The sequence below is a fragment of the Silurus meridionalis genome, chromosome 3 (assembly GCF_014805685.1).
Source record: "Silurus meridionalis isolate SWU-2019-XX chromosome 3, ASM1480568v1, whole genome shotgun sequence".
Taxonomy (NCBI): Eukaryota; Metazoa; Chordata; class Actinopteri; order Siluriformes; family Siluridae; genus Silurus; species Silurus meridionalis.
Window position 1 is genome coordinate 11,723,018 of NC_060886.1, and position 288,358 is coordinate 12,011,375.

At 39.4% G+C, this 288,358-nt stretch overlaps 7 protein-coding genes, 1 long non-coding RNA gene and 1 other non-coding gene across 18 annotated transcripts in view; 7 read left to right on the forward strand and 2 right to left on the reverse strand.

Moving 5' to 3' along the window:
* Positions 1 to 13,765: 13,765 nt before the first annotated feature.
* On the forward strand, positions 13,766 to 146,441 carry igsf3 (immunoglobulin superfamily, member 3). Of its 3 annotated transcripts, none has more exons than XM_046844668.1 (11): positions 13,766 to 14,389; positions 14,499 to 14,727; positions 14,834 to 15,187; positions 47,023 to 47,403; positions 96,272 to 96,691; positions 104,084 to 104,470; positions 109,319 to 109,726; positions 115,233 to 115,640; positions 138,679 to 139,089; positions 141,473 to 141,886; positions 142,094 to 146,441. In XM_046844668.1, the coding sequence occupies exons 3-11, from the start codon at positions 15,148 to 15,150 to the stop codon at positions 142,342 to 142,344; spliced, it is 3,120 nt and encodes a 1,039-aa protein (XP_046700624.1). In that variant the 5' UTR covers positions 13,766 to 14,389; positions 14,499 to 14,727; positions 14,834 to 15,147; the 3' UTR covers positions 142,345 to 146,441. The 3 variants fall into 3 exon arrangements, with proteins under 3 accessions (XP_046700624.1, XP_046700625.1, XP_046700622.1); XM_046844669.1 differs by having other exon boundaries at positions 13,766 to 14,163; positions 14,303 to 14,389; positions 14,499 to 15,187; XM_046844666.1 differs by having other exon boundaries at positions 13,766 to 14,009; positions 14,303 to 14,389; positions 14,499 to 15,187.
* Positions 36,434 to 36,506, forward strand: trnag-ccc. The gene has a single exon. It is a non-coding gene; the product is annotated as a tRNA-Gly (tRNA).
* Positions 146,442 to 152,982: 6,541 nt separating the features above from the next.
* Positions 152,983 to 153,717, reverse strand: LOC124383325. The gene is made up of 2 exons (XR_006925261.1): positions 153,544 to 153,717; positions 152,983 to 153,451 (listed from the first exon to the last, which is right to left on the reverse strand). It is a non-coding gene; the product is annotated as an uncharacterized LOC124383325 (long non-coding RNA).
* A 499-nt stretch (positions 153,718 to 154,216) lies between these two features.
* Positions 154,217 to 164,950, forward strand: ttf2 (transcription termination factor, RNA polymerase II). Its single transcript, XM_046845869.1, has 23 exons — positions 154,217 to 154,351; positions 154,466 to 154,577; positions 154,671 to 154,757; positions 154,832 to 154,901; positions 156,245 to 157,189; positions 157,301 to 157,421; positions 158,186 to 158,362; positions 158,446 to 158,603; positions 158,742 to 158,823; positions 159,260 to 159,367; positions 159,568 to 159,718; positions 159,991 to 160,096; positions 160,584 to 160,768; positions 160,859 to 161,012; positions 162,287 to 162,378; positions 162,463 to 162,542; positions 162,633 to 162,769; positions 162,859 to 163,029; positions 163,159 to 163,211; positions 163,319 to 163,472; positions 163,716 to 163,798; positions 164,440 to 164,514; positions 164,643 to 164,950. Exons 1-23 carry the CDS (start codon positions 154,324 to 154,326, stop codon positions 164,785 to 164,787), a joined length of 3,474 nt encoding a protein of 1,157 aa, XP_046701825.1. The 5' UTR covers positions 154,217 to 154,323; the 3' UTR covers positions 164,788 to 164,950.
* Positions 164,951 to 172,058: 7,108 nt separating this feature from the next.
* Positions 172,059 to 191,913, forward strand: parp4 (poly (ADP-ribose) polymerase family, member 4). Of its 4 annotated transcripts, XM_046844966.1 has the most exons (40): positions 172,059 to 172,177; positions 172,605 to 172,732; positions 172,949 to 173,144; positions 173,487 to 173,580; positions 173,674 to 173,752; positions 173,870 to 173,968; positions 174,067 to 174,225; positions 174,742 to 174,879; positions 175,040 to 175,198; positions 175,407 to 175,558; positions 175,648 to 175,779; positions 175,933 to 176,031; positions 176,136 to 176,319; positions 176,406 to 176,553; positions 176,702 to 176,844; positions 177,085 to 177,216; positions 177,318 to 177,404; positions 177,561 to 177,725; positions 177,906 to 177,949; positions 178,053 to 178,131; positions 178,265 to 178,402; positions 178,487 to 178,676; positions 179,130 to 179,200; positions 179,314 to 179,501; positions 179,860 to 179,959; positions 180,046 to 180,216; positions 180,347 to 180,430; positions 180,551 to 180,631; positions 180,959 to 181,054; positions 182,008 to 182,115; positions 182,579 to 182,620; positions 182,726 to 182,767; positions 182,862 to 182,903; positions 182,990 to 183,028; positions 183,116 to 183,157; positions 183,593 to 184,703; positions 184,794 to 184,978; positions 185,234 to 185,336; positions 190,234 to 190,366; positions 190,464 to 191,913. In XM_046844966.1, exons 2-40 carry the CDS (start codon positions 172,607 to 172,609, stop codon positions 190,657 to 190,659), a joined length of 5,577 nt encoding a protein of 1,858 aa, XP_046700922.1. In that variant the 5' UTR covers positions 172,059 to 172,177; positions 172,605 to 172,606; the 3' UTR covers positions 190,660 to 191,913. The 4 variants fall into 4 exon arrangements, with proteins under 4 accessions (XP_046700922.1, XP_046700923.1, XP_046700924.1 ...); XM_046844967.1 differs by lacking the exon at positions 182,862 to 182,903; XM_046844968.1 differs by lacking the exons at positions 182,862 to 182,903; positions 182,990 to 183,028.
* A 526-nt stretch (positions 191,914 to 192,439) lies between these two features.
* On the reverse strand, positions 192,440 to 196,558 carry LOC124382752. Its single transcript, XM_046844970.1, has 2 exons — positions 195,350 to 196,558; positions 192,440 to 193,997 (listed from the first exon to the last, which is right to left on the reverse strand). Exons 1-2 carry the CDS (start codon positions 195,863 to 195,865, stop codon positions 193,668 to 193,670), a joined length of 846 nt encoding a protein of 281 aa, XP_046700926.1. The 5' UTR covers positions 195,866 to 196,558; the 3' UTR covers positions 192,440 to 193,667.
* A 1,253-nt stretch (positions 196,559 to 197,811) lies between these two features.
* vtcn1 (V-set domain containing T cell activation inhibitor 1) lies at positions 197,812 to 201,463 on the forward strand. 2 transcript variants are annotated; one of them, XM_046842880.1, is made up of 5 exons: positions 197,812 to 198,877; positions 199,081 to 199,145; positions 199,249 to 199,605; positions 199,713 to 199,967; positions 200,272 to 201,463. In XM_046842880.1, the coding sequence occupies exons 1-5, from the start codon at positions 198,846 to 198,848 to the stop codon at positions 200,379 to 200,381; spliced, it is 819 nt and encodes a 272-aa protein (XP_046698836.1). In that variant the 5' UTR covers positions 197,812 to 198,845; the 3' UTR covers positions 200,382 to 201,463. The 2 variants fall into 2 exon arrangements, with proteins under 2 accessions (XP_046698836.1, XP_046698846.1); XM_046842890.1 differs by lacking the exon at positions 199,081 to 199,145.
* An 8-nt stretch (positions 201,464 to 201,471) lies between these two features.
* trim45 (tripartite motif containing 45) lies at positions 201,472 to 219,687 on the forward strand. Its single transcript, XM_046842870.1, has 6 exons — positions 201,472 to 202,138; positions 210,428 to 211,179; positions 215,579 to 215,708; positions 216,669 to 216,783; positions 216,876 to 217,002; positions 218,721 to 219,687. The coding sequence occupies exons 1-6, from the start codon at positions 201,609 to 201,611 to the stop codon at positions 218,867 to 218,869; spliced, it is 1,803 nt and encodes a 600-aa protein (XP_046698826.1). The 5' UTR covers positions 201,472 to 201,608; the 3' UTR covers positions 218,870 to 219,687.
* Positions 219,688 to 219,865: 178 nt separating this feature from the next.
* The window catches only part of man1a2 (mannosidase, alpha, class 1A, member 2), a 69,505-nt gene continuing 1,012 nt past the window's right edge, over positions 219,866 to 288,358 (forward strand). The window contains exons 1-14 of one of the 4 annotated variants that reach the window (XM_046842857.1): positions 219,866 to 221,050; positions 224,432 to 224,903; positions 241,992 to 242,250; positions 251,506 to 251,602; positions 266,351 to 266,469; positions 269,280 to 269,360; positions 275,880 to 275,974; positions 276,633 to 276,756; positions 276,852 to 276,945; positions 280,935 to 281,050; positions 281,135 to 281,354; positions 282,318 to 282,490; positions 286,930 to 287,045; positions 287,298 to 288,358. The exon at positions 287,298 to 288,358 is cut by the window's right edge and continues 1,012 nt beyond it. In XM_046842857.1, the coding sequence (XP_046698813.1) occupies positions 224,593 to 224,903; positions 241,992 to 242,250; positions 251,506 to 251,602; positions 266,351 to 266,469; positions 269,280 to 269,360; positions 275,880 to 275,974; positions 276,633 to 276,756; positions 276,852 to 276,945; positions 280,935 to 281,050; positions 281,135 to 281,354; positions 282,318 to 282,490; positions 286,930 to 287,045; positions 287,298 to 287,424 (1,932 nt within the window). In that variant the 5' untranslated portion in view covers positions 219,866 to 221,050; positions 224,432 to 224,592 and the 3' untranslated portion in view covers positions 287,425 to 288,358. Of the gene's footprint in view, positions 221,051 to 222,703; positions 223,791 to 223,837; positions 224,203 to 224,431; positions 224,904 to 241,991; positions 242,251 to 251,505; positions 251,603 to 266,350; positions 266,470 to 269,279; positions 269,361 to 275,879; positions 275,975 to 276,632; positions 276,757 to 276,851; positions 276,946 to 280,934; positions 281,051 to 281,134; positions 281,355 to 282,317; positions 282,491 to 286,929; positions 287,046 to 287,297 lie in introns of those variants that run through there. The other 3 variants (XM_046842830.1, XM_046842840.1, XM_046842848.1) reach the window with 3 other exon arrangements.

Here is a 288,358-nt window from a genome sequence, read left to right on the forward strand (position 1 = left end):
AAAAGAAGCTATATGACCTGTATGAAATGGCCAATAGGCCATGTGGCTGGAGTCATTGTGTGTAATTAGTGTCAGAGATGGATGGATTGACAGCTTGCTCCCGCCATCTTTCAATCAAACTGAGCTGCTGTCACACTAACACTCTCCCGCTCATATAGCTGACCGAAAGCATTCACCTGCCAGGCACACATACACATGAGCACAGAGGTTTATGAGAAAGGCTTTCTGAGTGGAAACACTAATGTCTGTTATCTGAGTTACCAATTTACAGAACATTAGAAGCACAGGTCTTGGCATCATTTTAACATTCTTATTTTGGTAAAAACGAGTCAATAATTTATAACCCAAAGCACTTTATGGGGTTTGGTTGTGGCACAACATAAAAGCTAGTTTAGAGGTTGCAGATTCAAATCCTAACAATGTCACATCTATTCATGTCTAGAAGCCGAGGAAAAGAAAAAATGGCCATTTCGTGTGTTTAGGAAGAGTTGTGTACTCTCTTGTCATTGAGAGTAACTCTTTCCAGCTGTGGGTATCTGTGAGCTTGTATGCGTGAAAGGGCTGATCCTTTCCTGCAAGTGTGTTACACTACCCTGTGACACAGCATGAGCAGTAGAAATGATGCACTTGTACGTCAAAGGAAGTAGGTGTTAGCCTTCACCCTCCCTGTATGGTAGCTGTCATATTAGAGCTGGTCAGTGGGTAGGAATTGGCATATTATTAAACTGTGGTGTTTGGGGCACACTATGGCAAATAGGTCTTAAAGTAACTTAGTAAAGTGTAATAACTAAAAAGAAATAAAATATCTTGAACAATTTTATAAATAGGGTCATTGATATTTTGCTCAGTTTTTTTGTGTTATAATAATATGTGTAATGTTATTGTTTACGGCTGTTCCTAATATATGAAAGGTTCGTGTATAGAGGTCATTCTAATAAATTGATGTAGCTTTATTTATCTAACACATTATTATCCAAATCCATTTAAGAAAATGGCATAAGCATTAGGGGCTTTGCACAGCAGTAGTTCTCTGACAGCCCTGAATCTCAAAATCACTTGATCATTAGCACACAGCCTTAATCAATTTGTCTAAAATGAAAAATATGCAACAGCTCTTTCACTATAACTCATGTCCGAATGACTTCTTCAGCAATTTGTTCTCAAGACTAATGACTCGATGTCCAAAACTAAATAACAAATCCAAGGAGAGGTGGCAGTCTGACTTGAAAATATTATCTGATGTGATCCTATGATTGGACCTAAATAGGTTTTCCTTGCCACAAAGGTTTTATAGGTATTTTTAGCCAGATGTGCTTTGAATGGGATATGACTGAGGGCATGTTCCTATTCTGTGCCAGAAATTCTGTGTATGTGATGTCCTATTAAAATTGTAGGAACTTTTCTCAGTAGATACTTTACATTTTACAACAATATTTCTTTAAGTAACTATACTTACTTACTTTATACTTTATTATACTTTATTTTATTTTCCTGCTCATTACTCATGTACCCATGCTGAGGTGGTAGTTCAGTGATTAAGACGTTCAACATATATTCCCAGCACCACCAAGCTGCCATTGTTACTAGCAAGTGTCCATAACCCTCAACTGCCCAGTTATTTCAGATAATTGTAAAAGTGTAAGTCACTCTGTATAAGGGTCTGCCATATGCCATAAATGTAAGTGAGGTTTTGAATAGCTAGCATTTCATCCCCAAAGCAAAATGATGAATCTTTTCCTCTTAGTAGATTAATGTTAAATCCTTTTAGCTTAGAGAAATCAATCAACAAACATTTCCCACACCTAAAAAAACAAAGAAGTTAAACCTGTATTAGTAAAGGAAAATAGATTTTTTTCATAACTCACAGAATGTACTTAACTGAAATTTCATTTCATTTCATTACTCTTCACCGCTGGTGATACGTTTGTCATTACCAATTATCTAGTTGTAAGCCTAAGCCTTTGCTGTCTAAAACAATAGAATACATTATTAACATAACAATTAATCATTCAGAGGCAAAAGTATAGTGTAGCCTCTTGGTACTTAAGTCTCATTAGGTATGATACTACTTTTGTGAAGGTTTTCTTGAATAGATTTGATCAAACAGCAGAACTCTTCAAGCAGAAGATTTGTTCAGCTCAGACTTATTCAGCTCGGCTGTAAAAAGAAAGAGGTACAAGAGGTCATTTGTACCAATAGAAAAAAACACTGTACAATAGCGCATCACTATGTTGGAACGATTCACTGCTCCGAGCGAGTCTTAGGATCAGCTCAACCTCCACTATTCACACAGCAATATGGACTGCCACTTAATGCCATTTACTCTTCTGCTGTTACACTGGGTGGAATGTTCACAATGTTCACTTCAAACCTGCTGTTGTATCAGCAATGTTTATACTAAAATACTGCTCTTACACTATACAGTTCCTTCTTTGTAAACTGGATGTTCATATACTGTATTTGTTCTCTCCTTATCCTTCATTTCTAATGTAAAATCTATCTATCTATCTATCTATCTATCTATCTATCTATCTATCTATCTATCTATCTATCTATCTATCTATCTTTGGGTATTGGTGTTTTAGACTCTCATAATGTTACTATGTTGGTTCCTGATTGTAAGTGATGTTTTGTAGGAACAAGTGATACATTCTCTTGTTCATTTATTCATAAAGAAGAATTATGTATTATTAATTTCAAATAGTTACATTTGTTCATGGCTTCCTCTTGTATAGATATTGAGATCTTAATACATCTTACTGTAAAGTGTTACAGTGTCTTAGGGAATTGCATAAAACTTCATCTTACTAAGACCTAAGTAAAGATTTAACTCACTCAGCTAAATAAGATTTGGCAACCATTTATTTGGTGATATTATAATATTATTATATACACTGTATTATAATTGCTTTAGGAATCTACACATCAATCCTCTTTATCAAATTCTGAGGATGTGGGAAATAATAAACTACACAATACAGTTTTCCCATAAGGAATGAATTCATTATGGCTGTATTGCGAAACAGTCCGTAGTCTTTTCTTGTCTACAAATCTAAATCTTATAAACGATACAATGAAATAGATCATTATTATATTATGTACATTTTATGTAAGGCATGTAACATTTAACACTGAGTCAGAGTGCTGCTGCTTCAGAGGGATGTAAGTGATTCCATCTGGCTACTTGTAAGCTTAGAAGCAGAGGTCACGTCACATTCTGTTATCATATAAGAAATATACACAGCCAGAAAATGTTCGGTGACTCAAAACTCAGCTCGAGGTTAAAACCACTCTGAGATAAATTTGTACTTACATTTGAGTGATGTATAATATGTATTTTCTCAAACCCCTGTACATTATTGAAATAAGCACAGTTTTTTTTATGACGAGTGTTTTGACGTATAATTTGAAAGAGATTACGGAGATTTGGGCTTTTGCTGTAAATATACCTTACCCTTCATGGCTGAGGTTTATTGAGTAAAGAGCAGCTCTGATCTCTGAAGCTCTGAAGACACTGCTTCACTACAGACCAGATTATCATAATAACAGTACGGAAGCAAAGGATTATGAAGACTGTACGTTAGAAAGTCTCATCGTATTTTGAGAGTTTTGTATTAAATTGCTATAGTGCTTTGTTTTGGGTGGCTATTAGAGCAGGGATATTTTGCATAATTGCTATTTTATTTGCACATTTTTATGAATTCGGGAGGAAAACAATAGACGTAAGTGTGTTAGTAAGTTGGTGGGTTGCTTATACTGGCATAGATTCAGAAATGTACTAGAAGGAGACACACCAATCATCCAAAAGATTTTCCTTCAATTTATGTTTGGATGAGAAATGTGGAGAGTGCTCTTAATCATGTAGCACCAAATTCTACATTGTTGTTCAAGTAGGAACAGATCTGCTGACTGGGCGACCATAATATATTTACATCAGCTCATATAATACTTGTTTAAACAATCCGTGAGCCCTCATGTCATGTGGATGTGGACCTGAAATAAGTGAAATTTGTTGAACAGGACATTGCTGTTACATTATAGATGAGCTACAGCGCTGTGTGTCCAAAAAGCAACACCTACGTAATTGTCCTTCGCCTGTGTCTCCCTGTTTCTCAGCTGCCTATATATATTTTATTATTTGATAAGAGTGCTGTTCGTCTCAAGAGACATGGGAAAAATAGGAGAGGAGATGAGAGAAAGAGAGCAGTGAAGGACAAAAAGAATGCAGCCAAGAGAAGTGAGAGGAAAGTGGGAGAGTGGTAAAAAAAAAAAGAAAAACACAGGAGGAGGGATGAAAAGGCAAAGAGAAAGCACACTCTGTCTCATTTTGTGACAGACAGATAGACACATACGTGCATATAGACACACACACACACACACACACACACACACACACACTGGCAAAGGACACTGTTCACACACTGGCAGAGTGAGGTGAAATCAGCACCAAATAAATCCTGAATGTCAAATTTGCCAAACTTAGTAAGTCAATGAAAGTCATTATTGGTCTGCCTGGCTGGAGAACAATGTGTGCCACTGGATATTAAAAAGCCATTCATTATTTATCATCACCCACACATTCTTATATTTTCTGATTTAATGAGACACAACATTTTTTTCAGTTCTTTATTTAATTAGTTCACCTAATTGTAAGCATCCACTGCATCTAAACCTGCATTCTAAATGTCTTGACTTGACATTTTTCCCCTATTAAAAAACAAATCTGTTCAATATCAAGCCAGGATATATATTTAAATAAAATCATGGTCTATTTTTGGATAAGGACGCTATAAAGGTCAAAGTTACCATGCAAATGCATTTGGATTCAGTCCTGTGCTGCCTTGCATTAGAAAATATAAACTGTATATTTACTGATACCCACTTTCCATTCTTCTCAGCCCACATAACCTAGCAGTCAGGCAGAATTAAAGTGTTTTTCAAGCTGACAATAGTACGTCCTTTATATATAAGCATACTGGCTGCTTAATTTTTCATTCTGTCTACCTGTCTATTTGCCTTCCTCCTATGATCTCTTCTTTTCATCATTGGATTTCTGATCTTCTCTGCCCTGTCCGTTTACTTCCCGTATTAGTCACTTACTCTTTTCATCACACTCCGTCAAATTGACATATGCTTAAAGCCTGGCGAAAATCTATTCAATCATTTTTTTTGAATGAACGCTTGCTGATAATATGATAAGGTGTATTAATGAAAAGTTATAACAAGAACTGTAAAAAAAAAAAAATTATTCTGTATTGTTGATCTATTGATCTGCTATTCAATCAGTTTTAATTGCACGTTACGCAAATGTTAATTTTTGCTGTTTGCACTCTTGCATTTTGACTTCTGTAAATAATCAAAATACCTTTGCACGCAAGCATGACATTAACAGAACTCTGTCTGTTTCTCTTGATGATAAAAAAACTACATAGAGTTACACAAAACCCACAACACCATCCGGGTAAAAAGATTAGAAATCCAACATGTATAAATAGAAGTATTTCTGTGAAAGAAACTCATCCAGCTGCAGGTTATCTGAGAGTGTAAAGTGAATGTCATTGTGTTATCAGAGGCATGCACAATGGCCAGCTGGCCTGTGTTTACTCACAGAGCCTTTGCTGTGGTATTGATGGGACAAATCTGGTTTCTCACAGTTTGCCCAGAGCTGCAGTCAGTAAGTCAGTAATTGAATCCATAGGAGTTTTACACTAGTGTAATTTGATTTTTTTATCTTTATTTTTGTAATAAAATAGTCTAAAAAGTTAATATTGTAAATAAATTGTAATTATGATTGTGACATTTGTTATATTTGCATATGTTTCAGGTTTTTTACGTTTTATTGTCGGTCTAGCCTACTCTACCTCTACCCCATCAGTAAAAATGACCTCATCAGCTGACACTACTACTTTTCTTAAACAGATTTTTGATACTTTTATTTATTAGGGCAGTCTCAGGAATAAAAATGCCAGACTGACAAATGAAACATAAAATATAGATAAAAACAAATATGGATATAGAGTATACAATTTAATACCAGACACCTGTGTTTCCTACAAAACAAACGAGCTGACACTGAAATCAATTCCCAGCAAATGCTGTGAAACTTAAAAATGTGAAAGGAAACGAATGAATAAAAACTGTTACAATGTATATTAGATCATAGGTAAAAAAAAATTATCTCAGATTATAATATGAGCAAATCACAAAGCATAGAGCAGTTAGCAAAAACAATTTAGATTTCTAGTCTTCTGAGAACGCATTACAAACCCAAATCAGGATTGTACCAAACTGATTTAGAAGCAGACTGCTCTAAGTGAATCTGTCCACCTGGCTGTTGGTCTCAAAGTCATGCTCTGATGCTAGACTCGCCAATTATTTGCTTAAGGGCCTGCCATACCTGAGAGATTAATTTTGGTTCTCAGTGACAAGCAATGTCCCATGGTAAACAAAAAACATGTCATTTTCAGTGGTAAAAACTGATCTACAATAAAAAAAACATTGAAACATCCACACCATCCATTCGCTACTCCTGCTTTGTTTGTGCATGACAGCTCCAGTTTTACCGGCAATTGTTTGCTAATTAACCTGGCCAGTACTGCTTTTTGTGTCTGGCCTCAATAAACCGGTGCAGCGTTACATAAAAAAGTCATTGATGAAGAACTGGAACACAGACAGAATGTTGACAAGGACATGCAGCATAGTGAGGTATTTGTAATGCATAGACAGAGTGAAAGCCTGACTCTTTTCATCTCTTCCCTGGATACAAATAAGGTTGTAAGGACTTTGTAGTTTAGTATGCATACTTTATGCATAAGTCCTTTATCAGTTGTCTGTAGTCAATACAGCATCAGAAGAAAAGCAAATAAAAACCTGTTTTGTGCAGGTGAGGCCAATTAATTACTTATTGTTGTAATAACAATTGCTAAATTTGAATGTGTTTAATCTATGCTTGTGCTACGACATTTACAATGTTTGAATTTATGTAATTGCACCGGCTTTCTGTCATAGTGCTTAATTTCAAACTATTCACCTTATTATAATTAAAAAAACAAAGAGACAGTTGAAAACAAGAGTAATAAAGAGTAATAACTACCAAACAGTCCAATATGTTATGCCAACTTCATTTCTAATATTTGCGTTTCAAATGAAATTCATGTGTACTCAGCCTAAGCTATGGTACTAAAAACTTTCTTTCGGCTTCTCCCATTAGGTGTCGCCACAGCAGATCATCCGCATGTTTGATTTGCCACATGTTTTTACACTGGATGCCCTTCCTAACGCAAACCTCCCCATTTATCTGGGCTTGGGACCGGCACTAAGAGTGGTGGGGGTTGGTTCCCTGACCGGGGATCAAACCCGGGCCACAGCGGTGAGAGCGCCGCATCCTAACCACTAGACTACTAAGCTATGGTGCAGATCTTGTTAAAATCCTATGACACTAAGGCTGTTGATGACAGTCTGGACTTATAAAGATGCTCTGTTTCTGCATTTGTCACTCTGGTGCTGTGCATGGTCTAAACATTGCCTTTCTCCAAAACATTTTAAGTCTTACTCTTGCTTTAGTGGAAAATCTCACCTACGTGCTGCTGCTGTAATCGTAATAATTGTTCTGTGCTTAATGCAGGGCTGCTATTCACATGCTGCTACTGAGCTTCTTTTTAAAACACTTAACATTTCTTTTATTGTATACAGCTGTAGAAGAGGGAGTTCATAACCCCACTACTCAGTGTTACCCAAAAGAGGAGCGGTTTCCTTTTTAATCTGGCTTGTATCATTTTTTTCTGAGGTCATCTCAGGGACTTTGTCTTTGCATGGTTGCCTCTGGCTTGACTAATGTTTGTTGTTAAAAGCTCTGTATATACATAATTTAATTTAATTGAAAAATACGATTGATATTCAATGTCCATCTGTCCGTGGCATGCTTTGTTATGAATTTCATCCATTATCCACGTGTGTGTTCGTGTGTGTTCGTGTGTGTGTGTGTGACTAGAGAGAAGAGAAAGAGCGGGGGAGAGAGAGAGAGAGAGAGAGAGAGAGAGAGAGAGAGAGAGAGAGAGAGAGAGAGAGAGAGAGAGTTGGAGTTAAAATGTGATTATGTACTACTTATGAAACAGTTCATCAAAGAGATCACATATAATAACCGAATGAATGAACCAGTCTATCATTATAGAGGGTGAAAAAGATGAGAGAAACTCATGGAATTAAAAAAAAAACTGTTTGGGTTACAATGCTCTGATGAGAGACAGAGGGGGAAATTAATGGAAAATGGAAAAGGCTAGAAGCTACAAAATAATGTTTTTTTTTTAAGGAATTATCTTTTATACTTTCTTCCAGGATGTTCACAGCAGTTAGTGCATTTCATATTTGAAAGCTGACACAGTTGCTGATCCTAGCAATGAGCACACAAACTTAGAAGTGAAATATCTTCATAATATTTTTTTATATCTTAGTCATTTAAATTTTCAACCTAATCTTATGCAAAGTTAAAGGAAATTAAATGTTTTTACAATAACAAGTCTCAAGCAAAAGCGATTGTTTTAAGAGTAAATGGGCAGTTTGGCCATCCCAAAATGATTGACTAAAATGTGGCAATAAAATGTTTTTATATTAAATGTAAAACCATTTATATTTATGACCTGGTGCCAATCAGATAGTCAAATATCTTAATACATTAATGCGAACTGCTCTGATGGATAGAAATACATGTAAAAATCTTTTTTGTACACCCAAAATACCGCCAATAAAATCCTGTGAAACATGTATATGCATTTATATGGCAGATTCAAGTACACTGTGTCTTTTTTCCCTACTTTACTCTTGGCCCATTCCCCAGTTCTCCCCTCTCATACAACAACTACCAATCATATGCTTCCTACGACACATTTGAAGCCTGCCAACTAAGTCTATTCAAACTGCCGCTCATGCTGTGTTAAAGGGAGGTGTAACATACACAGAAGAAAGCACATTCATGAGCTCACAAATGCCAATGATTGACTAGTTTTGCTGTGATTGATAGGGTAGAGGGTATGCTATCTTTCCCAACCTCTCTTGGTTTCTAAACCCACGGATGACATTGCCATCTTCGGTATTTAATCTCACAATCTGTGGACAATTGGGTGGTAGTGCCCTGATGTTGTACTCTCTGATTACGTGCTGTTTTAGTGCCTGCTATACCTGAGAACGGAATTACAGGTCTCATTGTAAGTTGCTATGGATATGGGTGTCTGTCCAATGCAATCAATATAAATGTAAATGTACATTAAAAACCGAATGTAATCTTTTTTATGTGTGTAACATTTGAGTTCATTCAGGAACGTATTAAGTGCCGGACTGCAAATTTGTTTAGTCTTCCTCTCGCACTTTGAGCACATTGATTAGTATCGTTTATCAATTATTAGTATTATTAAAATTGAAAACATACACAACAATTCCAGGGGTCTAAAAAAGAAACAGCTACTCACACCATACTGGAAAAACGATTAGTAGTTTGTTGTAAAATGTGCAAACTAGGATTATTTGTGTTTTATGTCCAGCTTCAAAAATTTCTATTAAAAGGAGAAAAAAAAAATAAAGGATGGAAAGAAGAGGCAGATGTAGAGGACAGGGGGGCTATAAAGACGGATGATCCGCTTTGGTGACCCCTAATGGGAGAAGAAGTTAAAGTAGACCATTTCTTTAGAAAATGTAATATTAAATGTAAAACTCAAACACACACACACACACACACACACACACACACACACACACACACACACACACACACACTTATATACACATCTGTATTACCCAAATGGGGTCTAACAAATGAAAACTATTCATTTAATTTTTCTATTTGTTTAATTTTATTTAATCAATTTAATTTGTGCCTATTTAATTGATTAATCAATTTAATCAATATCTTAAAAGTGTATTGCATTCATTAGATTTATTCTATTAATTTTTTTTATATAATTGTGTATATTATTTTGCCAAGCAGGCATTTTATTTAAAATTGTTTTCTAAATGTAAAATGTTCATGTTCACAAATATCTATAATAATAAACTGTATATTTATATAAAAAAAAAAACACAAGCAATTTTATGTTTTGCATTTCTTCCCCCAACTGTACCAAGATTGAGCTAAACCGAGGTATGTACAGAACCGTGAATTTTGTGTACCGTTACACCCCTAATAACTGTTGAAATAGTCATCCATTTCACACAGAGGGTTAGCTACTCCAGCTCTGTTTTGCCATTTAGCTCCAATTCTTAGTATTTAGTATTTTTGGCCTTAATACACCAGTGCAGAGCTGCATGGAGGTTATTGATGAAGAACTTTAACCTCGACAGAATGTTGACAAGGTCAAACAGCAATCTTGAGGTATTTGTATTGCGCAGTAAAAGCTTGACGCTATTCATCTCTTCCCTGGATACAAATAAGGTTGTAAGGATGTTGTAGTTTAGCATGCATTTCATCAGCATGGCATCAGAAGTGAGCAATAATAGTTGATAGTGACCTTGTTCATTTGTCTGTAGTCAATGCAGGGGCAGCAGAAAAACAAAGAAAATCCTGGTCAATACTCGAAGGTTGAGAACCAAATAAAACCCTGGCTCTGTGCCTTCTCAATGTAGACCTCTATTGCATTTGTCTCCTTCAGACATAATAGACCTGGTGCTGTATAGAAACTCGATGGTTCACTCACCTGGCCTGGCAGATCAGAGGCTTTGTTTTTATTTTTTTTTTCGCAATAAACATTAATGAGCTTGGGTGCATTCCAGGCTCTACCCACCACCAGGATGTCAGAGTCAGAGGCTACTTGACTGCTCTAAGGCTAAAAACTTCTAGGGCACAGTTGTAGTTAGAAAAGACAGACAAAGAGGGAGGAATCATTCTCAAAAGTTTCTTAAAACCATTCAGACTCTCTGTTCTCTGTTCAGACTCGGCAAAGGTTTCAAATTTCCTATTTTCCATAAGTGATCAGAATCTTAAAGTTGGCTGTAAAACCTGTTTAAACCCATTTTCTGTTTTTTCCCAGAAAACAGTAGGGCATTGTCACACGCTGTGAATAAGCAGTAAAGCAGTTAAGAAAGAGTACTGAATCATAAAACATTGCAGTCACCGGGGTTACAACATTCAACCTTACCTGTTCCACTACTGATTCTACTTCTCATAAGGATACTGGAGTACTAGCTAATCTCTGACTAATCCCCACTCAAGGTCATGCAGTTAAAACACAAATAAAACACTCCTCTTATCTAACAGAAAGCAGTGCCTGCAAGTTCTTACAAATGAATCCTTATTTTTTTCACACCCGTCTTACCATATGAACCTCCTTGGTTACAAAATGTCTCACAGTTGACCTCCCTTCATACCATCTAGAGTAAAAAATAACTGCAAACACATCCACTTTTCAGTTTCCCCCTTTGACATGGACTGAACCTTGTCACAGTTGGAATGCTTTGATGCTACACTATTTCTCTCATGTACTAAAACCAAATTAGCCAAATGAAAATGGAAGAACTTCTCCCATAAAGCTCAAGCCATTAGTCTTCATGAGCTCAGTCTTATATTAATTGCATTTAAATCAAACAACCAGCACTTATTCACTGTGATCCTGTCCTCTCTGACCTACTCCCAACATAATATCACAGATAGGATGATTCATTTCTGGAAATGACTAGGTGCACGACCTATTGTCCAGGTGCACATAAGGTAGAATGACCTCTCTGATGACATTATCATCATCACATCGCCATGCCAGAATCTGCTCATATCCTCTTTCATCTACTTTAATTTTATCTGTTTGAGATTGGCAGGTGCTGTTGACCTTGTGCTGAATTGTCCCCACTGTTTGCAGGTGAAAGGTATGGCAGTGAAAGTGGAATGAGATTGGTAATATAGGCACTTATATAGTCCTATATATGTATAACTGCATTTTAGGTTCTGGTTAAGCAGTTAATAAAATACTGCGGTTGCTTTATCTTTAACGCTGTGCTTTTATTACTCTCCTTCAATAGCCTTGTTTTTTATTAAATATAGCAAATGCCAAAGTAGCTTTACAGAGATAAATAGGTTATAAAGTATGAATTGATGTTAGTGCCTATAATTTTAGTGCCTATACGTTTATCCCTATGCAATCAGAATCAAAATGTGTGTTTTTTTTTTTCCAGCTGTTGATGACTCTCAAACGTACAGACATAAATAACACTATAAACTTTGCTTAAACTATACAAGACAAAACAGACTTTACAAGACAATACAGACTTTACGAGACAATACAGACTTTACGAGATAATATAGATAATACGAGTATTAAATGGAACACAATATACAGAGTATATGACAGATCAGTAATGTACATAAAGTGTGAGAGTGCATGGTAGTGCAGATAGCAGCATTGTGTAAGATAAGTAGGTACTTTAGAACTTTGTACAATATACATTACAGCAGCAGTACAACATTACTACTGTTACAGTAGTGTGTGTAACATATGGGGATGAAGTGATGACTGACTGGTCTGATAATGCAGTACTTATAGATATGAAGCAGGGCATATAATTAAGGTCAGTTGTTAATAAGGGTGATTGCCTGAGGAAGGAAACTGTTCTGGTGCCTGGCAGTTTTTTCTGCCTATCTCCTGGTTCTTGTATAGTACAAGTCCTGGAGAGTGGGCAGGGGAGCGCCAATCATTGTTTCTGCTGTTTTAACTTTTTGCTGCAGTCTGTTCCTGTAATGTTTTGTTGCTGGATATACACAGGTCAGATTAAATGACTTCAGTGTAGTACTGTATCAACAGCTCCTGTGGCAGACCATACTTCCTTAATTGGCATAAAAAGTACATCCTCTGCTGGGCCTTTTTTTCAGAATAGAGTTTTTGTTGGACTCCCATTCCAGCATAAACTCTATTCTAAAAAAAGGCAAGCCAGTTTCAACAGTAGCAAGGAAAAACATCCTGAAATGGTATAAGGAAGAAACCTTGAGAAGAACCAGACTCAAAAGAGAGCACAACCTCATATCTCCATTCATTGCAGTTCCACCATTGTTGAGGTGTGCTGTTCAGTGATTAGTCTTTTTAATGTAGAACTGTTCATGCAAATTGCTGTCTTGAGCCACTGGCGCAGACTGTGTATATTAATTACAGACCGAATCCATCCTCACAGATCTTGAGTTGCTCAGTAAATTAATGAATATTTAGGCTGTATATGTGAAATCATCAGATGGAAAGATAAATGAAATATTCTGACTGTTACATAAAAGTTAAAGACACTGTACAGTGTGATCAGGGTGCAAGTATGGATTTATTCAAGACTAGCTAAGGCAGCATAACTCAAAGGGAGAGCCAGAAGGTAACACAGGCATGAGGGATCTCTGGGATAAGAGACGTCCCGCCACATCACCATTAACAAACCTGAGTGAACGCATCAGAGTGGGTGGACAACAACATCCAAACATCTTAATTGACCAAAACACTCTACATGATTCCACTGTGATCTGGTCCTTTACCTAAGAAAAACCTCCTAACTATATATAGACTATGTTTATATAGTCGAAGCATGACTATATAAATGTTTTATGTACATGTTTTGGGGGATTTATTGTATTGTGATTTACAGTGAAGGTAGTGAAAATTGTTTAATTTTCACAGTACCACTAATTTTACAATTTTAAAGTACTTTATTAACATAATGGCCTGGTTGCTTTCATACAATATTGCCAAAGCATCATTATAGGAAAAAAGTGAGAAATTTCTGTTGACAAGAACTATTTTACTGTTAAAGAAAAATTGCATTGAAGTAAAGATTAACAACAATAATGATGTGCTTCACTTAATGTATTTTGCAAATTACGGTGCATCGTATTTTACTGATTTAGTTGTTTGCAGCTAGGGGGCGTGGTGAGAGAAGCACGCTCTTGGAGTGTAGGCGGGGTTCAAATGAAAGCACCACCCAGGAGGCGGGGTAACCGGCTAAATGGGAGGGGCTTACTAGATTTTGAAATATGAGGACTATGAACCGCAGTCGCTCATAAGGTAAGGTTCGGATAAGAAAAAAAAAGATTTGTTTTTAAAACCGGCTGATGCAGATAGTGTTAGAAATGTACAAGAATAAATTAAAAACAGCATGCACTGGAAAAAAATAATAATAATAAGGCTCTTTTAGATGGTTGCCTAAACAGTTCACCCGGTATGTAACAGGAACCGGTGTATGTTTATACAAATACAGTACTGTCCAGAAATAGGGTCAAGAAATAGAAACATTGTTTTTTGGAGAGCGGTTGATAAACTGTATATTTTTTTGTTCATCACTCTATCATTACAATCAGGATTTTTCGTTTCCTGGAAAGATCCCCCACGCGTTTTCGGGGTCATCGAGCTCGCGCGAGCTCGCGGATAATCCCGGATTGAGCGAGGTAAAGCATTGCGGCGTGAGGAGCGCGCGCCTAAAAAATAATACACTCAAATCCACGCTTAAAAACCAACATTTCCTTTTTGTTGTGCTTGTCTTCAACGGGAAAATAGGTTGTGCGACCTTAGGTGGGCGCTTCTTCTACTCCTCCTCCTCCTCCCCCTTCTTCTCCTATTCACATCTCTGCTGCTGAAGGTGAAGCCTCGCAGGAGGAGCATCTCCATACAAACGGGCGCGCGCACGCACGCACGCACGCGCATTTATATACACACGCATGTGTACAACCAGCGCACGCACCGATTATAGGGGCTGAACTGGGAAACACGGCGGTGAGCTGCACAGGTATCCTCTACCTATTCAGGACAATATCTGACAATCGAGGAACTGGCATCCGAGGCTGTCATTCATCATTCACTTTCTCTTCTTTTTTCTTTTATCCTCCAACAAGGTGCTGTTTGTTTGCTCCCAGGCGTGGACAAGCAGCTGTAGCGTTTTCACACGCGCTGTGTTTAAAGCGAAACCAAACCGGGACAGGACAGTAGACTGGATATAACCTTACCTAAAGGGAGTATATAGTGCTGAGGTGTAAACTGTGGACATAGAACACACACACACACGCACGCACACACGCGCGCGCGGATATTATAGACCAGGAGCGACATTTTCCGCCTGGAAGACTGAAATCTCGGTGGAGGAAATATTGCAGTTGAAGGAGAAGGAAGTTTGAGTGGAGCAGCACTGGGACACGTTCATTCTCCGGCGATGGAGATCAAATTGCTGATTGTAGCCTTTGTCCTTTTCGGTAAGTGTGTGTGTGTGTGTGTGTGTGTGTGTGTGTGTGTGTTTTTTTAAATACCTTTAATCGGATCCAATCTCGAAATGAAACTGAAATGAGATGAATGGACTTGTTGCTGTTTATTCCTTTCTTGCTCTAATTTTCTCATCACGTTTACTGTACTGTTATTATAAGGGCATGGTGGAAGCTCTTGTGAAATATTTTTACCTTTTCATATATTCACTCATGTGCTGATTATAGAGAATGAACCAGCCATATACACTATTTCTTTTTTTTTTTTCCAAATAAAGAATTGTAAATGAATGGGCACTGAAACAGATTGTTCGGTTTAAGCACAAGGCTGACTGTTTGCTTGGTGTGTGTCCTAAGTCGTGACTGGTGTTAATAGAGTGCGCTCATCCGATTTTAATGATCTAGAATCCTTACAGTAGAATTGCAGTCCATCCAATTGCATGCAAGCTCATGGTACTGCCTGTAAGCATCTCATGCGTGCATGGTGTGATGCAATTTCGCCACAATACCTCCTCTGTACTTAAGGGAATAAGCATTCATGGGCAGTTTTGGGGAGGATTTTTTTTCTTTTTTTTGATGATGACTTCTTTCCGAAACACTGTTCGTGCTGTGACTAATCAGCTTTTGGAAGAACATGAGAGCTCAACCTGAGGTTTAATATGCATTCAGAGACCATAGGAGAGGAGATCGGTATTGCTCTAGGCGAATAAATCGTGTAGACATTGGAGAGGCCAATCAATCCTGATTCAGCCGATGGGCCTCGACTAATGTCTAAGGTCTTGACCTTGCATTTTCAGCAAAGCAAGTTGTGATTAGGATTAAAGCGAGGCTAGAAGCTCTTGGTGCTAGAAAAGCTCTCGTTCTCTCCCGAGAGAAGTTGTTGGTGCACTCGCACACGGACACACACACACACACATGAGTGAGCTCAGATAGTTTGCCATATCCTACGCTGTGATCACACTAGAGGCTGGCAGCACAAGCGTGTGATAGTCACTGATTACGCATGCTTGAAAAACAGGCAGGTTCAATTTCTAAAGGTTTGTTTGTGCATGGCTCTGATCCTGGCAGCATTTTAAGTGATGATCAGGCAGAGCCCTTTGCACACATTTATCAGTAGGTCTTTGTTGTTGTTGTCAGCTGATGCAACCATGACCTGGGTCATTTATGAGTTTTACACACATCTATCAAATTCCCCCTAGCTCTGTCTCAGTCTGAACCAAGTCCAAAAAAACGTACTTGGAATCGGATGCTGTTATAAATTGGACCGGTGTTGTCTGAAACGTAGATCTGCACTTACGTGCACACACAAAGTCCCCTGCGGCACTTTACATATCATTTACATATACTTGGTGCCAGTCACACATACACCTCCCCGTCACACACACCCATTCTGACACCCATTGAAATACACTGCATGCATCTAAACAAACAACAGATGGCTTTAGTTTCCTGGACAAGAGGCATGTTAGTTCCACAGGGAGGAAGGAGATGAGGTGGGAATGGAGCCTGTGCCCACTGTGAGCATTCCTACCATATAAAAAATGTGTCCTCTGCTGCCAGATTTCCTCTATCTATCTGAAAATGTGCCCTCAAATTGCAGTTTCTTTGAATAAGCCATTGCAAAATCGAAATAGTTTGAACTCTGGTAGAGTGGGGGAAAAAAATAGCTAAGAATAATATCATTGAATCATTGAACCATCGCATTTCACATCAAAATCAATCTACCATATGCCCAAAACTTCTCTTTCACTTTAGATACGTGGCTCCAATGATACTGCTTTGTTTGTCTTTTTTCTGCCTCCCTTACAGTGGCATTAAGTGTGAGTAGAACAAGCTGGATGATGCTAAAGTTGATCTGATTTATATTAATGGAATCTAAACAGTATGTCAGATTTCCCACAAGGCTCTGTGTTGTGAGTCTTCAGAGTTGCTATTCTAAAATGTTTATGAGACATGTCTAGGTGAGCTCTCTGAATTTGCTCTAACCACATCATAATGCTGGCGGATGTGACAGTATGATGTCATGTTTCTACTAATAAGCGTTTCTTGTGTTCTATTTATTTTCTGTGTATTTTACTCGTTTTTTTTTTTTAAGCGTCTCCATGGTTTCGTTAGCAAAGGCTCAGCAAAAACGCAATCTTGTGATGCGCATCACCTTTTCCTGCCACATCATAAAATCAGCCATCTGTCTGGCTGGGACAGAGCCTATCGCAGAGAGACTGCTGTGCTGAATTTAGACTGGCGGAGCTGCGGGGTGATCTAGGGAATTTAGAAGTGGCATACTAGACACTCCAGACGTGGCTGGGGGTTGATTTTATTAAGCAGGTAGACAGGAGAGAAAAACATAAAGAAGGGGAAAGAACATGGCTGTGGATTTGAGTCATTTTCTAGATCCAATATACATTTCCCAGAGACGAGGGAAAAAAAATTATTCTTTCACCTTCTTCGAAAGCTTCTTTCCTCCCATGCCCCTTCTCTTTCCTCTCTCTCTGTTTCTCTTTTTACCTGTATTTTTCCAAATTTTGCAAGAAAGTTTTGATTCTGTTGTTTGTGTAATCAGTTGTCCAAAAGTTGAAATGTTACAGTAAAGGCTTCTAATAGGGAAATGAACACCAAATGGAAAACCTTTTCCTTTTCTTCTTTTTATTTTTAATTTTATTTTTATACTCAGTGTTTGAACTGGGCTGCAAACTTGGTCATAACGCAAGATGTGCTTTGGCTTAGTGTGTTTTACCAACTAAAACCTAGTAACTAAAACTAAAACTGTTTAGGTCAGTCCTCTTAAATTCTACAAAATACTGGGAGAATGTACAATGTGGATCAAACGGTAGATGGAATGTTTGATATTACAGCGAATGGGGCTCTTCTGTTATCCAAAGAAGAAATACAGTTTCTTTATCCAATTCCCTCCTGTCCATGCTATTAAGACAAGAATTATCAGCAACCATTTTCATGATTATTCATGATCAACTAAAGTTTAAAGGTAATTTATTAGGTATAGCTTGAAGAGGATGAGTGAGAGAAAAACTGTGAGAGAGAGAGAGAGTGTGAAAGAAAGTGTGTGTTAGAGGGATAGAAAGGGGTATAGGAGTGTGTGTGTGTGTGTGTGTGTGTGTGTGTGTGTGTGTGTGTGTGTGTGTGTATATATGTATATACACTACATTCCAAAATATATAAAGTATATACCAAAAGTATTGGGTCACCTGGTCATAAGTACGGTATGTGATTCTTGAACCTTTAATTCCACGTTTAGTCCCAATTTACTCTTTTAATTTCCTCCACTTTTCGGGAAAGCTGTTCCACTAGATTCTAGAACGTGCTTATGGATATTTGTGTTCATCAGCCACAAAGGTATTACGAAAGGCAGGTACTGATGTAGGTAAAGAGACCTGGGGTGCAGTCAGCATGCCAATTCATCCAAAAGTGTTCAGTAGGGATGAGATCAGAGCTCTCTCACTCAAGATCTTCCTCTACAAAACATGTAAACCATATCTTCAGGGAGCTCACTTTGTGCACAGGGGCATTGCCATGCTGGAACAGGTTTGGATTTCTAAGTTCAAGTGAATGCAAAATTTTATTATAGCGCATCCAAAAACGTCCTATAGAATTGAGTGCCTCCAGCTTTGTGGTAACAGTTTGGGAAAGGACCACATATAGCAGGAAAGGTCAGGTGACCCAATACTTTTGGCAATATAATGTGTATATATAATATAATGTTAGTGTGTGTGTGTGTGTGAGAGGGAAAGATGGTGTGTACAAGAGAAAGAGTGTGGTTGAGAGAAAAAGAGAGTTAAACAATGACTAGGAGAATGCAGCTTTGAATAGTCAGTGAACTAGGCTTGAAAAGATTGATGATGGTGTCAGGAATCAGCGATAGATTACAACCATTTAAATGTCTCTGGGAAAATGTGGCATCTGCAGCTTTAAGATCCCCTCCCCCCCAAAAAACAGTCTTATACGAACCTGCTGTCTGACTGAAGCAGAGCAACAAAACATCTTCCTCTGATGCATCTTGCTTCCCTCGTCCTTTCTGCCAAATAGATAAAGCCCTTCGAATGTCTCACCGTCAAAACAAGAAAAGAGACTTGGTACGCAACACGGCACGTTGTTTATCACGCCGACTTTCCTATACACAAATTCAATCATCACATGCACGTGCAGTTTATATTCTTTTATTTACATTTCATATAACCTTGCGAATTTTCTTCTTCTTTTTTCGGCTTCTCCAATTAGGGGTCGCCACATCGGATCATCCTTCTCCACACCCCCCCTCTCTCCTCCACATCTGCCTCTTTCAAACCAACTACCTGCATGTCTTCCCTCACCACATCCATAAACCTCCTCCTAGGTCTTCCTCTTTTCCTTCTTACCGTTGGCTCGATCCTCAGCATTCTTCTACCGATATACCCCATGTCACTCCTCTGTCCAAACCATCTCAAACTCACCTCCCTCACCTTGTCTCCAAAACGTCCTACATGCGCTGTCCCTCTAATAAACTCATTTCTAATCCTGTCCTCGTCACTCCCAAAAAAACCTCTTCAGCTCTGCTACCTCCAGCTCCACCTCCTGTCTTTTACTGGTGAATAAATACCCAAATTCATCTCTAAACCTGACTCATCAGCAGTTTCGACTTCCTTCCTCTCGTCCGACTCGCAGGCAATTCTCTCGTTCCGTGAGCGATAGTTATGGGGCATGATTAGACAACAAGAAGTTCCACGCTCTCGCACAAGCCTAACTCGGTGATCAAAACTAAAATATATTACTCCTGAAGTCTTTATTAAGTGTTTGCACTAGATGTCATGGAGCTCAACAAGAGACTAGACTCTGACTCTACTACAATGTTGAGTGTAATAAGGTCAGTATGAGTGGGTTTCAGGTTCACAAACCAGTGAGCACTAAACTAGTAGTTTAATACACTGCCATTTTATTAATTTTTCTCAATAAAATAAAAATCACCAGTATAAATATCTATCTATCTATCTATCTATCTATCTATCTATCTATCTATCTATCTATCTATCTATCTATCTATCTATCTATCTATCTATCTTCTATCTCCTTTTTTTTTTTTTTTTTTTTTTTTTACTAGAAAGGAATGGGTCATTAAGTTCGCAGAGAGCATAGTTAGCAGACGCTCTTCTGTCAAGCACTCTCCTCTTTCTGAATCTCTGGTGTTTCAGTGGTTTTCATATTGTTTCTCCTGCTGCGTGAGGAAACAGGCCCGAGGAACTGAGTTCAGCCTGACGGCTCAGACTCCACGGCTCAGAGTAAGATCCTGCTGTGCACAGAGCAAAGTGGAGCCATTTGCCTCAGCAGGACCGCCTGCACACGACACTGCTTTTACACAGAGCTCTCGAATATCCCGCCGTCATGCAAAGACCATTCAGGCTCCGGATACACAACACGCATGTAGTGACTCTCTGTTCTGCATAGAAATGGGATATAAGTAGTCAATAAGGCACGTGTGAAATGTTTCAACGTTTGTTTAACTCCATAAGAAGACCTAAGAATGAGCCCTTAACCACAAACTGTCAGCGGTTGGTCTCCCAAGTGTGTAAGTAGGTTGGAAAAAAATCCAGAGAGTCCAGATTCGAACACCATTCTACATTTGAAGTAAACATTTGCCATTCATTGAATGTCAGTACATGTTCACATTTGAACTACCAGCATCTGGGTGTCTTGGGAATTATGTCCTCTCCTCATTAGAATGCTTTTGTTTTCTTCATCTTCAGATCAATTTTGTTTTTAAATAAACCAAAAGCTTCTTTTCTTCCTGCTTTTCCTGATGAGCTGATGCTGATGTCCTCAGAGGGGGTTAAGCAGGTTATTTGTTTAAACTGGGTGTGACCTGATCTCAATCACAGTTGGATTGTTATCTCTGTTGTCTTGTCATTTGTTGAGTGTAAACATAGTTCCTGATGGCTGTTCAGGCTGATGTGTGTTTTTCAGGCTGATCACTTTTTTTAAAAGGTAGATTTAAAGTTCGGCCCTGAGTCCAGGTAAATAAGGTTTTTTCCGTCCATGTGTTTGCCTGAAGAGGCTCCGATAAGATGGGAACACAAATGTTTGTGTGCGTGTGTGTGTTAACACGTTCCTCCCCCTTGGCTGGTAAACAGGATCTTTTTCCAACCTCCTGTAATCCCCTCCCTGCCTCAGGCTGTCTCACAGTTGCAGAGAAGGAATGATCAACAATCCCCCCCATTAAAACTTTCCTCAACATGCTCATCTCTAAACAGGGGGTCATCTTTAATGACTGCGCTCATTTTATAGCCTTGTAGTTTTACAAAGGAAGTCGTGGTATGTGCATTTGTTAGGGCAGAACAGCTGCACATGCCCCCTGATATTCAAGACTGATGCAAAACACAGACCCACACAACCATATGGAAATGTTTCTATCCCCAGAGTGACTTCACCTAAACACTGGACTGGCACAGCAGTCACTTTAATACCAGCACATGGATGCTTCAGTGGCAGTCACACTGGAAATCTGTACTTCTATCAGAATCACTCATGCACATATCTATCTCTTTATGTCTAATTTATACATAATATATGTGTGTGTGTGTGTGTGTGTGCATATGTATATTATTCCTAACCTTATTTTTATACTTTGCAGTTAGACTTTTTTCTTCTATTATACTTTGATACCTTTATACTATATTTACTTTTTATTTTTGTCTATTTTATATTCTATTTCTATTTTCATGTTTAGATGTTGACAGTCGTAAAAAGCATTTGACTACATGTTCTACTCTGTACGAATATGTAATGTAACAAATAAAAATTTCAATTTTAATTTAGATGCTTCCTAAATTAAAATAAAAGGTGATCATTTATATAATCTTCAGATTTTCTATATACATGTGTGTGCATATACATGCCTGTGATCAAGTTAGGACACGGACTGACTGGACACCAGCACGGTTTCTTAAAATGCACGCTAAAATCACAGCAAACATAAGACACGTGAGACTTTAATTACAGTTGGAGCTTCAGCATTGAAATGATCTCTCCTGCTGTTGTGAGAAAAGTGTTTGGGAATTCATTGGAAATGATGTTGATTTCTGCATGCCAAATGTAATCATCCAAAATTAATATTAAATATGCATCTTGATTAATCTCCAGAGATACTGCAGAAAGCTCAATAAATGTATTAGAGATGATTCTCAGACATTCGCTGCAGTCAGGACGGTTTATATCTTGATGTCTACGGGCCAAATATACACTATAAAGGCAAAAGTTTGTGGACATCTGACCATAAGATTGGTCTGTGCTTTCTGAATATCCCATTCCATTCAGGGTTCTAATTCATCCCCAAAGTGTAGCAGGCTGCTCAAGATTTTCCATATTACATATTTTCATGAAGCTGGAACAACTGGAACATGTTTGGGTCTCTTGGTTGGAAATAGTCTGTATAGTCCCAATGCTTTTGTCCATAAAGTGTGTATATATAGTATATAGTTTTGTCAGATTTGTATGTAAAAAAGTTATCTAAATAAGATAAGATAAACCTTTATTCGTCCCACAGTGGGGAAATTTCTTAAATACATCTAAAATTACTAAATTCCATTTTTTAAATACAAATAGTTTAATGTTTTCTTAAGTAGAGATATCAGATATTTAGCTTAATACTAAGTGTTGCATTTGTGCTTTTTATGGCTGTTTGACTATAATTCAGTCCCAGCAGCATTAGATTTTTCTTTTACTGATATATTTATTTACTTTTTTATTGACTATAATGAATGTCTGAGCATCAGCTATGCAATGTATTTACTGAGGTTTCAGCCAGATCTCAGGAGTTTAATTGTTTTACTTAATTACACTGAAGGCTTTTGTAACAGAGACGGCTATAAATGAAGTCAGGCAACCCAAAAAATATCTACCAACTTGCTGATGAAGGCTACTTAGTGTGTTTGATGGCTTTGTGCTATATTGAAACAGACACCAACCCAGTGTAAAGTCAGAATTCTGTACCATTTGGTTTCTTTTCAGTGGAGTTGGATTATAATCCTAACTGTGCTCTTCACATTTGGGATGGACAGGAGTTCTTAATAGAACCATGTGTCACCTGTAGTTTTAAAAACAATTTATACTAAAAACAATGCCAAAGAAATTGAATGTAAAGAGTTTCCCCACATTGCTACACACATAGAAAACAGTGTATGGGTCTTTCAGTGTATGATGCATTGTGGCTAGAGTGAGTGTTCATTAACTGTAGTCAGATGGCTGCTGTCTGATTACTTTTCCCCAGGAACAGAAGCATGACTAAAGATTTAGGAGAAGGATGAGAAAAGGAGGGAAGAAAGGTGGGGGTTGGAAGGTGGTTTAAATCCCAGCAGGGTTGCTGCTTATTTTACTCCCCACTGCTGCATAAAAGCATAGTGTGACTAGCAATCACTACAAACAATGAACACACCAACAACTAGAGACTAATTAATACCTAATTAGCTTCATTTATAATCCATGGCTGGATTCACAAACATACAAATGGAAATGATGAACAGCGAAAGCAAAAGCTGTCATTCACAGAGCGTCCACAGGCGCTTTGCAGTTGGAATTGATGTTTACTGAGCTAAATGGCAAAACCTGCTTTATTAGCCTGGGAGAGATAGCAAAGAGACGTTAACCTGTTAACAGCTCGGTCTGGTGCGCGCACGTGTTTGTGCATGTGTAAGTGACAGTGTTGTTAGTGTTTGTGCAATGTGTTTGCTCTGTTCAGACTATTTTCTTAGAGGTTCTCTGAGTAGATCCACCTTCTTAATGCATGGCTGCTGATGATAAGCTGCCAGTCTGTGTAATGGACAAAAAGAGAAAATGAGGGTATGGGGTATAGAGAGAGGGGGGGGGGGATGCTAGGATGTAAAGATTGCTAGGAAAGGGGATGGTGTAAGTGGAGCAGGTGTGTGTGTTTTGTGGGAGGCCATGTCAGACACTCTTAGCCCAGACAGGGACTGGGTTGCAGATGGGGCATAAGGCTATGGCTCAGCAGATTTCCCATAAACACTAAATATTTTAACATGTCTATTGTTGATGGATGGAACGGGAAAAGGTGGGTGAGGGTGGACCACATGCCTAGAATTATTCATGAGGGGAGGAGGAGAAATATTGGAGCATTATTGGGTAAAAAGTACAGATGTGGCCTTGGCATCCATTGCAACGCGTTGCACACACACTACACACTGCTCCTGTGCAGCTTTAAAACCTGGGACCTAACATGAGGTCAGATGTATGGTGTGCTTGAAAGGACCATAAATCACCAGCAGATAACATGCTCCCAACATATGTATAATGGAATACCGTGGTCCTTAGGGGGAAAGTGAAATATGGACTTGTGAAATATGGGAAGGGAACAGGCCTGATGAGACTCTCCTGATGAGTTTAAAGACCCTGCAATATAAGCCTTATGTGAGTACACGTGCACACACATCACAGCACTGCCCCCAAAGGCTTGTACGGTAGGCACTAGGCATGATGGGTGCATCACTTCATCCGCCTCATTTCCTACCCCGACGCGTCCATTGCTCCAGAGTCCAATTTTTATGCTCCCTAGCAAATTAAAGCCTTTTTTTTCTGATTAGCCTAACTGATAAGTGGTTTTCTTAATGCTACACAGCTGTTTAATCCCAATCTCTTGAGTTTTCTTTGCATTGTGCGAGAGTTCTGCTGGGTTTTTTTTTTACGATTTGATTCCACCAAACGTTTAAGTGATCGCCGATTACGATCGTTCAAGATTTTTTTTCATCCACATTTATTCTTCGGAGATGATGGTTCCCACTATCCTTCCAGTTTTTTAATTATGCGTTAGACAGTTCTTAATCAAATTTTAGTAGTTTCAGCAATCTCCTTGGATGTTTTATTTTGCTTGAGGCAGGCCAATAATTTGACCCTTCTGAAACAGATCAACATCTTTTCCATGAACACAGGAAGTGTCTTCCAACATGGTTGTTTAAGAAATGAGAAGCTACTCACTGCATCAGTTAGGGTTAAATAACTTGTTGCCAGATGAAATATATTCATCCATGCAGTATTTCTCCAATGGGAGGCTCTTACCTATTTGCTGGGTTAAATCCAGGTGGTGACTTTTTTTTTTGCATGGCAGTGTATATGTGTGTATATATACATACGTGTGCATGTGTACTCACACAAGGTTTATATTGCAGGATTTTGAAACTCATTAGAAGACATTTCTGTACCTATACTACAGGACAATCTGTGGTCTCTATATTTACATTTATGGCATTTGGCAGACAGCCTTATCCCGAGTGACTTACAGAAGTGATTTGAAGTCACAATCCATTAATACGGCATGTGGACGAAAATATTAACTGACCAAATTTGGTTCTTCAAAAACTGTTAACACAAAAATTGGTGGCACACCATTGAATAGGATGTCTCTGGATACATTAGTGTAAATTTCTTCCTTCAGTTGAACTTGTTCTGATTCTGGTTCATGGTTGAGCAGTGCTAGAGGATCGGATGGAGTGTGCTGCAGTGTGGGATGTGATAAAGCTTTAAAGTTAGTAAGTAAGAGTCCATTCATGACTTTTTGGCTAGCATCACTGCTTTAAACTCAAGTGGGCAGCTACAGATAGCCATTGAATGGAGTGAAAAAAAAATGGCATAATGTAGGAGAACTTTAAAGGTTGAAACTAAGTAATGCAACTGCTTTGTGGAACAGAGGCATTACTAGGATGCAACTAACAATTTTGATAATCCTGTTTTGCTTATTATAACTATATAGAACAATAATTCAGGGTATTTATTTATAATAGTATACTTAAAAAAAAATGCAAAGCCACATAATTTATAGTGTTATTGAGTTTAATTATCTTTCATTTTGACATTTTGAAGCTTCTAGTGGCTGCTTGTTGAGGAGTGCATGAGGGATTTCTCCTTTAAACAAATTCACTTATGCTGGGTTGTTTCTTTCTGTTTCTTTCTTCTCTATAATAAATTTGTGTATCTAAGGTATAAATTGTGTAAATCAACATTTGTATTGTTTTTAATGATAATTGCAGATGGCAAGTTGACAATCATGCTTTTAAAATATACACAATTTTTTTTTGTTGTAAAGATATAAGCAAAATTTAGTTTTGTATAATAATTAAATGAGATATATTCTAAATTAAATATGCAAACATTGAAAACAAGCATTTAAACATAGTGAAGCCGCAGTAAACTTTTAAAAACAGATCATTTACTGTTGTAGTGGAAAAATGCTATAAAAACGAGAATGGGATGAAGAAACGCAGCAAGCTAACAGGCTTAACAAAATATAACGGATTGGTGTACAAATGCATAAGCATTCGCTGAAAACCACTAAGATATGTACTCATTTACTGCTGCTGTTATTTGCTGCTTTTAGATTTAGTGTTTGTTCGCACCATTTTTATTGAATCCGTCTCCATTACAAACAGTTCACACAATAGCACTTCATTAAACTACACAATTTTCGCATGATGATGATTCTACAGTTTTTGCTTACCGTGCTGATGTTTCGCCTTCATCCATTTTCCTTTTCGCACACTGCTGTTTCCTAACGTCACGCTAACCTAACGCTAACTTGAGCAGCCAACAAGACACCGAATTTTGATCATTATCGATTTTATCGATAATTGTTTTTCATTTTAAATCAATTAAATACATTTTAAGTTTTAAATCAAACACATCTCGTTGAACATTTCTGCAAAAATCGGTTGACTTGAGTTGCGCGAAAAATATGAGTAAGACTTTTACGCCATCATTCAAATATCATACATTCCTTCATTTCATAAATTGAGAAATTCATTGGAAGTCATTGGTCTACAACAAGGCTGTGGGTTACACAAATGTCTTGCAGTCCTTAAAATCCTGTTAGATATCGCCACGTTCGAAGCTGTAATAGTAAAACCAAACAGGTTTTTTTCTGTGAAGAGCAACGTATTCCAAACCGAGAGTAAACTACAAATGTAGCTGTGAAAGAAACTCTCAGTCCTTTTGTTTTATAATTATTTTTTTTTTTTACTTATTGTACAACATAACATCACACTAAACTGTTTTGTTCCTGAAAATTATATTTAAACAAGCCAAGCAAATGCTATTCTCACGTAATCCGCCACGCTACACTAGCATAAAAGCTTAGCAGTAAAAACGAACCAATGCAGATTTATGTGTGACACTGTAAATAGTGAAGTGGAACCAAAATAGCTTTTTTTTGTATTTGTAATTCGGTATACACTGCAGAAAGAGTGGCGAGATATTTCTGCGCGTATACAGAAAATGATTATGCCCTTTGCGAACTCCTGTCTGGATGAAGCTGGATTAAATCCAAGATGCTGGGTGTTTACAGTGGGAATGAGATTCACCCTTTCAAACACACTTCCTGACTTTTTTTTTTTTTACAAAGCTGGTCCTACAAATGTAAGCTCCTGACAGGTAAGAGCCGTACAAATAAATATTCATATGGGTTTTAGTTACATTTTAATTATAAAATGTTCACGTTATTATAAATCTGGTATAATGAAGACTTGGAGTCACACAAAGGTCCGTTCTGGTTTATTCCCCCCTAAACAGGTTTAAAAACCCCCGGTCTAAAACATGCTTTAAGATGACCGAAATATTTCAGCAACACGGTGTAGAAAGGTTTTTTTTTTTTATTCACTTTATAAACTTGCCTTGGCTTTCTGTAAAAGATCACGATGGGTAAGAAGGCTGTCTGCTTAAACGGCTGTAGGCTATGAATAAACGCAGGGATGAAAATAATACACAATGTCCAGGGTCATATTTATTCTTTTTTTATATTTTAGTTACTTTCTTGCAAAATGAAAAATAAAATCAACAAAGAACAACTGCTTTTAGACCAGAGGTATGATGTTGCCTTTCGGAGCAGCGCGAGAACTCAAAGCGGTGTTTGTGTGGATTAATTTACGGCTTGTCTTTGGAAAGCATGGTGAAATATTTGGAACGTGTGTGTGGTCGAGACGTGCTTATGTATTTTTTATGATTTACGAACGGTAGTATCGAGGAGGCTTGATATAAAGCAGTGAAGGGATGGTAGATGGGGGGAGGGGTGTGTGGAATGGGGGTTATGTCTGTTTTAAGAGTTTGGGAAGCAATAGTAGCAATCATTCGAATATTCGTATACTGTCTGCAGTGTGATCTCCACTTCAACTCTGTGTTAAGTGTTAGACGATGATTCATTGCTCGCTGTAAAGTGTGCCGTGTTCTGACCTGCAGCTGACCCCATGACTGTTATAACCACCTGATCCCAGCTCTTTAAACTGTAACATTTTGCATCACACATGTTTCAAATGTGTTACACACGTCACACACACCACATGATTCGCATCAACATTTTGAGCTGCTCTGCACATGTAGTGGGTCTCTTGTGTGTGTGTTTCAGGTATGTGCAGTGTCAGAATGTCTTGGTTTCTCTTTGCGTTTTTTACATCTTGAGTCAGGCACAGGATTCTATACAGTTTATAAAAAAGGGAGGAAAAACAATGCGGACATCAGGTAGGAATAGAGAGAACGATGGCTAATTACAGCACGTGTGTGCAGTTTTATACTCCTGGTTTGTTTTTGCTTTCTGACGAGAACGCTGTTGCCCTTTCAGAGTGGATAACTATATGCTGTGCTGAATGGTTTATGCCCACTGAGCCCTTCAAAGCAATGTAGTGGTGTTAACCAAAGGCTGCCTCTTTCACCTATTGCACTTAACAGCAGATTTCCCTTTGAAGTAAAGGACCGTGCAGCTGTAGAGGGCTGAATGGTCAGCCATTATTGCGCTCTTCTGCCACTGTTTCGGTTTGTGGGCGCTGTCCATTAGCACGGACTGACAGTCAGAACGCTCATCGCTAATGAGTAGATCGTCCAAGTTAGCCTTGTAAGTGCTTTTGTGAGCCTTGTTGGCATTGTAATGCACCATCTTTCAACGACAGCCACTAATGCAAGCTGTAGATGTGCTTAATGGTTTCTGAAAAGCTCAAGTACTTTGTAATAGCAGCGATGGCGCCATCACTGTTCCTACACAAATGACAAGCACGTCTCTTATTGCTCATCACACTGCCTCTTATGTCTGGGCTCATGTCTATCTCGATTCTTTCGATTTCCTATTTCCACTGCTAAATGCCTGTTGGCCATTCTGTACTTTCCAATCTCACTCCCAGGCTCCTTGCTATCCGCTGGATGTCTGTTGCCCTACAGCTGAAGCCTGAAGGAAATAGCTTGTTGTTTTTGGGAAATTGAGCGGAAACTCAAATTCACTTTGGGCAGATTTGAGCCTCTGTTTAACATTAGGCCAAGAGAGTATAAAAGAGTGGATGCCTCGGAGGCCATTGCCGACATTCTCCATCTGTACGTCACCTCACCGCTACCTCCATTAACTACTCCATTCAGTCGTACCAAGAAAATGAATGAAAGGGTGTTCAGGAGTAGCACTCCGCACCAGGCTCGTGTCAGTACAAACTGGTTTCGATGTGTAGGTGAGGAAGGCTTGTTTTAGCCGACAATCAATCGAAAACATGTTTCTTGTTTAGTAGATGGCTGTGCATTATAAGTTCGAAAGGGTTATGGCCACCAGGTTATTCAATTTTCTCTGGAAATGGCTGCCTTCAGGCCTTTTTTTTTGTATTTTCAGAGCTTTAATATGACCTGCTGTAACTGTATGTTGGATATCTACCCTGTGGGTGTTTCTTATTTATAAAATTCTTTGCTCATGACCCAATTTTATTAAACACCACCAGCCCCTCAATGTGAAAAAATGAGCAAGTGGGTAAACAGCATCCATCACATTTATCAATGGTGTTCGGTAGAACAGCTAATCAGCACCAAGATGTGTTTTTTCTTCAAATCTGCTGTGTGGGGGAAGTGGTAGCTCAGCGGATAAGACATTGGATTTCTGCCCACAACTTCCTGAGCTCATATTCCAGTACCGCTAAGTTGTCACTGCTGGGCCCTTGAGCAAGGCCCTTAATTCTTACCTGCTCAAGTGTGTAAGTGACATAAACGTAAGTTGCTCTTGTATGAGCATACCGAGATGGTGCTGGTAATGTTCATGCTGTGTTGCAGGTGGATGAGGGTTAGTGAGGTGGAGCAGGTCAAGGTGTCATAGCTTTGTGATTCTTCTAGCCAAAATACCTCTAATTTGTGTCTGCAGCTGCACCACTTTAACAGTACTTTATATCCAATTCTAATTTAATGAGCAAAGGAGTTTTTTTGTGATTTTTCCTCCCATGAACATGAAATGTGCAAAAAAAGGCCATTATCAGCTTTTCTATTGTTGTATTATTCTCTTTTGTCTGAGTCTAAGTGTATTATTTTTATTTTCTTTCTGTATTGCAGTATTGCTGAATTCCTTTTTCTAATTATATTGTAATTGGTTTATGTTGATAAACTGTTCATTTGTTTATGTTAATGTGCTTGTTCAAATGCGTTATTGTTTCATTGGAAACAATGACGCATCTTTATAGAAGGTGTTTATTTGGCTCCAGTGTCAGTGCTTTCTCATAGTCAAGGATGAAACTTTAACTCTTGGTTACTAGAAAATCTTTATGTAGGAGGACTTGACTTTTTATTTTCTTTTTAGCTTTTAGAGAGTGAAACTACTTCTACAATGTAAGTGATGACATCAAACATAACTGTAAATCGATTAAATGCAATATATACGTAACTAAAATAGATCACATGTGCCATCCAGTGCTATTACAATCACTGACAGGTTTTAATATTTTTTTGGAGATGAATTTGTATTTAATGATTCCAATAGTCCATTCTCTTCATTTCATAGTGGCTCCTGCTGTGTCCCAAAGTGTCTGTTTACTTTGGAATTTCTATCCAATCAGATTCCAGCCATCGCATCACGTATTGCGATAAGGAAAGCAGAAATGAACAGCATGAGCTCTCATTAGATTCAAATTTATTTTTCTCGAAGTTGTTGCTTTAACCAATCTGACTGCAATTAGGCTACTCAATGGCCCCCTCGGAGGTGTCCAGTCACGTCAGCATTTTCACGTCCTTTCATTGGGTGGCATCATTCCACAACGGCTGACAGAAGAGAAGAAATTGATTTGGTAGCAGCACATTAAAAATACGGACTTTTCAGGAGAATCTGGACATTACAAGGAAAGGTCAGAACAGTTGCCAAGCTATAGTTTTGCATTTTTTTTTCTGTAGAATTCGCACTAAAATGCATGATTTGCCTTACTTTTAAGTTCCCACGAAAATCATAATGCACAGAAAATCATTTTTCTGAGGTCATTTTTCTGAGGTCATTATTGATGCTTCTGCTAGACATGATGTATGTGGGTGGTGCAGCTGTGGCTGCAGTAAAAGGAGACTTGTTGAATTGTATCCATTGGGTTGCTTTTTTTTAGTAACGGCATACATTCTCACTACATGAGATACTTGTCTAATGCAGCAATCAAGATGGTATTAAGAAATATCATCAGTACTTCTAAGTACCAATAAGCTTGGTATTGCCTGCTTAGAAGAAAGCATGCTGTCCACTGAAAATCTGCAGGTGCCATGACATTGTTTATTTTTTGGCTCTTGAATTTTTTTTACACTACAGGAAAAGTTGGACTACCACACTGCATCCAGTATTCTTTACATGAATGTCCTTTTTTTATATATAACAGCATATTCCCAGTGCTTATGGGGAGTTGGGCAATATGGTGATATAATTTTATCTATTGGTTTTTATTTTGAACTGTTACTATAGTCACTGTTTCTGTATTATATCTGGAAATGTAATCTAGAATTGATTTACTGACAATTGAATTTAATTTGTCAAATTACTCAATTCTTTTAATCTGTTGTACTGCATTTCTATGTAGTATTAATGGTTTCTGTAGCCTTGGTGTCATAATGATGGTACTAAGAGGTGTAGTGTTTAAGGTAGGATACCACTGAAAGTCTGGATGTGAAATGCATGGCTCGCCACTTTCGCCATGTCATTGTTTACTTTTTGGCTTATTTATGTGTTTAAAAGGAACACTTTAGGGTGTGCTTTTATTGGAGTAATAATTAACTTGTGGGTAAATATAATTTTGTTCATTGTTTTCCCATAATAGCTTAACCTCTTTTGTTTATTCTAGTTTGTCAGCTTGGTCTTGAAATTTCTAGAAGACATTTACATTGAAATTTACATTTGCGGCCTACAACAACAAAGTTTTTTTGGGGAAAATGTTAGTTTAGGTGCTTTAATAAGATGTTGCTCTTCACCCATCACTTGAGGATAGCCAGAGACCATTGTTGAGACATCTAGGGGAAGTTCATTCCACCACCTTGGTGCCAGAACGGAGAAGAGCCTTGAAGTATACTTGCCTCTTAACGTGAGACAAGGTGGTACCAGTCGAGCAGTGCTGGAGGATCTCAGACAGCAAAGTGCAGTGCGAGGAGTGATGAGGTCTCTGAGGTAAGATGGTGCGGTCCATTTTTGATCTTGTAGGCAAGCATTAGTGTTTTGAATCTGATACGTGCAGCTACTGTAAGCCAGTGGAGGGAGCTCAGCAATGGGGTGGTGTGGGAGAACTTTGGCAAATTGAACACAAGTCACGCAGCTGCACTTTGGATAATTTGCAGTTGGCAAATGGCATTCAGAGGAAGACCTGCCAGCAGAGAGTTGCAGTAGTCCAGTCTCAAAATGACATGGGATGATCAAGCACCTGAGCAGCCTGTGTGGATAGTTGTAGAGAAGGAATCGGTAAGAACGAGCCACGTTAGCAACGTATGAGGAGGAGGACAGTTGATAGTCTATAGTTACCCCAAGGTTGGGAGCAGTGGCTGAAGGGGAGAGCAGAGAGTTATGAAGAGTAATTCTGAGATCATGACCTGGAGATGAATCATCTGGGACATCTATTACATATCTTTAAACATTATTTTCTTTCTCTCCCTCACTTTTATTTTTGCTTGGTATTGCCTGCATAGAAGTGGTGTGGTTCAAACTGCATTTTTTTTGTGTGAGGAATTTTTCCTGGGTTTTTCCCGGTTTCACAAACTTCAAGCCAAAACCTGAACCCCATAACATCAGACCAATCAAATTTCCGAACGGAATCTAAAAAACGCACCTCACCTGTGTTCTGAGCTGCACGGCATCGGGAGAAAAAACTTCTTTTTAAACGCACGACGATGCCAAAAGATAAACTCCCGAGAGAAATAGTTGTGAAAGGAAGGAGGAAGACAGTGAACAATGACTTTCTTGGTCGGCTACTGTTTAGATACAAGCCGTTGTAACGAGTTAAGTCTGGGTTAAGGGAGAGCTCACTAACTCCAGTTGCAACAGAAATCATATAAGCACAGACAGGTTTCCAAAACTCGTGCTTTTTTTATTTTTCTTGGCAACAGCGTTAAGGGTTAGTCAAAGAAATTTAGAAATGAGCATCAGAAAATAATAAGGACATATTCCTTGTCTTGCACACATGCAGTAATTCCGGAAAAAATGCAGTGGCATGCTATTCCCAAAATACCGCTATGCTCCTAAAGGAAGCGCAACATATTTCACCCGTTACACTGTGTGTAACGTGTCTTTCGTTAAAGCCTGTGTAAAGTTCATTAGTTTCAGTGTAGACAGGTGCGACTTATTTATGTTCAAAATAAAAATATTTGTAAAATTCACTGAAAGTGAAATGTAAAAACTTGCCAGTGTTCTGCAATAGTTTACTTCAGTTTGGTAGGTTGCAGACATTCATTTCAGCGTTTGCTCATGTTATGGCTGTGCCTCAGGCTGAACAACATAACCGTGTGACTGCTGTTCAATCACTGTGTGTCTTTTAGAGGATAGAAGTGAGACCGAGTGTGAAGTGTGCACTTTGTGTACACATTAGTGTGTGGCCTATGTTCTTCAGAGGGTGAGTGTATGTTTTGTTCTTTTCCTCTGGCCTGTCTGGGTTGAAATGAGGCACAACTGTTCCTGTCTCGCTCTTGCTATACCCCTCAGTCAGCTGCATCTTCTGGCTCAGGTGTTTTGTTCAAACGCTATTACATTTGTGTGTTTTTGCAGCCTTTTTTCCAGGCTGCTCACTCCAAGCGTAAAATAAAGCCTGTGAACCAGAGAAGTGAAAAATAAAGAATGGTCTGAACCCAGGTCTGAAGAAAGCTTTACTCTTGCTGCTTTCTAGACTTTTTGTCTTCTTGGCAAAGGACGAAGGTGTAAATTTGAAGTGACGTTGTTCACACCTGACAAATCTAACTATTGCTTAGCTGCCTGGGCATGCATTTGTGTTGTGAGATTACGCGAGTGGAGATTAGGAGACTTGTCTCAGTCCCTAATGAGGCTGTTTCTCAGGAGAGGAGATTAGGGTTGCACTTAAGTGATTGGATTAGTGCTTGATTTCCCCCATCTGTTGGCCTATGCATAATCGTCTCTAAAGTTTCTCTCGATCAGCCGAGGTCTGTGCGGAGACCATCCGTGTTCATGTTAACCTGTGGGGACACTACTGAGGATAAATTCTGCTGCAAAAGGAATTATGAGAAATCCTGCTTGCTCCTGCAGAAAGTTTGACCAGTCTTGCCCCCCCATCTACTCTCACAAAATGTTTGACCACTCCCACCCACTCTCACAGCAAGTTTGACCAATCATTTTCATTCCCACAAATAGATCTGAAAACTCCTACCCACTTTCATAGAAGTCTGACCACTCTCACAGAAAGTTTGACCACCCCGCCTGTTCTCACAGAAAGTTTACCACCCCACCCACTCTCACAGAAAGTTTGACCACCCCACCCACTCTCACAGAAAGTTTGACCACTCCCACCTGTTCTCACAGAAAGCCCCACCCCCCATTCTCACAGACCGTTTAACACCCCCCATTCTCACAGATCATTTGACTACCCCACCCATTCTCATAGAAAGTTGAATAGTCCACCTGTTCTTGCAGAAAGTTTGTAAAACCCCCATCCACGCTCAAAGAACGATTGACCAATCCCATTTACTCTTGCAGAAAGTTTGATCAATCCCCCTGCTCATGTTGCTTCCCGTAGAAAATATTTGATACGTTTTGTACATTTAAATAAGTATCTGGCTATGGCAGAAAATTGGACTACTACACTGCATCCAGTATTCTTTACATCACTGTTATAAATAACAGCATGCTCACAGTGCTTATAGAAGAGATGGGAAATATAGTGATATCATTTGATCTATTGGTTTTTATTTTTAATTGTTACTGTAGTCACTGTTTCTGTATTATATTTAGAAATGCAATCTAGAATTGGCTACTTAAAAATTTAATTGAATTTGACAAATTGCTGGAGACTTTTGCAATTGTCTGTAATTTCCTGTAGTTGGTAAACAGACACTATAAAAAGAAAAAAAAAGAAACCAACATTCAGTAGGTTTGAACATCTGCTCATTGCTGCTTTACAGCTCTATTTGCAGCAGTCTTTGGTTAGACACAACTTGCTGTGATCTGGTTTATTCTAGTTCCTGCTATATAATGCCTCTGATGGGGGATTTAGGAGCTTATTGTCTGCAGCACTCCAGTTTTGGTGTCCTCATGAGCCAGTTATTTTCTCCTGAGTGGATTCAATGGTCTACGAGTCAAACGTGAGCAGCAGGAATTCTCCCACAAGTGAAAAGGATGAGTGGTGCATGCCTATGAGAGGCAGGGAACAAATGTTGCTTGGTACACCAAGTTGCTTAGAGCACATCATTAGCAATTCGGGGAGGTTATTTGTTATGTTGCCGTTTTGTGTTTAGTTGTCTTGAATGAATTATTGAAGACGTAATTGTGCGAGAACGATGAGAAAAAAAAAAATCTCATGCAAACATGACTAGAAGAAATTCTGAATAGAAATGTCATCTAGGGACACGGTCCATGTACTTTTCAAATTCATTATGTCAGTCCCTGCAACTTGAATGCATTTCTCCTGTCAGACTTTCTCTCGCTTGTTTACGACGCTCTTGTCATTGTACATTGTGTAGCACCATCCCTATTCACAACTCGAAGGCTGATGTGCCTCTGTATTACATAGTGCTGGGGTGTCTTCAGCCTCAGACAGATATTTCCTTTGAGCGTTTGCTGCAGCTCCTCCACAGAAAACAGCTTTTTCTTGACTCTGTAGCAATGCCAAAATGCACTGGAGGCTCTGGAGCCATGAATATAAAGAAATGTGAAATTTCAGCCATCAAGGAGAAAGCGAATTTTAAACAGGTGGCTTTTGGGGTCTTTGCTCTGATTGCATTTTTTTTAAATGATTACCATGTAAGAAGCTTGTGGTCTTTTCCTGTATTTTATACCAACAGTCTGTCTTTCAATTTTGGTCCCCTGGTGGTCTAGTGGTTAAGATGCAGCGCTCCCACCGCTGCGACCCGGGTTCGATTCCCGGTCAGGGAACCATCCCCAGCCACTCTCAGTGCCGGTCCCAAGCCCGGATAAATTGGGGAGGGTTGCGTTAGGAAGGGCATCCAGCGTAAAAACATGTGCCAAATCAAACGTGCGGAGGATCCGCTGTGGCGACCCCTAACGGGAGAAGCCGAAAGAAAGTTAGTCTGTCTTTCAATTTTACCAAGATGCACAGTTGTTGCTGAGGAAATGTATCCCCACAGCATGATGCTTCCACCCCCTTACTTCTTCGTTGGAATGATGTTTGTTGAGGAATGAGCAGGGTTTGGTTTGTGCCACACGCAGCATTTAAATTCTAAAATTGATATTTTGGCCTAAAAGGCATCTGGGAACTTTTGTCTCATCGGACCATAAAACGTAACTCCAAACAGGCTTTGATGTATTTATTTATTTTTTTTGTAATTGCTCCTTTCTACACATGCTCCCATAAAGAGCAGTTGTATGCAGAGCTCTTGATATTGCTGACTGGTTCATTTAGACAGATTTACTTCAGATTTACAGACTATTGGTATTTGAATGAAGTAGATCTTTTATCCAGAAAGTTGTTTTTTTTTTTTTTTTTTTTTAACCATCAGTCCATTTATAAAGCATCTTTCGTCTGTTTAATCTCTGCACTTCCACAGCACAGGGTTTGAATATCATGCACACACCCTATTTCAGTTCATAATTTCTCACATATGACCGCACCAAATATTAGTGTTATTTGTAATTTGGACAAGTGCGATGACATTTTAAAGGGGTTAAATAATTTTGGATCTATTGTATCAGCATGTCATGTAAAAAAAAATTCTTATTGGACTTATGGGGACTCTGAATGGATGTTCCTCACAAAACAGAAGTTATTTTTAACTTGTTTTAGGGGAGATATTTCACCTGGAGATTGTGAATCTTAACAATTCCACAGGCATCCATGACCAGAAGTCGGTTGCCAAGACACTTGCCAAACATAAGCACTTGTGAAATGGGGTTTATGGTGCTTTTTTCGGAGTGTGTTTCGCCGCCTGGGACACAAAATAAGCAGCTGTTTGTTAGATTTTATTCTTAAAGGTGAATGCGATATCAATAGGTAATGTTGTGTGGGATTTCCAAGATGCAACTTGGGTGGGGCCTCTTGACAAAGTACTAAAAAGTAAAGCCTTAGAGTAGTGGAGAAAAGAAGACAAATAGCATATCTACACTCATAGGCTACTCCCACATCCCAAAATTAATGTTCTGTGCTTTAAGTCATTTTTTGAACTCGCTGAGCATAGCTAGGAGTATGGATTTGGTCATTTGTCATCTAAATGACCTTTAGATTCATGCATGCTTATGCTCAGTGAGGCTGCTCATGTCCATTGACTACCACTATATGATGAAGGTGAATAAAAGGCAGGCGGCGCACTGCACTTCGCTGTTGCAAATGCTCCCCACTCTGAATAAATGGCTGTGTTTCAGCCGAGGCTGCAGTACAAACTGGGGAAGCGTTCAAGAAATATTCTGAAGAGTACCAAACCACGACCATTCCCAGTCTAGTGTAGGGGCTGGAACTGTTATTTGATGCAAACTTAGTTGTGATAGTTGTTTAATTTTAGAATGAGGCCAAAGTACAGCAGCAAGTCAAGCATGGAAGAGGAGATCGAAGCTGAGTCATGCTCGGCTGCATTTTAACAACGTCTAATCAGCTAGCAGGGTCTGTGACTAACACTTCAGTTGGACAGTATTTATAAAATCACTGAAGAAAACCCATGATATTTTTTTAATACTGACACCACTGATATTGTACGATTGATCTTATCACAGTATCAAAACTACATTATCCCACCAGCAGTATCTTTCAGTTAAGCAATAGATGTCAATTTGAAATGCAGCGGACGTGGAAGTATAAAGCAGACTTCCATGGGTTTTGTCAATCTCCAAGCAGCATGACACAAACAGAAAGTACAACCCACACTAATGAACATTCTGGTCTCATAACTAGTATCAAATGAAAAGCACATAGCGGGAACATTCATCTATGTCCGTCATGCCATGGCACCTTTAATATAAAAAAGATTGAGTGTTTTGCTTATTAGCTAAACAAACATTGGGAAATGGGTGTAAGAATGTCAGTCATTCTCTGAAACTCCCATTTGATCAATTGGTAAAGTTTAGTACATCAAGTGCAATTCCGCTAGTTCCTTATCTGCATAAAAGCACTGGTGCAGAAGATAAAAGTTCCCGTATCTGCAGCCTAGTACTTAAAATCAGCCTTCATTCATTCAAGGGCTTCTAGTTCTCTAACAATAACTGGCTTCCTGAAAAGATGCCTGAGGTGAAAATGTGCCAGACAGCCAATTGTTATACTTGCTTGGACTTTCAATATGCAGTTCCTTGTACTATTGTTCATTATGCTTCTGTTAAAGCGTCTCCTCGATCTCAATAATCAAGGCATGCAGCTCCAGCTAACCCAGACTGGTCCAAACCATTGTAAATCTCATGGGCTTTTAATTTTGTTCTCTCCGCAGATTCAGACTGACATTTCCCCTGTAGCAGATGATTTGTGAATATGGTTTTACAATTGTTATCAGTAATCTACGACCTCATTTCACACACTGTAATTGCTTATTTACTTGTCATCTCCGATTAAACTTACATGCAGCCCATCTGCACCCCCAGATCAGAGTAAGTAAAAGTAAAGAAAAAAACTGTAGAAACTGCTTTCATTTGGGTTAATGCCTAATTGAATCTGTCGAGTGAATTGATTTGAGCACTCGTAAAATATCTGGCTAGTTTTCACTAAGCTCTAAATCTTTTCCGATGTTAAAAAAAAAAAAAAAACTAACTGCATTAATCCGTCTGTAAAGACAGCTATCTTTAGAAGCAGACATAACAAGCCCTTTGCCTAATATTGCATATTTCAGACTCCTGCAACACTTCCCTTTTTACCAGATAAGATATGTCCTATGGTCTGTAATAGTTATTTGTATAATATATATAAAAAGTTTAGCGTGAATATAAATAATACTTTTTCAAATATGACGGATACAAACATGCACAAATATATATTTCTTTTCATTTACATCCAACCAACAGGTTAAATCTGATGTGCTTTTTACTTTTTATGTTCTCAGTAAGGATGTAATGTCATTCTTTTGTCTTATACACTTTATATAGTGTCCTCCATGCACAGTGCTAGACTTACATTTACATGTTTACTCTGATATTTATTTGTTACCAGACATAATAATGCTAAGCGTTTTTACTTCGATTAATCACGTATGTGCGGCGTTTCTTTTATTTCCCCCCTCAGCTGCCCTACTTTATTGATGTCATTTGTGTACGCACACACACACATATATGCACATTATGGCAAAGAGGCACTCTGCTGTTTGCCGGAAAAGCAATTATAGTGGCGCAGTTGTTATTTCCACTTTTAATGCAGTCTGGTATTGCAGTCGTTCGTAATGTGTTCTTTGTGGAAACCTGCAAAGCAATGATGATAACAATTCGATTAATCGTGAAGGCCCACACTAGTATTTGTAGCCGCCGCTCGTTCAGATCCTCTCTTCGCCACACCCTCAAACACACACAGAACCAGACCTCATTATCCATGTCCCCTATACACAGACACACTCTGTGTTCCACATACAGTGTTCCAAAATTACCTTTTAAAAAAAAACAAAAAAAAACACGACTCTTTTGGGCATATGGCTCTCGTCATTAATCACTCCTAGTAAAAGCTTCCCCAGTTCTGCTTTATTTGTGTGTTCATGTGACTAGTCTATGCAGCAGTTATTCCCTGATGATGTTTCTATAACCAACTAAAGCCCCTTTTCCTTGTTCTGTACCAAAGTTTACAAATCAGTGCCCCACGTAATTACATTCTGCAAGAATAGTGCTTGGAAGTGTTTTTTTTCCCCTTCTGTTTGGCTCTACAGTAGACTAGGCTTTAATCAATTCAATCGTTCAGAGTACTTTTGCTTAACGTAGACATGCTCCTTCAGAAGTTGCACACGTAGTTACTTTGAGGCACACACAGCACTGCAGCTGTGACCCCCAGCTGCTCACACACAGACCGGCAGGAAGAAGCGTGTCCTCGTCCCGCCTGCTGTACTGGCTCCCAAAGACTGTGTGTGTTGTTTGGCCTTGCACAGCTGAAAGACTGCACAGATGCCTGTTTTTGTAAATGTTTTTTTTTTTTTTTTTTTTAAACTAACAGAGGTATAACAGGGCATCATGATAAGTGTTATGAATCTTCTATAAAAAGGCCCCTAGGATAGTCCAGTTTGAATTGGATGCACACATCTTTGTTGGATGGTGTTTATAGCATCTGTTAGATTGTAAAACCAGAGTTTGGACCAGTGACTAGAGCAGCTGCTCGTGTTATCAGTCTTTACAGGAAGTTTCTGCTAGAAAAAAAGGCTAAACTAACTTTCAGTGTACTTCTGCTTTTAAAGCCCAGTCGACTAAACCCTTTGACACGGCATCTCCAGTTCTTTATCAGTGAATGAATAACGCATGTCCGATTTGTCTATGACCATTAAAAACAGTTCACTCTGTAGGACTAATCTGTATAATTAACATGTGATTTTTGAGTTGTTATTTTTGATATGTTCACCAGTGCTATATGCTGAAAGTGGCACCAGTGGGATTTAACCCTCGCTTCAAGTCTTCCTGAAGAGACTGATGCAGCACAGCTTTAGTCCTTTAGGCTGTCCAGCTCTCTAAGATCCTCATCTGTACATTGTGCTGAAGCACATTTGGATAATACCATCATCTATTTTATCATGCCTAATGATGATTATCATCTTGTAGAACACGCAAGCAGGGTCTCCGTCATACCTCATCGCAACGGCGTCATATAACTGCATTTCGAAAGTCTAGCATTTATATTTTAGAGTCTAGCATTTACTGCATCTACCACTTCCGTATTGGATTTCTCATTAATATGACATTTAATATCACTGAGAAATGGTGGGTTAGGAAAAAAGCCTCTCTCATTTTATGAGCTAATAGTGAAATGTGACCATTATCTCTTCTGTTTGAGATCATCCTCTGAAATGCCATAAATAGAAATACCATAATATATCTATCTAAATTATTTAATGTGTTTCTGGGTTGAGCTTTGCTTCAAGCTGGACTTAAGAAAAGGTTAGGTCTGGCCATTTGTTTTTGACAGAAATTACTAATAAAATATTTATGAACCGACCATTCCCGCCATTCATCTGCTTCTAGTTTTTCCCAGTTCCACAGCTGAAAATTCATCATACCTCCTTCCAACTGCTCTCAATTTTAGTTTGGTCCAGGATCTCAGTTTGTAATGCAGTTTTGGATTATTTATTAGCGGTCTTACCAGAGGATTTCCCTTTTCTGTTTCTTTTCCACCTTTAGACAACCCATCCCCCCCCCAACGTATTGCGTATTGTGTTTAATAAAAGATCTTTTTATATTGCTTGACTTCAACCAAGCAGTCTTTCGGGGTCTTCAATGTTGCATCATTGTGTGTTTTTGTGTGTGTAATGCCTCAGGTCTTGTGGAGATTGCATTTAATTGGCCCGCTGGGTTTGTGTAAGATGTGGTGATTGTGTTAATAGCCCTGCGCAGGTTACTCCTATGTTCATGTGCCCATCCATAACCTGATTGCCTTGGACAGTCCGTTCGTTCGATGCATATCAGGTTGCTCTCATGGGCCGTGCAGAACCACGGTGTCCATTAAAACGGCATCGCCATTAAATCGCGGCGGTGTTACGAGAGCCAATTAAATCAAAAACAAGAAAACAAAAAAAACAGCACGCTATGCCAGGAGAGAAATCTTTCCATACCACAGGATTTATCAGAACCCGAAGAATTTTTTTTTTTTTTTTGCTGACTGAATGTTCTTCCAGTCCGTCTTTTTTTCCTGAGTGTTTCTTTATCCCTTTCCTCTTTGGCTGGCTTTAATCCCATCTGGCTTAGTTTTTTCTGCTTCAGTCTCCCCTTCTCATTACTAGTCACAAACTCTTTATCATCTTTTCATTTTCCGTTATAATGGATGTAAAAAGCAGACTAGACTAGAGCAGCTGGTCTTGCCTCAGTGAGGGCATTGTTAAAAAATAAAAATAAAATAGTAGGATGACTAAGGTTTGGGTGTGTCAGGTCTGCCTTGAGACTGACTCAGGAACTGGAAACCTGTCAAAACACATGACTGCCCGTTTCTTACTTCATATTCAGGTGTGTGTAAAATGACCATTTGTGTGAATCAGGCAGGTCACCTCTGTCAGTTATAGTAATAAATGTCAGTGCCACAGCATTTCAACCACCTTCACAGTCCTCTATAGATAGAGTGATTGAAAGCGAGAGAGAGAGAGAGAGAGAGAGAGAGAGTGAGTGAGTTTGTGTGCCTGGATTTAAATAATATTTTGTATGTGATGCATATTTCATGCTGTGGGCCATGTGGCAGGGCAGGGCTGGTTATTCTTGCTAAGTCTAGCATGAACCACATAAAAACCCTTTGCTCCTCTGTGCCATTAAAGCAAAAGGATAAGGCTGTCATGACAGTTCCTGTTTAACATCTTCAGAGCACCACCGTCATGTTCAAGCCTCGTTCTCTTGGGATCCTTGTGATGGGACACGGGCTAGCAGGCTGTCATTCTCAGCTGCCGAGTTGCATCACTAGCAGGATTTCAGGCTGTTCTACTGAAAAAAAGAATTGTCGTCGTCGTGTGCGATTAGACGGAGGCACAAGTCCCAGATCGCAAACAAATTGCAAACCTCATATGCTTTTCTCTAGTGTTTCATTGCTGTGTATCCAAGTTACAATCAGCATATCATCCAGTTGTTAGATCTGTCAAAACCATGCAGACGTTATCCAGCTGTAGTAATTCAAAATTCAACCAAAGCTGTGATTTTCAAAATGTAAAATGCTGCACAAGCAAACATTTGACAGATTACAGAGTCTTTGCCTTGTGAGTGCTTTAATTTGTCTAGTTAGGGGAATAAACTTTAGTGCTCTTTGCAGGCCTCAAGAGTGCCTTGTCAGCCCTGTATGCGCTAATATAGTTATTAAAAAGAGACAGCTGTCTTGTTCACCCATGGAGAAATAGCGTTGTTCCCTTTGCCCGAGCACTGTGTGTTCAAGAGTAACAGGCTGTGACTTGGACAATGAGCCGTTGACGATTCTATATCATAGAGTGGCTGTGGGGACGTTTCCTGCGTCTGCAATTGAGCAGATAGTGAGGTTGATGATTAGCGCTAAGACAGCATACGTAATCAGCGCGTGTGAGGAACAGCTACCTGTGTAACATCACAGGAAAAAGTTCATTAAAAAGCAAATTCTCATAAAAAGAACTGAGTCGGTTAATATGACTGTGCTGTTGAGCTGGCCTTCGATCCAGCACATGGGAGTGTGCAGTCATAGGAGTGGGAGGGGAGACAGCCGTCTGCCTGTGATTCTGCTCAAAAGCAGTCAAGACACAACATGACAGCTCAACACATCATGTTCGCTGACTCAGCTCTCCGTGTGGAAAAGTATAACAGAGTGATGAGGGCACATTACACATCTGAAAAGGGTGGGTCAAATTGGCAGACGTATCAATACCGTGATGACTGATTTCACAGTACATTGAGTTGTTTGTCAATACAATATAAGGACAAAATTTATTGAGACACCTGACTTTTCCAGCCATATGTGGTTCTATGAGGCACACAAAAGTGTAGTATGTCTTTGGATGTCTTAGCATTATGTTTTTTTTTTCCCTTCACATAAACTAGGAGACCCAAGCATGCTTTAGCATAACAAAGTCCCTGTACACAAAAGCAGCTCAGTGAAGATATGGTTTACACGGGTTTCAATGGAAGATGTTGAGTGGCCTGCTACAGAGCTTATTGGACACTTTTGGGCTGATCTGGAACACTGACTGCACCCAAAGCCTCTTCCTACATCAATACCTGCCTTTACTAACGCCCTTGTAGCTGAGCGAGCACAAATCTCCACAACCACACTACCAATCTGGGATCATCTTCCCAGAAGAGTGGAGGTTATTACAATAATAGAAAATGTGGAATGTGATGTTCAAAAAGCAAATGCATGAAATCTTATGGTCATGTGTCAACAAACTTTTAACATATAGCGTTTACACATTAGACAACATTGACTTTTATTAGTGTACTTTATTTGCTCTTATAATTTATGAAAACACTTGATTAAAGGCTCACTACTGAACGAATCTTAATTCTTCTGGTAAAATCTTTTAGACACTTCTTTGAGTACATCTATGCCCATGACAGGGATTGCATTTCAGTGTGGCATGACTACAACACACTAATGCGAAATACAATGCAACAGGAAATTTGCCTTTTGACACAAAGTGAGCATTTGTTTAAAAAACCTGACACCTCTCTACTTCCCTGTCTTGTGCCAAATAAAACCAGAGTGGGGCACCAGTGGGGTTGCGTTGTGTTGTGTTTGTTAGTCCTCCACCATCACTGCTAACAGTGGCAATGACAACACGTGGGCAGAAAATATTTTTATATAGACATAATTTGATGCTCTTCATTGGTAAGAAGGTTATTTCTACTTACTAAATTATTTTATCTAGTTAATGGGCAAGTTGTATGCTTTTTCTTGATGAAGCATCTTTGAAATCTCGAGTGATGCAAAAGCACTTACCCTATCGTCAAAGTTCAAATTCCGAAAAAAGCCACAAATTTTCATGACCAGGAGAAGCAAAACAGACATCCTGCATGAACACTGCATCTTTACTTCCATATATTATGTTCTTCTACTTCATTATAATTAAATTTACAAGTATTCATTATTTAAGTAGTATACAGTTGAGTATTGTTATATGTTATATATAAGCTTTTTGTGTGTATATATACATTTATCAGTGTTACTCCAAGTACGTATTTGTAGCCCTTTTCTTTTTTTGCTGTTGGGTGTGAAAGTTGACTGGCTCACGATGTGATTAATTCAATTCAGTTCATTTTTATTTGTATAGTGTTTTTTAAACAATGGACCTTGTCTTAAAGCAGCTTTGCACAGATCACCTGGTGGGAAAGTATGAATCAGATTGTTCTTTGTAAGTGTTTGTTTGTCCCTAACATCATTTTTAAAATCATTTATGGTAATCCAATTGCACATAGAGTGTGTTGGCTATCAATTATGGGTTGGAGGGGTGACATGCTCCCTATCACACTCACCCTCTCCAATCATGGGCATCTGTATGGAGAAGGGGTGGAACAATTTCTCTGAGTGTGTTACACTGCGCCATGACACGGTTTAAAACGATGCAGTTGGCTGCGTCAGAGGAAGATTGTGTGAATTAATTTTTTTTTTTTTCTTACTCAATGTATGTGTTGGTCTGTCTGTGTACAGCATGAAAGAAGACTAGTGTTGGGTGTAATAAGCATATGCTGACGTGTGTGTGTGTGTGTGTGTGTGTGTGTGTGTGTGTGTGTGTGTGTGAGGGAAAGGAGGGTTGGAGGCTTTCAGTCTATTCCAAGAGAATGGCCACTTTCAGTCTGTTCCAAGGCGGCACATTAATGCATATGCATATTTCGTAGTAATTAATTAAATTACTACTCAGATGATTTGCAAGCAACATTTACTTAATCTCCATTTCTCTTACATCTACACCTACAAACAGACACACACACTCACACACTCAATCGTACTGCACAGGCACATGCACTGAGTCACAGATCCATGCCAGATGGGACTTGGTAGCAGATGGCCTCTCCTTTTTCGTTCTTACAGATTGGACAATGACATCCGAAGCATCACTCCCTAACTGTTTCTTCACCTCCAACTGTTTCACATTTTTCCTTCTTTATCCTGCCAAGCTGCCAGTATGCAGACATGGCCCGAGAGCACCTCTCTCAACACCCAACAGAGCCACAAACAGCTGAGGCATAAGCAGGCTTTCTCTGCCATCCTTGTTCTTCGGGAGCAGATGTTTTCAGCATTAACTTGAAAGTCGCGCTAATCTCGCAGTTTGCGTCGTACCTTTCGCAGATGAGAGCTCATCCTCCTTGTGTGCTTAGAGGAAAATTGCTCTTTTATCATGTGCTCATTGGGTTGTTCGAAATTTTGTTCGGTGCTAATTCGGATGTGACGGAATAATTAGTTCTGCTAAATTCCAGGCTGTGTTTTGACAGCACGATCAAAAGCACTTTCGTTCATTAATTTGCATGAAGCATTTGTTTGTATTCTGATTATAACCTGCTTGCTCCACGACGTTCGTCGTTACAAGTAGGCCACACACACACACACACACACACGTACACACACATGCTGTATGGAGTGTTGTGAGTGCTTGTAAAAGCTGTAGTGCGTCTGTCTGCTGAGGGCCACTAATAGGCCTTGTTGAAGTGGGGTAGGTCAAACACTGCCTGTAGACACTCAGACACACACAGACTAAAAGAGCTTCATCAAACATAAGTGGACTGAACAGCTTGACATCTCATTGCACAGCAGATGCTTTTGGGAACATGTATAGGAAATGGAGTCACGCTGTGGTATTTTGTTCTTCACTAAGTGTTTTCTCCCTTCTTGTTTCCTTCATTCCAGCAGGCACAAGTACAGCCCAGAGGCAAGTGTCGGTGCAGCCCGGGCCTCTGGTGCGAACCGAGGGTTCCCACGTGACCATCTGGTGTAACGTGACTGGCTACAGAGAGGGAGTGGAGCAGGACTTTGAGTGGTCGATGTACCTCGATACAGCTCCTGATCGAGAGATCCGCATCGTTAGCACAGCCCAGGCCAACTACGCCTACGCCGTCTATGCCCAGCGCGTCAACGCCAAAGAGATCTACGTAGAGAGACTGAGTGGAGACTCCGCCCTTCTGCACATCACCAAGCTGCAGGCCAAGGACCAGGGCATATTTGAGTGCTACACACCTAACACAGACGGCCAGTACCTCGGCACTTACAGCGCTCGAACCAACCTTACTGGTAAGTCTTCCATAGGGTTTGTTTAGTCAGGTGGGTCGACCTAAAAATTAAGCATCTCAGAGCAGTACCCCAAGCCTCCAGTGCAGACCAGTTACAGTAACACAGTGATCTAACTCAACTGAATCGACATAAATCGATCTGAACATGTTTTGTGTTCTGACTTGTGTAAAATGAGCCAATGGACAGAGCTGTAGCCGTTTTAGAAATGCCATATGTAATATAAACCCTAGATATTAGACACAAAACATATTTGATCTAGTTGTTTAAGTAGACTATGGTTAAAGGTTTGTGGACACTCAACAATCGAGCCCAAACGTGTGTGCTGTACAAGCTATTCTACTCTTATTCCCTGTTTGCCGTTAACCTACACTCTCCTGCAAAGTCTTTCTGCCGGATTTTGGAGTGTAGCTGTGGGAAATTGTGAGATCAGGACCTTGTGCAAGAGACCTGAGTTTTTCCTTTTTAAACTTTCCAAATTATATCTTCATGAAGCTTGTTGTCAACCTACGAGTGTGATTGTCTGGTGTCCACATACTTTTGGCCATATTGTGCAATTCTCTCACGTCAGTATTCTTCAATCTCAGCTGGTTTTCATGATTACTGAGCACAGGAGGTCCTTATGCCTTGTGTTCATTGCCGTGTTTCGGAGCAATGAATACAAATGTTTTGCACACGCATTTTCAGCCCTCTGTCACAGATTTTGTTGTTGTTTCCTTTGTGGTTTATTTACTTTTGTGTTGCAAAGAACTAATCCCAATGTCGAACAATGCAAAAGTATCAGTTTTGTGCTGATTGATTTATTCCCTTTTGACTCTACACTTGGTGGTCAGATGTGAACACAGCACTCACACTGCAAACAAAGTAATCGATCTGAGAGTGGCTGAGAGACGTGACCTCAGTGTGCCTCTAAGCAATCTGGATTGTGGTTTGATTGCAGTGAGAATGCAGTGCCACTCTGATTCAACCCCACTGCAGAGAGTGAACCAAACATACTGTTTGTTTGAAGTGCGAGCAGCAATTTTGAACAAACAAGCTGCTAATCTGATACACGGCATGACATAATGAGTGCCAGAGGACAGAGATTAAGTGCTATAGAAGTAAACCATTTTCTGGATATTTGAGCCATAGAAAAGGGAAAGAATGGTGGATAAATGATTATATTCAATTTTAGTATTGTGTCGTCTTCATCTTCTTCTCCCTTTAGGCGTCACCACAGCAGATCATTTGTCTCCACACTACTCTGTCCTCTACATCTGCCTCTTTTAAAACAACTACCTGCATATCTTCCCTCAACACATCCATAAACCTCCTCCTTTATCTTCCTCTTTTCCTCCTTCCTAGTGGCTCCATCCTCAGAATTCTCTTACAATTTCAGTATTATATGTAATATTTGTATTTCATATGAAGCACAATTTCAGTGTTCTCCACATGGGATTAATTTCATTATGCTTGTTTTTCATATTTCTCAGCTTTAAACAAAGCATTAGAATTTCAGCCTCGCCCCCATCCAAGCATTCTCCAAAAAATACGTTTGTACGTTTGGACCGTTTAAATATGCGCATAGCGAAACTAAATCAAACCAAACCAAATCAGCCAGGTATGCATTCCTGTCAACATCTTTGCACTGCATCTTTTGATATGATCGCTCGCTCCACACTAAAAATCCTGAAAGAAACAGCTCACTTGGGCCCCAAGTAAATCTCATTTTCTGGTCAATTCGACATTATTAGAATCCTGAAACACGGCCCCATAGCTTTTTTTTTTGTTTGTTTGTTTTTTATGCAAATCATGTTTTCTTTTCAGCTCAGCCTAAGATCTTCTGTATCACTATCTTCTTCTTCTTCTTCTTCTTCTTCTTCTTCTTCTTTCGGCTTCTCCCATTAGGGGTCGCCACAGCGGATCATCTGTCTCCATACTCCTCTGTCCTGTACATCTGCCTCTTTCAACCCAAATACCTGCATGTCTTCCCTCACCACATCCATAAACCTCCTCCTTGGCCTTCCACTATGCCTTCTTCCTGTTGGCTCTATCCTCAGCATTCTCCTACCGATATACCTCATGCCCCTCCTCTGCACATGTCCAAACCATCTTAATCTCGCCTCCCTCACCATGTTTCCAAAACGTCCTACATGCGCTGTCCCTCTAATAAACTAATTTCTAATCGTGTCCATCGTCGTCACTCCCAACGAAAACCTCGGTATCTTCAGCTTTGCTACCTCCAGCTTCACCTCCTGTCTTTTACTCAATGCCACTGTCTCTAAACCATACAACATCACAGGTCTCACCACAGTCCTATAAACTTTCCCTTTCACTCTTGTAGATACCCTACTATCACAAATCACTCCTGCCCCTCTTCTCCACCCAATCCACCCTGCCTGCACTCTTTTCTTCACTTTTCTAACACACTTTCCATTACTTTGCACTGTTGACCACAGGTACCTGAACTCCTCCACCTTCTCAACCTCCTCTCCCTCTAACCACACAACTCCACTGCCCTCCCTCTAATTTACACACATGTACTGTCTTACTCTTACTGACTTTCATTCCCCTTTTCTCCAGCATGTACCTCCACCTCTCCAGGCTCTTTTCAACCATCTCCCTACTCTCACCACAAATCACAATATCATCCACAAACATCACAGTCCACGGAGCTCCTGTCTGACCTCGTCCGTCAACCTGTCCATCACCACTGCAAACAGGAAAGGGCTCACAGCCGACCCTTGATGCAGTCCAACCTCCACCTTGAACCAGTCTGTCGTTCCTACTGCACACTTCACTGCTGTCACACTGTCCTCATACGTGTCCTGCACCACCATCACATACTTCTCTGACACACCTGACTTCCTCATACAATACCACAATTCCTCTCCAAAAAAAACACAATGCAACTCCTTCTGTCCTTCTTTATACTTCATCAACATTTTCAAAACAATCTTCTGTATCACTACACAATTCAAAGAATTTGCTCTGCAGCGAGCTCAAGCACTTATCTATCAGCCATGCTAATAGCACCATGTTAATTGGTGAAGTCTTAATGCCTGAGTGGATTTATCAGTATCATCAGTCATTTGCTGGGTGTGTAATGGAGTAGGTACCTGACAGAATGCCAGTCCATCTGCGTGCCAGCCCACCCTATCATTATCCCGGACACAGACCTGTTCTTCTGGTCTGCTGTCTAAAGCCATTATACACCTATCATTAGCCTTTTAATCCAAATCATAATGAACAACCCCCTCCAAATCATACACTCTCTACTCACTTTCTCGGATGCATCACAGCTGAGAGGACTGGCAGACAGGAATGTTAAGCTGCTTGTAGTTTTCTTGGAAAGACGCTTTAGTGTGAGAATTTGATATTTTATTTGATACTTGTGTTTGTCTAAATCAGGGCTGAGTATGGCTTTAGTTCGTTTAATTGTTCTGTGCTCATCACTAGGGTAAATAAAGACCCACATTTATGTATTCTAGCCATCAGTAAGATAACAAGGTCACCTTGGAAAAACAGCAGCCGTTGTACTTTATACCACAAACCTTTTCCACGGGTTATATTATTGCGCTTGTTCTAATACGCTGTCGTTGCTCTAGCAACAGCTCATCGAAAGAGACTTGTAAATTCTATGCCTATAATAATACATTTTAATTTTTTATTATCTATTTAAGTAAAAATAAGATATTTTTTTATTGTTTTATTTTTAATTTTTTCTCTCTCTCGGCACAGAGTAGGTGACGAAACTCCTGTTCAAAGCTGCTGTGAGAAGAAGCAAATGATAACAGAATCTAACTTATTTAAAATACATTGCTATTGAATGTAACTTTCAGTATTACCCCCCCCCTTCTTACTCCAACTGTTGTCTGTTTGGGGATTTGATATAAAGTCCACTTTATGTTTAAACATTTACAGCGATTTAATATGGACCTACTTTTGTGGACAAGTTTTTAATTCCACTTTAGTCCCCCTATTTGCTTTAATAAGCTTGTGGAGATTTGTGCTCATTCAGCCACAAAAATGTAAGGAAAGTCAGGTACTGATGGCCTGGCTGAGAAGACCTGGGGTATAAGCTAACATTCCAACTCATTCCAAAGGTATTCTGTGGAGTTCAGAGCTCTCTACAGCAAGCTCACTCAAGAGCTTCTATCAAGAAGCATATCTTCATGAAACTTGCTTTGCAGGGTTTCCATGGGGTCTGAAAAATCTAGAATAATAAAAATATAAATTCAGGCTTTAAAAGTCTCATATTCGCTGTTCTGGGTCTTAAATAGTTTTGAACAGATCTTAATTTTCCAATGTGAGTGTAACACTGCCAATAATTAATCATTGAATTGAAATATTGCACTTTGGGCGGTTTTTTAATTACGTTTTTTTTTCTTTCCGTGGTGGTGTAGTTTCGGTTTACTTTCGTTAGTCCAAATATAATTGACTGTATTATGACTACAAATGAGACCAACATGCAACAGCCAATCGGCTTAATCTGTTATTGGCGCAAATCTCTTGGATTGTACCACAGACATAAAACAGATTTAATTTTTTCCACTATGGGGAAGTGCAAGTTTAGCGATACTTGGCTTGGGGAAAAAAAAAAGGAATTTAGGCGTATTTGTTGACGTATTTGTGTGTGTGCGTATTTGCTTGTTGTGATCTAGCGCTTACATTTTATTCTTAATGGTCTCAAAAAGATCTTGTAGTCCTTGATATCAATCAAATCGATTGTGTATGCGTATCTACTTATTTATTAATTTGTGTGTGTGTGTGTGTCAGTGTCCTGACTCATGACTGATGTGTGTTGGAGAGTTGCAGAACACACACAGAGAGCCACCTGTTTAATGGCCGCATTCATCTCTGCCCCCTTCTACATCCATTCTGCTGCTAGACACCTCATAATGAATCTCTCCGTGACATTGTCACACTTCTGAACAGTTCCTGCTCACATCTGTTCTCCAAAACAAAGTTCTACGTTGACTCATTAGCAATCCAGACAGAGGCGCTTTAGTCACCAAGCGACAGAACTCAGTACAGTCCCCAGACGTTACTCACACACATTAGACATCATGAAAGACGAGTTTGAATTGTATCACTGGAGCCAATAGCTTCCATTACAAAGGGATATTTTCTGTCATTTTGACAGCAGTGACATCAGAATAATGCAATCCATCTGAAGGACAGCGTCTGAGGGATTAAAAGCAACACCCTGATGATTCTTTCACATGCCATTACAGGAGTTTAAAAAGTTTAAAAAGGTCATCAGATACTGTTCAGATATGGGGGGGGTTGTATTCAAATCACAACTTTGAATCTTGATGATACATCAGTTGTTCTTGGTCAGGATCCCATGAGAGACAAATGGGCCATGCTCTATGGGTGTGAAAGATTTTGTATACTATATCCCATGCCAATCATACCAACACTAGAGAGTCATGGGCACCTGTGATGCCATATATGCATAAGAAAGTGGAGAGCTTGCTCTCCTTGTGTTACATTGCATTATGACCCAGCACGAGCCGCATTTCGAAAAGATGAGGTTGATTGTCACTTCGCACAATTTGGTAGCTCCCGTGTGATATGAGAGCTCGATGCTGAGGGGTTCTGGCCAAGATCTTAGAGAGAAAATAGGGTAAAAAAAAAAAATGGCCTATTTAGACTGGAGATTTTCTCGACAAAAATAGAACTTCACATGTGAGTGTATGGTATCCGAGCTTCCTTTTATGTCATTTTTATTATGATTTTTAGTCCTGATACTATTTGTGCAAACCATTCAATTGAGCTTTAGGTCATGTTGTTGACTTGTGCAAGTTTCTTTTTAAATCGAAGTGAAGTCATTTTATATTTCCACATGCAAAACAAAACATATTTGTGTGTGTGTACTTGCATTTTGTTTGTCCATCTCATTTTAACCAGCCGAAACGAACTATAATCTAAACAGGGAGCGAAGGGTCACAGAATCCCAGGAAAATCCATGCGCATTTTGTACAATCTGTTAAACCGACATGTCACTGTTGGCATTTAATTTGATAGAAACCAGTCCAGGCCATGAGTGTGCTGGAGTGTAAACATTAGTAACAGTCGAGGCTGTGCATATGTGAAATATTAATACGCAGGCCAGATCTTTTTGGGAAGCAAAGGTTGCACTGAATGAAGTCGATATTTTTAGCAATGTTAGTGGTGAGAGACCATCTGCTCCTGTGGTTCTAACTTCTTAACCCACTTCTCTATAGCCTTCTCATGCCCACTCCTCAAACACACACTCACTGAAATGCTCAGTCACACATTGTGCACTTTGTTCCCTGTTAATGTTCTGTTTATCATTTGTCCTTTATCGGATCCAACTTCACTGATGGGGTGCGATTTAGCCGAACTATATATATATATATATATATATATATATATATATATATATATATATATATATATATGTATATATATATATATATATATATATATATATATATATATATATATATATGTGTGTGTGTGTGTGTGTGTGTGTATATATATATATATATATATATATATATATATATATATATGTGTGTATATATATGTATGTATGTATGTTAAGTAAAATTAATGAATTAAAATTGTCATTTAAATATTTTTTCCTTTAAACAGTGAAGCTTGTCATGAGCACCAACAAGGTTGAGTCAAAGCTTAATCAGGTTCTGCTGCATTCTTTTCAACCACATGAGTCAATTCTCAATTCGGTCAGTTAAAGAGCTGATGGTGTGAAACCATAAACCAGTGATGTCAGACACTTAAGGGTGTAATCAGAACATCTCCGGTAATTCAGGTTATTGTCCTGACCAGTAGTAAAAGGAGATGTGAATGCTGCAGGGGGTTTCATAGATGATTGTCAAACAAAAATGAAAGGTGCATATTAATGCGAATGCTTCCTAAAATCTTGCTTTTGTTCAAAACTGTTTAGTACTTAAAATTAACGCTAACTGTTCTGACGTCTGTTAGTTTTAAACCGTGCATTAGGAAACCTCTGTTTTGTTTACCCTTCCTGACAAAAAAATAATAATAAAAAATAGATGTGAACCATGTGGGAGGCATTAAAATTGAATGAACATAAAAAACAGCCTATTTTCTGGCAGTTTTTGTAGCCTAATTAAACGCTAATTAGGTTATCAGGAAACTCGCTTTTTAACTCGCTTTTATATGACTTTAAACAATAAAAACATCTTGATGTGTTGACAAATCTGTAGCCCGACTGCCTGGTACAAGCAGATTAGGTGCCCATGCTATTAGTTTATTATTCACAGTTCTACTAAATAGTTAGATAATGAGCTTTTGAGAAGGCAGTAAGCAGCCTCTTTCCTCCTATTGTCTGACCCGAGAAACAAAATGAAACCCAACCCTATTGACTACACCGAGCAATTAGTACTTTTACATTTTAATGTATATTCAAACATAACATTGTAGTTACTGCACTACATACACCGATCAGGCATAACTTTATGACCATTGAGAGAGGACGTGAATAACACTGATTATTTCTTCGTCATGACACCTGTTAGTGGGTAAACATTTTTTCCTCAAAGTTGACGTGTTAGAAGCAGGGAAAATGGGCAAGCGTAAGGATTTGAGCGAATTTGACAAGATCGAAATTTTAGATTTCTAGACGACTTGGTCAGAACATCTCCAAAACTGCAGCTCTTGTGGGATGTTCCCAGTCTGCAGTGGTCAGTATCTATCAAAAGTGGTCCAAGGAAGGAACAGTGGTGAACCGGTGACTGGGTCATGGGCAGCCGAGGATCATCGGAATCGAAGGCTGGTCCATGTGTCCTGATCCAACAGACTGGGCCAGAACTGTTTTGGCAGCAAAAGGGGGACCGACACAATATTAGGCAGGTGGTCATAATGTTATGCCCTGTAAAAAAAAATAAAAATAAAAAAATGTATTTTATACCAGCTGATACTCAGGGATTTGCACAGCAAATGCTCATCATAATGTAATACTACTAATACAAAAGTCTGGGTTGTTCTTTAACAGAGTAAAACCTTTAATTGGTGCTGCTGCTTTTTTTTTGTTAGGAGGCATTTATTTAACATTTCTGGAAGGACTTTCGGTTGTAAGTGCCTTCTTACAGTCACAGTGCTTTGTGAGGTGAAACAGGAGTTTATACTTTGACAAGCTTGAGAGAGAGGCTGGTGGGAGAATCTGTTGATCACAGCATATAATTACAAACAAACCTGCCTCAGACACTCTACAACATAAAATTTAACTAAAAACTATGCAATGTGTCATTCATTAATGTATTCAGCACAGCCCATTATATAATCGTAAGCAAATTGTTATGGTAAAAGCAGAATTATACGCTCCAGCTGGTGCTGTTATATGAAAATAATGCACTTCGGGGGAGCATCTTTACAATGTGATATTTTTGTCTAACAGCACAGACTGGAGTCGGTTATTCCTTAGTTGTGAACAAGACATAGTTTTTCTTAACAACACAGCGGGCCGTGAAATGGAAACAGTGAAGATCCTGAGAAAAATTCAAAAGCATTGAAGACGCAACTCTGCTAACCATATGTGGTGAAAATAAGGACATGGGCATCTGATGCATTATCAGGAGGGGATGAGGACCAAGGATGCCCTGAATCTTCTTGTCCTATATTTAGTATTTTCACTAGCCAGCATTAATGTTGTGTTTTTCATGACATTAGTCTGCATATTTCCCAGCAGACTAATGAATTTATGACTTGTACTCTGTATAATTTATGCATCTGTAACAATATACAGTATATGCAAAATATGCTTTACATGGGTTGGAGTGGAAGATCTTAAATGGCCTGCTAAAGAGCTCTGATCTCAACCCTATTCATTACTTTATGGATAAAATGGAACACTGCACCCCAGGCCTCCTCACCCTACATCAATACCTGACTTTACTAACTCCCTTGTCACTGAATAAACACAAATCATCCACAAGCACACTTCAAAATCTAATGGAACATCTTCCCAGGTTAAGTGTTCACAAATGTTTCTCCATATAATGTATGTTCTCATCACATAAATGGGTAAAGCTTGTAAACCTGGAAACCGCCATTTGCTATTTTTAAGCAGTAGAAAACTGTTGATGGAATGGTTATATATCCACCGGTTTCCAGAGGCTCCAATCTATAGCCCAGGGACTGTGGTTGAGAAGCACCAGAGTGGGATGACGTGAAATGATTGAAGCTATCAGATCTTTAGTGCAGTGCTCAGGATAAAAATGTCTCTCTTTAACATCAAACAACATGCATATTTGGCATCCGATGAAAAGAGCAATGCATTACGGAGATAAACCATTTTGTTAAGTGACAGAAATGACTACCCCATCTGCTTCAACAAGGACCATCGATGCATGGAACAGCCGGTTTGTCTCCAAGGAAGTGTGGTGCGGCTGTGGAATCCCAAACAGTCGATTGGATCTGTCTTTTTTTTTGTTGTTTTTTTGCACTGTCCCTGGTGCTGTGGTGCTAAACAGAATGAGAGGGTTTGGAGTAAAGTTTGTTGGGGATTGATTTGTTGCGTTGCATGTGTTTAGAACACTTCATTGTGTTGAGCTCTTGAGAAACAGAGGGTGTGATGTACTGCACATTTCACTGAAGTCTCTTGCGTTAGCCTGCTCTAATAAGATATCGATCCAGTGTGTGTGTGAGTGAGTTTGCCTGTTTGTGTTTTTTTGTGTATTGAGCTTTTTTTTTTTTTACTCTTCTTTTTTGATGCATTGGCGTTTTGATGAGAGCGTGGGCATGTTTGCGTATCCACCAGGGAGTTGTGACAGTGTGAGAACCTCCACTGAGTAAATACAGGCTCGCAGGACGAACTGTTTTGACATGTCCTTGTTTTAGCAGCCCACATCAACTCTTTTCACCGGTCCTAAAACGGGTCCACACGCTTTCTTCTCCCTGTCTGACAGGATGACCGAGTGCAGGAGAAGCAGCAGACGTTTAATGAGCAGAGCAGTGCTGCGTGTACGAGGCTGCACTCTGACTTTTTCTTACTGTGCATTCTTTTGAAGTTTTCCACTGAACACTGTTGATCTCCTCTTATCTGCTCCCACTAAAGACCAGATTAGCTCTTTCCTCTTTTTCGGCCTGTTTAACGGCACGCAAAAGCAGCTTCACCCCACTCGGAGAAGGGAAGTATGCTAGATGGAGTAGCTAAATGCAACTGCAATAAAAGCTGAAAGCATACGAGTGAGGCAGAGTATTCGTTGGATCAGCTTACCATGATTTTGTTTTATATTTAAAGAGAGTGCCGGGTTTAAAAAAAAACAACTCTCAGATAAGAGTGGAACGCACATGATTATCATCTCACTTTACCCGGCCAGTTGAAAAACACATTCGGGAGATTCAGAGAAACAGGAGAAATACGCACACACAACGGCTAAGTGAATTGTGGTTGAATTGGATTGGGTGTAGTGTGTCCTCAGCGGTGTGGAAGTGATCATTACTAACGACGGGGAAATCCAGATCCTTACTTCCTGCTGCTTTCTTGTTCTAACAGCACATTAGTTTGCTCAAACTTGATACACCTGATACACACACACACACACACACACACACACACACACACACACCTTCTTTGGATCAGTCCTCAAACTGCTAGAGATTAGACTCACATGACATCACATTCACACGGTCATCAGTACTAACGCAATACATCTTTTTTCTTTTTTTTTTTTCCCTTTCCTTCATCTATTCTTATTCTTTTTTCTCCCCTTCCTTCATTTTTTCATTCTTATAGTCTTTTCTTCTTCCTCTTCTCTTTCTTTTCTTGAAATTTTTCTCCTACATTTCTCATCATTTGTTTTCTTCTTTTCATTCATTCACTTTCTTGCCTCCTTAATGCTATTTTCTTTTCTTTTTTTCTTTTCTTTCCCCTTCACCATGCTTATGGCTTTGTGATTCAGTGGGAAAGGCATAATATTTTCTGGAGGTTTTTTTTTTTTTTCTGTCCGTTCAAATGCTCTCGCTATATATCAAGAATGCATAGTAGAATGTTAGTAGGATTTATATAGAATTATCATTGGAAGCAACATTTGTGGCTAAATAGCTATTGGAATTGATCCAAGCAGGGTTACGTTTGTCTAAAATGTCAGAAATACTACTTTTTCAATTGCATCCTTGCTGTTTGAAGTATATTTTAAGGCATACATTTGTATATTTCTGGAATACAAATGAATGACAAGACTGGTGGTGGAGGCTTGTGTTTCATCTGTTCTCTTTTCTTCTTCTATTTTGCCTCTCTTCCTGTCTCTCTTTTTACCTCGCTGTGTCCTTGGTTAATCAGTAGTAGTGTACCCTTAAAACACAGCCCGTGATAAAGCACTGCCGTGCTTTTGATCATTAATGATCCTAAAGCTGGAGTATCTAACAGTCAGAGCCCAACATTTTCTCTGTCTGTCTGTGTTCTTGGTGTATGGAATGGCAGCAGTGATAGTAGTAGTAATATGTAACCAGGGTCATTGCTATGGTTTATTCTCCTTTTCTGTTTCCAGTTGTGTAGGAGGAGACCTGGAGCTCAGAGTGTCTTCCTACACATCGGTCTACCTGCACAGAGCTGTCAATGCCTGTGGCTCATCGTTTCAGCTACTCACTAACTTCAGCAACATCATCATTATCTATCTCTGCATCAGCATATGTTATGAGCACACAATTTAATTAAATACTAAAAGGGCACTGCTCCCTACTTTCACTGTAGTTATTCTACTAGGACCTTGTATAGAGACAAAAGTATTGGGACACCTGACTTTCCCAGCCATACGTGGTTCCTCCCCAAACTGGACGCACACAATTGTGTGGAATGTGTTTGGATGCGGTAACATTGCATTTTCCCTTCACTTAAACTAAGAGACCCAAACCTGTTCTAGCATGACAATGCTCCTGTGGACAAAGATATGGCTCCATCAAGATATTGTTGGCATGGGGTGGAAGATCGGGTGGGGTTTTTCGAAAATAGAGCTCTGACCTCAACCCTATTGAACCTCAGTGCCACCCCAAACCTTCTCACCTACTCTTTACTAATGCCTTTGTGGGTGAATAAGCACAAATCTCCACAAGCACACTCCAAAATCTTCCAAGAAATGTAAAGGTTATTATAATAGCAAAATGGGGACTCAATGTGGAATAGAATGTTTAAAAAGCCGACACAAATTTTGTGATCAAGAAAGAAAGAAAGAAAGAAAGAAAGAGGTGCTTTTTACATATCACCTGGACTTTACAGTTAAATCATTCATTGCATATCCCAGTGATGTCAGGAGCTGGGGTCAGATCACAGGGTCAGCCATGATACAGCGCTCCTGGAGCACTTAGGGTTAAGGGCCTTTCTCAGGGGCCCCAAGAGTGGCAGCTTGGCGATGGACCAAGCTTTACCACGCCTTAAACCCCCCTGACATTTCGGTCAGTAACCCAGAGCCTCAACCAATAAACTATCACTTCCCCATTTTTTCATCTATACTGCATGGGAAGAGTTGGATTGCATTCTTATAAAATTTACGGAACTACTAGAGAACAAAACTCACTGTTCTTTTAGACATCATGTTTGCATTAAACACAATATCTGTTGCTTGTGTAAAAGGGTTGTAGACTATGTTTGTAGGAAGTATAAAATGGAAAGTAGGAACAGCAGTGTGTCATTAGTTTAGGCTGGTGGTTGCTGCGTGTTAATTGAGAAGACTGACAGTTTGATTAGCTGTGTGCCTGAGGCGTCCTTGATCTCGCCTTACTGCAGAGCAGAGTGTCACATTTTATATACGTCTTGTCATTTCTTTTACTCCGAAAAAGCTTTAGTCACATTTTTCATGAATTATTACTCATGTTGTTATTACTTCGTGTTTTTTTTTTTCCCTCCATTTCCTCTTTTGGGATTTAGTTATTACACGCAGGTGGGTAGACCAATGAGTAAATTAAGAGACTTGATCATTATCACAGTGGAACCACCAAATGAGCAGCTTTTAATTTCCCACTTATGTAGAAGGCCACAGTGATGGAAGTGATGACTCTGATTGATTGGCAGAAATGGAGTAGATCATGTGCGCAGGAAGGGTGCCTACAGAACGATTCCGCTGAGATTAACACGAGGATATCCGAACGATACGAGAGGCTTCTTTTGAAGTCATTTTGGAATGACTGTTCCACCATCTCTTTCCCGTCACTTCTGTTCTGTCCATTCTGTCTGGCTGCATATTTCTTTCTAGTTCGATTCTCCAATTTTATATTTATTATTTTTTCTTTGCTCTTCTATGCAGAACATAAAATTTTTCTTCCCTTTGCAAGATTCATTAATAGTTCAGATGGGGAGAGAAAGAAGGGAGAGAGAGAGAGAGAGAGAGGCGACCGCATCTGCTCGTTTGGAATAATTTTGTGGTTTTGAAGTAAGACTGTAGAACTTGGGTGTGAAGTATAAGTCTATGAGTCAGCAAGTGTTTGAGCGAGTGTGTGAGGAAGGAACATAAAATGGATAAATAAATAGAGACATGTTTCAAATACATTTAGAAAGCGTTTTCATCCTTTCTGTATTTTTTATGGACCTTATCAAGACTCTTATCAACTCCTTCACTATTACACCTCCTGTCCTGATCTGGTCTTCCCTAGTGGAGTGCTTGCCTGTCATGAATCTTCCCTTGGATTAACTCCAGAAGGAAAGTGATTTTTATTGCTGCTGCTCAGCCATTTCCCTGAAGATCCTCGCTGGCTGCCGGAAAGGACTCCTGGCATAACGACATTAGCCTGGCTTTAAGCCTTCTCAGAAGCCTCCTCTGGGCATGACCAGATCTGTGTTAGCAGTAATTGACAGATGTTAGAGGGCAGTAATTTACTCTGAACGAGCTCCATGGCTGGCAGCTAGGAGCTGCTGCACAGTCTTGGAGGAAGCCGAGTGTACAGTGAGAAAGCCAAATGAGGTGGTACCCTGAATGATGAGTAGCTCAAGGGATTGGTGAGGCGAGAACAACACCAAAAATACAAACTTGGGACAGAGAGAAGACAGAAGTTTTTTAGGGGGGTCATGGGGACCGAAAAAGAAACAACCGGATGTAAAACGGTATACATTGGATACATTGCGAACACCAAATGGGACTTTCTGGAGCAGCCGGAAAGCTGAAATGTACCTGTGTATTTACTTTTACCTGTGATCCTGTGACAGGACAGCAGCCACTGTATGAACATAAATTCCTGAGAATAATCGGCAGGTTTAAACGTTAAAGACGTGTTTTTATTTCAGGTCCTTAGAGGAAATGCATTTAAACTGTTTAGGGTTTGGTGTGTGGATTGTAGAGATGTCTGGAATAAAGCCTAGTGTTTGGGGGAATAGCAGTGTTGTTCTCCCTTAGAGTATGTCTGTAGAGAGGAGATAGAGTGTGTGTGTGCGTGTGTGCGTGTGTGTGTGTGTGTGTGTGTGTGTGTGTGTGTGTGTGTGTGTGTGTGTGTGTGTGTGTGTGTGTGAGTTTATAGGGGTTTATAGGGGGTTTGGGGCAGGTTCCAGTATTATGAGCACTAAATCCTATGTACGGTACAACAAAACATCCAATTTCTTTGCCATTTTTATGTCAACATTAATGTAGCTTTTTTTTTGAAACCATGTCAGCACAAAATGCAACACATTAAGCTTTTTGATGCTTTCTGTGAGCATCTGGCCACTAGAAGCATGTATAGAATTCACACCTGGAATGTTTTTGGCTCACAGTGTCAGTAAAAGCAAAGCTTTCTAGAAATAGACCTATACTTCACTATGATTCTGTAACACATTTGTTTATTTCCAGGTTTGTCATTGTGTGTGATAGCACTTCTATTCAGCCAGTCTGATAGCATCGTCCACATTGAATCTGATCTGTAGAAAAGCCCCAACACTGTAGAAGGTGCTTAAATGGTTCCTAAAATTAAGATCCAATAGCTGAAATTGTCTGCTGGAAAAACACAGCATGTGTTTATATTCCTCTAGTGGGAAAATTGCATATTCATATTCTGACAGAACTTTTCTGTACTGGCCAATTCTCAGAAGCAGTTATGGTCCTGAAGAGATAGAACGGACCATTAGAATTGGCGTCAGTGGATTGTAGCGGCCCAGGGTTTTTTTCCCCTCAAGCACACTTTAACAGCAACCCCTCCTCCTGTCATCTCCGCACTGTGGTTTTGGTAGAATTACACGTGGCTATTATCCGACTCGTGATTGTATAATGTGACTGTGAGATACTGCAGGCAAAAGAGCTTCTCGTAACAAGCTCTCAGCTAATGAGTGATACTTAATAGGTTTATATTATGAGAATGTTAACAAGGTTCATCTTTACTTCGGGGAAAATGGGCCAAAGTGTTCCTTTATCACGGCACTTTTGAATTGATTAAACCACTACGCCTCAGGCGTTCATATCTCCTTTGTACTGCCTAATGAATTCAATAAATCCTCTGAAAAAAGATATATATATGAATTGATTGAAAATACACGCAGTGATTGTTTTCCCTGAACGTACAGCAATCCAAATTACGTCTTTGTGCGAGTTGTTTGGATTTGCCGAGCTCTTTATTTTTCATGAATCACAGCCCAAGGTGCCCTCAGTGTTCATTTATTAGCATATGTCCCATCTGTATGCCTCTCCCTATCCGGCCATCATTTTCCATCTGCTTTGATAGCGCCTACCGTTGCTCATAATTATTCCCAGACCCGTCACCTTTTCGGACTGTTGTTCAGTGCTCACAGAAGAGTTATACGGGGGGGAGTAAAAGATTTAAATAAAAATCATCATAGATAAATAAGATCTGGTTTAATTTTCACATTTTATTAATTTTTCCTCCCCAGCATTTGTTGGAACCAACAGCATGTGCGTTCTGTCATAGTCTAGTTTTGCAGTTTAAATGGCCACTAGGTTTCGGTTGGAAAACTACATAAAATTTAATGGTTCGGAACTAAAATATCTTTACCTTTAGAGTTAGTAACTTCAAAGTGAGCAATGCTAAAAGTAAAAAGAACATTCATATCTATATATTCATGGTATATTTATGGGTTTGCTTCATGTTGATAATTATGCTTTATGATTACTGGACATGAACAACAATCATTTTTGATTCCCCCATTTCTGTCGAGCAGCACTTTAAAATCTTTATTTCGGCTGTTTATGCTGCGATTACTTACATCACTACACACACACACACACACACACACACACACAGAACACCTAGAATACCTATCTAAAGTACTTGAAATATTATTTACCTTAACGGTGTAAAAAAAAAGAACATCTGTGTTTTCTAATCACATAGGACCTTAGTAAACATGAAGATTAGGCTCTGTAGTTAGTTTTATGGAAATGACTATGTTCTTGTTGAAAAGCGTATGCGTGGAAAAACTCGCATCACATCTCATTTGTAACACACACATATTTCTATAAACAATCCATTTATTCAGGTATACTGCGGGTGCAAATAAAATGTGCAGCGGCGCATGGTTAATGATTCTAAAGTTCGCCATAAGACCCTGAATCAATGTTCAACGATCCCCAGCTTATTAAAATACGTTAACTCTCGCGCCACCTCTATAAAAAAGTGAATCACTCCTCGCATTATTTGAAATGGAAAAATTCTGATTTATGTCGAGTATAATTTGTTTAAAAGATATGGAGGAAAGAGAAGGTGCGATAAGGTGTGGAATCAGTCAGCTTTGAGGTCCACTAGCATGCGTGTGTAAAACCACAGTTAAAGAATTGAACGTCCAGGAGAGTGCCATATCTATCATGGCAAAACCCAATTGTTCTCTATTTTGCTTTGTGCTTGATTACATTGTTTCTGTATTCAGGGATCATGTGCTTTGTACTAGTAGGGACATGTCCATATTCATTTTTATAACAGATCCTGTCTATCACACTAACAGTGTTTGAGAAGCCCCATGGTGTTTCTCCAACCCTTTCTTGTTGGTTGGTGCTCAGATGGAGAGTAAGTGAGTGCATCTATTGCCTTTGTGTGTATAGCGGTTCAGGCATATTATGCTATTACCCTTAGCCCTTGAGCTTGGCTTCTGCTCAGCTTCACTCCGTTTGTTCCTCTGTGATCTCTCAGTGCAGCTGATTGTTAATAAAACTGCTCAGTGATTATTAACACAGTGACCACAATGCCATGAAATTGTCATTTGTTACATAGAAATTACAATGTTTTCTTTTACAATCAGATTCAATATATGGCTAAAAGAATGTGGACTCCTGATCATCACACCCATATGTGTGCATTCCTCAACAACAGTTGCCACTGTTAAGTTTGAAGCATACAGCTGTCTTGAAAGTCTTTGTGCGCTTGCTTTGAATGCATCAGGAGAGCTCCATGAACGCATGGTTCAGCAAAGGGTGGGGGGGGGAACCCAAGTGGTCTGCCTAAACTCCACTGAACACTTTTGGGATGAATTGGAACGGAGACTGAGCTCCAGGCGTCCTTACCCTGCATCAGTGCTTGACCTGAGTAAGTACAAATTGACACACGGCCACTCTCCAACATCTAGTCGAAAAGCTTCTCTAAAGAGTGGAAGTCTATAATGGGATATTCAGCAAGCACGTAGGAATGTGATGGTTGGGTGTCTACATACGTTTGTCAATACAGTGCACTACAACTACACTTTAGCTGACGGATGGATGGATATTTAGCAATTTTTGCTTGTACTTGCAAATGTTATTTGTCGTGAGTGAATTCTCATATGCCTAAAGGGAATGTTGAAATTTTTGCTATTCTGTGAACTAATAGTGGCTACCTACTGCAATAAATAACCATGATAACCACAATTGCTGGCCAAGAAACATGTATTTTTGAAAAATGTGTGCCTTCCGAAAATATTATTTTCAGGGCTTTTCTTTGGAGAATAAATTTAGAATCCAGAATACACAATGCCTTTTCTCTTAAATTTAGACATGTGTGCTGTCAAACAAAGACATACATATTCATATAAACAGTCAGTGCACCCTCAAACACATATGCACACACACACACACACACACACACACACACACACAGATACATTCGCATGCATAAACATCTTTGTGTTCAGGTGGTTGGACTATAACTCTGCCCTTCCTGGGGGACATGTGTAATTGGTTAGTGGACTTGACCATCTGTGGTTGGAGAGGTTTTTGAATAAAAGAGCGTAAAAAAAGATGAGGGGGTTGAGGGGACATGAAGAACGTTGAGTAGAGGGGTGTCTGCATTACTGAGAGACTGCGGGGTAAAAGGAAAGAGTGACAGAAGGATAAGGAGGAAGAGTACTGCGATGGATTGGCTGCCAAGTCCTCGAGTGCACCTTTTATAGCATGAGCCTGATCTCCAGCATGATGCCACTCAAGCCTTATTCTAGCTACCCATGAAATAAATAATTCTGAATGAGGATGAAACATATACTTTCTGATATCAGGCAGCTGAAAATAAAACCACGAGCCATGCATTTGCTGGTAAACACAAGCAAGGAATTTTTATTGGTATGCGCAAAATCCTCAAGCGGGCACGCTACCGCTTCATGTTAACGTTGATGGACTTAAAAGGGCCTCGTTTTTCTTCTACTTCTTTTTTGCCTTAAACGCATTGTGTTATATAAGTACAAAGCGTTTTTAGTCAGTGTGTTTTAGCACCCCATAAATTGCAGAGTAGCGGAAAAAAATACTTCATAATTCCTTCTGGTTGAACAAATTATAGGAAAGTGCATCAAAGAGCCTCCAGGCTGTTTTTGTGCTCTCGTGTTAATGTGGGTGCAGTCAGCGATGCTAGCCATGCTAGCCGTGCTGCTGATTGCCTCTCTGCTGGGAGAGCCGGAGTACAGGATGTTTGTGGAGTCTTGGGTAGTAATCACTCTTCCCATGCATATTTCTGCTGATCCAAGCACTACTGTAACAGGATTAGTGGCAAGAGTCAGACTCCTCAGCTCACCAATACAGCCTGTACTGACCGCTAAGCTAAAGGCTAAAAGAGCAGGGGGTTTTTGGCTCATGGAGCCATAGGCTAGATAAGTTGTATTTCTCTACCATGCAATTTTTACAGCAGTCTATTTTTTTTAGATACTCCCCCACCCCTTTATTGCACCTAATTTTTATTGACTTTGTTGATTTTATATAATTCTTCCACAAAACCATATAGGATGCCTTAAATTAGCAATTAATTTTCCCTTTACTCGATCTAGGAGACCCAAACCTGTTCCAGAATGACCATGCCACTGTGCACAAAGCAAGCTCATTGGAAGTTTGGTTTACATGGGTTGGAGCGGAAGATCTTCCCAGAAGACTGGAGGATATTATAACAGCAAATGAACACACACAAACGGTCAGGTGTCCAAAACGTTTGTCCGTGTAGTAGGTTTAATGTATAAAACCAGAGGTACTGCTGGATGATGTGGAACGGATTTTACCAGGAGGATTAATTAATGTGTGAGAATGAGAGCTTTTCTAGAAGCAGGAACATGTAGGTATAAGCGGAAAAAAATGTGCAGCGAAAACCTGTTATGTAACTGTCCACAACACACACCATCACCATAAATAACACATCAAAATAAACTTGCTACATAACGCACATGTTGAGGCATGACGTGCCACTTGATGTGCTAGAAGAGGATCACCGTTATGAAATTGCTCTTTTTCACGAGTCTGTGTTAATGCTTTATAGTATTATAGTATATACTTTATTTGTCACATATACATTACAGCACAGCGAAATTATTTCTTAGCATATCCCAGCTTGTTTAGAAGCTGATACAGCACCCTTGAAGCACAAAGGTTTAAGGGCCTTGCTTAAGGGTCCAAGAGTGGTAGCTTGGTGATACCAGGGCTTAAATCCCAGACCTTCCGATCAGTAACCCATAGAATTAATCACTTTCTCCTGCTCATAACACATTACATTCACAATAAATGTATTTTTGGCGTAATCAGTATCTGTTTAGTCTGAACATGCGACAATATTATTGTTTACGCTTTGTTTAGACCCAGTTCTGTGATCGGTCTGCTTTCTTGCATTTTGCTCCAATTATTTTTTCTTTCTCGCATTTCTCCACGCTGGAATGCGATTGGGTTCAGAATGCAATGAACTTCGCAAGGTGCGCCATCGCGACTTTTTATAATAACCAGTCCAACAATCATCTCGCTAATTCTGACCGTCTTCAGTGTCAGATGGTTCATTTAGAGATGCAAACCTGTCACTTGAACGTGTGCTTACTTGCCAGCACGCTGTCACTTGGCTCCTGATTTGCTGTGCTACATTGCGTCTCATTTCGCTTTCATCCCGAGGTGCCAAACCATGCCGTATCTTTTCCCCTGATTTGAGAAAGCAAGGTTAGGCTAATGAGCCGGTCCTTTTAATCGGATTACAGGTCTCATGTACCCAAACAACCTCTTACACTTTCTCTTTAATGACTGCTCGATTATTCCAATGATAAGAGCCTTGTAATGCTCCACTAATAATCCGTCGTTAAGTCTATTTCAAACTCATGCTCAAAAACAAACGCTATGGTAAGGTGTGTGAGTTATGTCGCTGTTATGAGTGTTAGGGCCAATTATTTTAGGGTGTGATGCGGTTCTCTGATTCCTTTAGCTTTGGGTCGTTTCTGAAGAAGCCTGTTTTCATCCAAGACCATATCGGTGTCTCACAGATATCAGCAAGCGCTCCTGTGTTTTTAGCACCAGCTAAAATTCCCAGTGAAGAGTCCTCTGATATTGCACTCGCTTCATGCACAGAGGTATTTTAGCATCAGTAGGACTTCAGAAGGCTCCAACACAGGCTTTCATACACTACACCCACAAGTAGCACTAAACTTCCCCAAAGTGCATCCTTTTCTCTTTTTAAAAATCCACTTTCTGTCCATATCACTCCTACTCCTCTGTCTGGTTCACCTGCCGGTTTGGAGAAACCTTTTTTTTTATTTTATTTTTTTTATTTCTTCCTTCCTTCTTTCTTTCTTTCTCTGTCTCTTTCCATCAACATCAATTTCATGTCATTTGAAACCTTTCCTGATTGATCTCATCACTGTTTAACAGCCAGATAAAATTTCACCCTTAAACACCTACAGTAACCTGCTTAATCTGTATTTCTCAATCACCCCAACCCACAACCACCACCATGTCTTTCTGCAATCCCTGCCTCTCACATAAATTTGTGTCACATTTGGTTTCATAACTAAACGGATGGTCTTTGTACTCTCTCTCTCTCTCTCTCTCTCTCTCTCTCTCTCTCTCTCTCTCTCTCTCTCTCTCTCTCTCTCTCTCTCTCTGTACAAGCAATTGATGAGACCCAGAAGAACTGGTCTTGAGTGCTCACTGATTCTAATTTTAATATTCTGACCATTGTAGATGAGAGCACATTTGGACAAGAAACTTTGTCATTACTATGCACTATTTTAAATCTCATGACGCTCTTCAGATAGATTCCAGTAGCACCAAGTTGCAGGAATTAAAAAAAAAAAAAAGCCTGTCACAGATATGTCAGGGTCAGCAGTTCTTACCCAAATAAGCTGTTATTGAATGCGTATAGAAATCAACCTACACACACAATGCTTTCACAAAGCCACACACACACACACACACACACACGCAGCTGCGATGTTGTCATCATAGCGAAACCCGGAGAAGGCCCCTGCCGCGAGCTGCTGTCTGGTATCAGGCAAGAGAAGCAAATTTCCCTTGCTCTTTTATCCCCTGCTGTCTTTGTGTGACAGAGACCGAGACAAAGCCCAGATGCAGTGTGTAAGTGAGGTCAGGAGTGCCGGGAGTACCGAGTACAATTAGCCTCCTATCAGTTTCAGCTCCCTTTTTCTCTCTTTAGTCTTTGTCTGCTTTGCCATTAAGCAAGAAGCAGCTGCCTGCCATGGGTCAAGGACAGGGTTAGGAGGGCGTGGCTGGTGATTTGTGTGTGTGTGTGTGTGTGTCTAAGTGTTTATTTAACATCTCGAAAATTTGTGATTAAGATGTCCGCAGTAACGGCGCACTCGCACTAGCTTTGGATGAAGGGCATCCGCTGAATGCCGTAAATGCAAATGTCCTCGCAGTCACAGAGGCACACATCTGAAAACTACTGTGTGTATAAATATAATATGCAACAATCCATATTGTTATAAATATTGTGATTTTAGGATTTTGCTGTAGATAATGATGTTTGCTATTATTAGTAGTTTTGTAAATTAACATGCAGTGGTGGGTTCATGGAAACCTTTTTTTAGTGGCAAAATCCAAATGTCATTAACAAAACAGACAGTGTATGATATTTCACTGACATTCAGGATGATCTGTTTTTAAAAAAAAAGGACACATTATCACCAGCAAAGTGAACACCTGATCATAAGAATGGTATGTGATTTTTGTATAACCCATTCTATATTTGCTGCTTTAATATCCTCCACTCTTCTGGGAAGATGTTTCACTAGATTTTGGAGTGTGCTTGTGGAGATTTGTGCTCATTCAGCCACAAGGGTGTTGGTAAAGTCAGGTACTGATGTAGGTAAGGAGGCCTGGAGTGCAGTCAGTGTTCCAGCTCATCCCAAAGGTGTTCAGTAAGGTTGAGATCAAAACTCATGTCTTCATGGAACTCAATTTGTACACGGGTGCATCATCATTCTAAAACAGGTTTGGGTCTGAGTGAAGAGAAAAAGTTATGTTAACGTGCACTCATTTTAGTTCTCACTCTCCGGTGTTTTGTGTTGTTTTTAAAGATTTATAATCACACTCTTTATATCACCCAAATGAGGATGGGTTCCCCTTTTGAGTCTGGTTTCTCTCAAGGTTTCTCTCAAGGTTTCTTCCTCATAACATCTAAAGGAGTTTTTTCTTGCCACAGTCGTCATGGCTGCTCATCAGGGATAAATACACACCATTCACCTTCACTATTAAATTCTGTAAAGCTGCTTTGAGACAATGTCTGTTGTGAAAAGCGCTATAGAAATAAACTTGACTTGACTTGACATGTTACTGCATATAAGAGCATCCTATAAGTGTGCGCCTATAACTTTAAGGTAAGAGATTAAAGAAGAACCACATATGATTATTCTCATAGCAGAAGTAATTGTATAAAAATTACTCTATTTCTTTTACAGAAGGAATTGCTTAATCTGAGAAATTGTATACAACCTCAACTTGTTTACCTTTCTCATTATGATTAGCTTTATAACCAAATGTAAATACGTCATTTAGATATGAATATACAGCTACAAGTGTGGCCACTTTTCTTTCTTTTTTCAAGAAAGGTTTGCAGGATATCTTTAAGATTAAGGTTGTAGATTTTTATTTTTTTCTCTCAAATCTTTCTTGTGGGTGAGAGTGAGTTTGATTAAAAACAGTTACACGTGTTACTAGTTGCGACCTTTTAGGAACTCCAGTGATTGAAGTGTCAGAGCCTGAAACCACAGATGTCACAATTAGTGCTGCTCTTTCTACCTCTGAGGGTTTTCCCTCAAATTAAAGAGAGGTGGTAGCTCAGTGGTTAAGGCATTGGACTTTAGATCATGCGTTAAAATCCCACCGCCACCAAGGTACCACTGCTGGGCCCTTGAGCAAGGCCCTTAACCCTTGCTCGCTTAGCTGTTAGTCACTCTGGATAAGGGCATCTGCCAAATGCCCTAAATGTAAATGTAATTTTAACAAAAAAAAAAAATTATTTTGACCACACCCACTTTCTATCCATCTACAGATTTGAATGTGTACACCCCTGATACACTCAGATTTAATGGATTAATAGGAATTACATAAACATAGATGCTATAGGACTCTATAAAGACATTTCGATGTATTTAACAAAAAAAAAAAAAGCCTTGTACTTTTCTATGCTTTATTGAGTTTGGGAAGTGTTTATGAGCCGCCTATGGCTTCAGGATCCGTCTCTTTTATATTAGTACAGTAAAGAGGACGCAGGCTTCAGAGGCCCCAGTTTAATAAAGAACAGTCATATCTCAGAGCCGGCATAAAAAGCTTCAGAAGTAATCAACTTGCGATGCGCATCCACTCCTAGCAGCGTTTGTCGGAAGTGTTGTGTGTCTAGCACTGGGAATCTCATTAGCATGCTATTAGCAGGGGAACAGCATGGTTCTTGAAAACAAGCCGTGGAGGATGCAGCTAACCCCTCACCCCACCGTCCCACCCCCTCCACCCAGACACCTCTGATTTCCACCAATTACAGGCTTACCCAGCCGCCCCATGCAGCTCAGGCATCCCAGCCATAAAAAGCACATTGGGATGTCATTTTTAATCACGATCATCATAGAATAAAATCACATCAGTTTTTTTCTAATTCAGATGAACTTATAGCCCATGGAGGGCTGTGTTTTCCAGCAACCCTCTACCTTCATATACAGCAAGGCCATAACCTGCTTTTGCTGCCTTTATGTTCCCAGTTCAGTTCTCTTTAGAGAGCTAAAGCCTGACAGCACATCAGCACACTTGCGGTCTCTCACAAGACGGGAATTAAAGTGCCAGTCATGGAGTCAACTCGATCTGTTCACTCAATGTTTTTTGCCTCTGGTTGGTCTCTTTAGTACAGACCACGAGTTCCAAGATAATCAAATCTAGCACACTGATATAGTAAGAAGTTCAAACCTAGTACAGTCGGTATACTGTATGTAAAATGATGCTTCATGTGGTAATTAACTGGTGTTCTAAACTCTAAGTCTGCTCTACAATGAGAATTCAATTCAGTACATAAAATGCAACGAAAGCACACATCTCTCAAAGAAAATGCTCTCGTGTGTCTCATTTCTCTCAGACCGAATCCTCACCTTTGTATTATTTCTGTCAAGACAGAATGCACGTTTGTCTTATTTCTCCAAAATTGAATTCTCACCCTTATCTTTCTTCTCTGAGACCAAACGCTCATCTTCGTCTCATTTCTCGTACACCGAATGCTCACGTGTAAATCTCATTTGTCAGTTCTAATTTCCGAAAAGTCCCTGACTGCAAAGAGTTTGAGAACTCCTGGTATAAATGTCCCCATTGTAATTATGGGCAGAATTAGATTTTAGTTAATGCAAATCAGTTGTGACTTGTGTCATGTTTTGTTCCTCAGTTTATTGGTGAGTTGTAGAAGGATTTGTGATGATAACCAAACACTGCATCCACTGCAGGTTTAGTCAGCATGTGTACACAGCAAACATTCCCCTGTTATGATTATAAACACAGACAGACGAGTGTTGCCCGTTTACAGCAGCTACACGGGGACTCTTTGGCACATGGGTATACGTAGCTGCGCTTTACGGAGTGAGAGGTATCTTTGTTCAGAGCTGAAGAAAGATGAGTTTGTACATTGTACTTTTGTTTGTTCAAACCTTTTGGGAGGAAGAAAATCCAATTTTATACTCTCTTGCACCAGAGCAGAGCATATCAGTTAGAATTTCTGACTTTTTAACATTTTCATGATAACCTTCGCTTCATATTCATTGTATCTATGAAATCTTTTTCTGGGAATATGGCAATATCCATAAATATTTTCAGATTTTTCCACTAACAGATTCAGATTTTCCCACTAACACAAATAAAAATGATATTGTTATTATAGCCAATATACAGTATAATCATTGGTTTGACTCTCCAAGGATAATATGTAAACTGGAAATTAATAAGTGTATCATGGCCATATAGTTCAAGTTCTCAATTCAATTCAAGTTTAGCCTTTTCACATTGGACATTTGTCTCAAAAGTAGCTTTACAGAATGTAAGAATTACAGAATAAAAATGTGTGTGTGTGTGTGTGTGTGTGTGTGTGTGTGTGTATATATATATATATATATATATATATATATATATATATATATATATATATATATATATATATATATATATATATAAAATTATATTATGAATTATGTGTATATATCCCCGATGAGCATGCCTGGGTGAATGTGGCAAGGAAAAACTTCCTTAGATGGTCAAGTCAAGAAGCTTTGATTGTCATTTCAACCATATATAGCTTTTCACACAGTAAGAAGTACACAGGACAGTGCAAAACAACACAGGACAGTGCAAGACAATACACAAAACACAAAATAGCTCCGCCAGTAAACCTGTTGTAACGAGACAAAGTAAACAGTAGCAAAAATGTAAACAAAATGTTGTGCGTAGTATGAGAAAGTAACCTTGAGAGGAACCAGACTCAAAAAGGGAACCCATCCTCATGTGGTGTCAAGAGTGTGATTTATAAATCCTATAAACAGTATATATAATAAAAAGTACAAACACCAGAGAGTGAAAAACATCACAAGCACCAGAGTGTGTAACTATTAGTAATATCCTTTTTTCTAAAAGTAGTCCTTTCTTCTTTATTCATTCTATAGGAGTTGTGGAACCACGTGCTAAAATCATTATAGATTCAACACCAGCTTTTCAGTGCCAAAGCCTTTAAATGTTCGATGATGGAAAAACAGCGAATGTAGAATGTGTTTTGAGTTTCAATTATGTGGGGTTTTTTATCCTCAAAGTCCAATATTTGAAATCTTCATGACATGGAGTGGATTCAACTGGAGCTGGTGCAACTACTGACATTTTCATATATAGTGATATTTTCATTCATTATATTATTCTAAAATAATCTGCCTTTCTGAACTGCTTAAGGTTTTTATTGGCTCTAAACATTACCACTGAATTAGTTTTCCCATAAATAGACAAAGGTTTGTGGACGGCTGACCATAAGATTATGTGGTTTTTAACCATCCCATTCTACATCTAGTCTCCATTTGCTGTGTGTGTGCTTGTAGAGATCTGTGCCCCTTCAGCCACACGTCCATTAGTAAAAATCCGGCACTGATGTCAAGGTGTTCAATGGGGTTGAGGTCAGAGCTCTTTAGCAGGCCACTCAAGATCTTTCATGTGAACCCTATCTTTATGAAGCTGAGACTGTGCCCAGGTGCATTGTCATGCTGGAACAGGTTGTGTCTCCTAGTTCAAGTGAAAGGAAAATGTCATCCTATACAATTGTGTGCCTCTAACTTTGTGGTAATTGATTTGGGGGGGAATCTATGACTGAAAAATTCCCAATATCATTTCCATTTTGTGTATACAGTAATTGCTTAAGGCCTGTGTGATGCATGAAGATGTTACGTGGTGGATGAGTATAGCAAGCTTGTAATTAGGCTAATCCCTATCTCAATCACACAATGTTTAAATTTTAGTGCTGTTGGCAATAGAAATCAATGTACCTCTATAAAAGAAAAGGCGCATTGGTGGATGAGAGCATGATAGTGTAATAAAACAGGTGTGTGTGTGTGATAGAGAGAGAGAGAGAGATACAGTATAGACACACACAGCTGGAGGGAACACAGTCTTTTACACCTGGTTTAATGAGAGTGTATAGGTATGAGGGTTGCTTTAGGCATTGCATCGGTTTGGAGTGACGTTTTTTTTCGTGCGATTGCAGTGTGCCTCCAATAAATATGGAATTATCGCCGGATAAATATCGCAATTTGTATGTTTGTATATTAAATGCATATTTGTTTTCTCGTGGGTATTTAACAAACTCCAAACACGATTGTTTAATAATGATGTTTTCAGAGCTCATTAGCAGTTATGCTATTGGAACACACTTAATACACTGTAATCGGCTGTAAATATCAGCAGTGGGTGATTTATTTATTATTCAGATTATACATCATTGTATTAGGTCCTAGGAAATACTTTGTGTTATAGAGGAATCTGTGTGCACCGTTTCTGCATTGTTATGCGCACACCTGCTCCTGCTCCGTTAATTATCACGTGCAGTCTTTTGCTTTTTTTTATCTAAGGCATGTTCTCTCGCTCGGTGATGGACAGCACGCCTGTCTGATTATCATGGGCACAGTGGTACGAGAGCGTCTGTCGCTTAGGACAGGATGGATCTTGAAGTCGAGAGTTTAAAAGGTGGAACATCACTCGGTTCTCGAGCGCTACTGCGTGAAACTAGTTAGCATGAGCAGGCGGTCAGGGCACACGGTCGAGACGAAGACTGAAAAGAAGAGAAGGAACAGAGCTGATAATAGGGTGTTGATTAGCTGGAGAACGTGTGAGAGAGAGAGAGAGCGTGCATGTGCATGACAGAAGGTCGGCTCAAGATAGATGCAAGGTATATACAAAGAAGGACTGCTTTGAGGATGAAAGAGCAGGTGCGCTGAGAGATTCTGCTGGGGTTGGATAATTTGGCCGTGTTTTTTGTTTCTGCCTCAAGACTGGTTTTCTCGCGCACAGACATCAGCAGGTGAAGAGGGGGGGACCTCCTGTGTGCCACACTGTCCAGAGCTCTTTTCAGCAGCTCCATACATCTTTAATTGAATTGGAATGGCCCCTGTGATCCTGCTCTCTCATTACTTCCACCCAAACAGCATAAACAGCGACTCTGGCTCCGAGAGCGCTCCCTGTCCTGCAGCACAGGTCTGTTTCCTTTGCTACACTTCAATTAATAGCGAATGAGCTGCCATTACTGCATGGTTATTGTGTGCGTGTAGATTAATTGGACAGTGTGTAGTAATTTAGCCACAATCAAAGGTCCTGATGGAGAGCTTCTCCTCCAGCCTCACACTCCAGATGTCCGACACGTGCGCTCCAACACGTAATAGTAGAAGCATTTTGGTTGCCAGATATTTTTCAGCAAAAGCAGAGGATCTTTCCATTTGGAACTTTTCTTTCTTCCGAGTTGAGTTCAATGAATATTTATACGTTCTGTTATAAAGAGATTTCTTGCTGCTCTAGCGTGGCATTCATGTGAGTCTCTGTGAGTACAGTTCCTTCCAGTTCCTTCCTTTTCTTCAACACTTCACACACTTTTCTTCTCTTCCTCTCAAATTGCACTTTAACTATAGTTTGCGTGGGCGAAGACTCTCCGTCTCAATCTTTCCACTCAGTGTGTGTCCACAGTAATGTACAGTCTGACGAGACGCAAAAGTACGTCTTGTATAAGAAACGGTCTATACGATCATTACTGGCGAAGCATAAATCATATTTTCATCATTTATCATTAGGGATGTGAGCGAGCCGATTTGAAATAACGTGCATTCAACAGTTTATGAGTTCTCTTGGATGGTGATGATTGCAGTGGAGAACAGCGATACAGAAATGCACTCCTGCACAGGTATATGTAAAGTTTTATTTCCCTCCCCCTCTTGCCATTATCTCTGAATCCCTCAGAGTCAAGAACAGACAGCTCGCATTGTATGGAGACGCCGTAGTTCTTCCCCTTAATATTTTCCCAGGGCACAGTTTGCAGTCTGCTTTGCTCTGATTGCCATCATTAATCATGAAAGATGTCCAGATCGCTGTCTGTCTGTGTCGTCTGTTCATTAGCACGGCGGCATACAGTAGGCGTACGTCGTGTTGCATGAAACGATATCATTTGCAGTCCTTGTATGTGACCATCAGACATAAGTGATCTTAAATCACACTGATGTCATGATTAAATAAGCGAACAGTCGCTCACAACGAGAATGTCGGGAACAGGTATTGACCGATTAGATAGACTACATGGGCAAAAATATGTGGACACGACTTTTCCAAGCGATGTGGTTTTTCCTCCCAACTGTTACCACAAAATTGGAGGTACACAGTTGAATAGAATGTCTTTTGATGCAGTAGCATTACATTTTCCTTCTTTTGAACTGGGAGACTCAAACCTGTTCTAGCATGACCGTGCCCCAGTGCACAAAGCGAGCTCCATGAAGATATGGTTTACATGAAAGATCTTGATTGACCTGGTAATGAGCTCCGACATCAACCCTATTGAACACCATTGGGATGAATTGGAATGCTGACTTACACCCCAGGCCTCCTCACCTCACCTACATCAGTGACTTTAAAAAACGCCCCTGTGGTTGAATGAACATCTTCCCTAAAAAAGAGTGGCGGTTAATATAACAGCAAATGGAGACTAAATGTGGAATGTGACACATACACAAAAACACATACACAATCTTGTGATCAGGTGTCCACAATCTTTTGTCTATATAGTGTATTTGATACCTGCATTGTTGAATTTTATCCTGAAAAGAAAAAAAAAAACAAAAAAAAAAACAAGGAAGGATATATTTTTCTGAAAGAGCTTCTAGTGCGAACTCGGTGTTAGTATGTTGTTCCTCGATCAATAAAGATTACAGCACAGCAGTGCCCACTGAGAATCAGTGCGTTTTAATTAAAGGTGTGGGTATTCGGCCTGTTTGTTAAAACAAATGAAACAATTAAAGCTGCTAATATTTCTTTAATGCACACCTAACATTTTAAAGCCAAACCCGATTGGTATCCACCACCACTACCACCACCAAAAAATCCCCCACTCAAATCAAGACATCTCTGTGTAAAGACAATACCCTGTGTGAATGAGGGGGAAATCGTGCTTCAGTCAGCTGCATTGGCAGCCTTTAACACAGCTTGAGTAGCACGGGGGTCACTCTGTTCAGGGCCAGGGCTAATGGTGCTCATTACGGAGGACGACATGAATTATAGATAGCAGCCTGCGAAGCCTGACTGCCTCTAACATACAGGTATCGATCCCTGCACCGCGCTCCGACTGAACCAGGAGAGCAATGCACTATAGCAAATTAATGTCTAATAAAACCACATTAAATATTCCATTTTCAAAGTGTGTTTGTGTGTGTGTGTGTGTGTGTGTGTGTGTGTGTGTGTGTGTGTGTGTGTGTGTGTCCTTCTTCAATTTTAAATGGAGGAAATGAAGAATTCCATTTGATTCTCTTTAATAAAAAGAACTGTTTTCTACTTTACTTTCACAAGGAGAGCGTGCTCTCCATGCGTCTCTCTCTCTCTCTCTCTCTCTCTCTCTCTCTCTCTCTCTCTCTCTCTCTATCACACTCACATTCTCTCTCCTCTCCAGAAGTTATTTCTTATAGGATGAGCTACGGCGAAAAAGGGCTCGTTTCAAACTTTAAAAAAACTTAATTTTCGCCCCTCTTCCTCGCTTCTCTCGCTCTTGTTTTACTGTCTATTTTTTCTTTCTTTCTCACTCCTGTTCCCTCTCATTCTTTTACTCTCTGTTGTTCTCCCTCTTTGTTGCTACTAACAACAAGCAGGTAAACAAACATCGGAATATTTAATGAACAGCCCTAGCTTCTACTAGTGACGGGTCGTTCATTACGATTCGTTCATTTTGAACGAGTCTTTAATGTGACTCAGCAGAACGAGTCTCAAAGAGTGATTTGTTCATTCTTTACTGGATATGCATGAGCAAAGCAGTCGCAAAATCCCTGCAGGTTATTTACAGGAAACAGAATTGAGTATCATCTCTTGAGTCCTCTGTTCCGATTCGTTCATTCTTTTATCACGTGACTCCCTTAGTCACACAATGCCATCGATCAGGGCTTTTTGGTTTTCAATCTTGACATTATTGTAACAATAATTATGGAAGTCACGTGACAATGACACAGACCAGAAGATATGAGAGGTGAGCTACTCATTCTGTTTATCATAATTTGTCCTTAGCTGCATTGCATTTTTAATTATTGGTACTATAGTCAAAGCTGGTGTATGTAGACCGGTTCGGGGATGATGATCTTCTTTCGACTTCTTTCGTCTTCATACCACTCTGTCCTCTACATCTGCCTCCTTCAAACCAAATACCTGCATGTCTTCCTTCACCGCATCCATAAACCTCCTCCTTAGCCCTCCTCTTTTCCTCCTTCCTAGTGGCTCCATTCTCAGCATTCTCCTACTGATATACCCCATGTCCTTCCTCTGCACATGTCCAAACCATCTTAATCTCTCCTCCCTCGCCATGTCTCCAAAACGTCCTACATGCTCTGTCCCTCTAATAAACTAATTTCTAATCCTGTCCATCATCATCACTCCCAACGAAAACCTCTTCATCTCTGCTACCTCCAGCTCCACCTGCCACTGTCTCTAAACCATACAACACCACAGGTCTCACCACAGTCTTTCCCTTTCACTTTCACAGATTCTATCACAAATCACTTCTGCCCCTTTTCTTCACCCACTCCACCCTGCACACACTCTTTTCTTCACTTCTCTTACACACTCTGCATAACTTTGCACTGTTGACCCCAAGTACCTAAATCTGCTTATTGAAAATGTAACATTTTATATTACTTCTGATCAAAGGAACCAACTCAAGATTTGTTTATTTTGATGACTGAGATTCAAAGAACCAAGTCACTAAAATGATCTGATCTTCCTTTCACTAACTTTTCTAACTCCTGCACCTTCTCTGTCTATATCTGTCTCTCTCTTTCTCACTTCCCACTTTTCTGCCTGTCCATATTACTCCCAAGAGAAGGGCATCTCTTGCAACCACTCCCACTTTCTCTCCTGCTCCTCCACTCTTTTTTTTTTTTTTTTCTCTCCCTTGCGTTTACTCTCTTGCTTTCTCGCGGTATTTCGATCTCTGATGCTCTCTGAGGGTGTTCTCCCTCTCTTGCTTTCTTAGTCACCCTCACTCTCTCGTTTGTTCTCTCTGTCTTTCTCGCTCTCACTGTCGTGTCTATGCACCTGAAACGGTGCACACACAACCAGCATGATTCTCTCTGAGGCAGACGACGAGCGAGGCTCTGGAGGCCAGCTGTTGAGTGTTTTATTATGCATGGCCCCCTGCTGAGCAGACACCTCTCATCTGCTCTGTGGTCTGTGCCCTCTGTAACAAGCTCACAACTTAAAACCTCAGAGAGAAGAACCACTCTGAGCCGTCGTTTTTTTTTTCCTTTTTCCCTCTGTAGTCTGTGGCCTCTGTTCCTGCCTGTTCTTCACAACTCGTGGATCCATTTCACTCCACTCTCAAATTAAGTATATGGAACCCCCAACTTTCCTTTGATGTGTGTAATGCTGAATTTATGAAGCGCTCATTGCCTTCTCCACAGGGACATTTAGAAACCTTGGAAGATTACAGAGTCAGCCATGTTGGACATTTTATTCAAAACTCCACTCAACTTCCTGGCTCCTTTGAGGACTGGACCGAGATACAGCGCGCATTAAAATTTATCTTCAATAACTTCTTCATCCTGGTCCAAATTGTGGTGGATCCCAGGTCATGTCTCTGGGAACACTGGAGATACTTTCCAGATGGAATGCCTGGATATCACAGGGCAGCATGCACACACTTTTACAACCTCTTTCACACCTAGGGGCAATTTTTAGTATAGCCAGTCTACATACCAGCATGATCTTTTTGGAAGGTGGGATGAAACCAAAGAACCCAGAGGAATCCCACACAGACAAGGAAAGCATGCAAAACTCGGGTGCAGAGACACATAATAAACCTATTGTAAGTCAGGATCGAATCAACCTGAAGCTGAAAGGCAATGCAGACAGCTGTAAACTAAATATTCATGAGAGAGAGAGAGACAGAGAGAGAAAGAAAACCAGAACAAGTTTACCTGCAAATTAACAGGAAAGTTCTGTGCAGCAACATGATCACTTTCCCACATGCTACAAGCATTCTAATCATCCCTCAGGTAGCGCATCTTCTCCACGGCAACAAAACAAGCTGTATCATAGTCAAGAGTTCAAGCAGGCTCTTATTTGTCTGTTTCGAACCAAGAAATGAAATGTGAATTTAGTGTGGGTGGGAAAGATATTCACAAGCCATAAGTGGAACATACAGCTGCATCATCAGTTGATTGCGGTTCACCCGTGTACACGGACAAGGCTTATTTTTAATCAACGGTCTCTTTTCTGCCTTCTTGCTGACTATGTTTTCTCTTCATAATGTTTGGGTCATCTTCGCCTGACCTTTTCCCTTTAAACCAGTAGTCCAATAGTTTTGAAACGGATGCATATGATTATTATGGAGAGAGTAGAGTCATATTTCTATTTTTTTGCAATACCTAAATAATGCAGTACTAAAATTTACATTTTCCTTCCAATTAAGCTTTGTTTTTTTATTGTGCTTAAGTGTGAATTTGTCGCCTATCTGACATTGGACAAATGTTCCCGGTCAGGGAACCAACCCTAGCCACTTTCTCTATGAAGTTATGGTTTACAGGGGTTGGAGTGGAAGATCTTGCGTGCCCCTGTTACAGAGCTCTGATCTGAACCCCCCTCCTGGAACAACTTTGGGATGAATGCACCCCAAACTTTCTCACCCTATATCAGAACTTGAATTAAGTAATGCTCTTCTGGCTGAATGACATCTCAAATCTCTACAAGCACTTTCCAAATTCTAGTGGAGGAATGGAGCAATGGAGGTTATTATAACAGCAAATGGGGACTAAATGCGGAATGAAATGGTTTCAAAAGCAAACATACCAATCTTATGATCTGGTGTCCAGAAACCTTGTCCATATTGTGTGTGTGTGTGTGTGTGTGTGTGTGTGTGTGTGTGTGTGTGTGTGTGCGCACGCGCGCTCATCCAGCATGTGAACATTTGTTCTCTCTACAGCACATTCGTATACAAATGCAGTTATCAAGGCATCCAAACATCCTCTCTGTTTTTAAGTGCTTTTGGTAAAAGTCCCCACTTCAGTGACCAAATAAGAGCCCTTCAGTAAAGTGGAATGACACAATTTACACCATTTCCTCACAGAGCAAAACCCAATTACCGCTCCTTCATTGGGTTCATATTCTCTGACCCTATTCTTCAAGAGAAAATAAAATGGAAGTGCAGGAGAGGGAGCAAAGCGATGCAATTCTATCTGGAACCAGAGAAGAGTCTCCTTTCTCATTTTTACTGTATTCAGTATTTTTCAAAGTAATTAGCAGAAGTGATTATCTATCTATCTTTAACAATGGCTGTGGTGTGTGATTATCTTTAATTAGATTTGGAGCACAGAGAATTCTTGTGCTGAATGCCACCCACAAACACATTGAGCCCACTCCTGAAGACCCGACCATGGACTCCAGTTATTCTGCACCCTGCTACTCATATTTAGCATTTGGTTGGCACTTAATTTTGACTCCTTAATATGTAGCTGATTATTTTGGAGTGTGTTATGGATTATGAAGACTCATAAGTCACAATATCGGACATGGCTTTTATACTGATGTTCACTCAAGACCAGACTGAGGTTGAGGTCAGAGCTCTGTAGCAGGCCACTCAAGATCTTTCACTCCAGCCCTTATTCAAACCAAATCTTCATGGAGAAGTATTTGTGTATAGGGGTATTGTCATGTTAGAACAGGTTTGGGTTTCTTAGATCAAGTGATTCGAAAATGTAACGCTCCATCCCAAGACATCTCATAAAAAATGTGTGCTTCCAACTTTGTGGTAACAGTTTATGGAAGAATCACATATGGATTGAAAGGTCAGGGATTCCAATAGTGCCTATATAATCGTGGAAAATGGGAAAATAATCCCACAGATTTTATACTGTTATCCTCAGTTTAAGTGATACAAAAAAAATATCCTCATCTCGACTTAAGAATGTAAACATCTTATCACTACTTACTGTTTGATAACAGATGGACTAGCTCCGATCTTCCTCCTGTTCTTCTGCATTCAAGGCTTTCTGCAGTTCATTTAGATTCTCAGTAGCATTTGTGATGAAGCATAAACAAGCCATTAGCGAAACCTTCCAGCTCATGTTGTCAGCACTAAGTTGAGAGGACTAAGATCGTGTATCACTTTGTTAGAAGCATAACATCCCTTTTTCCCCCTGTGTACTATCCTGAACACTTACTTTATTCAATTTGTCCTTGATCATCTCTTCATTTCTTCTTTTGCCATCCTTTATTTCATAACTTCGTTCTGTAAATATGAATGGCGTGCGTGTGCGGAAAGTTAAACCATCTGTCTCTATCAGTTCAGCAGTGCAGCTAAAAGGATGTGTGCAGAAATGACCTTAGAGGTACCTGCCTGAAGGTTAGTCGTGCTCAAAGGAACTTGGACACAGAGCAGTCAATCAACCGGATATGAATAAGAGTTGAGGAGCACTGAAGCCCCCCTTACTCTGCTTTCTACACCACCTCCAAATCATCCTTTCACTCACCCTGAATGTTGCCCTCGTCACTATTTGCATTGTTGCTCCTCTGTGGTCTGCAGGGGATTTTATTCATTTCCGGTGAAATCCAGAATGGCATTTAGCTTCAACCCGTAAATTGCTTTGGGGCTCAATGCTCAATGTGTCTAGGGTCAGACTGAAAGACACCATGAGGGCAGCAGGGTTGAGTCAGAGCACTACGCTTAAAGGAAATATCAAAACGATTAGTCATTCTACACCAGTGATTCTCTCGTGTGGATCGTCCCCCTTTAGGGGTTCTGATATTATATTGTTATTTTATTGGGTTTTTTTGTATCATCTTCTCTTTATACAGCACTTTACACCGATCAGGCATAACATTATGACCGGTGAAGTAAAAAACACAGATTATCTCTTCCAAAATGGACAAAATTGCTGGTACCCTTCCATCAATGAATAAGAAACCCACGAGGAAGACTCACTGGTTACAGGTGTGAGGGCGCCACTTCAGTTTAACATGTCCCCATGGAGACATTTTTTTATTTTATTTTTTTTACCACTTTTCTAGTGGTAAAAAAAATAAAATAAAAAAATGTCTCCATGGGGACATGTTAAACTGAAGTGGCGCCCTCACACCTGTAATCAGTGAGTCTTCCTATGTAGTGAAAAGTAGTCCCTGTGCTGTTTGGTATCATAGTGTGCACCACACCACAGAAAGCTAAAGAGAGAGTTGTCTCAGGAGGTTGAGAGAAAATTATAGACATGCATGTTCAAGGTAAAGATTATAAGACCATCTACAAGCAGCTTGATGTTCCTGTGACTACAGTTAAGGTCCACAGGACTGTATCCAACCTCCCAGGACGTGGCTGCTAGAGGTAAATTGATGACAAATTGAAGAGATTGATAATACAAATGGTAACCAAAGAACCCTGTTTCTGTTTGAGCCAAAGTGGATTTAATGGAGGAGTCCACAAAGCAAATCATAAAATAAATCAAGACTGGAATTTGCCAAAATGCATATTAACAAGCCACAAAGTTCCAGGGAAGACAAAAGACAATAAGACAAAACTGGAGCTTTTTGGCAAGTCACATCAGCTCTATGTTCACAGATGCAAAAATGAAGCATACAAAGAAATAAACAATGTACCTACTGTGAAAGATTGAGGAGGCTTGGTTATGTTCTGGGGCTTCTTTGCTGCATTTGGGTCTGAGTCTTGAATCTGTGCAGGGTACTATACAATCTAAAGAATATCAAGGCATTCTGAGGTCAAATGTGCTGCCCAGTGTCAGAAAGCTCAGTCGCAGGTCAAAGGTCCTCCAACAGGATAATGACCCAAAACAAACACCCAAGAATGGTTAAGAACAAAACATTGCACTATTCTAAAGCAGCCTTTTATGAGCCCTGATCGAAATCCTATTAAACACCTGTGGAAAGCGCTGAAACATGCAGTCTGGAAAAGGCACCTTTCAACCCTGAGACAGCTGGAGCAGTTTGCTCATGAGGATACCTGTTGACAGATGCAGAAGCCTCAGAAGAAGAGTAAAAGAAATTGCTTAATTTTCTCAAAAGGTTGTGCAACAAAATATTAAGTTATGGGTACCATCAATTTTGTCCAGGCCAGTTTCATTTTATTTATCTATGTATTATTATTATTATTATTTTAAATGCTCATGTTGAACCACAATTTAAAAGCAATGTCTAATTTTTATTAGTTAATTTTCAGTCATATTTATTTATCATTACTTTTGACAGTTTCAAGTTATTTCAGTGACCATTGTGTGTTTTTCATTCATTAATGGAAGGTTAGCAACAATTTTGTCTACGTTTGTATATTAGGTATGAGGTGAACATTTTATCCTCAAAGTTGACGTGTTAGAAGCAGGAAAAATGGGCAAGCGTAAGGATTTGAGTGAGTTTGACAAGAGCCAAATTGTGATGGCTAGACGACTAGGTCGGAGCATCTCCAAAACTGCAGCTCTTGTGGGATGTTCTCAGTCTGCAGTGGTCCGTATCAATCAAAAGTGGTCCAAGGAAGGAACAGTGGTGAACCGGCGACAGGGTAATTGATGCACGTGAGGAGCGAAGGCTGGTACTGGTCTGATCCTCCAAAATGCTAAAGAAGTTATTGCTCGTTCTGATAAATCGCAGTTTCTTGTGTATGGGGCTGCGTAGCCGCAGACCAGTCAATATTAGGCAGGTGGTCATAATGTTATGCCTGATCAGTGTATAGAGGGTTTGGGTTTGTATGTGTGTATATATATATATATATATATATATATATATATATATATATATATATATATATATATATATATATATATATATATATATGCTAGCTAGCTTTTCTTACAGGAGTAGGTTCATTACCTGACCTGTGGGAAAATGATGCTAGGCTAAATCTAGCTCTAGTTTTAATATAACGGAAAATTGATGTGTTCAATTTTAGTGTGTTCAATTCATATACAGATGAATTGGGTTCTGTGGGCAGGAGGTTCAAGAATAAAAAAATGTTGTTGACGTCTATTGTTACTCTCTCTTTCGTTCTCTCTCGCTTCCTTTCATAGAGAGATTTTGATTTTGGGTGGCCTCTGAGTGCATGCGTTTGCCTCACAGCTGTGTTGCTTGTATTAAATTGTGTTTATATATAACATTCATAAACTTGAGTGTTAGCCACTCAAATGGTCTTGGATAGATTTGCAATTCTGTGGTGTGTGTGTGTGTGTGTGTGTGTGTGTGTGTGAGTGTGTCTGCCTGTCAATAAGAGAGTGGCAATGCCAAAGGCGAGTTTTGGCTGCGCACAAACAGAGGGAGGGCTCTGCTTTGCGTCCCAATGAGGAGACCAAGTTCTTGGCTCTTTTAATGCAATGATTAAAGAGTCTCTCTCTTCATTTCTTCTCGTTTCTTCTCTTTCACTTTCCTCTCCTCTGTGGGGTGCAGTTGGAAGTTAACTCCTTACGACTGCTTGTGCATTTATTACAAATTGAGGGAAATTGAGAGAAACATGGGCAGAAAGCAGGACTCGTTTTCCTGTGCCACACTGATTGCACACCCTGGGAAGAATGTGTATAATGATGGTGTGGAGTACCAGTCTCGATTTTTGCAATACATCTCATCATATGTGGTATGCCCAGTTTTGGCAAACACATGCCTACTGTTGCCTCAAATTCATGTTCTTGGCTGACAGCAGTGGAACTCGATGTGATGATCTACTGTGTGGCTTTTCTGCTCATGGGTTTAAAGAGTAGTTATTTGCATTATCCTAGCTTTTCTGACACTGTTTCTGCACCATTCTAATGATTTGCTGGAATTTTCACACAGCCAGATCAACCTTCTCTGAAAATCTGGAAGCAATATCTTTGCCATTTTGATGTTTGAACCCAAAAATATAAACGGAAGCTCTTGAGCAGTCTCTGCATGATGTTATACATTGCACCTCTGCCACATGATCGCCTATGGGATAATTGCATTAATGAGCAGATGTTCTGGTGCTCCTAATAAAGTCGCTGCTTTATTTTTCACCCCTTTTTTTTTTTTTGCGCACGTGTTTGGTGGAGATATAAACGCACAATTAATTTAATTTTTTTTTTTTAGGACTATAATCCCATTCTTGATATCACCCAAATGAGGATGGTACCCCTTTTGAGTCTGGTTACTCTCAAAGTTTCTTCCTCATAACATCTAAGGGAGTTTCTCCTTGCCACAGTTGCCATGGCTGCTCATCAGGGATAAACAAACATCGTTCACCTTAACTGTTAAATTCTGTAAAGCTGCTTTGAGACAATGTTTGTTGTAAAAAGCGCTATAGAAATAAACTTGACTTGACTATGAATTACAGGAGGACAGGCAAGTTTGTGATTTGTTTGGTGCTTTACTGCATCAGATGCAATGTAAAATGGAGGGAATAGGTGAGAGAGCTAACTAATGGCGCATTAGCATGGTCCGGTAATGCCTCAAATGAGCTGCGTACTCAAGAGAAGAGCCATATGCCGAGTTGTTGTGAAACAATCCTTTGTCTGAAGTAGCACTCTCGCTCTTAAGCTCTTTAATTCCTCTTTACAACACTACTGAGTAGAGGAAATGATGCCGGAGGGGTGTTGGTGGAGAGAGGGGTGCCTCCTTCCACTCCCCTAATTGTTTAATTCATCCTTAACGCATTTGCATCTGCATTAACTCTGGGATTATGTTAATTGACAGGCCACTTTTGCTAGTGAATGCATTTGGTATTGTAATGGAGATGAGCAGGGTTAACACAATGTGCAACCGAGTGGGAAGCCTCATTTACCTCAGCTTTAGGAGGGAGGATGTTTTTTTTTTTGTTTAGGTTTTTCTTTTGGTCTTGAATAAGCTCTATGGCAAAATGATTTCTAATACCAGATAAGAAGGTATAACCAGTTAACCTTTACTAATTCTCTGTTGTCACTCTCCTACAGCGAAAACTTAAAAGGTCAGAAAGGGAAAGCAATGTTTGAAGACAGAGGAAAAGGGAGATGCAATTATACCAGCTGCTTCAAGTTCAAAACAGTTTTGTCTCAGAGCATTGTAGTGCTTTTGTTTTAATACAGGCATTTAGATTTTGTAAACAAAAGTTTGTGGGCACCTGACCAAAGAATTTGTATGTGCCTTTTGAACACCCCATTCTACATTTAGTCCATATTTGCTGTTATAATATTCTCCACTCTGCTGGGAAGATACCCCCTAGATTTTCTAGTGCAGTTGTGAAGATTTATTGTCATTCAGCTGCAAGGTTGTAAGTAAGGTCAGATAGTGATGTAGGGTGAGGAGGCCTGAGGTGCAGTCAGCGTTCCAATTCATCCCAAAAGTGTTCAGTAGGGTTGAGGTCAGAGCTCTATTGCAGGCCGCTTAAGATCTTCCTCTCCAACCCATGTTAAATAGGCAAGCTTCATTGGTGCACGTAGGGAACAAATGCAGGGCGTTGTGGTCCGATCCAACAGACGAGCTCCTGTAGCTCAAATTGCTGAAGAAGTTAATGCTGTTGATGCTGGATGGGTCACGACTGTTTTGGCAGCAAAAGGGGGACCAACAGATTATTAGGAATGTGGTCATAATGTTATGCCTGATTGGTGTATCTTCATTGAGCTCACATTGTGCACAGGATCATTGTTATGATGGAACATTGGAATATTTAATGATACAGTATCCAAAGGCATCCCATACAACTGTGTGCCTTTAACTTCGTGGTAACAGCTTAGGAAAGAACCACATAATGGCTTAAAGACATCAGGTGTGCCAATAATTTTGGTCGGTAGAGTCTAGCAAACTTTTAAGATGAGTGAAAGGCCACATTCACTGAGAGATGAGGCCAAAGCTTTTTTCAGACACGATGCATTTATCCTGTTTGTTTTGAGACGGTTTTATCCAGGTCATGGCCAAAGTGTTCGGGAACTCGAACCTTCGAACCATTTTCTTTACATTTTATGTTAAGAGTGCTATTTAAAACAGGGATAATTACACAGCTATTATCAAAAGTAGGCAAAATTATTCAAACAAGGACCAGAAATGTGAAAGAAAATGTAAATTACTTCAATAAGTGCCTTTTATATAACACCATGAACTAATCATCAATGCTTATATGTTAAAATACAACTGTAGTTTCTATCATCAGTCTTTGATAAACTGGATAGGCAAAACATTTTCACTGAATCTCTCCGCTACTATTAAGTGTAACAAGAGACAATGCAATACAAACCTGCTGTGTGAAGAGACACACACTAACGTGTACCTTATCTCTAAGATTTAGCCTTGGCCACGCAGCACAGACAGCCCCCTGGCGCAGCGTAGATTGGGGTCACAGAGCAAATGGCAATTGCAGATTGTGGAGGATTGTCATGAAGGCAGAAGTTCATATCTGGATGTGTAAAGCATTCTTTCACCTACGAGCTGCTTGAGGTTACAGAGAAAACAACTTTCTTTTCGAAGCCCCAGAACGTGAACCGAATCCATTCCCCCCCCAATTTGTCTGAAACCACACTCGGCTACTATTGTGCATGTCTCAGGGTCAGATTCCACATCAGCAAACTACAACTTTTATGCCTGTATTTAATGAATGTTACCAACGTGGAAAGGAAATTATGTTTAGTAATGAGGGAAGGGAAAGATACAAAAATTCCAGCAAAGACAGGGTATGGGGGCATCGTGAGGCAGGGGAGGGGAAGACAGAGGTGCACTTGCCCTTCAGCATCGCCACCATTCTTACAGAGATATTCGAACCCATTCATTTGGAGTTTCTTTAGCTCTTGGAGAACCCTTTAGAAGAGAACACATCGTTGTGAGAAGAGTGTACATCTGTCTGGGTTGTGTGTACAGTAAAGCCACAGCTTGAGCTACTTTTGGTTCGAAATGAAATTGGATTGTAAGAAGCTCCAGGGCTTATATCGCTGACATGCTTTTAGGTGTATGAGGGATTCTCATTGGGATAATGTCTTTAGTTTATCCCCAAGGCTGTTAGCCTCTCTAATGTCTTGGCCTGAATGCAGATGGCTTTACTCTGGCTGAGCTCGCATGCTGGAAGCCTGGCTCGACAAGAAAACTTTCGCATCCATAGCTAAAGTTGTTTGATGTCCTCTATTGCTCCAGGAGTTGAGAATTTAGACTTTAGTGTTGGCATGGCAACAGCAGGCCTTTCTGCATGGCTCTTGTTGGGAAGTTGTTATGGAAACAAACTCTTCTATCTCTTTTTTCTTTTTTTCCTTTTTTTTATTTTTTTTATTTGAGCGGAATACTATCTGTGATGATGGTAGCGAGCTGCAAGCTCGTGTCTCTTGGGGCTCGTGGAATACCTGGATAAATGATGGTTACTGATTACAGCCGTTGCCTTATTTGGATAGTATGTTCATCAAGTGTTCGTGGTGTGGGTGGACTGTTGGCTCTGCCATGTTAGAACGATGAGAATTGTTCTAGCCTATGCCCACACATACTCACTTGTACACACAAAACGCCTTCACAGACGAATGTGTTATAAGGCAATAGCCCTTCTCGTCTCCCTAACTCTAGCAACAGTGAATGCAGAAAAGAACGGTGTACATTAAACTTTTTTTTTCTTCCTCACAGGCCAGTTCTTGTGAAATGGAGTTTGATTTCCAACCGTTTGATTTGCATAATATCTGTGAGGTTTCAACCCCAATACTATTCTCCAGAGCAGGGCAACATTGTGTTGGAAAATTCTTTAATCTACCCTCTTTTTTTATTGCTGTGTTTATAAAAATGTGCTCCCTGGTGTTGGTTTGGTAGCACAATTATACATTTTGGTGGTTCATGCAAATGCTCAAGTGGTTTGCATATTTTTCCATTTCACTCACCCCTTAGAAACGTACTGATCAAAAGCGTCTAAGATTATTTAAAAAAAAGCAAAGGTCTACTGACTCATTACAAAGTGCGCTCTCAAAGTGTTTCTCCCTCCTCTTGTTCTCTCTACTCTTATTTTTCTTTTATGTAAGTCATATGACTCCTCTTACCTTTTCCTCCTCATCAGCAGTGTAGTTTTATCACTCATTTAAGCCATCTGCCTTTACTTTGAAAATCTGTGAACACACACACACACTTACCTGCCTGTTTGTGTGCTAAAGGCCAGCGTTCTCAGCATACACATTTATTCCAGCAGACACAAGTAGCTTTAAAAGCTTAACCTCAACCTCAGATTCTCTTGTATTCAGAACTATGACCTTGTTCATCTCAAACCACCAATCATAGCACACATTAATGCTTTAATGCAGTCGACTATTGACAAGTTGCGAACGCATTCTCAGTAAGGGAAGGGTAAAGAAACGGAAGTCAGTGTCTAATACACCGGACGAATCCATGCTTTTTCAACCGATGCTCTGCTTTAAAAGCACTCAAACGCCGACACCACACTTTATTCGCTCTCTGTTTCCCATCCACTATTCCACTATTCCAGCTTATCCATCATCTCAGTCAAGCGGCCATTATTGTAGTAGTTATATTTAGAGAGAACGACTAATTCATGTGAGTTTGATAGCGTTGTGTGGAATTCGAAATGGATTTCTTCTTTATTTATTATCTCTCTTTTATCCTTTATATACTTTTTTTTTTTAAATAAGTGACCATTTGGTTACAGTTTTTTCCCAGTCTTGTCCTCATGTGACTTCACATAACTGAACCCAAGGTCAGACAAGGTGATTTCAGCAGTCATTTCAAATCAGTCCTCGCTCCCTGTACAAGATTATCCCAGGGCAGACTTTTTCTTCTTTCTGTGACAGATTGTAATATAACACATGTTCTTCATGTCAGATTAGATGATGACCATGCTCGAAGAGCAGATTAAAGTAAATGCCTAGGTTTTTTTTTTTTCCTCATCATTCAGCGATATCTAGGCTCATGTGGAAATCAGGGTCACATCATAAAAATAAAAAAAAAGTAAAACAGTACTTTTCTGGGTAGAAATGCAGCTATATTAAAAATGTCTGTGGCTTATTAAAGATGGACTTTGTGCAATATCCTTCTTCTTCTTTCTGCTGCTCCCATTAGGGGTCGCCACAGTGGATCATCCGTCTCCATATTACTCTGTCCTCTACATCTGCCTCTTTCAAACCAACTACCTGTATGTCTTTCTTCACCACATCCATAAACCTCCTCCTTGACCTTCCTCTTTGCCTCCTTCCTGGTGGCTCAATCCTCAGCATTCTCCTACCGATATATCCCATGGCCTCTCTAATTTTGTCTCAAAAACGTCCTACATGCGCTTTCCCTCTAATAAACTCATTTCTAATCCTGTCCATACTCGTTACTTCCAGAAATAATCTTTGCATCTTCAGCTCTGCTACCTCCAGCTTCACCTCCTGTCTTTTACTCAATGCCACTGTCTCTAAACCATACAACATCGCAAGTCTCACCACAGTCCTAGAAACTTATTCTTTCACTCTTCACAAATCACTTCTTCCCCTCTTCCTTACCCACTCCACCTTGCCTGCACTCTTTTCTTCACTTCTCTAACACACTCTCCATTACTTTGCACTGTTACCCTCTCTCCAGCGTGTACCTCCATCTCCCCAGGCTCTTCTCAACCTGCTCCCTACTCTCACAAATCATACGTGAACATCATAGTCCAGGGTGACTCCTGTCTGACCTCATCCGTCAACCTGTCCATCACCACTGCAAAAATGAAAGGGCTTAGAGCCGATCCTTGATGCAGTCCAACCTCCACCTTAAACCCGTCTGTCATTCCTACTGCACACTTCACTACTGTCCTCATACATGTACTATTTGCAATAATAATAGTAATAATGATAATGGTTAATAGTGACACTTTTCTGACACATACACCTTGAGAATTGTGGCAGCCTGTTGAACATGCTGCGTTTACATAAAAAAGAAAAGGAGATATCGACACGGGTAACCTTTTTACTGAGGGTCTTGAGTAAAAATATATGAAATATATCGGAGTACAGTATTTTTTTTCCAATGAAATGGTGTGTATTCATTTTCCTGAAAGGCAGCTCTGACAGTAGTTTAAGCTGAAACATAAATGACAAGTTTATTCCAGTGGAACTCCTGATAAAACATTATCGCTTCTATAGAAACATTTATGATCAGAATAAACCGATTTCTGATAAGCGATTATCTTTATTTTACTTCTTGGCAGCGAGATGAGTTGTGCCATTTTTGTCAAGAGAGAACGAAAAAAGAGATTGTGAATGAAACTGAAAGCAGTGACATGGCTCATATGCACGAGTGCATTCATTTTGTATTATTTAAAAAGGTGTACTATTTCTAATATATATATATATATATATATATATATATATATACAGGGAGTGCAGAATTATTAGGCAAGTTGTATTTTTGAGGATTAATTTTATTTGAGGATTTAATTTGAACAACAACCATGTTCTCAATGAACACAAAAAACTCATTAATATCAAAGCTGAATATTTTTGGAAGTAGTTTTTAGTTTTAGCTATTTTAGGGGGATATCTGTGTGTGCAGGTGACTATTACTGTGCATAATTATTAGGCAACTTAACAAAAAACAAATTCATACCCATTTCAATTATTTATTTTTACCAGTGAAACCAATATAACATCTCAACATTCACAAATATACATTTCTGACATTCAAAACCAAACAAAAACAAATCAGTGACCAATATAGCCACCTTTCTTTGCAAGGACACTCAAAAGCCTGCCATCCATGGATTCTGTCAGTGTTTTGATCTGTTCACCATCAACATTATGCAGCAGCAACCACAGCCTCCCAGACACTGTTCAGAGAGGTGTACTGTTTTCCTCCTTGTAAATCGCACATTTGATGATGGACCACAGGTTCTCAATGGGGTTCAGATCAGGTGAACAAGGAGGCCATATCATTAGATTTTCTTCTTTTATACCCTTTCTTGCCAGCCACGCTGTGGAGTACTTGGACGTGTGTGATGGAGCATTGTCCTGCATGAAAATCATGTTTTTCTTGAAGGATGCAGACTTCTTCCTGTACCACTGCTTGAAGAAGGTGTCTTCCAGAAACTGGCAGTAGGACTGGGAGTTCAGCTTGACTCCATCCTCAACCCGAAAAGGCCCCACAAGCTCATCTTTGATGATACCAGCCCAAACCAGTACTCCACCTCCACCTTGCTGGCGCCTGAGTCGGACTGGAGCTCTCTGCCCTTTACCAATCCAGCCACGGGCCCATCCATCTGGCCCATCAAGACTCACTCTCATTTCATCAGTCCATAAAACCTTAGAAAAATCAGTCTTGAGATATTTCTTGGCCCAGTCTTGACGTTTCAGCTTGTGTGTCTTGTTCAGTGGTGGTCGACTTTCTGCCTTTCTTACCTTGGCCATGTCTCTGAGTATTGCACACCTTGTGCTTTTGGGCACTCAGTGATGTTGCAGCTCTGAAATATGGCCAAACTGGTGGCAAGTGGCATCTTGGCAGCTGCACGCTTGACTTTTCTCAGTTCACGGGCAGTTATTTTGCGCCTTGGTTTTTCCACACGCTTCTTGCGACCCTGTCGACTATTTTGAATGAAACGCTTGATTGTTCGATGATCACGCTTCAGAAGCTTGGCTATTTTAAGACTGCTGCATCCTCTGCAATATATCTCACTATTTTTGACTTTTCTGAGCCTGTCAAGTCCTTCTTTTGACCCATTTTGCCAAAGGAAAGGAAGTTGCCTAATAATTATGCACACCTGATATAGGGTGTTGATGTCATTAGACCACACCCCTTCTCATTACAGAGATGCACATCACCTAATATGCTTAATTGGTAGTAGGCTTTCCAGCCTATACAGCTTGGAGTAAGACAACATGCATAACGAGGATGATGTGGTCAAAATACTCATTTGCCTAATAATTCTGCACTCCCTGTATATATATATATATATATATATATATATATATATATATATATATATATATATATATATACATAGTGCCTGTAAAAAGTTTTTTCGTTTTACTGTTTTTGCAGCCAATGTTGTTGATTTGCAGCAAACTAGGTAAAAGGCAAAAACACAAAAATTTCCCTGTGAATGACTGGAATCCAGATTGGACATTTTTGACTCTAACAGAGAATTTATGTAAGACGGAGAAGAGGAGAGAGAATGTTAGCAAACTGCATCACACCCACAGTCAAACATGGAGGTGGACACTTAATGGTTTGAAGTTGTTTTTAAGCAGGGAGGGTTGAAGACATTTTTCGGGTAAAGGAACACTGAAGCAACATGTAAACTCATCTTCACCAGACAACTAGACAATGACCCGAAGCATACAGTGAGGAAAATAAGTATTTGAACACCCTGCTATTTTGCAAGTTCTCCCACTTAGAAATCATGGAGGGGTCTGAAATTGTCATCGTAGGTGCAGGTCCACTGTGAGAGACATAATCTAAAAAAAAAAAAATCCAAAAATCACAAGGTATGTTTTTAACTATTTATTTGTATGATACAGCTGCAAATAAGTATTTGAACACCTGAGAAAGTCAATGTTAATATTTGGTACAGTAGCCTTTGTTTGCAATTACAGAGGTCAAACGTTTCCTGTAGTTTTTCACCAGGTTTGCACACACTGCAGGAGGGATTTTGGCCCACTCCTCCACACAGATCTTCTCTAGATCAGTCAGGTTTCTGGCCTGTCACTAAGAAACACGGAGTTTGAGCTCCCTCCAAAGATTCTCTATTGGGTTTAGGTCTGGAGACTGGCTAGGCCACGCCAGAACCCTGATATGCTTCTTACAGAGCCACTCCTTGGTTATCCTGGCTGTGTGCTTCGGGTCATTGTCATGTTGGAAGACCCAGCCTCGACCCATCTTCAATGCTCTAACTGAGGGAAGGAGGTTGTTCCCCAAAATCTCGCAATACATGGCCCCTGTCATCCTCTTCTTAATACAGTGCAGTCGCCCTGTCCCATGTGCAGAAAAACACCGCCAAAGCATGATGCTACCACCCCCATGCTTCACAGTAGGGATGGTACTCATCATTCTTCCTCCTCCAAACACGTTTAGTGGAATTATGACCCAAAAGTTCTATTTTGGTCTCATCTGACCACATGACTTTCTCCCATGACTCCTCTGGATCATCCAAATGGTCATTGGCAAACTTAAGACGTGCCTGGACATGTGCTGGTTTAAGCAGGGGAACCTTCCGTGCCATGCATGATTTCAAACCATTTCTAAGTGGGAGAACTTGCAAAATAGCAGGGTGTTCAAATACTTATTTTCCTCACTGTACGTCCAAGCTCTGTAAGCGTTATTTAAACTGACACTAATTGATGCTGGTTGCATAGTAAGATGGAGTGAATAGTGCCGAGTTAAATGGTATTGCGTTGGATTAGAGCAAAACACATGGCAACGATTTAGAGGATATTAAGAATCTATTATTAAGGACAGAAGGGAACCGGGTTGGTCAGTTGAGACTGTCTCTTATTAAAGCAGAAACCAGAGTGAGACAGGAACTGGGGTTTTTATTTTTCTGAGCCAAAGAGCAGTAATAATAATGAAGCTAAGCTCCAGTCTGCAGAATCCCGATTAAATTTTAATGCGCTCCAGAACATGTAAAACCTCTGTTTGTATGTTCAGGTTTCTAACAGCCTCCTTCTATTTCTCCCTTTTCTGCGCTGCAGTTATTCCAGACACGCTGTCCGTGACATCTGCCACTCAGACCCTGTCTAAAGTGGAGGGTGACACACTACTGCTGAACTGCGAGGTGACACGCCAGACATCTCAGCACACACACGTTGCGGTCGGCTGGTACGTGCGCTCCCCGGATGAGCCGTCTGCTCCAGCGAGGGACCTTGTCACCCTGACACGGGACATGGTTCTGAGGCCTGGGACGTCTTACCGCCAGCGTCTGTCCTCTGGAGATGTGCGGCTGGACAAGACAAGCAGCACATCCTACCGCCTCACCATCTACAGCCTACAGCCTACAGATCAGGGCCAATACTACTGCGAGGCATCGGAGTGGATCCAGGACCCTGATCGTTCTTGGTACGCCATGACACGCAAGCAGTCTGACAAGACTGTGGTCAAAGTTCAGCCCACAGGTGAGTGCCTCAGAGATCTCAAGCTTTTTGAAACTATTAATCCCCAAGTGAGAATTATTTCCCAATTTGCAAGGAAGTTTGAGTTCTTGCTTAAGGGCTCATTGATGTTATTCTGGTAGTCCTGAAGTTTTCAGGTTTAACCGCTATGTAACCTTTGTCTTAGTAACGTCATCTGTTCTTGCTGCGTACATCCACAAACTAAAGCACAGTGTGAGGATTTTTTTTTTGGCCAGCTTGCAGGTTGCACAAGGTTTCCTTGTGAATATGACACCTTCCCTAGTTGCACAATCCTCCCCAACATCGATGCAATTTCTTCCAATGACATGCACAGTATGCTCCACCTTCGTTAGAGATCATGGCAGATTTGGAATCGTATATAGAACAGGCTTTTTCTTTTAAAGCACAAGCTCATTCAGAACGTTCCAGTTCTGCCTAAACACAGCAACAGAGCAGCTGACACGGTACAGTACACAAATGCAGTTTGAGGCTCGTGCATGCTATGGGCTGATTGCTATCTGAAATTAAGCTCATTAACAGTCTCCTAGGGAAGCAACAGTCAATCCTCTTAACACTGTCCTCCGCTTTAGAGTTTATCCGAGGCCCGTGCACTAGTGTATCGTTCCATCTCACTAGAGCAGGCTGTATTCTGAAGATAATCATAGTATAGTTTGTAGCACTGGCTCTCTGTAATACAAACCCTGTCCCAGCCTGTGCCTGTGGAATAATAGTTGAAATAAACTGTAGAAGATTAAGAACATTCTTTTTACACATGCTATTCAATTCGGATTTTCACTAGAACTGTATGATGAGCCCTCAGTCTTTCTGGCGACAGTCTATTCAATCCAGTATCCGTGCACCTTTTCCACCCTCACTTTAAGACACTGTGTTATAGCGATTGGATGGGTTCACTGCACCCGATCACGAGGCGGTAACACGATCACAGGGCTCTGTCACCCAGCAGCTTGATGAGAATGAAAGGTGACCGAATATCTCCTCATCAAACACACAGCAGGATGGGATGTCTATAATGTCACGTTATTGGCCACTCGAGACTTCAATCAGAAGGCGTGTGATTGGAGAAGAGAGCAGAGTGGACCAGGAAAACATGGCTCTGAAGGACACACGACCACACAGCAGGAAAAAACATACTTGCAGGATTTCTGCTTGGTGACAGTGAAAGCACAAGAAACAGTGTGCTGAAGAGCAGATCCTGATGAAAGTGGGCAGATGGGCCACAAATTGGCCCTCTGTAAGGAATGCTGCGAGGTTATTTAGAATTGTTGCAAACTGAAGGGTATAATTTATTCCCTGACTACAATGGTTCGCTTTTTATGGCGACCCTTTGCTTCCTCTCTAATTAATTTTTTTAACCCTGGCATGATATTTGCAAAGTTCTCCCTCTAAGTCACTACTTGTATTAAAATTAGTAATAAATGATTCAACAGAAATGAAAGATTAAAGCGCACAGTGTCATAGTCAGAAAGATCATATCTCATTTTACATATGGTATAAAATGAACCTGCCTCCAGTGGCATGTTTCTCTCTCAGCAGCAATGGTTTTTTAACAGTTTTGTTAATCAACAGAAGCTTTTTTATAAATCTTAACTTAAACTCTGCTGTTGTGCTTTTGGGATCGGTGTACAATATTCACTATGAGTCAAAAGTTTGGACATACCTTCTCCTTTAGTGGTGTTTCTTTATTTTTTATTTAATTTTCAAAATTGTACATTACCACTGAAGACATCCAAACTATTAATGAACATTATATATGGAATTATGTAGTGAAAAAAAAAAAAAGGGTTAAACCAGAAAATTGCATGACACATTCCTGGTAGTCACCTGGAATATGTTCTTATTCACAGGTTTACTTTGTCAAGAGTTAATTTGTGACCATCTGTTGCCATGTTAAGTGCTTTGGTCAATCAGTTCTCGTGTGCAGAGGAAGGGTGAGTACAGAGTCAATAACCCTATTAGTGCTACTATAACTAGAACAGCAAGATTTAAATCAGTTAAAGAAACCAACAGTCTATCATTACTTTTAAGGAATGACGGTCAGTCAATTTGAAAAAAAATCTCAAGAACTTTGTGACTCCCAAATGCAGTCACAAAACCATCAAACGCTATGAGGAAACAGGATCTAATGAGGACCACCCCTGAATAGGAAGACCAAGAGGTTCATTGGAATTACCAGCCTCGGAAACCACCGATTTTCAGCACTTTAGATTATAGCCCACATAAATGCTTTCCAGAATTGAAGTGGCAGACATATTTCAACATCCACTGTCCGAAGAGACTTGGTGGCCTAATTGCATCAAAGAAACCATTACTTTGGAAGAATAACAAGCAGACAAGACTTGTTGGGGCCAAGAAACACAAGAAATGGACATTAGATAAGTGGAAAATTGTCTGATGAGCCCAAACATGAGATCCTTGGTTCTAACCACCATGTCTTTGTTCGACGGATAAAGGGTAAACGGACAGTTCCTCAATGTGTAGTTTCCACTGTGAAGCATGGAAGAGTAGGTGCGATACTGTGGGCTTTGATGGTGATACTGTTGTTTTTCAAAATTGTGGGGCACACTTAACCAGCATGGCTACCGCAGCATTTTGCAGAGACATGCCATCCCATCTGGTTTGCAATTTGTGGGACCATCATTTGTTTTTCAACAGGACAATGCCCTGTTTAAGAAGGAGAATGATGGCATGCTGCTTTAAATGACTTTGCCTTCCCAATCCTTTGATCTAAATTTAAGTGAGATGGATTGGGATGAGCTGGACCGGAGAGTGAAGGAAAAGCAGCCAACAAGTACTCAACACCTCTGGGAACTCCTTTAAGTTTGTTGGAAATCCATTTCAGGCATCAACCGCATGAGGATGACTGAGAGAATGCCACATGTGTGCAAAGTTGTCATCAAATGTCATTAAAATGTAAAACATATTCAGGGTTCTTTAACACGTTTTTGTTGACTATATAATTTCCATATTTACTCTCATACTTTCAGTGTCTTTAGTGTGAATAAGAAGGTGTGTCCAAACTTTTAATTAGTAATGTATATGTAGAATATACCTACAAAGTATTTAGTCACCCACCAATTGTGCAAGTTCTCCCACTTAAAAAGATGAGAGAAAAAAAAAGATTTTTTTTTATCATTGGTACACTTCAACTATGAGAGACAAAATGAGAAAGAAAAAAAAAATCCGGAAAATCACATTGCCTGATTTTTAAAGAATTTATTTGCAAATTATGGTGAAAAATAAGTATTTGGTCACCTACAAAAAAGCAAGATTTCTGGCTCTCACAGACTCTTCTTTAAGAGGCTCCACTATCCTTCACTTGTTACCTGTATTAATAGCATCTGTTTTAACTCGTTATCAGTATAAAAGACACCTGTCCACAACCTAAAACAGTCAGACTCCAATCGCCACTATGTTCAAGACAAAGAGTTGTAAAAGGACACCAGAAAGAGGCTGGGAAAACGGAATCTTCAATAGGTAAGCAGCTGGTGTGAAGAAATCAACTGTGGAAGCAATTATTAGAAAATGGAAGACATATAAGAGCACTGATAATCTCCCTCGATCTGGGGCTCTACGCAAGATCTCACCCCGTGGGGTCAAAATGATCACAAGAACGATGAGCAAAAATCCCAGAACCACACAGGGGGACCTAGTGAATGACCTGCAGAGAGCTGGGACCAAAGTAACAAAGACTACCATCAGTAACACACGCCGCCAGGGACTCAAATCCTGCAGTGCCAAACGTGTCCCCCTGCTTAAGCCAGTACATGTCCGGGCCCGTCTGAAGTTTGCTAGAGAGCATTTGGATGATCCAGAAGAGGACTGGGAGAATGTCATATGGTCAGATGAAACCAAAATAGAACTTTCTGGTAAAGACTCAACTTGTCGTGTTTGGAGAAGAAAGAATGCTGAGTTGCATCCAAAGAACACCATACCTACTGTGAAGCATGGGGGTGGAAACATCATGCTTTGGGGCTGTTTTTCTGCAAAGGGACCAGGACGACTGATCCGTGTAAAGTAAGGAATGAATGGGGCCATGTCCTTTCATCAGCAAGGGCATTGAAGATGAAACGTGGCTGGGTCTTTCAGCATGACAATGATCCCAGGCAATGAAGGAGTGGCTTCGTAAGAAGCATTTCAAGGTTCTGGCCTAGCCAGTCTCCAGATCTCAACCCCATAGAAAATCTTTGGAGGTTGTTCTTCTCTAGAGGAGATCTGCATGGAGGAATGGGCCAAACTATCAGCAACAGTGTGTAAAAACCTTGTGGAGACTTACAGAAAACGTTTGATCTCTGTCATTGCCAACAAACGGTATATAACAAAGTATTAAGATGACCAAAGACTTATTTTCCACCATAATTTGCAAATAAATTCTTTAAAAATCAGACAATGTGATTTTCTGGATTTTTTTTTCCACATTTTGTCTGTCATAGTTGAAGTGTACCTGAAAATTACAGGACTCTCTCATATTTTTAAGTGGGAGAACTTGCACAATTGGTGGCTGACTAAACACTCTTTTGCCCCACTGTATATATAATTATTATTTTTAAATTATGAATACAGGATTAAAAGCAAATAATGTGAGGCAAAGGTTTAAGAAGCTCAGTCACAATGGGACGGATTCGAGGCAATTGAGAGTCTGTTCTTCTGTTCGGCTGAATGATAAGAGAATTTTAATCACCCAGTTTCACTTTCAGTAGACACTGGAGTGTCATTAAGCACATCAGTCTGATGAATAAAGACTAAGGTCAGTGATTGAATCTGAAAGATATAGTTAAGCTCGGTCAAGGTGACGTGGAAAAAGCAAAGATCACTCTGTATGCTGAGAGAGAGAGTGATTCTCATTGGAATTACACCCGTCGTCCCCTGAGTCGAGCGGGGATGAAGGAAGCCGATTTGTCTTTTAAAGCCTGCTGTAACCAAGTGTCCTTGCAGCAGCTGTGCTAGGAGGACAGGCTGCTCTTTCTGATCTGGCAGACTGCTAACCCAGGCCAGAACAATGCAGAGGACGGCGTGTCTCTCTGTATAGATTCCCTGCCAGCGGTGTGCCATGTTTGGTGTGTGTGTATGTGTGTTTCTTCTAATAAAAACTCATATTGTGCTTACATTTCCCAAAACAGCAACTTGTGTTCCCATACTGTGTCCTAACTTTCCCCTTATTCACTGCTGCTCAAATGGCTCACGGATGCATGACTCTTTCAGTCTTGTTTTCTGATTGCTCCATCTCTTTTCTTACTTATTTTTAATTAGAATGTCAGGGGTTTTTTTTTTTTCTTGCTCTCTTCCCTCAGGCGTATCTCACTCTATTAGATTTTGTGGGCTCTTGTTTCCCTCAGCACGCATTACACGTGGCGAAATCAAATCTCCCACAACCATTCGACCAAACATCCAGTAATGAGCCTTATTTTCACTCGTTACTTATCTCATGTTAATGTAAAATCACAGCATGATTTTCATTATGGAGGTCAGGCATGAGATTTTGTTAATCATAACTAGATCCCCTGTCCCCTCACATGTAATCAATGCATGCATAAATAGTGTATTTAATGTTTAAAAGTTAGGCAGAAGGGTAAGAAGCATGCGGATATTTAAATGAAATCAAGGAGGAGGTTTGGATCCTTTTCAGCCAGGGTTACATTTACATGGCAGCGTGCAGTAGTTTCCTCATTTGCATGTGCTCCTTTGTGTTTATATTTCTGCCTAAACTGGCCGTTTTCCCCACTTCCTCTGAGAGAATTTCAGACTTAATTGAATTTTTTTTTTTTTTTTTTACTTTGCAGCCAATGTTTATTCCCGTCTGGATAGGTGCTACTTTGATGTTTATGTCTGATACTTCAGATGCATAGTCAGTTTTTGATTCACAAAAAAATATAAATGTTTTGGAGGAGTCTCTCAACACTTGACCTGGTATGTGTCCAAATGACCTTTTAATAGTAAAAATAGAGTATAAAAGGTTTTGAAGTTCATTAGGTATCTAATGATAGGTGCTGCCCATTAAACAAACGGAATCATAAGCGATTCAGTACAAATTGTACAGTGCAACACAGATCATTTGGTCATATGACCATGTGTGACTCAAGGCAAGTAGAATATTCTTCCTGAGTTAATTGAATTAATGCCTGTGTTTGAGTTTTATCGTGGACTGGTGGCTCATTAATTGTATCTAGAGCGGTCAGTTGACCTCTTTGGCCTGTTTAATAATGAACAAGAGGCTCATGAGAGGTTTAGTCACAGAGAGGTTCTGTAGTCCACAGTTGTCATTTATCGCTACTTCCTGTGTATTTGAATGGGGCACATTATTGGATGTACACAAATCCTGTAGTTGCTCACAGTTTTAAACACTGTACGTTTAACTGGATAACAGGCAGTTGACTCTCTAAGTTATGCTGTCCATATTCAACAGCTATCTCTAACCCTGCTGTTGGTGTTTATTATAACCATTATCTCTTTTAAAGCATAATGTGGCGTAAACATTACAGGATAACAAAAAAGAACCCAGCAAAGCTTTGTGCTTTGATCTGGAACGCCTTCATTACGCAGCTGTATTTTGGTGTTTTAAAGAGACTTGAGCTTAACAGGCTCTAATATGCAATGATTAGACACTAGATAAAGCTCGCTGAGCTGAGACACGGGCAGAATCCTGATCTGAACCCCCTCTCCTCCTATTTCGCTTCCGTAATTTCAAATCTGGCCTGCCGTGTATATCCCTTGCATTATTACAACGTATGATGTATGGCTTATATCACTCAAAGATTTTCCTTTTTCTTATTTCATGCATTGCTCCTTTTCTTTCTTTCTGTCTTTCTTTTGTCTTTCCTGTAATGAATGATCGCTGTGCCCGGTTCTGCATTGTAGAACCCTGTACTCTTGTAATCTTGTAAAATGCACACGTTGGATGGCTGCAAGGCTTCACATGATTGATCACGCGATTGGTCCTGTCTACCATGTATGTATTTTTAAGAGCCTAGTACAGTGCAGGAAGTGAATAACACAGGCACGTAAACATTTAGTTAGAATTCACCCCATCAGAACGAGCGCTACGTGGCCAAGAGCTCTGAACTTGCGCTTGAAAACAGTCCTTGTGAAGTCTGTTTCAAGTTGTGTGTAATTACAGCTCGAGGCGATCACCAGCGAACAAGTTCGATGAAGTGGAAAATGCACTGTTTTGGCAAGGAGAAGGCACAGCATGCCGCGTGGAAAATTAATTGTGTAAATAAGTTTGCTTTTGTAGCAACTTTGACCTTGGAGTAGGAGTTCCAGTTGTGTGTCCTGTGAACTTGGTTAATCGATTAGTGGTGCAAGTGGAAGGAGTCTAAACCCTTTGCTAGACACAACAGCAAACACTCATCACGGTCTATCCTTCTTTCTGTTTTTCAGATCGGGACTTTAGTATCCAAGTGACAACAGATCGCCGGGCCTACACGGCAGGTGAGCCGCTGGAGCTCCGCTGCACCATAGATGCTCAAAATGTTGCTGAGCGTTTTTTCTCGGTGTCGTGGGTCTTCAGCAGCTCGTCTATAGCCGTGGTGGGGCCCAGCGCTGTGCCCGTGCTGGGGGCAAACTATGTGCAGCGTGAGGCCGCCGGCCTAATGACCATTCGTAAGGAGAGTCCATCCGTCCACCTACTCAAACTGCAGCACCTGCTTCCCGAGGACTCCGGGAAATATATCTGCCGAGTGACTGAGCGGGAGAAGACGCCCACCGGAGAGTACATCGATCGAAGCAAGCGCTCCCGTAATGTTCAGATCACCGTGACTCCCCTGAGTGAGTATTCTTTTCTCAGTTTTAGTCCTATAAAGCAGGTGAATGAAAAGGTGAATTTCCTAAGCACCGCTTTTTTTACTCTCTCCCTGAAGTAGAGCAGTGCAATTTTCTTAACCTAACTAGACAGTTAAGAGAGGAAACAGCACATCAATAGATTCAGTAATAGTGTGGGCAGCAGGCCATTAGAGCAGTGTCATCCCTTTGTCCAGCATGATTTTTCTAATGCTCTATGAAGGCCACTTGGAGGGGGTTGGTGTTTACTCAGATCCACAAATCCTGAGTTTAGGCTTTCTCTTATCATCTAGGCCATTCCCCTCAGTGCAGAGTAATAAAGGAGGAAAGGGAGAATAATGCCATGTCTGAACTCGTTTGCTATTTTTGACAGAGTAAAATAGCACCGAATGGGGAAAAAAAAGCAGAGTGTCCATGCATAGATTTATTTTCAGCGCTTGTGTTAAAGGCAAATGTAAGAAACAGTTACTTTGTTTAAAGCAAGAGCTGCTCAGAGTGTAAAACTCTGGATATAAAAGTGAAGATAAAGGTTGAAAGGAGCAAAGAATACTTCTTTCAGCTGCTTAAAGAACTCGCCACTCTGAAACACTTGAAAGGCTGTAGGTTATTGATGAAATGTTGGTGATTTTAGTGTTTGTTTGCTGGTTCTTTGTATTTTGTAGTTAAAAGACGGTAGTGGTCACAGTGGCATTTGATATCAATTTAAACCTTTTTCTAACATAAGTGATAACCGTTAGGTTGTTCGCTTCTTTAAACGAGCGTTCAGCGTTCAGTGTTATAGTCACAGGGTTTTGCGCAAGGTCTTAAATACTCAAAAAATTAAGGCTGCAATTTAAAAATCCAAATTTTGAACATCTTAAATTTGCTATTCTAGGTCTTAAATAATTTTAAACAGGTCTTAATATTCGAATGTCCATGTAACACCAACTCTTTCTGTTTTAGTTTTCGTGGTGGTGTGTTTCTTTTTTTTTTTGCTAGTCCAAATATAATTTGCTGTATCACGACTACAAATGAGACCAACATGCAACAGCCAATCAACTTAATCTGTTATTGGCACAAATCTCTCTTTTATTTTTTCGCTATGGGGAAGCGCAGGTTTAGCGATACTTGACTTGGACAGGGCTGCTTGCTAACAGCGTTTTAGTGTGTGTGTTATTGATCTTGTGATATAGGTCTTAAATTTCATTCTTAATGGTCTTCAAAAGGTCATAAAAAGTCATAAATTTGATTTTGTGAAACCTGCAGAAACAGGTAATATAGGATCCGGAGTGTAGACCGCATGAATTGGGCACACAAATTTTGTGTAGTTGCAAAAGTTTTTTTTTTGTAGTCTTTAGACAGGATGTGCACCGATTTAAAGAACTAATGTGCTGCTCCACTGACCTCTTTATATAAAGGTGAAGCGAATGCTAAAACCCAATGGAAAACTATTAGCAGGTAGTTGAACAGCATTGTGTGTAATTTAGAAAGCTGTAACCAAAGTGAAAATAGATTAAACTAATATAAAAACTGAATTATATATATATATATATATATATATATATATATATATATATATATATATATATATATATATAAATACAGTGGAACCCACTTATCTCGACCTCGGTTAACTCGACAACCCTATTAAGTCGACGTTTTTGAAGTGGAACCGCCAAATTCTCGCTTTGTCTAAGCATTTTTTATCGGTTATGTCGACTTTTTTTTATCTCGCCGAACCCTGATAAAAATCAAGCCTTACAGCTGCTACAAGTGTTGTATTGTATACTGGTGAATCTCTGCTGTTAGTGCACATATGCCTTTTGTTGTTAAATGTTATGCGATGAACGGGAGGCGAAAGTAGAAGCACGGCGCTGAACAGCACACAGGAGAACATGGGATGAGCAGCAAAAGCATAGAATGAACACCGGCAGGATCGGGGAGGAATCCGCGATGCGCTTTGGGAAGAAAAGCACAGCCGTTGAGAGAGTGCCGGTGGGAAGGCACGTACCGGGATACGCATGAGCGATAACAACGACCGCCATGAACCAACATATACCAACAATAACGGACAGTGAGAGTGTGGAAGTTTAAATAGGAGCTGGTGATGATGCTAAACGAGCACCATATGTGCGCGATTGAAGCCGGGAGCTTCAGAGAAAGCGGCCGAGAAAGCACCTGCCACGCCAAAGCGGGCGCGGCAGGTGGATTCCTGACAGTTAACAAACATGTACTGTATGTATTTTTATAGCATGCCTTCATCAAACAAATCGCAACAACGCTGTTGTGTAAAAAACCCTCCAAAAACACGTGCATGCACATTCTCATTTATTATTGCACATCATGTACATAAAGAAATTTCAAGCACGTTAATATACTGCCGCCATATTGATTTTAGTTTTTCTCGATCATCGGTTATCTCGATGCTTTTTGGCAACCCCCTAGGACATCGACATAACCGGGTTCCACTGTATAATATATATATATATACAGTGTGTGTGTGTGTGTATATATATATATATATATATATATATATATATATATATATATATATATATATATATATGTACTGTATACATATATATGTACTGTATTACAGACCAAAAGTTTGGACACACCTTCTCATTCAAAGAGTTTTCTTTATTTTCATGACTATGAAAATTGTAGAGTCACACTGAAGGCATCAAAACTATGAATTATAAATTAACACGTGGAATTATATACATAACAAAAAAGTGTGAAACAATTGAAAAATGTCATATTGTAGGTTCTTCAAAGTAGCCACCTTTTGCTTCGATTACTGCTTTGCACACTCTTGGCATTCTCTTGATGAGCTTCAAGAGGTAGTCACCTGAAATGGTCTTCCAACAGTCTTGAAGGAGTTCCCAGAGAGATGCTTGGCACTTGTTGGCCCTTTTGCCTTCACTCTGCGGTCCAGCTCACCCCTAAACCATCTCGATTGGGTTCAGGTCCGGTGACTGTGGAGGCCAGGTCATCTGGCAGAGCACCCCATCACTCTCCTTCTTGGTCAAATAGCCCTTGATGCCTTCAGTGTGACTCTACAATTTTCATAGTCATGAAAATAAAGAAAACTCTTTGAATGAGAAGGTGTGTCCAAACTTTTGGTCTGTACTGTATATATATAAAATCTAGGACACCACTGAACTTGAATACAGTATAAAGTTTGATATTCACTGGATCTTGACTTTAAGTGAGCTGCAGGCTAAATGTCGGACCCAGGCTGTGACACCTGAGCCAGATGTAGAGGATTTGACAGCCATATCTGACCCCTCCAGCTCAACCTGTGCATTAGCTTCAGGAGTGAGCATGCATCTCAGCAGGGCATGTCTTCTCTCTTACCTCTTTAATACTGCACACAGACACGGACATGCTCACAGCACCAGGGGCAGAAAAAAGCTGTGCCATAACACTTGCTAAGAGATACTTTCTTAAATGTACACATATTGGATTGACATAGAGGGAAATCCTCACCTCTGCCCTGGAGATCTGCTTAAAGTGGCCATAAAGAAGGAAAGTATGGCTAAAGCAAATACATTATATCCAATGACCCAAGAACACCCCCATCTTTATGCCACTGCTCCTCATGTACTACAGAGGCAGGAAGGAAATTCTGCGGATGTGTTCCTAAGAGATCCTCTTTATTAGAGTAATTTGTTTGGCTTTGTCCCCCAGGAGCTTTTCTGCAATATATGCAGGGTTTATGAGACCATTAGAGTGATAACAACAGCCTGGGGCGGCTGCACACATACCACAATTGTCTATATTTCTTCCTTTCCTTCTTGGTTTTATTGTTTATTATGTTTGTTCTGTCTCTATCTTCATCTCTATTGCTCTCGCTGTTGTATTCAGACACACACAAACACACACGCACACAAACATACACACAGTTTGACTCTCTTTCTGGCCCTCCTGTCCTGTTCTTCATCAGTTCCCATATCTGGTCTTCATGTTGTGCATTGAGGCAGTGTGTGACAGGCCTGCCAGCACACCAAAGCCACAGAAACCCTGCTGACAAATTGGGCCTGATGGAGGGTCTGGTTTTCAGTCAGATAAGAAGCAGCTGCAGCAGTGTCAGGAATCGCAAACACATTGAGGCCGAGAAAACATGGTGAGAAATTCAGTAAGTCTTATGCAGACCTGGGACAACTTCTTTCTTACGGCAACTACAGATAAGAAGCAGGTAAAGGTGAATGTGAATTTTAGACAAACTAAAATCAGCTTCTCTCCCTCTCTCTTTATTTAAGAGTGTGGGTTGGTAGCAGTGGTGTTTTGCTTGATTTTTATTTTATTTTTGTCATATTTGGAAAAGTTTCTGCCCAAGGGAGGAGCGGTTCTGTAGTCTGTAGTCCCTTTTTATTTTTTTCGCTTCTTAGACTGTAAAGAGGATGTGGTTGTGTGTAGAAATCCTTGTCGAAAAAACACAGGGGACATGCTTTGATCCACACTGTGCTTGCAAGATCCTCCACTGAGCTTCCTGATCCAGAGCCAGTCCCCAATACGCTGTCAGACCAGATCCACAAACCATCATACAATAAACAAGGACCCAGATGGAAGAGCCTGAAAGAGCCTTACACACAATCAACCATCATGAGCCGTTAAAGGGTCACCCCTAGGGCCGCTTATTTACTAAGTAAGCTGTTAGAATGTGATTTAGTGGGATGGAAAATTGCTTTTCCACCTGTAACAAGGATGCAGAATAGAGTATATTGCTAAAAGAAAAACCACTGAATAGTAGTAGGTCAAGGTGACTTAGAGCATTGATACTCTGATACGCTTCATTAGTGTAACTAAGTGGCGATTTCTTTGTGAATTGTCTTTGATTTTTCTCTTTTATAGGCAGTAACATTACTGTGTCATTGACCAGCAACTCATCCGAGGTGTTGGAGGGAGAGCACATCCACCTGACCTGCTCGGTGCATTCCACAGTCGGAGTTCTGTCCATCGTCTGGCAGTGGACAGACAATGATGGCAGCACTCCTGCAGTTGACCTGGCTTTAGTGGACCGCTATGGCACCATGCAGCCTGGATCCAGTTACCAGGAGCGGCACAGCTATGGGGAGGTCCATGCGGAACGGACCCGAATGGACACCTTCGTCCTCACCCTGTCCAATGCCTTCCCTGCAGACGAGGGGCAGTACCGCTGCAGTATAACCGAGTGGCTTCAAAGTGGCACTGCGCCAGATTGGGAATGGCAGACGATCGGAGAGAACACAGCTACTACTGCCATCACGGTGAAATCTGTCGGTAAGGAAATCTACACTGCAATTCTACAAGACAATCTACAGTATGTTAAACATTTTTTGCTCTCGTATTCGTTCATATGCATTCATATATAATTTCTTTGAATTGATACACATTTTGTTTATAGTGGGGCGTAAATTCTTTTTTCCCCACACATAATTTTGGGGGAAAGCAGATGCTCGTGACTCACCTTCATATGCCTCTCTTCCTACTTGCATCACACCTAAGACTGTGTGATAGTTGCGAGGTGCTGGTGTAATTGCCTGAAAATGTCATATTTGTTTGTCTCATATACCAGTATTTTTGCCACAGAAACATTTTTCTTTTTTTTTTTTTTTTTAAAGAGAAGTGTGTGTTGGGGTCTGAGTTGGTAGGGTGATGGAGGGCTAATATGCTGTACAGTGGTGGTTGTTCTGCTGAATGACTGACTCCCTTCCCCGGGCAATCAGCCTTTTTTGGACAGATCCTGGTCAGGCACATGAGCGCTCCTGATGATGCATATAAGTAGGGCTATTATGTTGGAGAACACCGGGGAATGCAGTGAGTTCAGTGCTTTCTCTTAGGAACATATTCATCTTCATTCATCAGCATATCAAAATCTCTGACCTATGTTCTCCCACATTTCACTTCAAAATCGGAACAGCGTTAAGGATATGCGGTCTTATTTGTTCTAGCTACATCGCTACTAAAACACTTTTGACTTGATGAGCCAGACAGATATAAATAAATAATGGAGCAGTGTGTGAAGAAGAATACAGGAAAAAAAAAAATACAGTGACTGGAGGAGATGAGGTTCTTCAGGAAAACAAGCTTTGAGTAGATGACATTAAAGCACACCCAAAGGTCACAGAGGTTAAACACCTGCTGCACATGAAAGTTTGTCCGGGTGCTTTAAATATTTGTTGCTGTAGTTTTGGTGGAAATATTGCAGATAGTTCTGTCTCTAGAATACGAAAACGCCCGCACAGAGAGCCAGTTTAACTCAGACGGCTGTAGATTTCTTTCACTACAGCAAAATAGAAGAGATAAGAAATAATTCATTGTGTTTTCAGTGCACGTTCTCATTTATAAATATACATTTTGCAAAAAAAATCCAAGAGGTGCATCTCAGACACTACAGGCCCCAGTAAACATATTAAAGGTTAAAGTTCATGATGGTACATTTAGAGAAAGACTTAGCAAGTATGTTTGTTTTATTTATTTATTTATTTATTTATTTATTTATTTATTTTAGAAGGGTTTCTAGGAGAAAGCTACTTCTCTCTCAAAAGAACATGGCAGCATGACTTTAGGTTTGCATCTTGGCAAAAAACAAACACAGGGGCTTGTATTGCCTCCACAGGACCTGGGGAGCCATAAACTCCTCTGTATACAAAAGTATTCTAGAGTTAGATGTGAGGCCATCTGTATGACAGCTAGAACTTGACCGAAATTGGGTCATGCAACAGGACAATGATTTCAATCACACCAGCAAATCTACAACGGAATAGCTGAAAAAGAACAAAATCAAAATGTTGTAATGGCCCATTCAATGTCTAGACCTCAATGCTGTGCATCTCCAGGAGTGCATAAACAAATGCCTACGAGCCTCGATGAACTGAAGCAACATTGTAAACACTGTTTACAGACTGTTTAGAGACTGATAAAATCATACAGAACATTAGTACTTCAAGTCATTGCTGCTAAAGGTGGCTCTACAAGCTATTAAATTGTTTGGTGAACTTGTCGCATAGCTCCTATATTTCGGCTTTATTTTTATAAAAAAGAAATAATGGCACGGGGTAATCCGTCATGTGCTGCCGTTCATCTGTTGTATTTACATAATTCTAAGACATGATAAGGACCAGATGATTTGTATTACATCCTCATAGGGACATGGTGTACCTTCATATATATATATATATATATTTGAAGGGGGGTGGTAGCTCCGGTGGTTAAGGTGCTGGATTACTGATCGGAAGGTCGGGGGTTCAAACCCACTCTTGGGCCCTTGAGCAAGGCCCTTAACCCTCTGTGCTCCTGGGGCGCCGTACCATGGCTGACCCTGCGCTCTGACCCCAGCTTCCAAGCAAAACTGGGATATGCGAAGAACAAATTTCACTATATATATATATATATATATATATATATATATATATATATATATATATATATATATATATCTCAATATACCGTATATATATATATATATATATATATATATATATATATATATATATATATATATATATATATATATATATATATATATATATATATATATATATATATATATATATATATATATATATCAATATACCGTATATATAATGGCCACTCTAGATCTTTCACTCCAACCCATGTAAACCATATCTTCATGAAACTGAGTTTGTGCACAGGATCATTGTTATTCTGGAACAGGTGTTCTTTGTCCATATATGAGCTAGACAGAGAGAGAGTAGATATGTGTTTATATATACACAATAAACACACACACACACAAGTATTCTCAACAGGTTTGCTGTGTCACTGTATGTAATGAACAAGCATTCAGCTTTCCTGTCCTGCAGCTGGGCTCTGCTTGCTGAAAATGAAGCCATTTTTTTCAGCTCTCAGTATTCTGCAGTGAAGGACGGAAGGGACAAGGAGCCATTTATGAGCATGAAAGAGCAGATAGCAGAAAGAAGCACAGATCATCTAATCCACCCAGACATATAGGATATTAAATAAAAATCAGAGAGGAATGTTGGAGTTTCTCTCTGTCTTTCTCTTTTCTATTTCTCCGTATGTGTCCCTCTGCCTGTCTGTCACTGTCCTCTTTATCTTTTTCTGTCTTGCTTACAGTTCATCTCCCAGCAAATCTTGTCATTCTCTTATGATCTCTGATCTTAAACTCATCAGTTACTTTCTTCATCTTTCAGCTTTTTTTTGCTCCGCACCCTTCTCTTTCATCCTGACTTTTATTTTTCCGATCTCTGACCTTTTTCATCTCGCTTTTTTCTTCATTACTCACTTCACATCTGTTCATCCTCACCTGGGGTTCTGGGCACAAAAGTTTTCCCAAGTGTCCTGTTTGTGTGTTTCATGTCTAGAAAATCATACATTCGAGACATTAGATTTTTATGCCACAGCACTGTTGAATTTTCAGTTGATTGGTCATAAGAAGATTCATATTCTTTAACGGCAGCTCTGACAGTAATTCCATCTGCAATGGAGCAATCGTTCTATTACATTACTGTTTCTATAGTAACAAGTCAGACATGGAGTTGTATGGTGTTACATGGATTTGTATGGTAAATGCTGCTCGTAGTCATATTAGAACTGGTGTAATTGACTGTTCATTTCTATAGGGAGGTGCTTATATTATAGAATTTTTTAAACAAGTCTTAAGTGTTTGTTACTGTGAGATGCATGGTGTCTTTAGGATGGAGGCTTTTGCTGGTTCTTGTGCCATGAAAAGCTACATATATGGTTGTATTAAAATAAACAGATAAATACAGTGAGGGGATGAATGTTAGCTGCTATTGCACAAGTGATTATTATTATTTAGTTAGCCAGTTGTATCCCAATGAGTAAGGATTGAGAACAGACATCCTATGTTATTTGCTGGCCCAGTCTGGTCATACCTAGATTGACTCACAAGGCTAGTATTAATTGGTCTGCATTTATTTTGCTACTCTACTTTTTTTGGTTTATATTTCGTTCCTTGCATATCTTGTATATGACCCCATTAATTTTCTGCATCTTTGAAAATACTCTTTAAAACCTCCACTCCTGCTGTCTCATTAACTTTAGCTGAGATGTCTTCTTACTCTCTGGGATTAATGGATTAGCCATTCCCATCTTCCCGGTAAACATATATTATGAATGCTTAAAGATAGGTCAAGTTGCTCAGCAAAGATGCAGCACCCTGTGAGAAAACTTGTGATTATTAAAAGAGCATAATTCAGAAAATGTGATTTAATGTGTGATTTCTGATTGGATTGTTTGTTTTGTTGGTTTCTGGATTTTGTGTGTGTGTGTGTGTGTGTGTGTGTGTGTGTGTGTGTGTGTGTGTGTGTGTACGTGTACATATTTACATTGGAAGATTTAGGTTTCAGTCTTTTCTTCCTCTAATGCCTTTCTCAGAGTAACAGGCACCAATGAAAGACAATAATAAGAACAAAGGCCAGTAATCCAGGAACGTCGTGGCATCAGTAGACTTCAAACAAATGAAATCACTATCGGTTTCTTTCTGTAACGCATTAAATCTGGGTCAGACTGAAAAGCTGTGCGATTTCAAACACTTGTTCGTATTGCAGTCCTTTTACAAACAGTTGCTATAATTATAAGACCTGGATCTTTCCTAAACAAGTGAGACTTGCCTCCTACACAGGATTCTGAGGCTTTAAAAGAGCCGAAGCAGAGCCTTGCAGCAGCTGTTCACCACCACCCCAGTGCTGACATGCTAGAGCAGCCAAATGGCACTATGCCCTCTTTTGGGACTCCATTCAAACCCATTTTCTCCTCTACATCTTCAAGAGGGCAAAATGAGTAGCCTGGGCATTCCTGTTTAATGAGGACACTTTCCATTGCAGAACGTGCTTACAATGGAAGGCAGTAGACACAGCACATGGAAACAAGTGTCCTTGTTGTCTGCACTTGCTGTGGAACATGTGGTGTACACATGTCAGTGTCATGTAGACCAGTATTCATATATAGTTACCAGAATTGGAAATCCAGGTTAAGAAGTGGAATCTGCAAACTCCGACAGTAATCAGATCGGACTACAGTGTCGGAGCCTATTCGTTTCCAATTTTGTGGTTAAGCACCCTGCCAGTCAGCATTTCTTTATTGCCAAAACATTACTACAGGAAATGCAACTGTGCATATTTTTGCGTTTTATAAAATACTGAATAAATAAATGTATTATAATTGGGTGATGTCTTTTCAGTCCTTATTTAACCCTCTTTTTTTCACCTGGAGAACTGTAGCATTCGTATCAGTTAACCTTCCTTTAAGTAAAAGTTAACCATCCTTGTATACACTATATGGTAGTTTTGGGACACCTGAACTTTCCTGCCATATGTGGTTCTTTTCCAAACTGTTACCACAAAGCTGGAGGCACACAATTGTATAGGATGCCTTTGGATGCGCTATAATAAAATATTGCGTTCACTTGAACTAGAAGACTCAAACCTGTTCCAAACCTGACAAATGTCCACAAGCACAATCGAAAATCTAGTGAAACATCTTCCCAGAAGAGTGGAGGGAATTATAAGAGCTATTTTGCACTAAATGTGGAATGCCATACTTATGACCAGGTGTCTGCAAACTTTTGGCAATATAGTGTACAGTACATGTCTAAGTGAGTGAAAAGAAATGCACAAACACAGACCATTTTCTATAATGCTTTCATTCCATCCTTCAATACATATTCCTGATTATTTTAACTCAATCAATCAATAGCTCATAAAACAATCTCATCTCATCAATGTGGCTGGTAGACCTCATCACCCTGATGTCTTTTCTTTTTTCTTTTCTTTGACAGAGTCCTCCTTCTTCGTGTCAGCCTCGTCCCGTACGCCCAGCGTGACCTTTGGTGACTCATTTGACCTGCAGTGCATCGTGAAATCCCGCCACAGCCCTAGCATCCCTGCCTCAGTGACATGGCGATTCCAACCGTCGGAGGGTGGCAGCGAGCTGCGAGACGTGGTGACGTTCACGCATCACGGCACACTGCAGTGGGGTGAGCAGACCCTGGGCCTCGGTACACGCACCTCAGTGGACCGCACACGCAACAACACTAACTTCCGCCTCAGCGTCACACGAGCCGGGAGAAAAGAGTCGGGGACGTACCAGTGCGCTGCCGTCCTGTACCGCAGAAATTACGACGGCACCTGGAAGGTCATCGCTAACCGCACATCGAATCTGCTGGGCATCAGCGTACTGCAGCCAGGTTTGTTCCTTTCTGATGTTTCTTCTGCTAGGAGAAGGGGCTGATTGCTGAAGTGATGGGTCTTCATTCGTCACTTTTTAAAAATGAGACAAGGTTAATAGAGGTGTGTGTGTGCGTGTGCGCTCAAAGGCAAGTTCTCTTAATGGTTGCAAGTTGAAAACCTTTCCCCTCCCACAGCCCCACTGAGGATAGCAATTAGAGGGGACAGAGAAGGAAAAGAGAGTGATTAAAGGGAAAAAGAGCTCGTTATACACACTTAAATTCTATGCACTCTTATTAGCCACTGCACATAGGGGGGAGTGTGACCTCTGTGATTTTGGAATGGATGTGTATGCCAAGTTGTGGGACATGGGTGTAAACAGACTGGTTTGAAAATTTTTCGAACTTGCTATTCTCCTGGGGTTTTCCCACACAACCTTTCTCTAGAGGGTACACAGAAAGGTGCAAAAAAAAAAAAAAAGAAAGGAAGCAGCAGTTCTGTGCGCTAGAAAAGCTTGTTAAAAAGGTGTCCGAGTCGAATGGTCAGCCTGGTTCAGGATAAAAGAAAGTATACTATAAATTAAGTAGCCCCTCTTCAAAGCTATCAGAGAAAGAAGCATCTCAGAACGCATATAATTTACAAATAACATTTGAGATGTAAAAATTAACTAAAGATTCTTAACTGTATCTGCGTGCTCTTATGAACCACACTGCCAATTTAACTTTTTACATTTTATTATTTTGTTCTGTTTCCTTGCCAGAAAAAGACATTTGTTTCTAAAACGTGTAAATTGTGACAACAGCCGTTTATCGAATATTTACATTCCTCCATGATGCAGTCCAACCTTCACCTTGAACCTGTCATTCCTACTGCAAACTTCACTGCTGTCACACTGTCCTCATACGTGTCCTGCACCACCCTCACATACGTCTCTAAAACACCTGACTTCCTCGTACAATACCACAACTCCTCTCTCTGCACCCTGTTGTATGCTTTCTCTTAATTCACAAACACACAATGCAACTCTTTTTGACCTTCTCTATACTTCTCCATCAACATCCTCAAAGCAAATAATGCGTCTGTGGTGCTCTTCCCCGGCATGAAACTGTTGCTCACAGATGGTCACCTCTTCTCTCAGCCTGGCTTCCACTACTCTTTCCCATAACTTCATGGTGTGACTGATCAACTTTATTCCCCTGTAGCTACTGTAGTTCTGCACATTTCCCTTATTCTTAAAGATCAGTACCAGCACACCTCCATTCCTCAGGCATCCTCTCACCTTCCAAAATCTTGTTAAACAATCTGGTTAAAAACTCCACTGCTATCTCTCCTAAACATCTCCATGCTTTTACTGGTATGTCATCTGGTCCAACCGACTTTCCACTCTTCATCCTCTAAATAGCTGCTCTCACTTCCTTCTCACTAATCCTATCCACTTCCTGCATGCCCATTAAAGTCTGCCTCAATCACTAATCTTTCATTCCTATGTACACCTTTTACCACTTCATCTAATTCATTCTAGAATTTTTCCTTCTCCTCCATCTCACAACCCACTTGTGGAGCATAGGCACTGATGACATTTATCATCACCCCTTCAACAATCAGAAACTCCCTTCACCTCCACTACACACTTACTTTACTTGTACTTTAGGATCACCCCTACACCATTTCTCTTTCCATCCACACCATGGTAGAACAATTTAAACCCACCTCCAATGTTACTGGCCTTACTCCCATTCCACTTGGTCTCCTGAACACACAACATATCAACCTTTCTCCTCTCCATCGTATCAGATAACTCTTCCTTTACCAGTCATAGTACCAACATTTAAAGTACCAACCCAAACCTCTACTCTCCTACACTTCTCTTTTCCCTGCCGTCTCTGTAGATGTCTTCCTTCTCTCCTTCTCCTCCTTCGGGCCAACAGTAGCCCAATTTCCACTGGTACCCTGTTGGCTAACGATACCTGTGGTGGTCGTTGGTAACCCGGGTCTTGACCGATCTGGTATGACAAATATATAAATGTACAGCATTAATTTAATATTAATGTAAAACATCATATACGTTAAAAAAACCTCCCTTAGCATGAATAGCAGCTTTACACACTCTTGGGGTCTGGACAGTTGGTTTCTCCAAGCATCCAGCTGAGATCTTGCCAAAGATGTCCTTCGCTAGCAAGATATTTCTTTCTGACCTTGTGATCCAGTTCATTCCAGAGCAGTTCAATAGGATTTAGGTGCAGTGAATGGGCAGGGAATTCCATTAAAGATAACGTGCATGCTGACTGTTTCCTCTCTAAATAACCCTTATGCTTGGATGTATGCTTCAGGTCATTGTCAATTTGAATGGTGAAGTTAATCCCAATAAGTCGTAGTCCAGAAGGAATTGCATGGTGTTGAAGTATGAAATGGTAGCCATGTTTGTTCAGTATTCCTTTCACCCCGATTAAGTCTCCAACCTTCTCTGCTCAAAAACAAATCCCAAACCATAAAGCAGTCTGCTAACATCTTCTAACATCTGTTTTCAAACTTTTGACAGGCACTTTGTGGTCTGAATGTTCACTATATAGACAAAGAAATTGTCGACACCTGGCTGGTATTTTTTTTTTAACATCCTGTTCCATATTAAGCTCCAATTTACTGTTATAATAATCTTCACTCTTCTGGGAAGATGATCCACTAGATTTTGGAGTGTGGTTGTAAAGATTTGTGCTTATTCAGCCGCAAGGGCTTAAGGAAATTCAGGTACTGATGTAGGATGAAGAGGCCTGGGGTGCAGTCAGCTTCATCCAAAAGGTGTTCCAGAGGTCTGCACTTTATAGCAGGCCAAACAATCTTTAATTCCAACCATATCTTCACAGAGCTTACAATTTGCACAGAGTCATTGTCATGCTAGAACAAGTTTGGGTCTTCTAGTTCAAGTGAAGGAAAAAGTGAATGCTGCTACAGTACATCCAAAGACATCCTATACTATTGTGTGCCTCCAATTTTGGGGTGACAGTACGGAGAAAAAATGCTAGTAAAGTCACGTATTCCAATACTTTCTGTCCCATAGTGCAGCTTATGGTATAGTAACTAAATTGAATTAATAATAGCATTACTAAATTGTACATTTTAAAGTATACATACATTAATACAAATCTAGAAACATGTATTAATTATTTCTTTACCCCTGGGCTTTGTGGATTTGCTTCATCAGTGCTGGTATGGAAGTCCAGATGTAGGATTTTACGGCATATCTGAATCATCTGTCATTGGGGAATCTAATGCTTTTCTCCAGAGATTTCTTTAAATATTAATAGTTGTTTTGTAAACTGGCAACTGGGTGGTAACAATCTCTTTCTCACACACATACACACACACACACACACACACACACACACACACACACACACACACACACTACTTTGCATCTACCAGTGCCGATGTTGATGGTGAGTGACATTCAAGCTAAGAACCAGATGGACTACAGTCGGTAATTGTGTTCCTAGATAGTGCATTGATATGTTATAATTCTTCTGAGCACCACATACAAGATCAGCACAGAGAATTGGGCTTGTTTTGCTGTGTGTGAATCAGCACCATTAGTAGTACAAAGTGAAATTATCGTTATGATTAGACACATGGGACATCCTCCAGCTGTAGCTTTCTGCTTTGTTACATTTGGGCATGTTGTTTTTCTGCTTTGTAGGGGAGCTGTACACAAGATGTTTTCAGCCTTTAATATCCTGAGTCTGAGGTGTTTTCTAATCAACTTTGGTAGGTTCAATATCTGCAAATATCTATTAAAAAAAGTTATTTATAAGCGGTCAAGATGACTGTCATTTTACTGAAAATAAGAAAAAAGGAAACATCTAAGCTGTAATAAGCCAGGAGCATTCAGAGTGTAAGTAAATACATTCTACCCCATAGAAAATTTTCACTTTATTAGAAAAGGACGCAGGAAGACAAAAAAGCCATTTGTTTCTGGTTGTGGTTCATTAGGCTTGGTGATAAAGGGAACTGTCACTCCCTCAAATTAGCAAACCTTGAAAGCTTATAGAAAGAGAGCAGTATGTTCTTGTACTTAAATCCTAAAACTGAGAAACCAGTATATCAGTAGTGTTCATATCAGCGTTTGTTTCATTATTCTGCAGTATTTTTTTTTACTTTCTGTTGCTCACGTGAAAGTAAAAACATCTCCAACACAACATTCCTACAGTTGCTCTTTAATGGCTGCAGCTCCATACAGCAATGTGGTGTTTGGTTTCAGACTAAATAATGCTTAGCTGGACACACTCTCACCACACACAGTTATAAAGGTCTGCTTATACAAAAACTTGTTATAGGCCAGGGTTCCCTTTCTTCAATGCTGAACCGAGCAAAAAGCTGACCATTCATGTGAAAAGTCTTTTTATTTTTTTTGTAAGAATTTGGAAGCCCATTTCAAAAGAAAGGAATAGAGAGAGAGATTTTTTTTTTACAGGGAGTGAGTCATCAGCCCAAATAGAGCAGTATTGGGTGGGCGAAATTGAAACTGGACCAGAATGAGCTTCAGACCATTTAATTCGATATGTTAAAGGTCTTTATATATTAAACTGTTTATTTTTATATAACGTTTCTAGACTCGTTAGAGATTTATTTTGTTAGATCTTTTTTTTTCAAGCATTCAAAAGGAAGTCCTCATTGAATGATTTACTTATATAACACTGTGGGAACTCTGTGTTACTATGCTGATGCTTATGGCATCTATTAACTATGGACTGCATATTTAGGGGCACTTAAAAATCTGTGATTGATGTCTATTATACAGTCATAAAGGCAAAGTTTAAAGCGGATTTTCTCCAAATGCTGACAGTAAAATGGGTTTCACATTGAGTATGGTAGCATTTTTAATTTATGCTGCGCTAATTCCTAACTAATGCCACCCAATATCCACCCAAAATCAAGTTTGGAAACCTATACTCTATGGCCAAGTCTTATGATGTCATTCTGTAATAGACCAAAATAATTAATTAATTGCGTGAACATTACACTTTCTCTACCAGAATTCTATTCAACTTCAGACAGTCACACACCAACATGTACTTATTGCTTTAAATGTAATATAATTTAATATATAATGCATTCAATATGTAATCATGTATCTAGAAGTGTAAATTATTACACACCTTTTATAGTTGTATACATTCATGAATTAATTGGGATGCCATTATTTCTTCATTTTAAACACGACCGTGTTTTGCTTCATGCATTAGCCACAGCTTCATATTGCACACATGAAACTCTGTATAAGAAGAAGATGGCATTGATTGATGATCAGTGATTGCACTGATTGATGATGCATCCTGTTTGGGGTTTTAAAAAAAGAAAAGAAAAGAAACGCACAATGCTTTTAGGAACATCAAGTTTACTTGTTGATGTTCTGCACAGATTAAATTGCCCTGACAGATAGGGGGACAAAGCAACTTTTTATGCTCAATCTTACATGCAGAACCTTGCCAAAAATGTTTACTTAAAACAGACACTCACAATAGACTGGGTCTGAAACAGGAAGCAGCCGCCTCGATTCTTTGATTCACATTCTGTCTTATAAGTCAGTGTCTTAAAAGGCAGCGCTTTGATCGCTACAAAGGAAACTATTTTAGCTTCAAAGGCAGCATACATCACAACATTGCCAAGGTATCGTTAGCTAAGTCTGTAAAGTGGAATCAAATATCATTGAAGATAATAGAAAACATATGAAGTAAATGCACCAGGTATTTCTTTGCTAGGAATAAAAATAATTACAAATAACATATTTGTCTACTAACTGGTGTTTTGGAACATGTAGCTTTCGAAAATCACTAACTATCACTCACGGTTTATGAAAGGTAGCATTTGATGCAACCTCTCATTTTTACAAGACTCGATGTCTTTCCGACTCGGAGTATACCGGGAGTAGGCAGCATCTGTTACCTTTCAATAGAGAGAGTGATAAATCATTGCATTTAAAATGATACGATTTTTTTAGTCTCTATAATATGCTAATATATGCAAATACATAATATATTTATCCTTCAGCATCTTGACCAGTAAGAGACTGCTGGCTCTTTCATTATTTGAAGAATGGCACCTCATTGCAGCCCCTCCTCAAAGTGCGCTCAACCTTATTTAATGTCAGCTCAGGCTTGTGTGCAGGATATGCAGGATCTCACTCGAGACATCTCATAAACTTACCATCTCTCAGATACTGATTCTTCAGCTCACTCTACTATTCCATAGCAGCGATGGAGTTCAGAGCCAAAAAATCAGATTCCTGGCAATCATCTGCCCTACCTGCACAGCGCCATGTCTCTTTTCTCTACTGCGTGACAATGTGATTGTTTACCATGACAATACAGTCACTCACTCATGGACCAGGCTGATCAGCGCAATTGATTGGTGTGAAGTGAGAAAAAAAAAGAGAGGCTTCTCAGGGCATCCCGGCGGCTCCTGTTCTATTAAAGTCCCACTTTTGGCCTTTATTCCAGAACTCGCATTTTCCACTCATCCTGCGAGAGCTCTGTTAGGAAATTCGAATCACAAACGGGACCATTTGTCTCCTCTTGTTGCCATTTTCTTAGACGCGAACGTTATATACTTCTGCGTAAATGCAACAATCTGCCTTTTTTTTTTTTTTTTACCCAGTTGTGAGGAGAAACGGCTTAAAAACAAGCAAAAGTATTTAGTCTGAGTTGAGCTAATGAGGTGTGAAACCCTCCTGGTCTGCTTGGGTGCATTATTGAGAATTATTAAATCATGTTTACAGAAATGCCCTTCGATATGTATGAGGTGAGCTTCCTTTATGTTAGATGAAAGAGCGTGGGCTTCGATCTGTGACACTTATCTCTGCAAAAATATGCTTGTGTGTTTGTCATAAGCAGAGATAAGCCTTTTTTATTTTTCCCCCCTCACAGAGCAACAACAGGATTACAGAGTAGACTCGAGGTAGTTTATTGCTATACAGCATATTCCCTCTATCCTTTAGTGAATTTCTTTTACGTGAACCTGAATCGCTCTCTGGCTAACTTTTTTCTAAATTTCAAGTTTGCCAGACGTTTGTACTTCTCTTGCGTATAATTGGTTTTGAGTGGATGCAGATTTTGTTTTCTCAAACCTATTAATTTATGTGTTCCGAACCAAGCAAGCAGGTTTAATTATTTACCGAGGTATGAAAAGTGAGGTGATTAGGAGAGCAGCAGAGTTTGAAATCTAATCATGTAATGAGTTAGCAGCACGCTTTAAAGAACCGCTCATGTCGGCGTATAAATTCACCGCTCTGTCAAATCAGAGCTTCACCGCAAAGCATTTCGCCCGTGTAGGAACGTAGTGACCGTCTGCGCACTTGTTGCTGCGTTCTCAGCACTGCTGATGTGTTCTATTTAGGGTCAGGGAGTGGTCTGTTAAGCAGAGCCATTTCTCATTGCCTTCATGATGGCTGCCATCGATCAGTAGCGCCTCACTCAAGTGAGTTTATCATCACAGCCTCTTCGAAAGCATTAAACTGAGCAGTTTCCATCAGTGTTATTGACACAAAGGAATCTGCCTGTCTCTTTTCTTCTTTATATCTCCCTTAGCAGTTAGAAGAGTAACTCTCAGTACGTACACATGCTCTGCTTATCGTCTGTGTAATATATTTTGCCAGATTTTATTTTGTTAAGTCCTTTGTTGTGCAAGAAATATCAGATCTGTACTTGGAGAATGATGTAAAAAGCACAATTTACTAGTGCTTTAAGGAAATTAATACGATTTCACAAATAAATTTGCTGAGAACGGCAACGCAAGTCCGAGGGCAGCTTCAAGGTTCCACACTTTTCATGGGTTATTGCAACCTTACCACAAAAACGTTCCTCAGAGACCTTGATAACCGGCTGTAGCACTCGGTTTGGATCGTAACGTGTAAACGTATATTTTAGCTAGGAAATCTTTTTACTTGATGAAAAGTACTTGCTTTTGACGTACCAAAGTGTCAAAAGTAAAAATGTTTATCTGTAAGAATGATATGAAGTAACGAAAGCAATGAAATGTTCTTTTCTCTTGTGCATTATACCTTTTTAAGGAGAGAGTATTCTAATGTTGCAGGCTCACACTTCATTGAAACTCATTGTGAGAACCTTGTGGTTGTGGTCTCATCACAGGTTTTCACTTAACACCTTATTAGTTCACTTCAAAGTGAGAGCAGAACAGCATGTTTTTTTTTTCTTTTTAAAATAGAGTGGATTATTAGGAAGATATTACGCATGAAAACGAAAAGTCGAAATATTGACTTCAAAAGTATTTAGAATTAAACATAATGCATAATAGTGGTACAAATTGCTTTAACTAACTTTCTTAGAAGTCGATTTATTTACCTAGTTGTATGTATTTATGGTACTAAACTGAATAATTCTTTACCAGTGGGGATTTCATGGCATTAGATACTATTTCTTTATTCATTTAAACCTAATCAGTTAGCAATCCGAGACAAAACTTAAGATTGTGCTGCACATGGAAGCTTTTTCTTGCCCGGTCTGATGGTTAATAAAGCTATGATGTGCCAACTGCTTTAACTATATTTTAGAATATAAATAGTAACAAAATAGCCTGAGGACTACCTTTTCTATTTATTTATAGAAGTCATGCCACGTGTAAGTGAAAATCAAAAGTGAAGAAAGTCAGATCTGCACACCCAACTGGTGTGAACACACTTGTATTATTAGGGGTGTTGATTTGAATCGCACCAAAGTGGTGCATTTTCCATGTCTTGTGTGAAACGAGGATAGAGCTTTTAGTGTAGAACAATTCAGAATAGCAGTGCAGAATTAGAAATGATGAGATCTCTGTATGTGATCTCCATCACTGCACTTTCCTCTTTACACTTTCGCTCAGCTGAGCATTAACTTGGCTTATCTCCTCATGAATGATTTAGCTAACTCAAATAGACACGATTCCATTCGAAACCTGTGACCGTGTGACCGCTCTCGCTTTCTGTCGTTCCCTTTCTGTAGGTTTTGCTCTCATTGTGTACACCGGGGCTGTCCAGGGGAGTCTTATCCGGAAAGGGCTGGTGTAGGTGCAGACTTTCATTACAACCAAGCACAAGCCACAGCGAAGTCTACTGAAAGCCAAGAACTTAATTACACAGGTGGAATCAGGTGTGGTTCCTGTTTGATTGGAATGAAAACCTGCACTCTCACCAAGATTGTCTACGCCCCTGGTGTATACCGTTACAAGAAGCACAAGCACAATGACTATCTGCATTTAGTAGCAGGCATCAAAGCTTAAACTAAAGTATCACTTCCTTAATATGAATATTACATTTTGTCCTTTTATCCCCATCATATTTGGCTTTATGGTATATAAGAAATGAAATAATAGTATACACATGTTCAATTCTCAAGCTCTCAGGGGAAGTTCCCTGCATCCTCCATCTCTGCGACAGAATCTAATATCTGTAGTAATAATGCTGAATCTGCCCTAATGGAGCCATCTGCAGCCTCAGATTAATGATGGGCTCAGGAATGGGATATTAACATTTTCTCATTAGTGTCTTTTCTCTGGGATACAAAGTGATTCCGAGACAGAAGCAGGAGACAAATGAAATGCATCTGGAATAAAATATGCCCTACATTCACTCCTATGAGTCAGTGCAGGTCACCTGGACACATTCGGTTATATGCATATATGAAGCACATAGCAGACATACAAAAAAAAAACTACAACACAACCTCCATCAGCACACACATTGTGACTGCTCTTATATCTTAACCCTGCCAAATGCCTCTCGACACAATGTGAACACAAAGGCTTCTTGACCTTAATGCTTGCTTGTTAAGAATTGCCTTCAGGCAATCTTGCAGGCGTATACACACGCACATACACATAAACATTACGTCTACCCTCATAAGTGTGTGTTATATTGCATAGTTGATTGCTTAATCTGAAGTGTTCTGACTGCTGACGTGCATGGAGCTACAGAGAATGCTGAATTTACGTGTGTTGTTTTATAGCCATACTCCATCAAATGCTCTATTCCTCTTATACCACAGCAGCTAGAATTTCCTATGGATTAATGGAAGACACATTGTACTGTTTATCTGGTTATATTTACATTTAATGTTGCTGAATGTCTTTAGACAAGTCAGTTCCTGTTCACTTACGGTATAAACAGTCGCTTCCTCACCAACCAGTGTTTTTTTTTTTTTTTTCCCTTTTTTGTTGCAGTTAATAAGACAAAAAAAGCAGCTTGTCATGTTAGAGATCCTGCAAAGCAGAGAGTCCTGCAGAATCCTCTGTCCTGAAGACTCTCATGGTGGAAACTTACTGACATTGGAGACTCCTTCCATACATGCAAATCAAACATCTTCATACTGAAATCATGATGATATAAAATAAATAAATAAATAAATTATGCATTTTTTAAATGTTATTTAACATATGCTTTTGATTAAATATCAGAATATATGGAATGGACACCAGTCAAATCACACTATAGGAATTGGTATAGACACAGTTTGGTTTTAGAATCATGGTTTTAATATTTAAAGGCTGTGAACAACTTCTGACCAGATTTAAGTATTCAATAGCACTGTGGTACAAAGGAGCATAATGGTGCTTCTAGATGTTGTTCTTTTTTAAGGCATTATTGGCTTTTTTTTGTTTTGTTTTTTGTTTTAAACAGAAGTCTGAAAAGTGTATTGCTCTTACAGACAAAACAATGTTGATCTCCAGCTTCTAATTAAGTGTTAATTAAAGTAAATCAATAACAGTGTATGTCCCTTTTTCTCTTGTGCATGCTGCAAGGCATTCTCTCATTAATATAGTCCTGCCTGTGCTTCTGTTACGTGTCTTGTACATAAATGGGTCCTGGCAGTGACTGATAAAAGCACTTGACTCCTGTCGTACCCAGTGGGCAGCAGGCAGCCAGCCTGGCTCCTCATAATTCTCAGTCAAGAATTGAGAGTTTCAGCATGACAGCTGCTATCTTCCTGTCTCCTGCCAATGGAACTCATCCGTCCATCTTTATTAAGAGTGGAGTCTTTGACTACAACACGCCACGGCCTACCTCGGGGCATCACCATCTTATAAGCCGTGCCCTTCTTCTTGCCTTGAACTTTCTTTTTCTTACTCTTATCCCCTTCTCTCCCTCTCTTGCTCACTCAGATCCTTACTCATTCCTTGCCAAAAGGATCTAGGTTATTTTAACCAGGTCATGTTTCCAATGGCCTGCAAGCCTCTCCTCTGAATAGAAAGTGATCGCCTCAAGCCCATCCGATGAGCTGATGAAGCTGTTTGACTTTTGATGCGTTAGATATACGATGACACTTGTGTGGGCATTATTTTTTAATGGCAGCACGATATGAGCGACAGTTTCCCTTAGGCAATGTCACTGCAGTCTCCTTCCAGGAAGCTCCTAATTTACTCACCAGCGCCTTTTTCCATCGCCTTATTTTCCATCCAGCCACTAAGGCAATAGACCTTGCTCTTTTGACATTCACAGAAACACGGTGGAAGATAGATGACGTACGGTTTGAACGCATTCACTTGGAAAATCATTTCATAAAAGCTCAGTGATTAATTGTCTGTGGAGATGCTCAAGGTCAGCCCTAAGCACCACAGCGTCTTCCTTAACCCAAACACACACGCATACTTCACATTCACAACGTCTCCCTGCTCACGCTGCTCATCATTTCATTTTGAAATGTTTTGTGCAAATAACTTTGCATGGGCTCTTTTTTTTTCCACTACGTCAACAAGTATGTTTAGAATCAGGTAAATGCTTTTGCATCAGTTTTTCTACTTTTATCATTCATTTGCAAAATTTACATTTAGCAGTTTTTTTCTACAATTGTATTTAATATATTCTCTCAGCATCTTACTTCCTTTCTTATTTGTAAGGGCCACTCCTTTTTTAATTTTTTTTTTTTACATTTTTGCCTTTTAATCGAATTTTTGAGTTGGCATGTTTACACGTAGCTCTAATGTACAGTTACAGCAATGTACACTTATAAAACCAGATCTATGTGTACCATATTAAAACACGTGTGAATGTGTCACATCACATATGGCACCCAGCAGAGCAAAGCAGAGGCGAATCCCTGCAGGGTGTGCAAAACACAAATTGAAACTTGAAATTGGTGGATTTCAGTGGATCTGAGAAGAGATTAAGTCTAATTATCGGAGAACTACTGCAATAAAATAATAGAAGAAATTACTTTTTCACGTAGTAGAAATGTCTTTGAAAGAGGTTTGTTCCACTCTTGTTGAATATTTTTATTTTAATTTGGCAGATGCCCTCATCCTGAGAGACTTTAATAATTATCTTATTTTTTACAACTGAGCCCAGAAGTGGCAGCTTGGAGGTGCTCGGATCCGAACTCGCAACCTTACGGTCTAAACCACTGGGCTACCAATCAGTGATTGACATGTTTTGTAGCTTCCAGTGGTGGACAGTAACAAAGTAAATGTAATTCTTTACTGTACTTAAGTATCTTTTTCACATATCTGTAATTTACATACTGTACTTAACCATATTACACTGTTTACATGCTGTTTTTTTGCACCACTTGACTGCTGCTACTATTTTTTGCACTGCATTGTGTTTGTTTATATATACTCTCGGTTATAGTTTTTATAGTTCTCTTTGCACAGTACTGTATATTCAGAGTATACAGTAGGTTTACTGGTCGGCGCTATCTTGTGTTATGTGTATTGTTTTGTGTTGTCTGTCTGCACTGTCTGTCTGTACTGTTTTTTGTCTGCACTGTTTGCACTAGGTTGCACTCGATGCACTTTATGTAGCTTTGTGTTGTGTTGTAGCTCTATGTTGTTGTTTAGTGTAGCACCAGGGTTCTGGAGGAATGTTGTCTTGTTTTTACTGTGTAGTTTGTACCACTGTGTATAGTAGAAATGACAATAAAAGACTCTTGACTTGACTTGACTTCCTTTTGGGGAGACTTTTACTTTAACTTCACTACATTGTCAAAAGTCAATTCAAAATCAATCATCTTACCTTTTACTCAACTACATTTTGTGAAATGAGTCATTCCTTTATATTTATGAGTGGACAAAGCAAGCCACCAATCAGGGTAGAGCCGCTTGGTGGAATCTACTTAGCATGAACATACAGTTCAGTGTCGGTTATCAGCAAGCAGCACATTTTCAGAATAATAAATGATGGAAGAAACTCCTGACTCGAACTTTCCACAACACCTGTGGCCTTATTTGGGTGGGAATTATTTTTAATTTTTTTAAGTAGTTGAAAAGAAGGTTTTGAGCTCATGATATTTTAATAGAGATCAATCAGTGTTTGACTCATGTTTGAGTCTTTTCACATAAACTGAGTTGATTAAGCAAAGAGTCTTGTGACAAAAATTATAATAGAAACATTATAGCCATAATAAGTCATAGTACTTTTATTTTTACTGAAGTAATATTTTACCTGTTGTATCTTTACTTTACCTCAAGTACATGCTCCCTATACTTACTCCACCAGTGGTAGCTTCACCTCTATGTCTTAATTCAACCTGCCTGATGCCATATTTTGGGCTCACTCACTCACTAACATTGGAAATATTGAATCCAAAATAGGAATTTGTTACCGTGCCTTGCTGTACTGTCTGGTGGAAGAATTCTCTTAGTGTGAAGGGCCATACATGGGTATGCATGTTGATGTCACTCCCTATACTGTTCCACAAATAAACCAGCTGGTTTCAAAGAATGTTGATTATAAATGGCTTTTGTGTATGTCTATGACCATACATCCAAAGCCATACTATCTCTTTCCACGAATAGATCACACAGGCCTCATTATGCACCGTGTCTTCCAGCAGTATGAATCATTTCCAGAGCTTCCCTGGCCTGACAGAGTCCCTTTCTTTCTTTGTCATAGAGAATAAGCACACTCGCAGTGGTTTCCGGGGCAATCGGAATGGAAGAGGACACTCGTCAGTGGATGGAGAGCAGAAATGTGTGAGAAGGGGGATCATTTCCAGACTCCCTGACCGAGCATAAATCCACATAATTACCCCCAGTCTTTAATTACATTGTAGAAGAAGCCTGGAAATTGGCTGGCGACACAAAAGAATCAAAGATTTATTGGAATCATAAGCTTAGAAATTAGCTGTCCATTTTTTTGCTGTAGGAGGTGGGGAAGACGGTCTAGTGCAACATTCCTCACTCTTCACCAACAAAATCTAACGTCTTGATGAAACCCTCCTGCCGAAGTGGATTTGACTGGATGAAGCGCGGTGTTTCAGTGTGGAATTATTTAGTCCTTGAACGTAATCTTTTACTGGGTTAACAGCTAAAAGGACTCAGATGTGGAGCAATAATTTGGCTTTCTTTCTTGGTGATTGTGGGATTGTAGGGTGATTTTTCCACAATTTCATCCTGTCTATTATGCTTTGTCTGTATGTGCAGCATTCAACTTACCTCAGACATGGAAAGTCAGAACTTGGCACCATGGAATCATCCCTGCTCATGTTTTGTTATCAACAAGTTGGCCATCTAACTGTCTTGAGCTATTATTTTTGTATGTTGATAAAAATCTCATTAAGAGGTGCTGCTTTCGTTGTTGTTTATGCTGTGAGAAGCCATGTTGATTTGACATCATTTGCTGAACTTGGGGTTCAGCGGATCATCCCCCGAGATAAGTGTTTTCTTTGGTTCTCTATGACCTTTAATCAAATGCAGCATTGTTCCTTTCTATTTTATTCAATTTTTTTTTTAGTATTACTTCTCCTGTCTTTCTTGACTCTGAACATTCTTTGAGCTTTCGTTTCCTAACCGGTTCTTCCTTTGCTTCAGTACTGAACCACATGCAGCCGTTTACAGCAAATCTGCAAGAATTCAGTGAAGAGAACACATACACATGCCATTCCATTTACCAGCACACCTCAATCATTTCACCGGCAAAACGATTGCTTTAAACACGATGAATATTCATGAAGCCGAACATGATTAGATCATCAGTGACTGGCTGCCTTAAGATCCTCTTCATCTGCCTGTTCTGGCGATTGACTTGTTTAGTTCTAATGGCTGTAGTAGACTAATCATATAGTGTTTTTGAAATATTGCCGTTTTAATAATGGATTTGGAATGAAGCTCTGTGAAAAGCATGGCTCTCGCATGTATTTTAGCATCGCATATTTTCCAGGGAGTAATGTTCCAGGTTCTCGTCAGAGTAACTTGAAACTGGGAGAAAAGACAGTAAAAGCCTGGTAGCAAAGCTTCCTAAAGCTTCAGAGGAGTACATATATACACAGTACGTGTACATTTTCACCGAAGACTCCAGACTGACCCACAAAGTGTTTGCGTTTACATTTTTTTCTTTTTTCTTTTTTTTTTAGCTTGACAAATCAGTTTTTGTTGTATGTTTACAAGAACTCACAGAAATAATCTCATTTTCTATTCATTAATCTGGAGAAAGAAGCTCCTTTATTTGAGAGCATTATGCCTGTAACATTTTTTCAGTCAATAAACTAAATGAAAAGCAGCTTTATCTCGGCAGAGCACCGCGGTTGGCAATTAAGCAGAGCTAACGACAAATTGGACGCACTCAGAAGGGTAGAATCTCGCTGTCTAACATAGACTCTTAGAAAATCACAAATGCACTCTAATCATTCCCCGTGTTTGCGTTTTTCCACCACCCCCTCCCATCTGTCAGAGTTGCTTCACACCAGCTCTCATCACACACTGCGCATTCTGAATATGGCGCTTGATTTGATTCATTTTTGACCATGCTACGCTTTTTCTTGCTTCTGCTTTTTTTTTTTTTATTATTGATTTCGTGTATTCTGTCATTGACTGAAAGAAAAAGCTGCGATTTCTATAGAGAGTTCAAACAGTGGGATAATTAACTTACTTAATCATGCCTGGTTAAGCTATGGAAGGTTCTATAAGTGTTTAATTAGGCCTTTTGTGTTTGGGGAGCCACAGCAAAGCCTCCCTCAGGTATTCGCACCACGCCCTGTGTTGTCAAGGGAAACGCGGTAACCCTGGAAACTAGGAGATGATGGAGCACTACCACGATTCATGCTCAAGGATTGCACAATTAATATCTCTCCACTCATATCCTACAGGGATGCAGTTACAGCATTACGTTCATCCGAGGAATTAACAAGGCATACACCTTCATGTGGGCAAAAGTTCGTGGACACCACACCCAGATGTTCATGTTAAGCATCACATTGCAAATGTAGCAATCCCTTTGATGTTATAAGAACCTTCACTAGTCTGGGAAGGCTGTCCACTAGAATTAGAGCATTAGGGCAGTCATGCATGTCAGGCACTGAGGACCGGGGTGCATTCTGCATTCCAATTCATCCCAAATGTGATTGTGATGGGGCTCTTTTTTGCAGTCCACTTGTGAGCATCTACTCCAACTTAAAGGTAAACCATATGGATGTGTGATGGTCAGGTGTCCAGAAACTTTTGTCAATTCATCATATGTTTCTACCTGTTAAGCTCTCAATCATGAGAAAAATATAATTAATCTGAGATACTCTGATGACCCCTGAGTTCGTTGTGACATAAATTGTAAACAGAGTCAATAACAATTTCTCTTTCTCTCTCTTTCTCTCTCTCTCTTTCTTTCTCTTTTGCTCTCTCTCGCTTGTCTGTATCTATAGTGACTGGGCATTATTATTGCTGTGAGCATGTGCTGACACATGCCTAATAAAGTCGAGGCCGATGTATGATTGCTGATTAAAACTGAGGTTTATATGCAAAGCACATATTCCCAGTGGAATAACTCTGCATATTTATGCCCCAAACAGTGAGCTCGGAGGTGGCACACTCGGGATTCACTCAGACTTGATCCGGTTAACTAAACTAACTAGAAACTCGGAAACTCAGTACAGCTTATTGTGGTGCGTTAGCAATAGCTCTCACGCATCCTTAGCAATAGACATAACATCTGATTTCTGTGTTTAACGAATAGAATAATGAACACTAATCATTATCACTACTTTTTTTTTTAAACAAGCATTATTTATCTTCTCCTTACTGGAAATGTCAGTCAGCAGTGGTTACTGGACAGTGATTAATATTATACATGAGTAGTTTCATGCTGATTTAGCTGTAAGAAATCTATTCTAATCCATTTTCATTATGGGTAATTATGTCCTAATGATTAAAGACGTGCAAAAATTGGACCTTTCTTCAAAAACAACTATCCCATTATGTTTAATCATTTCGAGAGGTAGTGCTTAAACTGCTGTCTCTCAGCAGTGTGGGTCAATTCAGTATTTGAGTTACTTAGCCCACATCTCAAAAGTACAAAAGAACATTTATAGCTCATTGCAAAAATGTGCCAGGTGGTGTGATATGGCCATGTGGTTCAAAATTGCCTTTGGTTCTTTTAAATAATAAATATGGCTTTGATTTATCTTTAGTTTTTTTGTATGGCCTTAATTCATATTAACATGTAATTCAGCTACATATGGAAGTTCTGGAGAAGTCCAGTGGTTTTGGGATTTGAGTTCTTCCGGACAATAGCACAGAAACCGTGGAGAATGTACCACCTTTTCTATTATATATTAAGGCAATAATTTGCAATAGTGGTGCTTTTACTCAGTGTCTTAGTTTATTTTTATAAATATACATTTCTGTATAAACAGTTCACCTTGCCAAACATTTCAGAGCATCTTGTCCTATTTTAATGGTCCATGTGCAATGTTCTAGCCCAGAAACTGAAGTGACTGGGATAATATGTGGTAGCTTTTAAAAAGTCATAGTTTATTAAGAACTTTAGGACTTTATTTTGCCTGTTTTCATTAGTGTCTCCATGAGCTGCATGTTCCTAATTTTCAAAAGGTCATCTGTTATATACAGTGGTGTGAAAAATTGTTTGCCCCATTCCTGATTTCTTAACTTTTTGCATGTTTGTCACACTTTAATGTTTCAGATCATCAAACTAATTTAAATATTAGTAAAAGATAACACAAGTGAACATAACATGCAGTTTTTAAATGAAGGTTTTTATTATAGATTTAAAACAAAATCCAAAACTACATGGCCCTGTGTGAAAAACCTAAGAACTGGTTGGGCCACCGTTAGCAGCAAAAACTGCAATCAAGCGTTTGTGATAACTTGCAATGAGTCTGTTACAGTGCTGTGGAGGAATTTTGGTCCACTCATCTATGTAGATTTGTTGTAATTCAGCCACATTGGAGGGTTTTCGAGCTTGAACCGCCTTTTTAAGGTCATGCTACAGCATCTCAATAGGATTAAGGTCAGGACTTAAACTAGGCCACTCCAAAGTCTTCATTTTGTTTTTGTTTAGCCATTCAGAGGTGAACTTGCTGGTGTGTTTTGGATCATTGTCCTTCTGCAGAACACAAGTTCGCTTCAGCTTGAGGTCACAAACAGATGGCTGGACATTCTCCCTCAGGAATCTTTGGTAAACAGCAGAATTCAAGGTTCCATTTATCACAGCAAGTCTTCCAGGTCCTGAAGCAGCAAAACAGCTCCAAAGCATCTCACTACCACCACCACCATATTTTACTGTTGGTATGATGTTCTTTTTCTGAAATGTGGTGTTACTTTTACGCCAGATGAAATGGGACACACACCTTCCAAAAACTTTTGTCTCGTCAGTCCACAGAGTATTTTCCCAAAAGTCTTGGGGATCATCAAGATGTTTTCTGGCCAGCAGCGGTTTTCGTCTTGGTACTCTGCTTGCAAATCATTTTTCCAGGTCTCTTTCTTATGGTGGAGTCATGAACACTGACCTTAACTGAGGCAAGTGAGGCCTACAGTTCTTTGGATGTTGTTGTGGGGTCTTTTGTGACCTCTTGGATGAGTCGTCGCTGTGCTCTTGGGGTAATTTTGGTCGGCCGGCCACTTCTGGGAAGGTTCTCCACTGTTTCATGTTTTTGCCATTTGTGAATAATGGCTCTCACTGTGGTTCGCTGAAGTCCCCAAGCTTTAGAAATGGCTTTATAACCTTTTTCAAACTGATAGATCTCAATTACTTTTTTCCTCATTTGTTTGGATCGCAACATGATGTTTAAATTTTGAGGATCTTATGGTCTACTTCACTTTGTCAGGCAGGTCCGATTTAAGAGATTTCTTGATTGTGAACAGGTGTGGCAGTAATCAGGCGTGGGTGTGGCTAGAGGATAATGAAACTCAGGTGTGATAAACCACAGTTTTAACACTTTTTCACACAGGGCCATGTAGTTTTGGATTTTGATTTCCCTCATTAATAAAAACCTTCAGTTAAAACCGCAGGTCGTGTTCAATTGTTATCTTTTACTAATATTTAAATTAGTTTGATGATCTGAAACATTCTGTGACAAACATGCAAAAAAAAAAAAGGAATCAAGCACATACAATAGGTCAAATTGCCAATGCCACCAACTTGCATTGCATTTTAAAATTAAGTGTGCATATAAAATAAAAAAAGAGAAATTTTGTCAAGTAAAATTTTTGTTTTATGTTCCCTTTTTATGTTTACTTGTTCACTGAGTAATAACAAATAAATAAATAATAGCCCAGCTACTAAATTGGTTTGTCTTGGACACCTGGGCCAGTGATTTATCCACCCTTGAAACTTTCCCATTATAATTTGTGTTTACCTTGTGTTCATTTTATTGGCTTATGCTAATGATTGGATGGAGAGGCCCAGTCAGTGCTGGCCAAAAGTGCTGTTTTATATGAGCTTGCATGCTGAGTGGCATAAACACTATGCTGATGATAAGGCAAAGGCTGTCAGATCAGTCTCTCTCTTTTAAATGATTAATATCAGCTACCCGCTGTAAATTAGAAAGGAAAAAAAACTTCTCAAGAGTCGAGTTCGATAAGTGCCAATCCAGTGGTATCTTTTCCTTTTTGAGACACTCTGGCAAATGCTTGAAAGCATTACCAGGCTTTTCGAAAGTGCATTTTCCTGGGCGATGGCTATCAAGCACATGAAACATTGTTCATAATGTGGGACAAAACAACAACAAATGTTTTTACCATCTGAGAAGCTCAGCAGTACTTAGAGACATGTGCATACATTGACTCCAATTAGTTCAGCCTCATTATTCTTAGAGAGAACATAATACTACTGAGACATTTTTTTTTCTTTTTCTTCTTCAATCGAATTTATAAGCAGATACAGCAGTTAATTTTACATTGCAATTTATTTATTAATATAATATACAATCATGTGTATATATTTCAGAATCAGCTTTATCAACCAAGTATGCCTGAGCATACAAAGAACTACGGCTGCAACAAGCGATGATTTTGTTAATCAATTAATCGGACATTAGTTTTTTTTCATGGATAAATTGGATAAACAAATACAACTTTTTTCTTTTTTTTTTTACTCTAATTCAGGGTATTTATGTATAAAGTGTACTTTAAAAAATTGCAAAAGCCACATACTGAGTTTCTTCTGCTTTCGGCTTCTCCTATTAGGGGTCGCCACAGTGGATCATCTGCATACCCCCCTCTTTTCCTCCTTCCTGGTAGCTCCATCCTCAGCATTCTTCTACCGATATACCCCATTTCCCTCCTCTGCACATGTCCAAACCATCTCAATCGGGCCTCTCTCTCTTTGTCCCCAAAACATCCTACATGGGCTGTCCCTCTAATAAACTAATTTCTTATCCTGTCCATCCTCGTCTCTCCCAACGAAAACCTCAACATCTTCAGCTCTGCTACCTCCAACCCCACCTGCATATTGAGTTTAACTATATTTATTGTAGACATTTTAAGGCTTATAGTGGCTGCTTGTTAAGGAGTGCATGAGGGATTTCACATTTGAACACATTCACTCATGCTGAGTTGTTTCTTTCTGTAAAAAAAACCCCAAACAAACAAAAAAACACACATTTTAGTATGCAGGGTGAAGCAATTTGTGTAAACCAACATTTATATCGTTTTCAATGATAATTGCAGATGGTAAGTTGACAACTATGCTTGAAATAATCGATATAAAATAAATACAATATTGTTTTGACAATTTATGTTTACAAAATGACATTGTGTTGTGTTGTGAATATATAAGCATCTAAAATATATAATTAATAAAATGTATAATAATAAAATGATATATGCATAAATTAAATAACGTAGTAAAGCTGCAGTAATTCACGTTTGATAACAGATTGTAGTAGACTGCTGTAGTAGACAAATGCTATGAAAAGAGAGAGTGGAACGGAGAAACGCAGCAAGCAAACACACCTGATTAAAAGAAAGGAAAAAATAGGCATTGGTTTACAAATAATCATTCGCTACAGTGACTAAAAATATACTCGTTTACTGCTGCTGTTATTTGCTGCTTTTAGATTTAGTGTTTGTTCGCACCGTTTTAATTAAATCCATCACTATGTCGTGAGCGAGCTGATTGCGCAACCTGATGCTTGCGAGTCACGACAGAACAGATCCAGTGCGACTGTCCTGAAGTTACAAACAGTTCACACAATAGCACTTCATTAAACTACACAGTTTTCACATGATGAGGATTCTACAGTTTCTGCTTACTGTGCTGATGTTTCACCTTCATCCAAGACACCTGTGTGTTTTCTTTTCATGTGCTTGCTCACCACTGTGTTACCAGAATCCCACACGAGCTCTGCTTTGCATAACTTGCAGTTTACAGTGTTCCTTGTTGCATTTAATATAAAATGCTCCCACACTTGTTCCTGCTGCCGGTTGACCCTGAACTCTCCGCCATGTCGCAAGCGATTGTGTTATCTTACAGTCATGCTAACGCAACTTGAGCAGCCCAACTAATCGATAACTGCATTCATTGACAACGAATTTTATTATCAATTATTTTCTGTTTTATCGAATTAGTTGTTGCAGCCCTACAAGGAACATGTTTCTGGTTTAGAGTAAACCAACAGTGCACATTTATTATACAGAACTGAACACCAATACACTAATACAAGCAAGATTACAACTAACACAATGAAATGACCAAGCATAGAAGTCCATACACACTGGACCATGACAGAAAGTGGCCTTCTAATGCAGCGTATAGTGTCCAGTACATTATTAAAACAATTTGCATATGGATATGATATTTCAAGACATAGCCCAATACAAACATGAATTCAAACTGAAAGCACACAGTGAAACTTTACTATAGTTTTGACACCATCATTTATCACTTGAATAGATTTGTACTGCTTTTATGATGAATTTCTCTGTTTTAATTTAGTTGTAATTCATAAACCCCCACTTTAAATAACGTTTCTGAGAACTGTTACACAGAATGAATGCTCTCGTTGAGTTGGAGTGAGTTTCAGTTCAGAGTAAAGCTCATGTATGTTGGGAATTTGGGTCTTGAGCAGCATATGGTGATTTAGAGGTGACTTTGCTGAGGGCAGAGATTTTGGCCTGTATGTTAGAAGCATGAGGCTCTGCAGTTGCTGCGCTTATGCTGTAAAGATGCTGTAAGCTTTAGGATTTAAAGCTCTGTCCATCACTGTAACTGCGGTCAAAGATGTGCTACAGGGATTATGGCCCCAAAGTGTCAGTGGAAAATTGGATTTTTCGCAAAGAATCACTAAAGCATGAAAAAGCGAGAAAATGTTACGTTTTGCAGCTGTGCTAATCCCTTCATGTTTGTGTCTGTGTGTGTGTGTGTGTGTGTATGAGCATGCTCATAGGCCCCAATGCATTTAACAGGAAAGCTCTTACTGTGTGATGTAAGACCAAATGCACGGTGTGTATTTCAAAGACTGCTTGTCCTGCATGCATAACAGGGTATGCACACGCAGGACTTCTGCTCCTGATTCTACTAAGTTTAGATTTGTCACTAATTTGGTGACTATAGACATTTAAGCACATGTGCTTCTCTGTGTAAATGTGAGTGTGCTGCTTGCTTAATTTTTTTTTTATATCCATGCTGCTGGCTTTTCTAAATCCCCTCATGGTGTGAAATAGCAAGCAGTGTCTGTGGCAGTCACACCTGACGTGCCTGTACGTAATCCAATCTAAGCAGCGTAGAAGCCGGCAGGCCTGCTTTTCCGAAGAGTGTCCTCTGACATCTTATTTCTACTTCTATCCTCTCCCTTCCTGTACATCCAAATTAATAGAGTTTTTTTAACCATCTCTTCATTTGCCTCTTTCCAGTGAGCAAGTTACGCATGCACAAGGTCAACCAGAGCCTGCAGTTTGTCGAAGACAGTCGCGTGCGCCTCAACTGCTCCATCGCATCCCAGACGAGTGCGGAGTCCCAGCATTCCGTGCTGTGGTATGCACGAAAGGGTGCGGCAACCGAGCCTGATGAGCTTCTGTTGAAAATTGAGCGCACCGGGGCGTTTGAATATGGGGTGTACGCTGAGGAGGAGCGCCTGCGCAGTCGCGTGCAGTGCGAACGCCTCTCGCCCAGCCTCTATGGCCTCACACTGCACCGTGCAGAGACCAGCGACTCTGGAACCTACTACTGCCTCGTGGAGGAGTGGCTCATGGATCCCGATGGAGCGTGGTACCGCCTGGCTCGCGACTCCTCTGGATTCACACATGTATTGATCAAGCAGCCAGGTATGATTGACACACACTGAATGTAAAATGACCCCTAGACCATTTTTTATTGAGCTAATGTATACCCATTATTTGTGTTCCCATAGATACACACATAGGTAGTCTCACACACCTGCATCATTAGTGATAAACAGTTTTTCACATATTATCAAGCTAATGAATGGGTGGTTTTTGTTTTGGCACTCATCCAGCCATTAGCCTGCCACTTTAGGCAGTTTTATCCACAATCGCTCGTAGGTTTGTGTTTCATTCTCATGGGTCTCTCCATAACCATCTGCCTCCCCTGGCACACAGAGGATTAGAGAGCGTGCGGCCTGACATCATGCTTCCCCAGAGGCTGGCATGGCGATCAGCCACACACACACAGGCAGAATCATTCAGCAGGGTGTTTGTGAGAAACAGAAAGAGAGACCCCCTGAAAGGCATACATGCATCAGCTGTTCCAGGGAAGCTTTCCATTTGAGGACACTGTCATCTAGTCTATTGAGAAAATAATACAGAGAAGACTTTCTGTAATAAATAGGCAATACGTTGCAATAATCAGCACACACTGCCCAAGTATAAACCCTGGACCAACATCAGAATATAAGCAGTAATGTTTTTATCCCACGATTTCAATCTTTAATGCTCTGAATGCTGTGATTTTACCTGCACAGGGAAAAGAGGAGCAAATCTGAGCACCTTTTAGGGGTCCCCATGTATACTCAGTGCACTTAAACTCATTCTAACCTTTCTGCTATTTATGGTAACTTCTTTCACCTTCATCCACTGTCCCCAATTTGACCCTAAAGCCGCATAGTTAATTACTGCCCTACACAATGGTTGGCGCATCCCTGCTTAAAATCTAGTTTATCCAGACGTCCATGTCCCACAGCAATATATGGCTATGGTTGTGCTAGGACAGTTCTTTGTGCCAGCTAAAGCACTTAGCAAGTTCTAGAAAGACACGTCTTTATGTTCTGATTGCTGCCATATTGATGACGGAAAGATGTTCTGGAAATATTTCAAAACTGTCAAGTAGGAAAAATGACCACATATGCATTGAGTTGTTCCACTTGATGACTCTAGTTTTTTTAGTGCGTAGAATCATTTTCAGGGTTTATATTGATTCTACTCATATCGACATAGTGCATGCCAGGCCGTGTTTCATAAGTAATCGATGATGAAATTTGTTGGCACATAATTTTATTATGGAATTGTATCCACTTTGATTAGTTGCAGCTATAATCAATGTAATTTGTCATATAAGACAACTGAAGAACAGTTCATAATTTTTTTTTTTTTTTTTTTTTTATCTTGTTGATATTCACTACTTACAGGATACAATTCTGTTCTGTTTGAAATGGAAAGGAAATAATGTTGGCAGTGGAACTGTGTAGGGGTTACAATAACAATACCGGCATGTTTGCATTAATGTGCTTTCAAGTATGAGGGTCCTCGGTTATCCAGCTGCTCCCCGACTTGCTGGTGTTCATTCTCACAAACGAGAGTCATGAGTTTGGAAAACCATGCTTCACCTGGTACTTAATTTGATATTCTGCAGCACAAATGCGTTTAGGAGGATTGTTGCACCCTGCACTATGTAACCCCCATTTAAACACTGTGCCTCAGGAAACACCTCTGCTCAACGAGGAATTTGGTTATTATCAAGCAACACATCACGGAGCTCACAATTCCCTAATATACATTTAAATATGTGCTGAAAACTCCAATCTAATTTCCCCTGGGATAAGTGGAAGATCTCATTAAATTGCATGGGTGCGTGGCATGCTGGGAACGTTTTCAAAATGGCTTAAAAAAAAAAAAAACAGACAGAAAGATAAAAAGGTCACCTGATCCTTCCTCTTCTGCCTTAATCCCGCATCTTCCTGCTTTATGGATAGGAGAAATGAGAGGACTGTGAGCTCATAGAGAAGAGAAACTTAGTGTTATTTTTAGTCTTATCACAGCTTTGATCCTATGAGAGAAACATGTGATTCCTTTTTTGTGTTATTTTTTTTTTATTTATTTAATGAGTGTTAATGTACTTTCTGATCAAGCTCTGGTGTATAACACAGAACCAGACAATTCTGACACCTTTGGGTGAGAGGTCCTGTATTAAGTAAACTTCGCATCCATTTTAAACGATATTAGCATAATAAGAACATGGCCTGTGCTTGTCAGTGTCGTGTTTGGCAACACATTTTTAATCAGTTATCAGTAATCAACACAGAGTTCAGTCTTCTCGCAGGATCTGGGAAAAGCCTACAAAAATCACGATTCAAATTTCAAAGTTAGACCTGGCGTTTTACTGCATGAATAGGCAACTACTTTATTTTTTATTTCCACTCAACTGGATGTGAAATCTGAATTAATTTCTACTCTATGTTTTTTTTCTGAATAGCCGTTAAATTACAGGTGGAGGAGAATGAGTCGAACATCACAGTGTCTGAATATGAATCAGTCCGGTTGGGCTGCAGCATATCGTCTCAGTCCTCCAAAGACTCTCGCTTCTCTGTGTCATGGTACATGTCCCACTCTGAGAGAGAAGGCGAACGGGAGTGTGTGTTTTCTATCGGCCATGACTCTGTGTTTGGCAATGGAAACTGTAGTCCGATGGAGGAGCCAGGCCACAACTCTCGACTGCAGTTTGAGCGCACCTTAGATGTCTACAGCCTGACCATTCAACGGGCACGTCCAGCAGATGCAGGCAAATATTACTGTCATGTAGAGGAGTGGCTCCTGAACCCACGCAATTCCTGGTATCGCCTCACCACAAAGAACTCTGGAGCTACCATCGTTAATGTCCTCGAGAAAGGTACGGCTAGTAGTTAGGTACTTCGTTACAGCTTAGACAAATTTTTTGTCTTCGGTCTGAAATGTTTGGTTTTGTCCCAGAGTCAAATCAAATTTATTTACTCTATTACTTATAAAATACTATGAACTCTTCTCAATCATAGGCTATTATTTTTGAAATAAATAATTGCCTTTGTTGAACCTCATTCCAGAATCTCTCTTTCCACAGTCTCGACACTGCAGTCAGTGGTGTGTTCAAACAACTCCCTGTTCTATTTCGTTTTCTTCTACCCCTTCCCCATCTTCGGCATCCTGCTCATCGCTGTTCTGCTGGTGCGCTACAAGAGCCGGAGTTCGAACAAGAATCAGGAAGGCAAAAACGGTGCACCGTTGCTCTGGATCAAAGAGCCCCACTTGAGTTACTCACCCACCTGCCTGGACCCCCCTGCGCTCAGCCTCCACCCAGGCTCTGTGGAGTAAAAGGGGCAGAAAGAATGCCCTCTCTTTACTCATCCTCTCACACTCTCTTTCTCAGTTTTTTTGCTATCTCTCCTGTTCCTCAGGAGCACTGTGGGCTCCTGATTCAGCCCCGTAAATCCATCCATACGGCTGACTGAACCCCTACTCAGTTGACATGGTCATGGCTGCAGTGGCTACCAGAGGAAAAGCCTAGGCGTTTGGTTTGGTTGTATCAAGGTTTTTTGGTTTTTTTTGTATCATAATTTACACCCCTCTATCTGGACTTCATATTGTTACATCGCCCTCTCCTAAGCAGAAGTGCCTGTGTGTCTCAAAGCTTTTAGGTTTTCTTCAGACACACATGGTCTGTGGTGGCCTGGTCTCCAATTGGGATGAAGAAACATCTTCTGTAAAGGATTACATGTGATTTTATTCCGTCTTATGAATGCATAGAATGAACACCCCACACACACACCCACACACACACACACACACACATTTATGAAGGCTGGTGCTCACTTCTTCATAAGTATTAATGGTTTGTTCACCTGTTCTAATTTTAGTAGACTGGCTTCTCAAAAAAAAAAAACACTAGCCTGTAAACATTTTCAAGCAGGAATGGTGCACGGGCAGGAAAGTGTGATTCCACCATGTGATAAAATCTTGAAAAGGAAGGCAGTGATCTTGCATTCAGACCCTGTCTCTGTTTGAACTGATAAAACAGAGGGGAGAGAGAGAGAGATGTTCCCTCCGACTGAGTCTCAAAATGCTGTATTTTGTATCAAACTCATCCTCACTGCCAAAGACCCACTAACACTTGGCTGATTCTCCGTGCTGAAGACGAACCAACCTGTCCGTGCGCACAAACCATAGTGACTTGACTCTAGTGTCCATTATTCTCATTTGTCTACATGAGAATATAAGAAAGGAGGATTCTACACAATGAGACCATCAACTTCCTGCTCTGACCTGTAGTTTCATCACTAGTGTTCAGGAGTGGTGTGGTTTTTTGCTTCGTTGAGCATTGTGCTTTGTTTTTTTTTTTAAATATATATATATTTTCACTCTGAAGTAAAATGACTCCTGACTGCTGGCCTCTGAGGTGTCTAAGCGATGTGTGTGCTGTAAGAAACATCGCAGTGCTTCACCTCTTACTGTGAATACTTCACCCATAAACCCTGTAGTGCTAGGCTAAGTCAAGGCAAGGACAAGGTCCTGATGGAGTCCAGGTAAGGCGTGGAACTTGAACATAACGAGACGGTTCCTCCCCATGTACCCCTGGTTTTTAAGCTGCCTATTGTAGACAAAGTGACTTTTTTTAAAGGAGAGCTTGGTAAGACATTTCAAATACACGGGACAATCCTAGTGCTAAGACCTTTTCATTGTTTTGTCTGTGCCCTGTAAACTGGTCCAGAAGGAGAGTGAAGCCTCCAGGCTTCAAGATACTATGTAAATATGGCTTCCCAGCTTAGTCTAGAGGCTTATGGAACATGTAGATTTAAATAGCTGCTCTTACTGCTGAGACTTTGATTCTTCGGTAAATATTTATCAAAACTTAACATAAAACTCCAAGATAAAAATAAAAATCACCCCCTCCAATGACAGGAATTTTCCATTTGCTTTATCACTTCATACAACTCCTAAAGGTTCTTTTTTTTTTTTTTTTTTTTTTAAATAATGAATAACTCTTTTAAAGGGACGTTTCCTTAAACATTTTCTTCTGTTGTGCTGGAAGTGTTTTTGATATTCTTAAGTGCAGTGCATAACTACAGAGGAAGCATTAATATACCTCCCTTGGGCATGCTGCTTTGCTTATTAGGGTTCACAAGGCATCGATGAATTATGCCATTTCTTGCCAAACCAGTGAAATTAATTATACACCACCACACTGCACTTCTTCTGTTAGGTCAAGGTTTGTTTAAGCCTATTTTGAAAGCAAATTCAGAATAATCTAAAGCTAAAAGCATGTGGGAGGTATATTTTGTGCCCTATATGCCCTTGGAGTTCACATTAAAAATGTATTACCTTCTTCTGTAATCACAGCAAACGAGTCTACATGTGCAGGCAGAATGTGCCTTTTATCTCTTACGATGTTTAATTCACCCTGAAATAATATTTGCTACTAACAGAGATGTAGCCAAAGAAGTGGCACAAATATAGGAGCAGCTCATGTCCTTCCAAATGATCAGGTAGTTCCTTTAAACAACACTATAAGCATACCTATATTTGCAAATTGTGACTACTGTTGTGGTTCAAGCTTTAGTCCTGGAGCTTTAGCTAACTAGCATGCTAACCATGTAACGTTAGCTAGCTGTTAGGCTAGACCACCTTTCAATTCTTCTTAATATTTTTTTTACTGTACAATCAAATCTATAGCTGTGATCTGGAGAACAATACAGTGATTATTTGTAAAAAGATGTTCCTTTTGCTTTTCTTCTGTGTAAAATTTTTCCTCCCTTGTGCTCGTTTCCCGAAATCATCTGGAGCTGTTCCCAGTTACGACACTGCCACAGTTTTGAAAAGGAAGCACTTTGTCAATGTATTACAGATTGAAATGTGATTGCTTCAACAATGAGACGCACGTTTAGTTTAAACCCTATGTATGGTATAAACCCTAAAGTTGTTGTTGATTTTTTTTTTGTTTTAGGTTTTTTTGTGTGTGTGTTTTTAGTCACATCCTTTAAAAAGGTCTAAAACCTCTGCCCATGTAGTGCCACACAGCATGTGTTATCTGTTGAGAGCAAGATGCAGTTCAGCAAGTTCATGTCCCTCTCAAAACAAGGGAAAATATAATTCAGTAAAAAAAAATGCAGTGCTACATTTCAATCATCTTCTCTGGCCTACAGTCACTCATGTGATTAGTAAAACCGTCTCACCGTCTGCCGAACGATCTGCACTGTAAATCCACACAAGAACCTGAGGTGAAATATCAGTGGGTGTTTTGGTTAATTTATTGAACTGTACTGTAAAACCATTAGTTTAGATAGTGTGAACTTCAACGGTTTGCATAGATAGCTCTTTCTCACGTGGACTTTTGGATAATAAAGCCACTGTTTGCCGTGGCAGAGGGTATTATGGGAGGTGCTTTTGCGAGTGGCACAGACGGTGTGGGCTGCGAGATCAGTCACACGAAGCTGTCAGCTCATTTTATTTCTCTTTTTAAATCGTGTCAAAGTGTATAGTGCATGATGGAAGAGGAGACATTTTGATGTTTTGAACTCTTGCGCAGTGTATTTCGTGACATCACGCCAGTCCGGCGCCACCCTCTCCATCTCCTGCATGTTGTAGGAGCGTTACAAATTACTGAAGGTCCTGGAGGCCTGGAGACTTTTCAACCCGTTTGGAGCTCATTGGTCCTCAGTAACCCGAGGGGAAAACTCGCCTGTAATAATTGATCTTTTTTTTTGTTTGTTTTTTTTTCTTTCAATGTCTAAAACAGTGCCATGTTTACCTCAAGTTTCGCAGGCGATACAGTAGATGATACACAAGTAACAGCTGCGGGTTTCTGCAGACAGTGTTTATGCGCTCGAATTTGCAGTATAATGATATTGCCTGTGTGGATGTGTCTGGATGTGTACTCGCCATAGGCTGCTCTCGTCACAGGAGATGGAGGTTGTGGCACTGCCGTGCGATGTCGCAGCGCCGCCGCCATTCGAGCTCTAGAGATTTCCTCTAAAACTAGTGTTTTTGTAGTTCAGCGTAACTAGCGGACCCATAACACCCTCACAGTGTTGTAGATGTGTTCTGAGGGCTGCATGTCATGGCTGTGTACTGACTTCCAAATTAGCTGTGGAATTTGAAATAATACATTGTGGTGATGTGTTCAATTCAGCCAGTGATGCTTTTTCAAGTGCTGTGTTTTTATTATCATTATTATTATTATTATTATTATTATTATTATTATTATTTTGTAATTATACAAATAGTGCACTGATGTTAAAAAAAATCATAGCCTTTTTATGTTTTGTGTTTTGTTGTAATGGGTTTTTTTTTGGTAGTTTATATATATAGATATATATATAAATATATTTTATTGAACTGTAGCAGTCGCTATCATGAAAAAGCACTGTTCTGTCAGTTTACTGCAATAAAAGCATTCAGTGCACAGTGTTTTGAAATGTGTTGATGTAGTTTTATTACATTTAAAAAAAAAACAACAGGTGAAGGAGACAGGGCACCCATGGTAAGCTCACTAACTGACACCATATTGCATCCTACACACGCTAATCAGCATGTTGGTCTATAATGCTTAATGATCTATGCAGCACCTTTATCTTAATGTGTATGCCATGTTGCCCTGAAGAAAGGAATAAGGTTTCAGGTAGCAGCTGATTATAGATGAGAATGAGGTGTCACACTCATTTGGAGCTGACTGATGTGGTGGTGTCCAGGTGGAGAAGAGATGCATTAAGTTATGAAACGGAGGACATCATTGGGCTTCATCCTACCTGCTTCTCTTTGCACCTGCTGACCTGTAATCTGAACACAGGTTTTCACAACAACAACAAAAAAACAGGTCTTCACTATGTTCCTTGATTGCTGTATATGTAGCTATTTAACCGACCTTAATTCTAACACTAAAATGTTCCAAATTTAATCAAGAGTTTGGTTTTATTAGTAAGTGTTTAATGAGTTGTGAAATCCTTTTTTTTTTTTCCCCAGCTTTAATTTCAAGTTTAGTTTTTGTAATATATGTAGCACACCACATATTGATGTTTTACAGTCAGTACAGGCTCAGATCATGGAGCGCTATTTTGAATCTGGCAGTGATCAGTTCATAGGTTCCAAATAGGTTTAGGTTTTCTGTATATGTTTGTTTGGTCTGCAGCAATAATGGTCAGGAATCGAGATTAAAACTTAACAGGGTTGTGTTATATAAAAATAATCGATCACAAGAGTTTTATTTGAACAACAAATATTTTAATACTTGATGATATTGTCCTGAATTATTGTTGTATTTCTCTTGTACCACAGGAATCGACACCAGTGCTACATGTTTTTTTGACATGCTGTAGTTTTTTTTTTTATCCATTTATTGTTACAGCTAGTATAATAATGAAGTCGGCTCTTGTTTTCACTTATGGCTATAAACAGTCCATTCCCTCGTGTTTTTCCCATCTCTTTTGGTTAATAAGACAAAAATGGACTCAATCACGGAGACCTTCCTGAATCTACAAACCCTGCTACAAAGTGCTGACCGCCTACACTCCTTCCATGGAGGATAAGATATACCTTTATTCGTCCCACAGTGGCGAAATTTCTCTGTTACAGCAGCAAAGAAAAAATAAATGCATAGACATACATAAATGTGTCCTATCAAAAACAAACAAAAAAAAAAACATTTACACACTTTGGCTGCAAGTCAATTGAGTAAGTCATTTCCAGACTTTCTGACCAGTCAGTATCAAGAGTTTGAGAGCAGAGGTGAATAAAACATGAACTCCAGGTTTGAATGTATGTATTTGCTTTTCTGTTGTGTCTGGATAACACATGCATGTCACAGGAAACATCTATGAAGGGTTACAAAATCTGTGTGTGTGTGTGTGTGTGTGCGTGTGCGTGTGCGTGTGCGTGTGCGCGTGCGCGTGCGCGCGTGTGTGTGTGTGTGTGTGTGTGTGTGTGTATAAAAGCCTGCACTCTGCTCCAGCTGTCAGGGACAATAGATGAGGCTGTCTGCCATGCTTGTCCCTTCTGCTAACTGAGCAGTGCCTGAACACCAGGGGCCACGAGCAAATCACATAACACAACTCATCCTGACACGTCCTGCCAAAACTTCATTCTGCTCATGAAAATTTATATTTTCCTCCCTGATGAATGTGTGATTGTATTTCTGAGCATGGTGGGAAATTATTAACCACCTTTCCCCTGCTTTAGCTTGTGCTTTGTGATAGCAGCGTGGAAGGTGTTCAAGTGCTTGATAAAGCAGCTGTTGCTGCTGTAGGTTGCTCTGAGCCAATGATGACCTACAAAATAAGAGTCACAGTTATGGTAATGTGCAACAATTTGTGAACTACTTTTTGAAATAGCAAAACCTGTTTTGAGGACATCTGCATGTCCATCCTAATTGAATAGCTTTCCTTGCTTGAGCTTGCCAATTATTTCCACTTTTAGAAGGTGTGTTTGAGTAGGGTTCGAGAAATGTCTAAACTGTGTTGGATGCTGGGCCTCCTAACCATAATGGAGAGTGTAAGAGGTCATAAACCTTTCTGGTATTTTATTTTTGAGCTATTTCAGAGCTGGAGTACTCTAATGGACATAAACATATTGCTTCATCTTTGCTGCGGCAGGGTTCCTGTCTGCTTCCACGCTGAGGCTATATTTAATATTGACTTGTGTACTATATATGTAGTCTAGAAATGCAGGTAATTTAGGTCTGTTTTCTCCTAAATTAAGTGAAATCCACTGCATGTCAAAAACACCTCATGTTTGCGCGATCTGACTCTCTTCTAACTTATGCTAATCAATAACCGATAGAACTACAGCCGTGCCAGGATTTATCTTACAGAGTATTTCTTTGCATTGCATTACAGCGAACCACTTATTATTCCTGACTGTGGCTCAAGTGCGGCTTACATGAGATTCACTATTTCAATTATTATTTTTTGCCTTTAAGTTTACTGCTTTGAACTGTATGCCTTTCCTTTATTTCAAACAGGTCTGGATGCATACACCCATGGAGAAAAAAAAAGTGTGTAGAAGCGCTGCGTGACATCATGCAGAATTAGATATTGCGCAGTGAAGCAACCATGTCATTTTCAGCCCAGTGGGAAAGGAAACGCTTGCGTCAGTAAACAATGATGTGCACTTCATTTGCTGGTTTTGTATAAACACACATAGAAATATGGTTTCACTGCTCTTTTTTGGGTGAGGGCTTTATTTATAATTTTGGTCCTCAGATATATCAGACTGACAGAATTTTTTCACTCTCCAATTATGTCTAAGACAATATCCATCTTCACTAACTAATAAGCCCTTTATGGATTCAGTCTCTATCCGGGGAACACTGGGAACATACATTTTGAATTTGATTCCAGTCCATCAGAGGGCACCAGGCACATTCCCTGGAAGGGGAAGCTGCATAGCCACTGTGCCACCCTGTGAGCAAACTAATCCCCATACAGATTGACTCTGAAGATCTATTGGTTGACCTTTACCCACTATAGCACCTGAACTAACTGAACTAGCATTACTGCCTGCATCATCAAATTGTCTGCATCTGTCTACAAGCATGAATGTGCATCTGTTGCCACTTGTACACCTCAGTGAAGTCGATCCTTTGAGCATCCGTTGAAGAGTATGCAGCGAAATGAATGAGCTCTCTGCTGCACTCCAACATCAGCATGCGATTCAGTTATGAGTGTTTTTTCCCTCAATTTCTGTGCCTTTATCTCAGACACAAGTATCCTCAGTGTGTAAATAAATGCAGTCCCAACAACATCTTAATTAAAACTGTGTCTCATTCTTTCTTTGTAATTATGAATGAAAATGTAAATGGGACAATGTGCTTTTAATGGACTTTTTTCTGCAAGGTTGAAACTAAGAGATGATTTTAAACACACAATGGTGAAATTTCTATTCATTGTGGAAAATCGTGCTTGATTACACCTTGGACTCATGTTCAGTGATTGTAATATAGTTATTTCAGACCGATTTTAAACCTGTGGAAATGACATGATGGTTTATTTCAGTTATTTATTTATTTATTTTCCAAGAAGTTAGGCTTTCTTTATTTGAAGAAAGATTATGAGGAAATATATTGATGCTGTAATTTAATATTTCAAAGCCTGTAGCCACACTGTAATGTGCATACTGGCCATGAATTGTGTTGCTTATGACATGACTTTATCCGGTGAGAATTTCATAATATATAGTCTCCAGTTAATTATTTAGAAGATGAATGGGCAGGAAGTGTATTACTCACTGAAAGGGACACAGGCTAAGTGCATCCATGTCACAACATCCATGTCTTAAGTAAGGCTTAATGCATTCTTTCAAGATTAAGGTAAGGTTAATTTTTATGGTTAGGTGCCTGTATATACAATAGTTAAATCCAAATTATGTTGTAGTGTCTTACTCAGTATTTAAAAACTTATAAGAAATACACTATAAGACCAAAGGTTCCTCCATTCCAGTTATGGCAAACTATGTCTTATATACCCTCATTTGGGGATGAGTTTGTGCCCTTTAGTTCCAATGTAGTGAAATGCTACAGCATACAAAGACATCCTGGACAACAGTACGCTTCCAGTTTTAAAGAAGAACCACATATGGGTGGGATGGTCAGGTGTCCACAAGCTTTTGGCTATATAGTGTATCTTGTAGGCAAATCCAATTAATATTCCTCTTTATCGCTTTTTTTTTTTTTTTTTTTAAACAAGTATAAAATCATTATAAAAGACCTTGTGGACACCTTTCAGGCATTGTCTTGTTTTCAAGCATTTATTTTCCAGTTAAATTTTTAAGTGTGAAATAAGTAAACAAGGCTACAAAATAGTTTTAACTGGTTTATTTTGGTTATATAATAATCTCAGTGAGAAATATTAGACAACCTTTTTTTTATTCAAAATCTCTTTACTTGCGAAGTGTGTACATTCTCTTTTTTTAACTGCTGAAATTTAAGCTCATACTCAATTCACTTGTCTGTTGCTGTGTCAAAATAAAACAGGTTTCATGTTGCCATGTTGTTTTGCTCGAGTGTAAAACAATTCTGAAATTCAGAGCCTCGACTTGACAGCTAGTTCACTCATCTAGACCCGCAATATTTAGTTTCTCTGTTTGTCTGTTTGTCAATATGTTTTGTCTCATTCCTGGTTGTTGCGGCTGCTCTCAGCCCTGTCTTGCCATGTCTTTCATATTCATATGACTGGTTCATTCCTCAGATATATCCATCGCATGTCTAGTTCACGCTTTCTCACTGCAACACTGTAATTAATCAAAGTCTGAATAGTTTGGAATGTTTAAGACTGGGAGTAAGTTCAAACTTTGGTAAAGGCAACTTTTCTACAATTAAATCCATCTCGGACACAGAACACACTCCTGAGGGCTGAAATGACACATAAGAAGTACGATTTCGGCATTGTTTTGTGAGATGACCTTTCCGAATGTTTTCCTTTATCAGATTTGTGGAGGAAGAAAAGATTGTTCTGTGACCTTTCATCATTTCACTGTTTTGGTACCAGAGAAAGTTTTTGGTGAAACTTGAAGTAACTAAAAAGATGAGCTACCGGGTATACCCGAGTATTTAAATTATTTTACTTGGATGCTCTTGTTGAAGATGATGCTGTCAATTGTTTTTGCTAAATATGCCACGATCAAATGGTGCAGTGTGGAAATATTACAAATTTAAAATCAAGTGGGAACATTATGATGCAAAATGAATAAACGCAAATTGAACTCAAACCACTGTGTAAATGATTTGTAATTTAATCCACTTCTGCACAGTATTAGTGATAAGCCTCAGGACATATTTGTGTATGTGAAGTGAATTCTTGCTGTCCTAGTTAAAGCAGGAGCCTGTACTTCTGCTTCCATACTTTCACAACACCGCAGGCTGCACCCGAGGGCTATGGATGTGTGACCAATATGTCGAACTAAATAGGAATTTGTGTATTTAGCTGGACTACAATTTAGTTTAACCAGAATAAAGTTCATTGATGTTAACTCCAGACTACAGGGCTCGTAACAGCAGCTGTGACCTGTATTCTTCCCACCAGTTTGTGCACTCTGTTATTCCCTGTTCTCCCTGAGAGCCTCGTGTCTGTTCGAAGCAGGTGTAGGCAGCCTCTCTACTCTAGTGTTTCTCCTGTGTTTCATCACCATCACCGCTCGCCTCAGTCCTCCCTCTGTCAGCAATATACCACCATTTCACCGCTAGTCAAAACGGTTTGGTGTATAAAATGGAACACTTTCGGCATTCTGTTTATTTCTGTATTATTTTATAGAATGTAGTAGAAGTAAGCAAGATGTCTGTCTGTATTCCTATAACAAGCCCACTTACTCTTGCATGATTAAAAAAAATCCAGCTTGAGATAATAAAAAAGGTTTCCAGGTGGAAAAAAAGGCAGAAATTCTTCAAACTGGTAGACCATTATAATGTTATAGTAAAGAGGAGTTTCTAAATTACCGCTACTGATGCTACTATACACTTTCAAACATAGACGTACCAAACTGCTACCCTCAAGAATACATAATTAAAAAACTTTCATTTGCCTCCTTCATTTGTTAAAAGGAATATAGTGTTGCTTTCATATTTTTTTAGATTGCTCCAGGACTGATTTCATGTATTTATATATGAAATAAAAATAATGTTCAATGCAGGACATGTATGGCCATCGAGCTTCATTATCTATAACTTAATATCTTTTTGAGCAATATCTACTTTGATGATGAACAGTAAAGCTCAAAATGTCTTCTTTCCAAAGATATTTAAATTGTGTATGTAGCACATTATTATCAGGAACTGTTAAGATTTAAAGTTAGGTAGGGCATTTTCAGCTGGGAGTCCCAAAATCTGTGCTAAAAGCTAACAGGTTAAGAAACTTTATTTGACCTTTAGGATTACTGATTATACTTTTAAAGCTTTAGTAATACTATAATACTAGTACAAAAGCTTTAATATTAAGAAAATTACACAACCGTAAGGATATCTCTGGAAAGATCTTGAATATGTAGTCATTTATTTCAGTAATAAGGAGGTTAGAAAATCAATACTAGATGGTGAAAAGGGAGTGGACCAGTGTGAGAAGCGCAGACTGGTTACACCAAGCTGGATCTGTCAGCAGGGTCATGAGGAATTTTATTTATTTATTTTACCTAATTAATATATTTGACTTCACTTTCCCATATTCAAGAAGGCCTATGTTTAATTCAATCCCAGCACAGCAGTTTTGCTTCATGCTTGAGGCCTGTGATGAAACCCAGACTCAATCTGCTGACAATATTATTTGCTGCCTGGTTTTGTTCTGATCGTCAGAGTTTGGTGTATGACTCAATTTCTCATTGTCCTTGTATCATCGAGACACACACCTCAAACCAATGTAGGCGCGTCCAACATTTCCAAACCTGAGTATCATTTGCCATCTGCTGGCTGAAAGTCAGAGGCACTGCTTTCTGTCACAATCAGCACCTGCTGGAAAATACGAGAAGAAAACGTATTTCTGGATACAAGCATGCTACAAAAGCGGTCAGGGTTTTATATTGGTAGTACTATTTCTAGCATACTGTTTAGGAGTATTGCTGATCCTCTGCTTTCTCTTCAAGAATGAAAGCATTCAGAGTGATAAAAGGGGCTCAGATAATTACTCTGGATCCCTCACATCCACCCTTTTTGAACCTCTGCTGCCTTTCCGGAGCACCAGGAGAACCAGGCACAAGAAAAGTTCCTTAACCACAGTCTACCTACTTCATAAACAGTTAAATGCTTTATATGTTTATTTTCTATTTTGTTTGCAATGCTACTTATATAAATTATTTTATACACAAACACACACAAATGTTTACAATACCACTTTTTTTATAAGTTTTTTTGTGCAATGCCACTTTATATATATTTTTTTTACACACACACACACACACACACACACACACACACACATATATATATATATATATATATATATATATATATATATATATATATATATATATATATATATAAAATGTGCAATACCACTCTTTCTTTTTTTCTTTGTATTTTTATTCACATATCTTTATTTGTATTATCTCTGTCTTGTTGTCTGTGTACTGGAAGCTTCTTTCACCAACACAAGTTCCTTGTAAGTGCAAACATACTTAACAATAAAGCTCTTTCTGATTCTGATCGTGTTTAGTATTTGAATCGTGGGTGGTTGAACCAATCAGCAGCCGAGTTTCTTTCCGAGAGACTTCGGATTGGTTTCCCTGGGAGAAACGTCATCAAGAGTGCGACAGCGCGCCCCTTCTGAGACAGAACGTCATTAGTCACAGGGAATCCAATTATTTATAGTCGATTTTCTTCGCGAAATGGAGAAAGTACTTTGTGAACGACACGGTAAGTGACTAATGGTAGTTTAGGAGTCAAAATATAATATGAATAAAGTTTACACACACACACTCACTCTCACACACTTATATTAACTTAGCAAACACACAACTCCATTTTCAGGCACTATCTGCTTTCTGAAGACTGGTGTAAAGGAAGGACCGAACAAGGGGAAAAGTTTCTACGTGTGCACCGGGAGAGACGCGACCCCGTGTGATTTCACCCAGGCTACTGAGTGAGTCCTGTGAAATACAGGAATAATACACTGTACTACACCGCAGTGTGGGAAGTGATGTATAAATGGAATTTTTCTCTTTCCAATTCCCAGATTTCCACCTTCTCACTGTCTCCGTCATGAAGACGCCGCGGTTGAACTTCAGACGTTAATCCACAATGCAGCACAGGGCACTTACAGGTAACATGGTTCTGATGTGCACACTGCTTTAATCATCTGCTCCTCATTAATATCCTGACTTCTCACACATCTAGGCTGTTATATCGCTGTGTAGTAGGAAAGAAAGAGGGACAGAAGTGGTGTGGAAGTGTTCCATGGACTGAGGTAAAACATTATTCTTGATTTGTATTATTCTTTCTGTATGCTTTTCAATGCAAACCTGGGATGGAATAAACCAGTGGTGGATAAAGTACACAAACCATGTGCTTGCCTAAACGTAAAAGTGCTCACTTTGAACATTCACTTGAAAGTAGTCAAGTCATGAAGCTTTGTCATTTTAACCCTATATAGCTGACGCAGTAAACTGTGAAATGAGACGACGTTCCTCCAGATTCCTGGTGCTACATACAACAACATAAAGCTGCATAACAGAAAAACACAGAGCTATGGACTAAAATAAATGTCCTCACCACATAAATTGCAACCATGTGCAAACGGTGCAAGACAAGACAGTGCAAACAGACAATACAAGACCGTGCAGGACAAATACACAAAACACAAAATAGCACCACCAGTAGACCGACTGTGTATTATACAGTACAGTAGATGAACATAAAAGTATTTGCCTCTAAATGTACTTAAATATCCAAAGTACTATGATTTATTATGGCTATAATGTTCCTATTAACATTTTTGTCCCAAGACTCTTTGCTTAATTAACTCAGATTATTCGAAAATACTCTCAGCACAACAATTTATTAATTTATTAAGAGTCAAATACTGATTAATTTTTATTAAAATGATCACAAGCCCAAAACCTTTTAACTACTTTAAAAGAAATTGCACAAATTAGGCCACAGGTGTTGTTGCAAGTCAGAGTCAAGGAGTTTCTTTCATCATTTATTGCTGTCCAAATGTTCTGCTTGATGCTGAACTGTATGTTGGTGATAAGTAGATACCACCAAGCGCCAATCAAAACAAGTTCAAAACAGAGCGTGCTCTACCCTGATTGGTGGCTTGCTGCATGCATGATTAGTAAAATTTTCACTCATAACTAAAAAGGAACAGCTGATTTCACAAGATATTTGACTTTGAAATGTAGTGAAGCTGCTTAAGTACACTAACGAATTACATTTACTTTGTTACTGTCCACCCCTGGTATTAAACATGACCTAGGAGTGTATTGGATCAGCTTTAACACATTATATGTGAACATCTACTTTGTTTGTGCTGACACAACCGAGATCTTTTATGTAAAATACAGCTCAATATGCTTTAATAAATGTCACTATCACACTGCAGATATCTTGCATAATTTGGTATTAATGTTTGCAGAGAGCAGATTCAGTCTGTGGGAATGAATTTTAGCGCTCAGACTGTAATTTTGATCTTTAAAAAAAAAGCATTATGTTGTTCTACACAGTAGTCGAGAGACAGAATTCAATAGTAAGTTGTGAAGGTACGTGTTTACGTGTGTAAATAAAACGAGTATTATTTGTTTTTCACAGAAAAGCACTAAGAAGAATATTTTGTCTGAGAACAAAAAACAGCCTTCTGTTCTACCTCCTGTTAGAAATCCTTTCAAAGCCCCTGAAAAAGCAGACAAAAGCTTAGAGTGGAAAAAGATAAAAAAAGGAGAGACAGATAACAGAGAGGCAAAGACATTGGAAATGTCTGTAGAAAGTAAGAGCACTAAGAAAAACAGCGATGATGAAACGCACAAAAAGGAAGCAGAGAAAGAACCCGACAGCAAAAGAAACTCAAACGCCGCGCACACCGGGGAAGGAAAAGCGACGAGTTCTGCGCATTCTGAATCCTGGAGAGACAAAAAACTTCCTCCTGGAATAAAGATAAAGAAGCGCTCATCAGATGAGGACAAGAAATTGCACAGCAGTAGTGAGATGACGGCAAAAGCAGCAGAAGCTACTGAGGGTTCTCATAGTAGCAGTAAGTCTGAAAGTGTTGATAAACAGCAAACTGAGAAAGAGACTAAATCACAGAGCCCTCAAATCCGTGACAAGCAAGAAAGGACAGATCCACAGCAGAAATCTGATGGACAAGGTTCTAAATTAACATCTAGGAAGACGTCTACATCAAATGCAGAACTTCAACCTGCCAATGTTTCTAAAAATACTCCAACAAATATCGAAGAGAGTCATTCGAGCCCAGGATCAACATCAGACGGTGGTGTTTCAAGTCCACTTCAGCCTGTAGTAAACACTGCCCAAGTGAAAACTGTAAAATCACCCTTCGGGGACTGGAGCGATGACGATGACGTCCAGCTGGTGTCGGTTCAGCCAGGCTCTCAGCAGACTTCTTCAGTTCCAGCTGCACCTTTGCAAAAACCCCTTACCTCCTACCCAGGCTTCCAGCTTATTTCGAAGGGTAAAAGTGAAGAGGAAGACCCGAGAGCACTCCACAACCAGATTACAACCCAGCTTAAACAAAAGAAGGTACTGCTACTGTGTTTTATGTGACAAACTGAGATTACTGATTTATTTCAAAGGTTTTCTAATATAACGTAATTATCTTTCCATTTCCTCTTTATCTGTATGTATGTCTAGGCCACTCTGTCATTGGTTAATGTGTCTGCTTTGCCTGATAAAGGAGAGAGGCTGAAGAGCCAAGTGAAGCAGCTAGAAGATGCTCTGGAGACTTTAAGTCTGACCAGCATTACTCCTACTGGTGAGAATACTGACTTGTAATGGAATTTACATTTGTTTCTGTACAGGAAGATTCACAAATGGATCAGTTATTTTGCCTGATTACCTTCAAAAGCATCAGAGTCTCCTCAATAAACATTTCCACTAGGACCAATAATGTAGCTTATGTTACTGCTGTGCCTTTTTACATTTCAAAGTCAAATATCTTTGTCAACTACACTTTGCGAAACCAGTTGTTCCTTTTTATTTATGAGTAGATAAAAAAACTTTTAATAGTGAATTTTGGTCATCGAGGATGTACTTTGGCTTTATGTAAGAGGGAGTAAGAGAGAATGCTGCGAGAAACGCTCAGAGATTCGGATTCGCGGGACAGAAAAGTCTGCGCGTGAGAGAGAGGGAGAGATGTATGAAAGTATGTAGTAGTAATGTGGCTATAATACTATAATAAATCATAGTACTTTGGATACTGAAGTACATTTGAAGGCAAAAACATTTTACTTGTGAAATTTTAACAGGAGAACTTTTACTGGAGTAATATTTAACTTAACGTATTTTTTTACTTCAACTCAACTACATGGTTTGTGTACTTCCTCCACCATTGTGCTTTTAAGACTTCCAGTTTGTGTTTCAGTGGGTGGTCGGACTTGAAAAGGTAACGGTTTCATTTCAGGTGTAGTGTGAAACATCAAGATTATTCTGTCTAGCCACTTTTTCTTACTTCCAAACAATTAAATGATTATAGATATATGATGATTTGCATAAACACATTGTATAATCTGTTTCCAGGGTCTCAAGATGAGGACAGTGAATCCCAGCCGAATCCCAAACCCAATCATTCCAATCCTTTTAACCGTGCAGGGGGCACTATTCTCCTGGCACAGGCTCCAGCCCATTTTCAGCCAAACTCCACTAGTGGCTCACTGGGACTGCAGCTCAGTCAGGGCTTCTCACAGATTTATGGAGGTAATTCAGCTTAATCCTCTGAAACAGGCATGTACCGTACTGTTCTATAGCTGTTGATTGAAATATGCTCTGTTTGTCTGCAGTGAATCCTCAAAACCAGGGGTTCTATGGTGGAAGGATGACGGAGGACAGATTGTTTGCTGTGCGCAATGCCACAACAGAGGTGATTGACCACCTCCACCACTCACTGGAGTCATGCCCTTCCACAGACACGGAGGCACAGGATCCTAGAGGACTGAAGGTCAGAAACACTACTTAATAACTGCGAATGTTTGTGTTCATTTTCTTTACATGAAAGATGAAGAGAAGTTGATTATGGTAAATGTAATTGCACTTTTAGACATGATATTAGTCAGAAATTGATCTTTTTACCTTTTAGGTCACGTTATTGCCTCATCAGAGAAAAGCCCTGGCCTGGCTGCTATGGAGAGAAACCCAAAAACCCTGTGGGGGAATTCTAGGTAAAATGTCATTTCTCTTTTAAATTGAATATATAAAGTGATATGATTGGATTGAGCCTGACATTTAATTGGACCATGTGCCAGGGCTAAAGCAGAATTAATAGATACATCAATAATAAAAAGAAAATGTCAGAACATGAAAGCCATTAGGTCTCCAAATGAAAGCTGTAATCACTTTCTTCATGTATCTCTTCATCTGTATGTAACCAAGTTCTTTACGAGTCAAATAAATAGTTGGGTAAAAAAAAATTGTCATACACAGCGTATAAGTTTACTTTGGAGCTGAATATGAATGAGTTGTTTTCCTGGCAATGCTGTGCTTATGAATTTATCAGTTATATTATTGAAATGTTCACACGAACCTCGTCAGACTCGAGTTGTTGTCTCTTAGATATATTTTCCTCTTTTCCCCACAATGCGTTTGCCATTAATGCAGCGGACGACATGGGTCTGGGGAAAACCCTCACAATGATCGCTCTCATTCTCTGCCAAAAGAAGAAGGAAGAGAAAGACACTCAACTGGAGGGATGGCTTTCCAAAACTGGTAAGAACTCCTGCAGTGTTGCTGGAAATTGCATGCCTGGCTTATACAGTTATCGTGGATAGGTGTGGATGGCGAGAGGGGGTCGGGGGTCTGATAAGTCAGTGCTTACCTATTATTCTCAGGCTGGGAGTGTACGCATTTTCTGCAATATATTGTTCTACAATATAGGCTTCCGTATTGAAAGTATATGTTCTGCCTAGACTCGGCTTTGGTGGCATCCCAGGGAACACTGATCATCTGTCCTGCTTCTCTTCTGCATCACTGGAAGAAAGAGATAGAGAGACACGTGAAGAACAGTCGCCTGAGTGTGTATCTCCACCATGGGCCTAACAGACAAAGAAGTGCAAGCATGTAATTTTTTCCCTCCAAGCAGTTCTGCTGATTCTTTCTGTTTATTCACATTGATTTTTGGCTGTATGCCTTGCTGGTACTCCTATTATTTATTTATTTATTTTTGCACGACTTACATATTCGTGTGTTTTTTTTTAAAAGCCTTTTTTTTTTTTTCGACTGATTTGTGTTCTTAGTGAACCAGTATCTAGGTGTATTTATTGAAATAGAGCCTGTTAAAGCACTTTTGTAAATCTGCCAAATGTCATACATGTGAATACTCTTTCCACTAGTTTGGCTGAACATGATGTGGTGATCACCACATACAGCCTGGTTTCTAAAGAGATCCCAGTTCAGAAAGAGGATGCTGAAAAGCCCAGCCAGGACTCCGAACCTGTGGTAAGAAATTCGCAATGCAGGAAGTATAGAAATGATGTATGTATGATTTCTAACAAACGAACACACCCTCACAGCAATACGATGTTGTGAGTCTCTGTGTGAGCAAGATGTAGTCATATTTAAATAAGCTTTGTTTAGTTTAACCAAATACAGACAGCTGGCTTGCGTAAAATCGTTTTAATCTTACTTAAAAATACTGTGGTTTGGTGGGTACAGTCAGTGTCATCTAAATGCCATATTTCTGTTAGAGTAAAATTTTTATTTTCTCCAAATCTGGCAGACAATTTAGAAATAAAGAGTCCTGAAAGTAGCATGAAAGGTTTTCTTAGGAAAATCAGTTGTTATTTGCCTGTGTCTTTGGTTTGATTAAAACAGAATAGTTTTGATGAGCTCCCAGTGTGGCATATATTAAATTTTTGGTTCTAAATATATATGCCTGGGTTTGTAGAGTAATACAAATTTGCTCACACGCTCTTTCTGTGGCTAGGGGTCTGAGCTTCCTCCTCTCCTGCGTGTAGCCTGGGCTCGTGTGGTTCTCGATGAAGCCCACAACATCAAGAACCCTAAAGTGCAGACCTCCATGGCTGTGTGTAAGCTGCGGGCCAAAGCACGCTGGGCCGTCACTGGCACCCCCATTCAAAACAACCTGCTGGATATGTACTCCCTGCTGAAGTATAACTCTCTTCTGTATTATTGTTTTCAAGCATTTCATACTTTGTTTCATTACTAATACAATTGGATATGTTTTTAAATGCATTGTAGATTTTTGAGGTGCTCTCCTTTCGATGAATACAAGCTGTGGAAAGCTCAGGTGGACAACGGCTCTAAGCGAGGAGGCGAGAGGCTCAACATTCTCACCAGGTCCCTACTGCTGCGCAGAACCAAAGACCAGCAAGACTCGACAGGCAAGCCTCTGGTGTGTATTCCAGCATATTCAAGTCCCAGCTGTTTGAACAGCATCAAGCGCCAAGTAAACTTACTGTACTTGAGTGGAAGTTCTCAATCCAGATTTAGTTCCTCTTGGTGGTGTTGTAACAACTTTTCTGGTAAGGCTTTCCCCTAGATGTGGAGTGACTATGGGGATTTGCCTTTTCAGTCACAAGGGCATATGTTCATCCCAGTGGTGTTCATTAGGGTTAAGGTCAGGGCTCTGTGCTGGCTACTCAATGGTTTCCTCTCCAACCATGGTAAACTGTTGTTATGGAGCTTACGTTGTGCACAGAGCCTTTAAGTTCTAGAGAAGCCCACAACATCAAGAACTCTAAACTGTAGAAGCCTGTGGCTGTGTGCCTGTGAGCTTTCAACTTTTTTTGGCCATGACTTGTGCCCATGTAGACTATATTGGCAAAAGTTTGCGGACACCCGGCGTTTTTGAGCATCGCATTCCTCGTTTAGTCCCAATTTGCTCTTATAATATCCTCCACTCTTCTGGGAAGATGTATTACTAGATTCTGGAGTGTGCGTGTGGAGATTTGTGCTCATCCGCAACAAGGGTATCCGTGAAGTCATTTACTAGTGTAGGGTATGGAGGCCTGGGGTGTAGTCATGTTTCAATTCATCCCAAAGGGTGTTCAGTAGGGTTCGGGGTCTGAACTCTATAGCACTGAAGATCTTCCACTCCAGCCCATGTAAAGCATATCTTCATAGAACTTGCTTTGTGCACAGGGACATTGCCATGGGACACGTTTGGGGGCTCCTATTTTTAAACGCACGATGATGCCAAATGATAAACTCCCGAGAGAAATAGTTGTGAAAGGAACAAGGAAGACCGTGAACAATGACTTTTTTGGTAGGCTACTGTTTAGATACAAGTCGTGTAACAGACAGTCTTTTGTTAAAGCCTGTGTAAAGTTCATTTGTTTCAATGTAGGCTTATAGACAGGTAGGCTTATAGACAGGTGCGGCTTATTTATGTTTAAAATACTAATGTTTGTCAAATTCAGTGGGTGCGACTTATATTTGGGTGCGCTTAATAGTCCGGAAATTACGGTAAATGCCAAATGTTATTATACCGCATCCCTCCTTTACAGTTGTGTGCCTCCAGCTCTGTGGTAACAGTTTGGAGAAGAATCACATAGGACAGGAAAATTCAGGTGTCCCAATACTTTTGTCCATATAGTGTTTGTACCTGTCAGCTAATAGTTCACCTATCAGCAAGGTCTAAAGCCTCTCTTTGTTCTGCTGTGGTAGGTGTCTCTGCCTGAGCGATGCTGTAAAGTTCACAGGGTGAAATTGTCAGAGGATGAGCAGTCTGTTTACGATGTGGTGTTCGCACAGTCCAGGTACGGTTGAACACAGTATAAAACTCCCTCTCTTTAAAGCCACACACTACACTGAATATAACATTAAACTGAGTTCCTCCTCAGGTCCACCCTCCAGTCATATCTCAAGAGGCACGAGGGAGGAGACAGAAAACAAGGAGATGGCAGCAATCCCTTTGATAAAGGTTTGGAGAATTTTTGCATTTTTATTTTGGCAGCAGTGATGAAGATTCTGAAGGTCCTGTCCATTTATGAGCGTCTTATGCGTGTTTCAGTTGCACAGGAGTTTGGAATGTCCCAGCAGGATTCGCTGTCCTCTTCTCAGCAACCTAAGGTTTCCAGCACCATCCACATCCTGTCCCTGTTGCTGCGCCTCCGGCAATGCTGCTGCCACCTGTCCCTGCTGAAGAAGGTCACATTCTCATACACACACACACACCGTATATACACTTTATGATTTATAATTAGTCTTAGCAATTATTTTGTGTGTTTATTGGGCAGACACTGGACCAGTCGGAGCTTCAGGGAGATGGGGTTGCTCTGTCTCTGGAGGAGCAGCTGTGTGGCCTGTCTTTGTCCGAATCCTCTGACTCCAACCACAAAGACACTGTTTCCCTCAACGGGAGCCGGTTCCGCTCTGAGATTTTTGAGGTGTGTCGAGAGAGCACCAAGGTGAGGCCTTCTTTTTTTTATTTTATTTATTTTTTTTTTTTTTTCCGATTCTGACATAACACATAAAAATTTTTCCCAAAGATGACGGATGAATATATTTTATATTGCGCGATATTCCTTGCTGTGTAGATTTCAGCCATCCTCACAGAATTAAAAGAAATCCGGACGAAAAAGCAGAAAAGGTACCTGTTTTTTCCCCTCATAATTAATAGATAATGAGCACATTGCGTTCCTATTATGGGTTGTCTAGCTAGAGGAATGTAAGACAAACTGGTGTGTGTGTTGCCAGTGTGATTGTGTCCCAGTGGACAAGTATGCTGCACATTGTAGCTGTTCATCTGAAGAACCTGGGTCTGCAGTTCAGTGTCATCGATGGTACAGTGAATCCGAAGCGACGTATGGACCTGGTGGAGGAGTTTAACACTAACCCTAAAGGACCTCAGGTGCTTTTTTTTTTTTTTTTTTTTTTTTTTTTTTTTTTTTTGTATATTGCAGCAATAACGTCATTTCTGTCTGATGAGTGTTCTCTACTGAGGTCATTAGAGTCTTTGCAGCAGACCAGAGCTTTTAACTGTTCAAAGAAAATGACATTTTACACAATTTACTTTACCCAAGCTGATTTTTAATACTAAACAAGCTTTAAGCGTGTAAATGAAGAGTATTATCTAAAACAATGGGTTCTGCAGGTAATGCTCGTGTCTTTATGTGCTGGAGGAGTGGGTATCAATCTGACTGGTGGGAATCATCTGTTCCTCATAGACATGCACTGGTAAGACCTTCTACAAGTCTCTTCACGTTAACATATTATGCTACAGTGATGTTTTCTTTTGTCAGATGATTCAGTTTCTATAATAGCATGGCTCTGAATGTAGCTCCAGCTTGAAATCATAGCTAAAACGACGATTTCCACAGGACGTATATAACAAAATTATAGTAAATAATTTAGACTGTGCTGTTATTTTATCCAATAAATTATTAACTTGAGAGAGAAACAAACAAAAAGAGGTTGATAAGGGAAAAGGGAAGTGTGCTGTCAGGAACTTACTTGCTGTTATTGCAAAATAATCCCCCTCAGGGTAGTAACAGTAACTCCGCTTTGCGTCCTCGTCATTGATTAGTGTTCAGATGCGGTGTGTCCTGTTGTGTTTAATTTCTTAAATGGTTTGTCCAGTGGGTAGGTGAAGAGTAAAGAGTATCTCATGCAATGGATTTCTTGACAGCATAAATTTCACTAAGTGTGCAATTTGTTGTCCATTAGCGCTTTTTTAACTCCCCTATTCCATTAAAGTGTTGTAATTACAGGCTAGTAGGGCCAGAAGAAATATATGTTGGTGTCTTAAAGAACTTTTAATTACTAAGTACAAACAGGTTTTAGGAAGCAGCTAGTTTTTTTTATTTATTATTACACAGGAACCCTGCTCTGGAGGACCAGGCCTGTGACAGGATCTACAGAGTGGGACAATGTCGTGATGTCACCATTCATAGGTGAGTCTTATACTTCTCTATTGGGTGTTTGTTTATTTTTTTTCCTCAGAGCAGGAATTTTCATTATGTTAGTCAAGCAGAACAACAGATTTTATTGCCATAAGTCTTTTTATGTGTTTGTTTCACAGGTTTGTGTGCGAGGGCACGGTAGAAGATAAGATTTCCTCTCTGCAAGAGAAAAAGAAGGAGCTGGCCCAAAAAGTCCTGTCTGGAACTGGGTCCTCTTTCACAAAGCTCTCATTAGCAGATCTTAGGATTATCTTTGGTGTGTAAAACACGACAGGAATACGTTCACCAAGTCGGCCCTGTCAGACTGCTGTGTTATGTCTCGCACTTTTATCAATACCTTATCCATGTCGACTTTCTGAATACCAGTTTCTGATCTGTATCTTGTTCTGTTTTGTTTTGAAAGTTAAATAAATATATCCAAACTGAAGGACCATGTGGACACCTGACTCTCTTCATGTAAAGCTTTAGATTGTGATTTATATTTAAGATACAAGAACTTTTACTTCTGAATATTCTGAAGGTGTAGTTAATTATTATTATGGTTTGCAGTAGATTGCAGGGTAGATGTTTATGTTCAAATGAAACCCTGACAATTGATTGATTGGGAAAATTTGGAAACAAAAGAGCTTAATCAAAGCATAACGTTATTACGTAAATAAATCCTACTTAACCAAGAAAATATTTGTATTTTAATTTGATACGGTAAATTATTCTAATGCCTTTCAAAGTAAATATGTAATAAAGTATAAATTAATTTCAGAATTTAATTTGGCTAAAGCAGTTTAGAACCATTGTTCTTTTTGAAATTTTAAAGCAATTTAATGTGCTGTGTGTGTGTGTGTATATATCTCTTACACCCAGCCATTAATCCAGTGCCGGTTCCAAGCCAGGATGAATAGGAAGGGTTGCGTTAAGAAGGGCATCTAGCGTAAAATGTGCCAAATCAAATATGTGGATCACGATCACGAATAAGAATTTCAAACCGGATCAGGTGGAGGCCTGGGTTACCAACAACCACCACAGGTATCGTTAGCCAACAGGGTGCCAGTGGAAATAAGGCCACTGTTGGCCGAAGGAAAAGATTGAGGAGATAGACGTCTACAGAGACAGCAGGAAATGGAGAAGTGTAGGAGAGTGAAGGTTAGGGTGGGCACTTTAAATGTTGGTACAATGACTGGTAAAGGGAGAGAGATAGCTAATATGATGGAGAGGAGAAAGGTAGATATGTTGTGTGTTCAGGAGACCAAATGGAAAGGGAGTAAGGCCAGGAAAATTGGTGGTGGTTTTAAACTGTTCTATTATGGTGTTGATGGAAAGAGAAATGGTGTAGGGGTGATTCTGAAAGGAGAGTATATTAAGAGTGTAGTGGAGGAGTAGAGAGTTTCTGATAGGGTGATGAATGTGACCAAATTGTGATGGCTATACGACTGCATCAGAGCATTTCCAAAACTGCAGCTCTTGTGGGATGTTCCCAGTGGTGAACCAGCAACAAGGTCATGAGCAGCCAAGGATCATTGATGCACGTAGGGAGTGAAGGCTAGTGTGGATCGATCAAGCAGACGAGCTCCTGTAGCTCAAATTGCTGAAGAAGTGATTGCTGTTGAGGCTTAATGTTTTGGCAGCAAAAAGGAACCAACACAATAATAGGCAGGTGGTGTATAGTTGTGATTCATAACAGTGTATAGTCAACTTTAGGGTGAATTTAGGATTCTTCCAAAAATTATATACTCAAATTCTTTCTGGAACGCTCAGTGTTCACAATTTCATTGTAAAGAAATCTATGCTTTTCCGTCAGCTTTTGTCAACACTAACAGAAATCCATTTGTAGTTACATGTTTAATGATATGGGTAGGCTTTTTTTAGTCATCCTCAGGGACATGTTCAGGTGTTCAGGTAGGTGGTAGCCTAGTGGTTCAGGCATAGGACCTGGTCATGAGTTCCCAGCCATGGTTGATCAGCGCACACCAGATAGTGAAAATCCTTATATGGTCCTTCGAGCTAAAGAGGAAAACTTCCTAACATTCGGTCCTTCCAGCCGGATAGTAAACCTTCCTAACATTTGGTCCTTCAAGCTGGATAGTAAACCTTCCTAACATTTGTTCCTTCGAGCCTACGACGCATAACTCAGCCCCATCCCACTTAAAAGACTATGAGGTGAAATACTATACACAGTATTTGCGTGAACAAGAAGAGGATACACAGCAAAACACAATGAAAGAAAGCTACTAGCGCTCCACATTCGGATGTTAACATATAACAAGATGTAGACCGTGGCTCACCACACAGCCTTTCGGAAGTGATGGAGAGGAGGAGCCTTTGTTTCAAGAGGACGAGGCTGCTCCCACATCCGTTAGGCATAACTCAAAGCTTCAAGACCTGGAGAAGATAGTTAGGCAACTGTATGAAGATCAAGTGGCCATTCACAAGGAATTCCGACAATTTAAAACCCTTTATAAGGATATGCAGAATTTAACAGTAAATCCGCAGGCAGCTCTGCTAGCTCCCCGACCACAGTGGGTCATAGAGATTTCAGTCCCATTGCCCAGAACTATCTATAAATCACCTGCGGCAGCGGCGCCCAAGCCAGTGCCTTATATTCCACAATGTAGCCCCCGCAGACTTCAAGTGCCCCCTAGTAAGAGTCCCTTAAAGTCAAAAGTACATACTACATATGCCTACCTACCTAATCTACAATATCCTTCCTTGATGGGGTGGCTTCAGAGTACTCTATCTTCGAACATGTTATATAGGGGCCCGCATCCAACAATTCAAAATTTCACCAGTCCAGACCCTAGAGAGTTAACTCATCTAAAGTTAAGCCTTGATAACATCCTCCCTCCTGATGCAACTGAACTCTTCAAGTATCAGATTCTCCTAGGACACCTCAAGTTTACAGAGGCTCACCTAATAGCAGACTCATTCCTGAATTCCTCTTGGCCATACACAGACACTATGACTATGCTTAATGACAGATATGGACTACCTTTTCAGTTAGCCCTAACTAAGATAGCAGAAGTCATGGATGCCCCTAATGTAAAGACTGGAGATATAGCCAGTTTTGATCTGTTCGCCCTCCAAATTCAAGCTCTCGTGGGTCTCCTGAAATCATTAGGCTCTGGGGGAGATGGCAAAGTACGATGCGCCTCACATGCAGCATGCTTACTCACAAAGTTACCCCCTGATTTGCATGCTTCATTCAAACGGCACCTTCCTCATCAGAATTCCTACACTCTACCAGATCTGGCAGAGTGGCTCAAGCTTGAATCCCGGTGTCAAGACTCTGAGAAATTGAATTAGAGAAGTAGGATGGTGTGGCCCAAACCAGGCCTAGTGACGAAGCATAAACTCGCTTCTGTCCTGCATGGAGCTGACCGACCCTCAGAAGCAGTTACTTGAGTGCTGACACCCTCACATCAGTCTGAGCCAGCACGGGGATCTGAACAGAGCAGGCCTCTGTGCCCATACTGCCATAGTACCGAACATTATTTAAGCCAGTGTACCACTTTCCAGGCGTTCAGTACAAATCAGATGATCAAGTGGATCAAAAATGTGGACGATCACACTTAGCTAAAGATTGTACCCCTAAGAAGGCCTGTCGTCTGTGCAGTGGGAAACATCTTCAAATCCTTCATGAGGTTAATAGCTGACCTCAAAGGGAGAGTACCTGTCTAGTGAGTTCCACAAACAAAACCTTGTATCTAGACAGGCCAGAAGGTTCCAAGCTTGTCCTGCTAAAAGTGATCCCCATTGTATTACAACACAACAATTGAGCCCTGAACACTTATGCAGTACTCAATGACGGGTCCGAAAGGACTATGTTACTCCCAGCTGCAGCTAAGAAACTAGGGCTACAAGGACAGAAGGAAGATTTACCTTAAGAACTATTCGACAAGATATCAAGAAACTCAATGGTGCAGTTTCCTTTAGAGTACGCTCTATATCGCAGCCCCAACAGAGTTACTGGATCCAGAATGCCTTTACTGCTGAGCACTTAGGTTTGGCTGAACACTCTTATCCCATTGCAACACTCCAGCAAAGATGCCCCACCTAAAGGGCATTCCTTTACAGCCTATTGATAAAGTACAGCCACTCCTATTGATAGGAGCAGAACATCCTCACCTTATAACACCTGTTGAGCCTGAACGCCTAGGGCCCCCTGGAGGTCCAGCAGCTATCAGAACTAGACTAGGCTGGACATTACAAGGCCCAACACGCTTTCTGCAGCAACCGCTACAGCCTCAACAATGTTAACATATCTCTATCACTCCTTAAATGGAAGAACTATCCCGGAATGCAGAGAGACTCTGGCAAAGTGATACTATTCCACACAGAAATGAGAAATTAGTCACGCGATCAATGGAGGATCAAGTGGCAATGGATTTACTACAAACCAGAATGACCAGGGTAATGGTAGATGGAGTGAATCGCTACGCAAATTCCATTTTAAGGAAAGCTAATATGCCACAACTCTGTACCACTAAGGACTCCATTATGCCTAACTTAAGAAGCATAGAGAGGCGGTTGGGGAAGGATCCCGCAAAGGCAGTTGCATATAATGAAGAAATTGAGTGACTAGAGCTTGTTACACCTAACAGGTGGAATCAAGGCTCACCCTTTTTACTTCAAGATGAATCAGATTGGCAAATCCTGCCATCCCTTCAAACCCCTGAAGATAAAGTGAAAAGGAGAGCCAGTATATTCTGCGGTGTCACAATTAAGTGACAATTCCAAGTACAATTCTTGGAAAGACCTTGTTGAAGCCACATTTCAACACCTTCAAAGTGATTTAGATCAACCTAGTATACCTACAGCTAAGGACTATGTGACAGCAGAACATCTCTTTTTTCATAACATTCAACAAGACAGTTTTCCAGAGGAATACGAACAACTAAACTCTGGTAAGCCCGTATCCACTACAAGTAGATTACTCACTTTAGCCCCAGAATTCGACAAAGCCAGTCAGCTTATACAGGTAGGAGGACGCCTACAACGTGCCGAAGCCTTAGAACTCCAAACAGTTTACCCTATTTTCCTAGACCCTCATCATAGAGCCACCAAATTACTCATATAAGACTATGATAGTAAGCTGTGTTACCCAGGACCAGAATGAATATTTGCTGAAATGAGGAGGAGTGCCTGGATACTAAGAGGTCGTGAAGCAATTCGAAAATCCCAACATAACTGTATGGAATGTCGTAGGTGGAAGGCTAAACCTGAGAACCCTAAAATGGCTGATCTTCCTCCAGCACGCTTGAGACTTCACAAACCACCCTTCTACAGTACAGGTATGGATTGTTTTGGACCTTTCCAAATCAAAATAGGCAGACGCCTGGAGAAAAGATGGGGAATAATCTTTAAGTGTCTTACAACTCGATGCGTACACATTGAGTTTCTCACAGCTATAGACACGGACTCCTTCCTCATGGCTCTGAGGAGATTTGTAGCACGCAGAGGCACCCCCTCAGAACTGATATTTGAACAAGGCACTAACTTTCAGAGTGGAGAGAGTTAAGAGATGCCTTAAAGAATTGCAGCCCGGAACTTCAACAGCATCTTGCCAAACAAAGGATTGAATTTCGGTTCAACCTGCCTAATGCACTTTGGTGGCAGCTGGGAAAGAGAGATCCGATCTCTTAAAAATGCCCTCCGTACAGTAGTAGGTGCACAAACAGTAACAGAAGATGTTCTTCAAACAGTACTTATCGAGATAGAGGGAATCCTTAATAGCATCCTCTAGGTTATGTCTCCTCCAATGCCAGACAGCTCTTTACTTTAAGTGATATACCCTGCCGATGAATCCATAGGACGACGTAGATGGAGACAAAGTCAAGTTCTCACTGATCATTTCTGGTCAAGCTTTGTGAGACACTACTTACCCAATCTCCAACTACGACATAAATGGCATGAAGAGAGAAGAGACTAAAACCTTTGCAGTTGGGTCTGTTGTTATGATTGTTGATCCCCAGTTACCACGAGCCCTTTGTTTGATCGGGAGAGTGTTAAGGACATTCCCTGGAGCAGATGGACAAGTAAGGTCTGCAGAGGTCAACGTTAAAGGTCAATTATACACATGGCCAGTTACCCGTCTCATTAATCTACCAGAGATAGCGGATGAGGACGACACAAAGACACTACAGACAGCCTTTTAACTAAGATCTAGGAGCAAATATGCTATGCATATTTGGGGCGGCAGTGTAAGAAAGGATTCCTATTAAGTTGTATTTCCACACTTCACCACTAGAGAAAGAAATACAGTTTACTAAGCAATGGAAAGCTACCTATGACATCAAGAGTATAAAAGGCTAGAACACCAAGCAGCAGTCGTCATTGACCAGTGGCCATCCGACATCATGCAACCTGTCACTCAGCACTGACCATTCAGCAGTGGCCTTTCAGCATACATTCTGCATTACGCAACCTACCGAACAACAACTAACAGAAGACAGCAAGAATCACCTCATATACAATCTATCCTATACCCAGTAAAGTTGAGTGTTCTGAATCCTGTACCGTGTTTTTACTGACACGCTGGGGCGAATACAATCCCCTGATCAGCGCACACCAGATAGTGAAAATCCTTATATGGTCCTTCGAGCTAGAGAGGAAAACTTCCTAACATTGGGTCCTTCGAGCCGGATAGGAAAGACTTCCTAACAAGTAACTTTCTATAATTCATTTCTTACAGCAGTAATGGGGTTTAGAAATTATGTAATAAATAAATGTAGAAGCAATTCTTCTTCTGTGAATATATTTAAACTTGTACATCATAAATGCCTTATATGCTGTTTTTTATATATAATAATATTACATTACATTTAGCATAACATTTATGTGCCAAAAGGCCAACTGTTACCATATCAACACACAACACATGAGATCCATAGAGTAGTGTATAGACTTTGCCCTTTTGGCCTTTGCTCGTTCAATAATCAGTGTAAACTCATTAAACACTTAAATGATCAGAAACACCACTCAAAGATAAGTCACTGATGTAAAAACACAAAAAGCGATGCTATCTTTTTTTTTTTTTAAGTGAGAACATTGTGTGCTTTTGTATGTTTTGAAAAAATGCAATAGAATACAAAGACCCTCAAATTGAAATCCTTACACCTCTGGATAAACAGATTTCCCCCTTCAGTGAAAGCAAAAATCAATTTCTTTTCATTAAAATAAGACAAAGTTGGGAGTCTATAATGGTTACACATACATTACAGCCCAGTAACAAACCTTTCTTTGTATATCTTTGTATATATATTTTGGGAAGTTGGGAATCAGCACAGGGCCCAGCAGTGGCAACTAGGAATTTAGGAGATCCACTTATGTATTAAATGTAGTTGTTCATTTCAGCAACTACCAAAGACCAAGAGCACAAAAAGAAGCAGAGAATATTATTTAGATTAAAGATGATTAAAATGATTATTTAGGCTGCTGATCAAGTGTTTGTGGGTGTGTTATGGTGATGTTATAATGAAACTCACCATGAGATGGCAGCAGGTGAATGTGATTGGTTCTGCGGTTCAGGGGGCGTGGCGTAGGGGAATCCGGGAAGTCACTCCATGTTTAATAACACCACTTTCTTCTTTCAGTTCCGTCTGCGTCTGAATAAATCTGTATTGCTTTACAATCTTTATTGGCTTATATTTACGAGTGCAAGGTAAGACAGCTTTTCACTTCGAATACAAGCATACTTTTCACTTTGCTAGATATGCAGTACTTTAAAGTCTCCCTTTTTCATATATATATATATTAAATATCACTCTATTATAAAAGTAAGGTTTTTTCTGGATATTAGAGTTATTAAAGATCGAAATTGTTATGAACAACATGAATGCCACCATGTCAAGTCTTATTTATAGGCCCGCAAAAAGCGCACTGAAATTGGCCGCGTCCCAATCCGACACTTTCTTATGAACATACAGTAGCACACCTTTTTAGTGTAGTAGTGAGCGATTTCTTATGTAGCCTTGTCCTCATTTCATTTCCTGAGCTGCTTCTCAAACTACAGCATAGTGCAAAGCCACTGGTAAAAAAACAAACAACAACTCTGTATTTGATTTCTCTTTTCTGTGTCTTTCTTACAGTGATGGCTGTATTCAGTGACTGCTCTGTGGTTCTAGACCTAAAAAATGCCCCATATAAAGAGAAAAAGAAGTTGATGACTGCTGTTTTGGACAATGGGGGAAATATAGCTTATGTAGTGAACCAGAAGGTAAATCCTGCTTTATTTTATGTTATTTTTGTAATCATACTACTTATTCGGATATCTATTCACTTTGAATGAATCAGTAATTATATTGCAGATAAGATCTGAAATTGAAAAAGTGTGTGACCTGTGATCATTTCCATTAAAAAAAAATAGAAAGTGTTGGCAGATGTGTTGCGAAATCAAAATCAGACCAATACTCCATAACTCTCTACCATCTAGAGTTCGTTTGTGGTTGCGACCAGCCTGGAGACTATAAGCATCAGCAAGTGGAGGAACGCTCAGAGACACAAGATTCCCGTGGTCAGTGTACAGTATGTGTGGAGCTGCCTGGAGAAGGGAGTCCTTCTACCTGTTCAAGAGCATGTCTTCAAGCCACCGAGCTCAGACCTCACACCAAAACCAGCTCCATTCTCTGGTATTATACTGTTGACTTTACATATATCAGTCTTTATGACTGTAGATATAGAAGTGTTTATTTAGAGATGTTTGCGTTTTGATGGTTGTGGAAACGTAAAAAGGCCAGTGGGAGTGTTCAGAACAAAAGAGCAGTTTGTAATTGTGACAGGTTGATCTGTATTATTTGCAAATGTTATATGTTGTTTTTCCTGGAATGTGACTAATGTAAGTAGGGAGGTGAGTCTATGAGTCACTGTTAGCTGTGATGTAAATGGGGTTGTGGTAAATGGTGAAACATTACACAGAACTTTGACTTGTCTTCATGATGAATGACTGAATACTTCTGTCTAATTCCTAACAGGGCTAAAGTTCAGAGATCAGCCCCAAAACAGTGGCATTTATCATGAAAAACCAGAGCTTGAGGTGAAGGATGGCGCGTACCTGGGCCGGTTCAGGTGTGTTGATTTTACAGCATGTTATTCAGGTGGAGAAAGTTTTATACACTGTAACTGAAATCATGGTTTATATTTATAAATTCTACTCTGCAGATTGTACAGGGAGAATGATCACGATATTCCAGAATTTCCTCCCGATTTCCAAATTGCAAAATACTCCATTTTGGCCAAGGTGAGTTTACTAATAAACAATGTAGAAATGTTATTTAAGCACACACAATAGTTATGAGCAGTGGATCAGCAGGCAGAAGCCTAAACTTTAATGTCAATCCACATGTATATGTTTAAGGCTCAGCCCAAGACTTGGTCAGTTCTGGAGCTTCAGAGCACCAAAGGCCAAGCAGGACGGCAATATCGTGTTGTGAGCTCCATCATACATGAGGCAGAGGTGCAGTCATCAAAATATAAAATAGTCTGAATATTTATATAGTATACAGTGAAATCATTTTTGGCATGATGGTTTTGGCATCTTCTCTGTCGTTGCAGAAGAGTGCAGTGTGTGATAAGCAGGTGCACAGCTGTAGCTCTGAGGATGCTGTGGAGGCGTATCTGATGCTGAGCAACGAGCTGCAGCTCCAAGGCTTTACTCAGACACAATCACTTCCCCCATGGGCTGAAAAGCTGACCTCTCACAGTCTTCAGCAGGTAGGTCTGACACAATCTGACTTGTATTTGTTTTTTACATAGACACTAATGATATCAAAGTTGGATTAGTGATGGTCAGAGGCAAAATTTCACATATTAACTGCTGAATGCAAGTTCTTGCATTTTTGTTACATTTTGGAGCCTGCATAATGTCTAACTTTACTTTGGTCCCAAGATTCTCCTCAGGTCATATTTTGTAGGTTTTCAGTGCAAATATAATAAGGCTTATTATAAATTAGTAAATGCAGGATTATTAATTCTTGTTAAGAAATGATGTTTTGCACAGACTTTTATTCCATCATATATATCAATGTAACGATTGTACTGCATGATTACATTGTAGTGATCTTAAAATAATACAGACATCTTTTTTGTTGTTGTTGCTGTGTCTACACTACTGATTTACTCAGTACGCTTCTATATTGTGCAAAATATTTAAAGATTCAAATTTATTTAATACATTTTTATGTATGTAGACTAATTTGCTGTCTCTCTTGAACTGTGTGTGATTGACAGCTTCTGCTGGAGGAGAAGCTGAACTGCAGTACAGTCTTACAGGAAGTGGGGGTCTTTCTGGAACTCATCTGGACAGAAGCTCTCGGTTCACTTAGCGGTATCCTGACCGTCCCAGTGACCAGCATCAGTCTCAATGATGTAATACATGGAAAGTCTTACATCAAACATTAAGGAGAATACATTTGAAGGAAAAATATCTGCAGAATGACAGATTTGTGTAACCTCTGTGTGTGTGTGTGTGTGTGTGTGTGTGTGTGTGTGTGTGTGTGTGTGTGTGTGTGTGTGTGTGTTGCTGCAGGTGAGCAGAGTGGAAGGATTACTGCTGCAGGTTCAGAAGACTCAGAATGAGGATGAAGTCAAGGATCTGCTGAAGGAAGTCAACACTCTGCTACCCGTCAGCATGAAGGAGCCGGAATCAGTACCCAAGCTGGTGTCCCAGAAACTCGATCTCTGTCAGGTAATCACTCCTTTAATCTTCTGTAATCACAGACTGTAGTCTTTCAGTTTATGTTATAAAACATTTACCTGAAAAGAATCATATGCAGTGTTAATGGTGATGTTGGTGATAAAGAACATTCAGTTTTGTTTAGTGATTGTTGAGAACGATAAAGTGTTGTTATGTCATGGTTTTAGAAACTCTGATTTATCTGATTTAACACTACCAGCTGATCAGAGATATTCTGAACGTGACGGAGGTGACTTTGGGAAACCCCTTTCCGTCCTCTTTGGGGAAATATCGTGCTCTGAGGTGCAGTATTGAGCAGGTGCCATTTGAAAGCCCAGAGTTTCTGTCTGTCTCCCATCTTCTGCAGGATAGGTATTTTGTACACCATGAACTTCCTGATTGTTTAGTGTTTCCTGTTTTTGTTGAAATCGACATTGTGTACATCTTTAATAATTCTGCAGGCCGGCTCAGATCCAGAAGATACTGCGTGTCAGTAGAGGAACAGAGCTTCTTATGTTTAGGAATGAACTCGACAACATTAAGCCTCTCCTCCATTCCACTGCTTCCAGCAGCCTGGTGGGAATCCTGTCTCGGTGAGAGTTTCTTTTGTGTTCTGTTACACACACATGTACCACTGACACACACAAACACACACACACACACACACACACACACACACACACACACACACACACACACACACAGAGTACCTCACAAAGCGATTTCAAATGTATTTTTTTCCCCAGGGGTCTATTACTGCCCAGGGTTGGAGTAGAGCAGCATGGGGTTGAAAGAACAGACATTGGGAATCTGGGAAGTGGCATCTACTTCAGTGACTCGCTAAAGTCAGTGTTTTCTCATGTTTTCACCTGAAATTGTACAAATGATCAAACAGAAGTGTGTAATGCGATAGTAAGTGTTCTAACTCAGGGTCTGTTCTGTGTTTCAGCACATCAATCAAGTATTCAAAACCCAGTGTTAATGATGGTTGTCGGCTGCTGCTGGTGTGTGATGTGGCTCTGGGACAGTGTAAAGACCTGGACAAAAGGGATTTCACTTTGACCTCTGCCCCTGAGGGTTACAACAGCGTGCATGGAGTTCGCCGTACAGAAAAAACACACTCTGATTTTGAGGTACTGCTTTTGTGTGAAATCAGTTCTCTGGGACCATTTTAGAGCTTTATATGACCTTTTGCTCTGTGTGTGTATGTGTGTTGCAGGATGATGAATATGTGGTGTATAACACAGACCAGATCAGGCTGAAATATGTAGTTCAATATTTTCTACCTGACGATGAAGTGAAGGACTTTCAGCCTCATGTTAACACGACATTAGCACCTCCACATTTTTCTTCATCTTCCCTCCTCTGTGAGTAATTACATTAAGCGTTATAGATGTTGTGTAATTGGATCACATTAACGGACAATATGATTAATGCATGATTACTGTATGTCTTATATCCACTGGATGTGATGCAGACTTGATGTTGTAATCAGATGTTGGTTTAATCCTCTAGTGCCCAGTGATGATGGTGAGGGTTTGGGCGAGACTAAGAACCCTCTGGAGGAGGTCACAGCTGGTTTATTGGACAGTAATGGTCAGACGCTCCCCCTGAAGGCTGTACATGTGAGATGTAAGCTATTGGACCTTATCTCTCAGGTAAAGTATTACACTGATGCATAACTGACTGGTATATAACACTGATTTTTTTTTAGGTCCAGATTATTTCAAAGAAATGCAGCCTTATATGTTTCGCAGTAAATCATTATTGTTATCCTTTACCCACTTAAAAACAAAACTCTAGCCTTAGATATACAAACAAAATTTCTATAGCTTGCTGTACTGTATCATAATCATATCATTTATAAAATACTTTGTTTTCCTCATTTTTGTTAACAGGTTGTCATTTTCCAGACCTACACAAATACCAGCAGTGTTCCTATCGAAGCAAAGTATGTCTTCCCTCTAGAAGAGACAGCAGCAGTGTGCGGTTTTGAAGCCTTTATTAATGGAAAGCATGTGATTGGAAAGGTGGCCTTCCCCTGACTACATTTCTGCTTCTATTTTAATAATCTTCATTATTACACTTAGTACACTTTATTTTTATCCCCTTCATTCTCTCATTCTCTCAGGTAAAGGAGAAGGAGCAGGCACGTAAAGAATACAAGCAGGCCATAGAGAAAGGTCATGGAGCCTACCTGATGGACCAGGATGCACCAGTGCGTCTCTTTGTTTGCTAAATATCTATATATATTCATAGAATATACACATATTCCTCAGTGGGAATGGATTTTCTGTGTGTTAATCTTATTCATTTTTTATTATTGTTTAAAATCCTGTGTGTAAAAGAGCTTTCATATCTGTGTGTGCTGCAGGACGTGTTCACCATCAGTGTGGGAAACCTGCCACCTGGAGCGACAGTGCTGATCAAAGTAACGTTCATCACAGAACTAGTTGTGAGAGCAGGCACCATCGTCTTCGCCCTGCCAGGCAGTGTGGCTCCATGGGAGCAAAGTTCAGCACTGAACCAGAGAACCCAGGTACAACAGGAATCGTTTTGTGTGTGTGTGTGTGTGTGTGTGTGTGTGTGTGTGTGTGCTTTTTAGTAAACTTGTTTGCATAGTGGAGGCAGCCTTTATTCTTTCTAAAGCGGGTGCAAAATAGATTTTAAAACGTTTACATTTTTCCCAAGCCTCATAATTCGAACGTTTTTGTTGCAGACGACTGTTGAGAAGGTCTGCGTGAATGAGCTTCAACCAGAGGGGTGAGAACTGCGTCATGGGCAACTTTGTACCATTTGATTTTACTATGTATATTCACAAAATTCAAATTTTACCCATACAATATATATTCTTATTTTCTTGTAGAGAATTCTCTTTGTGCATGTCTATTGAGATGCCTATAGAGATCACTAAGCTGGAGTGCTCTCATCAAATCAAAATCAAGGTGCATCATTCATTTTTGTTCATTAAGTTGGACTGTACATATAATGTTGGTTTTGTTACAGTTAAATATTACTGAGACGGTTGTATGTTGTGTGTTAGAAGTAAATTTATTTCTCTTACTTTCCTTCTCTTAGAGAACAGATTGTATGGCTGTAGTGAGCACATTACCAGATCAGACTCTCAGCACTGATGGCTTCCGGCTCAGCGTAACTCTGTTGCAGATGCATATGCCCAGAATGTGGGTGGAGAAACATCCAGAAAAGGACACTGAGGTGAAATGAGATTCGTTCAGTTTTAATGATAAAAACATGCACATCGGTCTTTAACCCCTGACTCCGATCGCTTAACTTTTGCAGGCCTGCATGTTGGTGTTTTATCCATACTTTTATTCCAGTGGTGTTTCGGATGTGAGTGATGTGATCATAGTGCTGGATACATCAGAGTCCATGAGAGGAGATGCGATGGTGAACGCACGCAGGGTTGCTCTGAAGGTGCTCAATTCACTGGATCGCTCACTAAGAGTCAACATCATCTCCTTTGGCTCTGGTTAGTAATCAATAGAGAAGAATAAAGATTATTTATTATTAAGTTACTTTTTAATATAATTGAATGTATAAACTATTTATTTTAACTGATTTGTCATTGTAAAATATATATTTTGTAGTGTTTTTTATTTCACTCGTTAACAACCATTATGGATGTTTCAATAATACATTTTATGCTGTGTATTTTTTATTTGTATTATATATTAATTAATTATTATCTTGTTTTTTTCAGTGTTTATAGTCTAAAAGGATAATATGTGGATTATTAATGTTCAATGCTGATAAATAAAATGTTTGTATTGAGCATTATTTTGCTACTGTTTCAGATAAATTGGTCATTGCATGTTTTATTATTAAAATCTTTTAGGAAAATGTTCTACATGCGTCCAGGATGCAGCAATTGTCTCTTGTTATGAGAGATCTTTATCCGTGTTCTCCCACTGTTGTTGTCTAGATTACAAAGAGGCCTTTCCTTCATCAAGTGTGCTGGAGGACGTCTTTGAAGAAGCCAAGAAATTCATTATGGTCAGTGTTTACAATCAAATACTTGACATGTACATGCAATTTCTTTATGTCAATTAAGTGCATAGCTGGATGTGAATTTATGTTGTTTTTAAATACTGCAATTTTACTATTAGACCTCAGCTGCGGTTGGTGGAAGCACTGAGCTATGGAGACCTCTGCGCACCCTGAGCCTGCTGCCTCCCTCACACAAAATCAGAAATGTGTTACTTATCTCTGATGGACATGTGCAGAACCAACCTGAAACCCTGCAGCTGGTGCGAGATAACGTCAAGCACACACGCCTCTTCACCTGCGGCCTCAGGTAAGCACTCAGCAGCTTTCTGGAGCTAATGGCAGAAATATATTTTTTGAACACAAGTATGCATCCAGATGTTGTATTTGTTTGCAGAGGTGTATTTCCCAAATCAGCAGTTTCACTACAGGGAAGCGTTCAAAACTTGATGCTTGTAACATTGTAATAATGATTCATATTTCAACTTATAGCACCTTTCTCACATTAATGATTGAAAAGGGGGCAAAAAAAGAAAGATAAGATGAAGGATTGTAATAACGGAATCCATCACAGACTTCATTCATCACTGTGCTTTCCACTATGTCTAATATTGTCTAAGTGACCAGCAGTAGTAACAATCTAAAAATCTACTTGTGTTTGTGTGTAGCTTGACAGCTAACCGTTACATTCTGAGAGCTCTGGCTCAGGCAGGTGGAGGAACTTATGAGTTTTTTGACACAAAGACAAAACACACCTGGGCTGAGAAGGTGAGCATCGCTCCATGACCTTCAGATGAATCTTGAGGTGTTTATGTGTAACATGTGGCTGAGACAGTGCTGATTGGCTGTTGTAGGTGAATTCTCAGGTTCGGTGCATGGTATCACCAGGCTGTAGTTCTGTGACTGTGAAGTGGCAGAGGTTTAACTCCACAGCGCCCCCTCCTGTTCAGGCTCCATCACAGCTCCAAGCTCTCTTCAGTGACTGTCACACTCTGGTCTATGGCTTCGTCCCGCACTGCACCCAGGTCTTACAGCGTCAATTATTCACTTTTATATTTGCAAAATGCACCTTGTCTTCTCGGTTATTAAACCATTATAGATGTTTGTCAGATATTTGTCCTGGTCCTCAGCTTGAGAGTTTTTATTTTGGTTTAGGCCACACTGTTTGGTAAACTGAGGGGAAAGAAAAAAATTGAGAACATGGTTTCAACTACAGAATTACAGAAGACTAAAGGAACAGTAAGATTTTAAGTCTTAAATATTGCTGAATTATTCAATAAAGCATTCTAAAGTTTGTTGCAAATAAAAAAATCCTGTAGTTTGTGCATAAAAGCGAGTGTTTATGTTTCTACCTTTTAGTTCCTTCACAAGCTAACAGCAAGAGCAATCATCAGAGACTATGAGGATGGCAGCCTTGGCTTTAGTGAGGCAGAACATGAGGTTTGTACTGTATATTAAATTTAATTAATAAATGTGTTACTTTTAGTCCGTTCTTTTAATGTAAATCCTATTATGATGTGCTTTTTGGAACAGGGGGAAATGTGCGATAATTAATTTGGGTTAAATTTATTGTAGAGCCACGTACCTGATGAGCTCATGGTTTCAGTTTGTGTGTGCTAATCAGATCTTATAGTCACATAAACACTAATGCATCTTGGTATAAGGAAATCAACAACAATATTATCATATTGCGATAGTGTGTGATAAAGTTATGGCTGTTCCTCTCCTGTGTCTAAAACTAAGACTGATTTCTTTTCCCTCTGTCAGGGGAAGAAAGCAGAGCTGAAATCCTATATCATCGAGCTCAGTAAAGAGTTCTCCATCCTGTCCCAGTTCACCAGCTTTGTTGCTATTGAAGAGAGAGTAAGATTACTGAAGCCTGGCAGATTCATTTCTTTTATAAACACTTGGAAGATTGTTGCACAATATTTCACATCACATCACTTTAAATTATTAATTACATGAGGATCTCTGACCTCAGCAGGTGTACATTGTTAATATATGCAAATGTACTATGGTCTTAGTTACCAAACATCACCTAACTGAACACTGTGGTTTTTAGATTGATGTGTTAGATCAGTGGTCCCCAACCCCGGGCGGGTCAATTGGTACCGGGCCGCAAAGAAAGAATAAATAACTTACATTATTTCCGTTTTATTTATTATCTGATTCTAAACAATGTTTTATTTTGAAAATTACTGGATTCTCTCCGCCACATCTGTATATGACTCACTTTTGATGCATGTCAAGATGCTTCCCACAGTCACATGTCTTCCCTCCATCCGATACCTTCTTAAAGGAGCTGCTCCGGCCGTTAACACATAATACACACAGTGGATTCACGTTTATAGTTATATTTAGAAAATACCAGTTTTTTATGCCGGTCGTATCATTTTATTTTATTGTATTTATCTGCCAGACCTTAAAGACCGGTCTGTGAAAATATTGTCTGACATTAAAACGGTCTGTGGTCTGTGCAAAAAAGGTTGTGGACCGCTGTGTTAGATCACCTTTGTCAAAATATGATAGTTGTTATAACAGCAGAGGAGATACCAACCTCATGGAGGTTCAACAAAAACATACGAGTGTGATGTTCTGGTGTCTGTAAACCTTTGGCTATATATATATATATATATATATATATATATATATATATATATATATATATATATATATATATAATGTGCTATAGGCTTATGTGTTGCTGTACTGATAAGGGCATCGTTTAATAACAAATCTCATTCATTTTTAAATTTACACATGTTCAGTGTCAGGAAGCCTAACTGCAGGAATTTTATCTCCTTATTTCTGTGAAGGACGAGGAACAACCCGACTCCGGTTTTACTGACATCACTAAAATAATTGCAGAAGAAGATGTGGATGTTCTTTCTTATATGGGCTGGAGCTCTTTCGAACAAGAACAGGTATTTCAGTTAATTTATTGCAATAGGAAAAACTATGCGGTTTATTTATAATGCATTTGAATAAGATACAGTGAAATTATACACAAACATGAAAACACAAGTAACTGAAAAAATGAGCATGAAGCATAATGAAATAACAGTTCATGTCTATCAAAAGAGCACAAAAAAAAAAATTTGTTTCATCTTCAGAGCTTTACAAGTCATTTGTTTCCTACAGTATTACTTTTTCTTTAGAATTTATCTGCACTGCTGCAGGTCAGTAATAAACAGGTTCGGGTTCAAATCAGTTTTAGTGTATTTGTAAAGAATTCAGTTTGATAAGTGGCAAAATGGCTTTTTACTTTTGCCTGACAGTGTATAACAGTTAAATAGTAAAGTCACTATTATATAGCTAGCTCGTATTATTTATGCTTTATTTATATTTAACTTCCCGTGTGTGTGTGTTCTACTTTTTATTTTGTAGTGGAATCGGGAGTCAGATGAGGAAGTTGCAGCCTCATCACAGGTAAGATGTCACAAGTAAAGGAGTATTAGGCTTAATGTATGGAAGACAATGAATGGATGCCCCTGTGTGTTCTGCTTTTTTTATTTATAAATGTTTTGTTAACAGGGGAGTCAGGAGTCAGATGAGGAAGATGAAGAAAGTTCAAAGGTAGGATGTCACAAGTAAGAAGTATTAGGCTTAATGTAAGAAAGACAATGATTTTTTTTCTCCCCTGATAGTTCTACTTTTTTTTTTATTATAGGGGAGTCAGGAGTCAGATGAGGAGGATGAAGAACGTTCAAAGGTAAGATGTCACAAGTAAGAAGTATTAGGCTTAATGCAAGTAAGACAATGAATTTATCCCCCTGTGTGTTTTGCTTTTTTTTTCAGTCATGTCAGGAGTCAGTAGATGATAATGAGTATTACCAGGTGGGATGTTAGGCTTAATGTAAGAAAAACAATGAATTCATACCCCTGTGTGTTCTGCTTTTTTATTTATAAATGTTTTGTTAACAGGGGAGTCAGGAGTCAGATGAGGAGGATGAAGAGTGTTCAAAGGTGAGATGTCACAAGTAAGGAATGTTAGGCTTAATGTAAGAAAGACAATGAATTTATCCCCCTGTGTGTTTTGCTTTTTTATTTATAAATGTTTTAAGGAATGTTAGGCTCAATTTAAGAAAGACAATGGAAAATATTTTTTCATAATTAGCTGGAAAATGACTGTTTCATAAAGTTTTAGGTTTATGCCTGTTGATAAAGACTGTAGTTACATCCAAAAATATTGGTATCCTTTGAAGGAATGATCAAGAATTGTTCTAAAAAAATACATATTGCATTCAATAAATTGGGTTTTTTAAATGAAAATTGTCAAATGTATTAAATGAGAGTTTATTGCAAACCAGCTGTGTTGACCCTGTATGTCAGACTTTTTATATTTCTGACTGTTTAATAATGATTTCTTTTGTCTATTCTTTTTCTGTCTTGTCTCCACAGGAATATGATGATGTTCAATTCTATGACTTTTTGAAACTTTCTGAAATTTCTGTTAGTTCTTCATTACACATGACGGAGGAACAGAGTGAAATAAGTGAGGGCTGCGCTTTTGTCAGACCACTCAAATCTTTTGGAAGACGCATGCCTGCATTTGAATGTGGTTCATCTCCTGATACTGTTTGTCCTTCCACTAATGACATTATCCCAGATTCTTCACCTGCTGATATCGATATTGAAGTTCCTCGTCATCATTGTTTTCAGCAAAAATCTAAGAAAGCATATGAACCAAAAATGTGCTCTCTTGCATCAATGGACGTACTTCCTCCTCGTAGTAATGATAGTCTGGCTTCTAATACTTTTATGCTTTCCAGAGCCATTCCTTGTAGTGGTTATCTCAGAGTCCCTCCCACTTCTATTGATAGAAGTGGGAGGGACTCTGAGATAACCGCTTCTATTGATAGTCTCAGAACAACTCTTCCTAGTCCTTCTCCCGGAAGTACTGCTCTTGCTCCTGCTGCTCATCTCGACCCCCCTTATGTAACCCCTGTTTTTGGTTTTGGATCTTCTGGATCTTCTGTCCCCCCTTGTGGATTCGGAGCCTCAAGTTATTCTGCTCGTTCTTCTAGCTCTGATTTCAGAGCCACTAATGCTCCTGCAATTGTTCGTTATCATTGTTCTCAAATAGGTTCTTCTGTATCCATGGACACTTCTCTTCCACGTTTTGGCATGGGATTGCCTTCTATAATTTCCCATGTTGAACAGTCTGCTCCTCCCCATGCAACTGTTGACTTTGGATTCCCTCCTCCAACTTCTACTGTTGGAATGAGAGGCCCTGCTCCTCCACCTCCAGCTCCTGCCTTTGGATTTACTCCTCCAGCTTCTACTGTTCAATATGGAGACCCTGCTTCGCCTCCTCCAGCTGGTGCCTTTGGATTCCTTCCTTCAACTTCTACTGTTCAACAGGGAGCCCCTGCTCCTCGTCCTCCACGTGTTTGCTTTGGATCAGCTCCTTCTGTTTATTCTCATCCTCCTGCTTTTTTGGAAGACCCTGCTCCTGCTTTTGATTCTGATGCTTTTGCTAGTATGCCTTTGAGACTCCATCAGAAATCATGTAAGTTCTAGCACACTGCTTCCTTGACATTTGTAAATTTACATTTACAGGATAACCCTTTACGATAAAATCATTCCATTCTGTTTATAGTTTCTGGCTTTAACATTCAGCAATCTGCAACAATTCCACAATCCAAAATTATGAGGCTATCTGCAAAAAAGATATGCAGAATTCCAAGAGAAGGCTTTGACCAAATGCTGAAAGACAGCATAAGTGAACAATCCAGTCAACCTGAAAGGATCAACTGGGAGGATCTGTTTAATCTTCAACACCAGGTACATATGTACATAAGTAATTTAAATTAATTTAAATTAAGGACAAGTGAAATAGAAAAAATGCATGATATTTAATCTAATGCTAAAGAGTGTTTTAATAAAGTTTAGTTTAGAACATTTTTCATGTTTATATTCACAGCTATACCAGGTGACATCTAGGCAATGTTCACTGAGTCAACTGTTAAAATCACAGTAGCCTAATTTCTTACTGTGTTAACCAGCGGGTGGCCTAATTTCTTTTTTCTTTTTACACAGGATGGGTATTGGGAATGTACTGGGACTCTAAGTAGATTCCTAGGCCTGGATGTAGACTTCTTTGCTAATGTCTTCCTGAAAGAAAAAGGCATCTGCTCTTTGGGTAAACAGAGTTTATATTTTTTTAAGTTTACTTTTCAGTCCAACTGATCACTTTGATCATCCTTAAAAAGAAATGAGAAGGAGACAGTATTGAAGGCAAATACAATATTGTCACTGTGAGGTGTTGAGAGTAATAGCAGAGGAGAAAACCCATCTATTAAAAATTTTCAACGTTTGTTTGATTGGGTTTAGCTGTCGGAATATATCTATATCATATGAGGGAAGTCAGTCAGAATAATCAATATATTCACAACTAGTCCCAAATATTATCAACTAACTTAATACACTACATTGACGAATATTTGGGGACACCTGGCCATAAGATTGGGATGTGCTTTTTGAACATCTCATCCCACATTTATTCCCCATTTGCTGCATTGTCATGCTGGAACGGGTTTCGGTTTCCTAATTCAAGTGTAGGGAAATTTTATTGGCACCGCATTCAGTGACATTCTTATACTTTCAACTTTGTGGTAACAGTTTCAGGAAGAACCTCATCTTCTTTCGGCTGCTCCCATTATAGGTCGCCACAGCGGATCATTCATCTCCATACCACTCTGTCCTCTACATCTGCCTCCTTCAAACCAACTACCTGCATGTCTTCCCTCACACACATCCATAAACCTTTTCCTCGACCTTCCTCTTCTCCTTCTTGGCAGTTCCATCCTCAGCATTCTTCTACCGATATACCCCATGTCCTTCCTCTGCACATGTCCAAATCATCTCAATCACCCCTCCCTCATCTAGTCTTCAAAACGTCCTACATGCGCTGTCATGACTCGTTTCTAATCATGTCTATCCTCGTTACCCCCAATGAAAACCTCAACATCTTCAGCTCTGCTACCTCCAGCTCCACCTCCTGTCTTTTACTCAATGTCACTGTCTCTAATCTATACAACACCGCAGGTCTCACCACAGTCCTATAAACTTTCCCTTTCACTCTTGCAGATACTCTTCTATAACAAATCACTCCTGTCACTCTTCTCCACCCACTCCACACTGCCTGCACTTTTTTCTTCACTTCTCTAAAACACTCTTCATCACTTTGCACTGTTGACCCCAGGTATTAAGGTACCTAAACTCCCCCACCTTCACCACCTCTTCTCCCTGCAACGCACCCCTCCACTGCCTTCCCTCTCATTCACACACGTATTCTGTCTTACTTCTACTGACTTTTATTCCCCTTCTCTCCGGTGTGTACCTCCAGCTTTCCAGGCTCTTCTCAACGTGCCCCCTACTCTCACCACAAATCACAATATTATCCGCAAACATCATAGTCCACGGAAACTCCTGTCTAGCCTCATCCGGCAACCTGTCCATCAACATTCTCAAAGCAAACAATGCGCCTATGGTGCTCTTCCTCGGCTTGAAACCACACTGTTGCTCACAGATGGTCACCTCTTCTCTCAGCCTGGCTTCCACTACTCTTTCCCATAACTTCATGGTGTGACTGATCAACTTAATTCCCCTGTGGTTACTGCAGTTCTGCACTTCTCCCTTGTTCTTAAAGATCGGTACCAGCACACACTTCTCCATTCTTCAGGCATCCTCTCACCTCCCAAAATCTTGTTAAACAATCTGGTTAAAAACTTCCCTGCCATCTCTCCTAAACATGCTTCTACCGGTAAGTCATCTGGTCCAACCGACTTTCCACTCTGCATTCTCTTAATCGCTGCCCTTACTTCCTCCTTACTAATTCTATCCACTTCCTGCTTTAGCATCTAAACACAATCCAGCCTTCTCTCTCTCTCTCATTTTTCTCATTCATCAGCTGCTCAAGCAATGCATCAATACTCCCTCCATCTTCTCAACACACTCTCCTCACTAGTCAACACATTTCTATCTCCATTCTTTATTGCTCTAACTTGCAGCACATCCTTCCCAGCTCGGTCCCTCTGCCTGGCCTATCGCTACAAATCCTTTTCTCCTTCTTTAGTGTATAACCTCTCATACAGCTCCTCATATGCCTTTTCCTTGGCTTTCGCCCCATCCCTCTTTTCCTGCTGCCGCATCTCTGTGTACTCCTGCCTACTTTTCTCATCTCTCTGCAGATCTCAATTCTGTTTTGCCAACCTCTTTCTCCTTATGCTCTCCTGCACTTCCTCATTCCACCACGTCTCTTTGTCTTCATTTCTTTTTCCAGATGTCACACCAAGTACCATTCTAGCCATCTTCCTTATCACTTCTGCAGTAGTTGCCCAATCATTCAGCACCTCTTCACCACCACCGAGCCTCTGTCTGACCTCTTCCCTAAACCTCACACTACAGTCTTTCTCCTTCAGTTTCCACCATCCTATTCTTCTTTCAGTCCTCACTCTCCTTCTCTTCTTCTTCACCTCCAAAACCATCCTACAGACCACCATCCGATGCTGTCTAGCTACACTGTCCCCTGCCAACACCTTACAGTTTTCAATCGCCTTCAGGTTGCATCTCCTACATAGAATATAGTCCACCTGTGTGCACCTTCCTCCACTCTTATACGTCACCCTATGATCCTCCTTTTTCTTGAAATACGTATTCACCACTGCCATTTCCATTCTTTTCGCAAAATCTACCACCACCTGCCCTTGCATTCAAATTTTCCTTACACTTGTGGAGCATAAGCACTGATGACATTTATCATCACACCTTCAACTTCCAGCTTTAAGTTCATCAAACTGTCAGAAACGCTCTTCACCTCAACTACACTCTTGTACTCTTCCTTCAGGTTTACCCCTACACCATTTCTATTTCCATCCACACCATGATAGAACCGTTTAAACCCACCTCCAATGTTCCTGGTCTTACTACCTTTTACTTGGTCTCCTGAACCCACAAGTCAAGTCAAATTTGAACGATGTGTATTTATCCCCGGTGTGTATTTATCCCTGATGAGCAGCCATGACGACTGTGGCAAGGAAAAACACCACTAGATGTTATGAGAAAGAAACCTTGAGAGAAACCAGACTCAAAAGAGGAGCACATCCTCATTTGGGTGATATCAAGAGTAAAATTATAAATCTTAAAAAAAAACACAAAACACAGGAGAGTGAGAACTAACATGAGCACCAGAATGTAATTTTTGTTTGCACTGCAACAACACAACACAAAAAAAAACAGAGAAGCAAAGTCAAACTTGATAAGATTTCACACAGAACTCACAAATGAACTGGACAAAATTATTAGCACCTTGTTAAAATTAAAAAAAATAATTGCTTTCAAGCATGTGATGCTCCTGTAATTTGTATTTAGACACACTTGTGGTAACAGGTGTGGGCAATATAATAATCATACTTGCAACCAGTTAAAATGGAGAAAAGTTGACTCAACCTTTGTGTTGTAAAGAGTTGTGTGTGAACTTGAAAGAAAAAACTGTGGAAAAACATGAACAATCTCATCTCCAGAAAACTCATCTCCAGAGATCTGGTCCATCTCCAGAGTCCATCTCCAGAGATCTTAATGTTCCTGTGTCCACTGTGCGCAATATCATCAAGAGTTTTACAGTCCATGGCACTGTAGCTAACCTTTCTGGACGTGGACGGAAGAGCAAAATTAATATAAAAATTACAACAAAGGATTTTTCGAATGGTGGATAAAGAAACATATTCAAGCTGATCTGCAGACACAGGGTACCACAATGTCGGCTTGCACTCTTCGATAGCCATCTGAATGAAAAGGGACGCTATGGTAGGAGACTCAGGAGGACACCACTGCTGACACAAAGGCATAAAAAAGCAAGACTGGAGTTTGCCAAAACTTTTGTGACAAAACCACAATTCTTCTCGGAGAACGTACTGTGGACAGATGAGACAAAAGTTGAGCTTTTTGGTAAAGGACATCATGGCACTGTTTACAGAAAAAGAAATGAGGCCTTTAAAGAAAAATACACAGCCCCTACAGTCAAACATGGTGGAGGTTCAAAGATGTGTTGGGGATGCTTTACTGCTTCTGGCACTGGATGCCTTAACGGTGTGAACGGTATCATGAAATATTTCAGCAGGGCAATGACCCGAAACACACTTCGAAAAGCACTCAGTAATGGTTACAAACAAAGGGTAGAGAGTTCTGAAATGACTAGCAATGAGTCCAGACCCATAGAACACCTGTGAAGAGATCTCCCAGTTGGAGAAGGCATCAAATCTGAATGACTTGGAGCAGTTTGCAAAAGAAGAGTGGTCCAAAATTCCAGTAGATAGGTTCAAGAAACTCATACATGGTTAAGGGAAGCGATTGATTTTAGTTATTTTTTTCAAAGAGGGTGCTAACTAATATTAAGTTAAGGGTGCCAATAAATTTGTCCAGTGCATTGTTTGGGTTCTATGTGGAATTGTATCAGATTTGACTTCTCTGCTTTTTTGTGTTGTTTCAATGCAAACAAAAAGAAAAAACGTGAGTACCAAAACATTTGCTACTGCAACGATTTTCTGAGACAATAGTTGTATTTTCTGACAAAATTGCAAGGGTGCCGAAATATTTGTCCATGACTGTATCTACCTTTCTTCACTCGATCATATCAGCTATCTCTCTCCCTTTACCAGTCATAGTACCAACATTTAAAGTACAAACCCTAACCTTCACTCTCCTCCACTTCTCCTTTTCCTGCTGTCTCTGTAGACGTCTTCCTCCTCTCCTCATTGTTCGGCCAGCAGTAGCCCAATTACCACTGGTACCCTGTTGGCTAACGATACCTGTGGTGACCGATCCGATATGAATTTCTGATTCATGGTCCGCATATTTGATTTGGCACGTTTTACGCAGGATGCCCTTCCTAACGCAACCCTCCCCATTTACCCAGCCTTGGGGCCGGCACTAAGTGTGTGCAACCCTAATGGCTGTGTTTTCAGGATGAACCTCGTATGGTTGTAAAAGTTATTTTCATTTCCTGTTCCTTTAAGTTGTATTTGTTCTGATTTATTCAGGCGCAAAGGCTCAAGCCGACATCTTGAAGCTGGTAGCTACGCTGCTGGTGCTACAGTTGATGCGAGTGATGAAGATGGCAGACGGGAAACTGTTCCAGACTCTCTTCCGCCTCGCTGACCACCCAGAGCCCAGGCAGGAGGCCCTGTTAACTCTGCTTCATTTTATTTTCTAGCAGTGTTGGAGTTAAGGCATTTTGCTCATGTCCTATTATAATGTGTTTGTGGTGTAGGCCAGCCTGCTGGGAGGCGGTGAAGAGGGCAGTGGAGTGGGTGTGCTGGGCAGACAGACAGTACCCATGTGTATGCAGCAGACTGGAGCTTGGCTTGGATTGGGAGTCCTGCACACGCCAACTGCTGAAAGTGGATTCACTGCCGCCCTTCTCAACTCTGATCCCATTGCTCCAGAGAAGCACCCCAGTTATGTAGAATCCACACTTCCACTAATTTTCTCGTTTTTTCTTTTTCTTGACATTATTTTAATTATGTTACATTTCTTATTAAACGAAATACTGTTAGTGCATGGATTGATCATTTTGGAGAGTATTGTACTTTTAAATTAACAATGCGTTATAAATCGTTTTTAAGTAATCATATTAGTGGTAAATAAAATTCAACTTATTTCTGTGTGGGAACGACGTTTTGTTTTTGATCTTCTGGTTCTTCATCATCTGTTAATTTTGTTTCTTTTTTGTGTTTCTTATTACTAGTTATTGAACTGATGTATCCTGAGCATTGAGGTTGGATATTGATTGATATGAGTTTGGAATTTTAGCAAGTATTTTACCTGGTTCTGAATCTGCATTTAAATTGGTTGTGACAAAGTTTTATGGAAACAGTTTTTCTCCTCTGTGATTCTCTCCATTCCACACATTTGGATCATCTGTTATGCTATAACAATACATACATACATACATACATACATGTTAATTGTAAAATTATAGCTGAAATGATGCACTTTAAAATGTCATCAATGTAATGTAATACAGAGCAAATAGTAAACTTGTCTATTTTCTGCCTTGTCTTGCATATGAAACTGTTATTAAGATTTATATTGTGGATGTATGTACCTGTCAGCCAGGACAATGACGACCTCACAGCCTTAAAGGTGAGCTCATTGTCCTTGGCTGCTTCCAAGTCGTAAAGAACACGCACTTTTGGTGTTTCTTTAATTATACTGGTATTAAAAGGTCAGCTGCCAAACAAAGTGGTGGGGTTTCTGCTTGTTGCTTCTGCTCCTGCAAGGATAGCTCACTGAGTGCACAGAACCAGAAAAAAGGGACTGTAGCATTTTATTTTTTTCATTTGTAATATCAAGAATATTAGAATGCATAACAGTACTGTGTAACTTTAACAAAATGTTGTATGTATCGGTAAAATATGTGAGTATATGTCTTTTTATTTAAAGTACATATTTATTTTGATAATCAGGTAAAACAAATATAATATATAAACTATATACTCAGAAAAAAGAAACAAAAAAAAAAGAAAACACTATTAAGAGAGTTTCAAGGCTCTGGAAAAACATGCCACACAATGCACAAGCCAACTTTATCCTATATGAAATATTTGCATGTGTACCAGTGGGGAAAAAAATGTGTGAACCTTTGGCAACATGTGAAGGTGGATTTCATAATGCCTTGAAATTCCATGTAAGCTGAAGTAAACATGATAATGTGAAAAGTCTGAGTGAAAGTTATTACAGACATAATCTGAAAAAGTAATTGGATTATTTGCAGTGAAATAAAGACAAGGAAATAAAATACACCAAACATGACATGATAGACCAGGCGTTAGGAACCAGGAGTAAAACGGTGTCGTTTATTGGTTTTAAATATGCAAACACAAGAGATTATAAAATGAGACTGCAGGAAATGGCAAACTTAACTGAGTGCTTCACCCGAAGTGTAGCCAGTGAGTGAAGGGAAAGAGGGGCCTTATAAAGGGGACGGGAGAATGGAGGACAGGTGTAGGTGATTAGTTGGAGGGAGAGGCTGAGCGAGAGTGTTGAGTGTTAAAGGGAAGTGTGACTGGTGGCTCTCTGACACACTCACTGATACATGTTGAATTTAATGTAATGATTTGGATGAAAGAAGCCTTGAGCACAATACAGGTAGCCACCAAAATATTGTATTTTTGAATGCGCATTAAGAAATAATATTGCTAATGATAATTTTGTGAAGATCTGAAAGAAAAGAGAGGCCAGTTGTACATTGGGTGGTTTAATATTTATTATTGCACATAAACATAATTGTACATCATTTTGTTATGCAGATCTTTAAATAATCCTCTCAGAACTAAGTGTGTAGTTTGTCTGCTTGTTAATGTAGGATTTGAGCTTTTCTCAGGTATTAATGTGTTAGAAATGCAGTCACTGCAGTGTACTTGTTTAGTTACAGTAATGTCTCCTTGTGTAACAGAAGCCACTTTATATACTGTATAGTAAGAAGATGACCTTGGATAAAAGCACAAAAACATTCTGTGGCTCAGAAGAAATAAAGTTATATGCTAATACATTTGGCTTAGGCTGCCAAAACACACACACTGCATAGTGTCATAGATCTTAAAAAAAAAAACGTTGAATAATAACAAACACAGAAAGTGCAAAAATGAAAATCTTTTCCAACCATAAAAACCTTCTGTAGTTACTTACGTTTTAGTGTTCGTATTTATAGAACCTAAATCTTAAACAGCCTGCAGATGCAGAAATCCTTGTAACCAGATAACACTAACAAACAATGGATTTGTTTTTCCCCAAAGTTTAACAAAACGTATCTGCTCAAAAATGCCAGTCATATCTTTAATGAGGGCATGGGTTCAGAAAGGAACAAATGTGTAACAGATGTAGGAATAAAGAAAAACTTTTAAACCCATAAATATTGTAAAGCACCTGTAGACATATCATCTCAAACATCTCACATGGTAAAGCAACATGCCATTTGATAGAAAATCAATTAAATCCATATTACTTTTAAACTTGGCAGCACCTGAAAAACTTAAACAACTAAACTGTCACTATGTAATGTATGCGAGGGCGTGTCTGATACTGCATATCTTATTTAAATATTTGTATTTCATTTAAAATAAGAAAATAACAAGATAAAAATGAACTGAAAAATACCGCATTTGGCAGATGCTCTGTAAGTCCTGAGAAACTTACAGATACACACAACTGAGCAGTTTAGTGTTAAGAGCTTTGCTTAAGGGCCCAGAAGTGGCAGCTTGGTGGTGCTGGAATTTGAACTGATCTTCTGATCAGAAGTCCAACACATTAACCACTAAGCTGCCACTCCGAGTCCAAACTTATTTGGAACAATTATTAAGCCATGCTTGTTAGTTGCAGGTTCTGTTCACTGGAGTGATATGGCTTGTGCTTGTTTATCGCTATTAACAGATCATAATTAGAGTTAATGTGGGCAATTGGTCGAAAAAACACCTTATGAATAGATCTGGACTCCTAGCAGATGGAACGCTGGGTCTGATATTGTCCTCCACATGTCCTCCTCTGTCTCTGTTAGTGGATGATAGTAAAAGTGTCCCTCTTCCTGTCCGTTGTTCAGACTGTGAATGCAGCGTAATGCACTCTCACTAAGAAGCTTTGCTTTTTTCATGGCCTGCTCGTGCAGCTTCTCCTCCAGCATGGCTGTCGTCTCCTGCTCCACAAACGCCTCAAACACCGACTTGTAGTAGGGCTTCGACTTGCTCGTGAAAGAGGCGCTTAGCACCAGCAGGATGGACAGTCCCAGGATGATGAGCAAAGCAATAATCTGGAGCACAACGATAGAGGAAATCATCTTTTACTATGAGTGATGCTTTTATACGTCCTGAATGACATGTTTTTAGAAGTCTTGGTGTGCAGAGCTGATAAAGTTCTGTTACACAATCATGAGGAAAAGAAACACCAAAATCAATTATATATTCAAAAGGGGCTAAATGAATTGTGATCTCAACCAGCTTCCATCAACAAATAACCTGCACACAAATAAAATATTAGAGATTTTAATATGAAGTCAGCGGAAAAAATAAGACAATGTTTAGAAAATAATTACCCTTCATAATTCCACAGTAATTCACAGACTACTTGTGAAAACCTCAAAATTGTTTAACCATCAAGAAGTGTGACCTCTGGCTCACCATTCCCTTTCTGAATATATTTCAGAATATATAAAAAGTATTTTGTTTCTAGGACGATCCCAGTTGTTATTGTGATTCATTTATTTACTTATTTTATATCAAAATGCAGAAATGAAGGGGGTGCACTTTCTTTTCCCCCATAAGTTTGTGATGTATAGTAAAGCTGCATGATGAGAATAAAATAGCAAATTCTAATTGGGACCAAAATACTGTATTTATATACTCTATATGAATATTTACATATTAAAAGAAGCAGATGACCCACTGATGTGTGACAGTTAATTGTGGTCCAATTAGTTTGATGACTTGTAGAACAACTCGTCATGTGACCGTGGCATTATAGAACAATGTAAATAAAACCTTTCACACTACTAAATGTTTAATAACCATGAAAAATAGTATTAGAGGATTTTTGTATGTGGCAGGCTTCTGCAATTAACGTATTCTTCCACAACATTGTGATAACGAGCAATAAGATGATATAGAACACTGATTCTGAATATGGGGTCCATAAACAATAGATCATTTATCCATTCATCCATTTTCTATAACGCTGATCCTAAACATATCATATTCATTATTTCTGAACTGAATCATCTAAAGAGAGACTTTAACTTGTCGCATTTACAGTGAAATACTTTCTTCGCATATCCCAGCGATGTTAGGAAGCTGGGGTCAGAATGAAGGATCAGCAATGATACAGCGCCCCTGGAGCACAGAAGGTTAAGGGCCTTGCTCAAGGGTCCAAGAGGTGCAGCTTGGCAATACTGGGGTTTGAACCTCTGACCTTCCAATCAGTAATCCAGAGCCGTAACCACTGAACTCCCACTTCCTATTAAATCTTAATAAGTGTAATTAAATGCTGAAAAAATAATAAGAACAATAATGCTCTATGGCTATGTACAACAACAACAACAACAACAACAACAACAAATATTTAGGAAGAATTTCTCTGACAGTTAAAGAGAATACTGAGGTTACCCACCCGAGACTCACTGCTGTATTTCCTAAGAGTTTCTGCTTCTTCAGGAGTTGGGAAATCCTTGCAGGCCAGCTGGTGTTGTCCGCTCCCATTGGCGGCCACAGTGCGGATACAGACGTACCAGTCACCGTCAAGTAGCGCGGCCACGACCCACAGAGCCGAGGCGCAGAAAACCCTCAGCAGATAATCCCCAATGAGCGCGCAGCAGTGGCGCACGTCTGCACCACACCGGATCGGCCTGCAGCAGCAGCATCTGCCCTCTGCACGCGCACAACATCTGCACACGTAGCACTGGCACAGTCTGAGCAGCTGCGTGTCCACCAGGCTCAGGGTGAACATCAGGATGCCTACAGGAAGCAGCAAGTACAGCCAGCAGTGCATTAAGGTTTCCTCCGGACTCGCGCATGGACACGTGAATAAATACTTAAAAAACACAACAGTAACTAGGACAGTGAGTGCTGTCTTCACTGGCAACTTTCTCACTGGGTCTAAACTCGGGAATGGCGAATACCGAGCCATGATTGATTTATAGAATCAGTAATGTACAAGCTATAAGCAACTGTTGTTTTAATTGTGACGGTCTAAACACAAATCTAGTGCAGGGTTGCCAAATCCTCATATCACACCCATTTGCTCTGTTCTTTAAGTCCGACATTATTAGTCTTTTTCAGATTTGCCTGCGTTATTCATTTACACGATTTATTCGCATTAAGGTCGTTTTTTATTTCAGTAACATCACAGAATTTACTGTTATACACCCGAATGAAACTGTTTCCTGACGTCTTAGGCTCCTGTCAATACACTAGAAAGAAGGCAGAAAGGATTTAATTAACTTGTTTAATCAGTGTAGTGTTTATTCTTAAATACCTAGTCTTGCTTTGTTTAAATGTGGATATATTTGATAAAATGAATAGGATAAACGCCAAATGATGGATAGATTCCCGGAATAAACGATTGACGCAGTAAAAACAAGGACCTGGCAACACAATGAGAGGAAAAGGATGGACTCAGATTGAGAGCTTGTGCGTTTCATTTCCGCCCCGATGGCTTGATCTTATTTAGTGCCCTGCACTCTGCTCTCTATGTGCACTATGTCTACTACTGTCAGCTGCTCTACGCTGTTTAGGACACAGCCGTGTTCCATTCTGGAGAACTGTACATTACCTTTGAACACCTTTATTACTTATTGGTTACTTATTTACAGCTTAATGACAAAATTTTATGTATGTGTGTATGTATGTGTGTATGTATATATGTATATATATATATATATATATATATATATATATATATATATATATATATATATATATATATGTATAATATATAATAATTTAATTAATTAATTAATAAAAAGTAACCAATAAGTAATAAAGGTGTTCATTACTGTACATTAATTACCTTTGTTCAATGGGAATATAATAAAGCACCAAAGAATTAAAAACTTTATTTTCTTTTAAGGCATTATATGCATACAGTCGTGTGAACAAAAAAGTATACACTCTTTAAACAATATGTTTTTACGTATCAAAATGTAATTAAAACTCATCATCATCTGGTCCTTATCAGGTCAATGTTTTAAAAAATTAACCCAACCTGAAAAAGCCATTTGTGAAAAATTTATTACACCTCATGAATCAATAGCTTGTAGTATGTTCTTCATGTCCCTACACTGTGACTCACATTTCTTTACAATGTTGCTACATTCAGTGAGGTTTGTGGGTATTTGTTTATGCACAGATACTGTTCTGTTTTTTAACTATTCTGTTGTATATTTGCTGTGTGATTGTGATCATTGCTGTTAGACACATGGCCTCACATTTGAAATACTTTGGAATGTTTAAAAGTTCATGGTCAACCCATATATATCATATATAATGAGGAATAATCGTCACTGTAGAACAAACATTTGAAAATGGCCTTATAACCCTTTCCAGATTGATAAAAGGTACTCAGTGTTGCTCAGAATAAATCAACAAAATAGAGCAATTTGAGTCAAATATAAAATGTGCAAGTCAAATATGATATCTATTTTTATGTCACGTAGACTCAAGTGATAATCGCTACTGTAATGCAGCATTGAATTGACTGATGTTTGGTAAAGGCTATTGACACAGTTTGGTAACAAGTTTTCACAAGTAAACAAGTTCATGTTTTAAGAGTAAATAGTGTCTTGTTCTCTTTTTTGTTTCGACCCACAACTAATTGTTAAAGGATATCTTAAACCATGTCTGCCGTATGTTTATATTTGCCCATGCATCTGTCATCAACATTCTGCTTACATAGAAATAATTTGTTTATAATAGGTATCTGTATTATTGTTAACAGTATGAAACGTTTTATGTCACATGTTTTGTATCAATATCATTAAAGAATATTATATATATATATATATATAACTGATTGGAGATTTATCTCACAAACACTGAGTCTAATACAGTCTAATGTACAGTCTAACCTAATACAGTCTGCTGTACAGTCTAACCTAATATTGTCTAATGTACAGTCTAACCTAATATTGTCTAATGTACAGTCTAACCTAATACAGTCTAATGTACATTCTAACATAATACTGTCTAATGTACAGTCTAACCTAATACAGTTAATTGTACAGTCTAACCTAATATTGTCTAATCTACAGTCTAAACTAATACAGTCTAATGTACAGTCTAACCTAATGCAGTCTAAAGTACATTCTAACATAATACTGTCTAATGTACAGTCTAACCTAATACTGTCTGATGTACAGTCTAACCTAATATTGTCTAATGTACAGTCTAACCTAATACAGTCTAATGTACATTCTAACATAATACTGTCTAATGTACAGTCTAACCTAATACAGTCTAATGTACAGTCTAACCTAATACAGTCTAATGTACAGTCTAACATAATATAGTCTAATGTACAGTCTAACCTAATGCAGTCTAATGTACAGTCTAACCTAATATTATCTAATGTACAGTCTAACCTAATATTGTCTAATGTACAGTCTAACCTAATGCAGTCTAATGTACAGTCTAACTTAATACAGTCTGATGTACAGTCTAACCTAATACTGTCTAATGTACAGTCTAACATAATACTGTCTAATGTACAGTCTAACCTAATACAGTCTAATGTACTCTTAATGTGATTGACTTTAAGGGAAGTCTCTTTTCTGTTTGTTTAGTGTGATGATGAACATATACATGTGTTTAGCAGGACTATGTTAAACAACATGGACGTGCCAGGATTAAGCAGAATTAATGCTGTGTGTTTAAAAAAACACCTTACATCAGGCTTCAGTTATTTCACCTGAGCCTTATCAGGCAAGTCTACGCCTCTAGATGCCAATATTGACAGAAGGTGCTGCTCCCATGCTTCAGGGTGGAATTCAATATAAAGCAGACAGACCCAAGTGGACCCTTGCTGGTGTATATTTCTTCCTCATGTTATTGTCAAAAAACGGGTTGCTTTATGAGCGCTGAGGGAGATAATCAGCACCGATGACTTCAGTATGGCATCGATTGGACAAATTATCTTTTGGAGGTATTGTTCAGAGATTTTTTTGTATTTATTATTAACTGTAGTTTGACTGTTTGTATATTTGCAGAACTACTGTGTTATGGCACCAATATATATACTTTTATATAAACGCATACTTATTTTATATATACTCAGTATATATCATATACCAATATACAAACTTAGATGTTAATATAGAAAATACATCTTATTTTCGTCCCTTGCAGCATGATTGTTCTTATATTTGTAATTGCTGGAATCATAATTCTACTTCTGGCTATTGCATTTTCAGGTTGGATTAAACTTCATTTTTTCTCCTGGTCTATTTTTTCTATATTCATGAGTCTTGCATTCATGTCAACTGTATTTTTTTTACATTTCTGTGTGCTTCCCAGTGTCCCAGGGCTCTGTAGTGACTAATACACCATTTCCTGTGGGCAATCTGGGAAAGGATGTGATGCTAGGCTGCAAGTTCCAAACCAAAACTGGCCAAATTTCTTCTAGTGTGTCGATCACCTGGCAAAAGGACGGCCTCACTGGGGTAGTTTATCAGTTCCAGAACAACGCCGGTCATTTACAGGATCAGAACCCCCAGTTTAAAAACAGGGTGACTCTTTTTCCAGATGTTATCACCACAGGCAATGCCTCCCTTCTCTTAAGGACGGTGAGGATGGAGGATGAGGGAGTGTATCGCTGCAGTGTGACTGCTTCTGGAGTCACGGGTTCAGCCAGCATTCGCCTCAGAGTGGGTGGTAAGAACTTCTGAATGTCTTTAATAGTTAAGTTGTATAAATAAAAAACGCAGCTGAGCACCCGTGCTGCTGTTACTCACTGTGCATTTGCATTGTATTGTTTGCAGCTTTCTCAGCTCCCAATATAACCAGATCAGAGAACAACAGTCTGGCAGCCAACGCTCCACGATGGCTCCCTAAACCTGATGTAACCTGGTTAGACTTGAATGGATCACAGTTAAACAGCAGCACTCAGTTTTCTACACTAACGATGGGGATTGTGCAGGTTACGAGCAACCTCCAAGTCCAAGTGACTGATGGGATCTACACCTGTATCATCCAGAATGCTCTTGTCACAGCTCTCTCTACAGCAACAGTTACAGGTATCGGTTTCCTTTTTTTTTTTTTATTATTACATGATTGCAGGTACAGTGACACACACACACACACACACACACACACACACATTTGCATAAACACACAGAAATTACATTAAATAGACAATCGAACTCACCCAGAATGAAAACATTTACTCAGATGTTGCATGGTACATCCACTTCATATATTTGCTTTTTGCCATCTGTGATTAGTAAATAGACTTTTAAGAGAATAAGTAGTGAGGTATAAATGTACATATGAAGATATATTATATATAATATACATCATTTTGATCTTTTCATTTTGCAGGTAATGGAGTTTCAACAACGACTGACTTCACATTTAATTCATCCCCAAACATTATGAAGTCACATGTCATCAGCACATCCTTTATCCTTTTCTGTATGTTGGTACGGTGAAGGTACAACTTATGGCTGGTGGATAAGGCACAGACTATTAGCAGAGACATGATTCACATTGTGCTGTAAAACACACACACACACACACACACACACACACACACACACACACACACACACACACAAGGTTCTGTAAATAAAAAATATTTTAATATAACCTTTAAATAAACATCAGTAATGGCAATGAATAGAATTGTTTTATTTAAATTCCTGCTGTTGACGTTGATGATTATGTTAATGATGATGATGGTGATGCTTTTTCTTTGGTCTTTCTGCTGTGATGTAGTAAACCAGCAGATGGCGACACTGCCGCTCACCGGTCAGATGATCAGGTCAAAGCGCGTGGCACTATAAACCCCGCCCACCTGCCCGTACGCGTTCGCCGATTGGTCAGACAGCTAAGTTCTCAAATATCTATAACGTGAAAGCAGGTTGCCCGATCCGGTGTTTTATCGCGAGTCTATCATATAATCATAATATTTACATAGTATTTACATTATATACTATATTTTAAATTATCGAGTCGGATTATGACGTTATATTAGCGTTATATTAAGGTCTATTATACATGTTTTTTAAACCTTTAATAGGCGAAGGTTTTTTGCCTAATGCAAACAGTAAATCTATGAATGCCTGCAGTGGATTAACAGGGAAAATGTGAATGTGGGATTAATGTGCACGTCAAGTCACTGAATTTGATTGATTCAGTAATTCGTTTATTTATCCTAAGAATATAAAAATTGATGCACAGTGATGTAAAAAAAATAATGCAAATCCATACTGCGTGGTTCATCTTGATGCTCTTTCTCTGGATTGAGGTCTATGAAGTTACTAACATAGTAGGATGGATTTTTATTGTAATAATATTAACAATCTACTACAATGACTCAGGACTACAGGTTGCATGAACAGTTTTGCATTTAGTCACAAACAATGGCTTGCTTTTTAAGGGTAAACTTAAAATTATATGAAAAAAAAACCTCACATTTAATAAAATGTATTCTCTTTTACAACTTATAACCTCATTATCTCTGTAAAGCTGTTTTGAGTCAATGTTCATTGTTAAAAGCGCTCTACGAATAAAAATTAATTGGATTAAAACCGTTTACTTCTTTATGGGGGGGTCAGATGTAGGGTTGTGGAACTGAACTTGTTGTCAAAGGGTGTTTTTTGTGTGACCGATCTGGCAACCCTGTGAGTAGGTAAAACTTTGCTGAGTGTAGATTGATGTGGAGTGTTTGTAGGACAGACTTTGTTGGTGTAATAATTAGTTTAAAAAAAGGTGATTGGAGAAAAGATTTTACGATGTCGGCCAGTGTGAAAAAAGCTGCCCATGAAGAGGTGAAAGACATAGGAACGGACACCGAGTCGAACGGGAACGTGAGCAGCTCCAGGGCGTTTTGTCGCGTGTGTAAGCGCATGTACCGCGAGCCCAAGCTGCTGTCCTGCTTGCACACGTTTTGCGCGGACTGTATCCGGCAGCTGGAGGCGTTTTCCCCGCTGAGTGAAGCTCCGGCACGGGACCGGGACCGGGTGCGGGAGCGCGTGCTGTGTCCCGAGTGCGACAGTGTGGTGGAGCTGCCGCGGTCCGGCGTGGACGCACTCACCACGGACCACCTGGCACTGGACGAGGTGTTCATGGAGACCCTGCTGCTGGAGAAGTGCGCCGTGTGCGACCTGTGCGGGGACGCCGAGGCCCGTCAGCGCTGTGCGGTCTGCAGCCTCAACCTGTGTGACTTCTGCAGCCAGGCGCACAGGTAAGTACGCTCAAGTCAAGTTTATTTCTATAGCGCTTTTCACAACAGACATTGTCTTAAAGCAGTTTTACAGAAATCAACAGTTAAGGTGAATCATCATCTTCTTTCGGCTGCTCCCATTAGGGGTCGCAACGAAAACCTCAGCATCTTCAGCTCTGCTACCTCCAGCTCCACCTCCTGTCTTTTACTCAATGCCACTGTCTCTAATCCATACAACATCGCAGGTCTCACCACAGTCCTATAAACTTTTCCTTTCATTTTTCAGATACCCTACTATCACAAATCACTCCTGTCACTCTTCTCCACCCACTCCACCCTGCCTGCACTCTTTTCTTTACTTCTCTAACACACTCTCCATTACTTTGCACTGTTGACCCCAGGTACCTGAACTCCTCCACCTTTTCCAGCTCTTCTCCCTGCAACCGCACCACTCCACTGCCCTCCCTCTCATTCACACACATGTAATCTGTCTTACTCCTACTGAGTTTCATTCCCCTTCTCTTCAGCGCATATCTCCACCTCTCCAGGCTCTTCTCAACCTGCTCCCTACTCTCACCACAAATCACATCATCATCCGCAAACATCATAGTCCAGGGAGACTCCTGTCTGACCTCGTCCGTCAACCTGTCCATCACCACTGCAAACAGGAAAGGGCTCAGGGCCGATCCTTGATGCAGTCCAACCTTCACCCTGAACCAGTCTGTCGTTCTACTGCACACTTCACTGCTGTCACACTGTCCTCATACATGTCCTGCACCACCCTCACATACTTCTCTGACACACCTGACTTCCTCATACAATACCACAACTCCTCTCTTGGCACTCTGTCGTATGCTTTCTCTAAATCCACAAATACACAATGCAATTCCTTCTGTCCTTCTCTATACTTCTCCATCAACATCCTCAAAGCAAATAATGCATCTGTGGTGCTCTTCCTCGGCATGAAACCACACTGTTGCTCACAGATGGTCACCTCTTCTCTCAGCCTGGCTTCCACTACTCTTTCCCATAACTTCATGGTGTGACTGATCAACTTAATTCCCCTGTAGTTACTGCAAGACTGCACATCTCCTTTATGCTTAAACAGTTAAGGTAAATGGTGTGCATTTATCCCTGATGAGCAGCCATGGTGACTGTGACAAGGAGAAACTCCCTTAGATGTTATGAGGAAGAAACCTTGAGAGGAACCAGACTCAAAAGGGGAAACCATCCTCATTTGGGTGACATCAAGAGTGTGATTATAGTCTTTATACAATACAGAACACTGGACAGAGTGAGAACTAACATGAGCACTGGATTGTAAGATTATAAGTAATGTTCTTTCTACAGTCTTATACAGTCATTGTAGTTATAAAACTAGGAGCTACTGAGCAACTCATGAAATAGCTCAACATTTTTGACCATCACAGATCCAACACCAGCTTCCAGTGCGCTCACATCATTCACATCATAAAACTAAAGCTTCCCCATCTTTAGGAACAACCTGGTTGGGGGAAACACCCTTTTCTTTCTAACCTTCATACAACAAGGTTGAAATGAACTCGACACTGTGACAATAAAATATTCCCAAACTCAACACTATAGAAGAAACCATAGTTATGAAGAACCATGAACATGGATTTGGACTGTAATTCATATGAACCGTGTAATACAATGTTTATATGAATTACAGTCCAACTCCATATAAACACTGTAATTCAGATAAACATTGTATTACACGGTTCATATGAATTACAGTCCAAATCCATCTTCATGGTTCTTCATGACTATTGTTTCTTCTATAGTGTTGACTACAGGACTGCAGTTTGCATGAACAGTTTAAGCATTTAAGCAGAACAATGATACAACTATAATGAATGGGCAGCACCCAGATGATGATGGGTTCCCTTTGGAGTCTGGTTTCTCTCAAGGATTCCTCCTCTTACCACCGGATGGTTTTTGCTTTCAATTGTGACCACTGTTCATTGAGAATAAACTCATATTTTATAACTTCGTTATCTATGTGAAGCTTCCTTTGGACAATGACTATTGTTTTAAAAGCTCTACAAATAAAAAGGAATTGAAATTAAACGGTGGGATTTTTTAATCCAAGCCAACCTGGTGGCCTGCATGCACATTCCTAACATTCCTCATGACTCGGAGTCATAGCATTGTTTAGGGTTGGAGTTAAGCTTTACAGTATTTTTATTTGTTTGTTTGTTTTTTTACGGAACTGAACAAAATAAAAAGTGTCTGTCAAGAAAGTGTGGAAACACCTAGTCTTTTGTAGTAGTATTATTATTTTAATTTTTTTCAAATAAATATTTTTTTTTATATGAAATATATATGTACAAATGATGGTACAAAACCTAAAACTTACTTCTTTTATTAAAAAATTCTCCCACAGATTGAGTACACACTTCTGGTATTCGGACAGTCTGTTTTTTTAAACATTCACCTATATACTTTGCTATATGCCTAACCCAGACATTAGGGTTGCCCAAGCCAGTGCACTCTTAGTGCCGGTCCCAAGCCCGGATAAATGAGGAGGGTTGCGTTAGGAAGGACATCCAGCGTAAAACGTGTCAAATCGAATATGCGGATCACGAAAGAGAAATTTAAACCGGATCGGTCGAGACCCGGGTTAACAACGACCGCCACAGGTATCGTTAGCCAACAGGGTACCGGTGGAAATTCGGCTACTGCTGGCCAAAGGAGGAGGAAGAGAGGAGGAAGACGTCTACAGAGATGGCAGGCAAAGGAGAAGTGTAGGAGAGTGGAGGTCAGGGTTGGTACTTTAAATGTTGGTACTATGACTGGTAAAGGGAGAGAGATATCTGATATGATGGAAAGGAGAAAGGTAGATATGTTGTGTGTTTAGGAGACCAAGTGGAAAGGGAGTAAGGCCAGGAACATTGGAGGTGGGTTTAAACTGTGGGTTTAAACTGGAGGTGGGTTTAAACTGTTAAACAACGGTTTAAACATTTCATGGTGTGGATGGAAAGAGAAATGGTGTAGGGGTGATTCTGAATGAAGAGTTTAGTAAGTGTGTAGTGGAGGTGATGAGCGTGAAGCTGGAAGTTGAAGGGATGATGATAAATGTCATCAGTGCTTATGCTCCACAAGTGGGTTGTGAGATGGAGGAGAAGGAAAAATTTTGGAGTGAATTAGATGAAGTGGTAAAAGGTGTACAATGAAAGATTGATGATTGGGGCAGACTTTAATGGGCATGTTGGTGAAGGGAACAGAGATGATGAGGAGGTGATGGGTAGGTATGGTCTTAAGGAGAGGAATGTGGAAAGGCAGATGGTGGTAGATTTTGCTAAAAGGATGGAAATGGCAGTGGTGAACACTTATTTTAAGAAGGAGGATCATAGTGTGACGTATAAAAGTGGAGGAAGGTGCACACAGGTGGACTATGTTTTATGCAGGAGATGCAACCTGAAGGAGATTGTTGACTGTAAAGTGTTGGCGGGAGACAGTGTATCTAGACAGCATCGGATGGTGGTCTGTAGGATGGTTTTGGAGGTGAAGAAGAAGAGGAGGAGAGTGAGGACTGAAAGAAGAATAATATGGTGGAAACTGAAGGAGGAAGACTGTAGTGTGAGGTTCAGGGAAGAGGTCAGACCGGGGTTCAGTGGTGGTGAAGAGGTGCTGGATAATAGGGCAATTACTGCAGAAGTGATAAGGAAGACGGCTAGAATGGTACTTGGTGTGACATCTGGAAATAGAAATAAAGACAAAGAGACGTGGTGGAATGAGGAATTGCAGGAGAGCATAAGGAGATAGAGTTTGGCAAAACAGAAGTGGGATTTGCAGAGAGATGAGAAAAGTAGGCAGGAGTACAAGTAGATGCGGCAACAGGTAAAGAGGGATGTGGCGAAAGCCAAGCAAAAGGCATATGAGGAGCTGTATGAGAGGTTGAACACTAAGGAAGGAGAAAAGGATTTGTACTGATTGGCCAGGCAAAGGAACTGAGCTGGGAAGGATGTGCTGCAAGTTAGAGCAATAAAGGATGGAGATGGAAATGTGTTGACTAGTGAGGAGAGTGTGTTGAGAAGATGGAGGGAGTATTTTGAGCAGCTGATGAAAGAGGAAATTGACAGAGAGAGAGTGTTGGATGGAGATGGTGAAGCAGGAAGTGGATAGGATTAGTAAGGAGGAAGTGAGAGCAGCTATTTAGAGGATGAAGAGTGAAAAGTCGTTTGGACCAGATGGCATACTGGTAAAAGCATGGAGATGTTTAGGAGAGATGGCAGTGAAGTTTTTCTCCAGGTTGTTCAACAAGATTTTGGAAGGTGAAGCATGGAGAAGTGTGTGCTGGTACTGATCTTTAAGCATAAGGAAGATGTGCAGACCTGCAGTAACTACAGGGGAATTAAGTTGATCAGTCACACCATGAAGTTATGGGAAAGAGTAGTGGAAGCCAGGCTGAGAGAAGAGGTGACCATCTGCCGAGGAAGAGCACTACAGATGCATTATTTGCTTTGAGAATGTTGATGGAGAAGTATAGAGAAGGTCAGAAGGAATTGCATTGTGTGTTTGTGGATTTAGAGAAAGCATACGACAGAGTGCCAAGAGAGGAGTTGTGGTATTGTATGAGGAAGTCAGGTGTGTCAGAGAAGTATGTGAGGGTGGTGCAGGACATGTATGAGGACAGTGTGACAGCAGTGAAGTGTGCAGTAGGAACGACAGACTGGTTTAAGTTGAAGGTTGGATTGCATTAAGGATCAGCTCTGAGCCCTTTCCTGTTTGCAGTGGTGATGGACAGGTTGACGGACGAGGTCAGACAGGAGTCTCCGTGGACCATGATGTTTGCGGATGATATTGTTATTTGTTGTGAGAGTAGGGAGCAGGTTGAGAAGAGCCTGCAGAGGTGGAGATATGCGCTGAAGAGAAGGGGAATGAAAGTCAGTAGGAGTAAGACAGAGTATATGTGTGTGAATGAGAGGGAGGGCAGTGGAGTGGTGCAGTTGCAGGGAGAAGAGGTGGAGAAGGTGGTGGAGTTCAGGTACCTGGGGTCAACAGTGCAATGTAATGAAGAGTGTGTTAGAGAAGTGAAGAAAAGAGTGCAGGCAGGGTGGAGTGGGTGGCAGGAGTGATTTGTGATAGAAGAGTATCTGTAAGTGTGAAAGGAAAAGTTTATAGGACTGTGGTGAGACCTGCGATGTATGGATTAGAGACAGTGGCATTGAGTAAAAGACAGGAGGTGGAGCTGGAGGTAGCAGAGCTGAAGATGTCAAGGTTTTCATTGGGAGTGACGAGGATGGACAAGATTATTAGATTACTATATGCCTCTTGCCAAATGTGTTCTTTGCTAGTTGGAGATTTGATCCCAGAGCAGTTTAATAGGTACAGTGACTGGGCAGGCCATTCCACGATAGTTAACACTTTATCTGACTGTTTGCTCTGTAAATAACGCTTAGAGAACTTAAACGTATGCTTCAGGTCATTGTCTTTGTCTGGTCATTGTCTGTAAGCTGCAGTCCAGATGGAATTGCATGGTGTTCAAAGTATGAAATGTTAGAAATTTTGGTTCATTATTTCTTTTACAATTTAACCTACATGTATATAAGTAGTTAGCATGTTCTTCAAACACTAACAGAATATTGTGAAGTGGAATGTGATATAGCTACTTGTCTTTAATTCATCCATAGCCTATTGTTAGTGCCTGAGATAACAGTTTAATGAAAGTATACCGTTAAATAACGTTAATAAGAATACAGTTAAATGACCTAGTTTGTCGCATATAAACAAAAAGAGCATGCATTTCTTGCAAAAACAATAGAAAAATAGTTGCTTTTTCACACTTTTGACAGATACTGTATCCTACACTACAGTTCTAACTGGCGATCTTTACCTCATTGACATCGCTCTGCCACTAATTTCTCTAAATCAGGTCTCGAGATGGAGGTTACCAACCATACATCTAACCATTCAATCGTTTTATTTTATTCAAATTTTATTCTGGCTAGTGTCACTGTGGATTTTGAGTTCATGTTTGCGCTATTGTCATTTCAGTATATAGCTTGTGTACTTGGCGGTACACACATAAAATCTCAGAATTCAAATATGCAGTTTCTCCTGGACAGTCTGTTTATGAGTGATTTTGCATTACAGTGCTTGGGTGCTTACAGGAGAGCAGCAGGCTCTAGACATGATGTCAAAAGACATGGGGAAATAATTGCAGGATTGAAGAAAATGTGAATTGTATTGCAATGTGAGGGGATAAAAGAGAATGTTTGGGTCCTACCACATACAGTGAAATTAAATGTTTTTTCATTGCACCACAGCCGTACACAAAACTGCAAATACTGTGAATACACAGCCGTGTAAGACAAGTGCAAGACAATAAGTTCACATAGCAATAAACTCACAGACATGCAGACTGTGAGGTATAGGAAAGCTGTTGCACAATAGACTTTAACTTTTGGGTTTTATAGCAGAAATATAGATAAAAAGTGTCTAGAGCACTGGTTCACCTAGTTTACCTAATTGAATGTGTATGGGTAAAGAAGACCAGAGAAGCAGATGGAAGTCCATGCAGGCATTTGTCGAACATAAGATGGAACTTGGATGTTAAGCTCAGGATCGATGTTTGGAGATTGAAGCTCAGATGTTAAGACGGGGTCTTAAAGCTGTGAAGGGACAACACAACCTGCAGTACAGGAGGTTGCAGCCATTTGCACACAACAGTACATTATACCACCACATCTGATACACTAAACATATATCACATCTCATACACAGAACCTTTTGCTATATCAAGGAGCAAAGAATTCTGTGGCGCATGGGATTTTGTTGCCTTTTCAGAAGGGAAGTCAGTAATTTAGCCATCATTTCAGACCAATGAATAAAGAGAAACAACACAATTAGGGATGGACTCAATTCTCTGAAAATTAAAAAACAATCATGTGTGGTGTATACACCTAGTCCTAGTATTTATTACTTTTCTTTGTCTTCCTAAATTCCTGATGGTGATAAAGCACATACAGGGCATTTTGAGAGGAAGCAGAAAGTGTTTACCTTTGTGTTTACCCAGAGTTTACTTTTGTGGTTACCCAGAGTTTACCCAGAGTTTACCTTCCTGTTTACCCAGAGTTTACCCAAAATTTACCCAGAGTTTACCTTCCTTTTTACCCAGAGTTTACCCAAAATTTACCCAGAGTTTACCTTCGTGTTTACCCAGAGTTTACTCAAAATTTACCCAGAGTTTACCTTCGTGTTCAGCTAGAGTTTACCCAGAGTTTACCCAGAGTTTACTTTTGTGTTCAGCTAGAGTTTATCCAGAGTTTACCTTCGTGTTTAACCAGAGTTTAACCAGAATTTACCTTAGATTTAAGATAGTATACCCAGAGTTTAACTTTTGCAGAGTTGCATTGAAGGTATTAATAAAAAAATACTTAAAGGAACAAATTAACGTTTTTATTTGCTGAAGCAAATAATATAATTCTCAAACCAAAAAAACTCAAAGTAAGTCTGGTTGATGTCTGAAGTGCCGAGGAGTATCTAATAAAAAGGTTTTGCCACTGTATTACTGTAATTTCCGGACTATAAAGCACACCCATATATAAGCCGCACCGCACTGAATTTTTTCTAATATTTTCATTTTTAACATAAATAAGCCGCACCTGTCTATAAGTCTACGTCTAAGTCTAAGTCTACCTGTCTACACTAATGTACTTTACACAGGCTTTAAAGAAAGAAGTGAAGTATGTTGCGCTTCCTTTAGGAGCATAGCGGAATTTTGGGAATAGCATGCCACTGCATTTTTCCAGTATTACTGCGTGTGTTCAAGACGAGGATTATGTCCTTATTATTTTCTGATGCTCATTTCTAAGTTTCTTTGACCAACCCTTAACGCTGTTGCCAAGAAAAATAAAAAAGCACGAGATTTGGAAACCTGTCTGTGCTTATATGATTTCTGTTGCAACTGGAGTTAGCGCGCTCTCCCTTGACCCAGATTCAACGCATTACACGGCTTGTATCTAAACAGTAGCCGACCAAGAAAGTCATTGTTCACTGTCTTCCTCCTTCCTTTCACAACTATTTCTCTCTGGAGTTTATCTTTTGGCATCGTCGTGCGTTTAAAAAAAAAAACATTTTTTCTCCAGATGCCGTGCAGTTTAGAACACAGGTGAGGTGCGGTTTTCGTTTCCATTCGGAAATTTCATTGGTCTAATGTTATGGGGTTCAGTTCAAAAATACGGTACTTGTCAGTTACGCTCATATTTTTGTATTTATTTTTTCCCTTTATAGCAATTAGAAGTTTAATATGCAGGTTTATTTATTTATTTATTTTTTAAACAGGAGACAAAAGAGGACTTCCAGTCATGCCATTCAAAGCTTGGAAGAGCTGAAGCGCCAGGGCCATCTTTCCAGACCCGTGTTGTGTTCTCAGCACCCGGGCCAGGAGTTGCGTCTCTTCTGCGAGACATGTGATCTCACCATTTGCATGGAATGTGCTGCTGCTTTTCACAAGGACCATCGCTGCAGTCCCCTGCATGAGGTCATACATCAGCACGGCGACCGTATTCGAGAGCTGGTTTCCAGGAACCTGCGGCCTCGTCTTTTTCGTCTGGAGGAGGCATTGAGGTGCGTGCAGGTTTCCCAGAATGCTTTGCAGTCTCGGGCAGAGGCGATGTCAAATGAGATCCAGGCCTTTGCACAAGCCTACACCAACGCTGTGCAAACTCACTGCCGTTCTCTTCTGCACTCTCTGGAGGATCTGAGACTTCAAAGGCGCAATCAGCTCCAGCTGCAAAAGGTGCAGTTGCAGCAGGCATTGTGTGATATCCGTGGCAGTGTGGACTTTGCTGAACGCTTGCTTACGTGTGGCTCGGAGGCAGAGATCCTCAGTGTAAAGGGAGTAACCACAAGGCGGTTAATGAGCCTGATCGAATTGGGGTATGACCCACACTTGACCAGTGTCAGCCATGACATTGGTGGCAGTATCTGTTTCTTACCACAGGAACTTGCAGGTGACGTGGACGGATTTCCAATGGTAGGAGTTCTGCAGGCCAAGACCGTAGATCCCAGCAAGTGCTCCATTCAAGGAGAAGGTAAGGATTCAGGTATCACGTTTTACAGTTATAAAAAAAATAAAATAAATCATTTTCTGACTGATGGACTCAGCACTTATCCAAGGATTGTAAAGGTGGCCAGCAAATATTCTAGATACAGTAAAACCCTATTGTATGAGCAACTAATAGTACGAACAAACGAACGCACAAGCAAACCCACGCTGCCGGTTCCCCACTTTCGACCGAGGGTAGCATCAGTCGCTTAGTTGATCTCGTGTCGCTCAGTCGCTCTCGTTGTTTAGTGCAGCAAAAATGTAACTTTTTTTGCTATATTTTTGTTTCACTAGAAATCTTGTAAAATGTCTCCCAAGAAAATCAGTGATGGTGCTGGGAAAAAGAAAGTAAATAGAATTACCATTGAAACCAAGAAGGAAATAGTCGAAAAGTACAAGCGTGGTGTGTGTACTCGTGACCTATGTCAGCAGTATGGGGTGTCTAGCTCTACCATAAGCACCATAGTAAAGAATAAACAGAAGGGCAAGAGAAGGAGATTCTCCTTCCAAAAACTTCTTTCCTCTCTCACCATCCACCACCATCTCACACTCGCAATCAACCACTACCACATGGGTAAGTGTTAAATTATGTTTGCATTTTTATTAATTTATCTTTATTTTTATTACAGTATTTTATTATCTTATTATTAATAATGTATTTCTTTACGTCAATACAGTCATTTGCGGGGTATTTGTTTCTTAAAATAGGCTACAAATACTTTTTAAATGCAGAAATAAGCGATCGAATGAGGTCTCGGAACGGATTAAATCGCTTTTACATTAATTCTTATGGGGAAAATTAGTTCGAAGGTACGAACAAATGGACCTAAAAGCAATTTTCCAATCATCCAACAGGGTTTTACTGTACTACAAGTTGTGTTTGACTGTTCTTATTCTTTAACTAGGAGATTGGATGTTGCTCAGCTGGAGCTCCTGCTGTTATCACTTGTAAAAACCTATTCTGAACCATCCCATGAATGCCATTGTCTCTCATCAGTAGCTTGAGCTCAATTCTAAATGTGAATAATTTGTTTAACCATGGAGTCATGTGCCTGATCATTCACAGGGCTGCTTGATTTTCAGATAAAAAGGGTGTAGCACCTCAATGGCTACATACATCAAGAATACATTTACCTAGTCACGACTTTTCCAGTGTATTTTCCAGGTTGAATTTGAATTGAAATGTAAGTGTATTTCAATCGATGATTGCATTTTTTCCCCCCGATCCTGGAAAGAAAATGTTTAGTTCCCACCTGTAGCTCAGGTGACACTTTTATAAGAAGCAGAACCATTTTTCACTAGCAGTTCCATCGTTTTCTTAAGGAGAGGGCAGTTCCAATTTACCCTGACACCATGTGTCTCTGCAGAGAGCATAAGGTGTAGAGTTTCATTATATAAAATTGTATTTGTTCTAAAAAACACTCTTGGGAATGAGGGCAATTCAGCTGAATTTCCAGGTAGGTAACACACACGTACCTGCACAGGATTAGAGCAAGGAATGGAATGATCATTGAACAAAGTGGGGACATTCATTGTTCCCATAAACCTTTTCATTCGGTGTTGTCAATCACAGTTTTTGTCTTACAGTTGTGTCTCAACATGTTCCATGACCAGACACAATATTAATATTATATTGTGCCCTCCACAATTATTGGCACCCCTGTTTAAGATGTGGTCGTGGACTTCTAAAAATTCTCCTTTTTTTTTTAAAACAACATAGAACCCAAATGCAAAAAAAGAGAAAAATCCAACCTTTCATTTAAGTACATTACTTTGGTGGTAAAAAAAAAATCATACATTTAGAAAAAGAAAAAAAAACTTGAAATCATGTGTCCCACAATTATTGGCACCCCTAACAATTCCTCTGAATAATGTAATTGTTTTTTTTTTTAAATATATTTTTCTGTAGTTGCTAAGGTTGGTCAGGGTATCTAGGGACTTTTAATTAGTAATTCATGATTTCCTGTTTCCCTGGGGTATAAAATGACGTGACACAGAGGCCTAATTCTCTTACCTGTTTGTCAACATGGCAAAGACAAGAGAACACACCATTCAAGTAAGGCAGATGTGTGTCGACCTTCATAAGTCAGGCAATGGCTACAAGAAAATAGCCACTCGCCTTAACTTGCCGGTATCTACAGTCAGAGGAATCATTTAAAAGTTTAAAACAACTGGAACAGTGACAAACAAGGCTGGAAGAGGTCCCAAGTTTATCTTGCCACAACGCACAGTGAGGAGGATGGTAAGAGAAGTAAAAAAATTTCCCAAGCTCACCGTCACAGAATTGCATCAAAGAGTGGCATCTTGGGGTCACAGAGTCTCCAAAACAACCATCAGACGCCTCTACATGCCAACAAGCTGTTTGGGAGGCATGCAAGGAAAAAGCCTTTTCTCACTAACACTCACAAACGTAAACGCCTGGAGTTTGCTAAGCGGTACTGGGACTTCAACTGGGATCGTGTGCTTTGGTCAGATGAGACTAAGATTGAGCTTTTGGCAACAAACACTCTAAGTGGGTCTGGCGAAACAAAAGATGAGTATGCCGAAAAGCACCTCATGCCCACCGTGAAGTATGGTGGAGGATCTGTGATGCTGTGGGCCTGTTTCTCTTCCAAAGGCCCTGGGAACCTTGTTAGGGTGCATGGCATTATGAACGCTTTGAAGTACCAGGATATTTTAAATAAAAACCTGATGGCCTCTGCCAGAAAGCTGAAGATGGGTCGTCATTGGGTCTTTCAGCAGGATAATGATCCAAAACATGTGGCAAAATCTACACAAAAGTGGTTCAGCAGTCACAAACTCAAGGTCCTCCCATGGCCATCTCAGTCCCCAGACCTCAACCCAATCGAAAACCTGTGGGGCGAGCTAAAGAGAAGAGTGCATAAGAGAGGACCCAGGACACTGGATGATCTAGAAAGATTGTGCAAAGAAGAATGGTCAAAAATCCCTCTCTCTGTGTTCTCCAATCTTGTGAAATGTTATAGGAGGAGATTAAGTGCTGTCTTGTTGGCAAAAGGAGGTTGTACAAAGTATTAACATCAGGGGTGCCAATAATTGTGGCACACATGATTTCAAGTTTTTTTTTTCTTTCTAAATGTGTGATTTTTTTTTTTTTACCACCAAAGTAATGTACTTAAATGAAAGGTTGGATTTTTCTCTTTTTTTGCATTTGGGTTCTATGTTGTTTTAAAAAAAAGGAGAATTTTTAGAAGTCCACGACCACATCTTAAACAGGGGTGCCAATAATTGTGGAGGGCACTGTAATACCCATATGTAGTTTCTCTCAGAAAGTAAGACTTGATTGTAGAAATAGCATGTTCAGTAATTCATCTTTAATGAAATACTGGGAAATAATCACATTTTTAAAGTAACAGAAATCTTGTTGTTGAGTGACCTGTGTTGTTGAGGTGAGGATAAAATAGAAACTATGGCAATGAATCTGTCTCTGGTTGTGTTGGAAAAAGCAGTAGCACCGTGACACCCTGGTTCCTTATTAATTCAGAATAATTATATCTCTGAGTACTGCAGTTGGCATGCAGAGCTTACTAGTAGTTCTTTGTGGTTAGTGTTTTAAGGATTGATAAATTGGATTGTCTATGAAGGAACAAAAATCAATAATTTTTTTTTCACCTCTTTTGTGCAGTTATGCATCTGCCTTTAATCTTTTTATTGCAATCTTTAAGACAGAGTATGAGAATCTGAGGGCAGCTGCAACCATAAAGGCTGAATTTTTCTGACAGCTGCAGAGAGAAATGTAGATATACGCGACCAGAGAGCTCAGGCTACATCTATATGAATCCCATTCACATTTTAAACGCTCTACATTCACACTGGTGCTTTCAAACATTTACCAACAATTCTCGAGTCCCTGTACTGTACATGCATGAGAATGTAAGAATTCATGTCATTTAAGTCAAGTCAAGAGTCTTTTATTGTCATCTCTACTATACACAAAGCTACATAAAGTGCATCGAGTGCAACCTAGTGCAGATGAAAAAAAGTACAGAGAGTGCAGACAGACAACACAAGACAAGACACATAACTCAAGATCGTGCCGACCAGTCAACCTACTGTATACTCTGAATATACAGTACTGTGCAAAGAGAACTATAAAAACTATAACCAAAAGTATATATGAACAAACACAATGCAGTGCAAAAAATAGCAGGCACCTTTTTGAACTAATGCAGCATGTGTGAACATTCTGTTCACTTCGAAAAATGCAATCTGAAGGTTGTACAGAGTGGCATTGTATAGGAATGTTACTTTAGTTTTCATGTATCACTAAAAGCTGTCAAGCTGAAGTTAGAAATTTTTGAAGTCCAGTTTGTCTTTATAATAATCAGGTTTATAAGATTTTCTCTTGAATCTGAACTCATTTGCAGGTGTCCAACAATGTATTGAGGGCCAAAAGCGTGAGTTCACACTAGTCTGCAGGGACTCTGCGGGGGAACTGATGGCCAAAGGAGGAGACTCTGTGTTAGTCAGTATTATCCACACAGAAAAGAAAGAGTGGTGAGTTTGAACTTGTTTTTTTTTAATATTTATAATTATATTTATAATTGCTATTGGCAAAAATCCATACCGATAGTTTTTCCAGGTTGTGTTAGCCTCTAGAAGCGAATTATTGACGCCACGTGCTGTTTATTTGAACATTTTTTTTAATATAATTTATATTATAATTATATATTATATTAACTGTTTTTATTCATTTGGAGTGTTACTTTTTGTTTCAGTTTGAATGCATGTCTTTTATTGTACTCCATATTTATTAATATAATATATTAATTTTTATTTCATTTAGCACATGATTTAGTACAGTTTTTTTTTATTTATTTATTTGTTTGTTTATTTATTTAATTTTTAAATAAAGTGAAATACTATTTTACATTTGGTTTTTTTAAATTTTTTTATCTACTATCTGTTAATTAATCGGTTATCGGCATGTACGATCCAACCTAGATATCGGTATCGGTAAAATCTGTCGACCTCTATTATACAGTTTTCTGAATATAAGCTTTATAGATCAATTTTATTTTATTTTTTATGTCCATTGTCCCAGCAGCTACAATCACTAACTAATTATGACTTTATGACTAGGGCTTTATGACCAGTGAGCACTACTGTGTCACATTCCAGACTACTGCAGCAACCTTTTATGGTAGCCATTTGTGGTGGAAGATGACTAGAACTAGAACTACCCTGTATGTTCGGATTGCATAAACTGTCATGTTCCAGCATGCCTTGAGATGACTCAGGATGATACAATTCCCCCATCTATTATTAAAAAGGCTTAATGACATAGTGTGGCTAATTCCAATAAAAAAAGCCAGGTTTGACTCAAACTTGTGCAGTTAATAAGAACACTTGTATAATCTCTATTAAATCTGCTTCATTATAGACTCTTGTGTTTGAAGTTGTTTTTATATAGGACATTTATAAAACATACACAGCACCTTTTGCCATTTCTTGCAGCAAAGTGGAGACAGCAGTGATTGATAATAATGATGGGTCGTATACAGTCTCCTACACGCCCAGGGAACCTGGATCCTACTCTGTGTGGGTTTGTGTCAAAGCACAGCATGTTAAGGTAACAGCTCGATTAGTAATAAAGTATTAATAGCTCAATAGGGGTGCAATTAGAGTGGGACCGATCCTGTTTCTGTTTTTTGTGCTTTGCAGGGTTCGCCTTTTGGGCTGACTGTGAAGAGAAAAATTCAGCGACACCGTGGAATCTTCCACTGCTGCTCTTTCTGCTCTAGTGGTGGCGCCAAAGAGGCACGATGTGGCTGTCCTGGGACCATGCCAGGTATAGCACACTTACATTCCTGCACAAATGGGTCTGGCTTTCAGGGTGTATTTCACTACACATTATGACATAATGTATTGTAGTTTTTAATAATAAAGAAATGCACTTCAGTTTGAAATGTTTAGGCCCTAAAAATTGTAATTAGGGGTGCCTCTGTTCAGCACTGGATTTATTTGTGATGTCACACTTCGCCGTAGTGGTTAGTGGCTCATATAAATGTAGAAACAAGGCTTTAAGAATTTTCCTTTTTCATAAGCATTTCTTCTTTCACCTTGTCTGCTTGGTTTAAAGACTATAATTTTATTGTGGCGGTTGTATACAGTGTTAAATCCCCCAAAAAAAGGAATGAAAGAAAGAAAGAAAGGAGTCGTACTGTTCTTTTGATTTTTTTTATTGTGGAAAGATGTTTTGTAAGTTTTCTTATATTTCTCTGCTCACCAGCAGTAAAACAATCATCATACTGTACGTACAGAAACATACAGAAACCACACTTCATGTGTTTGCGCGTTGAGAGCAGTGAACTATAAGAAACGGTTGAATGATAGAAACATCTTACAGTATAATGGAAAAAAAGTGAAGAAAAATAGAATCTTTACCCGTTTTTTATTATTAACAGTAAAATACATTTCAGCTTTATAAACTTGTTCCATATAATAACCATGTCTTTGTCTTTAAGGATTAACTTTCAGTTTTAATGAGACTTATGTATTACTTTATTAAAGGTAATGTAAACCAGATACTGTAAGACTGTAAGTTACTACAAGTGCCTTCTTAGAGAGATCAAAATATCCAAATGAGCCTTTTCCAGTTACATCCAGATTTTCTTTTACAATATTTAATGTTTGTACAGTCAAACATGTCTCAGCGTGTTTATACCGATTACTTTCTATGTAATCGGTATAAATGATCATTATTGATCATTATAATCAAACTCTTGATGTCACCCAAATGAGGATGGGTTCCCCTTTTGAGTCTGGTTCCTCTCAAGGTTTCTTCCTCATAACATCTAAGGGGGTTTTTCCTTGCCACAGTCACCATGGCTGCTCATCAGGGATAAATACACATCGTTCACCTTGACTGTTGATTTCTGTAAAGCTGCTTTGAGACAATGTCTGTTGTGAAAAGTGCTTTAGAAATAAACTTGACTTGACTTTCTAAAATTGTCTACTATTTTTTAGTTTAAATGCAGAATTACTTGTTAAACCATACGCTATTTTGTGTTTGTGATGCCTGGCAAGTGGTAATTTGCAAGCTGTAATAACATCATTTCCCACCTCTGGAGGTTTAACATGCATAGTCGGGGAAAACAAGACGCCTCCATGAAAGTGTTTGCTTGCTCTCTCGAAGCATGTAAAACTCATAAAAAAGCTACTTCAAGTGCACTTTTACAGTAATAACCCTGAGTGGTTATTGCTGCTGTTCTACTATAGTAACCTTCAAACATTCTTTAAATCATTACAGACAGTTGTGGGTATCCATAGCAAAGCTCAGTGGTGCTTCAAATCTTCATGATTAACTTAAATATAAATTGGTGATTAATATGACCAAGGTTTTAGTTTTAACTGAATAACATGTCTGTATATGAACAGATCAGCATTATAAGTGGGTTCTCTCTCACTGTAGTCTGTGTTGCTCTGAATTTTATTTCAGTACTCTAAAACTGTATACCCATTAAAACACTTTTTTTTTTATTTTAATAAATGATGTGTGTGTTTCAGGAGGGTTCCAGGGCTGTGGTCATGGCCACAAAGACCACCCAGGGAAGCCACACTGGTCCTGTTGTGGTAGTGTGAAGGAGAGCTCAGAGTGTTTGCGCAGTCTGGAGTCAGGCTCTCAGCAAGGACATGTCCGAACTGTGGAACTCTGAAAGAACAACCACACACAAAAATGCACAATTATGTCGTTCTAAAATGCTATATGGTGCTTTAAAACCTGAAAATGTCTTGGTATATATATTTTTAGACATGTCACCAGCAGGCCTGTCCGTGATGCAGTTGATCTCTGTAAAGCTGGATTATCCCCCTCTTTTGTTCACTTTTTTTTAACGACTTTTTTTTTTTATTTCAACTCTACAAGCATGAACCAGTTACACACAGATATTTAAAAAGCTTGAACAAAGTGCTGCACAAGTTTAACAAATCCTTGTCGATTTTTAAGTTTGTGTTCATGCATTTTATATTTGTACTTTTTTTAACCAAATACCTCGTATGGAGAGATATAGTGATAACGTATAACAAATAATTAATTTCTGGTTTCAAATGTGAATATATGTAATGCTGCTGTGTGTAATAAAGGGGCATTGAAAAAGTAGGACATATCTTGTGCAGCAATGGTGAGCAGCGTGCATTAGGAATTTGGCTTGAATATTCGGTCCCTTTGTGTATTCTGTGAAAGTACAAGTTGCATTTAACAAGAGTTGGAAAGAGCTTTTGTAAAATAGCTAGCTAAGAGGCTTTATTTTCTTGGCCTGGCCACCCAATAATACAGCATGTGAAGCTGTGTTCGGTGTTGATCTACTCGACACTGGCCACGTCGACAAAATGAAAACATCCATAAGAACTTTTGGTGCTACTCTTATCAACATCACTGTATTCTTGATATTTTATTTCATAACCGAATGCCTGATGTGTTTATTTAACTAATATTGTAATGAATTAAAATAGACTTGGTGTCACATAAAACCAATATGATTACATGTGTATCAATACTACTAAATGTTCCAAACTTCAGCTGTCTGAACAGTTATCTTTTTTTTTGTGTTCTTTTATGTTTACTCTGAACTTGCTTTTGGTTGCTCAGACTGATTATTGCAACATAAAATATACTGATATTAGTTGCAGGATATTTACATAGGATAGTTATGCTTCTGATCCAGGTTATGATGACAATATTGCACTTTAATTATTTAGAAACTCCCTTTTTTTATTTTTTTTTATTTTGCAATTCTTTGTGGTTTTTCCAGCCTGGGAATGACTTGTTAAGCAGGCTGGAAGTGTGGGAGATGCTTTTCTAGTCAACACCAGATGGCAACAATGCGCTATGGTTTTCCCTGCTACAGTGTTTCCTATTGTCCTGATTTGAAGTTTAATATACTTTCAAAACCTCACAATAAATGCTTGATTAAGCGTTTCCATGCCGAATGTCAGCAGGCTGTTATCCACATCTTCTGTTGAAACGCTATGAATTTTCACACAGGGACTCCTATATATTTATTCAGTGATATTATGAACACTTTGGAAATATCAAAATCAGCCTATAAAGAGGGTATTTGGATTAAGAGATCAAATCAGAGTGCCAGGAAGAGAGCATTGGGAAAACATGCAGACTTTTTTTCCCCCCGTTTTTTTGGTCGGATTGAAAATTGCTATGTTAATTGGAATTGCACAAAATTGGGCCAAGAGACCTTGGAGCCAGAGAATGTGCAATAGACACTGCAAGTTGGACAGCATATAACCATTTACTCGTGCACTCCCCTGCTTTTTCCACCCTGAGAAATATATCTTGAAGTGAAACTTATTGATGCACTGAATGTTTATAGTTATACTATAGTAATTATAGAATTACTAATTAATATCTACATTGTTTAATTGTATCATTTGCTTAGGCATATTAAATCATGGCCCACCTCACTGCTATCTACCAGCTGGTTGATTCTGGGTCATCCAACTAATCCATTATTTTAAACAAAGCACTGCAAATATAAGTGGCCTTATAATGCACCAACTAAGAACATTCTGGTAAAGAGCAGTCAACAAAGATGACTGCTCTCTATGAGTTAGAGCTAGCTATGACGCTGCTGTGAATGACCCATCTGAATGGAATCCAGCTGGTGGGGTTTGTTTAAAAATAAAGAACTGGCTTATCTTAAGCTACAGGTGTTTACCAAAGTCAACAGTACATTAGCATGATATGCAGCCTGCGTTCGCTGTCTTTGATTATGCCATCACTTCTTTTACTCAAGTTTGTTTGTTAGTTTCAATAGTAGTACATTGATGGGCTCTGGATCCACCTCAACCATGACCAGCTACAGAATATGAATGAATAATGTGTAAGTCAGCATTTATTTTGAGATCAATAACATATCTTGATTTTCGTGTGACTAAGATTGAAGACTAGCTATGACATGCCTGCTGGACCAACTTCAGATCGCTTTTACACTTTAAATCAGGGGTCACCAAACTTGCATTGGTTTGAATTTGAAAATGACAATATAAAAAAAAAACCAACAACAACAACTTTAAAATATGTTTCATGTTAGATTAGAGCTAGCTGGTCTCCAAGTTGATTTTTGTATGTTACGTAATTAATAATCTGTACAAACATGATGCAACGTAGTGCAAAATTGTTAGTGGCTTGTGAAAATGTTGTAAAAGCTATCATTTGAAAATGTAAAAACTTGCAGAGATTTATAAAAATAAAGTTTTACATATTGATATTGATCTGTTTCCTACCTTGTTAAATCATTGTTAATTATTGTGAGAAATCATTAACATGACGAATATCATTAATCATTAATAATAACATAATAAAAGGTAAATTAAGCAAATTTGTTATTTCAAAAGTGTGTATCAAACTGGTAGCCCTTTACATGAATCGGTACCCAAGAAGTAGCTCTCAGTGTCAAAAATGTTGGTGACCCCTGGTCTAAATCAATGAAGAAGTCTTCAATCCTTCAGATACTGGTGAGCTAAACCCCAAGACATTCATACTTATTATTAAAACTATATACAATATTGTTACTAATATCTAACAATCATTTCTTTCCCTTTTATATTTTCATGTTTTACATAAATTTTCTTTTAACCCAGTTATTTTGTCCTTTGTATTACATTTATTTATTTTACATCATTTATTTTCCTTATAGCCTATTCACACGGTGGCAATGTGCACGTAATGATGCAGCTACAGTCTGCTTAAACAAATAAAGAAATTAATTCACTACCCTCAAAAAGTGAGGTAAATCAGTGGACACCTCAGCAGACTGGAAGCTTATTTCTTTGACAGGTCGCCTTGTACAATGTGTCTTAGGTTTGTCATTTATAATTGCATAGAAATGCAAGTACATCCAATGCACATTTAAAAAAGACAGATCTGACTGTTTCGAGGTTTGGGACACACAAAAATTCGAGAGAAAGTGTAAACCTAAACTTTTTCTCTTCTCATAGTTATATGATCAAACATATCATGCTTACATGCTGTCTTTGCACCTCCTTGCTGCTGTTTTTTTGCACTACATTGCTCTGTTCTGTTTGTACTTTCTCCTGGGTATAGCTTTTACATTTCTCCTCACACAGTACTGTATATTTAAGTATACAGTAGGTTTACTAGTCGGCGCTATACTTGGTTTTTGTCTTTTGTCTTGTCTTGTGTTGTCTGTCTGCACTCTGTCTGTCTGTACTGTTCTTTTGTTTGCACTGTCTGCACCAGGCTGCACTCGATGCACTTTATGTTGTTTTGTTGTTTAGTGTAGCACCAGGGTTCCGGAGGAACGTTGTTTCGTTTTAACTGTGTACTGTGTACCACTGTGTATAGTAGAAATGACAATAAAAGCCACTTGACTTGACTTGACTTGACTTGACTTGATATCACTGTATGCAGAATCATGGATTTCGCCGGTTGTGGCAACCATAATTTCAGATACACAATCTTAAATGAAAAGAACACCAAAAGTTTGGAATAATGAGTCGATCATTTGTGTTATTCCAACAATCATATATTTTAACATGACAAACTAGAAATTGCACATGTATAGATTCGAGGTTAAAAACTTATACAATATACTGGTTCCATTTTGCTCTTGAACAAACTGAATGGCAGTCTGTAAGGGTTAGTGGAGTAATTGCTGTAACCAGTGAGACGTGAAAAGTTATTTCGTTTTCCTCGTGGTTGGTAATTGTGTGACCGTCCCTGTGTTTTACCAGGCGGCGCTCTCTGATGGGATGCTGGTGGAGGGCATGGGGCGGAGTCAGGAGCCTGCTAGCTGTTGCATGAACATCATGGACATTAGCGGGTGGCGGTGCGCAAGGCTGCAGGATGACACGGGAGGTTTAGAGCAGCTGAAATGTTCTCTGAGGATGCAGAGATTGTGAATAGTTTATTCTTTGTGAAAACATTGCGGCGGCGGGTCTGTGAGGCGGAGACGGTAATGAGCGGAGACGGTGTGGGCTGCAGGCAGAGACGGATGATCCTGCTGCACGTTTAGCCTGGACAGAGAGAGAAGCAGGGTTTCAGAGGAGCTCGTCTTAATTTCATGTGTTCGGGTTCGATGTTTTGTAGGAGGTTTTTGTGCTTTCCGAGCACGGCGTAGTGACGTACGTTCAGTCTCGGTACTGCCACGGCGTCGGAGGGCGCGCGCGGCGGGCCTGGGATACGCTCACGCGTGCGAGCGAACTCTTCCTTCGGTCTACGGTCACGTCGCCGAGGGGGTATCAATATCGCAAACGCTTGTAACGTTTGCGTGCAGGTCAGACCCACATCGACAGTCGTATTCTGCCAGTGTGGTCCCGGTGTCACTGAATGAGCTCGACGTATCTGAGGAGAAAAAAAATCCCTGAATGTCTTTTCGCTTTCAAGAAAACACGGGTGGTGAGGACTAAAGCACGCGCCCGCTATAACCGGCTCACTTACTCGGTACGCGTTATGAACAAGCTAATCTAGCTAGCCAAAGCAATCGGGAAACGTTTTTTTTCCTTTTCCCCCCTTTTTCCTTTGGATGGCGGACGCGGATCGTGGATGGAAACGAGAATTCGGGATTCCTCACAGTACGTTGGCAGCACGTGTTTATTTTGGTGTGTTATTTTTTTTATAACGGTGTGTGTGTGTAGTGTGTACCTGGACGGTCAGGTGTGACCGCGCGCACGCGCGCGCCTGCTCGGGACACCAGCTTGTGTGACGCCTACAACAGGCGGGCGGGTGCGCCCTTGCGCGCGCGTTCACACAGCTTCCTTCCAAGGGCTCCCGAATGCTAGTCAAACCTTTTATTGGGGAATAAATTGTATTATATTATAATGTCACTCTTGTGATTTAATTTGTAAAGTAGTAAGGGGTTATAATCGCTTCATGTCCTAATTTATACTCGAATGAAGTGGTTAAAGACTAAGCGAATTGTTTTTTTTTTTTTGGAAGCTAATAACGTTAGCTTGCTATCGGTTCCGTTGGTTAGCATGTCATGTAGCGGTGTGATTGAATAGCGGCTGTCAGGTAACTCGGATTGTATTTTCTCTACGTAGTTGAATTTAGCCTGTAATTTCCATGCGTAATGTTTTTTAAGAGTAACATTTATTATACATTGTACATGTATTGTAGATAAACCGTGCCCATTTAAACGAACCTGAAATTGCCATGGAAACTGAAGCTGGCTGTTCAGCCTCCCAAGACTATTACATTTATCATGGGTTCACATCAATTTTCCTTTTCTTTTTTTCCTCAGACCAAAATGATGAAAGTTCACTGATGGACACGGTCATCTTCATACCCAGGATGTACACATAGCATTTGGAGGCATGTTGGCTGCAATGAGATAGTAGAAGTGGTCTGCATGAGAGAGCTGTGACATTTGTCCCTCCATATTCCCTGTTTTGCTATTTGAACATGACCACGCAAGCTCTTTTGCCGCTCTCGGGGCGCAGGATACCCACTCTGTCCCCAGGTGCTTCGTCATTTCCCCACCACAGAGCAACCTTGAGGCTCTCGGAGAAGTTTATCCTCCTCCTCATCCTCAGTGCCTTCATTACGCTGTGCTTTGGGGCGTTCTTCTTTCTTCCAGACAGTTCCAAGCACAAGCGCTTTGACTTGGGGTTAGAGGATGTTTTGATACCACACATCGAGCCTGGGAAGGAAGGACGGCACAGCAGCGGTCAGGTCATACACGGACAAGGAGTGCATGATGAGCATAGACACAGGTGAGGTTTAAAATAAATTTGCTCACCAAAGTGTATGTTTTGTATCTGGGGCTGCTTGTGTGTGATGGGGCAGAATAGTGTGAATTTGTAAGGGTAATTCTTTTTTTTAACTACACTGATTCAGGTTCAGTTTTAGATACAAAGGAACATGGAAATGTATTGATAAAGGTGGGCCTCTTTCCAGGACTTGCATCACTAACTTGTGGATGAAACCAAGTTGTCGTGGAAAGACTGAACTTTCCACTCGTTTCCTGTGTGCTGATTTTTTCCTCTTTGTCATTCCAAATATATATTTATATTTAGAAGGTATTGGTTTCACCATACCCGTTATAATAAAACAAACTGGCTTAGACTAGACCTATAACCTGATTCGTAAAATGTTTTACGACGGCACACTTTACAGTCTGATTGTCAAGACTAATATAACTAAAGTAGACTTTACCCTGTACAATTTTGCTGCCGCAGAAAAAAATCGTACCTACCATGAGCCTTGGGCTGCATAATGTGACATGTGACTCACCAGCAGCTGATTTGGTGCCACTGTGACCAAAGACAATGTCATTCTTTCTTTTTTTATACATTTAAAAGAAGTGTAACTGCTGCCATGACACTTAACGAAAAGCACCAGTAGGACTATGCAAAATTCATGTGACAGCTTTATATACTGTAGTGGTAACGACGAAACGTGGGATTTAAAAGTAGTCAGGCTTGCCGAATTGTGTCAGCACAGAGAATATCTCTAACATATCGTCCCAGTTGTCTCATGCTGGGCGTTATAAGGCTTGTATCTGTTTGTGTAAAGGGATGTGGAAAGAAAAGGAGGCTGAATTACAGCCTCCAGTGTCCTTATTACGCAAAGCACAAAGCTTTCCTGTTTTTCCTCTTTCGTTCAGCCGCAAACAGCTGCTTATTTCTCCTCATTACCTTTTTAAAGCTTTGCCATGATTCTACCATGGCCTTGATTTTTTTGTTTTTGCGTGTCCCTGTTTTCTGCCCGAGCCTGAATCATGCTGATTGCTTACGTCAGCAGGACTGCATCATTTTCCTAGATGACAATCAAGATGAAGAAAAAATAACGCACATTTTCACACAATCTGTTATAGGATATTTTGGGGTTGATTAGCTAGTACAGTGTGAAAAATAATAATCGTTAAAGAAATTCAGAACATCATTACAATGCTGTGTTTGAACTGTATATAGAATCCATAGAAACCAAACCTGACAGAACTCATTGCCAGAATAATGCCGGCTTTGTACACATCAAAGGTGTACCATGGTATTTAATATATTGTAAAGCATATTGCAAGTGCATGCATCAAAGCACAGGATGGATAACAGATCTAGATGAGAGTGAGGGCTTTTATTCTCATTGAGTAAAGCACAGTGGTGCTGCCAGCCTCATACTGAAAGGCTTTTTTGCCAGCTGCTACAATCTGGACACACTGGTGTAGGTAACGTCGCAAAATCGATAATAGTACTTTTGTTCTATATACAAGGTTTCTAAATGAGCTATAAATACACTGCAGAAGTTGCACTTTCTTAAAGCTTTGTTTGTGCGTGCGAATATGTTTGTGCATGTATACCTTGATTCTGTGTCTCTATATGCAAAGACAAAGTCAATTAGATAGTAGTTATAGTTAGTTAGATAGAAATAGAGCTAAAAACACTTCATGAGTAGAAACCAGAATTGTACTGATAGACTGAAGAGCTGAACTGGACGTGTCCACTGATGTCATGCTGCTTTATGTCCAGGAAAACTAAGAGACCTTAACATTTATGATTAGTTTGTTTAGGTGTTTAAGGGACATCTTTTCCGACAATATCATGTCTGATGAACAGGGCTGTGAAATAAAACAAGTGTATTTGTGTTTATGATGATGATGATGAGTAATGCTTTGTTTCTTTTGATGTTACTTTTTGACATTGCCATAACCTATTTTGTGCATACCTGACCATAAGATTAGTGTTTTTGTGAACCACCCATTCCACATTTAGTCTCCATTTCTGTGAAGATCCTGCTCTAGATTGTTGTGTGGCGAGTTGTGCTTATTCAGCCACAAGGGTCTTATTAAAGTCAGGTAGTGATGTAGGGTGAGGAGGCCTGATGTACAGTCAGTGATCTAAGTCATTCCAAAGGTGTTCTCTACCAGGCCACTCAGGATCTCCCACTCCAACTCATGTTTAACCATTTCTTCATACAGCTTGCTTTGTGCACAGGAGCACTGCCATGCTGGAACAGGTTTAGGATCATTTAATGGTACTGCATCCAAAGACATCCTTTACAGTTGTCTGCCTCCAACTTTGTGGTGACAGATTTGTAGTTTTTTTAGATTTCCAAAACAACATATGGCTGATAGAGTCGAATATATCGAATGATATTGGTGCTTTATCAGTATATGGTACGTTCAAAATCATGTGGTATCAGATGAATTGGAAATAATGCTTTAAAATAGATTCTGCAGTAATGCTTGCAGTTGTGCTAGAGCAGTAGGAAGCTGTCTGAATGTTTGCTCACAGCCACACCACTGTGTGTTTTCCCGCTTTGGTGAGTTTACCGTAGTGGAGTCGCTGATCATGAATAATGTATTCTGCTGCCTGGTCATCTGCTTTCACTCATGACCCACAGAGAGATTCGCTCATCCTGGCCTGAGGTCTGAAGGCAGACACAAGCACATTGTCTATCACTCACTCCGGTCTGTGCCGTGGTTTCTGCCATGGTCTGTGCCAGGCTACACTCGGCTAGTCCATGCTCTATCACACTTAACCGCACTATTTCTCCTAGTTAAAATATTGCCTGATTATTATTGTAACAATTCATATTAATTAATGTATTATTTATAAAACTAACTAACAAAAAGAAAAGAATAAATAGTGTTCAACAGCGAATGAACTATAATGTGCAAAGCTTGTGCGATGCATCAATTTGATTTTCTATACACAATATTACACAGCACAAAATCCAGCAATGCTCACTGCTATATTGTACTGCAGAACCCACCAAGCTTTATTTCATTTTATTGTTGTACGTTTCTGCAGAATCACTTAAAACAGGGACACTCCTCTATCTAATTAGGTTTTTTGCGAGTCCTCACTGCACAGCTGATATTATTACTGTGCACTCCCATACTCTCCACAAACCAGACATCTGGACGATTACATCAAAAATTGTAACAGAAGCCCACTGTGTATTAGGACATTATAGATGGTTTTAAGGTTAAATACTTTTTTCAAAAAAAGAACTGGATTTTGCTAACCCAATAATAATAATGTTGATGATGGTGGCTGTCATGTTTGTGTTGCATTACTTTATCTACGATTATGTGGAAATATTTCTTATTGCAGAATCACATTCATACAGTTGATTATTAGAACTGAAATATTTGGTAAAGAGCCTACAGATTCAACACCATCCCGTCAAGGACACGTACCTGCCTGCTGCCTTGTGATTGAGAAAGCTTGTGTTAGCATTCAGGTGCTGTATTTTCTCTTATCACTGACTAAAGCAGCTGGGTTTGTTTGAATTTGCAATTCAAATGCTGATATTCAGCTCACATTTAAAACAATCACAGCCTATTTTTCAGAAATATTTTATTTAGTTATTTATTTATTTTTGGACATGAGGGCATCAAAGCTTTGAAACTCGCTACAACCTTCACTTTGCACTTACTTTACAGTTTACGTGATTAAAAAATAGACACCAGGAAGCATAATTCTGATCAGAAACAGACAACCTTAACTTTTAAGATCTTTTACTTGTCACATATATATATTAAAGCATAGGCATAACGCATTTTTTTTCTCTGTATATCCCAACTTGTTAGGAAGCTGGGGTCAGAGTACAGGGTCAGATATGATACAACACCCCTGAACCAGAAAGGGTTAAGTGCCTTGCTTAGTCAAGCTCACAACATTGACATCATGGCAATGCTGGGGCTTGAATCCTCAGTCTTTCAGTAACCCAAAGCCTCAACCATTAAGCTACCACTTCCTTCCACAATTATTTTGTAATATATTTTAGCCGTGTAACATACACAAAATGAATGGTTTGGTAGGTACCTCCGTTTATGAGACACGGGTAAATTTTGATACACTTAGGGGGAAGAAATGCAAAACACATAATTGCTTGTCATTTTTATTTAAACGCATTATTATTCATAAATATTATTACAGTTTACATTTTTTAAACAATTTTAAAGAAAATGCCTGCTTAAATGCCGGTCCCAAGCCCGGATAAATTGGGGAGGGTTGCGTTAGGAAGGGCATCCAGCGTAAAACATGTGCCAAATCAAAACGTGCGGAGGATCCGCTGTGGCGACCCCTAACGGGAGAAGCCGAGATAAAGATAAAATAAATCTAATTAATGCAATACACTTTTTATTATATTTATTAAATTGAGAATTGAGTAATCAATTAAATTGGCACCAATGAAATTAATTGAATGAAATTAAATAAATGGAAAAATGTACTATGTACATGTACTATGTACTACTTTAACAAATGTCTTCATTCCTTCAATCCTTTATTCATTCAATCCTGCGATATGCGGAACTGTCAGGATCTTCGTTTAAGAGAAATTCTTGAAGCTGGGCATAAAACGCAATAGAATCAATAGCGCTAACATTAGCTGCTAGCGCTATGGATTCCTTAGCATTTTCATGCATGCGGAAAACAAATCTTATTTCCGGTATGGAGGGAGTAGCCTCAGCTACTATAGCCACTAACTCTGGCTTATTTTTTTTAATACCCCTGGCATTGTTGTGTATAGGTTTAAGTTAATCATAAAAATGGAGACTAAACAAATTTTGGTTCGCCACTTGACTTGACTAGACGTTCCTGAACTTTAACTATGTTCTGCACATGAAAAGGATCGCATTCGGTATCATTTTCTCTTTGCACACTTGGAATCAGAGTTCCTTATTTTGATTAGTGTTTCTCTAAGACATTTGTAATTCATAGGTGCAGCAATGAATATTTAGCAATTCTTTAAATACTTTAAGATGTTTACAGTAAATAGGAAAGGTACACAAGCCAGCTTATGTAACTAATAGTTCCTTTGTGAATTGTTTGTAATCGTGTCCTGCAGAAAAATCTTTTTTTATGGGAATGACGGGTTTAATTTTATGCACTGTAACAAGTGATCAGGAGGATGTTTATGGCAGTGAGCATATGTCACCGTGTGCCAGATGCGCCGTGTAGCCCGGTCATCTTGCTTGCTTTGATGATCTCACTAATTGATTTTAAAATATATTTAAGATGATGGTGCTTCCTGGAGCTAATTTGAGCCATGCTTATATCTACTAAACATAGAGTAGATTGTGAGCCTGTAGCATCGCTAAATCGTCCCTCACATTCCTCCACTAAATGGTCCCTGCTAGTTAGTAGGAATGTCTCGTCTAGAAGGTCCCCAGAGATGCACCACTATGATGCAAAGGGGAGGAAATGTTCCGAAATTGCAGCCTCTGTACTTCTGAACATTGCATCTCTTGGCTGGTGTACAGTAAGCATATTTGGAGCCGAAATGTCATCGCTTTGTTTGTTCTCTTGTTATATTTTTGTGTGACCCAAAAATCAAAGTAAAAGGAGATCTTGGTAGTGAATGCAATTCAGAGAGAGAGAGAGAGAGGGAGTTCATTTCACAACTGGTGCCTGGGACAAATATAGGTGATGACTATTGCAGACATCAGCTGTGGAGGTCTGAGCATACACAATTAAGTCATTTTACACAAGCAAGAGTGTGGTTAAACTGAATATCAACACAGCTGTGATCTGGTGCAGGCAAGAACCCGTGTATAATCACAGCCATGCCAAAAATCCACTATAACCGCTCTATGAACAAGAAATTTATATTGAGTTTCTGACCTTTCAGACACAATATGGCCATACATATGTATGATTTTGCTCAGCTAGCAGAAATGGATCCTGATGAAACTATGCCCACATTATTCACTCGTTGGCTTATATTGATTTGTCCATTCCTGTTTTGGGTGCTTCCGGGAAAATTGGTGTTCCTTCATGGGCAAATTTGTGGGTACTCCAAGAAAATACATTTTAAACGAAGAGCTTTCTTTAACATTGGCTAAAATGTATATCGTTGTACCAAAATGCTTCAGGGAGTATGTTCTTGGGACAGATAGGACAAAAATGTATTCTTTTGGCAAGTGACATCACCTGTAGCTCCTCAGACTCAAAAATAATGATCTCAAAGAAGAGAATGATACCTACTGTGAAGCATAGAGGAGGCTTGATTATATTCCAGGGGTTGCTTTGCTGTCTGTAGCACAGGGAGCCTTGTACAGGGCACAATGAAAATGCAAGAATACCAAACCATTCTGGAGAGAAACGTACTGTCCAGCATTAAAAACATTCATCTCAGGCGCAGCTCATGGCTCCTCCATTAAGATAATACATCTAAATGCACTCAAGAATGGCTAAGAATAAAAGTCTATTCTGAGCAAATCTTCTATGAGCCCTTATCTGAATCTTGTCCCTGAATCTATCTGAATCTATGGAAAGTGTGCATCATAAACAATAAACAATATTAGGTTAAAGATTCCATCATTTTTGTCCACTTGCCTATTTAAAAAAAGTGCTGATTCAAAAACAAAATCAGATTTTATTAAGGAATGAAATAAACATTTTATTTTGGATTCCAATTGCTTTTAACTCTTTCAAATTATTCAAGAGCTATTTATTGCAGACAATAATGTGGCTTCTTTTTTTGTGGTTGGATTCCAAAAAAAATAGTGAGTTGTGTTCACTCACATCACTAACTCTACTGTAGTAACCGTTTTAAACTAGTGGGATCTTTGTGGCGAGCACAGTGGAGTGGAGCGATGCTCAATACATGTCCCTGTATGGTTATACTAAACATAAGCGATCATGGAACGCAGTTTGACCAATCAGATTAGTGGAGCAGAGCTAACTGTTGTATATGGAAGAACATGTTCAGAGTGTTCAAGCCAGAAGGAGTGTTTTGTTTGATGGCTTTTGTCAAGATTTACGAGTTGTTGTGCACCGCTGACAGAAGTAGCAGGCATAAACGCATTTTGTTCATCGGTTTTCTAAAACCAAACAACAAATTTAAGCTTACTGGATATATAGAAAACTAGCAATGCAACATTACTACTTGATTTAAGGACAAAATTATGAGATATACAGGTAGTCGTCGACTTATGACCTATGCAACTTACGACCATTCAACTTTACAACCACAATCGCTAGCCACGGCGTACGACAGTGCGTACCAGCTTCCGGCATAATTTCCCAGTACTGTACATATAGCCTACTCTACTTATGACCAAATCGTGAAAAGCAAGAACTTTTCATTTTGGGTGGATTTTTTTTTTTTTAGGATAGTTGGTGTTACTGAGTTTTTAATGAATGCAAATTGCTTGTGATTAATGTTCAGTTTAATGCTGATTTTATTGTAGCTGTTTTCCAGTGTGCTTGGACATTTCAGCCACTTTGGATGAACTGGAATGTTGACTGCACCCCAGCCCTCCTCACCCTACATCAGTACCTGATTTTTCTAAAGTCCTAATGACTGAATGAGCACAAACCTTCACAAGCACACACCAAAATACGTGAAGCATCTTCCCAGAGGAATGGAGGTTATTATTGGGGATAATAGAATAGGAGGTTTAAAAAGCATTAATCTTGCAGTTAGGTGTCCACAAACTTTTGTCCATATAGTGTAGATTTGAAGTGTTCTCAAGTTCTGTAATGCAGTATTCTGAAAGTGAAGCTGATGAGAAACGTCAAATTACAGCACTAATCCAGCATTATTGCAGTTCCTCAGTGTTGGACAGGTGCATCGTGTTCCAAACTCAACGCAGATTCATGATTCAATTATTCTGACTGGTGATAAATGCGTGTTGTGCTTTATATGTTTCTCTTGATCATCGGGTTATAATAAACGATGTGATTTGCACTCGCTCCTTCGGCGAGTGATGATGTGAGCATTTGTAATTCGATCATAGGGAGGAGCGTGTTATTAAGCTTTATTGCACCACTCTGCTCCAGGCCGCTCTATTTTGCTGTTACTACCACATTAAAGTTATAAAATGGGATACAGCTAGTTAACAAACAGCTGGCAGAGAGATGCGCAAGGTGGCAGATTATTCCTAGTAAGTAATAAAACCACGAAGAAGGACCAAGATGTTAACGTAAAGCGGGAACGGTGTTGATCGAAATTGGTTCCTCTGATAAAATTGAAGAAAAGCACATTTTGATCGCATATAACATCATAACACCCTCTGAGAAATGGAACAGGTTTTACCTTGAGGGAATTCAGCACTTTAGCTGTAGAGCTGTTAATTGCTATAAACTTTGAGGATCTGTGCTGTTTTTCTGAGCATTGTTTTAAAGGTTTTATATATTTATGTCTACACTAGAAAGCGGTATGAGCTTGCTGGATTTCCAAGTATCATTGTACACAGATTATTTACCGTCTGATTCTTTGCAAGTAGTTGCATGTCAAATATTTTATTAATTTACAGCTATATTTAATGTTGTTAGTTAACACCTTTTATCATTAAGTTTGTTTATTAGGTTTTCTGTTTTCTTTTTTTCTCCCCTCACAGGAAAGTGAATGACAAATGAAGTAGAACAATAGAATGTTACAATCACGATGTTACAATCGATACGGTGAAGCATATCATAAATATCACTTTAGTAAAAAGTTACGGTTTCCATTTGGACATGAGTAAAAGTACAAAAGTAATCTTTTTTAAATATACTTGTATAAAAATAATTATAATTATTAAAAAAATAATTATAATAATCTTTAAAAAATAATTATAATAATTTTCTCGCTTTTTATTCCCTCAGTGTTTATTATCGTGTGGGTTACAAAGAGCTAATGCTGGAGATTCCTTCCATAAATATTAGTCTTCCTTTTTTTTTTTCTAGGTATATGTATGGCTTGTCAATAAAATGCATTATTGCCCCGGTGTTCAATCCGATTGAAAAAGTGGACAAGTTTAGTGCGAATTTCACAGTTTAATGAAACTTTCACACAAAGCTGAATATTATCAGCTGTTCAGCTGTGGATCTCTCTCTGCCAAAACCGAAGCCAAAGTATATCATAATGACTGCTTTGGAACAGAGGTCAGTTTTTATTTCTGTAAAACATGAAGAACACTGTGCACATCCACCAAAGAATGGAAAAGGCTGATATTAATGTGTGGAAATGGTGCAGAAATGGATCCTGACTTGAAGTTTGTTGGTTTTATTGTAGAGTTATAGAAAGGTGTGTGTTTGTGTGTCTTGTGGAAGGGATTCTTTGTTTTGTGTTTGTTTAAAGTGTTCGATAAGTGCAGCTCGGGAGATTTTTTGTTGTTTTAATAAAGCAGAAATTCTTATAAAATATGGCCACACACTCTAAACAAACAGCACAGTGAAAACATTTCTTTGCTTATCTCAGCTTGTTAGGAAGCTGGGCCATGATATGGCACCCCTGGAGCAGACAGGGTTAACGGCCCAACAGTGGCAGCTTGGTGGTGCTGGGGATCAGCTGGGTCATCTTCTGGTCAGCAACTCTGAGCTTTAACTGCTGAGCCACCACTGGCCAATCTTAAGCATGTGGCTTGAAATGATACTTTTTATTTATGCAGAACTGCTGACAAATACTTTTTGACAGATGTAATTTTCCTGGAGCTTTGCAAGCGCTTAATGTCGTCTGAGGTTTTATTGGCCTTGCTCCACATCATCAACCTCAATGATGTGCAAGCTGTCATCAATGGTAACACACAATAGCGAACAACAGCTGTTAACAACCCGGCTTGTGGACTGCATCGAACTCCTTCCTGTCCAAAAACCTTCATCAGATGAAGACACAGAGCATGTATTAAAACTTTATTGATCTCTTAATGATATACATTAAGTTGTACTCACCCTTCAAGATTTAACTGCTTATTATAGATGTTAACAGGCAGTTAACAGGAAATACAATATGCCAGTCACCCTCCCTGGTTCCAAAGATAATTGGGAAAAAGAAATGAGGCTTTATCTTTATTTATCCCTGCAAAACATCACAAATCCAGAACACGGTCAGTACCACAAGAGACTACAGCTTCTCCATCATGGCCGCTCAAATAGTTTACTGTGGCCAGATTACAATAAGAATGTCAAAATACCCTCTCAAGACGCATAAAGCCGTTTCCATATTTAAATTGGAGAGTAAATCCTTACATACATTTCACAAATTTTTGTGGTAGACCACACCTTTATACATGTGCTGTACTTTATAATGAACCAGTTTTTTGCTTAACATTAGCACTCAACTCGGGTTAGCCATGTAAGATCTGTTGATAACTGTTGTTTAAGAAAGAAATGTGTTTTTTTTTTGCCGTCATTGTTGTTGTTTTTTTGCTATTTCTATTAAAGAAAAAGCTAAACAAATTCAATGTAAATTTTTTTTGTTTTTGTCTAACCTCAAGGTTGTCACGTAGTCTTCACTTTGCATGCATGCGCAAGTTTCTTGTGGTTGAGCTACTTAATGCACCACCTGCCTGGAAAAGCAAAAGTGAATGCCCCAAATCAGATTACCCTCATGAAGCAGGATATGACCTAGAATTTCATGATGCATGCCTTGTTACCAAGTGCTTTTTCCTGGATGAGAAATCAGAATCTCTGTCTATCAAAGAAGTTCTTGGGTTTGTAGAAATTATGTCTTGATGAACTCTATCAGGTTTCAAGATCCTCAGGCTTTGTGGAAATGCCAAGAGACCAGAGGGTTTGACCTTAGGTAGGCACTGATCCCGGTGATTTTATAATTACCATAGCTCTCGAAAACCTTTCTCAAATGAGAAGAAAGGTGTCAGGACCTTAGACGCATAAAGATAAAGCCTGAAGGTGGAACCTTGTTCTGTTTGTTTGTACTGTAATTCCTGAAAGTGTATACTTGTTGAACACTCTTGTCACTCTAAACTACTGATATAATGCAGTGTTGTGCTTTTGGAAACATTAAATGGATAGGTAACCGCAGTCTGTAGCTCACTTGTTTTCAAATGAATGGGATAAATGCATAAGTCTGAATGAATTACACAGTAATTCTACAGAACAACAGGCTTACTGGATGCTGAAGTGCGGAGAGCCGAGCAGTTATTAATAAGTGTAAATAATAACAGTCGCTCATGTAGTTACTATTCACTATGCAAAGATGAAACTGGAAATAGGCTGACGTGGACTGAAACAAGAGATGACGTGGACGATCAGTAGAAAGCCTTTAAATGTGGTGCTGTTTGCTTAAAAGGCTTCTTTATCATTTGATACCACAAGGCTTTTTTCCCCGAGCGCCCTCTGGTTCAGAGTGATTTAGTCAGGAACAAACAGCTGCACAGCGCGCTGTATAAAAGAGATAGCAACCACCACCATGGGAATATGTGCGAGAGAAGAGGAAAAGAAAAAGCCTTTATATGGTCCATATAATGGAAATTTAAGAGGTTGACCCGGATTATTGCCCTGCTTTCTTTCCAAAGTTGGTCAGAAGAGATTTTTATTTACAAAGAAAGTAATTCGACTTGTAATATATGCTGTAAAACCATTAATTTGTCCTTTAAATAGCTCTGGAAACAAGGGCCGCACCAATAACTTTATTTCGGAACACGTATGAGTAAGAGAACATGTTTTTCGGTACTTGTCTGTAATGAAACTGAAATGAACCACCTGCATACCAATCATGAACATGTACATGGGCAAAGAAATACAGTAAGCATCTAACCAGAAGTGCATTGGTAGCAGTGTAAAATATTTACAAATGTACAGGTTGATGAGGCTATGAGATATGATGGATATGAATAAATAATGATAAAAAATTTAAATGAACAGTACACAGAAAGGGGATTATATACAATGAGTACAATGGTCATGGATAGTTCAATGAAGGAGAGATTGTGTACAGTGTTAATGAATGTTATATACATCTATACAAATGATATGGATGCAAAGAAGAGCCAGTTATATAAACATGTGCAACGGTTATAATAGTGCAGTCTTAAGTATTACAGTACATATAAAGTATATTACTTACTATTTCTGCCCCCCCCACAAAATTGTAAAGGATCCCCATTTATTATTATTTTTATTATTATTATTATTTTTTTTTTTACTCAAACCTGTTCCTGCATAATGATGCCACTGTGCACAAATCAAGCGTCAAAAAGACGTGTTGTGGACTCATTGTTGATCAAAATCTGTGGGAAAAACACATATGCATGTGATGGTCAAGTATCCATATGTATAATGTTCTAATATAGTGTATGTGGTCCCTCACCCCCCTACACCCCCCGGCTAGAAAGAACTCTTCATGCTGTATTTCACGAGTAACATGTCATTGGTATATTACACCGTGATTCATGGACAATGTGTAAAACCCATGAATCCCTATGCTCATGCAAATGATCAGTTCTTTGACACTTCTTTGCATGCTCGGGTCAGACGGCCTCATGCACTGAGGGGTTTTTAGCAGGTTCTTTGTTGTTCCTTGTTGCTGTAGTTCCTTTTCTTGATATCTGAGCAGAGCACAGTTTTTCGCTTGCTTTGCTGTGTCGCTATTAATTGTAAGACGTTGAATATTCTTAGAATTTTTTAATGATTGGGTGCGCGAGTAAATGAGCTTGGCATCAGTCTGATGCTGAATACCACCATGGTAGACCATGTAGACATTTTCTTGTGGCTGAGCAGGAAGAATCATATTACAAGTGAGTAAATCGTTCGAGGGCATCATTGTAAAACTGTTGTAGCTGAGCAACCGCCTAATTTGTCTTACTGAAAGGGAAGACGTTTCCTTTCTGTACGTGTGGGATATTTTTAGATAATAGTTTACAAACATTTACAATCAAATAAATTTTTTTTTGTTTTTGCAGGATTTCTTGGCAAGATAAATCATCCAGTTTCTATCCGAGACTAAACTATCCATCACCCTGTCTTATCTCTGATATTTGCCTTTCAAAACATAAAATGCGTCGTGGCACGTAATTTCTATAGGAGACGCTATAAGTAGAGAGCAAACAAGACAAGACAATAAGTGAGTGATGGGATTTTTTTTTTTTTTTTTTTTTAAATGATCCTGTTAATGAGTGGAACAGGGAGCACTTAGTTCCTGTGAATTGGCTATGAAAAGAGCAAAGGTCACTCAGTAGAACATCTGCATATAGCAGCATTAGATTTGAAATTGGGGTGTGATTCAGGGTTTTAACATTTTTTCCATTCTAGCACTACAATCTATTGGTTGTTAATTTATAATAAAATTTCTATGTAGAAAAAAGAGCCAACAGAAACTCTGTGTGTATATCCTATTGGGTCATTACTCATGATGATAAAAATTGTTTTATGAATACATTTCTTTGATTAATCACTGCATGCACATAATTTTATTGCGTACCAGCTGCCGTGAAGAGAAACGGGATGAGCTTATTGCGATTTGTTGTTGTTTGTTTTTTAAGGGTGTCTACGTAAAGGATCTATTCAATAACTACGCTTTGTGCAAAAAGATTCGGAGATTGTGCAGAAGAACAGGATTTTTCCCTATTGTCGTATTTTTTTAATGATTTTTCATTGGAAATACTATTAATGCAGATACAGGGATTGATGGTAGAGTCTGTTTTACAGGATTGAATAAATTCATGTTGTCAGCACTCCTTCTGCTTTCTGTCAGTTAGCATTCAAATCCTTATTGAATCCAGCTGATATTTTGTTGCACCCCGAAACGTTTCCAAAAGCTCACATATTTCAGTGTCTCGGGTGTCTGTTTGAAGCCTGTCCCCTTTCAGAGAATCACTGGTAATCTACCAGCACTTCTTACAAACACCCCCACCACCACAACTACCGTGTTCACTAATAGTCTCAAAAACCTGGACTCTGCCTGAAAGTAAAAATGGATACCTCCGGCTCACTCGTTTCTCACTGTGAAAGGCAGAAAGCGAAACTTGATTTAAGTGAAATGATAGTCTTGAGTAATGGAACCGGCTAAGACAAAAAGGATTCGGGGAATTTAAAAGACGCTGCTGCACACTGAACACGGCCTCCTAACACAAGCACGCCCCTGATCTCGTTTGACAGCCTATAAAACGGCATCTAAGGTAAATCATGTGCTCTCCTTCCATCACGCTGAATACTCTGAAACTGCTGTGTGGTGCTTTATTATATGTGGTTGTTTTACATTAACATAAAGACAGCCTCTCTTTCATTGGTTCAGGTGTGCGTCTGTTAATGCCAGACTCGCTCTGTACAATTTTTGTAGTGCTTTGCGATTGTTGCTTGTCGGACTGTACAAACATGATCCTCATGTCGCACTGTAGGTGCTCAAGATGTTAGATTGTATGACAGTCAAAAACTGACACACTCAAGAAAAGGGTTTACATCAATCCATGATGCGTTCAGACCCGCGTTCTGTTGTTAACGTTAGCTTGCATCTGTAGAGTTAATTTTGTTCATGACATGCCTTAATAATAAAAACATCTACTACTAAAACAAACACTACTCTTCCCTTTGTAACTTTTCAATAAGTTTCTCTACTGTCCATATGATTTGTTTCGACATTTTCCCTGAGGTGGTTTTGATGTTGTCACGCTAATTGCGTAAATGTATATAAACCATACCATATACAAATAAAACATTTTGTTTGTTTGGTCGTTAGCTGACATGAATGAAAACAAATACAGATTTCACAAATTACATTTTGACTTTGATTTAATTGTTAGTATGGATTTGTATTTTTTTGCACAATAGCTTACACACAGCACAAGGAAGTTTTAAACATTAATTTATGAAAAATTATGTACAATGTAGTTTGCATGAAGACTCGCTATTACTTTGTGTGCAGGATTCAAGAAATGATCTGTGTTGTGTTATGGAGGAATGCACAGCTCTGCCGTAAGTGTGCTGTTTGCATGTGATTAATGAAAGTGCAGGGTAGAAATTGCATTAAATCTGGTTAAATCTGGTGATTATGCTGCAAGATTATTATTATTATTATTATTATTATTTATTTTATTTTTTTAACTACATTTAAGTTTCCTAACCTAATTCTCAGTTTATTCCCTGTCATTTCTGTTAATTCCTTTTTATTGAAAATGGAATGTTTCCGGTTTTCAATATTCCTGGAACTTTGCAACCCTCTTAATGGCTGACCCTGGGATCTGACCCCAGCTTCCTAACATCTCTAGGATACGCAAAGAGAATTTCACTCTGTTTTAATCTGCATGTGATGAGTAAAAAGCACCTTTTACCTTTTTAAAATAAAGGGAGTTTAATAGTGCCAGTTAACGCAGAATTGTAGTGGAATATATTACCATGTCCTGTTAGAATACACATTAAGCTCAGATACTCCAGTGTAATGCTGGTAGTTATTAGTGTTTACTTTAGTGTTTAGCTTTAATCACGTGTTTTGCTGGAACCATTAGAGTCTGAAAACATCTACTGCAATCTAAATGCATGGATGGCTGCTGTTTATGGTCAAACCACTTGATCTCATCGCTCAGGTCCTACATTTAGGGATACACATTAACAACATGTATAAGGAAGGTGTGATTAGAGGTTTGACGCTACCGAAACTGCTTTCGGTTTTCATTGCATTTAATTTGTTCTAAAAGTAAGTGTTAAACCGTCTTGCTCCAAGCCGAGGACTTACTGATATCTTACAATTTGCATATTTGTTCATTTGAAATTCACTTACACTAGAGGGCATAGCAATTAAAAAGTGCATATTTTAAGCCGGATAATATGAATCCGTTATCATCAGGATATTCAGCAGTCTGCTGCAATTTTCTTTTCTTGCTTCTCTGTTTTACTAGTTACCCAAGTGCGCTGCTCACCAATGATTTAGATTTTCAATATAGGCTTGTAAAGGTGCGGTGGGAAAACTGCAATTTTTGCCTGTTAACTTGATAAAAAATTGCCCGTGGAATCAGTGGATGGGACGATTCTGTAGAAGAAAAACATCAGTCCAGGACTTATCGTATCACGATGCTTCACTGGCTGCAGCGAGAGCGCAAGTCTGAAAATCAGCGGCTCTTTATGATTTGCAAATCATGTTTTTTTTTAATTTTTTTTATTTTTATTAACTGACCCCAGTCGCTCCATCGGAGCATCTGAACTAGCAGAGTAGTGCAGTGGCAGACGGCATCTAGATGATCGTGGATTTGGTGTTAATGGGGATAAGTAGAGATGTTTGATCAGTGCATTATGCTTCTGTTTGACACTCCTACAGTGTGCTTAGTGTTTGGATGTTTTGAAATATTAAATGATGCTTTTTGCGCTTGATTTAAATAACAGCTTAGGTTGAATTAACCATCTACCTGCTGTGTGAAGGGTGATCAGAGTTGGTAAAACAGCAGCATCCTCTTTTTATTGTAAGTGGTCAGATCCTGGACTATGTGACCTTCTCCATCATGTTTCTGAGCTCATGTTTCCTTTTGCAGGATTCTTTTGTATTTTCCTGCCTTGTTGTTCTGATATTTGAAGTCAATGATCCCCTGCTTTAAACAGGTGGAGGCAGGTGTGGTTTCTTGTCAGTCGAAACAGCAGTCATACCAGTGATTTGTGAATTAGCTCTGAAGAGCATATTTTTGTAGTAACAGCTTTACTGGCAGCTAGAGTTCACTAACCATGTATTAGCCATAGCTCACTTTTGTACCCATTCTCATTCTTTTACCAGTCTGGTGTTACTAACTTGTGTTAATGCATAAAATAAGCATGTCAGTTTATCCATGTCTGTGCCTTTGTATGCACCAGACCTCTTTTCTTTAGACACTGCTCCTATTTTTTTCTTTTTTTTTGTCTTCTATTTATATATCCTCATTTGATTTACTTGAGTGGCACCTCTACTTTTTTCACAGCGAGACACCTTGTCTGCATGTACACGTGGGATTTGTCCAAAATATTTTGACCCAAGTTCATTTCAGGCTAAAAGGGATGGCATTGTTTTGGAGATGTTTTAGTAAGCCAAGGCGGAATGAGGAGATATAACCCCTGTCAACATCTTGTTGCAGAATACATTTAGCGATAACATCTCATTTTAAGTAAGCGAGTGTAAACGATCCCATCTTTTATTAATCTCTGTGCCCCGCTGTGATTGTGCCCTTGCAGGGAAGAGGAGGAGAGTCTCCGCAGTAAAATCCGGGCAGATCACGAACGTGCGCTGCAGGAGGCCAAGGAGAAACTTCGCAAGTCCAAAGATGAACTGAAGGCAGAGATCCAGACAGAAAAGACTAAGGTGGTAAAGGACCTAAAAAAGAAGGACGGCCCAAAGCCTCTGCCCCCAGTGCCCATGCCCAAACTGGTGGGCATTAATGATGGAGACCCTGGAGACCCTGACGTTAAAGAGAAACGGGACAAGATCAGAGAGGTATGAGTGAGCGAGTGTGTTGTGATATGTGCAAATCTCTTCATACTAATGTGCAGAATATTTGCTTGTATGTGTGAACAAGGTACTGGGAGCACTAGATTCTATAATGTACAGTTATTATATGAGAGATTTTAGTTCACTAAATAAGATGCAGCTTTGAGTACATGTTTAGATGCCCAAGTGAGGTACGGTGATGTTTTGGTAATTGTTTTAATCCTATGTCTTTTTGCACCAAATTGAAAATTTTTTGTCAGGAAGTATTTTAGTCGGCTTGTAAACCCTGAAGTGGACAGCAGGCTTTTGAAACTGTTCTCATAATGGCCTGGATATCAGCAGAGTCATAAAGAAACTGGAGTTATAAAGACATGGGGTGAGAGGCTACTGAATAGCCATCTGTCTAAGCAGCGTAACACCGCTCCTATGACGAATACAGGTGTAGGAGGAGGGAATGCTGATCAGATTATAATTTTTCTCCCCCTTCAGTTTTGTGTAGGTCACAGAAGGGACATCTGCCATTCACCATGGGATGATGACCACTCAGGGTCTCACATGTGTGGATGCACAAACACAAATACACACGCACACAAACAAACAGAAGCGTCCTGTAGGGCATGGTCCATCTCGCCCTGTTACAGTGGATGCCTCACAGCAGGGCCATCTGCTGCTCGCAAGGGGACCTTAACTCTCTTCATTGTTTGTGTGTCATGGACATCAGCATGTCATGATATCGAAGGGATAAAAAACAGGTGAATGTAGAAAATGATGCATGAAAACAGATGCATAAAATGCACAGTGAGTTAAAGGACCACGTATATAAGAAAACTGAACTTAGAATTTAATAGTATGCATCTGCATTGATCGATTTCACAGATATTACATGCTGTTTCATTTAGTCACCATCAGGTGTTTAAATCACCTGTACAGTGCTATATTTCTAAATTTGTGACATAACAGTTTAAACCAAAACCAAATGATGCATAAAAGGGACCCTAAAGAAACAAAAACAGTGCGATAGACTTTTTATGTATTTATTATGAAAAAGATATTCAACCCTGAAAATGTGTAGATAAACATATAACAGTCAGTTGGCAAGACGGGTAACAAATGGACAGCACAATAGACAGTAGACAATACAGATATTTTGCATGTCGGTACACACACACACACACACGGTTAACACAATATAGACAAAAGGCAAAACATTTCCCGTCAGAACAGGCATTGAGGTTTATTGCACGATAATTGTTCACATTAGTACACAAGTGGCAAGCAAACTGTCTGTGATAAAAATATAAAGTGCTCAAGTGATGAGAGACAAAACAGCACATGACTAGTCAGGATAATGAACAAGATATGACTGAAAAAGTGTGCGGTTCAGCAGTTAGTGACGGTATGTTGTTATTGTTGGCAATATATATTGGTAGCTGTTAATTCATAATCTACACAATATTTTAGAGGAAATAATTTGATCAATTGTGAGTAAAAATATTCGATCGCATTTTTATATTCCCTTATACCTGTTTAATTCTGGAAACCCGTGGCATGGGTGTTCTGTTTTTCATCTGCTATTATTAACCATTTCTGAGATCCACTTGCCTTCACCTCCTGCCACCTCAGAACCACTTTACTTACATGGCTGTTGAAAGCCTCGATTATTCTGTTTCTCTGGAAATGTTTGTGCTGTGCTTAACAACTTTCACGCTTGCTCAAGAATACTGCAAAAGCATCAAATCAAAAAAATGCTCGATTTATGTTTCTTAGATTCTTCTTCCACCTTGTGTTTTAAATCATAACGATGCTCAACTATGTGAGGTGAAAGCATTTTGCCCGCAAGCTGTGCTTTAATTAGTGCTGTACTAACCTTGAACAGCGTGACCGCGAACAAGATGCTCCCACAATGCCCCTCTCTCCGGGCTGTTGCCTCAAACGAACACCTCATTCGCGTCTGTGTTTGAACAGATTAAGCATGAGATTTGGCTTCATTTCACCTGTGTGGATCAGTTTGTAGCAAGCGCTAGGAACAGAGAGAGAACATAAATGAGGCTTTCGTCACATGTGCCAGGGCTTTGTGTTTGTGTGCACACAATCATTCTCCTCTCTGCTTTCGACCCTGCTCCACCTCTCTGTCCGACTTTGTTCCTTCCTGTGTCTGTCACAAACAAACCTTCTGTAATGTGAGAATTTCTACATTCTTGCAGCTCCTGTGAAGAATTGGACACCAGGTTTTCCACACACACACACACACACTCTTTCCATTGTCTGATCTCACTGCAGTTTTACTGGCACCTAAGCTTCCAGAGATTCTAATTTGTGTGAGATCATTGCGATGCTTTGGTATTTAGAGACATTTTTAAACATACGTGATAAAAAAAACTAAAACGATTCATGCAAGGATGCCGTGTACTGGCTATGTGCCAGCTAGCAAGAAATCTAGATCAAAAAATCTAGAGCCAAAATTTGTGCCTTGATATATTTAATACCACTGAATTGTTTGATATAATATATGAGGATGGTTCTGACAGTATTATTTGATGAAAAAGCAGGTCACAGATTAATATTACACTTCATATAATTTATGAATTATAAATAGGACAAAGCTTTTTATATTGTAAAAATACAATACAGTAAACAACCATAATAATGCTCACCTCTGTTTTACCAAGCCTGACGTTAATACTGTAGCGTTATTAATAATTGTTCCCACTGACTATAGTACATCCTGTTAACACATTTAAAAGCAGCATGCAGTCTCAATCCAGGTTTCATTTTACATGACTCCATTTTATATCAAAAGAAAGTTTCATTTTAATTGGTATTCCAGTTTCATTTCGTGCATTTATCTGACGAAGGCCTGCATGATCCTGCACTGAATCCTCCATATGATTTGGCGTGTGCTCTGCTGCCACAGCTAAACATGATATGTTTAATTTAGGACTCGCTGACAGAGAGCAGTGACGCAACGCTCAAAGACACACTCAAGAAACAGCGGATTCAGCGTAAAAGTTCATGTTGATGTGCTATTGATGTTTCGTCTCGAGAAATCATGCGGCCCATTGCTTCAGAAAGCAGTGTGTACACGTTTGAAAGAAAAACCTTCTGAAAGCAGGGGGGATTATTTTTATTTAAGACCTTCAGGCCTCTGTGCTTTGTGCTCGCTGTGTTTTCAGTGGTGACTAAACTAAATGAAGCAGGATAAGCTGAGACTCTGTAGAGTTGGTCTGAGCTTGTGTGATGTTGATTGGCTGCATGTAGTGCTTACTTGACTCGGAGCTGGCTTGTTGCTGGTGGTAGTGTGTCTGAGTGCTGGTGCTAGTTGGCACGGGGAAGCAGAATGCATTTTGGATACTGTGTCCTGGATGATGCAAGTGCCAGAATAATAACTGAGCATATGGCTTCGAGACAGCTGAAAGAGAGGGCAGTAGTATATACACAACAGCCAGTCACTGAGCTGTAACGAAAATAGAGAGGAACAAGAAAGATGGTGTGTTTAGTAGGAGTTTTGAAATGGCAGGTACAAGATCTGATTTTGTAACTCCGGTTTTACAAAAGAGTTGGGCTACTATGCAAAATGACAGTAAATGGATTGATTTGATAAATTTTTCACTCAGTTTAAGGACAGTGCACTTAATGTTTTCCTTAATTGACTACATTGGTTTTGTATATTGTATATTTTTTGTATATGTATATTTTTTCTGGAACTAATTTCCAAGATGAGTTGAGAGAAATTGAGACTTGATAAAAGTCAGACAAGTCGAAATAACGAGGTGGACAAAGTTTTTATAGTATATCTGGAGCTTTTATAAAAAGTCTAGTCTGTGTGAAAGCATGTGAGTAAGCATGGTTCGAGGCCTGTCGATTTGCCCACGGATACGGCAGCAAACAATCCAGCACTTTTTGGCCAATGTTCTTTAAAGACAGATTGCTTTTATTTGGGGCATTTCATTCTTGACATTAGACAAAGGGGCTGTAACGGTACACAAAATTCATTCGGTTCGGTACGTACCTGGGTTTTTAAGTCAAGGTTCAAGTTCGGTACAGTTGGGGGAAGAAATGCAAAACACAAAATTACTTGTCGTTTTTTTTTTATTTTACACAGTTTATTATTGTTAACTTTTGTAAACATCAACAGTTTAAATTTTTAAAACAATTTTAAATAAAATGCCTGCTTGGTTATATAAATATATAAAATATAAAAATATAACATTTATAATATATAAAATATAAAAATATAACATTTATAATATATAAAATAACATTTTATAATATTTTATAAAAATAAAATAGAATAAACCAAATGAATACAATACACTTTTTATGATATTGATGAAATTAATTTATCGATTAAATTGGCACAAATTTAACTGAATTAATAAATTAAATAAATGGAACATTTAATTAAATAGTTTGCATTTGTTATATTTGTATTATTCGTGTGTGTGTGCGTGTGTGTGTGTGCGTGTGTGTGTGTGTGCGTGCGTGCGTGCGTGTGCGTGTGCGTGTGTGTGTGTGTGTGTGTGTGTGTGTGTGTGTTTCAACACTTTGTCCAGAAGGAAAATGTTAAACTATGCTGTCATGGTACACATTAAATTAACATATTTCCTACATCACTAATTATACTACACTATAAACAAAGTCTAAATATTTTTCGGAGTTATTTGTTTGTTGCTATGATATAGATAAATTTTATGTTTCTTAGTCCATCTAATAGTTTTTAGTTTTTAAACCAAAACCACCCGCGATAAACAAAAAAACCCCGATAAACGGACCTCACAAATGCAATTTTATGTATACAGTTCTGTACTGTATTATTTTACTTCATTTTATAATTCATAATTATATTTATATCATTTTCATTATTTTAACATAAAACATAAAAACAATTCTCTATAAACAATTCCACTATATTTTGGTCTATCGTACTATCGTATCTGTGAGAAACCGAGAAAATCAGCCAAACAAATTAGTTATGTGGCAAATGCAATTCCGGGATAAACCGGGGGCGTGAGATTCGAACCGTGGTAAAGCGGGGGATTTCTGTATACCTGTAGTTGATTTTTATTTTCTCTTTTTTTCTGTGTGTGTGTTTTATTTCTACAGTGCACTATCCCAGCCTGTCCTGTGGCACTGTGACTCCATCCAGTCACAATTAATCCACTGGTTTTCTTTAATGCCGCGCACTTAATCATATTTTTGCCGTAGAGTCGGGCAGTGAAGCTAGTCCAGGTTTTTTTGTCGTGTGGTGGTTCCGGATTGTCGTGGTGCCACGGGCTACGTGTGAGCAGCAGCGGTGGAGCTCTGCAGCCAAGTTTGTGTTTACTGCCGTCAGAAATGAGTCCATGAAGAGGTTGGTGAATGTGCTCGTCTTGACGCAGAGCATAAAGGAAGCTTCATTGTGTTTGCCTACGAGTTTGTTCCAACCGAAGCTAAAGTCCGTGCTTATCTGCAGACCCTGTTTATAAAGCGTGTGTTGCACAGTGTTAACACATTACAGAGCAGTGACTGTAAAACAATCCTCCCTTCCTCCTACACGCCTTTGTCCTGTGCTTTCTGAAGGAGTAAGTTGGCAACACTCATCAATGCTGAGCTCTATCTAAGCAGCAGGATTCTCCCTGTCTAATGGCACTATACATTCACTGTGCTTTTGTTTTCTTTATCACCTTTGTCTTTTCATTTTTCTTTCCTTGGTTGGTTTTTCTTTTTAATCCTTTCACCCTTGTACACTAAATTGGCAGTTCGAAGATAAGGCTTGACACAGTAACACTACATCTTGCCTGTATGCGTGTCCCTCTTCTTGTCTCTGTTCAGTCTCTCTCTTCCTCATCTTGTCTTTCTCCCACATCTCTTTCACCCACACACATGCTCTATACTATATGCTGAAAGGGAATACACAGGGATTGTTTTTTTTTTTTTTTTTTTTTTTTTTAAGATTTTGAGGGGTCTGCTCACATTCTGCCAGCACAAACTGATCTAACATTGTCCTCAGTATTCACGTTTAGATTCTTTACATTCCCAAAATTCTTTTTTCATCCACCTCCTCCTGTCTGCACTGTTGAGTTTTTAGGACGTGCTTCAGACAGTGTGATTTGCTCTAAAAGGATCTCCTCGTCACACTTGTCTCTCAACAGATAGCATAGAAATCCCATCAGGGTACCAAGCTTTGTCTTCATTTACCGCAATTAAGATGCATGAGCTCTTTCTGGCGTCCTCATGATCTTGAGTAGACATGTAAAGGTGTCACAATCCCTTTACAGTGTAGAAAGGTACAGATGAACCTTGGTGCCTCAGCTGTAAATGAGGAATTTAATAGGCTCCCTCACAAGCTGACCTTCATAAAGCTGAGTCAGTCTGCTCACACTGGCCACAGTGGACGGGGTGGATAGAGCACGGTGATGGATGTGTTTATGGGCAGATTTGTGGGAGCTTCTGCAGCAAGCTGCAGGAGGTATCACAGGAGTAACTCGGATCTTTGCCTTGTCATGTCCTTTATGATTTAAACATGCCCACAAGGCAAAATGTCACTACCACAGTATCTTTGTCCCTTGGTGGCGAACGAGTGGCACAGCCCCATCACAGCTACAGCTTCTGTGGTGTTGAGATTCACTTCTTTGTCCTGTTCCTTGTCGAGCAGTGATCTGTTTTCAATGTGTGTTCCTTTATATGGTATGAAAATTTTTATATATTTAGTACACTAGTCATTTTTGCAGATATTTTTTTTATGTTTCGGATGAGCGCGAATCTGAATTTGAATGACAGTGCTATAGAACCTGTTTCTGAAATTAATGCCTTGTTAAACATTTACACAATTCAGATTCTTCAAATTTCAGATTTTTACAGCTGTAGATTTTCATACTTTGTGTTGTTACTAGTGAAATATGTCTTTGACCTTGAGTTTAACAAACTTGTGCCTTGCTTGTTCCGTAGAATTATAACATTACCAGCAGCATCTATCACTCAGCCTGGCTCTCTGGCTCATCTTTTTTCCCTGTTGGTAACTGTCACTCTAGGTATTGAATATATTACATTTATGAGATTTTATATGGACCCTAGTGGTAATAAACAAAAACAAACCTGATAGAGCGATCATCTGTCTTATTTTGTTTTGCTGCATCCAACATGTGATATTTAGCAGCTTGTGGAAAAAGCCAGTACCTGCAGTGTCACACACTGAAATCTAGTCTCATCTTTTGCTAGTCTTATCTTTTGCTTTTATAAACTACATTTTACACCCAGATGTGACTGCTGCTTTGTTTGATCTCTATTACATATGTTTTTATTTGATGGACTGATTAAAAAATGATTAATAGCGTTATTATAGATGTACTTTAAAGGCATCGCATACCGTCATACATCCAGCATCTGACTGACAGCAGTATCTTTTATAAAAAAAAAAAAAATCATTTTTTTTCTTTTCTGAAGATATACTATAATTCTGTAGATTTTTTTTCTTGAGATTTGATATTAGTATTTCTTTTCTCTGCTGTTGCTTAGCAAGAAGCAAGCATACATGAAATTTATTGAGAATTTGTCTTATTTACATATGCAGTGTTTTTGTTGCTGGTTGAGTTGCCAGTTATTGTACTATGAAGTCATCAGTAGACGTTTCTTCTGTTGGTTAATTTGGTAAAATTGCTAAGTAAACTTTTTTCCATCTTTGTGGTGTCCAAACCATCACTTGTTGCTGCTGTTCATGTTGCCTGTTGTCGTCGTCGTCCTCCTCATACCCTTTGTTGCCAAATATGCGTAGCTTTATTGAGGTGGCCCACCATCTGTAAGTTTCTCAGACATGGTGAAAGGACAGATGTGCTGAATCTGCTGGAAAGTTGTTCAAGGTTTAATAAAGCCACTGTGGACCTTGTAAGCATGACCTCTCAGCTCACTAAAGATCTATAGTGAAAACCAACTTGTCAGTATGAGGCTGGTTTGAGATGCAGAGGCCACCAGTTTATCTTAGGCAGGAAGAAATGATATCATTTGAAATTCCAAAGACCAAAGATCTTGCTGATGCTGCTTATTCTTTTTTGCTAAAGCCCATTAAGTCTCACTTATGCCGTACCTAAGATGAAACTAGAAAGGCATGGCCTAGATATTGGCCTGAAATTTGATATGGAGGTTGTGGCTCGAATCTTAGCGAGACTTTACTGGGTCTCAAGTTTCCACAAGTAATTTGCTCTTAAAGTGAAATGCCTCAGACGACAGGTTACTGTTCATGCAAACAATGCTTTAGTTTGGTTTTAGTTCAGGGACTGAGGTAATGAGCTCAATGTGCTTGATCAGATTAATTGTTGATCTTGGTCTGTCTGTCGTGGTCAGAACATCTGCAGGACACCACGCTGTGTCACAGCTTGGTAATTGAATTACCTTTTGCCTACACAAATTGCGTCATGTTAGTGCATGTGGTTCCAGGCCCTAAATAGTTGAGGAAAATTAGATCTTATGGATTGAGGATTTGATCTCATATGGATGGAGACTATTTGTTTATATGCATATATATTTATGTCATCATGGAGGGGGTTTATTCTGTTATGGTGTATTTATGGCTCCAGGTCTAGTCGTTTGCTTTGTGTATTTGTGGGTATGTGTTGTGTGTAAAGATACAGCGTTGCGTCAGTGTTTGATGTCAGTGACATGGAGGTAAAAACAGAATCGAATGGCGCTTTTGTTTTTTTTTTTTTTTTTTTCCCCCCCGTTGAACATATGGAGAAGGAAGACATGACTAGTCATAGCAGCGCTGATGCAAAACACACAGGTCTACTTCATCCTTTACCTTCCAGAAACACACCTACACACACAGGGTAGTAAAAACTAACTGCTATACTCCCTGTGGCTGATGTTCTGCCAGACGAAAGATAGTGTACCAAACAGAGTTATAGCCACAGCATGGGCCGTTGGGTAAAGAACATCTTTGATTGCAGATTCTCCAAGTGTATCATCAAAGCCTGTGTATTTCCCCTATGACCTGCTTCCTAAAACGCATCACTGCACATTCCAGAAAAGCTCCACATTCAATCAACTGCTTTAAATGTGAACTGTTGCATGAAATGAGAGAAGCACATACGGGGCCACCTTTGTCTGAGCATGCGAAAGGATATTGCCGCAAGAATGTCCTGGAGGATCAAGGACCTACGTCATCCCGTTATCATTGCGTTTTTGACCCCGGTTGGGACACCTATTGTGTTTGTATGTCAAACTGTGCTGAGACACTGCTTTATATTCATGAGGCTTACTAACGCTTCTCTTGTATCTGTGGCTCACTAGATGATGAAGCACGCGTGGGACAGCTACAGGCAGTACGGCTGGGGACACAATGAGCTCAAACCCATTGCTAAGAAAGGACATTCCACAAATATATTTGGTAAGTGAGCTACACCCGTTTCCCAATTACTCTAAAACATGCTGTATCTACAGATCCGTCCCCTCATTTGCATGGAAATAGCTCTGGTCAAAGTGGAAAGCGATGCCCGTGCAAACTTGTTAGCACCCTTTTTCTACACAGCCATTTCCGTGTCTCGAAATGATAAGGACGTTACAAGCATATACACATGCAAAATCCCGTTTCCCCACTTAATCATTTATTTCGAGGGCTGTTGTCAAGCTCTCCAGCTGTTTTTCCCTGATAATGGTGACCGGGTTAAAGCTGTTATATGTGTATTTTGGAAATTAAAGTTTAGATTTCTAAAGCTTGTGAAAGCTCTTGTTTTTGTAGGAATGTTGCATGTATTGCTTTCTCTGGAAGTCTAGTTTTAAACATGGCTGCTAGTTTGTTCCCATAGGTGAATACTATGAAAGAGAGGAGGAGACTGAAAATGAGTCATTTCGTTTTCACGGATTACTTTCATAATTAATGAGCATCTGCGCTAATATCTCTTTTTCTGGTGTCTTTCCATATGGGAGAGGAGTACTCCGTGTGTGTGTTAGGGGTATAACCGTACATGTATGCAATCCTTTTCGTTTTATGTGTGGAGCATAGTAAAAATCTGTGTTGACATTTTTGACAATAATGGCTGTATGTTGAGTAAATCTATACTGGTAGGAATATACATAGCATTGGTTAGGTAAATTATGAATTATGGTAATGGAAGGCAGTCTTCACCAGGATAGTAAAGACGTGTGTGTGTAGACAGAACCTTTATGAGTGGTAAATAATATTTATAAATATAAGCCTATAATCTCAATCAGTATGTAGAGATATGCATTTTCTATTAGATAATACCAATAATTGCTGATATACTTTAAGAACTACCCAGAATAAATGCGTATGTATATGCCGGTGTTTATTTGCATCTGTTGCTTGCTGATGATAAAAATAGCAAAGGGAGCATATTATTGAAATAATGTAATTTCATAATGTAATTTCACAGGCTCTGAAGTGTGTGTGTCTGGATAAGGTCTCAGCTGAAGAGATGAGCGACGAAAATAGTTTGTTGCTCTTTTCCAGGCATCAGTGAAAGCAGTTTGCGCTCTTTCATAGAAAAGTGATGTGAATAAGACTGTGAGTGCTACAGACAGGCACAGCAGTTGGGGGGGTCATTTCAGTGTTTGTAAGATTATCTCCCTTGTAAATGACTCACACAGGGCTGAACGGTACCTGACAGAGAATAGCTGACATAAAGCAGACAAATATTTTACCGATAGCCATTCAAGGTCTGCATTGTACATGTTGAGTCGATGGCACAAAGACTGGAGCATAAGTGGTTTGTTTACTGGGAACATGCTCTCATAGGAGACTGGAGTCAGATTTCATAGATTAGCCTAGTACACAAACACAGCTATATTTCAAAACATAGTGCTATATATTTTCAGACTTTCTACACGCACACAATCCCTCCCAACCCCCTCTACAAATCTGGGCTTGTTTGATTAATGCAGGCTGACTGACTGATGTGATGCTAAAGAATTATGGACTTAAAGTTTTGAGACGGATTCTGATCTGTACTCTTCAGTTAATACTCATACCCACAGCTGCATTCATTAGCTCTTCAGACTGTTTTCAGAATACGTGAAGAATCTGCTTTTAGATGAGTGTTTGCACATTAATGAGGTTCACACCCTACATAGCAAAGCATGAGAGAGAGAGAGAGAGAGAGAGAGAGAGAGAGAAAGCACCCATGTAAATATTAAACTCTACTGATGAGGGAGAGCTATGCGCTTATTTATTAACACTGGATAAAATAGAAGTAGAAGAACAGGACTGATTGGCATAAGGAGCACCTCTGGGGTAGGCGATTGATGGTGTTGATGAGCTGCATCTCACTGCCAGAGTGTTAAGGTTTATATGACGTTGAAAATGTGCTGCTTAGATGAGAAAGGAATAGAGAAGAGCGAGATGAATGAGAATAAGGGTTTGGAAGGTGAAAAGAAAGAAGGGTGGAGAAGTGAAGTGGACGATGTAACTGGAGAATGTGGAAAGGAGCTGACAGTGGCCCATCCCACCTTTTCCCACAACCATTTTCTCTCTCTCATTTGTTTCATTCAGTTTTAATATCCTGAAGCTCATTTGCATAATTCCTATCCATCCCCTTAGGATTTTTCAGGAAAATCTCCAATTACTCACGCTTTCCTTTGCTTCTTGTGAAATTGCCGTCCCTAGATGGTTAATATTTTCTTAATGAGCCATGTGATTTCTCTTGTTCGTTCTGTCTGACGGGCAAAACAACATGGGCAGATATTCAGTGGTTTCTTGTACTGTAGGGCTGCAACTAGCGATTATTTTAATAATCGATTAATTGGGCAATTATTTTTATATTTCCTTCTTTCGATTAGTCAGGTAATTTTTTTTTTTATTTTTTTTTTTTATGTTTTGCGTATTATAACTATTTAAAACCCTAATTCAAGTTATTTATGTACAACAGTGTATTTAATAAATGCAAAAAACACAAACTTGAGTTTAATTATCTTGAATTTAGACATTTTAAATCTTATAGTGGCTGCTTGAGGGATTTCTCCTTTCCAATTCACTCATGCTGAGTTGTTTCTTTCTGTAAAAAAAAGAAAAAAAGAAAAACAGCATTTGAGTATGCAAGGCGAAGCGATTTGTGTAAACCAACATTTATATTGTATTTTGCAGATAGTAAGTTAACAACTTAAATAGTCAATATAAAATATAATATAATATTGTTTTGAACTTTTTTGCTTAAAAGAATACATATCCATTTTGTACATTTGAGAATATATAAGCATCTAGAATATATAATTAATTAAATTTTGTATAATAATTAAATTATATATGCATAAATTAAATATACAAACATTTAAGTGAGTAAAGCCGCAGTAAATCACATTCAAAAACAGAAGTTACTGTTTAGTAAACAAATTCTATAAAAAGAGAGTAGAACGTAGAAACAACAAGCAAACAAACAGGCCTAATTAAAAGAAAGAAAAAATATGCATTGGTGTTCAAATGTATCATCATTTGCTGCAAACCACAACAGCGACTAAAAATTTGATCCTTTTCTGCTTTTAGATTTAGTGACCTGATGCTCGCGAGTCACAACAGACCAGATCCGGTGCTGTACCGAAATTGGCAAACAGTTTACACAATAGCATTTCATTAAACTACACATTTTTCACATGATGAGGATTTTACAGTTTCTGCTTACCGTGCTGATGTTTCACCTTCATCCAAGACACCAGTGTGTTTTCTTCGTATGTGCTTGTGTATCTATGCTACACAAGTTCAACTTTTACTTTTAGGTTACTTTTGGGTTAGAGTCTTCTTTGTTGTGTTTAATATGAAATGGTTGCATGCTTTGGATGACTTGGAACGCACATTTTTTCCTGCTCCTGGTTGACCCTGTACTGTCTTTTTCCGCAAGCGTCTGTGTTATCTTACCGCCACGCTAACCCGTAACCTGAGCAGCCCATCTAATCGATAACGGCGTTCATTGACAATGAATTTCATTATGGATTATTATAAGTCTTAAGCACATTACGTGGTGGTGGTATGAAGAAGTGCAGGAGAGCATAAGGAGAATGAGGTTGGCAAAACAGAAGTGGGATAGACAGAGTGATGAGAAAAGTAGGCAGGAGTACAAGAAGATGCGGCAGCAGGTAAAGAGGGATGTGGCGAAAGCCAAGGAAAAGGCGTATGAGGAGCTGTATGAGAAGTTGGACACTAAGGAAGGAGAAAAAGATTTATACCGATTGGCCAGGCAGAGGGACAGAGCTGGGAAGGATGTACTGCAAGTTAGAGCAATAAAGGATGGAGGGGGAAATGTGTTGACTAGTGAGGAGAGTGTGTTGAGAAGGTGGAGGGAGTATTTTGAGCAGCTGATAAATGAGGAAAATCAGAGAGAGAGAAGGTTGGATGATGTGGAGTTGGTGAAGCAGGATGTACATAGGATTAGTAAGGAGGAAGTGAGAGCAGCAATTAAGAGGATGAAGAGTGAAAAGTCGGTTGGACCAGATGACATACCGGTAGAAGCATGGAGATGTTTAGGAGAGATGGCAGTAGAGTTTTTGACCAGATTGTTTAACAGGATTTTGGAAGGTGAGAGGATGCCTGAGGAATGGAGAAGAAGTGTGCTGGTACCAATCTTTAAGCATAAAGGAGATGTGCAGTCTTGCAGTAACTACAGGGGAATTAAGTTGATCAGTCACACCATAAAGTTATGGGAAAGAGTAGTGGAAGCCAGGCTGAGAGAAGAGGTGACCATCTGTGAGCAACAATATGGTTTCATGCCGAGGAAGAGCACCACAGATGCCTTATTTGCTTTGAGGATGTTGATGGAGAAGTATAGAGAAGGACAGAAGGAATTGCATTGTGTATTTGTGGATTTAGTCAGGTGTGTCAGAGAAGTATGTGAGGGTGGTGCAGGACATGTATGAGGACAGTGTGACGGCAGTGAAGTGTGCAGTAGGTACAACAGACTGGTTCAGGGTGAAGGTTGGACTGCATCAAGGATCGGCCCTGAGCCCTTTCCTGTTTGCAGTGGTGATGGATAGGTTGACGGACGAGGTCAGACAGGAGTCTCCCTGGACTATGATGTTTGCGGATGATATTGTGATTTGTGGTGAGGGTATGGAGAGGTGGAGATATGCGCTGGAGAGAAGGGGAATGAAACTCAGTAGGAGTAAGACAGAATACATGTGTGTGAATGAGAGAGAGGGCAGTGGAGTGATGCGGTTGCAGGGAGAAGGTGGAGGAGTTCAGGTACCTGGGGTCAACAGTGCATTAATGGAGAGTGTGTTAGAGAAGAAAAGAAAACAGTGCAGGCAGGGTGGAGTGGGTGGAGAACAGTGACAGGAGTGATTTGTGATAGAAGAGTATCTGCAAGAATGAAAGGGAAAGTTTATAGGACTGTGGTGAGACCTGCGATGTTGTATGGTTTAGAGACAGTGGCATTGAGTAAAAGACAGGAGGTGGAGCTGGAGGTAGCAGAGCTGAAGATGTTAAGGTTTTCGTTGGGAGTGACGAGGATGGACAAGATTAGAAATGAGTTTATTAGAGGGACAGCGCATGTAGGATGTTTTGGTGACAAGGTGAGGGAGGCGAGATTGAGATGGTTTGGACATGTGCAAAGGAGGGACATGAATTATATTGGTAGAAGAATGCTGAGGATGGAGCCACCAGGTAGGAGGAAAAGAGCAAGGCCAAGGAGGTGGTTCATGGACGTGGTGAGGGAAGACATGCAGGTAGTTGGTGTGAAAGAGGCAGATGTAGTGGACAGGGTGGTATGGAGACGGATGATCCGCTGTGGCGACCCCTAATGGGAGCAGCCGAAAGAAGAAGAAGAAGAAGAAGAAAAGTCTTAAGCACATTATTCATCATATGCTATAGCCAGCCTTTTTCTAGTAGTCTATTTTGGATAAAAATGCACAGATGTTAAACTGTCACAGTGGACTACAAATGTTTTGAGTATTTTCCCCTACAATCATGAGTTTTAACTGACCCTAGTTTGAACAAAGGTAGTCAACTGGGGATGCATTATTTAATAAACAAAAAAAATGATGCCTTCTCATTGTGTAAAGAAGTGACATGATCATTTGGAGAGACTTGTTTTTAACGATGCCTCTTATGATTCTGTTTTCTCAGTGTTTGTATTATAATTGCTCGGGAGAACAAACAGTACCGTTTCTGTGGCTTAGACAGACAGACAGGTCATAAAATAATATTTCTAAATGGATTGTTTGTGGTCATTTGAGATATTTGTTTTCAAATATGTCTAAACTGAAGCACAGACAGTAGAGAGGCTGTTGCAGTTAGTCGTCTTGTGCTACGGGAGCTCATTGGCCGAGTAGAATAGGTCACGTCTCAAGGGAAACAGAGCAAACTCAAGTGTTCCATGGAGTGTCTAAATAATACAGCATGCAATTCATTTGCATTCATGTTCTCAAATGTATGTTTTTGCACCAGGTAGCAGTGTACAATCATTGTGGTTTGTGAAATAGAGAACCATGGCATAGAGCTGCCATATTGCATTCCTCAATAAGTGGTCTCCAGATAATATTCTGCTCTTCCACACATCCCAAATTGTCAGCCTGTTTTATCTCTCCTGAGGTGTCTGTGTGTCTGTGTGTCTGTGTGTGTGTGTGTGTGTGTGTGTGTGTGTTTCAACACTTTGTCCAGAAGGAAAACTATGCAGTCATAGTACACATTAAATTACCATATTTCCTGCATCACTAATATACTAAACAAAGTCTAACTAAGTTTTTTTGTTTGTTGCTGTGATATAGATACATTTTAAGTTTCTTAGTCCATCTAATAGTTTGCAGTTTTCATGTCATAACTATTGCACGTTTTGACAGCATTACTCACTTTTGTTGCCAGATATTTTGACAATAATGGCTGTATTGAGTTATTTTTTAGAGGACAGTAAATCTGTACTGCTATACAAGCTGCACATTGACTAAAATAAATCCACGTTTCATTACTATATTAATGTCCTTTGGGAAGAGGGAATAAAATGGTTGCTGAAATGTGAGGGGTGTACGCATCTTAAAAATAAGTACACCCCTCACATTTCAGCAACCATTTTATTATATCTTCACCTTGCATGCTGTTTTTATTTTTAATTTTGTTTTACAGAAAGATACAACTCAGCATAAGTCAATTGTTTAAAGAAGAAATCCCTCATGCAGCTTTATAAAATTCTAAATATGGCTTTTGGACTTCTTTTATTGCACTTTTATACATGAATAACCCGAATTAGGGTTTTATATAGTTATAATAAGCAAAACATCCAATTAAAATATGTTAATGTTTTATTCTATTAATCGGGAAAAATAATTGTCAGATTAATCAATTATCAAAATAATTGTTGGGTGCATCCCTAAAAAAATTCAGAAACAAATTAGAGCTCATAATATCAGACAAGCTAATCACTAGATGATCTGCTACTGGAAATGGTAATTTAGAGAACATATTTGCTAAATGGGTGATTTTAGTAATATATGTTATTATTTTAGAGAGTTAGTTTACAATTAAATAAATCACTAAGAAAATTTAAAAGGAAACTCTATCTATGTAAAGGACACAGTGTTGTGCATGTACATGTGCTAGATTTTGCCCTGACCTTAGATTTATACTTGGAGCTTGTTTCTGAAAATGCTTATTAATGATAGTATTGGGGATTGCATTGTAACACCCTGGAATTGAAATGTAATAATTATGATTCCCTAATAATGAATAATTAGTGAATCCTTCAGTTTTGGATGTGTGTGAATACAGCAGCCCTGATTCATAATGGATTATTCATCTGTTCTATTTTAAATTGTGTTTTGGCGTATTATCAGGTTTAAAGAGCTGGATGAAAGCAGTAGAAAGGGATCGTGCCCTTAGCCAAGCATCACGTTTTCTTTTTGCCCTTTTTTGTCTCGTTCACATTAAACTTTTAACAGGCTGGTGTCAGATTTGGGCTGGAAATCCTATTGATTTTGGACTCTTTAAGCCATTTATAAATGCCTTTTTAGGAGTTCTGGAGTTACTAAAGCCAGGGATACAGTTCTGTACAGAGAAGGAGAGAGGACAAAGATGATTGATGGTGAAAGGAAAACAGAGTAGAAGAGTGGGGTGTGTATGTGTGAGGTTAATTGGGCCTCTATACTGCCCCAACATCTTGTCCTTCAGTGTCTTGTTTTGTCCCTCAGTCCTGCCCCATTATGCTGTTTCTCAGTCCTGCCCAAGCATTTTAATCCCCAGTCCCACCACTACATTCTGTTTCTCAGTCCTGCCTCTACATCTTGTCCCTTATCTCTGCTCTTGCATTCTGTTCCTCGTGCCTCAACATCCTGTCCCTCACTATCCTGCTTTAACATACTGTCCCTCAGTTTCTCCTCCATCAGTTCTATATTAGTTTTCCTTTTGGTCCTTCAGAGTCCCTTCTTCCCAATCATGGATTTTATTGTCCAGTCTCATTCTTTGTTTATGTCTCTCACTTTCTTGTCCCTCTGTGACCCATCTCTGTGTCCTGTTTTTTTCATGTCCCTTCTCCCAAAACTAATGAAAGTGCTGCAACTCAGTTTATCAAAATGTTAAGCAATGCGTCAGAGTGCAGTAACTCAGTTAAAAGTGTTATCAAGCCACTTACATGTCTGGCAGCAGCTTTGAAGGACAGCGTGTGGGGAATGCAGACCGGAAGCCAGACGATGATCGAGGAAAATTGGTCAGATGCGTTAGTGCTCGACAAGACGCAGTTAGCTCAGATAAACCTTTTAAAAAATCTCCTTACAGGATTAATTGAGTTTGTTGGCTGCTGCCAAGCCAAGTGAGTCTACTCTTGAGTGTGTATGTGAGAATAAACGTTATTTAATGTGTGAAATGGAGTAAGGACTAATATTCACACACAACTATATACACAAATATTATGTTGTATTTGAAAGGTTTACATTCTTCTTTTATTCTCTTCTGTCTTGCCCCTGTCTCTCCCAACACTCTTACATAAACACACTGTTCCATCTCACTTTTGGGGTTTACACTTGAGTGGTTTTGCAATTTTCTCTTGAATAGATAAGCAATGGCTTAGATTGAATGAAATAGCCTTTAAATATATTGCGGGAAATGCAGCTGAAATGCTTTTCAATCTGGCTGTATCAGTGCCCTTAAAGATTTCAACTCACTTTATCATGCATGACTGAGGGATCATGACCATGATGTCCAGTAAACTGATCCCCTGTGGTTAAAAAAAATAGCCTGTAATTGGTTTTGACAGGGTTGGTGTGTATACGCCGATCAGCCATAACATTAAGAGCACCTACCTAATGCTGTGTAGGTTCCCTGTTCCATCAGAACAGCTCTGGTCTTTCAAGGCATGGACTCCACATGACCTCTAAAGGTGTACTGTGATATTTAGCACCAAGACGTTAGCCTTAGATTCTTCAAGTCCTGTAAGTTGTATGGTTTGCCCTGTGTGGATTGCTTTTTCTTCCCAGCACATTGCACAGATGCTCAGTTGGATTGACATCTGGGGAATTTGGAGGAAGTGCCAACACTCTCTCATGTTCCTCAAATATTTTCTGAAGCTTTGCAATGTGGCAAGGAACATTATCATGCTGAAAGAGGCTGCTGCCATTAAGGAATAATTTTGCCATTAATGGGTGTACATGGTCCACAAAACTGTTTTTGGAAGTTGTTTGTCTCAAAATAACATTTACATGAAATTCATGAGCCTAGTTATCCCAACAGAACTGAATCACACTGCGCTCTGTTTTGGCGGTGGACAGTGACTGTAGCTACACAGCAAGCTAATCATAAACACCAATAACTATAAGCAATTTATGCTACAGTAGCCTTCCCTTCTGTGGGATCAGACCAAACTGACTAGCCTGTACACCCCACACACATCAGTGACCCTTGGATGACCATGTCACCAGCTCACTAATTGTCCTTCTCTAAACCTCTTTTGATAGGTAATAACCACTGTGATCCATGAACACATGCATACATACATACATATATCTAAATGATTATTATATTTTAATTCTTTAGAAAATTTATTTTGTGGCCTTAAATATTTTCATCTAGTATCCTGAATGTCTATGGTGCTGAAGCTTGAAATTAATGTTGGGTTTTCATTTCAAGGCTGTCGGAAAAGTTAACTAGCTTTGAGATAAGTGCACCTACCAATCTATCCACAAAACGTCTCCAGTCCTTGCGATATCAAAGATGTAATAACCCAAAACGCATGCATTTCAAAGAGCTTCATTTCACAATGGCTGGATTGTCATCTTGTTCTTTGGGGAGTCTGATCATCCTGCCTTGTCAACTCCTTAGTCACTGTGCATGGCTACACAGCCGCTAGCTGTTTCTATACAGTATTATTAGGAGCCTCTTTCAGTTCCTCGTACATCACTTGAGCGTTTTGTGTGATTTAAAGATTGCAGCGTGTGTTGGTTTTTTTTGGGTTTTTTTGGGTTTTTTTTTAATGAATGTATTGGATGTCTCTATGTACGTACAAAAACCTGTTTGCAAGTTTATAATACAGACTAAACTATGGGTGACATTTTAATTACCTGAGACTTTTAATCTGTGATATGCCAACTGCTTTTTACCAGATTGAATATTATTTTTTTTATTCTTATACATACATACATACATTTATACACATTCATACATTATTTGGATACATTACAAAATAATTGAGACACCTGACTTAAATTAAAAAAAAAAAAAAAGCATTACCACAAAGTTGGAGTACATTTGTACAGGTTGTGTTTGGATGCAGCAGCATAAAGATGTCCCTTCACCTGAACTAGGAGACCCAAACCTGTTCCAGCATGATTATGCAGTTCCTGTGCACAAAGTGAGCCTCTTTATGATATGGCTTGGAGTGGAAGATCTTGTGTTTTCTGCTATAGAGCTCTGGCCTCACCCCTATTGAATACCTTTGGGATGAATTAGAATGCTGACTGCACCTCAGGCCTTCTCACTATACATCAGTGCCTGGCTTTAGTAACACCCTTGTGGCTGAATGAGCACAAATCTCATCCACAAGCACACTCTGGAATCTAGTGGAACATCATCCAGGAAGAATGGAGGTTATTATAACAGCAAATGGTGACGAAATGTGGAATGAGATATATAAAAAGCAAATCTCTAAGCAGTAAAAACACCAGTCTTATTGATTTTGAGGATATTTAAGGCTCACCTGACATTGTGAGGACGTTGGTCCTAACAAAGGCCTAAATGCTAGCTGGGTACTCGCACTGTTTAAGTGCTGCATGGTTATGGGCTGGGGCTGATGTTACTCAACAAATACCCTTCGAATCTGAATTTGTTTATGCCCACCAAATGATTGCGCTAATGAGATTGTAAAATATCAAAAAAACGAGAAGATAATTGAGATTAAATTCAGTTATGACATGACTGAAAGGCAAAGGTGTGTAATATTGCGTGTTGTGTGTTTGGGTCCTGTTAGGCATAACAGAAGGGTTTGTAGAGCTGAGAGGCTGGGGCTGCTGGGTATTTTTAGAGTGATTTAAAGCCTCTGTCAATAATGATAATAACACTGCAGTTCCCACATAATTGAACAGAGAGAGAGAGAGAGAAAGAGAGAGAGGCTTGCCACACTCCCTATTTCGACAGCTAATGCTGCTGGGGAAAAAAAAAACCCAACAGGGCTACAGCAGCATGAGTCTTTAACATAGAATCATTATCCTGCATGAAACCAAGGAATAATTGTAATAGTAGCATAACAATCAAGTAATCATGCCATACCCTTCATATGTTGAAGTATTTTAACATTATTGATCTATTGCGCTAATCTACAACTAGCTAATAAAGCTAATCGATGAACCATTTACTAATTACCTATGTCGATATTTTGTAGAATAATCATACAGGAAGAACAAAAAAAGTCACAATTTCAGTCCAGCTTTAGCTTTCAGACAGATGCCTCAACTCTCTTGGCAACCCTTCCAAACAACCATACTTATTTAGTCTTTTTCTAAATGTACTTGAATATTGATGGCCAGTATAATGTTTGTAGAAAATGTTTTGTTGTGTGGTAAAAAAAAAAAAAAATTTACGGTGTAAAAAAAAAAAAAGTTAATTAGGAATAGCAATATGGTATAATTATATATTTTACGAATCATGGCATAATAAAAATCATCTGGTCCTTATCAGGTCTTAGAATTAGATAATACAGCTTCTGATATACATCACATGATGTATTATACCGTGAGTGGAACTTGTGCTACAACATAAACAATCATCTGCTGTACACAATTAGTATCATTGTACCTAACATGGTAATTGTTTCAAATAATTTTTTAAACGTATGCACATAATTATTAAAGGCACCTAATATTAAGTGGGATTGCTGCTGATGATAATTGTATTATAGTATTAGATTAGTAGTAGAAGCATGATCTCAGGACCAACCAGTGTTTTACATCTAAAAGCTACAATTCCAGGGAGGCAAGAAAATAGAATATTTTTCCTCTATAAAGGTAGGGAATGCAGTCAGGCAAGGCGAGAGACAGGCATGTCATGAACTCGCGCAGGTGCAGTCCACTCTCACAGTGCTATATACACCAACCCTCAGTCACAAATTAAGCTTTGTCTGGTTATACGTGCAACCACGAACAGCACATGTTGTTCCTGAGCTTTTTAATGGCATTTTAACATATTCCCACCTGAAAACCAAACCGTTTGTGCTTGTCAGTCAATGCTCCTACTACAGCTGGCAGAAAGTATACCTGGAGTTATATTTTTTACAGCAGTGCCCCCAGGAAACAGGTGAATAGAATTTAAGAGACTAAGTAGCAGCCAGGTGCTGCTACTCAAATGCTCTTAATTGACCATCAGCAAGTCTGACCATCTTTATAAAAGCCCAGGTATTTAGCAGTTTGATATGTTTGGAATGTTCAGGTGTGTGTTACAAACAAGGAAGAAAGATATTAGCAATGGCCTTGAAGAAGCAATTGTTGCTGTCCATCACTCTGAAGGGTTATAAGATTATAATTTAAAATCTCCATTTGGTGGAGTGGAAAACATTCGTGGATTGTACACTGCTTAGTGAAATTGGCAAAAAAAGAAATAACCACAAAGAGTTGTAGCTCAATTTGTATAGGCTTCAGTTTGCATTTCAAAGTTTGAAGTTAAAAGTACATTTAGAAAAAGACTAAATAAGTATGGTTGTTTGGAAGGGTTGCCAAGAGAGTTGAGGCATCTGTCTGAAAGCTAAAGCTGGACTGAAATTGTGTCATGCTACAAGACAATGATCCCAAACACACCAGCAAATCTACAACCGAATACTTAAAAAAAAAAAAAAGAGAACAGAATCAAGGGGTTGTAATGGCCAAGTAAAAGTCCAGACCTCAACCCAACTGAAATGCTGTGGCTTAAGAGAGCTGTGCATAAACAAATACCCACAAACCTCACTGAACTGTAGCAACATTGTAAAGAAATGTGAGACAGAATTTCTCCACTGTGATGTGACTGATGAAGTCATACAGAATATAATTACTAGCAGCTATTAACCATTATGGTGTAATACGTTTTTCACACATGGTTACTCCATTTTAGCTTGATGTTTGCCAAAATAATGAATGACATGGTCTAATATGACGTGCTGTTGTTCATCTGAGGTGGTATTTACCCAATTATAAGATTTGTTAAGGAGCAATGTATTATTGCATGCGAATTTAAAGATCACTTACTTTAATTTTCACACGACTGTAATCGTGTCAAATTTGTGTTATGTGCGTTATCATTATTTAATTAGGAGCTGCAGAGAGATTTGTACCGTAACTGTTCTACCTCTGCCTGTTTATTACTGACCCAAGGACTTTTTTTTTTTTCTCTCTTTTTTTTTTTCCTATTTTGTGTGCGCGTGCTATTTAGTGCTTGTCGTGCTAGTTTGACTGAGGATTGACAGCTTGTTGGTGCCTCTTGCAGGAAACTTAGCAATAAAAACTTACTTGTAAAGCTATTATAAGCGTAAAGAAATGTACTCGATGATCAATTTGCATCGGTAATGTAACACCATTAAAGTATGTGTATATATAAAATGGATGTACCATTGATTTGATTTTCACTTATGTGAGAGATCCTGGAATGGGGGTTTGATTGCTTTGCAACATCTTGCTTTTAGAGATGTTCATCAAGGATTAATTTTATATTTTGGCTGAGGTCCTTCTGATATGCAGTGGTCTGATTGGTTCCTGTGTCAGAGACAAATTTGATGAGTGATGTAGCTGTAAACAAGATTCAGGGCTCTGTAATGTCTCTAAAAAGCTAAAGGTGCCTGTGGTATGTATCAGTGTTTTACCATCTAGCAGCAAGGGCCATTAACATACACAACAAAACAGGAGGAAAGAAAACACTCGAGACTTGGGCACCAAGGTTACAAGGATGAGAAAAGCATTAGTATTAGAACGATGTGCACAAACATTATCATGCTCATACACACACTACTGTTCCGTGCCCTTGTTCTACAGATTACAGTTTGTATAGGATGCTGCAGTAAGAGTTCTCCCTGAACAATCAACATATTACTGCAGTACTGTCAGACATTCCCTGGCTTTCTGTTTGATATACAACACAGTCTAGTCTTTTTATTTGTTTTTTAAAGCCTTTTACCTTCATCTATGCCTGATTGTATAAGCAAAGATGCTTTACTTCAGGGTGAGGTATAAGATCATCAAACACAGGATTCATTTATGTTTCAAGAACAAAAGACACAAGAAGTGATGAAGCTGCTTCTAGTCTGCCTGCTCCAAAACAGAGGACTTCTTTCCCACAAGGCACTCAGCTCAAATATCTTTTTATTTTCTCTATAGTTTTATACTTATCTTAGTTCATTTATGAACATGTGAACTAATGTTTATTTTTAAAAGTTCCCTTATCTAACCTTTCATAACTACACATTCTTATCTTAATTACTTAGTTTCTTTTTTTCCTCAATAGAACAATTAGTTTGTTTTAATGTTATTTTCTTTGTTTTCCATTTTTTCTTCTTCTAATTTTGATTACAACTGCATTAAAATGAACAAATTATTCATGCATCACACTGTTCCTCCTGGTCCTCTTCTTCCTGTCCTCTTCCTTCTATTCTACATTTGTGGTCTTGAACCCAAACCCCATCCCCATTTACTGGATCTGCTTAACTGGAGATTTTCCACTGGTATGCTTTCTTTCTAAGGACGTTTTCTGTTCTTGCAGGTAATTCCCAGCTGGGGGCCTCGATTGTAGATGCCCTGGACACACTCTACATAATGGGCCTCCACGATGAGTTTAAAGATGGTCAGGAGTGGATTGAAAAGAACCTGGACTTCAGTGTGGTAAGTGACCACACGCAAACACTTTATGTTCACACACATTTAATGGCCTACATTGCCAATAGAAATGTATCTTCTTTTTCATGGTTAATATAAAATTGTCCATTTACATTAAATACATCTTAGAAATGAGAAATATGCAGCCTACCTGCTGACATGCGGTATGCTGCGTATCATGAGTCTGTAGCTCTATTTTGCATTCCCTTGTTTCTATTGACATGCCATGGACTCAATTTTGAAAACGCAAGTTTTATTGAAAAAATGTAGACAGGAGGGATAGTATCTAGAGCACTGGAGAAGAGCCTTAAGAGAGAGTGAGTATTAGCAGGAACTAATAAATATAAGCAAGTAACGGAATGGATTCATGCCATAAAGAAACCCTCTGTTTGCTCACATTTGCAAGAAATATGCAGTAAAAACAAATAGATCTTAAACCACAGTATTGCCTGTTTAGTCTCCAGTCATCTCTTTCCCATAATTTGTTCTTTTTGCTTTCCCATATGCATTTTGTACCATTTATTTTCCTTTTCTTTCATCCTGCCCTCTTTCCCCTTGTAGCTGAGGGTAGGGCTGAAACGATTCCTCGATCAACTCGTGTCGTTAGAATACAAAAAAGCATTGAGGCAAATTATAGAGGCCTCACCCGCTAAACTGTGCACCGCTCCGGGGTCTCATTATAAACTTGCAAAATGGGGCTAGAAACGCGCGTACGCCACGTACCACGCAAAGGTCGTGCACGCTTTTTATGTGTCGCCAATTCCTCCTTCTCACATTCTGTGTTTCTACGATGAACGTACACGAGGTTCAGAGTTTACTTACAGCAGCACACTTTCTCCCGGCAAGTTTATTACGTTTTTTTTTTTTTTACATTTGCGTTAAAAAAGGCGTACGCACGTTTTTAGCCCTGTTTTCTGCCTGTGCCACGTTTATAAATGAAACTCCTGGACACAAGACGCTGCAGAAGGAAAAAAATGGAGGAAGGAAGAGAAAACAGCGAGGGGTGGGAAGATTCAGGCCAAAGAACAAAACGTTTTCAAAGTTTTGGATGATTTCAAACTAAAACATAAAGAAAACACACGTACATACAGTGCGTTCACTACTTTTTTTTCTTCTAAAACTACTTCAAAAAAGAAAAAGCACTTATCCGATTACTTGATTTATCGATGAATATTCATCGACTGATTGGTAGAATATTTGTTTACTAAAATAAAGGGATAGCTGCAGCCCTAGATGAAGGTCATTACATTGATGAGTTTAGGACTGATCAAAGAGTGGTGGAGCCTTATCTGTTTAAGCCTTCGAGAACAAAGAAGATTAATCACGGGGTTATGTAATACAGCCAGAGCTCAACAACTTATGACAGGAAAGGAGTGAGGAACAGGTTTCTTTTGAAATAAACATATCTGGCAAAAATGTTATGAGATACAGACACACACTTATCCATTTTAGCCGTCTCTCTTTGATGTTTGGCCTATTAGTCTAACAGTTGTCTAATACTATGAAATTCCATTAGGTGAAGCAACCCTTTCATTCTTGCTGAAGACCAGTCTTCTCAAAAACAATTTGAGTCTTTTAATTAGTCGGTGAGAATAAGGAGTGTGTGTTTAGTCACAAAAATAATAAGGACTGCTAGATTTGATCAGTATATTAATAGCAGTGCCTGGAATCTTTAGTAGTAATGCAGTATATATTATGAAAGATGGGCGACTCTCGCAAAACCTCAGATGCACACAGTTCTCTCTCTGGCTGTGACTTCGGGCATGTCATTCTCCACTAATTACTGAATCTGTTTAATGACTGAGACACAGCTGGAGCCTCTCACTGCTGTATTCTGTAACTCTTAGAACTCAAACCTATTTTGAGCATTTTTTTACTTTATTATTGAGCATCTGAATAATAAATAAATAGCAACTCTAGAATACAATCAAAGAGCTGATCTGGGGGTTTTTAAGTAAGTATGCTCATGTTTGCACTCAGTCACGTGTCATTAGAGCCGAAAGCTGATTTATCAGCTTTGCACCAGTTGCGTCACTGTAATAAGTCAGTGTTGGTGGTGCTTATTCTCAATTTTCTGTGCACGTATTACTCTCTCTGGTCGTGTTGTGATGATGGATGAGGCTGTATGCCATCGCAATTAATTGTGAAAATTAACCCTAAAAGCTTGCACTAATAGACTTGGATGAAGAGCTCGTATATCTGAGTTGATCCTCTTCAAAGAACTAGAGGTAAAGAAGGGAAAGCCAAGCATGGCCTTGTCATTTTGTTTCATTGTGAATGAATCTCATCAGTCCGAGTATAAGTGTCTACGCTCTTATTTCAGAGATGATAGGTGGGTTCATGTTGTGAGGCTTTTTCGAGATTGAATGACCAATTTTAGGTTGTGCTGCATATAAAATAGTTTTAGAGCATCGCCACGATGAGTAACTGACACAGTCTTGGTTGGTCTCATGCATTAATGCATAAGCTTTTTTGCTGATGGTGTGCGTATGTGTTTGTACAGGTCCCAAAGTCTCATTTTTCAGTGCACTCTTTCACAATAATCAGGGTCTTAGCAGGCTCTATTAACATGTATGCACACATGCATGCCCAGGGCGAGGTGCATTTATATTCTTCCTTCTCAACCAGACTTAAACAGCTCACTGCATGCTACACACACACACACACACACACACACACACACACACACACATGCACACACACACACACACATGCACACACACCTGTTTAAAATGTGTTTTCCACCAAGTGACTGCATTGAGGTTATTTCTACTACATGACAGAAGTATGTATGTCTTGGTTTTCTTTTCCTACAGAATGCAGAAGTGTCTGTCTTTGAAGTCAATATCCGCTTCATTGGAGGTCTGCTTGCTGCATACTACCTTTCTGGACAGGAGGTAAGATATTATTGTGTGATTTGTGCAGGTGCGTAGGAAAGATTCACCTAGTTGGTTTGCTAAAATAAATCAATGAAAGGCATGGAAAAAGTGCTCTGAAAGTTTTAAATTGTTATGTAACCAGTATTTTTTAAGGACTCACTTTATAACTCTGAGTGTGTGGATCGCAGTGTGGATCACAGTGCTCTCCCAAAAAAAACTAGTTTTTGTGTGTTACTAGAATAATAACAAACATTTATGTTGTCCTGTGTATATACACAAATTCCCTGGTTGTGTGGAGTTGGCCCAGTGACCTGAGTAGTATTGTTTGTGGAAACAAGCTTACGCTCTGTTAATTATCCCTCCCTTTTGTTAAGTTTCTTATCTTCCTTTGGCAAATCTGTGTGCATGGTTTGCTCCGACCCTTTTGCTTTTAATGTGATATGCCCAGGTGGAATAACTGCATTAGTTTCCTTCTAACTTGAGGTTAGGAATGTGGGCTTGAGTTAGGATACACAAATAGTTCTGCTCTGGGTGGAAAAATGCAATGTAGTTAATCTGTCCTGCTGCTGTGTGTCTGCCGGTTCAAGTACTGTGTTTCCCCATACCATAAACAAGACACACCCCGAAAAAAGCCCTAGCATGGTTTTTCAAGGTGCTCGTAATTTAAGCCCCACCCCAAAAATAAGCCTTAGTGAAAATCATCAGACGGCATTTACGGTAGTACCATATGTCTGTTGCAACACACCATGATGTATTGAATTATAAATTATCAATATAATATAATAATTATAATAATAATTATCATAGTAATATAATACTAATACCGGTAATATAAATAATCATTACTGTACGTATTTGTAAAAACCCAAGCGGTTGCCTTTGTACAAGAGCTACAGTAAACAGATTACCAATCAGAGTACAGGTTACAATATGAAGTAGATGATATACTGATTTTTGTACCATACATAAATAGATGTACTGGTAGATGGTTGTACATGAGAATATACTTAAGAATGTTGTACTTGTATTTGGATGAGTTTATGCATTGAGCTGCTGTCACATGGTTGGCTGATTTAAGTAACTGCATGAATGTGCATTCTTTTTTTTTTTTTTTTTTTTTTTTGCCTGAGGTCAACAGCCAATCTACTTTTTCGTTTTTCAGAATAGGCTTTTTGTGTGAAATGGGTGTGACTGGTATGATCCCAGTTGTGTTAAAGTTCTGTGATGTCCTATGAAACAGTCACAGTCTGAACAAGTATTAAAACCGCTATCTCAAGTTTCATCAGTCACTCCATTATAAATGTGTAAACAATGATTACTGAAACTATCTTTACTATTAATATTACATTATAACTAATGTTTTTTTTTTTTTTTTTTATTAAATGTTTTTTTAAACAATTTAGGAGCCATTCACATGTGCACTTTCATATTTTTTTTACACCAGAGGAACTCAAAGATCTTAATCAGGATAGGTGTGTCAAAGTTCTCTTCCCTTGAGCATCATGCACCTCAGAACTTCCTCATTTCTCCTAAAGAGGTGAAAACATTGAGGATTTTAGAGAAATGAAAAGTGTGGTTCGGAGTTTTTGCATGTTAGTTAAAACAGGGGTAACTCCTGAAATGCTGCAGGGAAATGGAGATGGAGAACGGCAGTGATGGTGGAGAATTAAGTGGAGAGTTTAACTAGACGTAAAGTTCTTGTGACTCTCCTCAGAGCACCGCTGCCTTCACGCTGGCCCTCTGCTGCCTGTCAGCTTATTCTCGACCAGTCTGCATCAACATGATGGATGATGTTTAGTTACTCTTTCCTCTCCCCTTTAACTTTTCTTTTGCTCCTCATTTTTCAGTTCTTCTTTAGCCCTTCTGGTTTTTGTCTCCTCCCACCTAATCTAAGTCTCTGTCTTGGAATGAATGATGAGGAACAAAAAACTGAACACTACAGTGTTTAGAGATGCGTTGCTGCATTGGGCCTCTTGAATGTAATTAACAGCTAAAGTCATTAATTGAGTGAAGAGGTCTCTCTTGGCCTGAGAGCTCCCAGTAAACAGGCGGGTCCAACATCTCTGCACAAGCTGCTCTCCTCTTCTGTACTTGGGTACAGCACTCATCAGGGCAGTCTCAGTGGTGCAGAATTTAGATGAGGTGATGATTTTTTTTTTTTCCTCCCTCGCCGACCTAACTTCGAAAATATTGAAGAGGTACTTGTGGTCCAAACATAATTGCTGAATTTAAGTGTGAAGGTGAACTGCAGTATAGTGCAGATTTTGTAATCTTACAGCTCTAAATTTCCTGAAGCAACAGATGGAGTGAAAGTTATTAAAGACCTATACCGTTGACCATTACATAAAACTGTTAACTGGAACTTGGAAATCTATGCCGATTTACATGTTGTCCCTCAGCAGCCTAACCTTTCCACAAAGTGCTGAAGAAAACAACTCAGCGATCGGTTTTAATATCAGTTGAGTGGATTAAATTGTCTTCTAATAGTTCCTCAATAATAACATTTCTTAAGTACAAAAAAAATAATCTTATCTGATAAACACAAGATTGCATCACATCTCAAAATGCTCCATGTGCCTATGCTCTAATTTACAAACTGCACCTGGACACAATGTGATTCAACTGAACAGTGCCATTTAGAATTCAAGGCTGAATGCTTTGTTAAAGACTTTGGTTGAGTGCCTACATCAAGCCATTTCACCCACAGGGTTTTGCTGCACAGAGTATGTGTAGCTAACAGCGAAGTGTGGAAATAAAACACACATGAAAGCGGTCAGAGTTCAGCTGTGCTCATGTGGAAATTCCATCTGCTTAGTCTCTCTCCTGTGTCCCGATCCCTTCAGCCCTGCAATGGAAAAACGTTTATTAGAGTTAATTACTGTAGACCCGATCTTACTTTTGAAGGAAGCATTCAGACACACACACACACACACACACACACACACACACACACACACACAATTATTTTTAAAGGCTGTAATATGTAGGATTTTTTTTGGGGGGGGTTGCTTTCTTGTGTAGTTCAAGAGCTACTAATAATCCTGATAAAGAACGTTCTCATTTCAACTTGTTTTATCTCCTGCTTCATATGGCAGCAAAAGGCATCTTTGACTGCAATGCTTATTTTTGAACTAAGCAACAAATCTAGATAAGAATAAAGAAACAGTGATTATTGGTACAACATTGCCTGCTTTTTTTTCAAATATATTAGGATAATTATGTACCCTTTGTTTATTTATTTTTTTTCACCCTCTGATGGGAAGGGATTTATGGGAACGATCTGTTATCAGGTGAGCAAAATTTTCAATGAGTTTTCATTCCTACTTCAATTTAGTGCAGCTGTTACCTTTGTTTAACCTGAGCTAAAGTGCCACAGCTGAGCTATAGCCACCGAGGAAGAAGAAGATAGGGTGCAGTATATTTGCCTGCGAGGAGAACGGATTGATTAGAGTTCTACTCTGTTTCTCAAATATCTCCATTCCTCAAGAAGGTTTTCCCTTTACAGGATATCAGTCTCTTAGACCCAGAGCATATTAGATGCATTAAAGTTGTGTCATTGTGAGCCAGAATGAGCTGAGTAAGTAGCTACAGTTAGTTTCCAAGCTCGATTGAAGTGAATGAATCATTCTCTGCCTTAATTTACGGGACAAAAGGGCTGTTGGGAACATGACAATTGTCAACGTTATAAGCACAGCTAACGACAGTATGAGGTGCAGTGGGTTGACATGAAGGCCAAATGCAGCTGACTCTCTTGCCTATATAAACTGCACTCCAGTCTGTAAAAGTCATCACTACTAGTGATGCGCTGATCTTAAAATCGGATTCCTCTAGTCGAGGCATGTAAGGCATTTTATCAGAACCATTAAAACGCACTAGTGGAACACACAGAGAACCAGAGCTTGATGGCCATTCATCCTTAGCAGGCCAAAGAAAACCACTACCAGTGTAAAGCAATGAAATTATAAAAGGTTATAATTTAAAAAGGGCAGAATTATAAAAGGACATCTTATTTGCAAAGCACTGCACAAAAATCTGAAGATCTAGATCGAATTTTCTCAGCTGGCACAAAAAAGGGTGATTAATTCTGTAAAGTTTAAGAGGTGGGAAACAAGAATCTCCATGCTACGCTCTACCACCTTTTAGGGTTGTGGCGATAGACGATAGGATCGTGCATCGATGACTGGTGGAGATATTGCCGAAAGCTGAGGCCTTCAAGATGATGTTTGACTTGTTTTGCATTAATGTATCAAATGTTTTAATTTCATTATTAAAGAACATTGTCATTATTAAAAATAATAATAACTGAAGTACAATTTATTTGCCCATCTATGACCTACTGTTCACATCAACATCACCGCCTAACTGACCCCTGCAGCACAGTGCGAAGAGGAATTCGCCCATTAGCTATTAAAGTTTTCATAATTTTTTGTAGTGTATTAGGATTAGGGTATGCTATATTAGAATATTTCTAGAAAACTTAACACTAGTAAATAAGGATTTCTTCGTTGACGTACCATTATTAGCATAGTTTGAGGTAGATCGAGCTCTTGTGCCTTGCGGAGCTCTTCGTCTCAGCCAGCTGTGATGGAATGCACCATTAATTGAACGACAGATGCCAAAAGAACAGTCTAGCCCTGGCCATTTGATCCCTTGTATGGCTGCAACAATATTGGCTCTGTTGTAAGTAGCGATGCAAAATTTGAGTCTCTTCTAGTCCCCTCTGTCAGGGCTTGCTCGTTTTATTGTACAGATCGGGGATAGCAGTGTAGGCAAAGTACTTGCACCCCGCCAGCTCATACTGTTTTCTTAAACGTATGAAGTAGTTCTCCAAAACTTTAACTTTCACCTCCTTCGCGATATACTTAGAAATAGCTGCCGCCACCGTTTAGTTTGTACTTGGTGCTTTTTGCGAAAGCTCCGACGATGTATGGTTGACTTGGATTTTTGCTGACCATCAATGAAGCTTCTTTTGGTGCTGGTTATGCAGCCACAGCGGGGTGGTGAGTACGCAAATGTAAGAACAGCTTTGTCATTTTGAGACTCTCGTACCGATACAGCTTTGGTGCAAAGTTTGTGGATTGTTCGAGTGATGACCTCTGGTTTGCCTTTTGCATCTGGTTTAAAAAAAAAAATTTGATTTGGCGTTTTTTTCGTGGTAACCGACTCCAACTTTATTTGCAGAATTATGGATAAGGATTCAAATTTTTGTCGAGTCATGTCCCGAGATAAAAAGTAATGTAAATTAAGTAGATGATTACATAAGTACAATATGTAGATAAAGTAAATAAACCAGTTGGAAAATTATTAAATAGCTTCAGAAATTATTAAATATATGAGCAAATAATTAACCTATTGCACTGCCCCGCCCCCATATGACGCTATGACTATCGCCCAACACTACCACCTGCTGCTATTTACACTGCTTTACCCATATCTAGCAACGACCAGGCCAACTCCATATCATTATACAGAATGTGCTCAACACTTAGGTTGCAAACCTAAGGCTTTCATAATTTCCACATCTCTAGTATCTAGTTAGGAAAAGCCTGGGAATGAGAAGAACCTCTTGGGTGCATTGTTTAGTTTTGTTTAGCAATGTTAAGTATTTTGGCAAAGCAGCAAATCTCCAGCATAGAGTTGCAGTGAGCCAAGGCTGCGAGAAAAAATCATGTATAAATCTATAAAAAGACTTCCGTAGCAATCTCATTCTTAAATCAGGGTTTTCTAGAATCAAGCTACCCTTAGTTGTTTGTGCTAAATCAGTGCAAAGCAATAAATTATATAGAGCCGGGTTAAATGAATAGGAGAAGATTTTTTTCTATAATTTGTTCATAGACATCTTTATGCTTTACTTAATACTAGGAAAGAGCGGGTTAAATACTAGTTTCTTACTTGTTGTATGATGTTTTTGTATTAAAAATGTGTATAAAATTGATTTCATATTTTATTTTATTTTTTTAAGTACCATTGATCATTTTGTTTTGTAAACAGCAACAGTAAAGGTGAATTCCCTTCATTTCAGATAAGAAGAATAATGCTAAACCGCTGTTTAAAAAATAAAGCTGCTGCCACAACATTTAGATCAAAATCATTATTATCTAGTGAGCAAAGCTGCCAGAGTGGATTTTGTGTTATTTCTGATCTTGCTTTCATGGATTTAAATGAAGCTTGCTCAAGAACACAGCAGCAGTAACCGAGTTAGAGCTCTTACTTAATCTGGCACACACAAAAATCACCTGGTAAATGGATTTTCTACCCCACCGTGAAGCAATCCTCATGCTCAGAACCCACACAGAGGTCAAGAGACGTTTACGTTCGTAGCACTATCTTTGCCGCACAGCCCTCACAGGGTCATACAACCCGTGTTGAAGGCGCCAAGCTTTCAGCTTTTCAATTTCAGTCCTCACACCCAAGAGTGACGTGCTGATGGTTGGCTCTTACTTACTTAGTATAAATGTGTTTGGAAAGAGAGCAGTTTTTACGTAACTGTTTTGCCTCTCACTGTCTTTTCTGTGTTCTTTTTTATCCATCTCTTAGGTTTTTAAGGTGAAGGCTGTTCAGCTGGCTGAGAAGCTGCTTCCTGCCTTTAACACTCCCACAGGTATCCCCTGGGCCATGGTCAACCTCAAGAGGTAGTGCTACCTTCATTAAGCTTCTTTTATGACTGTGTGTGTGTGTGTGTGTGTGTGTGTGTGTGTTTCCATTTTCAATCCTCTCCTTTCTCTATCTGCCCCCTGCAGTTCTGGCTTAGTCACTAAGTCCACAGTGTAAAATCTAGACCTGTCGGTCCTCCTGCCTTCTTCACCTTAATGCACCTTTCCACATCATTTGCTTTGCTCTGTGCAGGCATGGAAATGCACAGTTAATCTATTGAATGCATACATCACCTGTTGAATGTGCATTAGACTCCTTGGTTTGAAGCGAGCTTAATCAAAAGCTGACAAAGCTTTTATAAATTAATTGAGTGTCCCAAGGAAATTGAGACCAAAGACCTTCAAGGTTTGTCTAATCCCAAAGATGAAAGGTTTTTATTCTATTAATCCCCATCCACCAAACAACAACTCAGCCTGTCATTACGAACCCCTCAGACACTAATGCATACCTGCTGTACCCAATTGGGATGTGCAGAGCATGCTGTGAATATGAGCGGAGAACCCAGGAAGAGACATTTCAGTTAATACAGACTGTGGAAACTGTGAACACTGTATGTAGTTGTCTTTTTTTAATTTAATAAGTATTATTATTATGGATTTTATTAATAATGTTTTGGGGTTTTTTTGTTATGTCTAGCGGTGTGGGTCGTAACTGGGGCTGGGCATCGGCCGGGAGTAGCATCTTGGCTGAGTTTGGAACGCTGCACATGGAGTTTGTGCATCTTACATATCTGACTGGGAATCCTGCTTATTATCAAAAGGTGTGTGTGTGTATAATTTGTGCATAATGCCTATTTATTTTATGTATGTCCAAAATCTTCAAACAAAACTTTAATATTTGCTTTTTTTTATCAAGGTGATGCACATCAGGAAGCTGCTGGCTAAAATGGACAGACCTAATGGCCTCTACCCGAATTACCTGAACCCTCGAACAGGCCGCTGGGGCCAGCGTGAGTAACCTCCTCCTTCTGCTTTTCTCACGTTATTCTAACTAGAAAACTACAAACTCCAGCATGGATTCACACATGTATGGTAGATTATATGCTTATGGAATTTTGTTTTAGGGATTTGAGTAATTAGTCTGTGGTGCTGACTTTTTATTTGTTACATTTTTGGTTGCTGAAATTTGAAAAATAAAAATGTATTTATTTTGCAGCTGTATGTAAAATACTAACAAAAGCATTCATTTAAGGTTTGTTTTAGCAACTCCTTAACACTATTTCAATTATTTCCTTATTTAATAATATACAGTAAGTGCTTTCTTAGGGTTTGTGGTAACCAGGAATGTCCCTTTATTTATTGTTTTAATATTTTTTAATTCAAAATCAGCACACACATACAAGACATTTTGATGGCCATACTTCAATTTAAGGGACAAAATATTTAACATGGTAGGCATCTTCTGCCATAGCCATAGAACATAAAACCTTTCTAGCAGCACTTAATCAGAGGAAAACCTCTGGCAGAGCTGCACGCTTCCATGTTTACAAATACAAGAGGGTGTTTGGTAGCATTTCAACAGTTATGGTAAGACAATAGCTACAAAAACAATAGAAGGAAATGTCTTTGTGCTATTCGCTGAAATAAGGGTGGGCATTTTAAGAGGCAGCCTATGCATCTGCAGCTGCATTTCAGAAAATCGGACTACTCAAAAACCATAGGCCACCAGAGCCTAAAACATGGAAAGGAATAAAAATATCAAACATCTATTGTCCGGTAAAGTGCTTTTCAAAAATGCAAGCGGTGTGTGAGGAATCTGCTCAGTCTTGATCGTTAAAAAATGGTAGGTGAAAATAGACTATAGAGGAATTTGGACACCCAACCCACTCTGTTCATATGGTAGATATGAGTGTATTCTATAATGATTAGCTAGTGCAAAAGCATCACATTATTGATTTGTCTTTCTAACGTTTGACAAAATGTTACCTTTGGTATTGTTGCCTGTAGAACAAATACATACATGCATACATACATACATACATTCATACATACATACATACATACATACATGCACTGTATATATATTTATAAACGTTTGGAGAGAGAGTGAGGATAACATTTGGAGAGAGAGTGAGAGTAACTTTTTTAAACTGTATTGTTAGCGATCCTTCAACAAGCTATAGTTTAGTGTACACAGGTAGGCTCAGATACCAAAACTTCGACTGATTGCAGAGGCTTGTGTTGTTCAATAAATGTTTCATTTAAGCAATTTGTATTACGTCTTATTAAGTTTTAGATTTTATGAGATTTGGAGGTGGTAGCTCTGTGGTTAAGGTGCTGGGTTACTGTTCGGAAGGTCAAGCCCCGGCATCGCCATGCTGCCACTCTTGGGCCCTTGTGCAAGGCCATTAGCCTTCTGTGCTCCAGGGGTGCCCGATCATGGCTGACCCTGTGCTTAGACCTTAGCTTCCGAGCAAGCTGGGATATGCGAAGAAAGAATTGCACTGTGCTGTAATGTATATGTGACAAAGGCTATTCTATTCTATACTTTAAAGGGGGAGGAGGGGAACTGGCCATCGGCTGCCCTGATTTTTATAAAACGGCATCAGCCACAGAAAAGCCCATATCGGTCAACCACTACTACTTTGCATATTTTGTTAATAGACATTTAATAGAATGGTCAGGCAATGAAGAATCATGTACCTCTCATTTTGCACAATGTGGCCAGTTAAACATTCATATGCTCTTCATTCATTTGTGTGCGTCATGTACATTCAATTCATGAATTCATCTTCTGGCGCTGCTTTGTCTTGGTAAACGTTGTTGTTGATACAGAGTCTATCCTGCAAGTCCTGGCTGCGAGGTGGTAGTCCATTATGAAAGAAACGTGTACACATTCATTTACAATTAAAATGGAAATTTTACAGCCATGCATATCTTTCTACTTGCATTTAATTGGGAAATGGGAGGAATCTGGAGAACCTGGAGGAAATACACATGGGGGGAACATTAACCTGAGCTCGGGGAACCCTGGAGCTTTGAGGCAGCAACCCTTCCCACTGCACCACCATATTAATAGTTATGTTTAACAATTTCTCAGAAATGAAAGGCTTTGGATAGACTAACAGAAATAATGGATAGAATAAAAACAAGTTTCCTTACAGAAATGACACACAATCCTGCAAACCCTTTCTGAGAAATTGTACAATTTGTTAGTTTGTGGGGGTTTGTTTTGTTTTCATATTTATTATGTTTTTGTTGCTGATATTTATTTCTCTCCTTCTTGTTCTCTTCATGTTCCATGGATTTTAACAAACACATGACCACTACGCAAGCTAAAACATGTAGTACATTACCTATGTAGAGTGCATGAAGAAATGCTACCATGCTCTTGAAACACCCTCTCTGTGTGCACTTGTGTTCACTTATGAAATGGAACAGTGTAATTAGTAAGTTTGTGTGGGTTTATGTGCATGCACAGCCATTAGGTTTATGGGAGTGAGTACAAGGGAGATGTTAATTCTCCCAAGTGTAGTTTGTGTAAATACTGGGTGTACTTAACAAGTGGTAGGCGGCCATAAATTGGGAAAATCCACCTTCACCCATGTGCACTCCTCTCTCTCAGGAGAAGCATTGCCATCTCTCGGCCATCTGTTTCTTTTCTCCCTTTTGTCCTAAAGGCACCTGTATAACAGCCCTCCACTGCTTGTTCCACCTTGTCACATTATCCTTCTTTCACACATACACACCACGAACACACACTCTTTGTTTTTGGGACCTGACAGTACCATTAGCGGGTAAGGTAGGCATTGGGTTGGTGATAATGTCTTCTCCACCAGTCCTCACTGACAAGAGCTGATTCATGTACAGCAGTTTTATCGATTTTGAGTCTGTATTCTGAGTATCGTGAGCATATCATCAACTCAGTTCTTTACTGTTCAGCGGCTTTCATTTAAAGACGTTAGTGCTGAGTGTTTTTGTCCAAAAGAAAGAAATCTCAATTTTATTATTCTGAAATTGTTCCTTTTGAACATAATTTGTAGTTTTCTCAATATGTTTACTGCTTTCACACTTTTCTCTTTGTTAGTATGAAGCTTCAATCAATACTGTACTTGAAGCCTTTAATACATTCAGACGATATTATTTGTTGCCATCACTGTTGCGGCCCAGTCTTGCGCACACATTCCCTTTAGCATGTTACACACAGTTTGAAGAGGCCTTTAAAAGGGTGATTAGGTGATTGCTGGTGTGTGTCTGCAAATGAACACATGCGCTACTATACACTTGCCGTAACACCTTATTACAATCAGGGTGAGGTACAATCAAGTCTGAATAGACCGCATGGTTTGGATTCAGCAAAGGAATGAGCGTCCATATTATACTATACATAACTGATTCTTCTGAATGAGTAAAGAATCATAATCGAGTTATTGTGTGGCACCCAGAAGAAAAGAATAGAAAGACAAGAAAGTTATTTTTTGAGTCTTACGGTTTTTCCTCTTGATGCTTTGGCAAGCAATTCATATTTCTACAATCCTTATTCCTGCTTTTTGATAATCCGTTGTTAGAAGCTGTATATTAAAACCCATCTTTAGTCTAAACAGAATTAATATTAGCTGCTCATTATGGAATCAGCACCACTGATAGCTGTGTCCGAATGTAGGTTGGCAGACCAAAGCAGAATAGGTGACTCATTGGAACGAACTGCTAATTTACACATTAGTAGTTCAAATCCAAGCACCATCAGTTGTAACTTGACTTGGCTGTACATAAGTTTGCACGAAAGCATCAGCTAAATGAATAAATGTACGTATCCATGTCCCAACAAGCACATGCCTGATTTATATGGATGTCGTTTTGGGTTGGGCAATTCAAGTGACTATCTTTGGTCTTGATCCAGGAGATACTTGCTTTTAATTTATTGTTTATGACTGGAATACATTTCTCATGTTACAACTCCTTTAACCTTACTCAATGTCTAACTCCAATGTTTATATAGATCACACATCAGTGGGAGGCCTTGGAGACAGCTTCTATGAGTATCTGTTGAAGGCTTGGCTCATGTCTGATAAAACTGACGCAGAGGCTCGAAAAACATATGATGACGCTATTGAGGTGAGCCCCGTTGCCATAAATACACAGTGTTAGTAGGGAATTCTCTCTTCTTTTCCTTCAGTCTTTCTTCTTTTTTAATACTAGGCTATTGAGCGTCACCTCATTCGGAAGTCCAGCGGGGGCCTCACTTTCATTGGCGAGTGGAAGAACGGCCACCTGGAGCGCAAGATGGGTCACCTGACCTGCTTTGCTGGGGGCATGTTTGCACTAGGGGCTGATGGGTCACCTGGGGACAAGGCTGGTCACTACCTGCAGCTGGGAGCTGAGATTGCCCATACATGTCATGAGAGCTACGATCGCACAGGTAAGTCATATTGTGCCTGCTATCTAAATTCAGTTCTCACACAATCTAGTTATGTTTATAAGTTTATGTTTACTGTAATTAGACTGTGTCTAGAGTAAGAGTAATTAAACTCTTTATTGGAATATGTTGTGGACACTTTTGATATATTCTATGTATTTTTAATTGTTTAATACTTTTTTTTTATATATATATATATCACAAATGTTAACAAAACAGTTACATTATTTTACCATGTAGCTTAAGTAAAGTAAAATAGGGGACATCTGTTCCCCTATTTTTACTGCAATTAGCAGGCTTTTATTTTTTGAGAAGGCTTTCCACTAGATTTTAGATTGTGTTTTTGGAAATTTTTGTCCTCACAGCAAAAAAGGTTGGAATCTAATGTCTGGCCAGAAGATCTGGTGAGATCTCAATGTTTCTTTTTGTCCCAGAGGTGTTTCTGTGGGTGGAGATCAGGGCTCTGTGCAAGACATTTTAGATCTACAAAAACCCAAACAAAATGTTTTGTGGAACTTGTCTGTGCATAGCAAGAACATGAAACCGTTTTGTGGCAATATTTTTGGGAAAGGCCCACATATGGATGTTAGGGTGCGCATTCATTTGCAGTTGGAGAGAATTCAGAGTAGCCAGCAGGTGTGTTTTTGGGAGTTGGGAGGAAACCTGTAGAAGCACCATATGTTTAACTCAATATGCAAAAAGTTTTTATTGATCTTAAATGCTGCAGTTTTTCCCTCAACTAACTCAATAATAATAATAATAATAGCCAACTGACTTGATTCAGATAAACTGGTTCAGCTTTTCCCCAACAGGCTACAGAACTGGTTTAAACCGTAGGGTGCCTGATGATCCAAACCTGTGCCAACATTTACATCAGTTTGAGAATCTGTTCTAGTTTTCTACTTTGCTATTCTGCTGCCTGGATGATGTGCTTATTTAATTTTCTTATCATTGTTTTATTTCCAGTTCTCAAGCTCGGTCCAGAGGCTTTCAAGTTTGACAGTGGGCTGGAGGCAGTTGCTGTGAGGCAGAATGAGAAGTATTACATCCTGAGGCCAGAAGTGATTGAGACTTACTGGTACATGTGGAGATTCACGCACGACCCCAAATACAGGCAATGGGGCTGGGAGGCAGCGCAGGTCAGTCCATACTTTTTCCTCAGTCTTTAGACATTGTCTTCAATCTTCTCATCTCAGCTCTGTTTGGCTTGACAGCATTATGGTTTAATTCCTAGTCAATTGGCACACTGTTTATGTCCTCTTACCACCCCACCCAGTCCTCAATACAAATCTTGAATCGGACTGAATATTGCAAGTCATAATTCACATAGCTGAGCTGGATCTGTCGAATTCCACATTGTAAATGAATATACACTAAACACATTTAGAGTGTGTATGAGATCAGAGGAGACATTAAGCGTTTTGTGCATTTTTCACGTCTTTTTATAAAAAATAAAAAAAACGTGTACGCAGCTGTAAACTCAATGTGCACTTCATTAGGAACACCTGTACAACCGCACACTTGTGCAGTTATCAGCCAATCATGTGGCAGCAGCACATGAAACCATGCAGAAACAGGTCAATATATTTATGTAATGTTCACATTAAACAGATTAATGGGGTAAACGTTTGATTTCTGTGAAATTTGTGGCATGTGGTTGTATTTAAGCAGTTGAGAAATTCACACATACAAAATAAAAAAATTCCTTCTGTGCATGGAGGATCTGCAGGCTGAAACTCCTTGTTGATGAAAGGTGTTGATGTCATGTTTCTACTGTTGTAGCTTGAATCAATATAGCCATTTTCTTCTAAACTCACTTATCAATAAAACATTTTTATCTACAGAACTGTCGCCCAGTCAGAGGTTTTTTTTATTTTTTTTTATTTTGCACCATTCTGTTTAAACTCTAGAGGCTATTGAGGACCCTTCTCATCTAGTACCAACAACCATAACATGGCTACAGTCAGAGATCCCTTTTTTTCATTTAGCTGTTTGGTGATATCATATTGTTTGTACTTCTCTGCTGCATTGTGATTGGATGTTTAGATAACAGCATGAATCTGCAGTTGTACTTAATAAAATGGATGCTGAGCACAGTGATATTTATAAATCTATTTAATGAGTCAAGGATCTGAACAAAAAAAAAGGAAAACCAAAGAAGAAATGTAAACAATAGCGGCATGATTGAGTTTGCAGACAGCATGCAATATATTTAAAAAGATGATGAAGAAAGCAAAGGGCACAGAAGCATTGCATGTGATTCTAAAACTAAGTAAACAAATTAGAGTCGTCAAAACAGACCTGAAAACCGAACTTCAAAGCAGAATTTAAACAAAACATTATAAAGGAATCCCCAAAATTCAAACAATAGCTGAATAGCAAATGAAAATGTCAGCCAGATCCAAATATATGCAGTCTCGGGAGAGCTTTGTTTATTGGGCCACAGGAATGGAAAAAGGTGTTTTCACACCTAGTTTGTTTTAAAAGAACCAAACCCAGTTCACTTAAAGTGAACCAGAAAGTGATCTAAGCAAATGTGAACTCAGTCCCTTTCGTGTTCACAATAAAAAAGACTCAAAAGAGAACCCAGTTCTCTTTTTGGTCCTCTTCAGTATTGAAGTGATCTCAGACCCTTTCGTGTTCACACCTCAACCTCATAAGAACTCAGAACCCAGAATTGTGTGAAATTTTATCACGTGTGTTTATGTACGTCTGTCGTAGTTTTTTCACTTGTACGTGACATTGTAGTGCTGTTCTGCTGTAGCCCCTTTCCTTCAGTTTTTGAGAAAACAAAAGAAATACTTTTATGTTTTTATGTATTGTGAATAGTTGGCGTTTGCCATCCTCTTTACAAATATCAATAAGTGCACAGCTCTCTTCATAAGACCACACGACTCCGCGACCTGCCAAAAAGTCAAAAAGTTTTGTGTTTCAGCAGTGACGGAACACGGCTGCAGGTATGGCAAGCCTCCAGGGACATTTGGCGAAACGAAATGCAAAGCGGACCGGGACCACATTGCTTTCACATGTCACAAACAAATCGAACCACAAACGGACCCACAAACGAACCGTACTCAGACCACCTCCGGAGGTGGTCTGAGTACGGTTCGCTTCTGGGTCCTTTTAAGGGGTCTGAGATCACTTGGTTTGTTCACATATACACACTGAACCGCTCCGAGAGCGTTTGGAGGGCTCAAACGAACTAGGTGTGAAAACACCCTTAGTGACCAACTTTCATTTCCCACAGATACACATTTGCAAATTCAAATACGGCTCCGACGCACAAACCCGGTCCCACTTTGCGTCTTGAACCAGCAAGTTCTTAAAGTTGTCACTTAGTATAGGGCACCGCATTCTTACACATTTGTTAAGCCAGATAAATTGGTTGTTCACATTCATGTGAACTATTGTTTAATTATTATTTAATTATTTCCTGGTCTTTTCTAAGACAATTTCAAGATAGTTCAAGTGTTGGTGGAATAATCTTTGCTGGGTTTTTCTCAATATCTACCTTAGCCTGAAAGGTAAAAAGCTCAGTTTTACAATTGAAAAGATAAATGGTTAGTGTTAAGCAATTTTTTTACGAGTTTTACCAGACCTTAAGAGAAGACCAGAAAATATTGAACAGGATAGAGAGAGGTCTTTATAAAAGGAAGCACAAGAAGCAGTTTATTTAGAACCTACTGCTACATACAGTCTAAAGTTGAGAAAGGGTGGATTGCTTTTGAAGCATTTGAGTCAAAGACAAATAAGTCGCCATCAAAAAGATATACTGTTTAATATATCATTTAAACTAAGTAATAGATTTTTTTAATTTATGAATTTGTACTCACATTTAACAGTACAGTAGGAAAGTTGGGTTAAACGTTTGAACGTAAACTGCCCTCATTGTTTGCTGCTGATCTGCATCAAATATTGACAGATAATTTTTTTTTTTTTTTTTTTTTTTTGTGTGTTTTCAGTGAATTATTCAACTTGGATTTAAATATCGAAATTTCTGTCTTGGACTTGATAGAATATTAGCCACAGCACCACAGTGTCTGAGATAACGGTACCCTAACATGTTTTAATGCATGTTAAGAGAACTCACCATCTTGGAAACATCTTAGTGGGCAGAGATTTGGTGGCCATTTCTGGTCAGAAATGGGATAGGGTTTAAATACTGCATTTGAAAAGTTAAGAAGTCAGATAGTTCCTCTCATAGGGCAATTCGAAAAGAGTTTACAAGTCTGTGTATATTGTTTTCATTTGTTTTAAAATCTGATGGATCAGATTGTAAAATATATTTTGAATATTTTTAGTCATGTCAGGATTTGGATATATCTTCTTCTTCTTCTTTGGGCTTCTCCCATTAGGGGTCGCTACAGCGGATTATCCGTCTCCATACCCCCCCTGTCCTCTACATCTGCCTCTTTCAAACCAACTACCTGCATGTCTTCCCTCACCACATCCATATACCTCCTCCTTGAACTTCCTCTTTTCCTCCTACCTGGTGGCTCCATCCTCAGCATTTTCCTACTGATATACCCCCATGTCCCTCCTCTGGGCATGTCCAAACCATCTCAATCTCGCCTCCCTCACCTTGTCTCCAAAAACATTCTACATGCGCTGTCCCTCTAATAAACTCATTTCTAATCCTGTCCATTGTCGTCACTCCCAACGAAAACTTCAACATCTTCAACTCTGCTACCTCCAGCTCCACCTCCTGTCTTTTACTCAATGCCACTGTCTGCACTTTTTTTTTTCCACTTCTCTAATACACTCTCCATTACTTTCCTACGGCACACTTCACTGCTGTCACTCCTCATAATTGTCCTGCACCACCCTCACATACTTCTCTGACACACCTCACTTCCTCTGACTTCCTCACTTCAATACCAGGATTTAGATATATCTAGACTTTGGTAACCCGGCAATCAATGTGTTTTTTTCCTCTGTTTTCAGAAAGGGAAATTGTAAATTAATTTCTGTAACTTCTTGTTCTGTGTCAGTATTGAAAAGTATCTCCTCACACAAAGTATAAACAAGCATAGCTTCTATATAAAGACATAATTTGAGTGTATTGAACTTTGTTCTGCTTAGACTCTGGCCTGATCAATTTGGGGTCCTCAGTATGCTGTGTAGGCTTTGGTTTCTGGTGTGTGAGAGAGATTGCAGACATAGCCCTAGCTGCTGTTTGCTAAATGAATTATGTGGAAGGAAGTACGGTCCAGATGCAGTCCAGTCCAGTCCAGCTCTGTGAAATGAGTCTGAGAGAGCAGCTGTATGATGCAGTGTTGTTTCAGGTAAACAAAAACAGCACGTTGAGCTTTATTGGCACAGATTGCTCATGTCTTTTTGCTGCAAATGTAGGAGTGTCTTTGAAGAGCCAAGTTGGATCTACAATTTTGGGATGCTTTGTACACAAACAAAAAGTTATTAATTGTTTAGTTTTTTCCCCACACTGACTCTCCTGTGCTCCTCTGTATGGTTGTGACTGAATATATTGTCCTGTTTGTTCCATTTTTCTAAAAGTGTGTGTGTGTGTGTGTGTGTGTGTGTGTGTGTGTGTGTGTGTGTGTAAAACTGTTTCCCCCAGGCAATAGATAAATATTGCAGAGTCAGCGGGGGATTCTCTGGGGTTAAAGATGTCTACTCCTCCAACCCTACCTATGATGACGTCCAGCAGAGCTTCTTCTTGGCAGAGACCCTCAAGTATTTATTTCTGTTTCTTTTATTTGCATATAGATGAATGGTAAAAGTAATGATGTTATTACACCGAGTGAAAGCAGAGATTCAAACACTTTAAACTTCTCAGCACTTCTACTTATTGACCAGAAACGCCACCTGCTGGTGAAGTTGCATCACTGAAGGACTAATGCGAACAAAGCGGAACCAGTCAGTGCATAAGGTTCACTGACATAAATGAGATTTTGCTAATAATCTAATATACTTTCTGCACTGTAGGTATCTGTATCTGCTGTTCTCCAGTGATGATCTGCTGCCTTTGGAGAACTGGGTTTTCAACACGGAAGCTCATCCACTACCGGTGCTGCATCTGGGCAACGTCACCCTGCCTGGCAGCCTGGCATAGCGATAGAGGAACCTCAGCGAGAGTGTGCGTTCGCCTCCTCTTTTTCTGAAAGACTGCAGGGTACCTGCATACGTTGAGGGTCTCTTCCGCTCAACCACTGTGCCGTCTGGACTCTGGGTTTTTACTGCCAAGCAGAGGGGACCAGGACACACTTTCAGACTCTGTCTACTCATCTATATGTCTCTTGTATTTTTTTTTTTTTTCACTGTCTCTGATAAGCTGCCAATCAGGCACAGAGAGCTTATGTGACTCATCTGTTGGCTGCATGGCTCTGACATTGGTGGAATCTGTTAGAACTCCACAGCTAAGCAAACAAATCAGCGGCAGTCATGCGTTGCAGTTAACGACCAAACATGGGAAATATATATTTTCTCTGTGAAGAAAGAGGATTTTACATGGCTTATTGTTTTTTTAATGCCTTTCATTGCTTAGTCAGTACAGCAGGACAAACTCTCTTCCTTGCCTCCATCATGCTGGACTCTGACCCAGACCTGTAGGAGGCAGCAGCTGGATGATGTGACCTCTGAAATTTCTCCCACTCTCGGTCTTCGAGAGAATACAGGCCAGAGGCATCCTGGGATCTATGTGGCTTCTCTTGTACTGATTACAGTATGCGCGTGAGTGTGTGCACATTCTTGTGTTAGTCTGCTATCAGCTGCCAGCACACTTCAGTCAAATTCTGCTCCAGATATTAAGTCAAGTATATTTTTGGTTTGCCATGATTAGTGGGTGAAATGACTGAAGTTTTGTGTTTATTTGCAGCATTAAATAGATTAGATGTTGCTTCCAGGATTATCATTGCACATAAGACCTTTTCCAAAAAAAATTAAAAAAAGAATTGAAAAACATTCACTCAGTTGATATTGCAGTGAGCATGTGAGTATACACGGTTTCCTTTCAACCAGTGAGACAGTCTCAAATAAAGGGTTGTGGG

Bases quoted from the DNA above. Each gene is read 5' to 3' on its own strand.
- ttf2 (XM_046845869.1), top strand. From the start codon at position 154,324: ATGGAGAAAGTACTTTGTGAACGACACG. The intron at 158,604-158,741 runs GTCAGAAACACT...TTTACCTTTTAG, and splicing joins AGGATCCTAGAGGACTGAAG to GTCACGTTATTGCCTCATCA. The intron at 163,030-163,158 runs GTGAGGCCTTCT...CTTGCTGTGTAG, and splicing joins TGTGTCGAGAGAGCACCAAG to ATTTCAGCCATCCTCACAGA.
- LOC124382752 (XM_046844970.1), bottom strand. From the start codon at position 195,865: ATGGCTCGGTATTCGCCATTCCCGAGTTTAGACCCAGTGAGAAAGTTG. The intron at 193,998-195,349 runs GTGGGTAACCTC...GTTGTGCTCCAG, and splicing joins AATACAGCAGTGAGTCTCGG to ATTATTGCTTTGCTCATCAT.
- vtcn1 (XM_046842880.1), top strand. From the start codon at position 198,846: ATGGCATCGATTGGACAAATTATCTTTTGGAG. The intron at 198,878-199,080 runs GTATTGTTCAGA...CGTCCCTTGCAG, and splicing joins GGACAAATTATCTTTTGGAG to CATGATTGTTCTTATATTTG. The intron at 199,968-200,271 runs GTATCGGTTTCC...TTCATTTTGCAG, and splicing joins CTCTACAGCAACAGTTACAG to GTAATGGAGTTTCAACAACG.
- igsf3 (XM_046844668.1), top strand. From the start codon at position 15,148: ATGGAGATCAAATTGCTGATTGTAGCCTTTGTCCTTTTCG. The intron at 109,727-115,232 runs GTAAGGAAATCT...TTTCTTTGACAG, and splicing joins CATCACGGTGAAATCTGTCG to AGTCCTCCTTCTTCGTGTCA. The intron at 115,641-138,678 runs GTTTGTTCCTTT...GCCTCTTTCCAG, and splicing joins CATCAGCGTACTGCAGCCAG to TGAGCAAGTTACGCATGCAC.
- parp4 (XM_046844966.1), top strand. From the start codon at position 172,607: ATGGCTGTATTCAGTGACTGCTCTGTGGTTCTAGACCTAAAAAATGCC. The intron at 174,226-174,741 runs GTAGGTCTGACA...TGTGATTGACAG, and splicing joins CCTCTCACAGTCTTCAGCAG to CTTCTGCTGGAGGAGAAGCT. The intron at 178,132-178,264 runs GTGCATCATTCA...TCCTTCTCTTAG, and splicing joins CTCATCAAATCAAAATCAAG to AGAACAGATTGTATGGCTGT.
- trim45 (XM_046842870.1), top strand. From the start codon at position 201,609: ATGTGGAGTGTTTGTAGGACAGACTTTGTTGGTGTAATAATTAGTTTA. The intron at 216,784-216,875 runs GTAACAGCTCGA...TGTGCTTTGCAG, and splicing joins TCAAAGCACAGCATGTTAAG to GGTTCGCCTTTTGGGCTGAC. The intron at 217,003-218,720 runs GTATAGCACACT...TGTGTGTTTCAG, and splicing joins CTGTCCTGGGACCATGCCAG to GAGGGTTCCAGGGCTGTGGT.